The following is a 288,358-nucleotide window of genomic DNA, read 5'->3' as shown; positions in this document are numbered from 1 at the left end:
GTGTCCTGAACAGATGACTGGGAGTTCAGTAACAGTGCGACCTGAACATAATGCTGGGAGTTCAGTGACAGTGCGACTTGAACAGATCACTGGGAGTTCAGTCAGAGTGTGACTGAACGTAACGCTGGGAGTTCAGTGACAGTGCGACCTGAACACATTGCTGGGAGTTCAGTGACAGTGTGACTTGTACAGAACGCTGGGAGTTCAGTGACAGTGTGACCTGAACATAGCGCTGGGAGTTCAGTGACAGTGTGACTTGAACATAGCGCTGGGAGCTCAGTGACAGTGTGACCTGAACATAGCGCTGGGAGTTCAGTGACAGAGCGATTTGAACAGATCACTGGGAGTCCAGTCAGAGTGTGACCTGAACGTAACGCTGGGAGTTCAGTGACAGTGCGACCTGAACACATTGCTAGGAGTTCAGTGACAGTGCGACTTGTGCAGAACGCTGGGAGTTCAGTGACAGTGTGTCCTGAACAGATGACTGGGAGTTCAGTAACAGTGCGACCTGAACATAATGCTGGGAGTTCAGTGACAGTGCGACTTGAACAGATCACTGGGAGTTCAGTCAGAGTGTGACCTGAACGGAACGCTGGGAGTTCAGTGACAGTGCGACCTGAACACATTGCTGGGAATTCAGTGACAGTGCGACTTGTACAGATCGCTGGGAGTTCAGTGACAGTGCGAACTGAACATAGCACTGGGAGTTCAGCGACAGTGCGAATTGAACATAGCGCTGGGAGTTCAGTGACAGTGTGACTTGAACATAGCGCTGGGAGTTCAGTGACAGTGCAACTTGAACATAGCACTGGGAGTTCAGTGACAGTACAACTTGAACAGAGCACTGGGAGTTCAATGACAGTGCGACATGAACAGATCACTGGGAGTTCAGCGACAGTGCGACCTGAACAGATCACTGGGAGTTCAATGACAGTGCGACTTGAACATAGCACTGGGAGTTCAGTGACAGTGTGACTTGAACAGATCGTTGGGACTTCAGTGTCAGTGCGACCTGAACATAGCGCTGGGAGTTCAATGACAGTGTGACCTGAACATCGCACTGGGAGTTCAGTGACAGTGTGACTTAAACAGATCACTGGGAGTTCAGTGAAAGTGCGACCTAAACATAACGCTGGGAGTTCAGTGACAGTGTGACTTGAACATAGCGCTGGGAGTTCAGTGACAGTGTGACCTGAACATAGCGCTGGGAGTTCAGTGACAGTGCGATTTGAACAGATCACTGGGAGTCCAGTCAGAGTGTGACCTGAACGTAACGCTGGGAGTTCAGTGACAGTGCGACCTCAACACATTGCTGGGAGTTCAGTGACAGTGCGACTTGTACAGAACGCTGGGAGTTCAGTGACAGTGTGTCCTGAACAGATGACTGGGAGTTCAGTGACAGTGCGACTTGTACAGAACGCTGGGAGTTCAGTGACAGTGCGAACTGAACATAGCACTGGGAGTTCAGCGACAGTGCGAATTCAACATAGCGCTGGGAGTTCAGTGACACTGCAACTTGAACATAGCACTGGGAGTTCAGTGACAGTGTAACTTGAACAGATCGCTGGGAGTTCAGTGACAATGCGACCTGAACATAACGCTGGGAGTACAGTGACAGTGCGATTTGAACAGATCGCTAGGAGCTCAGTGACAGTGCGACCTGAACAGATCACTGGGAGTTCAGTGACAGTGCGACCTGAACACATTACGGTTGGAGTTCAGTGACAGTGCGACTTCAACAGAGCACAGGGAGTTCAGTGTCAGTGCAACCTGAACATAGCTCTGGGTGTTCAGTGACAGTGCGACTTGAATAGATCTTTGGGAGTTCAGTGACAGTGCGACCTGAACATAGCACTGGGCGTTCAGTGACAATGTGACCTGAAAATAGCGCTGGGAGTTCACTGACAATGCGACCTGAACATATCTCTGGGAGTTCAATGACAGTGTGACTTGAACATAGCGCTGGGAGCTCAGTGACAGTGTGACTTGAACAGATTGCTGGGAGTTCAGTGACAATGCGACCTGAACATAACACTGGGAGTTCAGTGACAATGCGACCTGAACATAACACTGGGAGTTCAGTGACATTGCAACCTGAACACATAGCGGTTGCAGTTCAGTGACAGTGCGACTTGAACATAGCACTGGGAGTTCAGTGACAGTGTGACCAGAACATAGTTCTGGGAGTTCAGTGTCAGTGCGACCTGAACATAGCTCTGGGGATTCAATGACAGTGCGACCTGAACTTAGCTCTGGGAGTTCAGTGACAGTGCAACTTGATCGTAGCGCTGGGGGTTCAGTGGCAGTGTAACTTGAACATAGCGCTGGGGGTTCAGTGCAGTGTGACTTGAACATAGTTCTGGGAGGTCAGTGACAATGCGACCTGAATATAGTGCTGGGAGTTCAGTGTCAGTGCAACTTGATCATAGCGCTGGGAGTTCAGTGACAGTGCAACCTGAATATCGTGCTGGGAGTTCAGTGACAGTGTGACCTGAATATAACGCTGGGAGTTCAGTGTCAGTGCAACTTGATCATAGCGCTGGGAGTTCAGTGACAGTGCAACCAGAACATAGTGCTGGGAGTTCAGTGACAGTGCAACCTGAATATAGTGCTGGGAGTTCAGTGACAGTGTGACTTGAACATAGCGCAGGGAGCTCAGTGACAGTGTGACTTGAACAGATTGCTGGGAGTTCAGTGACAGTGTGACCTGAATATAACGCTGGGATTTCAGTGACAGTGCGATTTGAACAGATCGCTAGGAGTTCAGTGACAGTGCGACCTGAATAGATCACTGGGAGTTCAGTGACAGTGCAACCTGAACATAACGGTTGGAGTTCAGTGACAGTGTGACTTGAACAGATCGCTGGGACTTCAGTGTCAGTGCGACCTGAACATAGCGCTGGGAGTTCAATGACAGTGTGACCTGAACATAGCACTGGGAGCTCAGTGACAGTGTGACTTGAACAGATGGCTGGGAGTTCAATGACAATGCGACCTGAACATAACGCTGGGAATTCAGTGACTGTGCATCCTGAACATAGCTCTGGGAGTTCAGTGACAGTGTAACTTGAACATAGCGCTGGGGGTTCAGTGCAGTGTGACTTGAACATAGTTCTGGGAGGTCAGTGACAATGCGACCTGAATATAGCACTGGGAGTTCAGTGTCAGTGCAACTTGATCATAGCGCTGGGAGTTCAGTGACAGTGCAACCTGAATATAGTGCTGGGAGTTCAGTGACAGTGTGACCTGAATATAACGCTGGGATTTCAGCGACAGTGCGATTTGAACAGATCACTAGGAGTTCAGTGACAGTGCGACCTGAATAGATCACTGGGAGTTCAGTGACAGTGCAACCTGAACATAGCGGTTGGAGTTCAGTGACAGTGCGACTTGAACATAGCACTGGGTGTTCAGTGACAGTGTGACTTGAACAGATCGCTGGGACTTCAGTGTCAGTGCGACCTGAACATAGCGCTGGGAGTTCAATGACAGTCTGACTTGAACATCGCGCTGTGAGTTCAGTGACAGTGTGACTTGAACAGATTGCTGGGAGTTCAATGACAATGCGACCTGAACATAACACTGGGAGTTCAGTGACAATGCGATTTGAACAGATCGCCAGGAGTTCAGTGACAGTACGACCTGAACAGATCACTGGGAGTTCAATGACAATGCGAACTGAACATAGCTCTGGGTGTTCAGTGACAGTGCGACTTGAATAGATCTTTGGGAGTTCAGTGACAGTGCGACCTGAACATAGCACTGGGAGTTCAGTAACAGAGCGATTTGAACAGATCACTGGGAGTCCAGTCAGAGTGTGACCTGAACGTAACGCTGGGAGTTCAGTGACAGTGCGACCTGAACACATTGCTGGGAGTTCAGTGACAGTGCGACTTGTACAGAACGCTGGGAGTTCAGTGACAGTGCGACCTGAACATAGCACTGGGAGTTCAGCGACAGTGCGAATTGAACATAGCGCTGGGAGTTCAGTGACAGTGTGACCTGAACATAGCGCTGGGAGTTCAGTGACAGTGTGACTTGAACATAGCGCTGGGAGCTCAGTGACAGTGTGACCTGAACATAGCGCTGGGAGTTCAGTGACAGAGCGATTTGAACAGATCACTGGGAGTCCAGTCAGAGTGTGACCTGAACGTAACGCTGGGAGTTCAGTGACAGTGCGACCTGAACACATTGCTGGGAGTTCAGTGACAGTGCGACTTGTGCAGAACGCTGGGAGTTCAGTGACAGTGTGTCCTGAACATAGCGCTGGGAGTTCAGTGACAGTGCGACTTGAACAGATCACTGGGAGTTCAGTCAGAGTGTGACCTGAACGTAACGCTGGGAGTTCAGTGACAGTGCGACCTGAACACATTGCTGGGAATTCAGTGACAGTGCGACTTGTACAGATCGCTGGGAGTTCAGTGACAGTGCGAACTGAACATAGCACTGGGAGTTCAGCGACAGTGCGAATTGAACATAGCGCTGGGAGTTCAGTGACAGTGTGACTTGAACATAGCGCTGGGAGTTCAGTGACAGTGCAACCTGAACATAGCACTGGGAGTTCAGTGACAGTGTAACTCGAACAGATCGCTGGGAGTTCAGTGACAATGCGACCTGAACATATCTCTGGGAGTTCAATGACAGTGTGACTTGAACATAGCGCTGGGAGCTCAGTGACAGTGTGACTTGAACAGATTGCTGGGAGTTCAGTGACAATGCGACCTGAACATAACACTGGGAGTTCAGTGACAATGCGACCTGAACATAACGCTGGGAGTTCAGTGACATTGCAACCTGAACACATAGCGGTTGCAGTTCAGTGACAGTGCGACTTGAACATAGCACTGGGGGTTCAGTGACAGTGTGACCTGAACATAGCTCTGGGAGTTCAGTGTCAGTGCGACCTGAACATAGCTCTGGGGATTCAATGACAGTGCGACCTGAACTTAGCTCTGGGAGTTCAGTGACAGTGCAACTTGATCGTAGCACTGGGGGTTCAGTGGCAGTGTAACTTGAACATAGCGCTGGGGGTTCAGTGCAGTGTGACTTGAACATAGTTCTGGGAGGTCAGTGACAATGCGACCTGAATATAGCACTGGGAGTTCAGTGTCAGTGCAACTTGATCATAGCGCTGGGAGTTCAGTGACAGTGCAACCAGAACATAGTGCTGGGAGTTCAGTGACAGTGCAACCTGAATATAGTGCTGGGAGTTCAGTGACAGTGTGACTTGAACATAGCGCAGGGAGCTCAGTGACAGTGTGACTTGAACAGATTGCTGGGAGTTCAGTGACAGTGTGACCTGAATATAACGCTGGGATTTCAGTGACAGTGCGATTTGAACAGATCGCTAGGAGTTCAGTGACAGTGCGACCTGAATAGATCACTGGGAGTTCAGTGACAGTGCAACCTGAACATAGCGGTTGGAGTTCAGTGACAGTGTGACTTGAACAGATCGCTGGGACTTCAGTGTCAGTGCGACCTGAACATAGCGCTGGGAGTTCAATGACAGTGTGACCTGAACATAGCACTGGGAGCTCAGTGACAGTGTGACTTGAACAGATGGCTGGGAGTTCAATGACAATGCGACCTGAACATAACGCTGGGAGTTCAGTGACTGTGCATCCTGAACATAGCTCTGGGAGTTCAGTGACAGTGTAACTTGAACATAGTGCTGGGGGTTCAGTGCAGTGTGACTTGAACATAGTTCTGGGAGGTCAGTGACAATGCGACCTGAATATAGCACTGGGAGTTCAGTGTCAGTGCAACTTGATCATAGCGCTGGGAGTTCAGTGACAGTGCAACCTGAATATAGTGCTGGGGGTTCAGTGACAGTGTGACCTGAATATAACGCTGGGATTTCAGCGACAGTGCGATTTGAACAGATCACTAGGAGTTCAGTGACAGTGCGACCTGAATAGATCACTGGGAGTTCAGTGACAGTGCAACCTGAACATAGCGGTTGGAGTTCAGTGACAGTGTGACTTGAACAGATCGCTGGGACTTCAGTGTCAGTGCGACCTGAATAGATCACTGGGAGTTCAGTGACAGTGCAACCTGAACATAGCGGTTGGAGTTCAGTGACAGTGCGACTTGAACATAGCACTGGGTGTTCAGTGACAGTGTGACTTGAACAGATCGCTGGGACTTCAGTGTCAGTGCGACCTGAACATAGCGCTGGGAGTTCAATGACAGTCTGACTTGAACATCGCGCTGTGAGTTCAGTGACAGTGTGACTTGAACAGATTGCTGGGAGTTCAATGACAATGCGACCTGAACATAACACTGGGAGGTCAGTGACAATGCGACCTGAATATAGCACTAGGAGTTCAGTGTCAGTGCAACTTCATCATAGCGCTGGGAGTTCAGTGACAGTGCAACCAGAACATAGTGCTGGGAGTTCAGTGACAGTGCGACCTGAACATAGCACTGGGAGTTCAGCGACAGTGCGAATTGAACAGAGCGCTGGGAGTTCAGTGACAGTGTGACCTGAACATAGCGCTGGGAGTTCAGTGACAGTGCGAATTGAACAGATCAGTGGGAGTCCAGTCAGAGTGTGACCTGAACGTAATGCTGGGAGTTCAGTGACAGTGCGACCTTAACACATTGCTGGGAGTTCAGTGACAGTGCGACTTGTACAGAACGCTGGGAGTTCAGTGACAGTGTGTCCTGAACAGATGACTGGGAGTTCAGTGACAGTGCGACTTGTACAGAACGCTGGGAGTTCAGTGACAGTGCGAACTGAACATAGCACTGGGAGTTCAGCGACAGTGCGAATTGAACATAGCACTGGGAGTTCAGTGACAGTGTGACTTGAACATAGCGCTGGGAGTTCAGTGACAGTGCAACTTGAACATAGCACTGGGAGTTCAGTGACAGTGTAACTTGAACAGATTGCTGGGAGTTCAGTGACAGTGTGACCTGAACATAGCGCTGGGAGTTCAGTGACAGTGCGATTTGAACAGATCACTGGGAGTCCAGTCAGAGTGTGACCTGAACGTAACGCTGGGAGTTCAGTGACAGTGCGACCTCAACACATTGCTGGGAGTTCAGTGACAGTGCGACTTGTACAGAACGCTGGGAGTTCAGTGACAGTGTGTCCTGAACAGATGACTGGGAGTTCAGTGACAGTGCGACTTGTACAGAACGCTGGGAGTTCAGTGACAGTGCGAACTGAACATAGCACTGGGAGTTCAGCGACAGTGCGAATTGAACATAGCACTGGGAGTTCAGTGACAGTGTGACTTGAACATAGCGCTGGGAGTTCAGTGACAGTGCAACTTGAACATAGCACTGGGAGTTCAGTGACAGTGTAACTTGAACAGATCGCTGGGAGTTCAGTGACAATGCGACCTGAACATAACGCTGGGAGTACAGTGACAGTGCGATTTGAACAGATCGCTAGGAGTTCAGTGACAGTGCGACCTGAACAGATCACTGGGAGTTCAGTGACAGTGCGACCTGAACACATTACGGTTGGAGTTCAGTGACAGTGCGACTTCAACAGAGCACTGGGAGTTCAGTGTCAGTGCAACCTGAACATAGCTCTGGGTGTTCAGTGACAGTGCGACTTGAATAGATCTTTGGGAGTTCAGTGACAGTGCGACCTGAACATAGCACTGGGCGTTCAGTGACAGTGTGACCTGAAAATAGCGCTGGGAGTTCAGTGTCAATGCGACCTGAACATATCTCTGGGAGTTCAATGACAGTGTGACTTGAACATAGCGCTGGGAGCTCAGTGACAGTGTGACTTGAACAGATTGCTGGGAGTTCAGTGACAATGCGACCTGAACATAACACTGGGAGTTCAGTGACAATGCGACCTGAACATAACGCTGGGAGTTCAGTGACATTGCAACCTGAACACATAGCGGTTGCAGTTCAGTGACAGTGCGACTTGAACATAGCACTGGGGGTTCAGTGACAGTGTGACCTGAACATAGCTCTGGGAGTTCAGTGTCAGTGCGACCTGAACATAGCTCTGGGGATTCAATGACAGTGCGACCTGAACTTAGCTCTGGGAGTTCAGTGACAGTGCAACTTGATCGTAGCACTGGGGGTTCAGTGGCAGTGTAACTTGAACATAGCGCTGGGGGTTCAGTGCAGTGTGACTTGAACATAGTTCTGGGAGGTCAGTGACAATGCGACCTGAATATAGCACTGGGAGTTCAGTGTCAGTGCAACTTGATCATAGCGCTGGGAGTTCAGTGACAGTGCAACCAGAACATAGTGCTGGGAGTTCAGTGACAGTGTGACTTGAACAGATCGCTGGGACTTCAGTGTCAATGCGACCTGAACATACCTCTGGGAGTTCAATGACAGTGTGACTTGAACATAGCGCTGGGAGCTCAGTGACAGTGTGACTTGAACAGATTGCTGGGAGTTCACTGACAATGCGACCTGAACATAACACTGGGAGTTCAGTGACAATGCGACCTGAACATAATGCTGGGAGTTCAGTGACAGTGCGACCAGAACAGATCACTGGGAGTTCAGTGACATTGCAACCGGAACACATAGAGGTTGCAGTTCAGTGACAGTGCGACATGAACATAGCACTGGGAGTTCAGTGACAGTGTGACCTGAACAGATAGCTCGGAGTTCAGTGTCAGTGCGACCTGAACATAGCTCTGGGTGTTCACTGACAGTGCGACTTGAATAGATCTTTGGGAGTTCAGTGACAGTGAGACCTGAACATAGCACTGGGATTTCAGTGACAGTGTGACCTGAAAATCACGCTGCCAGTTCAGTGTCAGTGCTACTTGAACATAGCGCTGGGAGTTGTGACTGTGCAACCTGAACATAGCTCTGGGAGTTAGGTGACTGTGCAACTTGATCGTAGCGCTGGGGGTTCAGTGGCAGTGTAACTTGAACATAGCGCTGCGGGTTCAGTGCAGTGTGACTTCAACATAGTTCTGGGAGGTCAGTGACAATGCGACCTGAATATAGTGCTGGGAGTTCAGTGTCAGTGCAACTTGATCATAGCGCTGGGAGTTCAGTGACAGTGCAACCTGAATATCGTGCTGGGAGTTCAGTGACAGTGTGACCTGAATATAACGCTGGGATTTCAGTGACAGTGCGATTTGAACAGATCGCTAGGAGTTCAGTGACAGTGCGACCTGAATAGATTACTGGGAGTTCAGTGACAGTGCAACCTGAACATAGCGGTTGGCGTTCAGTGACAGTGCGACTTGAACATAGCACTGGGAGTTCAGTGACAGTGTGACTTGAACAGATCGCTGGGACTTCAGTGTCAGTGCGACCTGAACATAGCGCTGGGAGTTCAATGACAGTGTGACTTGAACATAGCGCTGGGAGCTCAGTGACAGTGTGACTTGAACAGATTGCTGGGAGTTCAGTGACAATGCGACCTGAACATAACGCTGGGAGTTCAGTCACAGTGCGATTTGAACAGACCGCTAGGAGTTCAGTGACAGTGCGACCTGAACAGATCACTGGGAGTTCAGTGATAGTGCGACTTGAACACATAGCGGTTGGAGTTCAGTGGCAGTGCGACTTCAACATAGCACTGGGAGTTCAGTGTCAGTGCGACCTGAACATAGCTCTGGGTGTTCGGTGACAGTGCGACTTGAATAGATCTTTGGGAGTTCAGTGACAGTGCGACCTGAACAGATCACTGGGAGTTCAGTGACAGTGCGACTTGAACACATAGCGGTTGGAGTTCAGTGACAGTGCGACTTCAACATAGCACTGGGAGTTCAATGACAGTCTGACTTGAACATAGCGCTGGGAGCTCAGTGACAGTGTGACTTGAACAGATTGCTGGGAGTTCAATGACAATGCGACCTGAACATAACGCTGGGAATTCAGTGACAATGCGATTTGAACAGATCGCTAGGAGTTCTGTGACAGTACGACCTGAACAGATCACTGGGAGTTCAATGACAATGCAACCTGAACATAGCTCTGGGTGTTCAGTGACAGTGTGACCTGAAAATAGCGCTGGGGGTTCAGTGACAGTGCGACCTGAACATAACGCTGGGAGTTCAGTGTCAGTGCGACTTGAACATAGCGCTGGGAGTTGTGACTGTGCAACCTGATCATAGCTCTGGGAGTTCAGTGACAGTGCAACTTGATCATAGCGCTGGGGGTTCAGTGCAGTGTGACTTGAACATAGTTCTGGGAGGTCAGTGACAGTGCGACCTGAATATAGCACTGGGAGTTCAGTGTCAGTGCAACTTGATCATAGCGCTGGGAGTTCAGTGACAGTGCAACCAGAACATAGTGCTGGGAGTTCAGTGACAGTGTGACTTGAACAGATCGCTGGGACTTCAGTGTCAATGCGACCTGAACATACCTCTGGGAGTTCAATGACAGTATGACTTGAACATGGCGCTGGGAGCTCAGTGACAGTGTGACTTGAACAAATTGCTGGGAGTTCAGTGACAATGCGCTCTGAACATAACACTGGGAGTTCAGTGACAGTGCGACCAGAACAGATCACTGGGAGTTCAGTGACATTGCAACCTGAACACATAGCGGTTGGAGTTCAGTGACAGTGTGACCTGAAAATAGCGCTGGGAGTTCAGTGACAGTGCGACCTGAACATAACGCTGGGAGTTCAGTGACAGTGTGACTGGAACAAATTGCTGGGAGTTCAATGACAGTGCGACCTGAACATAGCTCTGGGTGTTCACTGACAGTGCGACTTGAATAGATCTTTGGGAGTTCAGTGACAGTGCGACTTGAACATAGCACTGGGGGTTCAGTGACAGTGTGACCTGAACAGATAGCTCGGAGTTCAGTGTCAGTGCGACCTGAACATAGCTCTGGGAGTTCAATGACAGTGCGACCTGAACTTAGCTCTGGGTGTTCACTGACAGTGCAACTTGAATAGATCTTTGGGAGTTCAGTGACAGTGAGACCTGAACATAGCACTGGGATTTCAGTGACAGTGTGACCTGAAAATCGCGCTGCCAGTTCAGTGTCAGTGCTACTTGAACATAGCGCTGGGAGTTGTGACTGTGCAACCTGAACATAGCTCTGGGAGTTCAGTGATTGTGCAACATGATCGTAGCGCTGGGGGTTCAGTGGCAGTGTAACTTGAACATAGCGCTGGGGGTTCAGTGCAGTGTGACTTGAACATAGTTCTGGGAGGTCAATGACAATGCGACCTGAATATAGTGCTGGGAGTTCAGTGTCAGTGCAACTTGATCATAGCGCTGGGAGTTCAGTGACAGTGCAACCTGAATATCGTGCTGGGAGTTCAGTGACAGTGTGACCTGAATATAACGCTGGGATTTCAGTGACAGTGCGATTTGAACAGATCGCTAGGAGTTCAGTGACAGTGCGACCTGAATAGATCACTGGGAGTTCAGTGACAGTGCAACCTGAACATAGCGGTTGGAGTTCAGTGACAGTGCGACTTGAACATAGCACTGGGAGTTCAGTGACAGTGTGACTTGAACCGATCGCTGGGACTTCAGTGTCAATGCGACCTGAACATAGCGCTGGGAGTTCAATGACAGTGTGACTTGAACATAGCGCTGGGAGCTCAGTGACAGTGTGACTTGAACAGATTGCTGGGAGTTCAGTGACAATTCGACCTGAACATAACACTGGGAGTTCAGTGACAATGCGACCTGAACATAATGCTGGGAGTTCAGTGACAGTGCGACCAGAACAGATCACTGGGAGTTCAGTGACATTGCAACCTAAACACATAGCGGTTGCAGTTCAGTGACAGTGCGACATGAACATAGCACTGGGAGTTCAGTGACAATGCAACCTGAACATAATGCTGGGAGTTCAGTGACAGTGCGACCAGAACAGATCACTGGGAGTTCAGTGACATTGCAACCTGAACACATAGCGTTTGCAGTTCAGTGACAGTGCGACTTGAACATATCACTGGGAGTTCAGTGACAGTGTGACATGAACAGATAGCTCGGAGTTCAGTGTCAGTGCGACCTGAACATAGCTTTGGGAGTTCAATGACAGTGCGACCTGAACTTAGCTCTGGGTGTTCACTGACAGTGCGACTTGAATAGATCCTTGGGAGTTCAGTGACAGTGAGACCTGAACATAGCTCTGGGATTTCAGTGACAGTGTGACCTGAAAATCGCGCTGCCAGTTCAGTGTCAGTGCTACTTGAACATAGCGCTGGGAGTTGTGACTGTGCAACCTGAACATAGCTCTGGGAGTTCAGTGACTGTGCAACTTGATCGTAGCGCTGGGGGTTCAGTGGCAGTGTAACTTGAACATAGCGCTGGGGGTTCAGTGGCAGTGTAACTTGAACATAGCGCTGGGGGTTCACTGACAGTGCGACTTGAACACATAGCGGTTGGAATTCAGTGACAGTGCGACTTCAACATAGCACTGGGCGTTCAGTGTCAGTGCGACCTGAACATAGCGCTGGGAGTTCAATGACAGTCTGACTTGAACATAGCGCTGGGAGCTCAGTGACAGTGTGACTTGAACAGATTGCTGGGAGTTCAATGACATTGCGACCTGAACATAACGCTGGGAGTTCAGTGACAGTGCGACTTGAATAGATCTTTGGGAGTTCAGTGACAGTGCGACCTGAACATAGCATTGGGAGTTCAGTGACAGTGCGACCTGAAAATCGCGCTGCCAGTTCAGTGTCAGTGCTACTTGAACATAGCACTGGGAGTTGTGACTGTGCAACCTGAACATCGCTCTGGGAGTTCAGTGACTGTGCAACCTGAACATAGCTCTGGGAGTTCTGTGACAGTGCAACTTGATCGTAGCGCTGGGGGTTCATTGGCAGTGTAACTTGAACATAGCGCTGGGGGTTCAGTGCAGTGTGACTTGAACATAGTTCTGGGAGGTCAGTGACAATGAGACCTGAATATAGCACTGGGAGTTCAGTGTCAGTGCAACTTGATCATTGCGCTGGGAGTTCAGTGACAGTGTGACCTGAATATAACGCTGGGATTTCAGTGAAAGTGCGATTTGAACAGATCGCTAGGAATTCAGTGACAGTGCGACCTGAATAGATCACTGGGAGTTCAGTGACAGTGCAACTTGAACATAACGGTTGGAGTTCAGTGACAGTGCGACCTGAACATAGCGCTGGGAGTTCAATGACAGTGTGACTTGAACATAGCGCTGGGAGCTCAGTGACAGTGTGACATGAACAGATTGCTGGGAGTTCAGTGACAATGCGACCTGAACATAACACTGGGAGTTCAGTGACAATGCGACCTGAACATAACGCTGGGAGTTCAGTGACAGTGCGACCAGAACAGATCACTGGGAGTTCAGTGACATTGCAACCTGAACACATAGCATTTGCAGTTCAGTGACAGTGCGACTTGAACATAGCACTGGGAGTTCAGTGACAGTGTGACCTGAACAGATAGCTCGGAGTTCAGTGTCAGTGCGACCTGAACATAGCTCTGGGAGTTCAGTGACTGTGCAACCTGAACATAGTTCTGGGAGTTCAGTGACAGTGCAACTTGATCGTAGCGCTGGTGGTTCAGTGGCAGTGTAACTTGAACATAGCACTGGGAGTTCAGTGACAGTGTGACCTGAACAGATAGCTCGGAGTTCAGTGTCAGTGCGACCTGAACATAGCTCTGGGAGTTCAGTGACTGTGCAACCTGAACATAGCTCTGGGAGTTCAGTGACAGTGCAACTTGATCGTAGCGCTGGTGGTTCAGTGGCAGTGTAACTTGAACATAGCGCTGGGGGTTCAGTGCAGTGTGACATGAACATAGTTCTGGGAGGTCAGTGACAATGCGACCTGAATATAGCACTGGGAGTTCAGTGTCAGTGCAACTTGATCATAGCGCTGGGAGTTCAGTGACAGTGCAACCAGAACATAACGCTGGGAGTTGTGACTGTGCAACCTGATCATAGCTCTGGGAGTTCAGTGACAGTGCGACTTGAATAGATCTTTGGGAGTTCAGTGACAGTGCGACCTGAACATAGCGCTGGGAGTTCAATGACAGTCTGACTTGAACATAGCGCTGGGAGCTCAGTGACAGTGTGACTTGAACAGATTGCTGGGAGTTCAATGACATTGCGACCTGAACATAACGCTGGGAGTTCAGTGACAGTGCGACTTGAATAGATCTTTGGGAGTTCAGTGACAGTGCGACCTGAACATAGCACTGGGAGTTCAGTGACAGTGCGACCTGAAAATCGCGCTGCCAGTTCAGTGTCAGTGCTACTTGAACATAGCACTGGGAGTTGTGACTGTGCAACCTGAACATCGCTCTGGGAGTTCAGTGACTGTGCAACCTGAACATAGCTCTGGGCGTTCTGTGACAGTGCAACTTGATCGTAGCGCTGGGGGTTCATTGGCAGTGTAACTTGAACATAGCGCTGGGGGTTCAGTGCAGTGTGACTTGAACATAGTTTGGGAGGTCAGTGACAATGAGACCTGAATATAGCACTGGGAGTTCAGTGTCAGTGCAACTTGATCATTGCGCTGGGAGTTCAGTGACAGTGTGACCTGAATATAACGCTGGGATTTCAGTGAAAGTGCGATTTGAACAGATCGCTAGGAATTCAGTGACAGTGCGACCTGAATAGATCACTGGGAGTTCAGTGACAGTGCAACTTGAACATAGCGGTTGGAGTTCAGTGACAGTGCGACCTGAACATAGCACTGGGAGTTCAATGACAGTGTGACTTGAACATAGCGCTGGGAGCTCAGTGACAGTGTGACATGAACAGATTGCTGGGAGTTCAGTGACAATGCGACCTGAACATAACACTGGGAGTTCAGTGACAATGCGACCTGAACATAACGCTGGGAGTTCAGTGACAGTGCGACCAGAACAGATCACTGGGAGTTCAGTGACATTGCAACCTGAACACATAGCATTTGCAGTTCAGTGACAGTGCGACTTGAACATAGCACTGGGAGTTCAGTGACAGTGTGACCTGAACAGATAGCTCGGAGTTCAGTGTCAGTGCGACCTGAACATAGCTCTGGGAGTTCAGTGACTGTGCAACCTGAACATAGTTCTGGGAGTTCAGTGACAGTGCAACTTGATCGTAGCGCTGGTGGTTCAGTGGCAGTGTAACTTGAACATAGCACTGGGAGTTCAGTGACAGTGTGACCTGAACAGATAGCTCGGAGTTCAGTGTCAGTGCGACCTGAACATAGCTCTGGGAGTTCAGTGACTGTGCAACCTGAACATAGCTCTGGGAGTTCAGTGACAGTGCAACTTGATCGTAGCGCTGGTGGTTCAGTGACAGTGCAACTTGAACATAGCGCTGGGGGTTCAGTGCAGTGTGACTTGAACATAGTTCTGGGAGGTCAGTGACAATGCGACCTGAATATAGCACTGGGAGTTCAGTGTCAGTGCAACTTGATCATAGCGCTGGGAGTTCAGTGACAGTGCAACCTGAACATAGTGCTGGGAGTTCAGTGACAGTGCAACCTGAATATAGTGCTGGGAGTTCAGTGACAGTGTGACTTGAACATAGCGCAGGGAGCTCAGTGACAGTGTGACTTGAACAGATTGCTGGGAGTTCAGTGACAGTGTGACCTGAATATAACGCTGGGATTTCAGTGACAGTGCGATTTGAACAGATCGCTAGGAGTTCAGTGACAGTGCGACCTGAATAGATCACTGGGAGTTCAGTGACAGTGCAACCTGAACATAGCGGTTGGAGTTCAGTGACAGTGTGACTTGAACAGATCGCTGGGACTTCAGTGTCAGTGCGACCTGAACATAGCGCTGGGAGCTCAGTGACAGTGTGACCTGAACATAGCGCTGGGAGCTCAGTGACAGTGTGACTTGAACATAGCGCTGGGAGCACAGTGACAGTGTGACTTGAACAGATTGCTGGGAGTTCAATGGCAATGCGACCTGAACATAACGCTGGGAGTTCAGTGACAATGCGATTTGAACAGATCTTTGGGAGTTCAGTGACAGTCCGACCTGAACAGATCACTGGGAGTTCAATGACAATGCGACCTGAACATAGCTCTGGGTGTTCAGTGACAGTGTGGCATGAATAGATCTTTGGGAGTTCAGTGACAGTGCGACCTGAACATAGCACTGGGAGTTCAGTGACAGTGTGACCTGAAAATAGCGCTGGGAGTTCAGTGATAGTGCAACCTAAATATAGTGCTGGGTGTTCAGTGACAGTGCGACCTGAAAGTAGCACTGGGGGTTCAGTGACAGTGTGACTTGAACATAGCCCTGGGAGCTCACTGACAGTGCAACTTGAACATAGCGCTGGGAGTTCAGTGTCAGTGCGACTTGAACATATCGCTGCGAGTTCAGTGACTGTGCAACCTGAACATAGTGCTGGGAGTTCAGTGACAGTGCAACTTGATCATCGCGCTGGGGGTTCAGTGGCAGTGTAACTTGAACATAGTTCTGTGAGGTCAGTGACTGTGCGACCTGAATATAGCACTGGAAGTTCAGTTTCAGTGCAACTTGATCATAGCGCTGGGAGTTCAATGACAGTGTGACTTGAACATAGCGCTGGGAGCTCAGTGACAGTGTGACTTGAACAGATTGCTGGGAGCTCAGTGACAGTGTGACTTGAATAGATTGCTGGGAGTTCAGTGACAATGCGACCTGAACATAACGTTGGGAGTTCAGTGACAGTGCGACTTGAACACATATCCGTTGGAGTTCCGTGACAGTGCGACCTGAACATAGCTCTGGGTGTTCAGTGACAGTGCGACTTGAATAGATCTTTGGGAGTTCAGTGACAGTGCGACCTGAACATAACGCTGGGAGTTCAGTGTCAGTGCGACTTGAACATAGCGCTGGGAGTTGTGACTGTGCAACCTGATCATAGCTCTGGGAGTTCAGTGACAGTGTGACTTGAATAGATCTTTGGGAGTTCAGTGACAGTGCAACCTGAACATAGTGCTGGGAGTTCAGTGACAGTGTGACTTGAACAGATCGCTGGGACTTCAGTGTCAATGCGACCTGAACATACCTCTGGGAGTTCAATGACAGTGTGACTTGAACAGATTGCTGGGAGTTCCGTGACAGTGCGACCTGAACATAGCTCTGGGTGTTCAGTGACAGTGTGACTTGAATAGATCTTTGGGAGTTCAGTGACAGTGCAACCTGAACATAGCACTGGGAGTTCAGTGTCAGTGTGACTTGAACATAGCACTGGGAGTTCAGTGACAGTGCAACTTGATGATAGCTCTGGGAGTTAAGTGACAGTGTGACATTGAACATAGCACTGGGAGTTCAGTGATAGTGCAACCTGAATATAGTGCTGGGTGTTCAGTGACAGTGCGACCTGAACATAGCGCTGAGAGTTCAGTGACAGTGCGACTTGAACATAGCACTGGGAGTTCAGTGACAGTGCAACTTGATCATAGCTCTGGGAGTTAAGTGACAGTGTAACTTGAACATAGCACTGGGAGTTCAGTGATAGTGCAACCTGAATATAGTGCTGGGTGTTCAGTGACAGTGCGACCTGAACATAGCACTGGGAGTTCAGTGACAGTGCGACTTGAACATAGCACTGGGAGTTCAGTGAGTTGAAGGAGTTGGGTGAGGAGGGGAAAAAGGTTCTTCTTTCTTTTTCCTAACTTTTTCACCCTGTAGGATTTGGTTCTTATTGGACTACAGGGGAAGAATCTTGCTGTTTCTGAGTATCTGGTAAGTAGTTAAGATCTATTATATTCCTAAGGTTTAAAATAGTACAGGAACTGGTGGTAAGGTTAATAAAATATATAAAAAAGGAAATTAAATAATTATAAAAAATAATTAAGTTGTTTACTAAAACACATTAAGCATAGCCATACAGGTGAAGTGCCACGGCTGCAGCATATGGGTTCACCTGGATGCCAGTGTGATTCAGGGCAAACACGTCTGCAGTAAGTGTTAGCGGCTCGTGGAGCTTCAGCTCAGAGTCATTGAGCTGGATGCCGAGTTGCATATACTGCGACACATCAGGGAGGGGGAAATTTACCTGAACACTTTGTATCAGGAGGCGGTCACATGCCTTAGGGATAGGTTCTTCTGATTTGGACAGTTGTCAGGGACAGGAGAGTGTGGCTGCAGCTGAGGCAGGTAAGGGGACCCAGAGGGCAGGAGTGCAGGAGCCTCAGCCTTTGCGATTGTCAAACAAATTTGAGGTTCTTTCAGCTTGTTTGGATGAAATTGAGGGCTGCAGGGTGGATGAGCTAATTGACCATATTACAGGAAGCCATTCAAGTGGGGGGAGCAAAAAGGAATGTAGTGGTACTAGGGGACAGTATCGTGAGGAGGATTGACACTGTTCTCTGCAGAAAGGAGCAAGAGTCCAGAAGGATGTGTTGCCTGCCCGGTGCCAGGTTTCAGGACATCTGCTCAAGGCTGGAAAAGCACTTACAGTAGTTGGGGGAGGATCCAGTCATCATGGCCCATGTATGTACCAATGACATAGACAGGGCAAGGAAGGAGTTTCTGCATATTGAGTATAAGGAGCTAGGCATCAAATTAAGAAGCAGAACCTCAAAGGTAATAATGCCTGGATTGTTACCTGAACCATGTGAAAATTGGCATAGAACAAATCAGATTAGAGAAATGAATGTGTGGCTCAAAGACTGGTGTGGTAGAAGTGGGTTCCAGTTCACGTGACACTAGCACCAGTACTGGGGTAAGTGGGGCTGTACCATGCTGGGACTGGTGTTCTAGTGAGCTGAATAACTAGGGAAGTAGAGATGGTTTTAAACTAAATAGTAGGGGCAAGGGATCAAATTTGGGAAGATGTGGTAAATCAAAGAGTAGAGACAAAGCAAGAGAGAAAGTATTAATCTGGGAAATGATAAACATACCATGACAGGAAGATATTGAGAGTACAAATCTAAGAGTAAATCAGCATTCAAGGCTAGATGTTACAAAAATAATATAAGGACGATACTAAAGGCTCTGTATCTGAATGCACGTAGCATTCAAAACAAAACATATGAACTGATAGCGCAAATAGAAATAAGTAAGTATGATCTGATAGCCATTACAGAAACATGGGTGCAGGATGACATAGATTGAGACCTGAATATTGAAGGGTACATGACATTTAGGAAGATCAGGAGGCTAGGAAAATGTGGAGGGGTGGTTCTGCTAATTAATGATGGAATTAGCACATTAGAGAGCAATGACCTCAGTTCAGGAAACCAGGATGTAGAAGTGGTTTGGGTAGAGATGAGAAATGATAAAGGCAAGAAGTCACTCACGGGAGTGTTGTCCGGGCTCCCTAACAGTAACCACATGTTAGGGCGAGGTATAAAGGAAGAAATAATGGGAACTTGTCAGGAAGGTTTGGTGTTAATCATGGGGGATTTTAATCTACATTGGAAAAATCAGACGGGCAAATATAGCCTAGATGAGGAGTTCATTGAATGTTTCTTAGAATTGCATGTTCTGGAGCCAACCAGAGAGCAGGCTATACTAGACTTGGTATTGTGCAACAAGATAGGATTAACGGATGACCTCATAGTGAAGGCGTCCCTAGGTAGCAGTGATCATAATATGATTGAACTTTACATTCAGTCTTACGGAGAGAAGAGTGGGTCCAAGATTAGTATTTTAAACATAAATAAAGGCAATTATGAGGGCATGAAAGCAGAGCTAGCTAAAGTGAACTGGAAAATTAGGTTAAGGGATAGGTCAATAAAAATGCAGTGGCAGACATTTAAGGGTGTGATGGAAACCCCGCATACCAAATGGAAAATATTAATTTTGTTGCTTGAGAGCTTTTTACTGGATATTATTATAAATAACTTTTAAAAAGCAGAATAGATCAGCTAAAGATCACCACACACAATTTGCATATAACAGAAGGCCAAGGCCGACCGGAGACATAGGTAATTACCCAGTCTAGCCAGAACAATGGAGGTGCTCCCTGATTCAATTACCTAGAATGGTTTTTGTTAACAGTGGTGGTCAAAAGCCATCAACACCCTCTGACTTTGAAAGAGCCAACACCTCCACACCGCACCCCCCACCCCCCCTGCCCCGCGCCCCCAAACCAAGTATGCCTGAAGATCTTTGAATTTCAAAAAACCTTCCAGAAACTTCTGTTTTCAAACAAAGAGATGGTGACATGATATACCTGCCTGTGTAACACTAAGTTTGTGAATTGTGCCTCAGAAGGAAGAAAGACAGTAACTGAACTCCAAGGAAGAAACAGAATCTCTCTCTCTCTCTCCAGCAAAGTCTCAGGGGAGCCTCAACTGCAGCTAAACCTCAAATCTACAGATCCTCACAGGCAAGAACCTAAAGGATGGATAAAGCCTCTTTTCGGCCTTCCAGACCAGAGAAACAAGCCCAAATTGCATATGGCCCGGTGATGACTTCAAGTCTTTAACTTCAACTAAGGACACTGAAACTCAATATTTGAAGTTCATTTATTAAGACCTTACTTCAACCTCCCAACTCGTTTTCCCCTCTGTTTCTATTTGTGTATGTGTGTGTGTGTACCTCACGTATGGATGTGAGCATGGATGTGTCACGTATTTTAGTAATTTTTAAATGGTTTAGAGTGATAAAGTTAATAAACTTGCATCTTTCTTGTTTAAACTCAAGAAAACCTGTCTGATTGGTTCATTTGTAATTATATTCAAGGAACAGTGAGTGAGGGCTCACTGAGGTGGTAAACTAAATCATTGTGTTAAAAGAATAAACCCTGTTGCAGTCAAGCCAGAGAAGGGGCAAAAGGGGATCCTGAGACCCCTTCGTTGCCTGGTCATAACAAGGGGATATTTTCCAATACACAAAGTAGATACATCCCAAAGAGAGAGAAAGATTCCAAGGGGAGGACCCACTATCCGTGGTTAACTAAAAAAGTTACAGGTAGTATCAAACTTAAAGAAAAATCATATAATTGTGCAAAAATGGGTGGCAGGTCAAATGATTGGACAGAACATCAAGAACAGCATAGAATGACTAAGAGTTTGATAAGCAATGCAAAATTAGAGAATGAGAGAAAGCTTGCTAGAAATATAAAAACAGATAGTAAGAGTTACTATAGATATTTTAAAAAGATAAGAGTTAACAAAGTGAGCGTTTGTCCTATAGAAAGTGAGTCTGGGGAATAAAAAATAAGGAGATGGCAGATGAATTGAACAGGTATTTTGCATCGGCTTCACTATGGAGGATAAAAGCAACATCCCAGAAATAGCTGTAAATCAGGAAATGTAAGAGAGGGAGGAACTCAATAAAATTACAATCACCAGGAAAGCGGTACTGAGCAAATTGTTGGAGTTGTGGGCTGACAAGTCCCTGGGTTCTGATGGACTTCATCTTAGGGTCCTAAAAGGAAGTGGCATGAGAGGTAGTTGATGTGTTGATTTAAATTTTCCAAAATTCCCTGGATTTGGGAAGTTTCCATTAGATTGGAAAATAGTCAATGTAACTCCTTTATTCAAGAATGGAGGGAGACAGAAAGCAGGAAACTACAGGCCAGTTAGCTTAACATCCTTCAAAGGGAAAATGTTAGAAGCTATTATTAAAGACATTATAGCAGAACACTTTGAAAAATTCAAGGTAATCAGGCAGAGTCAACATGGTTTTGTGAAAGGGAAGTCATGTTTAACCGATTTATTAGAGTTCTTTGAGGGAGTTACATGTGCTCTGGCTAAAGGGAACCAGTGGATGTACTGTACTTAGATTTCCAGCAGACATTTGATGTGGTGCCACATCAAAGGTTATTGCAGAAAATAAAAGCTCATAGTGTTGATGATAACATATTGGCATGGATAGAAGATTGGCTAGCTCACAGGTAACAGAGAGTAGGCATAAATGGGTCATTTCCTGGTTGGCAAGATGTAATGAGTGGTGTGCCACAGGGATCAGGGCTGGGTCTTCAAGATTTTACAATTTACATAAATGACTCGGATAAAGAGACTGCAGGTCTGGTTGTTAAATTTGCTGATGACCCAATATAGACAGGAAAGTAAGTTGTGAAGAAGACATAAGGAAGATACAAAGGGCTATAGCAAGGTTGAGTGAGTGGGCAAATATCTGGCAAATGGAGTATAATGTGGGAAAATATAAAATTGTCCATTTTGGCAGGAACAATAACAATGAAGCATATTATCTAAATAGTGAGAGATTGCAGAGCTCTGAGATGCAGAGGGATCTGGGTGTCCTAGTGCATGAACCGCACAAGGTTAGCAAGCAGGTTCAACAAGTAATTAGGAAAGATCATAGAATTTTATCATTTATTGCGAGGGGAATTGAGTTTAAAAGAAGGGAGGTTATGCTTCAGTTATTGGTGAGATCACATCTGGAGTACTGTGTACAGCATTTGTCTCCCTATTTAAGGAAGGATGTAAATGCGTTGGAAGCAGTTCAGAGAAGGTTTGCCTTTGCTCCGTGACCTTTTGGTCAGCTATGTGGCCTGGTCCAATCTAGACCTCCTTTGTTATCTCTTGCCCCACCCCCACCTCACTTGCTTATAACCTGTGACTTTTCTAATATTTGTCAGTTCCGAAGAAGGGTCACTGACCCGAAACGTTAACTCTGCTTCTCTTTTCACAGATGCTGCCAGACCTGCTGAGTGGTTCCAGCATTTCTTGTTTTTATTTACTATGCTAATACCTGGAAGGGCGGCTTGTCTTATGAGGAAAGGTTGGACAGGCTAGGCTTGTATCCGCTGGAGTTTAGGAGAGTAAGAGGCAACTTGATTGAAATGTATAAGACCCTGAGGGGTCTTGACAGGGTGGTTGTGAAAAGGATGTTTTCCCTTGTGGGAGAATCTAGAATTAGGAATCACTAGTTAAAAATAAGGGTCGCCCATTTAAGATAAAGATGAGGAGAATTCATTTCTCTCAGAGGGTCATGAGTCTTTGGAACTCTCTTCCTCAAAAGGCGGTGGAAGCAGAGTCTTTGAATATTTTTAAGACAGAGGTAGATAGATTCTTGACAAGCAAGAGGGTGGAAGGTTATCAGGGGTAGTCAGGAATGTGGAGTCAAAGTTACAAACAGATCAGCCATTATCTTATTGGATGGCAGAGCAGGCTCGAGGGGCTGAGTGACCTACTCCGGCTCTTACTTCATATGTTCGATGTCCCACCACTGCAACATTGCTTGTTTCTACCGCAATGCTCTGTTTCCCATCATTTCAAGCTCCATCTGGCATAAAATACAACCATTCAGAACTCAACCGTTCCTAAGCCACATTAAGTCCCACTCCCCTATTGCAACTGTCCTCATGAACGTTCATTGGCTCCCGATTCCCCTTGTTCATCGATTTAAAAATCCTTGTTGTCGTATTATCCCTGCCTAGCTCTGCAACCCCCTCAGGCACAATATGCCTGTGATCATTTTTTCACACTTCCAATTCTGGCCTACTTTGCATTTCCCCTCTCTCTCTGCTCTATCGTTAGATGCAGAGAGTTTTCAGTTACTTTGGCCAAATACTGCAATATTCTCCCTAAATTCCTTCATTACATACAACTTTCGTTCGCTTAAAAACTCTTCTTAAAACCTAAATAAAAAACAAAAATACTGCAAATACTCAGCAGGTCTGGCAGCATGTGTGGAGCTGTGCTGCATCTTTCATTTGGTCTGATTTTCATCTTTTTCCTGACTCTTCTCTTACTGCTACTTAGTGTCTATTTGCACATTTATAGAAACATAGAAAATAGGAGCAGGAGTAGGCCATTCGGCCCTACGAGCCTGCTCCGCCATTCATTATGATCATGGTTGATCATCCAAGTCAGTAACCTGTTCCTGCTCTCGCCCCATACCCTTTGATCCCTCTGGACCCAAGAGCTATATCTAACTCCTTTTTGAAAACATTCAATGTTTTGTCCTCAACTGCTTTCTTTAAGACATTTTATTATCTAAATACACTATAAATTATTATTGTTATATAGTGTTTTGCTGTGAAATGTTGCTGTTTTCTCAAGACTTCCTACGCAAAGTCAAATTTTTGCGTTGTTAAATGGAGAGGAACAGTAACCAGGGTTTATCTTTCCCATCCATTCTATGATTCGGTCAGTTAATTTACTGCATGTTGTGGAACTGACCCACACAGATCTGGAAGGTTTAATTGTGCTCAGTTGCTGCTTTCAGCCGGGATGGTAGTAGGATATTGCAATTGGACCAAGTGTCCCCTAGCTTTGCAACAGGAATAATAATTAGCCAGTGTTCTCATTCTTGATCATTATCTTTTGAAAAATGTGTATATGTAAATGTAATCAGGCTCACATTTTACCAATATTCATTTATAGATTCACCAATGAAGATCAAACACGAGCAAAGTATTGGAGAGCTGCTGGTAACCACAGAACCATATCCCCAACATTAGTCAGTCTCTGCAGGAGAAGAAGGGAAAAAGGAGAGATAATTGGGAAGGGGCAGAAAAATGTTGTCATATTTTGCAGTAGTGAATGTTCAGTTTGGAATCTGGTTAAGCATTTCTTTTCATCTCTGACAGATGTGTCGAGTGCAAACATGCAGTTTTATAAGGGTTAAAGTAGGTTAACACATAGTTTGTCACCTAATACAACCAAGAGGCACAAGAGATAGTGATCTCCAAAGTGTGTTGTACTGTAACAAAATCTGTCTGCTCTGCTCTACTCTCCTATAGTTCATTATTCTTGCGTTCCAATTTGACACAATGTCATACCTCAGTTTCTTTCAATAATTTAAGCATGACTTGCATTTGATTGGAACTGCATTAGACACTATTACTGTTGTTCCATATGTGGGTGTATCCACCATAGCATTCTCAATATAGTTGGAATAATTATAACAGGGTTTATGTGTCATAAGCTATTAACAGCACAGTAACTTATTGGGCTATGGTTTGTAGTTCTAGACACATACTTGCTTTAAGAAAATTAGCCTCAGTCAAGGCAGTAAGTAAATAAATCATATAGAAAAGGAAGGTCCCTGGTTCAATCCCCAGTGGGTACCTGTCGTAAGCCGAGCAGCATCTGGGAATGCTACAATTTGCCTCAGTGCTCTTGGATTAATGCGAGGAAAATTGGCCAGGGTTAATACTGCTGATCGTCATCTAATGACCCCTCGATAGATTTGTGAATTTGGGAACGTCAGGCAAGGACAGGATCAGACATACCTGGAAAGTCCCCTGTGGTCAAATAGATTTCCAGCACTTATCAAGGCTGAAACATGAAGAATATATACTGAGCACACCTGGCATCCATGGCATATCCCAGCAGATAGGCAACGTCTTCAGGGAACACTTTTGCCTGCTCCCTTCATAAAACTAGTAAAAAGAAAAACAAAAGTATTGGAACTATATAGCAGATTCATCAGCATTTGAAAAGACGAAATATAAGTTAACATTTTGGGGTGGACCCATCACCAGATTGTAAACTGAAAAATAAGCAAAGTGTTTTACAGGGAGAGAGGGGGAAACAGAACCACACATCATAGTCAAGAATCAACTATGCAGACTGTTACCACAGTGAAGCAGTTAATGGCTCCAAAAATCTACAGTAGAATATATCACTAAATGATAAGATGCAGACATTGGCAACCCATGCTAATGATCCCATCAAAGTTGGTGGGGTCCCTAATTTGTCTACTAGTGGAGGTTAGGATATGGCTAGGAACACATCTAGGGCACTCAACATAGAAAACATGCTGGAATGTCAGGAAGAGGAAGTCAGACTGGGGTCAAGTGTTGAACCTTCACCCCAGAATGAGGTTAAAAATACCCCTAATATCCTCTTTGTAAAGGGGCCTGGAATCCTTAGGTGACTCCCTACTTCCATCCTTAGCCAACTAATGCACCTTACTGACCAGGTGTACATGCATTACCCATATACAGATGGAGGAACTCTGATGGTTAGAGCTCTCACCTGTGGTATTGGCCATTTTTGGGGCAGGTGAAGTCTTCATCCCTAACAAACTATTCTAGCAGGTTCAATGTAAGGCTGGGATCCAGCCAAATTGATCTTAGTAGGGGCTGGAAAAGCTGTAGATATTCAATGCACTTAAGCATCTAAAAATGGATTCTGACGCCAACATCATCATACATCCTAGTGACAAAGATGACAAGATACATAACCAGAAGAGGAGATGATGGATTCGTGCTAATGTCACTGGAGTAGTAATCCAGAGGCCCAGGCTAATACTTGATTCTTGACTAGGTGTTCAAATCCCACCACAGCAGCTGGTGGAATTAAATTCTATTAATAAATTCAATTAATTAATAAAATCTGGAATTGTAAGCTAGTCTCAGTAATGGTGACCATGAAACTACCATCAATTGTCGTAAAAATCCATCTGGTTCACTAATGTCCTTTCGGGAAGGAAATCTGCCATCCTTATCTGGTCTGGCCTACATGTGACTCCAGACCAACAGCAATGTGGTTGACTCTTAACTGCCCTCTGAAATGGCCTAGCAAGCCATTCAGTTGTACAAAACTGCTACACAAATGTTGAAGAAGAATAAAACCAGATGAAGCACCCAGCATCGACCTAGGCACAGGAAACAAAAATGGCAAACCTAGCCCTCTCGACTCTGCAAAGTGCTCCTTACTAACATCCAGGGGCTTGTGCTAAAATTTGGAGAGCTGTCCCACAGACCAGTCAAGCAACAGCCTGACATAGTCTTACTCACCGAATCATACATTACAGACAATGACCCTCACACCACCATCACCATCCCTGGGTATGTCCCGTCCCACAGGCAGGACAGCCTCACCAGAGGTGGCACCACAGTGGTGTACAGCCAGGAGGGAGTTGCCCTGGGACTCCTCAACATTGACTCTGGACCCCATGGCGTCTCATTGCATCAGCTCAAACATTGGCAAAGAAATCTGCTGCTGATTTTTTTAATTCTTTCGTGGGATGTGGCATTGCTGGCAAGACCAGCATTTGTTGCCCATCCATAATTGTCCTTAACAACTAAGTGGCACAACCGACCAAGCTGGCCGAGTCCTGAAGGACGTATTTGTCGGACTGGGCCTAAAGCAGGTGGTGAGGGAACCAGCAAGAGGGAAAAAACTACTAGACCTTGACCTCACCAATCTACCTTTTGTAGATGCATCTGTCCATGACAGTATTGGTAGGAGTGACAACTGCACAGTCCTTGTGGAGACAAAGTTCCATCTTCACTCTGAGGATACTCTCCATCACGTTGTGTGGCACTACTATCGTACTAAATCGGATTGATTCTGAACAGATCGAGCAGCTCAAAACTGGGTATCCATAAGGTGCTGTGGACCATCAGCAGCAGAAGAATTGTATTCAACCACAACCTTTAACCTCATGATCTGGCATATTGCACATTCTAACATTACCATCAAGCCAAGGGATCAACCCTGGTTCAGTAAAGAGTGCAGGAGAGCATGACAGGAGCAGCACCAGGCATATCTAAAAATGAGGTGTCAAACTGGTGAAGATACAACACAGGACTACTTGCATGTCAAACAGCAGAAGACTCTATTCCAACAATGTGGAAAATTGCCCAGGTATGTCCTGTCAATAAAAAGCAGGACAAATCCTTTCTGGCCAATTACCACCCCATCAGTCTACTCTCAATCATCAGCAAAGTAATGGAAAGTGTTGTCGATAGTGCTATCAAGCACCATTTAAACAACAGCAACCTGATCACTGATGCTCAGTTTGGGTTCTGCCAGAACTGCTCAGCTCCTGAGCTTATTACAGTCTGGGTCCAAGCATGGACAAAAGAGTTGAACTCAAGAGATGAGGTAAGAGTGTTTGCCCTTGATATCAAGACAGCATTTGACCAAATATGGCATCAAAGACCCCAAGAACTGAAGTCAATGGGAATAGGGGGAAATCTCTCCACTGGTTGGAGTCATACCTCACACAAAGGATGGTTGTGCTTGTTGTCATCGGTCAATCATCTCAGTCCCAGGACATCAATGCAGGAGTTTTTCAGGGTAGTGTCCCAACCACAACCATCTTCAGCTGCTTCATCAATGACCTTCCTTCCAACATAAGGTCAAAAGTGGGGACATTTGCTGATGATTGCACAATATGCAGTACCATTTGCAATGCCTCAGATATTGAAGCAGTCCATGTTCAGATGCAGCAAGACCTGGACAACATTCAGGCTTGGGCTAATAAGTGGCAAGTAACATTCATGCCACACAAGTGCCAAAAATATCCATCTTCAACAACAGAGAATCTAACCCATCTCCCCTTGACATTTAATGGCATTACCATCTCTGAATCCCCCTCTGTCAATATCCTGGGGGTTACCATTGACCAGAAACTGAACTGGACCAGCCACATGAATACAGTGGCTACAAGAGCAGGTCAGAGGAATTCTGCAGTGAGTAACCACCTCACTCTCTAAAGCTTATCCACCATCTACGAGTCACAAGTCAGGAGTGTGATGGGATGCTCTCCACCTGACTAGATCAGTGCAGCTCTAACAACACTCAGCAAGCTCAAAACCATCCACAACAAAGCAGCCCCCTTGATTGGCACCCCATCCACCACCTTCAACATTCACTCCCTGCACCACCGATGCACAGTGGCAGCAGAGTGTACCATATTCCAGATGCATTGTGGCAACTTAAGAAGCCTCCTTCGGCAGCACCTCCAAACCTGCGACCTCTTCCACCTTGAAGGACAACAGCAGCAGACGAGTGGGAACAGCACCGCCTGCAAGTTCCCCTTCAAGCCACATGCCATCCTGACTTGGAGCTATATTGCCATCTTTCACTGTTGCATGATCAAAATCCTGGAACTCCCTCCCTAACAGCACTTTTGGGTGTATCTGCACTGGACTGCAGCAGTTCAAGAAGGCATCTCACCACCACTTTCTCAAGGGCATTTAAGGATGGACAATAAACGCTGGCCTTACCAGCAACGCCCACATCCCATGAAATGAATTTAAAAAAATACCCGGCAGAAAAATTGTTTTAATTTATCTCCTTTATTTTGACCCAATGTTCTGCCTTTTGACCAACCGCTCCCTACCTATGTCAATTACTCTTCTGTTGTTCTTTATCACCTTAGTGATTTTTGTTTGCCCCACCCTAATTTGCTAAAAGCTATAACAATGGAACTTATTTTGGAAGAAACCATTGACTCATCCATTTGTTACAATTTTGACAAGAGTATTCAATACCCTCAATCCCCAAAACTCATGTTAAGGTCCTGATTTGCATAAATTATTCTTGGCTTGAATAACTCTCTAATTCCAGGGCACTGACCGGTGAAGGAAACTTGGCTTGTCTAATTGTGTAAACATCTATCAAATGCGCTGTGCTTTATAGGTTTCTCTACTTAATACTTAGTTTTATAATTTTTGCCTAGTGACTTTCTGATATACAGACCTTTTCCTTGTCAAATTAATCTTGGGCTTAATAAGAGTCAACATTCATACAATAGGTACAGCTTTGTTTATTCAAATAAAAGTTTCTTATTGCTGCTAACTATAGAGAGCAGTAAACTAAAACCAGAATAATTAGCATAACAGGTATGTCATGAGGATACATTACACATTATACTGTACTAGCAAAATAAGAAAAAAAATCTAAATCATCATTGCATCACTGTGCTCATGCATTATGCAGCCATAAGCATCAGCTTTATGAGTCCCAGTTTTGCAGATACGGCAAGAACAGAGTATGACAAGCCAGTAGCTCCGGTAGGCTTGTGCTGGTAGTGGAGAGGGGAAAATCTCACCATATTTTTCTAGGCCAGCCCCTCCTGCTTATTTTACTTTATTAACTTACAATAATACTCTAAAGCTTTCTAAATGTTGGAAGAAACAGAATACATTTCTCACAAAAATGAATAACAAACCCCATTAACAGAAACAAAATGATTCCCACTTCTCTGTAAAAGATTTAAAGGGCATAGGGGTTAATTTAAGAGTATTGAATAAACCTGCACAGGCTGAATGGCACGGATACTTTAGGATTAGAGTTATTTTAAGAAAACAACCAAACAAGTGACTAATGTCTTTTCCTCGCAATGACAACTGAATTAGGATTCTAAAGTGTAACAGCAGGAACAGCAAGGTAAATCTCTCTCCACAGCCGAGCGATTTCAGGTGTTAGAAGAACTGAAACTGATATACCATGCTGAAAAAGGAAAATCTGCACTGCAGAAACATGCCCAACTAAGGATTAACTTAACATTCTGCAGCTGGAGAACCTTGACATTCAGGAATCTCATCCGAACCCTTAGACTACTTAAATACGTGCTTTACGTAAAGCAGGACTACCTGCTAAAATATTCCCATTGTAACATAACAGAGGGTCAGTTTTAATCAATTAGCAAGCACCTCACAGTAAATCAGAATGCTGTAAGGTCAACGTTTGCATGAATGTGTTGACATTGCTCCTCGACGCAGATAGCTGCATGCTAATAACTGAAATAATCTACAGTGCTATTTTCATAAATGGCATGTTGTTCAGGATCTTCACAGAAACTCTGCTCAGTTTGGCAATGATCTCAGCCAGTGATGTGCTACGCACCCTGTAGTGATGAGCTGTGGCTTTAATTTCTCCAGTCCCGCTGAGTTGCTAATCTTAGTCCTGTGTTGTGAGAAAGCTTTAAGCAGAGGCTAAAATCTTCCTACTGGAGGGCTAGTAAAATATGAACCAAGCAATCATCAAATATCTGTGCTTTCCCATCCCATACCAGCTGAATCAGAGGGTTGGATGCAGTTTGTCCATCTTTCACCTGCAGCCAACTATCATTCAGGACCATCAATGGAAAGAAAGGAGAAACATACCTCAGCAACATGGGAGACCACGCTTTTTCTGTTAATTTATTTTGTGAAATCTGTAGAGAGAGAAGCAGAGTTAATGTTTCAGGTTGATGACCTCAAGATCACAGACCTGAAATGTTAACTCTGTTTCTCTCTCCACAGATGATGCCTGATCTGCTGAGTATTTCCAGCACTTTCTGTTTTTATTTTGGATTTCCAGCATTTGCAATATTTTGCTTTTATTTCAGTTGGAGTACTCTGCAATTTTGGGCTCCACACTATAGGAAGGATTTTAAACCACTTTCTGTTTGTACTCCAACTGAGGTTTTATGCAGGTTTTATATAGATTCACCATTACATCATGACCATTATATTCTGCACTGCTTGCCACAAAACTCAGTATTCTATTTGCTTTCTTAAGGCCGTATACATGGGAAGTATTTAATGTCTTATGAACCTGAGTCACTAAATCCCTTTGGTCTTGCACATCACCCCTTCCCCATTCAAAGTATAATTATTACTTCTTTTTACTAAAATGCACCACCTCACATTTATTGACATTGAATTCCAACCATCACATTTTTTGCCTATTCCATCATTTTATCAATATCTCTTTGCAGCTTCTCATAATTATTTCCTATGCCTCCTAGTTTAGTGCCATCTGCAAATTTGGACATGAATCCCTGTAGCCCTATATTCAAATCATTTAATATCAAGTGTCCAGCCAAATTGAGAAATTGGTTCATTATCCCCGTGGGAAATGTGGGTGAGGCTTATATGAATATTCCAGTTTTGCACATTCTTACCATCTTGGAGATGTATGAATAAATATTTGTTAAGATTTCTGGATTCCATCCAGATTGTTTGATGTCCCATCACAGCACCAAATGGCATCCATACATTGCCTATTCTGACTGCCCTGCTCACCCACAAAGGATTGTACTTTAACACAAGAGAGAATGTATAGAGTATGTTTAATCAAGTTACTATTTTCGAATTATTTTGGTATAAACCTCAATCGTAGTCTTAACATCCCTGAAGAGATAACTAATTCTTCAGAAATGCAATCACAAACCTACTTGTACTAAACATTATAGAAATTGCTTCACTTCTTAATCTGCCTAAAGTCATATTGCTCAATGTCAATGTTATCATTTAGGGACTGATTCCATGATTTTGAGAAAAAAGCCCTGAAATTATTTCATGCTTGCTCATCCAATTTAGTAAGCAAACTACGCCAGTGGCATACAAAGGAATGAAATCAGCCCTCTTAGCTGAATGAATTCACTTCATGGAAGAAGAGCGGTGGAGTGGGACTAATTGAACTGCTCTTTCAAAGAATTGACACAGGCACAATGGGCTGAATGTCCTCCTTCTGTGCTTTCTGATTGGATTATTTTATTTATCACCAGACACTCTTAATGGGGTATTGTCATCTATTAACATGAAAAAGAAAGTGTTTTGGCTCTCTCAGGAGATACACAACACAACAATGTCAGTAACATGACAGAAATGCCATTGCACAGCTTATGCATGAAATTGCTGTGCTAGTTGTTCTAAATGAGGTATCTACAGAGAAAGTGGATGCATTGGTTTTGATCTTCCAGAATTCCTTAGATTCTAGAACAGTCCCTGTGGATTGGAAGGTAACAAACATAACCCTGCTATTCAAGAAAGAAGGTGGAGAGAAAATAGGGAACTATAGGCCAGTTAGCCTAAACTCAGTAGTAAGGAAAATGATGGAATTTATTATTAGGGGCATGATAACAGGGCACTTAGAAAATCATAACATAAGTGGCCAGAGTCAGCACAGAGTTATGAAAGGGAAATCACGTTGACAAATCTGTTGAAGTTTTTTGAGTATGCAACTAATAGGGTGGATAAAGGGAAACCAGAGGATGTATTTATTTATTGATACAGCACTGAAATAGGCTCTTCAGCCCCCCGAGTCTGTGCCGACCAACGACCACCCATTTATACTAATCCTACATTAATCCCAAATTCTCTATCACATCCCCACCATTCTCCTACCACCTACCTACACTAGGAGAAATTTACAATAGCCAATTTACCATCAACCTGCAAGTCTTTGGCTGTGGGAGGAAACCGGAGCACCCGGCAGAAACCCACACAGTCAGAGAGAGAACTTGCAAACTCTACACAGGTAGTACCGAGAACTGAACCCGGGTCACTGGAGCTATGAGGCTGCGCTGCTAACCACTGCACCACCCATTATATTAAGCATATTAATATGTATATACGTGTAGTATATTAAGATTGCAAAAATCATTTGTTAAGGTACCACACAAGAGGTTATAATGCAAAACTTGGGCTCATGGGATTGAGGGTAATATATCACAATGAATTGAGGATTTGTTACCAGACAGAAAAGAGAATGCAGGATTTTAAGGAGCCCTTGACATCGGGATCCATGGCGGAGGGGGTCCTGAAGATGGTCCCAGAGGAGGCCCGCCACAGACCTCGACACCAGCAGGGACTGGCCCGACCCCAGCCGCTCAGTGATGGGACCACAATCACCATATGCAAAGGAATAACATTAATAGTTTTGCATGTACCCTTACTCTTGATGGCCCGCCACGATCTTCGGCCTCGCGGCCGGCACTCCCGCGCCTTCAGATCCCCATCCACGGAAACGAGGCACCACACTGGTGGGGAGGGAGGAGGAGGTAAGTTTATCAGTGTGGGAATGGGGAGAAACAGGGTGAAATAAACAATATGGGTGTCGGGGATGGTGGGAAGGGTTCTACATTAAACGTTTTGCAGTTTGAGGGGGGAAGGTCAGATGTTACAGGTAAGTTTTTCGGGAGGAAGGGTAAATAGTTGATTTAATTGTTATTGAAGGGGTGGAAGAGGGGAAAAAAATGTATTTATTTAATTTTATTCAATCCGTCTTTAAATATTTATATAAGCCGGTAGAGCTGACAGCCCTTTAAAAATGGCATCAGTGCCTGCGCACAGGCAGCTGACGCCATTGCCGTGGATGGACAGCCCACTCCTACCATGTGATTTGGGGGGGGTGGGGTGTGGGTGGCGGCTTGCCCCAGCTATTTGAATGAGTCGCTGCACTTGAGATTGAGGCGGATCTTTGGTGTGCAGCCTGCACTGGCGGGTCACCATTTTTGGAGCTCGCCGACTCATAAAATCAAGCCCAGAGAGTGGGAATAAATTGATCATTTGCTGCTTGGCAGGCTGTAACTAGCGGAGTACTGCAATAATCAGTGCTTGAACCCCAGATATTTACAATCTACATATCAATGACTTACATGAGGGGACTGAGAGTAATGTATCCCAGATTGCTGACGATACAAAGTTAGGTGGGGAAGTAAGCAATGGGAAGGATGCAAAGAGGTTGCAAAATGATGCAGACAGGATAAATGATTGGGCAAGCATGTGGCAGATGGAATATAATGTGGAAAAATGTGAAGTTATCCAATTTCATTGGAAAAGTGGAAAAGCAGAAATTTCTAAATGGTAAGAGACTGGGAAATGTTGATATTCAAAGAGATATGGGTGTTATTGTTGACAAATCACAGAAGTTTAACATGCAGGCACAGCAAACAATTATGAAGGCAAATGACATGTTAGTCTTCATTACAAAGCGATTGGAGTGTAAAAGTAAAAAAGCATTACTGCAGTTATATAGGGCCTTGGTGAGACCCAAGCACTGTGTGTAGTTTTGGTCTCCCTACCTAAGGAAGGATATACTTGCCTTAAGAGGGAGTGTAATGAAAGGTCACAAGACTGAATTCTGGAATGATGGGATTGTCCTAAGAGGAGAGATTGAGTAGGCTAGACCTATATTCCCTAGACTTTAGAAACGTGTAAAATTCTTAAAGGGTTTGGTGATGTAGATGCTGGGAGGATGTTTCCCCTGGCTGAGAGTCTAGAACTAGGGGTCACAGTCTCAGAATAAGTGGTCGGCTGTTTAGGACTGAGATTTGGAGCCATTTCTTCACTCAAAGGGTTATGAACCTTTGGAATTCTTTACTGCAGGGAGCTGTGGATGCTCAGTTGTTGAGTCAGAGCTAGACAGATTTTTGGATACTAAGGGAATCAGGGATATAGGGAAGGTGCAGCTGTGGTAGAAGATCAGTCATGAACGTATTGAATGTTGGAGCAGGCTCAAGGGGCAGAATGATCTATTCTTGCACCTATTTCTTATATTCTTATGCTCTTTATCACGCTAAAGTGCTTTGTTGAATGATCATTTTCTTTAATCCACTGACTGGAGATCTGAATTTATATTTTTTTAAAGAAATTTAAAAGGAACAGATAAAAGATGACTTTGCTAGCAGCTTAGGATGGCCACCTAATTTGCAACACTGTATCCTACATTGCAAGGCCTGTGAGGTGGAGACAAAATGTCTGCTCATCCCAGCAAGAACCAAGACCCAGGAAGTTTAAGGAAACCACTTGTTCATTTTAGCAAGAAGAAATACACTGCTAACTACGATGCTTAAATCACTGGGTGACTGTCATGTGAAAAGTACCCCCCACCATCTGTGGTTTTACGCTGGTGTTTCTCTGCAGCAGGTTGAGAAGCATCTTGACTCTAACACAGACCCAAGTCAGGGTCCTTCTCTCTCTCTCTCTCTCCATTCCAGCTTGCAAGCTTCAAGCCCTGCCTGCTGAGTGCATATTCCGGCTACAATCAGAAACCCCTTTGGAGGAAACAATCTGCATCACAGTCTCCAACAGACCCACTGAATCATCTATCTCTTCAAACTAAAAGCCTCAAGACCACTGAATTCAGCTGGAAGCCAGCTGAATCAGCAAATTCCACAGACTATATGCCTCTGTTTTCTATGGATTCTAACTCAACCAATATACTCTTACCCACTCTGTAACCTATTTGTGTGTGAACCTCTAGTGTGTGTGTGCGTGAAAGTTGGCGTGTAATTTATTATTTTACTTAGCTCCATTTAAGTACAATAAAGTTAACCTCTTTCTTTATTAAACTCGAGAAAACCTGTCCAGTTGGTTCTTGTTATGATCATAGCAAGTAAGTAATCAAACACCTACTGAATTGCCCAGTGCATCCACTTTTAAAAAGGATTAAACCTGTTGTGGTGAAACAAGGAGAGGGAAAAGAGGGAAGCCCTTTGACCCCTCCTCACCTGACCATAACATCTTATATTTTCCCTCTTCAAATCTTTCAATTTCAAATGCTTCACTATGAACCATTTTCAAACTTAAAAGGCAGTTTCATATTGCTTACATTGTCATCCAGCTAGTGTTTCATTAGAAATATCGAGCAGATTTGCCTTTTCCTACATCTGTACATATTGAATTGGTTGGGCACTATGCATAAAGGAATATCAGAGAGTGGGAGGATTGCATGCCTGTAAGTCCATTAAAATGCCCCAACATACCTTCTTATTAAACTCTTTTCATCAATGCTTGTAGTCTACAACACTGAAATCTATGACCTGCCAAAAGTATACATAAACTCAGAAAAATATTATGATCTTGAACTTACTTTATGAGATTCCAAGTGAACAGTTAAAACATTTGTCTTAAATTCTTCTGTTTGTTATTTTAGTGGTGGCATTAACCCACTTATTTTGAACTAGTTGATACTTTTGTTCAAATAGCAGATAAGGAATTTCAAATTAACATATTCATAATTTTAGGGCACATATTGTTTGTGGTTTGTTACCTGCTTGAACACTGTGCCCAGAACTGTACAGTGTAACCCCACCATCAGTCTCAAATACTGTCACTGTAAACATTTCTTCGATAGACACCTGCGTTAACACTTTTGGACTGATTTTCCGAATTTAAGGTCCCAGTGGGGAGCCTTCTCCATCAGACACATATATGGAGAAATCATAGGGATGGTGCCCAGAATTTTCCATACTTTAAACTGAATGGGCAGCAGCCACAGTTTCCTAATATACACTTTCAGAGGCCTAGGCTTCCTGCCAGGAACATACCCTGTTATTTCAGTATTACAATTTCTGACAGTGAAACAGAGCATTCGGGACACTCGTGTCTGTGTCAATGTTAGATCAACATCAGAGATATTGAAAATTGACAGCTAACTAGTTCTTTCCAGAAAAAAAGGCATCCAGCAGTTGAAAGCTGCCACATGGATGCCAAGGCACACCTGATGGAATTTTCAGGTGGACCTGTAAATGAACACACAACACATCTGCCTGTTCTAACAGAAAACTGTTTAAATATGCACATCAGGGTCTGATTCTGTAATGGATTGCAATTTTGATGTACAATTGGGCAATGAGTGGCCTTACAGGGTCCTGTGATGACTGCTCAAATGGGCCAGAAAGAGCAATCCAGAAAAATAATGTGGCCGGCAGATGGACCAAGTCTACGACTGCAACCTTTCTCCCCACCCTGTCCCATCCAACATCAGCCCCACCTCTGGCCCAACCTGCCATCTGCATCACCATAGGAATTGTCCCATTTTCTGCTCTTTCAAAATCTGCAAGAGAACCCATTTGGTGCCTGCAGCTTGCCAGCTACATTCAAATGAGACCCGAGCCTGTTTTTATTCCATTTCTGCCAATGTTTCTCTTCCTCAAGTATGTATCGAATTCTATCTTAAGTATCACTGTTGACGCATTTTTGATTGAGTTTTAATAGTCACAATCGGATAACTCTTTGTGTTAGAGGGGGTTATTAGAATATGGAATAAGAGAAAATGGTGCTCTCTGCTTTATACTTATGCCGACTCCTTAAATAAAATTAGTGAGGTTTACTTATCCTGATTGTGAAGGAAAACTTTTTCTATTAGGCATCCTCCAATTCTCAGTAATTAAGACAAATGAATCTTGCTCTCAATGAGAATATTTGAATTTGTTCACCAGTGAATCCTGTTAATGACTGCAATATTAGTATTAGCACCCAACCTAACTGACCAAAGTGTCTTTAAAAGTGTCTTTTCTAAGCAGATTTTGAAGTTTGCACAAGTTTGTATGTTGAACAAACATCCGTCAATCTTGACTTCAGCATTGATTATGAAGAGTTTGAAATACCACTTAAACCCCTTCAATTTGTTTATAAATTCCCCTATCCAGTTTGGGCATCATTACTGGAAATTGCTATTGACATAATATTTTACACCAACAGCAAGTTTGCAGCCAGGGGTAGTAATCTTACAAATTACTGCAGTTATTCACTTCCTATCCATTGGGCACAGAGCTCAAAAATTACTGCAGAGCTTTTAACAGGTAATCTCACCCAGGTGGTCCATTCTAATCACTTGCTATTGTCAGGCGAGCCCCCCCCCCCCCCCCCCCACCTGCCAAGAATGAGGAAAATTAATTTTGCCACATGAACATTGATTTTAAACTATTGTTGGTGAAGAAAGAACCTGCTTTAAAAAAACAATTGGAGACTTTGGCTAGAGAGAGACGTTAGCATATCAACAGACAGTATTTCAAAGGACAAAGGGGCGATTCCCTGCTCCAATTTAATCCACAATGGACTTTTGATTACCAAACGTTGAAGGTGGAAAGGCTAGCATTCCAGGTTAACTGCAAAGATGGCCAAATACACAAACAGATGTGGTCAGATCTGTTGTAGTCACATGACCAACTGACCGTTGGAATTTTTTTGAATTTGAACTTCCAACAGGGAATTGAAACTCAGAAAGCTGTTTTCTCCTAGACTGAGAACACATCTCTCCTGTCCGCTCTCACCTTGCTCTCACCATTGAAGACGCATGAACCCCAAGAGAGAAAAGTCTCCTACAGTGAATGAGGTTTAAGAAGAATACTGGGCTCCAACGAAAAGTAAGAGCTGTCTACAATCAAGGACTCTACGGTGAGCTGGAAACACAGAAACAGTAACAAGAAACCCTCTTTAGAGACTGCCTCAAACCTCTCCATTTTATTTTTCTTCTGCTCTTTTCTGTTTCTATTTGCATGTGTATCACGTGTGCATGCTAGCATGGCCGCGTCGTATATCCGTAGGCATTAACCGTATGAGATTTTAAGTTTAAGGTTTAATAAATTTCACTTTTCTTCTTTAAATCTATGAAAGCCTGTTTATGCTCATTTCTTTGCCTTATAATTGGAAAGCTGTGAACAAGGATTCACAAAGGGGGAGCACAAAACACTGTGTGTTTAAGAATAAAACCCTGATGCAATTAATCCAGGTGAAGACAGTAAAAGATCCCTAGACACCTTTCTCACCTGGTCAGAACAGAAATTTTAGTGCTAACATCTGGAATTTTACCCACAGACAAATGTGTGAAATTGGAAGTGGGAAACCAAATTGTTCTGAATCAAAAAGAGCAAATTTCAATATAGGTTTTCTCGTGGTTGTGTATGATTAAAATGTCTGCAACTGAAGCAAGTAGCTCTCCAAGCCAGGGTGAAGTAACTTGGGATAAGATAAAAAGCACTGTCTATGGAGGAGTTGAGAAAAATGGCTGAGCAGTGTGGGATCACTGTATGTGGCAAGGCTAGAAAGTCTGAACTCCGAAGGCTAGTGGCCAACCATTTTTCCCTTGAATCTGAGGAAGCAGAAGCAGCGTAAGAAGCAGACCCAGACAGGGTACTGCCAGCAAAGGTACAATTGGAACAAAGGAAACTTGAATTAGAAGACAGGGAGAAAGAGAGAGAGAAAGAAAGAATATTCTGGAAAGAATGCAAAGCAAGAGAGTTGAGGTGGCTTGAGTTAACTAGATGGCGACAGAGTAACCCTAGTGAAAGCATGGCCAATATGGAGGAGCACAATTCAGGGCTGGGTACAAGATCGCTCAATTATTTCCAAAATTCAATGAGGAAGATGTGGAAGAATTTTTCATCTTTTGAGAAACTGGCAAGGCAGCTAAAATGGCCAGCTGAGACCTAGTCTCCCTTATTGCAAAGCAAACTAAGCGGAAATGCCCATGACTTTTATTCCTTGTTGCCAGATGAGAGTTCAGCAAATTATGAACTGACCAAAAATGCTATCCTGGGGGCATTTGAATTAGTACCTGAAGCCTATCACCAAAAGTTTAGAATCCTCAAAAAGCAAGCCTTTCAAACCTATCTGGAGGTTGAAAGAAGTAAGCAGGTGGCTTTTGACCAGTGGCTGAGAGCTTTTAAAATACAACTCAGTTATGAGACTCTTAGAGAAGTAATTCTGTTAGAGGAATTTTAAAACCCTCTCCCATTCTCAATAAAGACCCATGTAGAGGAGCAGCCGGTCCAGAGGGCCTGGCAAGCGGCCGTTCTGGCCGATGAGTTTGCTTTAATTTATAAGTCAGTTTCCCAGGGGAGAACCTTTCCTAATCACCCCCACAAATCTGTAAAGGACAAAGGGTAGGAAGGTGATATCCACCCAGGCAGTACTGGAAGAGAAAGGAAAGCAGGAAATGCAGGGGACCCTCCTCCAGCCAAAAAGGAAGGTGCTGTGAGCAGGAGTGAGACGCGGAGACCTGTGTGCTTCCATTGTAATAAGGCAGGGCATTTAAAAGCTGACTGCTGGAAACTAAAGAGAAAACTGGTAGGGTTAATTAGGGCACATCTGCTCAGTGAAGACAGGGACCTGATGGAAAACACAGAACAAGCTGTGGCTTTTAACTGCAGTAAGAGTGCAACTCAGGAAGCTTACTATGGTCAGTGCAGGAAAATTTAATAGGATTCCTGAAGGTTATCAGGGTTTTGTGTCTGAAGGGAAAGTAACCCCATACCTCTCGAGTGGGGCAAGCAAGCCCATAGTGATTCTCAGTGACACAGGGGCCACTAGATCCCTTTTACTGGGAAAAGGCCTGACCTTTCCCCCAGAGAGTGCAGTCAACACCAGAATGGTGGTGAATGGTTTTGGAGGGCACTGTATGTCTGTACCTGTACATCGGGTGTGCCTGGAGTGTGACCTACTTTTGGAACCGGTGATAGTAGGGATTGTCCTTAGTTTGCCTGTGGACGGGGTTGACCGGCTCCTAGTTAATGATCTGGCAGGGTTGAAAGTGGTAGCCCCCCCAGTAGTGAAAGGAAAACTGCTGGAGGTCAGAGAGACAGGTCAGTGACAGGAGTCAGTCCCCTGCAGTGTCCCTGAGTGTGTAGTGGGTCAGGCCATGATCAAACCAGCTCCCCCAGATGAGAATGAATTGGCACTACAAGCAAATGATCATGAGGTCTGCCTGTCTGAGATTTTCTTTGGAAAGTTCCGGGACCCAGGGAATGAATTAAATTGATTTTTCCTAGCTGAGGCTCAGCGAACCGACCCAGTATTACGAGAGTTAGCACAGGCTGAAAGTGAAGCAGAGGGAGTCCCAATTGCTACTATTTAAAGGATGAGGTACTGATGAGGAAATAGAGTTCTCCTCACAAACCTGAGGTCAAGGAGTGGACAGTAGTTCACCAGTTAGTGGTACCACAGAGGTACAGGGGAGAATATTAAGAAGGGCCCACGAGACTACAATGGCTGTACATGCCGGTATACGAAAGAACAAAGCCCGCATAAGACAGCAGTTTGACTGGCCAAAACTCCACAAAGATGTGGTGGAGTATTGCTGGAGTTGCCACATGTGCTAGGTTGAGGGGAAACCCCAACCTACAGTGAAACCTGCACCCCTAACTGGTGTTAGGAGGACCCGCCAACCGAGGGCTGGTTAACTGTAAGGGACCCCCACCGAGAACAAAAGGAGACAGGCAGGCACACGGCTGGCAAAAGTTTAGAAAGAGAAGGGAAAACAGTGACCAAAAGGGCAGGTTAAAGGAAGTCCAGGAGGAATCCAGGATGACAAAACCATGTCCATTCAGCCAACCCCAAAAAATGTGAAAAGTTAGACCCACGTCCTCCTTTGTAAATGCAGACTCTAGAAGCACCTCTCCAGAGTTGCTAACAGCATTTACGGGAACCTGCAAAGACAAAGAGAGAACTCTAGGGGCACAGAAACTGTGAGGGTGATGCCTCATCTAGTTGACGTGTCACAGGAGAGTGCACTCACGTCTGCACAAATACTTGCAAGTAGGAGTGTCCCAGAGAACAAAGGGGAGATTAACAAAGAACCCTCCCCCACAGCCAAAGGAAAAGGGAACCATCCATCCCCTGAAGTCAAAGGTCTTTGCATGCCTCAGAAAGTTCAAGATAGACCCACCCACTACTAACTTTCCTGAAAAAAAAAGGGAAAATTAAAGCAGCCCTGGCACCCAGAAAATACCATTTTAATAAGCTTTAAGATTGGTGAATGAATGGAAATGAATGAGAGAAATGGATGGTTTTTCTTTCTGTATCTTATATTTCTCACAAACCCTGTAATGAAATGCACTGTTTTCTCTTCAAATCATATTTCATTCCCCTGGGTGTGGAGGTATCAGGTAAGCCCCCCACTTGCCAAGAATGAGGAAAATTAATTTTGCCACATGAACATTGATTTTAAACTATTGTTGAAGAAAGAACTTGCTTTAAAAAAACAAATGGAGACTTTGCCTGGAGAGAGACATTAGCATATCAACAGACAGTGGGCTGAATATTATTGGGCGCCGCACTCCACGGCAGTGCCCTATGAAATCAGCAGCGCCCCCACATTCGCTGGCCGCCGCAGAGCCCCCGCGATATTAATCACGGGACTCATTTCCATAGAGGCCAAGCCACCCCCCATATTACGTGGGGAGAGGCAGGCCATGTAGCGCAGCAAGACTTTTGACAGCTGTGCAGCAGGTGCCGGGGACCTATTTTAAACACCCCAGCACCTGCTTCCTGACAGCTGTCAAAGAAATACCTGACTGCTGAAGAGTGGGGCTGCTGTCAATCTGGCAGCAAAGCAGAAAGTCTGCAGAAATCCAGCAGGTCAGGCAGCATCTGTGGAGAGAGAAGCAGAGTTAACTTGTCCAAGTTCACAGACCTGAAAGTTAACTCTGCTTCTCTCTCCACAGATGCTGCCTGACCTGCTGAATTACCCCAGCACTTTCTGCTTTGCTGCCACATACTTACCCTGCTGTGTCCCAGTGTCCTGTGAAGTTGCGATCCTCTTCTCCCACTCAAGTGTAACATTCCTTCTTGTAGGCATGTCGCACCTGGGTGAATATTTGTACATTTGCACATTCCGGGACATGAGATTTAAATAGACCATAAAAGGTATTACAGAGGTTTACAGAGAACACACTGACACAAATGGGAATGCACAAGTGTCACAGCAATTTAAATATGTCTTTCACTAAATGTTCCTCATCAACATGTGTGTCCTTTTCTCGGTGCAAATGATGTCTGCCAGCATACAGCGCCAATGTTACATCTCTTTGCACCGTTGGCCCTTCAGGAGAGCCAACGTATGCAATAACATCATTGCCATGCTACCATTACACATAAGCGTTTCCACGGATGCAGTGATATGGACATTTGCTCAGTCAGCTGCTGCCTCTAATGGTTTACACAGGGATACTGTGGATGTGGACTGATGCACAGCAGGTGAGTGAGGGTGATGTGTGGCTTGCAGAGCTCATGTTGGTTCCTATGGAGCAGACAGCCTTTGTCTGATCAGCCACTGCCATACATCCCTAGCTCACTGCTAGCCCTGCGTGCAGAGCCTGGGTGCCATCTGCCCTCCCATGTGTCTGTCATGTTGTAGGTTCTCAGCGTCCTCATAGTCCGTGGAGGAATCCTGTTGATGTCTCTCCTCATCATGCCAGGCCTGGCCCCTAATGGGTGCGCAGTTGTGCACAGCAGCAAAGAAAGGAGCTGGCCTTTTCAGCCTGTTGTACAGGGCATCACCCTATCCATCCAGGCGTTGGAGGTGCTCTTTCAGCATGCCGATCTCCTGCTCAATGGTTGTTCATGTAGCTCAGTGGCTGGCGTTGTATCTCTCCTCTGCAGCAGTGGTGGAATCTCTCACTGATGTCAGGAGCCAGGTCTGCAAAGGATAGCCCTTATCTCCAAGAAGCCACCCCTCCATCTGATCCAGTTCAGTGATCAGCAGTGGCAGCCGGGACTGGCGCAAAACCCAAGTATCATGGCAGCTGCCTGAGAAGCAGTCACACATTCACTGCAAGCATCTGCGGTGATCACATACCAGCTTCACCTAGATTGAGAGGGCCCCTTTAATGGTGACGTCTGCAGGTGGCAGCCTGGCAATAGGCCTGATGGCCACATGATTGCAGTCTATGAACATTACAACCTATGGTTCTCCGGCAATGGTGCCAGAACCAATGGCCCTTTGGGCCTGGCTGTGAGAGTCCGTCCTGAAGCGGACATCCTCACTGGCCCTGCGGTGCAGGGCATTGGTGACCTCCCTGATGCATCGGTGCACTGCTGACTGTGTGACCCCACAAAGATCTCTGGTGGGCCCCTAAAAAGGTGCAGAGGCATCAGGCTTGAGAACCACTGCCACTACGAGGAATAAAGGCACGGGATGTCCAGCGGAGCCCATGGGCTGCAGGTCATCCTTGAGCAGGGCACAGAGACGTGTCACCACCCTCTCTAAATGCGCAATTGCCTCTGATGCTGGAGATCTGACATCCGATGGCATGTCATGTGGGGCCTGTAGATGCATGGCAAACCTAATGGCGGGCTCCCCTTGGGGGCTGCTGCTCATGACTGGGAGCCTCTACATGGATCACACCTGCCTGTTGGTCTTGCCTCTGGTGCATACAGATCCTCACGTGCAGAGGATCACACAATGTAGGATGAGCCATACCTATTTCCATGTGATAAATAAAGTTGAACCCTGCATGTATTCGAAGGGTCCTAACAGGGCATGGATTGGTGTTGAGAGGTACATCAGCTGCTTTCCTGGATCAACTATGTGGTGTGCCATGGCATTGCCCATCTTGGCCAACACTCAGAGTGGCACAGCATGACCACATCAAGATCCTACCAGCTGAATCGATTGCCCCCACCATGCATACAACCTTAATGCTCCTGCCCTTTCTAGCACCCTCCCCACACAGGGTGCCTAGCTGCCTCACAAACACAGAGCATACACTGTTAAAGGAGGGATGGTACACGATACCTCCCTTCATGCCAGCACAGCTTTCCCTCCAGTAAACCCAGACCTCCTCCCTTTCAGAATGCAGAGTGAGAACCCTGTGTATCCCCCCCTTCCCCCTCCCTTCCAGAATGCAGAGTGAGACCGCTGTGTATCCCCCCCTTCCCCCTCCCTTCCAGAATGCAGAGTGAGACCGCTGTGTATCCCCCCCTCCCTCCTCCCTTTCAGAATGCACAGTGAGACTCCTGTGTATCCTCCCCTCCCTTTAAGAATGCACAGTTAGACCCCTGAATATCCCCCCTCCCTCCTCCCTTTAGCAATGCAGAGTTCTTCGTATTCTTCTTCTTTGGCCTCCTTATCTCGAGAGACAATGGATACGCACCTGGAGGTGGTCAGTGGTGTGTGGAGCAGCGCCTGGAGTGGCTATAAAGGCCAATTCTAGAGTGACAGGCTCTTCCACAGGTGCTGCAGAAAAATTTGTTTGTCGGGGCTGTTACACAGTTGGCTCTCACCTTGCGCTTTTGTCTTTTTTCCTGCCAACTGCTAAGTCTCTTCGACTCGCCACACTTTAGCCCCACCTTTATGGCTGCCCGCCAGCAATGCCTGGGCAGCAATGCAGAGTTAGACCCCTGCATATCCCCCTTCCATCCTCCCTTACGTAATGCAGAGTGAGACCCTTGAATAACAGAACTTACCTTCGCTGGCGACAACTTCTGCCTCTGAGGACCCACCGGCTTTTCAAATTGTGAAAGGGATGGCACGTGACGGCCGCCCATTCAGCGAAAAATCCAGAAGTGTCAGTGGAGAGCGGTGGGCTGCATAATCAGCAAAGGTAAGTACTCTTTACCATGTGTTAATTGTGGTGCCACCGCTGTGCAGCGGGCGGGACACACCGAGGTCCCGCCGCCATCAGTAATATGCGGCAGGCCCTTCTCAACATCGCAGGTCGTGGCGGGCCTCTCCCCGCAGCATTTTACCAGCCCCCATGCTGAAACCCGTGGCATCAAGGGGCCGGTAAAATTCAGCCCAGTATTTCAGAGGACAAAGGGGCTATTACCTGCTCCAATTTAATCCACAATGGACTTTTGATTACCAAACGTTGAAGGTGGAAAGGCTAGCATTCCAGGTTAACTGCTAAGATGGTCGAATACACAAACAAACGTGGTCAGACCAGTTTTAGTCACCTGACTAACTGATTGTTGGAGTCTTTTGAATTTGAACTTCCAACAGGGAATTGAAACTCAGAAAGCTGTTTTTTCCTGCACTGAGAACACCTCTCTCCTGTCTGCTCTCATCTCACTTTCACCAGCTTCAGAAACCATTGAAGACACATGAACCCCAAGAGAAATAAGTCTCCTACAGTGAACGACAGGCTGCTATTCCTCTGTGGACTGCACCCCTGTACAATATCGCTCCAACAGATCATTAAATCAGCCAAGGGCAAATGCTGTCCTTGCCTGTAATGCTCACATCCCATAAAAGAATAAAAAAAATAAATCAGCCCTTAAATATCCTTGTAATTTAAAAATGGGCAGCATTCTCTGATGTTCTTAGTTATTATAAATAGAAGAAAATGGCTGCGACAAAGAAAAAGCTATTGATTTCTTATATAATTCTCAGTGGTAGAAACAGCTTGTACAAGCTCAGAGGATATTGTTTCATCCTGTTAGATATTGGTTTGGACAACCCATATACACTTAGGGGTGTGTGTTTCTGTGTGTGTCTGTTTGTTTTTTGATGGTAAGCCTATATTTATTTTTCTTCATTCTTTGAAGCTTTGTGATCAGAGTCCTTCATCATATCACCATTAAGTGGATTTTTTTTAATTTTCAATTATGCAAACCTCAGGATTTTCAATTTACACCATGAAGGAAACAATCACTCAAAAACATTTAAACTTTAAAGGTAATTATTTGGTGGAAATTTATGCCATAGTAAAGACACATTGATGGCACACACTAGCATTTAAACCTAAAAGTTCCAGGAAATAACGAAGTAAGTGAGTTACACCATTAGATGTGTTATGCCATAATTTGCTGGGACATTGGTCGATAAGCCTCGTTTAAACTGATTAAAATTAGTTCTCGTCACTCAGCCCTCCATTGTAATCAATGGCGATCGCCAATTTCCTGAATTTTTCTGTTTTCATGCAGCCAGTTAGAGGTGGAAATCATGGTGTGGGTGACCTAGTATTTGATGTGATTTATGGCTAACACAAGCCGGTGAGTCCAACAACGGGACCATTAAAACTGTGAAATCACACCCCAGCAGTTTGATAATTGTTCTCAGAGTTTATATTTCAAGGAGGTGACTAGATGTGTAGATAAGGGTAAAGCAGTTGATGTAGTCTACATGGACTTCAGTAAGGCTTTTGATAAGCTCCCACATGGGAGATTGGTTAAGAAGGTAAGAGCCCATGGGATCCAGGACAATTTGGCAAATTAGATCCAAAATTGGCTTAGTGGCATTTGGGAGGATTAACAAGGCAAGGGAATATACAATGGATGGTAGGACACTAGTAAGACGAAGTACAGAAGGTCAGAGGGACCTTGGTGTACTTGTCCATAGATCACTGAAGGCAGAAGCTCAGGTAGATAAGGTGATTAGGAAGACATATGGGATACTTGCCTTTATTAGCCAAGGCATAGAATATAAGAGCAGGGAGGTTATGATGGAGCTGTATAAAACGCTAGTTAGGCCACAGCTGGAGCACTGTGTACAGTTCTGGTCACCACACTGTAGAAAGGATGTGGTTGCACTGGAGAGGGTGCAGAGGAGATTCATCAGCATGTTGCCTGGGCTGGAGCGTTTTAGCTATGAAGAGAGACTGAAAAGGCTAGGATTGTTTTCCTTAAAGCAGAGAAGGCTGAGGGAGGACCTGATTGAGGTAGACAGAATTATTGATAGGGTAGATAGGAAGAAACATTTTCTCTTAGCGGAGGTGTCAATAACCAGGGGGCATAGATTTAAGGTAAGGGTCAGGTTTAGAGGGGATTTGAGGAAAAATTATTTCACCCAGAGGGTGGTTGGAATCTGGAACGAACTCCCTGAAGAGGGGGGAGAGGCAGGAACCATCACAACATTTAAGAAGTATTTAGATGAGCACTTGAAGCACCATAGCATACAAGGCTACGAGCCAATTGCTGGAAAATGGGATTAAAATAGGTAGGTGCTTGATGGCCGGCACAGCCACGATGGGCCGAATGGCCTGTTTCTGTGCTGTATGACTCTATGACTATTTTTCTTATTTTCTCAGTTTTGTCCATCTTTTCGTGGCAGTTTTACAATCGCATGTGCTGTTAGTGTCTGAAGACAATTAATTTCAGAACCCCCACCCATGTCTCCTGTCATACTAGGCCCCCAGCTGCCAAGAATGAGGCACATCAATTTTGTCATGAACATTGATTTTTAACTGTTGCTGGAGCGAGGAAATTACTTGTTAAACGGATCAGCCGTGGTTGGAATAAAACATTTACGTACTAACAGACATCGAAGGTGAGGAACTGCATTCCACGGCCTGCTTAAGGACGATACAATCCACAAGGGCCAACGCTGGTTAGACCAGCTGGTCACATGACTACCTGGCTGTTCCAGGGTTTTCTTGTGAAATGGCCACAGAGAGTTTGAAGGCAGAAAGCTGTTTGTTCCTGGACTGAGAAGATCTCTCCTGTCTGCTTCCATCTCTTTCTCACAAGCCTCTGAATCAACTGAAGACATATGAACCCCAAGAGAGAAAAGTCTCCTACAGTGAAAATGGTTTAAGAAGAATACTGGGCCCCAACAAAAAGCAAGATCTACCTACAATCAAGGACTCTACTGTGAGCTCGAAGAACCATAACAACAACTCTTCAGATATTGCCTCAAACCTTTCCACTTTAGCGTGGCGTGTATTCATAGGCGTTAACCAAATTAGAGTTTAAGTTTAATAAATTTCAACTTTTCTCCTTTAAACCTAAGAAAGCCTGTTTGTGCTGGTTTCTTTGCCTTATAATTGGAAAGAGGTGAACAAGGATTCACCAAAGGGGAGCTAAAAACACTGAGTGTTTAAAATTAAACCCTGTTACAGTAAGACCAGATGAAGGCTGAAAGGGAACCCTAGACCTCTTTCTCACCTGGTCGTAACACTATGTAGAACCATAGAACCATAGAAAAATTACGGCACAGAAGGAGGTCATTCAGCCCATCGTGTCAGTGCCAGCCAGAAAAAAAACTAGCTGCCCAATCTAATCCCACCTTCCAGCACCTGATCCATCACCTTGCAGGTTACAGCACTTCAGGTGCATGTCCATTTACCTTTTAAAAGAATTGAGGGTTTCTGCCTCCACCACCATTCCTGGCAGTGAATTACAGACACCCTCCACCCTCTGGGTGAAAATGTTTTTCCTCGTGTACCCTCTAATCCTTCTACCAATCACCTTAAATCTGTGCCCCCTGGTAATTGGCCTCTCCGCTAGTGGAAACAGATCCTTCCTGTCTACTCCACCTAGGCCCCTCATAATTTTGTGCACCTCAATTAAGTCACCCCTCAGCCTCTTTTGTTCTAAGGAAATCAACCCTAGCCTCTCCAATCTTTCCTCATAGCTGCAACTTTTAAGCCCTAGCAACATGCTTGTAAATCTCCTCTGTACTCTCCCCACAGCAATTATGTCCTTCCTATAATGTGATGACCAGAACTGTACGCAATACTCCAACTGTGGTCTAACTAGCATTTTATACCGTTCCAGCATTACATCCCTGCTTTTGTATTCTACACCTCGTTCAATAAAGAAAAGCATTCCATATGCCGCCTTCACCACTCTATCTACCTGTTCTGCCACTTTCAGGGACCTGTGGACATGCACTCCAAGGTCTTTCACTTCTACCCCTCTCAATATCCTCCCATTTATTGTGTATTCCCTCGCTTTATTTGTCCTCCCCAAATGCATTACCTCACACTTCTCCGGATAGAACTCCATCTGCCATTTTTCCGCCCACTCAACCAAACCATTGATATCATTCTGGAGTCCACAGCTAAACTCTTCACTATCAACTACACAGCCAATTTTTGTGTCATCAGCAAATTTCTCAATCATGCCTCCCACATTTAAGTCCAGATCATTAATATATACCACAAACAGCAAGGGACCCAACACTGAGCCCTGTGGAACACCACTGGAAACAGCTTTCCATTCTCAAAAACATCTGTCAACTACTACCCTTTGTTTCCTGTCCCTAAGCCAATTCTGGATCCAAGCTGCCACATTCCCCTGTATCCTATGGGCTTTCATTTTACTGACAAGTCTGCCATGCAGGACCTTGTCAAATGCCTTACTAAAATCCATGTAGACCACATCCACTGCACTACCCTCATCAATTATCCTTGTTACTTCCTCAGAAAACTCAATTAAGTTAGTAAGACGTGACCTTCCCTCAACAAATCAATGCTGACTATCCCCGATTAATCCGTGCCTTTCTAAGTGGCAGTTTATCCTGTCCCTCAAAATTGATTCTAACAATTTACCCACCACCGAGGTCAGATTGATTGGGCTATAATTATTTTGTCTATCCCTCACACCCTTTTAAAACGATGGTACAACATCCGCAGGCCTCCAATCATCTGGTACCTCGCCTGTATCTCGTGAGGATTTGACGATGATCCTCAGCGCATCCATTATTTCCTCCCTGGCTTCCTTTAACAACCTGGGATGCAATCCATCTGATCCTGGTGAGTTATCCACTTTCAAGGAATCCAGACCCTCTAATACTTCCTCTCTCATTATGCTTATTGTATCTAATATTTCACACTCCTCCTCTTTAACTACAATGTCTGCATCAACCCTCTCCTTTGTGAAGACAGAGACAAAAAACTCATTTAGAACCCTACCCACATCTTCTGCATCCAGGCGTAAGATCCCTTGTACATCTCTGATCGGCCCTACCCTTTCCTTAGTTATCCTCTTGCTCGTAATGTACTGATAAAACGTCTTCGGGTTTTCCTTGATTATACGTGCCAATAATTTTTCATGTCCTCGCTTTGCTTTTCTAATTTCCTTTTTTACTTCACTCCTGCACTTTCTATATTCCTCTAGGCTTTCTAAAGTATTAAGATTTGAAGATCATCATAAGCTTTCTTTTTCTGCTTTAACTTACTTTGTAAACTTCTAGATAACCAAGGGGCTCTATATTTGGAAGTACCACCCTTTATCTTTGTGGGGACATGTCTACTCTGTGCCTGTAGTATCTCACTTTTGAATGCCACCCACTGGTTTGCCATTGATTTTCCTTCAAGTAGTTGTATCCAGTCCACTTTTGCCAGGTCACCTCTCAGTTTTGTAAAATTTGCCTTCCCACAATTTAGAACCTTTCCTCCTGTTTTATCTCTGTCCTTTTCCATGATTCTGCTAAAACTAACTATATTGTGATCACTATCTCCAAAATGGTCACCGACTGTTACTTCATCCACTTGCCCAGCTTTCATTACCGAAGATTAAATCTAGAATTGCACCCCCTCTCGTTGGCCTTGTTACATGCTGACTAAAAAAGTTCTCTTGAACTCAGCATGGAGGGATAAAATATTGTAATGCTCTGTCCACTGGGCATTCCCCCCTGTTCCGGATTATTATGGATGACCTGAATGAGGAGCAGATGGAACAGGCTTATCACTTAAGGTACCGCGGCTGGAGACTGAACCGATCTCACTACTGCCCCCACAGCAAGTGTACAAGGAGCACATGTCACTTGAGGCCCAATTGGAAGAACTGTGCAGATACAAACTGGCCACCTCGGTGAGATCCTTTGGTTATTTCCAGTTAGGCACTGGAGTCCTTTGCAACATCAGCCGAGGAGCTGTGAGGACCAGTATTCAATGACTGACAGATGCCTTCCTCTGCAGGTCATCTGCCTTTATTATTTATGGCATTTCCACTGAACAGCAAAGTTTAATGTCCAACAATTTCCACAGGATTACTGGCTTCCACAGGATGCAGAGACTATTGATGGGCCCCAGGTGCTGCTAAAGGCTCCACTTGAGGAATCTGTCTCTTTCACAACAGACCACACTCTAAATGTGCTAATTGACAGCAATGTCCAACTGAGGATCCAGCATCACGGTGGCACTCACAACACTGTGTCCTTTGTGACTCCACCATTCACGACTTATTCAGCAGGTAGAACCAAGCAAGTGGATGGATCTTGGGGGACAAGGCCGACCTGGCATAGCTGTGGCTGATGACACCATTCCAATCACCAACAACGCAGCACAGAAAAGGAACAACTATGCACACATGTCCACCGGCAAGTGGTGGAGAATGCCAATGAAGTGTTCAAAGCACACTTTTGGTACCTGGACAGATTGTTGGGCTGGGGGGGCGGGGAGGGGGAGCAGGGTTTGGGGGGTGGGGGGCGGCTAGTGGGATGTCCTACAATAAGCCCTTAATGAAGACTGAGTTGGTCTGCTACACACTGAACAATTTCTCTCTGCAGGAAAGGCTCTTCCATGACTTGGCACACCAAATGCCCATGGAAACGAAGGATCCTGACCCACAGGTTCCTGGGCACATGCAAAGTGGTTTCCCAGTGAAAGGCAGCCAGAGAATAGCTAGTGAGTGGGGAGTTTGTGTAATGATAACCTGAGCTCCACCCCTAGCCCTCAAACTACACCACCCACACCCACCTCCACCAAATAAAGTTCCACCAGAGGAATGAAGAATGATCAAGATGTTTGAAACAATTTTTCCAATGGAATACTCCCAGTGATGACAAGAAGCTAAAGTAACACAGGAAATGGTGCAATAATCAGCAGTTAATAAACAACATCAGTGTAAAAGTAGAAAAAAACATCGAGAAAACTCAGCAAGCGACAACTACTAAAAATTGAACTGTCTTAAAACGGCCAAACAAAAGAGACAAGGTTCACAACCTATACATACAGCAGCATTGATGGGCTGCAATGCAGCAGGTTTCAACAAGAAAAGTGGCCATACATGTCTCAGCTATTTGCAATGCTCCTGCATCAGCCTTCTTCAGTGGCGTGGACCTCTGCAGTCTTCCCCATGCTGGACCCAAAATCTACTCCGTCTCAGAGGGGACTAGAGAGAATCCTGGCCAATCTCAATGCTCTTTGATCTCCCGGCAGGTTTGACTCAGACCACAGGCTGTGTTTCTCTCATCTCGAAGGGCCCACAGTGCTAGTTGGAACATGTATATAGTGCAGAGTGAGAGGGGCCAGGCAGAGGCGGTGCTCCCAGGTTTGGAAGGTTGGTGCAGAGAAGGTGTCCACAGTCATGGTAGCCCTCCACATCAGCATCCTCATGGTGCAGTGTAAGGATGGGACTACTTGCACCACTTCTTGCACCTTCCTCCCCACTCCTGGGGTGCTCAGTTTCTGTATCCAGGACCCCCATTCCTCCTTTTCTCGCTGAGGCTGTGCCTTAGTGCCCTCTGCCTTCGTATTCTCTGGTCAAGCTATGGGAAGCAAAAATAAAAGGTTCTTGGCGATTTCAACCATGTCACGGAACTGTTTCATTTTTCTCCTCTGATTAAAACACAGTGTACCTTTAAGATTCTGTCTAAAAACAGTGTGCTTTTAAAAAGTAAGAGGCACTGTGTGCTGCACCTATTACCCAGGCAACAGCAGGAGAGAGAGGTCACATGGTGTAATGTTTCAATTTAACTGTGTGTAAAAACCAGCTTAAACCAGTTTTGAGAGTCTGCAGCGAAGCGTACTTGTCTTGAAAGAAATTTTCTAAGCAGGAATTCTACAATGAGCCACAGGCTGTGTTAATTGCCTAAGGAGAAAAAAATCCCTTTTGAAGAGAACATCTGTATTGCTGGAGGTAGAAAAATTCCTTTTTCTTTACTTCCAATCTAAGAGTCTTTGCTTCAGGATTGACTCGCTCTTGACTGATTGTGTTTTCTGGAATTCATAGTAAAGCTTGACTGAAATCTACCAATTTTAAAATCCAAACATAGACCTGTTGTTATAACCCGTATTGAAAGAACTGTTCGATGCCTGCTACAGCTGAAGTGCTTTAAATGCCTAGGTGCGGCGCAGTGGTTAGCACTGCAGCCTCACAGCTCCAGCTACCCGGGTTCAGTTCTGGGTACTGCCTGTGCGGAGTTTGCAAGTTCTCCCTGTGACCGCATGGGTTTCCGCCGGGTGCTCCAGTTTCCTCCCACAGCCAAAGACTTGCAGGTTGATAGGTAAATTGGCCATTGTAAATTGCCCCTAGTGTAGGTAGGTGTTAGGAGAATTGAGGAAAGGTGAGGATGTGGTCGGGAATATGGGATTAATGTAGAATTAGAATTAGAATTAGAACATTACAGCGCAGTACAGGCCCTTCGGCCCTCGATGTTGCGCCGACCATCTGACTTACACTATTCCATTTTCATCCATATGTCTATCCAATGACCACTTAAATGCCCTTAAAGTTGGCGAGTCTACTACTGTTGCAGGCAGGGCGTTCCACGCCCCTACTACTCTCTGCGTAAAGAAACTACCTCTGACATCTGTCCTATATCTTTCACCCCTCAACTTAAAGCTATGTCCCCTCGTGTTTGCCATCATCATCCGAGGAAAAAGACTCTCACTATCCACCCTATCTAACCCTCTGATTATCTTGTATGTCTCTATTAAGTCACCTCTCCTCCTCCTTCTCTCTAACGAAAACAACCCCAAGTCCCTCAGCCTTTCCTCGTAAGACCTTCCCTCCATACCAGGCAACATCCTAGTAAATCTCCCTTGCACCCTTTCCAAAGCTTCCACATCCTTCCTATAATGCGGTGACCAGAACTGCACGCAATACTCAAGGTGCGGTCTCACCAGAGTTTTGTACAGCTGCATCATGACCTCGTGGCTCCAAAACTCGATCCCCCTACTAATAAAAGCTAACACACCATATGCCTTCTTAACAGCCCTATTAACCTGGGTAGCAACTTTCAGGGATTTATGTACCTGGACACCAAGATCTCTCTGCTCATCTACACTACCAAGAATCTTCCCATTAGCCCAGTACTCTGCATTGCTGTTACTCCTTCCAAAGTGAATCACCTCACACTTCTCCGCATTAAACTCCATTTGCCATTTCTCAGCCCAGCTCTGCAGCCTATCTATGTCCCTCTGTACCCTACAACACCCTTCGACACTATCCACAACTCCACCGACCTTCGTGTCATCCGCAAATTTACTAACCCACCCTTCTACACCCTCATCCAGGTCATTTATAAAAATGACAAACAGCAGTGGCCCCAAAACAGAACCTTGCGGTACACCACTAGTAACTAAATTCCAGGATGAACATTTGCCATCAACCACCACCCTCTGTCTTCTTTCAGCTAGCCAATTTCTGATCCAAAGCTCTAAATCACCTTCAACCCCATACTTCCGTATTTTCTGCAATAGCCTACCGTGGGGAACCTTATCAAACGCCTTACTGAAATCCATATACACCACATCCACGGCTTTACCCTCATCCACCTGTTTGGTCACCTTCTCGAAAAACTCAATAAGGTTTGTGAGGCACGACCTACCTTTCACAAAACCGTGCTGACTATCGCAAATGAACTTATTCTTTTCAAGATGATTATAAATCCTATCTCTTATAACCTTTTCCAACATTTTACCCACAACCGAAGTAAGGCTCACAGGTCTATAATTACCAGGGCTGTCTCTACTCCCCTTCTTGAACAAGGGGACAACATTTGCTATCCTCCAGTCTTCCGGCACTATTCCTGTCGACAATGACGACATAAAGATCAACAACAACGGCTCTGCAATCTCCTCCCTGGCTTCCCAGAGAATCCTAGGATAAATCCCATCTGGCCCAGGGGACTTATCTATTTTCACTCTTTCCAAAATTGCTAACACCTCCTCCTTGTGAATCTCAATCCCATCTAGCCTAGTAGGCTGTATCTCAGTAATCTCCTCGACAACATTTTCTTTCTCTACTGTAAATACTGACGAAAAATATTCATTTAACGCTTCCCCTATCTCCTCTGATTCCGCACACAACTTCCCACTACTATCCTTGATTGGCCCTGTTCTAACTCTGATCATTCTTTTATTCCTGATATACCTATAGAAAGCCTTAGGGTTTTCTTTGATCCTATCCGCCAATGACTTCTCGTGTCCTCTCCTTGCTCTTCTTAGCCCTCCCTTTAGATCCTTCCTGGCTAGCTTGTAACTCTCAAGCGCCCTAACTGAGCCTTCACGTCTCATCCTAACATAAGCCGCCCTCTTCCTCTTGACAAGCGCTTCAACTTCTTGAGTAAACCACGGCTCCCTCGCTCGACAACTTCCTCCCTGCCTGACAGGTACATACTTATCAAGGACACGCATTAGCTGCTCCTTGAATAAGTAGGATTAGTATAAATGGGTGGTTGATAGTCGGCACAGACTCGGTGGGCTGAAAGGCCTGTTTCAGTGCTGTATCTCTCTATGACTCTAAGAAAAGACTGTTTCATCAAATCTGCATGCAGACTTCAACTGGCATCTGATTATTTTTACACCGGGGTACCTCACCCATCAGGAACATAACCCACAAATACCTAGTTGTTAATTTATTCTTAAGAAACAGCTAATGTTTAAAATGTAATTTTTTTTTAAACGATTAACCATTGGTTTTTGAGTGTATGTGTGTGAATGGGGAGGTAAGTTAAAATAAGTTATAAGGTCTTTAGACATAGGTTTATCCTAAAGTGTTTAAGATTTAGTTTTTAATAAATTGTTAATTTGCTGTTGTCTAAAGTTAACTGGTTTGGTCTGTTTTATTCGGGGGTGGGAAGGCGGGGAGGGTTGTTACTAGAGTGTTTAATTTGGCTGTTTTCTGGTTGGGTGGAAAAACTTTAATAATACACTGCAACCTGTGGAGTGATGGGACTGGATTGACAGTGTATTACTCCCGCCTCGGTCGTAACAACCATCATTTCAACTCATCATGCCCTCGCTCCTCTGATTTCACTGCTCTCACATCCTCCCTTAATCTCTTCCTCTGTATAACCTGGCCTCATATTCACGGCCACCCCCTTGCCCTTGTCATCTCATGTGGCCTCTCTACTCCCGTTGTGTCACTCATAGATAGGACCATTTCTGATCACTTCTTTCTAACCCTCTCCACTCACATCCCCCTTTCTCCTCCCAACCCTGCTTCCTTCTGTGTCGTTCCCTGGAAAAAATCTCCCCCAAGTCACTTTCAAGGGAACTTTCAAATTCCCAGCTCTCTAGCTATTTCCTACATGTCTGTAGTTACCAATCTGCTCAATCACATGCTTCACCTACACCTTTGATAACCTTGACTTTATTGAAATGATTACTCTCTCACCCTGGACATTCCCACTAGTACAGCTTCCATCTCCACTTCCTTAAGTTCAAAGGATGCAGACTTGAACACTTATGGTGCACATCACCAGATCTGGCTGGACCACATAAAGCACTCTTCTGCCAAAGCTGTTCACTATTCCAGGATCATCCTGGAATACAATGATAACTTCGGGCTTCTCTTCCCTGCAAACTGTTTTCTTAAACCACTCTCCCCTGCCTCCTCCATCATCATCCCCAATAACAAGTATGAGGAATAAATCAACTTCTTAGTCACTAAGATTGAAACAATCCATTCAGCAGCCTCTGCTATTTCCCTCACTTCCCCGAGCCCACTGGGCCAAATTTCCACTAATCTTCCCCTCCCCTAGCCCTGAATTTGCACATTTCTCTCATATCTCCCCTCATGCCCAGTCCTAGCTTATCTCATCCATGAGACCCACCTCCTACTCCCTCGACCTTAATCCCACCAAACTGCTAACCACCTAACTTCCCTTTGTGGTCCCAATGTCCTCTCCACAGTCCCTGAACACGTTGTCACCTCCCAAATCCATGCCCAGCTTTTCCTCCACTCTATGTTTGAAGCCCTACAATCGGATTTTCTACATCTTCCCCAGCGCTGAAACAGCCTTTACCCAATTTCCAAATGACATCCTACACTGTGACCGTGGTAAACTATCCCTCCTCATCCCTATCATTCTGTCTGCAGCCTTTGGCATGGTTAACCACACCATCCTTGTCTAAAGCCTCTCGTCCATTGTCCAGCTGGGTGGGACAGCCCTCATCTGGTTCCATTCCTATCCAATTGTAGTCAGAGAATCGCCTGCAATTCTTCCCACTCCAGCACCATCATCTCTAGAGCCCCCAAGGATCTATTCTCGGCCCTCTCCTATTTCTCATCTACATGCTGCCCCCTCGGCAACATCAAACAAAAGCACGCAGATTCCACATGTACACTATTGAAGCCCAGCTTTATCTCACCACCACCTCTCTCCACCTCTCCTCTGATTTGTCAGACTGTTTGTCCAACATCAAGTATTCCTCCAATTAAGTTTGGGAAGACCAAAGCCATTGCCTTCTATCTTTGCTACCAACTACATTTCCTAGCCACCAACTCCATTCCTCTCCCTAACAGTTGTCTGAGGTTGAACCAGACTGTTCACAACCTTGGCATCCTAATTGACCCTAAGCTGAACTTCTGGTAATGGCTCAATTTTAAAAATTTGGATCCTTGTTTTTGAATCCCTTCATTGCTTTATCCCTCCCTATCTCAGTAAACTCCAGCAACCCTCCAAGATGACTGTGCTCTTTCAAATTCTAGTGTCTTGAGCATCCCTGATTTTTCTTGCTCCAACATTGGTGGTTGTGCCTTCAGCTGCCAAGCTTCTAAGCTCTGGAATTCCCTCCATAAATCTCTCCGCCCCTTTACCTCTCTCTCCTCCTTTAAGAAGCTTCTTAAAACCTAACTCTTTGATCAATTTTTTGGTTATCTGTCCTACTATTTATATGGCTCAATGTCAAATTTTGTTTGATAATGCTTCTCTGAAACACCCGTTCAGTGCCTTCTAATTACAAGTTGTTGTTGCTATAATAGTGTGGTATGCCCATTCCTCGAATCATATAGTTAGCTTTATATTCAATACACAAGACAGAAAATGGCAATCTAGCCCAATTGGTCTATGTGCACACTCTAATTTCTCTAAATATACCTAAGTAGCAGTTGACCTTAACAGAGAAACAGGGAAGCTTGTGGTGTACGAAGTCATCCAAATGCATGTTACAGGACTCAAAGCATAGATTTTATACAGGCAGATTGCCTTGCACTAGCGGACAGAGATGGCAGTGCAGGTGAACATCCAATGCATAACATGGCTGCAATGCAGAAAAAAATAAGTCTAATGATCAGAGCAGAACTGCTAAGGTAATAGTCCTATTCACATCTCGTTTACTCTCTACTTTTCTCAGCACCACTATTTGGCCAATTTATTTTGTGGGATTTTTGATTATTTTCAGCCCCAACATTCACAAACCTTCCCTCTCCCACTTGAATCATTCTTCTCCGATCATAGCAGCTCACTTCACTCAACCTCCTTCTGCTGCTGGTTGCACACATTGAACCTGCTACTCTCCTCACTATTACTTTCCACCCTGCTCCCCATGCGTGGAAACACGTCTTCCACATCCAACCTATCAAACTCCTGCACATTTCAAAAATATCTTTTGCGAGCATATTTTGGCATAAGTATAGTGCTGGATGAATGGACAGCACAAATATCTGTCGAATGACATAGTCCCCCAGTCATGGCATTCCAGCAAATTCCAGTCTGTTATTATCACAACACTTTGCAATGTAAGTGATTGGAGGCCTTGCATTCCAAAGTAATTAACAGAAATGTTTAAACCTTTAGCAATGGAATGGATGAGGGAGCCTTCTTTGTTCTCATTAGAGAACATGAATTCAGTGTCTTTTTACAGCTACTTTTCAAGGCTTCCTAATAAAGAACAGTTTCCATTTAATATAAAAGTATTATTTATACCTGAATGAGCGAACAAACACTAATTACATCTGGTACAGCCTTGAAGGACAAAGAAAATCCAGAAGTAAGTAGATTGTTCTCTGCATGGTATTGATGGATTCAATATTGACAACTAACCATTGTAGTTTAAAAGTCATCTGATCAGCAACAATAATACCTGGTTGACATGAGATGCAAAGAATAACAAATATACCTAAGTAGCACTGCCATACGGAAAACATCACCCCCAAGCCTCCTCTAGAGCAGACAGAATTTATGGAAGAGGAGGCAGCAGCGGAACACAAGGAGACTGGCAGGAGGTTAAAAGAACAACGACAAAGAAGACATAAAAGAAGGAAAAAGCTGCCATCCAAACCAGCAGCAAGAAGCAGCTGATGTCCAAAACAGAGTGACTGCTTCTTGTCAAAGAACAAAGAACAAAGAAAATTACAGCACAGGAACAGGTCCTTCGGCCCTCCAAGCCTGCGCCGATCCAGATCCTCTATCTAAACATGTCGCCTATTTTCTAAGGGTCTGTATCTCTTTGCTTCCTGCCCATTCATGTATCTGTCTAGATACATCTTAAAAGACGCTATCGTGCCCGCGTCTACCACCTCCACTGGCAACGCGTTCCAGGCACCCACCACCCTCTGCGTAAAGAACTTTCCACGCATATCCCCCCTAAACTTTTCCCCTCTCACTTTGAACTCGTGACCCATAGTAATTGAATCCCCCACTCTAGGAAAAAGCTTCTTGCTATCCTTCCTGTCCATACCTCTCATGATTTTGTACAGCTCAATCAGGTCCCCCCTCAACCTCCGTCTTTCTAATGAAAATAATCCTAATCTGCTCAACCTCTCTTCATAGCTAGCACCCTCCATATCAGGCAACATCCTGGTGAACCTCCTCTGCACCCTCTCCAAAGCATCCACATCCTTTTGGTAATGTGGCGACCAGAACTGCACGCAGTATTCCAAATGTGGCCGAACCAAAGTCTTATACAACTGTAACATGACCTGCCAACCCTTGTACTCAATACCCCGTCCGATGAAGGAAAGCATGCCTTATGCCTTCTTGACCACTCTATTGACCTGCGTGGCCACCTTCAGGGAACAATGGACCTGAACACCCAAATCTCTCTGTCCATCAATTTTCCCCAGGACTTTTCCATTTACTGTATAGTTCACTCTTGAATTGGATCTTCCAAAATGCATCACCTCGCATTTGCCCTGATTGAACTCCATCTGCCATTTCTCTGCCCAACTCTCCAATCTATTTATATTCTGCTGTATTCTCTGACAGTCCCCTTCACTATCTGCTACTCCACCAATCTTAGTGTCATCTGCAAACTTGCTAATCAGACCACCTATACTTTCCTCCAAATCATTTATGTATATCACAAACAACAGTGGTCCCAGCATGGATCCCTGTGTAACACCACTGGTCACACGTCTCCATTTTGAGAAACTCCCTTACACTGCTACCCTCTGTCTCCTGTTGCCCAGCCAGTTCTTTATCCATCTAGCTAGTACACCTTGGACCCCATGCAACTTCACTTTCTCCATCAGCCTACCATGGGGAACCTTATCAAACGCCTTACTGAAGTCCATGTATATAACATCTACAGCCCTTCCATCATCAATCAACTTTGTCACTTCCTCAAAGAATTCTATTAAGTTGGTAAGACATGACCTTCCCTGCACAAAACCATGTTGCCTTTCACTGAAATGCCCATTTTCTTCCAAATGGGAATAGATCCTATCCCTCAGTATCTTCTCCAGCAGCTTCCCTACCACTGACGTCAGGCTCACCGGTCTATAATTACCTGGATTATCCCTGCTACCCTTCTTAAGCAAGGGGACAACATTAGCAATTCTCCAGTCCTCCGGGACCTCACCCGTGTTTAAGGATGCTGCAAAGATATCTGTTAAGGCCCCAGCTATTTCCTCTCTCGCTTCCCTCAGCAACCTGGGATGGATCTCATCCGGACCTGGGGACTTGTCCACCTTAATGCCTTTTAGAATACCCAACGCTTCCTCCCTCCTTATGCCGACTTGACCTAGAGTAATCAAACATCTGTTCCTAACCTCAACATCCGTCATGTCCCTCTCCTCGGTGAATACCGATGCAAAGTACCCATTTAGAATCTCACCCATTTTCTCTGACTCCACGCATAACTTTCCTCCTCTGTCCTTGAGTGGGCCAATCCTTTCTCTGGTTACCCTCTTGCTCCTTATATATGAATAAAAGGCTTTGGGATTTTCCTTAACCCTGTTTGCTAAAGCTATTTCATGACCCCTTTTAGCCCTCTTAATTCCTCGTTTCAGATTGGTCCTACATTCCCGATATTCTTTCAAAGCTTCGTCTTTCTTCATCCTCCTAGACCTTATGTATGCTTCCTTTTTCCTCTTAGCTAGTCTCACAATTTCACCTGTCATCCATGGTTCCCTAATCTTGCCATTTCTACCCCTCATTTTCACAGGAACATGTCTCTCCTGCACGCTAATCAACCTCTCTTTAAAAGCCTCCCACATATCAAATGTGGATTTACCTTCAAACAGCTGCTCCCAATCTACATTCCCCAGCTCCTGCCAAATTTTGGTATAGTTGGCCTTCCCCCAATTTAGCACTCTTCCTTTAGGACCACTCTTGTCTTTGTCCATGAGTATTCTAAAACTTACGGAATTGTGATCACTATTCCCAAAGTAGTCCCCTACTGAAACTCCAACCACCTGGTCGGGCTCATTCCCCAATACCAGATCCAGTATGGCCCCTTCCCGAGTTGGACTATTTACATACTGCTCTGGAAAACCCTCCTGGATGCTCCTTACAAATTCTGCTCCATCTAGACCTCTAACACTAAGTGAATCCCAGTCAATGTTGGGAAAATTAAAATCTCCTATCACCACCACCCTGTTGCTCCTACATCTTTCCATAATCTGTTTACATATTTGTACCTCTATCTCACGCTCGCTGTTGGGAGGCCTGTAGTACAGCCCCAACATTGTTACCGCACCCTTCCTATTTCTGAGTTCTGCCCATATTGCCTCATTGCTCGAGTCCTCCATAGTGCCCTCCTTCAGCACAGCTGTGATATCCTCTTTGACCAGTACTGCAACTCCTCCACCCCTTTTACCTCCCTCTCTATCCCGCCGGAAGCATCGATATCCTGGGATATTTAGTTACCAATCATGCCCTTCCCTCAACCAAGTCTCAGTAATAGCAATAACATCATACTCCCAGTTACTAATCCAGGCCCTAAGTTCATCTGCCTTACCTACTACACTTCTTGCATTACAACAAATGCACCTCAGACCACCAGTCCCTTTGCGTTCATCATCTGCTCCCTGTCTACTCTTTCCCTTAGTCACGCTGACTTCATTATCTAGTTCCTTACAGGCTTTAGTTACTACCTCCTTACTATCCACTGACCTCATTTGGTTCCCATCCCCCTGCCACATTAGTTTAAACCCTCCCCAACAGCATTAGCAAAAGCACCCCCAAAGACATTGGTTCCAGTCCGGCCCAGGTGTAGACCGACTGAGGATGAGGAATGGTAAGAAAGCTGCCACTGACAGAAAAGTGGCCACGTATGAAGGAGGTAACAAAGGCAAAGCGCCCCTAGCACAGAAACATTGAAAGTGGCTAAGAGCCCAGCACTCCCCAGACCCCAAACACTGCGAACAGCGAGCTGGCCAACGGTACCTCAGCCCCAGAACACCGGATGCAGCAAGACACCCAGTGCACACCAGTTCTGGGAGGCTGGGAAAAGCAATGCAACCAGAGCTCCAGAGGCCATGAGCAGCGACGCAACCAGCACATACCAGCGCCGGGAAGCCAGGAGCGGCAAAGTCCTCAACGAGGGACAAAGGGGAATGACAGCATCATCTGGGGACAAGTCAAACCTTCCCAGAAATACAACCACCCCCCCCACCGATGTCACCCAGGGGAAACAACACTTGCGTGGGAGACCGGGACAGGTATCTCAGCCCTGCGACAACACAACAGTTCATGAACATTATGGGTATGCAGGAACATACTTAAGCCCTGGGACTAGCATAGGCAATTGGACTGGTAAACTATACACAGTTGAAATGGGATTTAAAAATTGCCTCCATTAACATGCGTAATGGAAAAGCCACTACACGATTTGTTTCAAGCTTGGGGTATCTTGCCAAGATCAAAGCCAATCTGCTGTTTCTGCAGGAGTGCAGAATCCTCAGCATCTACAGGCAATGGTCATGATGGTGGTTCCATGGGAGGAAATTTAGTTTAGTTTTAGTTTAGTTTAGAGATACAGCACTGAAACAGGCCCTTTGGCCCACCGAGTCTGTGCCGACCACCCATTTATACTAATCCTACACTAATCGCATATTCCTACCACATCCCCACTTGTCCCTATATTTCCCTACCACCTACCAATACTCGGGGCAATTTTATAATGGCCAATTTACCTCCCGACCTGCAAGTCTTTTGGCTTGTGGGAGGAAACCGGAGCACCCGGAGAAAACCCACGCAGACACAGGGAGAACTTGCAAACTCCACACAGGCAGTACCCGGAATCGAACCCGGGTCGCTGGAGCTGTGAGGCTGCGGTGCTAACCACTGCGCCACTGTGCCGCCCACTAATAATTGCCGTTCCTCAGGCCTGCATACTCTGCTACAGGGAGCCAACTTCACCATCAACCGACTTAAAGAGGTGGTGAGTGGTTGCCTCCTCGTAGCAGACATAATGTACAAAAATGCTCCGTTTCAGTTAATCAATGTGTATTCCCCGGCTCTAAAGAACAAGAGGCTGGCTGTCTTCCAGCAATTCCTACTGCTGCTGGCGACATCCAGACTGGTCATTTTAGGTGGTGACTTCCACTGCATCATCGATGCATTTGGACGAACCTACAGGGTTGACAGCAAACTGGACGTCATGCCCAGATTCCCGTTGGAAACAGTAAAAGACGCTAAACTGCACAATGCCTTCAGCAACCCTGCAGATGGAGCACCACGTAGATACACCTGGTTGAGGCCAGACAGGTCTGTCCGTTCCAGGATTGACTTCCTGTTTGTGTCCCAAGTATTCACAGTCAGAACCACTGATGTCAAACTGCTGGTCTTCTCTGACCACTGCCTCCTACTGGCCAAATGTCACCTGAAGGAAGATCAGAAGATTGGCAGGGGGACATGGAAACTGAACGTGAAACTGTTGACCCCAGAAAATATCAAGGAACTCATAAGGGATTACAAAAGTTAGAGAATCATGAAATCCTAATTTGTTTCCCACCAGTGCTTTGGGGACTCAATCAAGGTGAACATCAAGGGCTCTTCATCATCAAAGGTGCTATGAAGGCAAGAGAGAGTCAGAGGGAAATGTCCTGACTCCAGAAAAACATGCAGAATCTGCTTCTGACGCACTCAATGGTGGTCGAGACCAATGAGGATCTCCAAGAGGTGAAGAGCCAGCAGGCCTCGTTCTTTGCTGCGGTGACCTCCAAGGTCATCTTCCAGTCCAGAGTCCGCTCCGTGGTGCAGGATGAGATGTGATCACATTTCTTCTTCCCAAAGGTATATAGAGAGAACTCTGCGATCAGTAGCCTCAATGAAGACAGCTCAGTAACATCATTGCGCCTGACATACTAAGGATCAACAAATCCTTTTATGCTGGGTTGTATGATGTGAAGCCCACAGACAGCACAGCCTCCCAGTCCTTCCAGTTCTCTATTCCAGAGGTCTTAGATTACAGTACGCGGGAGAGTCTGGACAAACCACTAACTCTGGATGAGCTGACAAATGCCGTAAGGTCCTTCAAGACGAGTAAAACTCCCAGAAGCAACAGCTTATTGGCTGGATTGTACTTGACTGTGGGATTGGATCGGCCTAGATCTGCTGGAAGTGTCCAAGAGTATGCTTCTTGCCGGCATCATGTCAGAATCCATGAGGAATGGCATCATCATTCTCATCTATAAGTGAAAGGGGGAAAGGGAGGAGATCAGAAATTGGCAGCCCATTTCACTGCTTAATGTGGACTACAAGATTCTGTCCAATGTCATCGCCAATCGGGTCAAATCTGCTCTGGAGTTTGTGATTCACCCCGATCAGCCCTGTCCTGTACCTGGCAGGAAGATCTCTGATAGCTGATTGTATCCCTAAGTAGTGCAAGGCTATGTACAGGACAGGAGGGTGGATACCTGCCTCATCAGCCTGGATGAGGAGAAGTTTTGACAGAATATTGCACACCTACATGACGGATGTGCTCTCCAAAATGGGGTTTGAGGAGGAAATCCACAATTGGATCCAACTGCTCTACACAAACAGGACTAGTGCAGTTTCAATCAATGGGTGGAAAGTGGAAAGTTTTCCGATCAAATCAGCCATGATCTTGTTGAATGGCAGAGCAGGCTCAAGAGGCTGAGTGGCCGACTCCTGCTCCTAATTCGTATGTTCGTATGCAAATATGGAATCAGGCGGGGCTGTCCTCTCTCCCCTGTCCTGGTCGTGTGCTGTATTGAACCTTTATCTGAGTCCATCAGGAAGGAGGTGGGCATAAGAGGGGTGACCATCCCAGACAGCCAAGGCACACAAGTCAAAGCCTCCCCAAACATGGATGCTGTTGCCGTCTTCTGCTTGGATCCGCTGTCGGTTCACAGGCTGATCAGCATCTCTGACCATTTCGACTGGCCTCGGGAGTCAAAATAAATCGCAGCAAGAGTGAGACCATGTTCTTTGGGAATTGGGCTGACTGATCCTTTGTTCCCTTCACCATCAGGTCAGACCACCTGAAGGTGCTGGGAATTTGGTTTGGATGGGCTAAAAAATGGCAGGAGGGTATAGCCAAGGTCAAACAGAAACTGGGAACATGGGAGCGACACTCACTCTACATTGTGGGCAAGAGCCTGGTCATCAGGTGTGAGGCGCTGTCAGTGTTGCTGTACATGGCGCAAGTCTGGTCCATACCCCACTCCTGTGCTGCAGTGGTTACCCGAGCCACCGTCCACTTTATCTGGAGATCAAAAATGGACTGTGTCCGCATGGACATGATGATCAAACCTCTAGATAAAGGGGGAAGTAAACATAGCCAATGCCACCTTCATCCTGATGGCCAACTTTGTGGGGGATTTATTTCATGGGTTGTGGGCATCGCTGGCTAGGCCAGCATTTATTGCCCATCCCGAATTGCCCTTGAGAAGGTGGTGGTGAGCTGCCTTCTTGAACCACTGCAGTCCATGTGGGGAAGGAACACTCACAGTGCTATTAGGGAGTTTCAGGATTTTGCCCCAGCGACGGTGAAAGACAGTGTGCGGCTGCATCAAGCTGTGCATAGACTCTTGGTATGCAAACACAAAGTGTCACTGCATACTAAGGTTCTGTCTGTCCCCACTTTTGCAAAGGACCGGTCTGGCAATGGTGCCGTGGAATGCTGCATTCAGTTGGTTCATGCCGTACCACCTGCCCTCGTGGAAAAGTTTGTGCAGAAAAATGCTTTTGATCACAAGTCCATCAGGCAGCGGTCCGTATGTAATGTCCTTGAGGCCCTGCGGGAAAAGGAGGTGGTGGATCCTGTTGGATGCTTCCCTGTGTAGACTGTCAAAGTCATTTGGCAGAATGCCTCATTGCCAGAACTTTCAAACAAGCACCAAGATGTAACTTGGCTGTTGGTGAGAAGGACTCTTCCCGTCAGATCCTTCCTGCATGCCCAGAGTCTTACCACCTCTGCGCACTGTCCTCCAGGTGGGTGTGGTGGGGAGGAGACCATCGCCCACCTCCTTCTGGAATGTGTCTTTGCAAAACAGGTCTGGAAAGAGATGCAGTGGTTTTTGTCAAGGTTCTTCAGAAGCAGCTCCGTCACACAGGACCTTGTGTTCTATAGGCTGTTCCCAGGGACGCACACCGAGGACCATCAACTCAGATAAAGATGCTCTTTATTTTGCCCAAAATTTGCTGGTCTTCCAGTGCAAAGAGATGTCCAGGATTACGTGCTGAGGGACGGATTAAAGCTTGGGGCAGCTACTGCAAAGGCTGAATGGGGAAAGATCACTGTGTAAGGTCCTCATGCCATAGTATACTGAAGGCTGGAACCTGTGGAAAATCCCTCTGGCTGTATGCACCAGAAAATGTCTGATGTGGAATGTAAATGTGGATTGTAAATATAACCTGTAATTGTAAGTGGAGTGAGGCACCTCAGAGTGCCACTTTCTATGTTGAAAGAACTTGAACTGTATTGCACTTTATGTAATGCCAAATGTACTTTCACCAATTTTATGAATAAAGTTTATTTTTTGAAAATACACAGTAATAGATGGAAAAACAGGTAATGTTCAACATAGCTCCCGAGAAACAAAGGCAATACAGCATTACAATCTAATAGACTTTAGCAAATAAAGAAAGGTACTCCTTATTTGTGTTCATTATATTTAAAGAAACAAGGGCTGCAAAAGAAATATAAAGCTTCATTCAAAAACAATGCAACTTTTTTGATCAAGAAGGAGGTTGTGGCAAAACACATAACGAATCTGATCTAATGTTTTTCTCAAAAATGGACATGGTGTCTTTACTGGCTAGAACTATTACATTGAGTAACAGTTAAAGAAAATATTGGATCCAGTATTCATGTTATGAACATAATTTACCCTAAAAAAAATGAAAATCAATCAGTTTATTTCAAATTTGGCATGAAAATACTGTGCCTGCAACATAGATAATAAAATGATAAGCTTTTTTATAATCAAATTGTAAAACACGTCAGACATTATGGAATGAATTTTTTGGCCTTGCCAAGGGCAGGAACAGAGGCAGATGGGGCCCAAAAATAATGGCATCTGCCGGTGTCCCTACTCCGTACCTGGTACTGGCCATTTTAGTGGAGGTGAGGGAAGGACAGGTCAGGACAACAGGACAGAAATCTTACCTGATCCCCAGTTGAAGACAATTAAGGTACTTGAGCTCATTAAGAACTCGTTAGTGGGCAGTTGAGAGAGTTTCATGGGGTTGCAAGGGCTACACAAGGGAGATGAGTCATGGCTGCCTCAGGGAACAACCTCAGAGTCATAATAGTTTTAACGGTGCAGAGGGGGACTCAGTCATTGGGAAATAGGTATCTTTGGTACTGTACAGGTGATGAGGAGAGTGCAGGGGGTCGTTGTCCTCCTACCATCACAGGTGCAGAAGAGATGGGGCCAAGGCAGGAAAGGACATCTAGGCCAAACAAAAACAGAAAATGCTGGAAATAGTCAGCAGGTCAGGCAGCATCTGTGAAAAGAGAAACAGAGTTAACGTTTCAGGTTAGAACTGATGAAAGGTCACAGATAAATCACCAGGGCCAGATGAAATGTACCCCAGGCTGTTAAAAGAAGCCAGGGAGGAAATAGCGGAAGGTCTGACCATCATTTACAATCCTTACTGGATACAGGTGTGGTGCCAGAGGATTGGAGAATTGCTAACATTGTACCTCTGTTTAAAAAGGGAGCAAAGGATAGACTGAATAATTACAGGCCAGTCAGTCTAACTTCGGTAGTGAGCAAATTATTGAAATCAATTCTGAGAGGTAGGACAAACTGTCACTTGGAAAGGCACAGAGTAATCAAGGATAGTCAGCATTGATTTAAGGGAAAGTTATGTTTGACTAACTTGATTGAATATTTTGAGGCAGTAACAAAGGATTGATGAGGGTAGTGCAGTTAACATGGTCTACATGGATCTTATCAAGGCTTTTGGCAAGGTCCCACATGGCAGACTAGTTAAAAAAATAAAAGCTCATGGATCCAGAGAAATGCAGCAAGGTGGATACAAAATTGGCTCAGTGGCAGGAAACAAAGGGTAATTGTTGACGGGTGTTTTTGCAACTGGAAGGCTGTTTCTAGTGGGCTTTCGCAGGGTTCAGTACTGGGTCCCCTGCTTTTTGTAGTATATATTAACAATTTGGACATAAATATAGGGGGAATGATCAAGAAGTTTGCAGACGACACAAAAGTTGGCCGTATTGTTGATTGCAAGGAGGATAGCTGTAGACTGCAGGAAGATATTCATGGACTGGTCAGGTGGACAGAAAAGTGGCAAATGGACTTAAACCCAGAGAAGTGTGAGGTAATGCATTTGGGGAGCTCAAATAAGGCAACAGAATATACGATAAATGGGAGGATACTGAGAGGTGTAATGAAAGTGGAGTGAATGTCCATGGATTCTTGGAGGTAGCAGGACAGGTCGATAAGGTGATTATGAGGGCATATGGAATAGAACAAAGAACAAAGAACAAACAAAATTACAGCACAGGAACAGGCCCTTCGGCCCTCCAAGCCTACGCCGCTCCAAATCCTCTATCTAAACCTGTCGCCTATTTTCGAAGGGTCTGTATCTCTTTACTTCCTGCCCATTCATGTATCTGTCTAGATACATCTTAAAAGACGCTATCGTGCCCGCGTCTACCACCTCCGCTGGCAATGCATTCCATGCACCCACCACCCTCTGCGTAAAGAACTTTCCACGCATATCCCCCCTAAACTTTTCCCCTTTCACTTTGAACTCGTGTACCCTTGTAATTGAATCCCCCACTCTGGGAAAAAGCTTCTTGCTATCCACCCTGTCTATACCTCTCATGATTTTGTACACCTCAATCAGGTCCCCCCTCAACCTCCGTCTTTCCAATGAAAATAATCCTAATCTACTCAACCTCTCTTCATAGCTAGCGCCCTCCATACCAGGCAACATCCTGGTGAACCTCCTCTGCACCCTCTCCAAAGCATCTACATCCTTTTGGTAATGTGGCGACCAGAACTGCACGCAGTATTCCAAATGTGGCCGAACCAAAGTCCTATACAACTGTAACATGACCTGCCAACTGTTGTACTCAATACCCCATCCGATGAAGGAAAGCATGCCGTATGCTTTCTTGACCACTCTATTGACCTGCGTTGCCACCTTTAGGGAACAATGGACCTGAACACCCAAATCTCTCTGTACATCAATTTTCCCCAGGACTTTTCCATTTACTGTATAGTTCACTCTTGAATTGGATCTTCCAAAATGCATCACCTCGCATTTGCCCTGATTGAACTCCATCTGCCATTTCTCTGCCCAACTCTCCAGTCTATCTATATTCTGCTGTATTCTCTGACAGTCCCCTTCACTATCTGCTACTCCACCAATCTTAGTGTTGTCTGCAAACTTGCTAATCAGACCACCTATACTTTCCTCCAAATCATTTATGTATATCACTAACAACAGTGGTCCCAGCACGGATCCCTGTGTAACACCACTGGTCACACGTCTCCATTTTGAGAAACTCCCTTACACTGCTACCCTCTGTCTCCTGTTGCCCAGCCAGTTCTTTATCCATCTAGCTAGTACACCTTGGACCCCATGCGCCTTCACTTTCTCCATCAGCCTACCATGCGGAACCTTATCAAACGCCTTACTGAAGTCCATGTATACGACATCTACAGCCCTTCCCTCATCAATCAACTTTGTCACTTCCTCAAAGAATTCTATTAAGTTGGTAAGACATGACCTTCCCTGCACAAAACCATGTTGCCTATCACTGATAAGCCCATTTTCTTCCAGATGGGAATAGATCCTATCCCTCAGTATCTTCTCCAGCAGCTTCCCTACCACTGACGTCAGGCTCACCAGTCTATAATTACCTGGATTTTCCCTGCTACCCTTCTTAAACAAGGGGACAACATTAGCAATTCTCCAGTCCTCCGGGACCTCACCCGTGTTTAAGGATGTTGCAAAGATATCTGTTAAGGCCCCAACTATTTCCTCTCTCGCTTCCCACAGTAACCTGGGATAGATCCCATCCGGACCTGGGGACTTGTCCACCTTAATGCCTTTTAGAACACCCAACACTTCCTCCCTCCTTATGCCGACTTGACCTAGAGTAATCAAACATCTGTCCCTAACCTCAACATCCGTCATGTCCCTCTCCTCGGTGAATACCGATGCAAAGTACTCATTTAGAATCTCACCCATTTTCTCTGACTCCACGCATAAATTTCCTCCTTTGTCCTTGAGTGGGCCAATCCTTTCTCTAGTTACCCTCTTGCTCCTTATATATGAATAAAAGGCTTTGGGATTTTCCTTAACCCTGTTTGCTAAAGATATTTCATGACCCCTTTTAGCCCTCTTAATTCCTCGTTTCAGATTGCGCCTACAATCCCGATATGCTTTCAAAGCTTCGTCTTTCTTCAGCCTCCTAGACCTTATGTATGCTTCCTTTTTCCTCTTAGCTAGTCTCACAATTTCACCTGTCATCCATGGTTCCCTAATCTTGCCATTTCTACCCCTCATTTTCACAGGAACATGTCTCTCCTGCACGCTAATCAACCTCTCTTTAAAAGCCTCCCACATATCACATGTGGATTTACCTTCAAACAGCTGCTCCCAATCTACATTCCCCAGCTCCTGCCGAATTTTGGTATAGTTGGCCTTCCCCCAATTTAGCACTCTTCCTTTAGGACCACTCTCGTCTTTGTCCATGAGTATTCTAAAACTTACGGAATTGTGATCACTATTCCCAAAGTAGTCCCCTACTGAAACTTCAACCACCTGGCCGGGCTCATTCCCCAACACCAGGTCCAGTATGGCCCCTTCCCGAGATGGACTATTTACATACTGCTCTAGAAAACCCTCCTGGATGCTCCCTACAAATTCTGCTCCATCTAGACCTCTAACACTAAGTGAATCCCAGTCAATGTTGGGAAAATTAAAGTCTCCTATTACCACCACCCTGTTGCTCCTACAGCTTTCCATAATCTGTTTACATATTTGTACCTCTATCTCACACTCGCTGTTGGGAGGCCTGTAGTACAGCCCCAACATTGTTACCGCACCCTTCCTATTTCTGAGTTCTGCCCATATTGCCTCACAGCTCGAGTCCTCCATAGTGCCTTCCTTCAGCACAGCTGTGATGTCCTCTTTGACCAGTAATGCAACTCGTCCACCCCTTTTACCTCCCTCTCTATCCCGCCTGAAGCATCGGTATCCTGGGATATTTAGTTGCCAATCATGCCCTTCCCTTAACCAAGTCTCAGTAATAGCAATAACATCATACTCCCAGTTACTAATCCAAGCCTTTCCTTTATTAGCCGAGGCATAGAGTAAAAGAGTAGGGAGGTTATACTGGAAGTATATAAAACATTAGGTAGGCCACAACTTGAGTACTGTGTGCAGTTCTGGTCACCTCATTACAGAAAGGATGTAATTGCACTAGAGAGGGTACAGAGGAGATTTACGAGGATGTTGCCAGGACTGGAAAATTGCAGCTATGAGGAAAGATTGGATAGGCTCGGGTTGTTCTCCTTGGAACAGAGGAAGCTGAGGGGAGCAAAAACAAGAAATGCTGGAATCACTCAGCAGGTCTGGCAGCATCTGTGGAAAGAGAAGCAGAGTTAATGTTTCGGGTCAGTGACCCTTCTTCGGAACTGACAAATATTAGAAAAGTCACAGATTATAAGCAAGTGAGGTGGGGGTGGGGCAAGAGATAACAAAGGAGAAGGTGCAGATTGGACCAGGCCACATAGCTGACCAAAAGGTCACGGAGCAAAGGCAAACCATATGTTAATGGTGTGTTGAAAGACAAAGCATTAGTACAGATTAGGTGTGAATACACTGAATATTGAACAGCAGCAAGTGCAAACCTGAAAAACAACCTGAAAAAAACAGTGGGTAAGCAAACTGAACAAACTAAGATGAAATGAAATAAATGCAAAAAAAGATAGTAAAAAAATGTAAAAATGAATGTAAAAAAAAGGAAGAAAAAATAGCTAAAAATGAAAGTAAAATGGGGGGCTGTCATGCTCTGAAATTATTGAACTCAATGTTCAGTCCGGCAGGCTGAAGTGTGCCTAATCGGTAGATGAGATGCTGTTCCTCGAGCTAGCGTTGATGTTCACTGGAACACTGCAGCAATCCCAGGACAGAGATGTGAGCATGAGAGCAGGGGGGGAAGTGTTGAAATGGCAAGCAACCGGAAGCTCAGGGTCCTGCTTGCGGACTGAGCGGAGATGTTCCACAAAGCGGTCACCCAGTCTGCGCTTGGTCTCCCCAATGTAGAGGAGACCACACTGTGAGCAGCGAATACAGTATACTACATTGAAAGAAGTACAAGTAAATCGCTGCTTCACCTGAAAGGAGTGTTTGGGGCCTGGGATAGTGAGGAGAGGGGAGGTAAATGGGCAGGTATTACACCTCCTGCGATTGCAGGGGAAGGTGCCCTGGGACGGGGACGAGGTGGTGGGGGTAATGGAGGAGTGGACCAGGGTGTCGCGGAGGGAACGATCCCTTCGGAATGCTGACAGGGGAAGGGAGGGGAAGATGCGACTGGTAGTGGCATCACGCTGGAGGTGGCAAAAATGGCGGAGGATGATCCTTTGGTTATGGAGGCTGGTGGGATGAAAAGTGAGGACAAGGGGAACCCTGTCACGGTTCTGGGAGGGAGGGGAAGGGGTGAGGGTAGAGGTGCGGGGAATGGGTCAGACACGGTTGAGGGCCCTGTCAACCACAGTGGGGGGAAAAAGCTGAGGGGAGATTTGATTGAGATGTAAAAAATTGTGAGGGGCCTGGATAGAGTGGGTGGGAAGGACCCATTTACCTTAGCAGAGAGGTCAGTGACTAGGGGGTATAAATTTAAAGTGATTGGTGGAAGGATTAGAGGGGAGTTGAGGAAAACCTTTTTCACCCAGAGGGTGGTGAGGGTCTGGAACTCACTGCCTGAAAAGGGTAGTAGAGGCAGAAAACCTCATCTCATTTAAAGGTGGTGGTGGCGTAGTGGTATAGTCACTGGACTAGTAACCCAGAGACCCAGGGTATTGATCTGGAGACATGGGTTTGAATCCCACCACAGCAGAAGGTGGAATTTGATTTTAATTAATAAATTTGGAATGAAAAAGCTAGTTTTATTTTATTTAGAGATACAGCACTCAAACAGGCTCTTCAGCCCACCGAGTCTGTGCCGACCATCAACTACCCATTTTTACTAATCCTACATTAATCCCATATTCCTACCACATCACCACCTTCCCTCAATTCCCCTACCACCTACCTATACTAGGGGCAATTTATAATGGCCAATTTACCCATCAGCCTGCAAGTCTTTGGCTGTGGGAGGAAACCGGAGCACCCAGCGAAAACCCACGCGGTCACAGGGAGAACTTGCAAACTCTGCACAGACTGTACCCAGACCTGAACCCGGGTCGCTGGAGCTGTGAGGCTGCGGTGCTAATGAAAGTATTATCATAAATATTTTAAGAGAGGAAACCTAAGTTACTACCAGTAGATTACGGTGCCATTAACATTCAGAGAGAGGATTTTTCAGCAACTAGCCTTATCAGATCAAGGCATTCACTCACAGAATTGGACAGACCTTTAACATGAATACTTTATTATCCCTTACCAAACTCCAATGACAAGGATTATCAAATTGGCTTCTGTGCAATTTGATGAAAGTCCAGAAGAAATCGAAGTTGGGAAATTTCATCTTGGGTCAGTTGGTAGTATTGTCACCTCTGAGTTAGAAGATGGTTAGTTCAAGGCCTGCTTCAGGGCTTGAGTGTGCTGATATTCCAATGCAGTACTGAGGGTGTGCAGTATTGTTATTGTTATTGTAATGATGGCCATGAAACCACTGTAGATTGTTGTAAAAACCCTGGCTTACTAATGTCCTTTAGGGAAGGAAATCTGCTGTCCTTACCTGGTCTGGCCTACATGTAACTCCAGACCCACAGCAATGTGGTTAACTCTCATATGCCCTCTGAAATGGCCTAGCAAGCCACTCAGTTGTACCTAACCGCTACGAAGTCAATAAAAAAGGGAATGAAACTGGATCTCATATGGACTGCAGCAGTTCAAGAAGGCAGCTCACCACCACCTTCTCAAGGGCAATTAGGGATGGGCAATAAATGTTGGCATAGCCCATATCCCATGAATGAATTTTTAAAAAGTGATAGTTTCAGGGGCAGTCTACATCACTTGGCTCTGCTGCACAGAGACTCTCACTGTCAGAGGATTCAGGAGGCTAAAGATGATGAAGGTGCCCCAAGAGGGATGGCGTCCGAATCCTAGTCAGTGACATCCTCTACCCTTGCTAGGAACACCAGATAGCTAGAGGAGGACACCAGCTGGGGCGCAACTGGCATCCACTCCAAGCATCTCTGCACCACCAGTGCCACTGACCGGTCCAGACCACAGTGTAGCATGCATTCTGTGGTCATCAGTGCACATTCCCTGCATGTAATCCAGGTCGCATATGGCTCTCCTTGGCCACTGTCTGAATGGAGGTGCTCATAGCTCTGAGCGATTTTGGTGCACATGAGCTGGATGGACTTCTCCATCCTCTGTCCATGAACCAGCACTGCCGCAGGGAACCCTAACATGTGGGAGCACATCTGCTACTCTTTCTTGTGACTCCTGAGGTCCTGCATCTGTGCCCAGCTGAGCAAGGCTGTGTGTCTCCTCCCTCCTCCAGGGAAACTGGACACTGCTGCCTCTGCCACCTTCTCCTGCACACGGGTGCCGTGATGCTCACCCAGTGCCACCCTGTCCAAACGTGTGCCAGAACCCACCAAGGTGAGAGTATCTGAGCTTGTGGACAGTGCGTTTGTAAGGTGCTTCTTTGGTTCTGTGATGTTCTTCTGGGGCCATGGAGGGAGAGGGAGAGAGTGGCATTGGGTGGATGTCTGCACCTGTGGGAGATACAAGGAGAGATCATGAGAGCTAGCCTTGGACAGTAGAAACCACTGCAGTGCTGAGGTTACCCAATGCAACTCAGTGCTCAACATGAAATTGGATGTGGTGGCATCCACTGTACCCCCTTAATGAGCACTTTACCCTTCACAATCACCATCTCCACCATAGGTTTCCGTTTCGCCAGGGCCAACTTCCTTCTCGTCTGGGATCCTGCCCATCTCCATTGCTCGGTCTTCCATTGGTCTAATCATCTGTTAGTATGGCACCCCTCCACCTGTTAGTGCATTTCCCAGGCATTTGCCCATAACTCCTGCAAGGACAAAAGAGAGCGTTAAGGCACTTCTGCCCTCTATGGCCAGTCGCATTTGCCCCTATCCATTAGGAAGCTGTTTCAATGGTGACAGGTCCTCAGCAGCACTATAACTATGAAACATTCTGAGGCACTAATAAGTACCCTGGGCACACACTCCTCCCACATTCAGGAGCAGCATGCACCCTGAGGCTCCTCAGCTGGTCCAAGCCCAGAGGCCTGTCCCAAGAGCTGGAGGTTGCATTCACCTTGCCACAGCATAGGACGTCATTGAACCTTTGCGACACTGAATCCAGGATCTTCTGATGACACTTCTGCCGCTGACAGTGGCTGCTATCTCAACCCAGACCTTTTTTTTTTATTTCCAAAATATACTTTATTCATAAAAATCTGTAAAAAAATACATTCCCAAACAGTTTAAAACAGCATCAAGTCAAAAAATACAAATATTGCAAGGCAGATCAGTTTCCTTCAATACAATCATGAGTTGCTTCACAACGCTTCCATTTCACATTTGTCATGCCAATAACATTTACAGTAAATGAAAATTTTCCCGATACAGCTCGAGGGGTTTTCCATTGGTCCAACCCCTCAGTTCAGCTTGGTGGGGGGACCTTACACAATGGTCTTTCCCCATTGAGCCTTTGCTGCGGCTGCCCCAAGCTTTCGTGTGTCCCTCAGCACGTAGTCCTGGAACTTGGAATGTGCCAATCTGCAACATTCGGTGGTGGACAACTCTTTGCGCTGGAAGACCAGCAGGTTTCGGGCAGACCAAAGGGCGTCGTTCACCGAATTGATAGTCCTTCAGCAGCAGTTGATGTTTGTCTCGGTGAGTGTCCCTGGGAACAGCCCGTACAGCACAGACTCCTGTGTTACAGAGCTGCTTGGGATGAACCTCGACAAAAACCACTGCATCTCTTTCCACACCTGCTTTGCAAAGACACATTCCAGGAGGAGGTGGGCAACCGTCTCTTCCCCACCACAGCCACCGCGGGGGCATTGCGCGGAGGAGGCGAGACTTCGGGCGTGCAGCAAGGATCTGACAGCCAAGCTACATCTTGGTGCTTGTTTGAAAGTTCTGGTGATGAGGCATTCCGCCAAATGGCTTTGGCGGTCTGCTCGGGGAACCATCCGGCAGGATCCACTATCTCCTTTTCTCATAGGGCCTCGAGGACATTCCGTGCAGACCACTGCCTGATGGATCGGTGGTCAAAGGTGTTTTCCTGCAGAAACTGCTCCACGAAGGATAGGTGGTACGGCACGGTCCAAGTGCATGGAGCGTTCCGCGGCAATGTGACCAGGCCCATCCTTCGCAACACCGGGGACAGATAGAACCTCAGCACGTAGTGACACTTGGAGTTTGCGTACTGGAGGTCTACACACAGCTTGATGCAGCCGCACACGAAGGTGGTCATCAGGATGAGGGCCACGTTGGGTACATTTTTCCCGCCCTTATCCAGAGATTTGAACATCATGTCCCTCCAGACCTGATCCATTTTAGATCCCCAGATGAAGCGGAAAATAGCTCCGGTGACTGCCACAGCGCAGCAGTGGGGTATGGGCCAGACCTGCACCACGTACAGCAACAACGTGAGCGCCTCGCACCTGATGACCAGGTTCTTACCCACAATGGAGAGAGATCGCTGCCCCCACATGATCAACTTTTGTTGTACCTTGGCTACTCGCTCCTCCCAGGTTTTGGTGCACGCCCCGGCCCTTCCGAACCATATCCCCAGCACCCTCAGGTACTCTGACCTGACGGTGAAGGGGACAAAGGATCGGTCAGCCCAGTTCCCAAAGAACATGGCCTTGCTCTTTCCGTGGTTAACTTTGGCTCCCAAGGCCAGTTCGAACTGGTCGCAGATGCTCATCAGTCTGCGCACGGACAGCGGATCCGAGCAGAAGACGGCGACGTTATCCATGTACAGGGAGGTTTTAACCTGAGTACCTCCGCTGCCTGGGATTGTCACCCCTCTTATGCTCGCATCCTTCCTAATAGACTTAGCAAAGGGTTCAATACAGCAAACAAACAAGACCGGGGAGAGAGGACAGCCCTGTCTGACTCCAGATTGGATCGGGAAACTTTCCGATTCCCACCCATTGATTGAGACTGCGCTCTCTCAACCCAGACCTGCTTTGTCTGTATGGGTGGCCTCCTTACGCCACCCTCCAGGAAAAGGACCTCTTTCCTCTCCCTCAGGGCCTCCAGCATCACTTCAAGGTTGTTGTCTGAGAACTGAGGGGCTACTCTGCCTCAGGTGCCAAGCCTTCGACTTTCCAGCGACATCATGGGGTGCTGCAATCTAGGCCAAGGCTCAGGGGGAATCTTCAGTTTGCTACTTCAACACTCACACATTAGCCACAGTAATGATTGCTGCGGGGAGTTTAAATCAGGCCCGCATATCATCTGGCCTACCTTTGTTCCCATCCCTGCGACTACCAATTCGCTGCCAAACCCGACTCCAAATCAATAGGGGTTGCCCCCAAGAGAATTGAGAGTTTAATCTGCTTCCCCCCCAGGGTGTGTTCGGGACCTGGAAACAGTCCTGACTTCTGTTTCCTGCCCCCAACATGAAAATTCAGCCTGACATTTTTTCAGTCTGCCCTCCTCTGTTTTAGCTGCTGCTTTAATTGCAGATTGACCTCAGCATATGCTAACATGGCCTGGACTTATTTTCACATTAGTCCTCACTTTATTTGTTATTTATAAAAATGTGTGTCACTTACAACAGCTTCCAATTGTTATGTAAACCAAAGGGGACTAGGTTTCAATTTAAAGTAATAGCACCAAGACAAAGTGCAACTTGACACAATTTTGCATTGCATTCTCTGGCTGCTTTTGAGAAGACTGTTCACATATGAATGAGCCCGTTTGTTTTCAATGGCGAGAAGCTCAGTGTTATGCAAACAATGAGAAGCATGGTGGCAGCCAATAGTACAATTATGACAAATATAGGAGATATTTGAGCTGAGAAAGATAAAAGGGGATGTCAAAATAAATGGTGAAGGTTTTCATCATCTTATCTTTAATGTTTCTGCATTTGGTTAAATGATTCTAAATTTCAAGGAGCTGCCACCCTTTCCAGCTAAGAACTCTTGAGTGAGTGATGCAAATATAGTTGTTTTATTTGTTTTAGCAATAAAACTCACCAATGACATTTTTCTAAAATATTTGGCAAATACAAGAAGTGCCAGCTCCTGTCCGCTCTGCTTGACTTGACCTCTGAGCAGTCATTTTAGCTAAAGTTAGCAATAAAACTCACCAATGACATTTTTCTAAAATATTTGGCAAATACAAGAAGTGCCAGCTCCTGTCCTCTCTGCTTGACTTGACCTCTGAGCAGTCATTTTAGCTAAAGTTACTCAAGAGAAAATACGATAAATATCTTTTTTCATGCACAGCAAAGGCATTTTTTGGTGCTATAGGTTCAATCAAAAATGAACAGAAGAATAAGATTTTAAAAGACAATGGCCCAGATTTTGTTCCAGGAACCTATGCACGGCACAAAAGGAAGAGAAAATAAGTGAGTGACTTGCACTGTTAATTATGCCACTCCATAGTTTACAGGGGTTTTGCACCATTTCCACCGTTACCTTCTAACTGTTTTTGGCAAGGGTAATTATCAAAGCTCCTCCCACATTAAAATAATGCCAATCACAATTTAAGCCAGTTTTCACATTGCTGCGACTTAGACTGAAAAATTATGACACGGGTGACCTGGCAATGGTGTGATTTATTGCTCCAAAGGTCGATTTTAAACTCCCAATTGTTAAAAATGCATTCCTGTTGCAAAGAGTAAACAACTAGAATTTTTTAGTATTAACACTTTCTATTTTAATATTGCCACGCTATTGCCCAGATTAATAACTCTGAGGCTGGAAGGGAGTGGAGTGAGTTGCAGGGTGTGGAGGGGGGGGTGGGGGAGAAAAAAAGAGTTAGATGGTGGTGGTGGTGGTGGTGGAACCTGGAAGTACAGATTTCCTGGAGGTCCTGCCAAATTTAAGGGATGGAGAGGCTGGCCGGCTGTTGGGAGGGGGAAGCAGATGGAAAGGGGAGCGAGGGTGAGTCGAACTTTGGGAGGTCAGGAGTTTGTTGTTGGACATCAGAGGTTGGACATCAAAGGGAGGAGAGCTGGACAACAGAAGTCAAACATCAGTGGGGGTTCCGATCGCGGGAAACCGGTAAGCTTGGTGGGCCGAGATGAAGCACTCCTGCTCCTCTTGGTCCACAAACAGTGCTGTAAAAGGTACTTACCTGTTGCATTCGGCCATTTTCACCTCCCTTAAGCTGTCGGATTTCCTGAGGCCCTGAGAACAGAGCTAAAATTTGAGGCACACAACCTCATTAAAATATTTATATGACAGACCTGCCTCTGGAGAGCAAGTTAGTCAGCAAATCGTCCCCCACCACCCACACCCGCCCAACAACCTTCCTTTGTTAAAATTAAAAGTGAGCACATTGGAGACAGGTTAAGATTAATTTTAAAGATTTTTACTCCCCACCCACACATACTGGGAGGGGATTACAATTACCCCATATACATCCAGAGCCCATCCCATTTATACGTCTGTTTTCATAATTTAAGTGAGCTGTTTTTCCAGTGTTCAACCTCACTAAAGTCACGGGCACAACAAACATATTCTTTCTAACATCTTATTTGCTTATTAATTACTATTGTTTCAATCAGTTATGAGTACCTTGATGCACATATACCTCAAAAACATTTCAAACCCATCTACTCAGAGGCAAGTCAGCATATCATGTGCAATTGTTTTGCTCTCCAAGAGGACCTACAATCTTCAATCTCATTCAAACTGATTTTGTTTTGTTCGTTCATGGGATGTGGGCGTCTCTGGCAAGCCAGCAGTTGTTGTCCATCCCTAATTGCCATTGACAATGTTATGGTGAGCTGCCCTCCTGAACTGTTGCAGTACATCTGGTGTAGTTTCACCCACAATGCTGTTAGGGAGGCAGTTCCAGGTTTTTGACCCAGCGACGGTGAAGGAACGGCGATATAGTTCCAAGTCAGGATAGTGATTGACTTGGAGGGCTACTTGCTGGTAGTGGTGTTCCCACACATCTGCTGCCCATGTCCTTATGAATGGTAGGGGTCGTGGGTTTGGAAGGTGTTGTCGAAGGATGTTGACGGTGGGGGATTCAGCGATGGTAATGCCATTGAATGTCAAGGGGAGAGGATTAGATTCTCTCTTTTTAGCAATGGTCATTGCCTGGCACTTCTGTGGCATGAGTGTTATTTGCCACTTATCAGCCCAAGGCTGAATGTTGTCCAGGTCTTGTTGCATATGGACAAGGGCTGCTTCAGTATCAGAGGAGTGGCGAATGTTACTGAACATTCTGCAATCATCGGTGAACATCCCCACTTCTGACCTAATGATAGAGGGAAGATTATTGCTGGAGACGGTGGGACCTAGAAATTATGAGAACTCTTCAATGTTAAAAATTCAAGGTTTGCTTGCTTAGTTCATTTTATTCCCTCATAATAAACCGAAATAAAAGTTAATTATTTTATTTCTAAATTAAAATTGCCCTAATTATCCATCTTGGAGTGCCAGGTTCAGCTCTTCACCAGTTCACATGAGCAGACAGCAAGGATACCCACCCAAAGCCAGCATCATTGGGACTTAACTGCAATTTTGACTCAAGGGCCTGAGCAGGAAGTGGCAATGAGTTTCCTGCCAAGCTAGTCCAGTTGGAAAGCAAAGCAGGGCCAGAAGAGGCTCAGAAAAGTGTATTTTTTTTTTTACTTTCCTTAGGTCTCCAGGAGATGTTGGAATACTCCCTGAGGCCATGCAAGGAAAGCTTAGGCCTCCCTTGCTGACCCCACCTCCCACTCCTCCCACCATCCCCAATCGCAGGAATCCCACAGGACAGCCTGGCAGCCCATTCCGTTCCTGACGTTGACAGGGGCTTCCGGGCCATGTGATTTCCATTACATGTCACTAACCTCTGACTGAAATGAGTGGGAAGTTGACCAGGAGGATTTACAAGTGGCCTAGTAGTTGAAAGTATTCATCTCTGGAGCAGCGGGTAAGTTTCTGACTCATGCTGTTACTTGCCTGCTGAAAATTGGCCTGGAGTTAAAATCGGGGCAAATGCAACTTGGCTGGTTTGGTAACACCCTCGCCTCAAAATCAAGAAGAGCAGGGGAGAGTTAACATTTTCCTGGTAATCTAGGCTGACTGAGGGACTGTTGCATTTTTTGCCATTGTTCAGACGAGTTGTTAAATTCGAGCCCCACTCACCTGCTCACAGGAATTAGCTTAATTGGGGACAGGTGTAAAACAGCCTCAGCCTTGTCACCTGAACACTCACTGCCAGGTGGCATGTTCCCAGCTTCTGCTGTTAAAAGGACTTAACATTTTAACTCATGTCAGGAAACTTGGCTTTCAGTGCAATTAATTTGATTGTGCAATTATCTTTCCCCTTGGCTTTGCATCCGGGGATTCCATCTTTTACACTGTGCATGACAAACAGTTAAATTGACAAGCTGATCAAAGGGAATGAGGTTCTGATGATGTGTATAGTTAATTTCATTTCACATTTTTTTTAATATATGGTGTGGCTAACATAAGCATTCGAATATTTGAACTTCAGCCACTGTTCAGACACTCGTGTAACATTACATGACAATACTTGAAGAAAATAAGGTCTCCTTTTGTTCTTGGTTAACATTCATCCCGCAACCAGAACCACAAAAATGACCTGATTACATATTTTCTGTTTGTAGCAACACTGCTGTGTGAAACTTGGCTGCTGAGATTTCCTACGTGAGTGCACGTCTAAGGTCTAAATGTAGGTTCTTTCTTTACTCTTCCTCAGCCATCAAACTCAACAGAGCATTCCTACTGCAGCAGCAGAAAACAATTCCACTTCCCATATCAGGCATCCTTACCTGCAAATTTAGACTTGCAATTGTATAAGAACATAAGGACATTAGGAAGCATATTGGGATAGGGCTGACGTAACAGGATGCTTATCAGGATGAGATTGTCCATACTCAGCTCTGCCAGGTATTGTTTGGGATGCATTTCATCAGATCGGAATTAAGCCTTGAAATTGATTTCTCCCGATATCAGTTCTGCCACCGATAAGGAGAGAGGGGAAGACAGGAAAAATAGACATTGATCATCTTGGTTTTTTTTTTAATAAACAGATTCACCTCCAAGTAACTTTCACATAAATATATGTCTGGGCACAGCACAGGCCTCCCAACTGAAAGATATAAATTAGAGCTGAAAAGGAATGAAAATCAAAATCAAACTCTTTATTTAAATAAACTGTCGGTTCTGTTACTGCTCTAATAGTGTGAATATAAGTCAAAAATCAGCAAGAAGCAACATTTTTTTCTCTTCATCTTTCCTTTCACCACGCATAAAAGTCCAATGAACAAGAGATCACAAGGTAAAACGTTCAGATGAAAGACATTCCCTCACAGGGCCACAACCCTCATTCATGTGTCAAAAACAGAGGCATGCTGGTAATGGAGCCACTTTTACCTCATCAAGAGTGCCTCCTTCAGGAATTCAGACTTTTCATGGTCCGTGGCACCTTTCTTCAGGGTCTACTCAAAACAAAGACAAAACAACCATTTAATACCGCTTTATCATCGTCAGCCCCTAGCCCTGAAGAAATAATGCGGGTGCAGCATCTTCCCAAATCCACTACCCATCCAAGGACACCTTAAATAAGAGGCACTTGGTTCAATGTATAATAAGCTACCCAGGTTTTTAAACAGCAGGCCTGTTAGGCACAAGCGTGCAAACTATCTTTGTAAGCTGGTTGTTTTGACAAGAGCTCCATTGTTTGTTGCCAGCTGTCCCTATCTGTATCTGTAAATGGGAACAATGTTTCAGTGTAATGTTACACGAGTGTCTGAACAGGCTGAAGTTCAAATATTCGAATGCTTATGTTAGCCACACCACGTATTATAAAAGAAATGTGAAATGAAATTAACTATACACATCATCAGAACCTCATTCCCTTTGATCAGCTTGTCAATTTAACTGTTTGTCATGCACAGTGTAAAAGATGGAATCCCTGATGCAAAGCCAAGGGGAGAGATAATTGCACAAATCAAATTAATCGCACTGAAAGCTAAGTTTCCTGACATGAGTTAAAATGTTAAGTCCTTTTAACAGCAGAAGCTGGGAACATGCCACCTGGCAGTGAGTGTTCAGGTGACAAGTCTATAGCTCTTTTACACCCGTCTCCATTTAAGCTAATTCATCTGGCAAAAAAATTACAGTGGGCGTGCAAGTGATAGTGATTCCTCCAAGAGATAGACAAAGCCCAGCTAATGGGAATACATGAACTCAGAATACTTTGAAGGTAGCAACCCAACTGAGATAGAAAAAGCATATAACCTGTCAGAAATAGCAGCGTAGTTACAAAATGGAAACCACCAGTATTTCTGATAACATAAAAATAAAAGAAAATATGGTCCCATTCTGTGCTTTCTTAGGTTCTTTCTAAAAGTTTTAAGTAAAAGAGGCCATGCAACTGTCAGATAGTGATAAAGAAAAACAGCTGTTTCACCACTGTCCTTTAGGGAAAGAAACCAGCTATGCTTATCCGGTTCGGCTGAGATTTGACGTCAGTCCCACACCAACATGTTTGACACTTGACTGCCCTAGCAAGCAACTCAGCCAAGGCAAATAGGGATGGACAATAAATGCTGGCCTGAAGCTTTAATTTTACCAGATCTTTCTAATGCAGCCCAGGTGGACTTCCCTGCAAACCTGTATCAAGCAAGTAACCAATGCCATACTTGTAACGGACAACACCTTCATTTACTTGTCCTGTAGAAAGAATACAACTTCTGAATGGAGTGTAGAGTATTCATCAGCTAGTATGCTTCTCTTAAGTACAAGATATCTCAGATGACACCCATGTGGACATCAGAGCTCCTCATATCAACTTACATGCCAAGTAAAAATTCACATTCAATTAATAATCAAATGGTATCTCGCAAACAGAAATATCACTTGGCAAATCAATCACTGTTTTTGAGAATCAAGCATGATGCTATCAACGAGTAATACTTCATGGTGGCTACATTGTTTGGAAAAGAAACATTGGGGGGGGGGGAATTGCTGTTAAGCAGTGTTGAGCTCTGTATCCAAAGCTGCTGACCCTTAAAAGCAGAGGAGGTAATTGGGTTGGGAGCTAGCTTACTGTTACATGTTTGGTATCTCCACCACAGTGTCAAAGAATCATAGAGGAGAATGTTAAGCTGGAGAAACATGTGGGTTTGTGTGTAGATGGAGTATTAAACCAGCAAAAATGTCAGCACGCCGGCTCCTCACCTGACAGGAGCGTGTTCAGATGCTTGCACGCAGCTCCTCAGGAGTGGCGGGTTGTCTATCAACATGTGTCAATCGCTCAATTAGTGCAATGACTCAACTGCCTTTTAAATTTAAAAGAACTTCCACAGGCTTCCTGAGACTCACCAATGAAAGCAAGGAGACAACAAAATGTCAATTGAGGGGGCTGAATCAAATTCATGAAAATACTACATTAACTACTCAGTACTCACAACTGCTTTCTTACCTGCTTACGGGAAAGGGATTATTCACAGTACTTTTACTGAGAGGTTACTTTCTGCACCTTGGAGGTTTTCTCAAACACATCAGAATGGGTGGTGCTATGATTGGTTCTTGGACGAAGACTAATATAACCACCAGCAGCAGCATACTGTTCAGAGACCTGTAGCTGGACAGCAGCCAAGGGGGTAGCAGCAGCAAGGAGAACAGCAGAGAGAGCAGCAACAGAGAGGAGAACAACAGAGAGGAGAACAACAGAGAGGAGAACAACAGAGAGGAGAACAACAGAGAGGAGAACAACAGAGAGGAGAACAACAGAGAGAGTGCAGACGAAGAGAGGAGATCATAAAAGGCAGCAGAGAGGGGAGCCTGAGAGAGGACAGCAGCAAAGAGGCAAGGAGCGGAGGGGCTCACAGGAGGCACTACCCACAAAACAGGGTCTACAGGCAGAGGCGGTGTTTCCTTGATATGTCCAAACATCAGTGTCTCAGGAAGCTCAGTTTGTCACGTCAGGTATCTGCAGCCTCCCAGAACAAGACCTGCTTCCTGCTGGATCATGCTTTACCACTGGCTGTCAAAGTGACCACCACCCTCAACATTTTTAACCCCAGATCCTTCCAGGGCTCTGCCGGAGACTTATCCGGGATCGCCCTGTCAGCGGCCCAGAACTGCACGCCTGATGGTTTGTTTGCCAGGGCCGGTTATTATGTCAACTTTGGCTGCAATGATGCCAGTCAGAATGAGTGGACGCTCGGGTTTGCAGCTCAGGCTCACAAGTGCACGGCATCATTGACTGCACACACATAGCAATCCAGTCATCTCCAGATCATCCAGGAGTATTCTTCAACCAAAAGGGCATCCACTCCATCAATGTGCTGCTGGTGTACAACCACAAAGAGTTATTTCTGCCAGTGTCAGCCATATTTCTGGAGCTACCATTAATGCTTTCTGCGGTAGTCCAAGCCCCCAGAAGTATTCAGACCTGCAGGAAGACTTAAGGGGAGGTTGCTAGGAGACAATGATTGCCACTACAAATCTAGCTCTCGACACTCACCAGAAACCTGACCACTGAAGCCCAAAAGCTCCACAATGAATGTCATAAGAATGCGAAAGATGCACTGCAGGTGCTTGGACCGATCTGGAGACGTCCCTCAACATGTACCAGCCAGGGTCTCCAGAATGGTCTTAGTTTCCTGTTCTCTGCACAACATAAGAAACATAGGAGCAGGAGTAGGCCATTCAGCCTGTCGAGCCTGCTCCGCCATTCAATTAGATCATGGCTGATCATCCACCTCAACACCAATTTCCCTTGATGTCATTAGTATCCAGACATCTATCGATTTCTGTCTTAAACATGTTCAATGATGGAGCTTCCACAGCCCTCTGGGGTAGAGAATTCCAAAGATTCACCATCCTCTGAGTGAAGAAATTCCTTTTCATTTCAGTCTTAAATGGCCTTCCCCTTATTCGGAGACTGTGTCCCCAGCCAGAGGAAACATCCTATCCACATCCAGCCTGTCATGCCCTGTAAGAATGTTGTAAGTTTCAACAAGATTACCTCTCATTCTTCAAAACGCAAGAGAATACAGGCCCAGTTTACTCAATCTCTTCTCATAAGACAATCCCACATCCCAGGGATGAATCTGGTGAACCGCCATTGAACTCCCTCGATGGCAAGTATATCTTTCCTGAGATGAGGAAACCAAAACTGTACTCCAGGTGTGGTTTCAATAGGGCTCTATACAACTGAGGCAAGACTTTACTCCGATACTCAAAACCCCTGCGCTGAAGGCCAACATACCATTTGCCTTCCTAATTGCTTGCTGCACCTGCATGCTAGTTTTTAGTGATTCGTGAACAAGGACACCCAGGTTCCTTTGGACATCAACACTTCCCAACCTCTCACCATTTAAGAAATACTGTCTTTCTGCTTTTTCTACTGAAGTGGATAACTTCACACTTATTCACATTATAGTCCATCTGCCATGTTCTTGCCCATAAACTTAGCCTATCCAAGTCCCCTTGAAGCTTCTTTGCATTCTCCTCACAACTTACGATTCCACCTAGTTTTGTGTCATCAGCAAATTTGGAAATATTACATTTGGCCCCCATATCTAAAGCATTTATATAGATTGTGAACAGCTGTGGCGCCAGCACTGATCCTTGCGGTACCCCACTAGTAACAGCCTGCCACCCTGAGAATGACCCATTTGTTCCTACTCTCTGTCTATTAACCAATTCTCAGTCCATTATAATATATTACCCCAATCCCATGTGCTTTAATTTTGTTTACTAACCTCCTGTGTGGGACCTTATCAAAAGCCTTCTGCAAATCCAAATATGCCACATCCACTGGTTCTCCTTTATCTATGCTACAAGCAACATCCTCAAAAAAAACTCCAGCAGGGTAGGCGGTAGCGTAGTGGTATTGTCACTGGACTAGTAACCCAGAGACCCAGGGTATTTCTCTGGGGACATGTGTTCGAATCCCAACACAGTGGAAGGTGGAATTTGAATTTAATAAATTTGGAATTAAAAGCATGAAACCATTGTCGATTGTTGTAAAAACCCATCTCGTTCACTAATGTCCTTCAGGGAAGGAAATCTGCTATCCTTACCTGGTCTGGCCTACATATGACTCCAGACGCACAGCAATGTGGTTAACTCTTACATGCCCTCTGAAATGGCCTAGCAAGCCACTCAGTTGTACCTAACCGCTGCAAAATCAATAAAAAGGAATGAAACCGGACAGACCACCAGGCATCGACCGAGGCACCGGAAAGGACAAACGGCAAACCCAGCCCTGTCGACCCTACAAAGTCCTCCTTACTAACATCTGGGGGCTTGTGCCAAAGTTGGGAGAGCTGTCCCACAGACTAGTCAAGCAACAGCCTGACAATCATACTCACAGAATCATACCTTACAGACAGTGTCCCAGACACTGCCATCACAATCCCCGGGTATGTCCTGTCCCACTGGCAGGACAGACCCACCAGAGGTGGTGGCACAGTGGTATACAGTAGGGAGGGAGTTGCCCTGCGAGTCCTCAACATCAACTCCGGACCCCATGAAGTCTCATGGCATCAGGTCAAACATGGGCTAAGTAACCTCCTACTGATTACCACCTACCGCCCTCCCTCAGCTGATGACTCAGTACTCCATGTTGAACACCACTTGGAGGAAGCACTGAGGGTGGCAAGGGCACAAAATGTACTCTGGGTGGGGGACTTCAATGTCCATCACCAAGAGTGGCTCGGTAGCGCCACTACTGACCGAGCTGGCCAAGTCCCAAAGGACATAGCTGCTAGACTGGGTCTGCGGCAGGTGGTGGGGGAACCAACACAAGGGAAAAACATACTTGACCTCGTCCTCACTAACCTGCCTGCCGCAGATGCTTCTGTCGATGACAGCATTGGTAGGAGTGACCACCGCACAGTCCTTGTGGAGACAAAGTCCCGCTTTCACATTGAGGATACTCTCCATCGTGTTGTGTGGCACTACCACCGTGCTAAATGGGATAGATTTAGAACAGATCAAGCAATGCAAAACTGGGCATCCATGAGGCGCTGTGGGCCATCAGCAGCAGCAGCATTGTACTCAACCACAATCTGTAACCTCATGGCCCGGCACATCCCCCACTCTACCATTACGATCAAGCCAGGAGACCAACCCTGGTTCAAAGAAGAGTGCAGGAGGGCATGCCAGGAGCAGCACCAGGCATACCTCAAAATGAGGTGTCAACCTGGTGAAGCTACAACCCAGGACTACTTGCATGCCAAACTGCGTAAGCAGTATGCGATAGACAGAGCTAAGCGATCCCATAACCAACGGATCAGATCGAAGCTCCGCAGTCCTGCCACATCCAGCCGTGAATGGTGGTGGACAACTAAACAAGTAACTGGAGGAGGTGGCTCCACAAATATCCCCATCCTCAATGATGGGGAAGCCCAGCACATCAGTGCGAAAGACAAGGCATTTGCAACAATCTTCAGCCAGAAGTGCCAAGTTGACGATCCATCCCGGCATCCTCCTGAAGTCCCCAGCAGCACAGATGCCAGACTTCAGCCAAATCGATTCACTCCGCGTGACATCAAGAAATGACTGAAGGCACTGGATACTGCAAAAGCTATGGGCCCTGACAATATTCCGGCAATAGTACTGAAGACCTGTGCTCCAGAACTTGCCGCGCCCCTCTCCAAGCTGTTCCAGTACAGCTACAACACTGGCATCTACCCTGCAATGTGGAAAATTGCCCACATTGTCCTGTACACAAAAAGCAGAACAAGTCCAACCCGGCCAATTACCGCCCCATCAGCCTACTCTCAATCATCAGTAAAGTGATGGAAGGTGTCATCAACAGTGCCATCAAGCGGCACTTGCTTAGCAATAACCTACTCAGTGACGCTCAGTTTGGGTTCCGCCAGGGCCACTCAGTTCCTGACCTCATTACAGCCTTAGTTCAAACATGGACAAAAGAGCTGAACTCAAGAGGTGAGGTGAGTGTGACTGCCCTGGACATCAAGGCAGCATTTGACCGAGTATGGCATCAAGGAGCCCTAGAAAAACTGAAGTCAATGGGAATCAGGGGGAAAACCCTCCGCTGGCTGGAATCATATCTAGCACAAAGGAAGATGGTTGAGGTTGTTGGAGTTCAATCATCTGAGCTCCAGGACATCACTGCAGGAGTTCCTCAGGGTAGTATCCTGGGCCCAACCATCTTCAGCTGCTCATCAATGACCTTCCTTCAATCATAAGGTCAGAAGTGGGGATGTTCCCTGATGATTGCACAATGTTCAGCACCATTCGTGATTCCTCAGACACTGAAGCAGTCCGTGTAGAAATGCAGCAAGACCTGGACAATATCCAGGCTTGGGCTAATAACTGGCAAGTAACATTCGCGCCACACAAGTGCCAGGCAATGACCATCTCCAACAAGAGAGAATCTAACCATCTCCCCTTGACATTCAATGGCATTACCATCGCTCAATTCCCCACTATCAACAACCTAGGGGCTACCACTGACCAGAAACTGAACTGGAGTAGCCGTATAAATACCATGGTACAAGAGGAGGTCAGAGGCTAGGAATACTGAGGCGAGTAACTCACCTCCTGACTCCCCAAAGCCTGTCCACTATCTACAAGGCACAAGTCAGGAGTGTGGTGGAATACTCTCCACTTGCCTGGATGGGTGCAGCTCCAACAACACTCAAGAAGCTCGACACCATTCAGGACAAAGCAGCCCGCTTGATTGGCACCCAATCTACAAACATTCACTCCCTCCACCACCGATGCACAGTGGCAGCAGTGTGTACCATCTACAAGATGCACTGCAATGAACCAAGGCTCCTTAGACAGCACCTTCCAAACCCATGACCTCTACCAACTAGAAGGACAAGGGCAGCAAATACATGGGAACACCACCACCTGCAAGTTCCCCTCCAAGTCACACACCATCCTGTCTTGGAACTGTATCGCCATTCCTTCACTGTCGCTGGGTCAAAATCCTGGAACTCCCTTCCTAACAGCGCTGTGGGTATACCTACCCCAAATGGACTGCATCGGTTCAAGAAGGCAGCTCACCACCACCTTCTCAAAGGCAATTAGGAATGGGCAATAAATGCTGGCCTAGCCAGTGACGCCCACATCCCATGAATGAATTAAAAAAAACATGATTTCCCTCTTAAAAATCCGTGTTGACTCTGCCCAATTATAACATTATTTTCTAAGTGTCCAGTGATCACATTCTTTATAATAGATTCTAACAGTTTCCCTACTACGGACGTCAAACTAACAGGTCTGTAGTTCCCCATTATCTCTCTCCTTCCTTTCTTAAATTGTGGGGTTACATTTGCTACGTTCTGCAGGAACCTTTCCAGAATCTATAGAATTTTGAAAGATAACCACCAATGCATCCACTATCTCTATAGCCACCTCCTTCAATACTCTGGGATGTAGCTCATCTGGTCCAGGGGTTTTATCAACCTTCAATCCAGTTAATTTTTTGAGTTCTACCTCTTTATTAATACTAATTTCTTTCAGTTCCTAATTTTCACAAGTCCCTTGGTTCCCCAGTATTTCTGGGAGATTTTCTGTATCTTCCTCTGCAAAGACAGACACAAAGTAATTGTTTAGTTTCGCCTCCATTTCCTCATTCTCCACCACAAATTCTCCTGTCTCCACCCGCAATGGACCCACATTTGTCCTTGCTAATCTTTGCCTTTTCACTTACCTAAAGAAGCTTTTACAGTCTGCCTTTATGTATCTCGCTAGCTTGCGTTCATATTCTCTTTTCCCTTTCTTTATCGGTTTCTTGGTCATTCTTTGCTGGATTCTAAATTGCTCCGAATCCTCAGGCTTACCACTTTTTCTGGCCACCATATCAGCTACTTCCTTTGATCTAATGCAATCTTTAACTTCTTTTGTTAACCACAGTTGAGTTACCTTTTCTGTTGGGATTTTGTGTATTGGAGGAATATATATTTGTTGTAGACTGAAATACTTCTTTAAATACTTGCAGCTGTACTGATTTTTCCTAACCTCATTAAAGTGCTTCCTGCACTGAACCCAGAAGAGTTGCACAATGCTGCTGCTGCTGATCTCTTGGGCCATCTCCAGCCACGCCATCTTTGTGGCGGTAGCAGGTTTCGTCCTCTCATTGCTGGGGTAGCATATCTCTGTGTGAGTCCTCACAACCACCTTCAAGGGAGGCAGCATTTAAAGCAGAGCACAGCCTTTGAGCATCCTGATTCCATCTTCTATGATTGCTCCTCTTTTCCAATTCCCAACTCTTCCAAATTGCATCTTTTGATTGGACTTTAAATACCAGATTGAGATCACATCATGCCCGCTGCCATTGACTGGATAGCAAATCCGGAAGTAAAATGCTAAATGAACTGGCTAAATTAAAAATCCATCGAAAGATGTGCCGAACGTACTTCCCGGTTTCCTGCACAACATTAGACTCCCGAATATGTTTTGATCACCCTTTCAGGCCATGCATTCCAGATCATAACAACTCACTCCATACAACATCCACAAAATTTCCACAAATTTTACCAACTTTAGAAAACCAAGTCCTTTTTATTCAACTGAGATACTCATATGTCTGTTTTTTCACATTTCAAACAGTTGATTTCATGTGGAATAATTATCCTTAAGTAACAGTATTCCCACAATTAACACAATCATAATCACAAAGCTAAAACAAACATAATCAATATGACTAGCAACATGTTGAACACCATAGCCACAGCATCCTTCATTCTTTCAGTAGGATCTTTAACAAAATTCCATCACGCCAGGCCAAAGTGAATGGTACATTGATAGTTTCTTTCTGAAGTTTATTGACCACAAAAACGATGGGAAAAGTAAAACATCAACGCAAGCTCGAGGAGTAGCACCTGATCTTTCGATTAGGCACTCTACAGCCTTGCGAACTGAACACGGAGTTCAATAACTTCAGAGCATGACTGACCTTTTTTTATATTTTTTAACCATATGCCTGTTTTTCATGTAGACAGAGCTGCTCATTATTCCACGATTAACACTTTCTCTGGAGTAATGCTTTGTCTTTCACCACAAGCATTAACACGCTTTGCCTTTGTCCCAGGACAGCTTTGTTATTTAATCTCCCTCTGCTCTTTGCCCTATCACACACCTCCCCTTTTGTTCTCTTCCACACCAACTGCTCCCCACCCCAACCCCTTTCATTTGCTTAAAACTTAAATTCTTTTCTAACCTTTGCCAGTTCCGATGAAAGATCACAGACCTGAAATGTTAACTCTGCTTCTCTCTTTACAGATGCTGCCTGACCTGAGTATTTCCAACACTTTCTGCTTTTATTACAAAAATGATGGTGATTGCTGACAATCCATTAGCGATACTTACTTTGAAGATCATATGAGCTGATGTGTGCTATCTGGTAGGTAAAAATAATCTCCGCCAAGACAGATCCACAAGAATTATCACAAAATAAAATAACCAAGGCAGCTGTAAGAAATACTGTAACTTTTTTGTTGTTTATGAGGGAAGCATGAATAGGAAGTGATGCATAAGTATAAAAGTCAGATACAATCTACAATTTCTCAATCACAGATGATTGAAATGCATCACAGTCCTTTTGAAAGTAAAAATAATGTGGAACACCATTAGATTTGTCAATGTTTTCCGTGAAAATACGGCAGTGGATCAGAATCGAGAACTCTGCAGAAATTCTTCTCCTGCATTTTTAGCAAAATCATAAATATGAGTGTAGCAATCACATTTACAATTTTGCTGCAAATAACTAACAGGAAACCTTCCTCCAAACTTTGTCAGTGTAAAAGTACAATCATATTATTAATTAAATAATGCCTGTCTGTTAGACGACCACATACAGACAAAGTAAGAAGGTTCAGCCTTAAAAACTTTGAAACAGCACCTTTCTTTAATTGGAAATAAGCTTTATTCAAATTGGCTGAACATATTCCATATACTTCCTCACTCATTGCTACATGCAAAGCAGTATTTTTGTTTTTACCAGTCATTGATCTTTCTGAGTACTTTCCTTACTGACGTCACTGTTCTGTCCCAGACCAATTGCATTTACAGCTGCCACTCTGAACTGGAATGCTCCTTTCACATACTCAGCCTGCCAGGTGCAGAGGCTGTGCTACAGGACACGTTCCACACCACTTCCCACAGCTCTGATGCACTCATATTTCCCTGAGAGCCTTTCGCTACATCAAACTACCTGTGGATTGATTGCAAAAACAAGAGATAGAATCTTTTTGCCTCCCTTTAACATGCTTTGCGCAATTAGGAAGTTTAACGCCAAGGTCACACAGATGAGTGAAAAGTACTACACATCTCCAAGATTTCTTTTCATTTATCAATCTTAAATTGACAATGCACAATTGAGAAGACAATAAACTTAGCATTGCAGAGATATTGATTAATAGTTTCTACAGTAATCACACCATAACGCTTACAAGCATTTCAAAGCATTAGAACTTTTTGTAATGGCTAGTAATATTGCCCATCCCATTTTCTAAAGATTTTACAGGTTTCGTCACTGTGCACTTGGTGCTTGCACTGACCATAATACTTACTACCAGAGTGGCTGAGATGTGCTAATCTGGAAGTGACCAATCATTTCCTGTTTTATTCACTAAATCTCAGTGGTGATTGAGGACTCAGTGCACACAAATGAACTTTGCTGCAAACTTTTCATCAAATATTTCTATATTAGGGTTGCCACTTGTAATGCAAAATCAATGCTTAACTAGTAGAACGGACGGTAAACCTATACACAACCTTATTAACAGCAGAATCTTAATCAGAGAGTTCTCATTTGCCAAAAGCCTGTTTCTTTTAAGTAGTTTATCCAAGTACTCAGTGCTTCCATTGTATATAATCATGTTTTGCAAATATTTTTGACCAAGGGTTTTCAAAAAATAGTTACTTTCAATATTGCTTTTTTAAAAGCATTATGTATTCAATCAAGTTAAAAAGGCTAGTTAGTTAAGATACTAATGCATTAATTTGATGATCACAGACTAGAAATAATAAACATTTCATTTGTTTGTATCTGTAATCGAAAAACCTCACATCCATTGTATTAGCCTAAAATTGATCAAAAAGTTTCTGTGAACAGAAAGTGATTTGACAGAGACAGGAATATAGGCTCTTTGAAACAAGATGCTACACAGGCAGTTAGGTTTTTGGGAACAGAAATCTACGAAACAGTGAGGTCCTGAAAAAGGCTACGAGAAGGAAACAATGTTGGGGGGTGGGGCATTAGAAATTAGTTGTTTTTTTTTCAAGCAAGATGACCCACTGATACGGAGAAATGTGGTATTTTCTATATTTTGCACTATTGCACTAAGATGAGTCGTCCAATTGTAGCTGTAATTCTGTATGTTCATCTTATTATGACAAAAAGCAGCTTAACAATTCGTATCTTGCCATGTTGCACAGCATTTTCTCAGTCTACTGATGGTAGATGAAGGAAAGAAGGGATGCACAGGCATTGTTGGAGAAACTGGGAGTCCTCGGAGGGAGGAGGTTACAGAGATAGGGAGGGAGTATTGCCGTGAAGAGTCAGCAGGACTTCATGCAGGTTAGTTCATCTGCCTCTACTCCTACATCCTAGCAAGTCTCCAACTAAACCAACATAACCTCTGCCTCACAGTGACCAGTATTATAGTAGACACGTAAGTATGCAAGATTGATCACAGAGAGACAGAGGTGTTGAACTGAACAATATATATTCAACTGTGGTTCACACTAATTCCAATTTTATAACTACTTAATATATGAACATGATGTTACCTTACTTGTCTTGTAGGTAAGTACCAATGAAGCAATTACTAGTGCTATGCAATCACTGGTGATAATTGACATTAATCTTGGAAGAATGAAAACAACAGCCCTGTGCGTGAGAGCTTCATCCAAAAAATATATGAATTAGGTCATGTTACAAGATCATGAAACATGGACCTTAAAGTCAGATTCAATATGCCTTTCAATTTAATCCACACCGTCTGATCCTAATACAAGCAAATTCTTGTCAATTTCCAAATCCAAGGAAACTGTTATTAAATCCACATACTTCATGCACCCGAATGGCCCAATGAGTAAGTGCTTAGCCACATAGACCAGAAAAGTCTGAGGTTTATTCCTTGTACATTGCTGCATTAGCTGCTTTCAGCCAGACCAGTGGGAACGCAGTCAGCAGAAGTTTACATACTGTTACAACCTCAGTGAGACCATGAACGTTAAAATACAAGATATGAATCCCCAGACCAATTTTAAGAATTAAACACGATTTACATTTTAAGATTTTAATTATAACAACCAAACTAAAAGAAATCCCCATTAATTAAATAGTACTTTGTAAGTAGCTGATACTCCAAATTACCAAGGAAAGGTATTTTCTTTACTTATTAAGACACTTGACAACCACACATCACACAGTACACTTTGATAGCAAAATCTTTGTGTTTAAAAGCCCCAATCCCCTCCTGGTTGCAATGGTTTGGATCTCCCAGACTTGTCTCAAAGTCCTCTTCGCTCACTTCTCCAAGCACTTTTGACCTGGACATGTGAATAAGGTGATTCTTGGTGATCCTGTTGGTCTTTTACTTCTCCACAAACTTCAACTTTCAAAACAGGTTCAAGTCTTCACAGCCTTTCGTTGTATATCTTCTGAGAGCAGGTGTTCCCTCTCTCTCTCTCTGAGGTTGCCACCGCTGGTTGTCTTCCCTTCTTACTGCCTGTTCTGAGGCTGCAACCACTGGTCTCCTTTCTTACAGCTTGTCTGCTTTCATAAAGTCTGCTAAATATAACTGGAATCAAAAGTCAATAGTTCACTGTTCTTTTCCAATATGCAAATTTCACAAGTCTGGCTTCAGCAGTGCACCCAGTGTTATGAACGCTAGACTGTGCAACATGATTAGGTTTTTAAAATTGTGATCTTTAAAAGTTTAGAGTCCAGAAGCTCAAGTGACCTCACATCCACTCTGCTAAAGGACAAGACAGAAGTCTTGGTTACCAAGACAACAGAGGACATAGATCAAAGACTTTTTTGAAAGGGGTAACACCTGAAGAACAATGGGTTTCACCCTCCCAGACTTTTGGTCGTAAACAAAGAGTCAGTGATTCTAAAGATGCAAATGTGCCAAGCAACTGTTGACACCTGGCAACAATGGAAGGCCAAGACTTCTGGACTTTGCATATAGGAACAGGACAATAAACTATTGACTTTTGAGTCCAGATAAATTGAACAGATTTTCTGAAGGTGGACCGGCTATAAGAAGTGAAACCAGCAGTACAGCCTCAGCTGTAATGAAAACAATCAGCAGTGGCAGCTTTAAGAGGGAGAGAGGGAACACCTGATCTCAGAAGCCTGATACAGCAAAAGGCTGCAAAGACTTGAACCTGCTTTGAAAGCTGAAGTTCGCAGAGAAGTAAAAGCCCCACAAGATCACGGATGTCCAGGTCGAAAGTGCTCGGAGAAGTGAGCAAAGAGGACATTGATTTTGAAAAGGTCTGGGAGAACCAAACCATTGCAACTGGGAGGAGTTTGGGCATTTTAACCACAAAGATTTCACCATCAAAGAGGACTGTGTAACATATAAGTGTGGTGTGAGGTTTCCAGGTATTTTAAGAAGTAAAGAAAATAAGTTTTTTTTGTAATTTGGGTATCAGCTACTTACAACGCACTGTTCAGTTAACGGGGATTTTTTTTTAGTTTAGTCGTTATAATAAGTCTTAAAATGTGAAATCTTGTTATGGAAGACAGTGGCATGGTGCTAATGTCCCTCTGAAATGGCCTAGCAAGCCACTCAGTTGTCAAGGGCAATTAGGGATGGGCAACAAATGCTGGCCTTACCAGCAACACCCACATCCCATGAAAGAATAGAACAAATTCCTAAAATTGGTCTGGGCGGTTCATATCTTGTATTTTTTAATGTTAATGGTCTCACTGAGGCTGTGACACTCGACTTTTTATTGTTTCCAGGTGTGAGCAACTGCCATGCACATTTGCATTCTCAGAAACCCTGACTCCTTGTTTACGATCAGAAAGTCTGGGAGGGTGAAACTTATTGTCCTTCAGGTGTTATACCCCTGCATCTCGGCTTTTCAAAAAAAATGTATTTGATTTTTTTTTCTGTTGTTTTGGTAATATTTCTGTTTTGTATATAAGCAGAGTGGATGTGACGTCACCTGACTTCCCTGACTCCATCCTAAACTTTTAAAAATCACAGGTTTTAAAATATCATGTTACAATGTCCAGTATTCATATCAATACCTTGATCATTACTCTAATGTCGACTCAAAAGTGCACATGTATGGAGCATGGGTGAAGATAGAGACAGGCTTAGCTATATTCATCCTCTCTTGGTCAAATAGTAACATTGTACATCAGATGGCCATATGGATAAAGTGCCTGTGAAACCATACCCCTGCATCAGTACTGCCTTTAGGAAAAACTGAGGCGAAGTCTGCATTCTGAATTTTGCTCTTTATATGTCAAAGATAAAACAGTCACTATTATTACTTCAAGTCTTGTTACCTGTAATGCTTTGCCCCTTATTGATATATAAGGGGTATTTTTCCAATTTAGGGTACTGTGGAGATTCTTGACCATTGAGAGTCTTAATAGTTTTTTTTTTATTCATTCATGGGATGTGGGCATCGCTGGCCAGGCCAGCATTTATTGCCCATCCCTAATTGCCCTTGAGAAGGTGGTGGTGAGCTGCCTTCTTGAACCGCCACAGTCCATGTGGGGTAGGTACACATGGAGTCTTTGGACAAGACTCCTATATAGGAGCAAGAAGTTGGGACTGACTCCTATTATATGTAAATGATATATTAAGTTATATATAAAATTATAAATTATTGTATGATATTATAAAGATATAATTATAAATCGTATATTAAGTTACCAAAGTGCATTGTTACTGATGTGGCTGCAAAGTGCAGAAGGAATTAGTGTTTACAGTGTCAGAGCCAATGGGACTTTACAGTAGTATTACATAGTCAATTACATGATAAGTTGATAATGATTGTGTCTTGTTAGTGAAGTACATTCTAAAAGAAAAGCTATGTCAGTGTCATTATAACAAATTTACCTGATTTTAATGAAAGACTGATTGCTTTCTTACACCTACAGTCCATGAGGTCTGACAGCCAAGTCCCAGCTGTATGAGTTGTGAAATGTATCTCAGATTTCTGAATGCCAGAAGAATCAATTCCACATATAACTGCACGTGTGCAGATGCCATCAATTGCCGTCGGGTTTACACAATAATGACCATGAGCGCTGACAGTTTAAGCATCATTACAACAACAAATTCCGGGCCAGTGTATACCTATAAATGAGCAGGAAATTAAAATTGTAAATATCAGTACTTAACTGGGAGACAAACCGCTTCACAGACTTAAGTGTTCAGCAGCACCACCCAGTGGCTCAGCCTTATAGTTGCATGCAGACCAAAAGCATTTTTTTAACAATATGTAGTGGTGGTTGTTATGTGACTCGGGTATTACGTGACTGAGTCATAGAGTTATACAGCACAGAAACAGGCCCTTTGGCCCACCGTGTCCATGTCGCCCATCAAGCACCTATCTATTCTAATCCCATTTTCCAGCATTTGGCCTGTAGCCTTGTATGCTATGGCATTTCAAGTGCTCATCTAAATACTTCTTAAATGTTGTGAAGGTTTCTGCCTCTATCACCCCTTCAGGCAGTGTGTTCCAGATTCCAACCACCCTTTGGGTGAACATTTTTTTCCTCAAATCCCCTCTAAACCTCCTGCCCCTTACCTTAAATCAATGCCCCCTGGTTATTGAACCTCCACTAAAGGGAAAAGGTTTCTTCCTATCTACCCTATCTATGCCCCTCATAATTTTGTATACCTCTATTTGGTCTCCCCTCAACCTTCTCTGCTCTAAGGAAAACAACTCTAGCCTATCCAGTCTCTCTTCATAGCTGAAATGCTCCAGCCCAGGCAACATCCTGGTGAATCTCCTCTGCACATTCTCCAGTGCAATCACATCCTTCCTATAGTGTGGCGACCAGAACTGTACACAGTACTCCAGCTGTGGCCTAACTAGCATTTTATACAGCTCCATCATAATCTCCCTACTCTTATATTCTATGCCTCGACTAATAAAGGCAAGTATCCCATATGCCTTCCGAACCACCTTATCTACCTGTGCTGCTGCCTTCAGTGATCTATGGACAAGTACACCAAGGTCCCTCTGTACTTTCTAGGGTCCTACCACCCATTGTATATTCCCTTGCCTTGTTGATCCTCCCAAAATGCTTCACCTCACATTTCTCAAGATTAAATTCAAATTTGCCACTGCTCCGCCCATCTTACCAGCCCATCTATATCATCCTGTAATCGAAGGCTTTCCTTCTCCCTATTTACAACACCACCAGTTTTCATGTCATCTGCAAACTTACTGATCATACCTCCTATATTCGCATCTAAATCATTAATACAAACAGCAAGGTTCCCAGCACTGATCCCTGCAGTACACCATTGGTCACAGGCTTCCAATCGCAAAAAACAACATTCAACAATTACCCTCTGCCTCCCTAAGCCAATTTTGGATCCAAATTGCCAAATTGCCCTGGATCCCATGGGCTCTTACCTTCTTGACCAATCTCCCATGCGGGACCTTATCAAAAGCCTTACTGAAGTCCATGTAGACTACATCAACTGCTTTATCCACATCTACATATCTAGTCACCTCCTCGAAAAATTCAATCAAGTTTGTTAGACATAATCTCCCCCTGACAAAGCCATGCTAACTATCCCTGATTAATCTCTGCCTCTCCAAGTGGAGATTAATCCTGTCTCTCAGAATTTTTTCCAATAGTTTCCCTACCACTGATGTTAGACTCACAGGCCTGTAATTACCTGGTTTATCCCTTCTACCCTTCTTGAATAATGGTACCACATTCGCTGTCCTCCAGTCCTCTGGTACCTCTCCTGTGGCCAGAGAGGATTTGAAAATTTGTGTCAGAACCCCTGCTATCTCCTCCCTTGCCTCACATAACAGCCTCGGATATATCTCACCTGGGCCTGGGGATTTATACACTTTTAATCCTGCTAAAACAGCTAATACCTCCTCCCTTTCAATGCTAATTTGTTCAAGTATATCACAATCCCCCTCCCTGATCTCTACACCTACATCGTCCTTCTCCATAGTGAACACAGATGAAAAGTAATCATTCAAAACCTCACCTATGTCCTCCGGCTCCACACACAGATTGCCACATTGGTCCTTAAAGGGCCCTACTCTTACACTGGTTATCCTCTTGCCCTTAATATACTTATAAAGCGCCTTGGGATTTTCCTTTATCTTGCCCGTCTTCACTCTCCTAATTACTTTTTTTTTTTTAAGAACCCCCCTACACTTTCTCTACTCCTCTAGGGAGTTTTCAGCCCCCTGAATCTGCATAAGCCTTTTTCTTTCCTTATCCAATCCTCTATATCCCTTGACATCCAGGGCTCCCTGGACTTGTTGGTCCTACCCTTCACCTTAATGGGTACATGTTGGCTCTGAACTCTCTCTATTTTCTCTTTGAATGACTCCCACTGATCTGATGTCGACTTTCCTACAAGTAACTGCTCCCAGTCCACTTTGGCCAGATCCTGTTTTATCATCTTAAAATCGGCATTCCCCCAATTCAGTACCTTTATTTTCGGTCCATCTTTGTCCTTTTCCATAACTACTTTAAATCTTACAGAGTTATGGTCACTATCCCCAAAGCGCTCCCCCATTGACACTTCTACCACTTGTCTGACTTCATTCCCTAGGGTTAGGTCCGATACCGCCCCTTCTCTTTCTACGTTCTGGCTCAAAAAGCTCTCCTGTATGCACTTTAAGAATTCCGCCCCCCTTAATCCTTTTGCACTAAGACTATCCCAGTTAATATTGGGGAAGATGAAGTCCCTGACTATTATTATCCTATTATTTTTGCTCCTCTCTAGGATTTGCCTACATATCTGCTCCTCTATCTCTTGCTAACTATTTGGAGGCAAGTAGTAAACTCCCAGCGAAGTGATTGCCCCCTTTTTTGTTTTTAAGTTCTACCCATATGGCCTCATTTGAGGAACCATCTGAGATATCGTCCCTCCTTCCTGCAGTAATTGTCTCCTTGACCAACAGTGCAATGCCACCTCCTCTTTTACACGCCACGCCTGAAGATTCTATATCCTGGAATATTGAGCTGCCAGTCCTGGCCTTCCCTCAACCACGTCTCTGTGATAACAATAATATCATATTCCCATGTGTTAATCAACACCCTCAATTCATCTGCCTTACTTGTAAGACTCCTGGTGTTAAAATAGATGCAATCCAGGCTTGCATTTTTCGCTTGTGCCTTAACAGGTCTATATTTGTTCTGCCTTCCAGACTGACTTAATTTCTCTTCTGAGGCGCTATGTGACAGGCAATGTGTTGACACCTTTAGCATTGAAACAGCATCAGCTAAAGGCATAATAGGTATTTGCAGAAAAATGTGAACACTTTTCAAATGGGGTTTCTCATGAGAACTTCTCAGAAGAACTTTCAGGTTCATATATCTCACATACTGAATTTAATATATTATAGTTATGAAACACAATAAGCAGCATATACTAAAAAGAAGGATTATTGACCTTCAGATGAAACTGTCTAAATTATAGTTCCATAGCAATTACTACAGAAGGTTTCTGTATTTCTGCCAGTGCTATCTTTTCAATTGGATCTGTTTACGGGATCAAAGGATCATAGGAAATAGGAGCAGGAGTTGGCCATTTGGCACATCAGGCCTGCTCTGCCATTCAAACAGATCATGACTGATCATTTACCTCTACGCCATTTTTTCCACTATCCCCCTTTCCCTTGATGTCATTAGTATTCAGAAATCTTTCGATTTCTGTCTTGAACATGCTCAATGATTGAGCTTCCACAGCCCTCACGGGTAGGAAATTCCACAGATTCACCATCCTCTGATTAAATTAATTCCTCCACATCTCAATCTTAAATGGCCTGCCCCTTACACTGAGACTGTGCCCCCTTGTTCTAGACTCACCAGCCAGAGGAAACATCCTATCCACATCTACCCTGTCACGCCCTGTAAGAATTCTGTATGTTTCAATGAGATCACCTCTCATTCTTTGAAACTTTAGAGAACACAGGCGCAGTTTCTGCAATCGCTCCTTATAAGACAATCCCGCCATCCCGGGGATTAGTCTGGTGAACCTCCTTTGTACTTCTATGGCAAGTATATCCTTCCTTAGATAAGGAGACCAAAACTGTACACAATGCTCCAGGTGCGGTCTCACCAAGGCTTTCTACAATTGAAGCCTTTACTCCTGTACTCAAACCCCCTTGCAATGAAGGCTAACATATCATTTCCCTTCTTAATTGCTTGCTATACCTGCGTACTAGCTTTTAGTGACTCATGAACAAGGACACCCAGATCTCTTTGGACATCAACACTTCCCAACCTCACACCATTTAACAAATACTCTGCCTTTCTGTTTATTCTACCAAAGTGGATCACTTCACACTTATTTGTAATGAGAAACTTTTTATGTTATCTGATATAACATAAATGAGATGCGTGAAGTTCAGTTAATTAAAGATCTCAAATGGGTTTATTAACAACTAACAAGTATATACAGTGTAGAGCTAACTATTTACAGGACTTGCCTTTTGGTGTTATAGTTCCAGTGAGAGACTGGCAGGTAGTTACATGACCACATCCTGGTACTCAGCTCATTAGCATACTATGCTCTTAAAGGGATATCACTCTTAAAGGCAAGCACACAACATAATTCACATTATATTCAATCTGTCATGTTATTGCCCATTCACAAAGCCTGTCCAAATCCCCATGAAACCTCCGTGCATCGTCCTCACAACTTACATCCTCTCCTAATTTTCTGTCATATGCAAATTTGGAAATATTACACTTTGTCCCCATATCCAAATCATTTATCTAGATTGTAAACAGCTGTGACCCAAGCACGGATCCTTGCAGTACCCCACACGATACCTCACTGTTTACGCACTGGCACTTTTCCTGTAACATTTTACACTCATGCTTTCTCAAATACTTATTCAATTTCTATTCAATTCACATTTTCCCATAACCCTCTGTTCTAAAAACAGAGGGCAAATTCAAAAGCCCCCAAAAACTGGCCAAAAACTCAGGGGCGAGCCCATCTCCACCCGGCCTGGGAGCCATGACAGGATTTTACACCTCCCAGGCCCTTAATTGGCCTTAGACTGGACTTCTGCCCCTCTGAGGCAGGAAGTCCCACCTCCAAGAGCTTCCAGTCAATCAGTGGCCCAGCAGCTTTCAGTCCCAGCAGTACCACTGGGAGCAGTGGCCACTGCTGGGACTGCATCCCGCCTCAGCAGCAAGAGAGACACCAGCCCTGGAAAAAAGATAAGTTTGTGGGGCCTTGCTGGAGACAATCATCTGGGCCTTGGCAAGGCGGTGCTGGCTGGGGGAGGAGTGGGGGTGCCAGGAGTGTTGTGTAGTGGGGGCAGTTGGGCCCTGTGGGGGATCTTAGCTGCTGGTAAAATACGGCGGCGAGAGGAGGCCCTTAAGTGACAGTTAATTGGCCGCTTAACGGTCTTGAGTGACCTGGGGCGGGTGGGCCATTTCTTGCTGCTTCTTCTGCAGTGGGAGCGGGAAGGCATCGGGAACATGGGGGGAGGTGTGTAAAATTCCAGTCCTAGTTTCAGACTTAAGTAAATCACTTCCAAATTCAATATAAAATGCTATCATGTTATGGTCACCCTTCCCAAGAGGCCCCTTGACGACAAAGCTAGTATTTAACCCTTTCTCATTGCACAATATGAGATCCAAAATAGCCTGTTCCCTAGTTGATTCTTGAATAAACTGATCTAGAAAACTGTCTCGTATACATTTTATGAACTCATCCTCCACACACTTACTGCAAATTTGGTTTGCCCAGTCTATATGAAGATTAAAGTGTCCAATGATTACTCTGTTACCCTTATTACATGTGCCTCTACTTTCCAGATTTATACTCTGCCCTACACTACAACTGCTGTTAGGGGGCCTATAAAAAACTCCCACCAGTGTTTTCTGCCCCATGCTGTTTCTTAGCTCCACCCAAACAAATTCTACTTCTTGATTTCCTGAGCTAAAAGTCTAACAACTTAAGTTCTCAAACAATCTGTCCCCAATATCCAAAAAAGTGTGCCAGAAGGGCACAGGAACTGGATGCTCCCAGGACCCAGCCTTGCGAGGAAATTCCTATTCAGTTTTCTAAGACAAGGAGCCTGCAACTGCTCTTTACAAGGCCAGCAGTGAAAGGGGGCTGGGGGCCAACACTCCTTGTTTCAGTTCCTGCTTTCTCAACTCTCAAAACAACCCAATATAGCATCAACAGATGTGCAACTAGAGAGAGTGGTCAAGAATACCTGCCAATTGGAGTGAAATAGGCCATACATGGGGATCCAGGTTAGAATCATGAATTGAATCCCTATAGAAAGGCCCAAAGGTAAATTTAAATTTTTCTTTACAGAGGGGCCCACGATCAAAGTTTCCTCTGATTTTCTTTGTGCTGGGTGAGTTACAAACTCCTCTGAGCACTACTATCTTGTTTTTAAGCAACTTACATTTTAGAAGTCACTGAACTTACACAACGTTTTGAGTGGTGTTATGCTCATGTTAAGTAGAGTGATTGAAATTACAATAACCCAAGCTGAAGAGTTATACTAATCAACTTTTCCTTTAAAAAGTGGACACCATGCTGGTAAAATGGCCACCGGTCAGAAGATCTGGCCCTATATATTCAAACTGTCTTACTGTCTGGTAAAAACAAAAGAATACATTCAAAGCTAAGAGGTGTCAATTACACCCATCCTGAACCCATCAAGAGGCATTGTTGAATTGAATGGGTTCTTCTGAAACAAAGAAGGTGTGATGTAACTACATCCTGGGCCATTGTGGGTCACCATAGGGAGGGAGATCTATGTCTCCCAACAGCAGCAAGATGTGAAACCATTTTGCCCTTAAAAGTAGCTCTCGGGAGAGGGAGAGAATGAATCAGGACAAACATCATGAAAGTATGTCCAGCTGAGAGTTGGGAGAAATCCAGCAAGCAAAAGAAGTGCCCTGGTGTGAATTCTACACTTCAACTTGTGCAGCAGAGTAATCCCCTGTCTCCAGAGTGAAATTTCAACTACCAGAGAAATCTACAAACAAACCTGCAACATTAAAAGAAAAATTGACCTCCTAGAAGATTCAACAGGTTTACCGTGAACCCCAAAAACCTACCTCACTTCAAACTACTTGCCCCTTTTCCCCTATATCTGTCGTGTGTGTGTGTGCGCGCGAGTGAATGCATGTGTGGGTGCAGTTGTGACAATTTCAGTAATGAATATTGTTCAGCAAATAATTACTCTTCTGTTTTAACCCTACAAGAAAACCTGTCACTGTCACAAATTAAACACAAAAGGGCAAGAACCCCAGTAACAAAAAAAAAAACTTGCTGTGGTCAGTTGGGAGTTGAACAGTGGGGACCACCCACACCCCTCACCACCTGGCTGTAACAGTGGCCTGTTTATTTCAATGCACAGTATGTTCTAGATTGCTGCACGACTGCACACCTGAGAAGGAACATTTCTCTCCTCCCACTGGTTCCATTCTACATCTCCATGAAGGACCCATTCCACCTCTGTCTGTGAGTGGCCTCAACACACCTCTTTCTAACAGGTCACATTATACTTCTAATCTCGCATGTCCCAACTCACCTCTCATCTCACTGGTCCCATTCTCTCGCTCTCCTCTCACATATCCCATCCTCCCTCTCCCCTCACTGGTCCTATTCTCCCTGTCCCATCATTTGTCCCATTCTCCCTCTCTTCTCATTGATCCCAAATTCCCTCTCCTCTCAATGATCCCATTCTCCCTGTCCCATCATACGTCCAATTCTACCCCTCCTTGTATCCATCCCAGTCTTCCTGCCCTCACACATCCCACACCTGGATTGTTAGCTCCCCTTTCCCAAAACAAGAATTCACACTTTCAAGAGAGTAGATGAGTATACAGTAAATGGAAAAGTCCTGGGGAAAATTGATGTACAGAGAGATTTGGGTGTTCAGGTCCATTGTTCCCTGAAGGTGGCAATGCAGGTCAATAGAGTGGTCAAGAAGGCATACGGCATGCTTTCCTTCATCGGACGGGGTATTGAGTACAAGAGTTGGCAGGTCATGTTACAGTTGTATAGGACTTTGGTTCGGCCACATTTGGAATACTGCGTGCAGTTCTGGTCGCCACATTACCAAAAGGATGTGGATGCTTTGGAGAGGGTGCAGAGGAGATTCACCAGGATGTTGCCTGGTATGGAGGGCGCTAGCAATGAAGAGAGGTTGAGTAGATTAGGATTATTTTCATTAGAAAGACGGAGGTTGAGGGGGGACCTGATTGAGGTGTACAAAATCATGAGAGGTATAGACAGAGTGGATAGCAAGAAGCTTTTTCCCCCCAGAGTGGGGGATTCAATTACAAGGGGACACGAGTTCAAAGTGAAAGGGGAAAAGTTTAGGGGGGATATGCATGGAAATTTCTTTATGCAGAGGGTGGTGGGTGCATGAAACGCTTTGCCAGCGGAGGTGGTAGACGCGGGCACGATAGCGTCTTTTAAGATGTATCTAGACGGATACATGAATGGGCAGGAAGTGAAGAGATACAGACCCTTAGAAAATAGGCGACAGGTTTAGATAGAGGATTTGGATCGGCGCAGGCTTGGAGGGCCGAAAGGCCTGTTCCTGTGCTGTAATTTTCTTTGTTCTTTGTTCTTTGAAAAGCAAAAGGAGCAGGAAGGATGCACACAGCTGGCAAGTCTGGGCTTAGATCATAAAGAACCTTCACCATGCCCATCAGTGAAAAAAAAACTCACATAATCCAGTCTCTCTCCATTATCCAAGACAGCTTCATTTAACCTACAGTTTCCAGGCTGGTATCTGTGGCTCAACCAATGCCAAATGTAAGTATTCATTGGCCATGCTCCCTATACATGATCAATAACCAAAACAGCATCATAGATCTGCCCATCAGAAAGCATTGGCTGTGCATTCAGACTAAATCAATTGACCAATTTCATCCCATGCTGGGTGTTGATCTGGCCATGATAGACCATACCCACTGGATTTGTGACCTGTAATTGCTGTGGATTTTTCTTGGCCATTCAGCTCCAGGTTGAATTCTGGGGCATTGAGAGCTGATGAATGGGGATCATGCCATGTTAAGTATTTATTAATTGTGTTTAATTGTAGGTGGTGGGTATTAACTGGGCATTCATTTGAGTCCCTATAAATAGGTACGGACTAAAAGACTGTTGGTTTAGGGGGTTTATGCTTGTAATGTGTAATGCTGTAACTAAATATAAAAGTGTGTAAAGATTGGCTCCAGTTCTTTCGTTCACCAACATACTCTCTGGAATGGAACACACTGGGTCTTGCTCAAATCCAGAGCTGGCAGCCAGACGCTCCACGGGCCTCATCATTTTCATCCAGCTCAACCCCTCACCTCCCCAGCTGACAGGTTACCAAGGAATTTTCCCAATTTTTTCCCCCTCCCACAACCCTTGACCAATGAATCAGGAGTGCTTTAACCTTCTAAAGCTCAGTCTATCACTGGGCTCTGAAGGCTGGTATGGCTCCTCACTTCCTGCCCTTCTTGTCACACTGCTCACTTCTGGATACACCTCCCCCTCCCTCTACTCAAGCTCACTGCTCCTCCAATCAACAATTCCCTAACTCCTTCTTTCCTGCACTCACTGCTCCAATCACAGATTCCCTCTCTCGCACACTTGCTGCTCCTCCAATCACAGCTGCACTTTTTCCTGCAGTCCATCCTGCAGCTTGTGCTTTTGCTATTGAGGTTTGATGCTCATCCCTGCCTTCTGCTCGAGCTCACTGTTGTGTGCGGCCTGTTCATTTCAATGCGCAGTATATTTCAGATAGCTACGCGGTTGCACAGGCGAACACCTTAGAGGGAACAGTGCCCACAATGGCACTTGCTTTTGTGTTCTGGTGGGGTGGTGGGGCAGCATGAAGATGAAGCTAGGTTAGCTCTGCTGTTGCTGGACAGTGGCAGTTTGTGAACATGTGCTGAGGAGCTGTCCCAGTAGAAGGTGCTTTTGCACCAAGTCATGTCTGAGTAATACAGTTAAAACATCTCTCAATCACCATAATGAAGACAAATGTAAACTTGCATTTAATTTGAAAATTCAGAGCAGCCATAGTGATGTACTTTTTGCACTCACAATGAATGTCAGATATACAATTAAATATTAAACTAAAGTATGAGCAAGTCTTTTTAGAGCAAAGTGTTCCCTCCTTTGCTGTGTATTGTTCATTTACCCACCGAATGTTCTCAAATTCAATTAACATTGAGGCAATAAACTTCCAATGAGTGATATTTTTATCATTTGGCTTATACTTCTGTCAGTCTAGTATCATGTTGAGTCTACCTGGATGAAATTATTGGTGTATATTGTGTAATACTTCAGTAGATTATGTAAAATATTTTCAAGTCCATCTATGACAAGAGCACATAGAGGAAAGGACAATTTAACATTTATTCCCTCAAAAAGCTGACACCTATCAAAGTAGCGTTGATGAGAAGATTTCAAAATGAATATATTCCTGCCCTAATCAGTGTAAAGTATAACTGTACGTGCAATTATAAAATTACTGTAAGATTATAGCTCATGTTTCTGAAGTCCTGGCTAAATAAAGCTTGGGACTGGTGATAGTATTGCTAGGTGTCCTGCCAAATTCTAACATATGGATATGCTGCATGTACTTTCAGGAGAAAGCTATGAACATACGAACATACAAAAAATGTTGCAGTAAAAAAAACAACCAGCCCCTACCTACCCAGAGCCATGTAACCTCAAGGGAAAGGAGAAAGACCTAATTAAAAACCCAAGCTAATTAAGGGAAAACGATCCAGAAAATTCCTCTCTGACCCTTTTAGACAATCAAAATTAGTGTTGGAGATTGCATTGAACCTAATTTATGTTACAAGATACCTACCTAGTAGTTTTTTTTTAAAATTCATTCATGGGATGTGGACGTCGCTGGCCAGGCCAGCATTTATTACCCATTCCTAATTGCCCTTGAGAAGGTGGTAGTGAGCTGCCTTCTTGAACCGCTGCAGTCCATTTGGGGTAGGTATACCCACAGTGCTGTTAGGAAGGGAGTTCCAGGATTTTGACCCAGCGACAGTGAAGGAACGGCGATATAGTTCCAAGTCAGGATGGTGTGTGACTTGGAGGGGAACTTGCAGGTGGTGTTGTTCCCATGCATTTTCTGCCCTTGTCCTTCTAGTTGGTAGAGGTCACGGGTTTGGAAGGTGCTGTCTAAGGAGCCTTGGTGCATTGCTGCAGTGCATCTTGTAGATGGTACACACTGCTGCCACTGTGCGTCGGTGGTGGAGGGAGTGAATGTTTGTAGATGAGGGGCCAATCAAGCGGGCTGCTTTGTCCTGAATGGTGTCGAGTTTCTAGAGTGTTGTTGGAGCTGCACCCATCCAGACAAGTGGAGAGTATTCCATCACACTCCTGACTTGTGCCTTGTAGATGGTGTAGTTGTATGTGATGATCTCCTTTCCAGCTAGAAACAAGTCCAGCTCATTCTTGAAGGAAGTCAGTGAATCAGCTTTCACTGCATGACCCGGCAATCTGTTCCAATATTCTGTGGGAAAATCATCCAATCTGGTTTTGCAAGGTGCATAACTTGTCAGTGTGACCCTGGTTCTCCATAACCTATTCAGTTTAAATAATTGGTCTACATAAATACAATCTAGTCCCTTCATTATTTCACAAACCTCAGTGAAATCTCCTGAGTGTATACTTTTCTAAAGTATGCAGACCCAGATTTTTGAACTCACATGGGTAACTAAAGTGGGTATTTCCACTGGGAATTAATCTTATTGACCACCCTTTCCAGAGCCTCAATAACCCCACCATGTGAGGAGACCAAAACTGGACCCAATATTGTAATTGAGAAATGACCAAGGTCCTGTACTGGGGTTCCCAACCCTCCCACTTTGGATGAGAGTCTACCAGAATGGCCTCCCTGCTGTTAACTAGGGAGAAACAATCCTTATTCACCCAGTTTGTGCATGTGCAGCACATGTGCTTGCAACCAAACTGTAATGTCTGAGTGCTGCAAGCTCTTCCCATTGTTCAGAACTCACTGCTTCATTGTCAGTTGTAAGGATGACGACGTCAACACCAACCTAAGTTGTATGGGAACAGAGAGACACAGAGACACAGAGACACAGAGACACACACAGAGAGACACAAAAAGTGGGGGAGGGAGAGAGAAGCACAAACTGGAGCAATGGAGAGTTCCTTTTGGCCTGTGATATGCATTGTTCTATAATGTGTTTTGTTCCAGCAGTCAGACAGTTTTAGTGCTTCTTCCTGAGGATTGAGCCTCACTTCCCTGAAGTTGGGCATTAGTAGTAGAGTGTAGAAATCCGTGAATTGAATTAGGAACATAGGAGCAGGAATAGGCCATTCAATCCATCGAGCCTGCTCCACTATTCAATACGATCATGGCTGATCATCCACGTCAATGTCTTTTTCCCACACTATCCCCATATCCCTTTATGTCATTGGTATTTAGAAATCTGTCAATTTCTGCTTTAAACATACTCAATGACTGAGCTTGCACAGCCCTCTGGGGTAGAGAATTTCAAAGATTCACAACCCTCTGAGTAAAGAAATTTCTCCTCATCTCTGTCCTAAGTGGCTGTCCCCTTATTTTGAAATTGTGTCCCCTGGTTCTAGACTCCCCAACCAGGGGAAACATCTTACCTGCATCTGCCCTGTCTATCCCTTTCAATATTTTGTAGGTTTCAATGAGATCACCTCTCATTCTTCGAAACTCTGGAGAATACAGGCCCAGTTTCCCCAATCTCAACAGGACAGTCCTGCCTTCCCGGGAACAAGTCTGGTGAACCTTTGTTGCACTCCTCTATGGCAATAATATTTTTCCTAAAGTAAGGGGACCAAAACTGCACACAGTACTCCAGGTGCGGTCTAACCAAGGTTCTATATAATTGAAGCAAGGCTTCAACATACCATTAGCCTTCTTAATTGCTTGCTGCACCTGTACGTTAGCTTTCAGTGACTTATTGACAAGTACATCTACACTTTCTAATCTAAAAACACAAAGTGCTGGAAATACTCAACAGGTCAGGCAGCATCTGCTAGTTCTGATGAAAGGTCACGGACCTGAAATGTTAACTCTGCTTCCCTCCCCACTGATGCTGCCTGACCTGCTGAGTATTTCCAACACTTGCTGTTTTTATTTCAGATTTACAGCATCTGCAGTACTTTGCTTTTACACTTTCTAATCTCTTACCATTTAAGAAATATTCTGCACATCTATTCCTCCTATCAAAATGAATAACCTCACATTTTTCCACATTATATTCCATCTGCCATGTTCTTGCCCACTCACTAAGTCAGTTCAAATCCCTTGAAGCTGCTTTGCATCTTCCTCACAACACACATTCCCACCTAGTTTTGTGTCATCTACAAATTTGGGAATATTACATTTGGTCCCCACATCCAAATCATTGATATATATTGTGAACAGCTGGGGCCCAAGTACTAATCCTTGCAGTACCCCACTAGTCACAGCCTGCCAACGCGAGAATGACCTGTTTATTCCTTCTCTGTTTTCTGCCTGTTAACCAAGCTTTAATCCATGCCTGTATATTATCTCCTATCCCATGTACTTTAATTTTGCTAACCAACCTCCTGTGGGAGACTTTATCAAAAACCTTCTGAAAATCAATGTACATTACATCCACCGACTCCCCTTTATCAATTCTGTTAGTAACATCCTCAAAAAACTCCAACAGGTTCGTCAAACATGATTTCCCGTTCATAAATCCATGTTGACTATCAGATCATTATTATCCAAGTGTCCATTTATCACATCCTTTAGAATAGATTCTAACATTTTCCCTACTACTGATGTAAGGCTAACAGGTCTGTAGTTCCCCATTTTCTCTCTCCCTCCCTTCTTATATAGTGGGGCGACAAAAGTTTGATTCTCGATTTATTAATTTTATAACGTCAAAATTGTACGAAAACCTTTAAGAAGTTACATAAATCAATGATTTTATTGAATCTCACTGAGGTAGACATTGTAGAAAGATCACAAAAGAAATTTTTATTTAGATATCACTTATCCTTCAATCTTTCTTTTTTGTATTCTTTCTTTGGTTTACAAATTGTGTTATTCATCTCACTATAAAACAAAAAGCCAAACATTTTATTTGGGTCTTGGTGACATTAAGACACTCAACTGAGGTAACTGTAATAAGATTTGCAAACAGCAGCCAAAAGTCACATGATCATTTGTTACATGAATAAACATCATGTGAACAATGCCACATGATCAGATGCCATGTGATCAAATATCACATGATCAAATTTCCAGGAATACATCAAACCAGAGTTGTCAACCCTATTTTGTACAAGGAAAAAATTGTATGCTTTGCATCATTGTGAATAGTCGTGTGAATACACCCTAGAACCTTGTTCACTTTAGTTACATCCTTATGGCATTGATCATGAGCCTTCAGAAAATGATGCATTGTAATACCCTGGTCTTTCCCTTTCACTGCTAGCTTTAATTCTTTTCCCAATAAGGGGAAAGTATATCCAGCATTTGATCTGCCCATGTACGTAATACTACATTTTTCTAAGTTGAGTATTATTTCTTGAACACGGGCTCATTTGTCCAACATATCAAGATATGTTTGCAGTGGATGAGCATCCTCTATAATCTAACACCCGCGCATCTCTAGGTATCACCTACAAACTTGTGGATCATTCCCCAAACACCTACATCTATATAATACATGAAAATTGTAAATAGCAAAGGCCTTAAAGTTGATCCCTACGGGATACCACTGGCAATCTGTCATCAAGCAGATCCAAATATTGACAACCACTTTCTGTCTGCAGACATTCAAGCAGTTCTCTATCCACTGCAGCAGATTACCACTAATTCCACAAGATTCAGTATCTGTAGAAAGGAAATTTGTGACGTACCTTATCAAAGGCTTTCTGAAAGTTTAGGTCAAACAATGTCTGCCGGGTTACCCTCATTCATTAACTTGATGACTTCAAAAAAATTAGTAAGACATGACCATCTTCACTGGAACACAAAGACAAAATACTATGGATGCTGGAAATCTGAAATATAAGCAGAAATTTCTGGAAATACACAGCAGGTTAGCAGTATCTGCAGACAGAACAAACAACATTTCCAGCACGTCCTATTTTTATTTCTTTTCTGGAAGCCATGTGAGGTGTCTCTGATGTTAATTGTGTATCAATTGTTTGATTATAGACAGGTGGAGGGTGTTAATTGGGGTCTTACTTGAGCACTTATAAGCAGACATTTACTGAGACTGGTGGAGGGTTTGGGTGAGGAGTTATGTGTCTGTAATCCTTTCTTCTGTACAATAAATGTGAAACTGATTAAAGATGGGCTTGCAGCTTTATCCTTCCATAACAAGCTTTCTGGAGTTTAACACACAATAAGACCCTCTCCATCTAAGTGGCCATGCGATGCATCCCTAATGATTCCTTCAAGTATCTTGACTATTATTGTCATCCAGCTAATAGGCTTATAGTCACCCAGTTCTGCCTTATTACTCAATTAAAAAATTGGAACTGTGTACCTCCAGTCTATGTGAACAGTTCCTGAACAGGAAAAGCTGGAAATACTCAGCACGTCTGGCAGCATCTGTGGAGAGAAAAGCAGAGTTAACATTTCAGGTCAATGACCTTCCATCAGAACTGGCGAAGGTTAGAAATGTAATAGGTTTTGAGCACGTGAAAAGGGTGGGGGTGTGGCAGGTGTGGGGAAGAAGAACAAAAGGGAAAATTTGTGATAGGGTGGAGGGCAGGAGAAATTAAATGACAAAATGTAAAGAAACAAAAGATGTGTCTGGATGAGGTGTAGATGACGGTATAGCAGATGTCCGAGCACAAAATAAAGGGATTAAGATAGAAACGGGTGGGGGTGGGGGAAACCAGCAAAAAAACAGGAGAAAAGGAAAAAAAGGGGGACAGAGGTTATGATCTATAATTGTTGAACTAAATGTTGAGTCCTGAAGGCTGTAAAGTGCCTAGTTGAAAGATGAGGTGCTGTTCCTTGAGCTTGCATTGAACTTCATTGGAACATTGCAGCAGGCCAAGGACAGAAAGATCAGAGTGGGAGCAAGGTGAAGAACTAAAATGACAAGTGACAGGCAACTCGGGGTCTTGTTTACGGACTGAGCAGGGGTGTTCCACAAAGCGGTCACCTAGTCTGCGTTTGGTCTCCCCAGTGTAGAGAGCAGCAAATACAGTATATTAAATTGAAAAAGTACAAATAAATCACTGTTTCACTTGGAAGGAGTGTTTAGGGCCCTGGATGGTGGGAAGGGAGGAGGCAAAAGGGCAGGTGTTGCACCTCCTGTGCTTGCATGGAAACTGGTGCTGTAGGAAAGGAAGGGGTATTGGGGGTAACTGAGGGTTGGTCCAGGGTGTTGCAGAGGGAACAGTCCATTCAGAATGGGCGGCACAGTGGCGCAGTGGTTAGCACTGCAGCCTCACAGCTCCAGGGACCTGGGTTCAATTCTGGGTACTGCCTGTGCGGAGTTTGCAAGTTCTCCCTGTGTCTGCGTGGGTTTTCGCCAGGTGCTCTGGTTTCCTCCCACTGCCAAAAACATGCAGGTGATAGGTAAATTGGTCATTGTAAATTGCCCCTAGTGTAGGTAGGTGGTAGGGAATATGGGATTAGTGTAGGGTTAGTATAAATTGGTGGTTCTTGGTTGGCACAAACTCGGTGGGCCGAGGGGCCTGTTTCAGAGCTGTATCTCTAGATAATAAATAATAATGCTGAAAGGGGAGGGGAGAGGAAGATGTGTTTGGTGGTGGCATCATACTGGAGGGATGGAAATGGCCAAAGCTGATCCGTTGAATCTGAGGCTGGTGGGGTGAAAGGTGAGGCCAAGCAGAACCCTACAATGGCTCTGGGAGGGAGAGGAAGGGGTGACAGAAGGTACATGAATTAGATCAGACATGGTCGAAGGCCCTGTCAACTACGGTGGGGGCGATCCTCAGTTGAGAAAACAAAATACATATCGGAAGTGCTAGTAAGGAAGGTTTGCATTGTCTGAACATATGCAACAGAGACAGAGAAACTGGGAGAATAGAGTCTTTGCAGTCTCTTCCCACCTATATCTAGAACTCTTCCGGTGCCCTCCGCCACTTCAACAGTTTCCAGTTTCCAGGCCCTCACCATCTCCTATTCACCATGGAAGTTCAATCCCTTTACTCATCCATCCTTCACCAGGACAGTCTGAGAGCTCTCCACTTCTTCCTAGAATGGAAGCCCAAGCAGTCCTCATCCACCACCACCACCATTCTCTGCCTGGCTGAACTTGTTCTTACATTGAACAACTTTTCCTTCAACTCCACTCACTTCCTTCAAATAAAAGGAGTTGCTATGGGTACCCACATGGGTACATGCCTTTTTGTGGGGTATGTGGGACATGCCTTGTTCTAGTCCTACTCAGGTCCCCTCCCTCACCTCTTCTTCCAGTACATTAATGATTGTATCAGTGCCTCTTCCTGCTGTCATCCTGAACTGGAAAATTTCATTGACTTTGTTTCCAATTTCCACCCTTCTCTCACCTTCATAATGTCCATCTCCAAATCTTCCCTTCCACGACTTCTCTGTCTCCATTTCTGCAGATAGGTTATCAAGCAATATTCACTATAAGCCCATGGACTTACACAGCCACTTGGACTACTACACTTCCTCACACCCCACTTCCTGCAAGGACTCTATTCCATTCTCTCAATTTCTCCATCTCCGTCGTACCTGTTCAGATGATGCAACCTTCCATATTAGCGCTTCTGACATGTCCTCCTTTTTCCTCAACCGAGGACTCCCCTGCCACCGTGGTTGACAGGGCCCTCAACCAAGTCCAATCTATTTAACACCCTTCCCCTCCGTTCCAGAACCACGATAGGGTTCCCCTTGTCCCCACCAGCCTCCGGATTCAACGGATCATCATCCCCCATTTCCGTCACCTCCAGCATGATGCTATCACCAAACACATTTTCCAGTCCCCTCCCCTTTCAGCATTCTGAAGGGATCATTTCCTCTGTGATACCCTGACCCACTCCTTAGTCACCCTCAACACCTCTCCCTTTCCTGAGCACCTTTTCATGCAAGCGCAGGAGGTGCAACACCTGCCCTTTTACCTCCTCCCTTCCCACCGCCAGGGCCCCAAACACTCCTTCCAAGTGAAGCAGTGATTTACTTGTACTTCTTCCAATTTAGTATACTGTATTCACTACTCACAATGTGGTCTGCTCTACACTGGGGAGACTAAATGCAGACTGGATGACCTCTTTGCGGAACACCTCCGCTCAGTCTGCAAGCACGACCCTGAGCTTCCTGTAGCTTGTCATTTTAATTCTCCACCTTGCTCCCACTCTGACCTTTCTGTCCTTGGCCTGCTACAATGTTCCAATGAAGCTCAACACAAGCTTGAGGAACAGCACCTCAAATTTCAACTGGGCACTTTACAGCCTTCAGGACTCAACATTGAGTTCAACAATTTTAAATCATAACCTCTGCCCCCATTTTTTTTCTTTCCTCATGCTTTTGCTGGTTCCCCCCCACCAGCGCCCACCTGTTTCATTTTTAATCCCTTTACTTTGTGTTCAGGCGGATGCTATACTTCCACCTACACTTCATCCATACACATCTTTCGTTTCTTGGCTTTCTACCGTGAAACCTTTTGTCATTTAATATCTCCTGCCCTCTGCCTTATCACAGACCGTCCCTTTTGTTCTTCTTCCCACCTCCCCCACCGCCCTCCCTACACTTTCACTTTCTCAAAACTTATTGTCTTTCTAACCTTTGCCAGTTCTGATGAAAGGTCATTGACCTGAAACATTAACTCTGCTTTTCTCTCCACAAATGCTGCCAGAATTGCTGAGTATTTCCAGCATTTTCTGTTTGTGTTTCAGATTTCCAGCATCCGCAGGATTTTGCTTTTGAACAGCTCCTGATGTCAGTGAATGATTACATTTGCAGGCAAGGGGCTCACGTAGCACCTGTCGCATCTCCTTAAGAACCCTTGTGTGGATGTCATCTATGTTGACAGTCTGATCTATTTTAAGGTTCTTTATTCTATCTAAGGTGATAGCCTCATCTATATTAATATTAACAATATTTCTGTTAACAGCACCACTAGGCAGCTGCACATAGCCATTGGGATGGAACGCAGAAGGAATGTGGATCTAAGACATTTGTCTAGATTTGAGGAGAGGTTGTTACCCATATTAATCCCTGAGTCAGTAGAGGAGAAGGAAGATTTGAAGACATGGCGCCACCACATAGTAAGTATTGTTATTAGTCTCATTTTTATCCTTACCTATTCACACAGTGAGGAGCATAAATTGTAGAACAATAACCTGCAGAGCAACAAATAAGATTGTACCTCCCTGTAGGGTCTTCTAAATATAAGGTGCTGTGGCCCAGTGGCAACTAGGAACTTCGGACTTCACACCATGTTGCAGCAAACATTCCATTTGGCACAAGTACCAACATAGATCCAAAATATCACCTGGCATTTAAATGGTGCCTTTGATGGGGAAACATGATAGGAAGCACCCAATCACACGTAGAAGTGACAGCATAGGAACTGGAAGCAGCTGGTGAGGACTCCAGCTCTGGAAGTTGCCCTGCTGCAGGAACCAAGGATTGGTACCCTAGTGGATCAGCCTTCAAAATGGAGGTGTTCAATGAACCAAAGGCTATCATTGTATCTCTTGGGACTGCATAAAATGCTCTGCCAGCTTTGCCAGAGAATATGCAGCAATGTACTTCCAACCTGTCACTTAAAATACATAACAGATTTTTATAGCTGCAGTGCATCCTGAAATTCATTCAATGACATGGCATCAGTTTCCCTGTCCATTCCCGATGGTGAAGTGCCTTGTGATGATGCTATATAAATGCAAATTGTTGTTTTTCTAAGGCATAAGTAAATGGAATTTAGCAGCATAATTTCAGCTTAAATCCTTTTTTAATTATATGAGTGGACCTCCCACAGCTTTGTTTGCTGGAGGGGGAGGCAACATCAAGAGTATGCATCAAAGTCAGATTGTGCATGTGAAGAGCTCACCCACCACCCTCCCTGCCCCCAACCTCTCCCCCCACAAGACACTGATGACCACTGAATTTGCATGAGCACAAAGTCCATGAAATATCAGGACAGAAAATGTCGAAGCAGCAGGCTGAAGGCAGCACTGAAGCTCCAGGTACCCAACCAATGATAGGCTTGCAGGGGCAATACTTATTGGATGGTAGTTTTTGTGTTTCTGCTTTGGAGTTGTATTTATAACTATCTGACAATTCTATTAGCTCAATAGAGCTGATGACAGAGTAGTTACTGTACTGATAAATGCCAATTACAAAAGATGTTTTGTCTGGTGGAAAGCAGACTGATATTGATATTACCACTCATTAACATTTCTTAAAGGAGATATTAGTCCCAACAGTTTGAGGTGGATTTGAATTTGGGTATTAAATGCCAATTACACCATTCAGCATTACCCGTTCTATAAAGATTAATGAAAATGTTAGTTTCAAAGACAATAATTCAGTTAAATTCAGACTGGCTGCTAAAATCATAAGATTGCTACTGGCACAGTTTTGCAATGTAATTCAAGATAATTGAAAGGTACCAATGTGGCACATACGACTGGAGGAGACAGTCTCCCAATACTTTGGGTTTGACACCACATGCAGATAACTCCAGTACCTGGTTTATACTGCAGCTTAACTGGAGTTAATTTAAATGTTTAGCCAATTCTCTCCCATGGTCTCCTATTGGTAGGAGAGAAGCTGTACACATGTGTTTAAGCATGTCAGTGCAGATTTCACTTTCGGGCAGAATTTCCCTTGGAACTAGGCAGTATAAACAAGGTACTGTCTGGCTAGAACAAACATTGCAGCTACTTGTCTCAAAGCTGTAGATGTATTATAAATGCACCTAAGTTTATTTTCTCCTGTTGTAATTCCCCTGCTGCCTTCCTTTTCCGATGGTCCTCTATCAAGAGAATTTACTGGAAGTGGCCTCTGACAGCACTGATCTGAACCAACTATTACGAAGTCGATAACAATGATATCCTTCACCCTCTGATTCTATCTGCTATAACTGGCTTCTCTCTAAGTGGTTCCAGCTGAGAGTGGAAACTCAGCCCAAGTAATACTCTTATCACATGAACAAAACATACAAACATATGAAATTAGGAGCAGGAAGAGGCCACCCGGCCCCTCGAGCCTGCTGCGCCATTCAATAAGATCATGGCTGATCTGATTGTAATCTCAACTGCACATTCCCGCCTACCCCCGATAACCTTCCACCCCCTTGCTTATCAAGAATTATCTACCTCTGCCTTAAAAATATTTAAAGACTCTGCTTACACCGCCTTTTGAGGAAGAGAGTTCCAAAGACTCATGACCCTCTGAGAGAAAAAAATTCTCTTCATCTTTGTCTTAAATGGCGACTCCTTATTTTTAAACAGTGACCCCTAGTTCTTGATTCTCTCACAAGGGGAAACATCCTTTCCACATCCACTCTGTCAAGACCCCTCTGGATATTATATGTTTTAATCAAGTCGCCTCTTAATCTCCTAAATTCCAACTGATACAACCTAGCCTGTCCAAACCTTCCTCATAAGACAATTCGCCCATTCCAGGTATTAGTCTAGTAAACCTTCTCTGAACTGTTTTCAACGCATTTACATCTTTCCTTAAATAAGGAGACCAATACTGTACACAGTACTCCAGATGTGGTCTCACCAATGCCCTGTATAACTGAGGCATAACCTCCCTACTTTTGTATTCATGTCCCCTTGCAATAAACAATAATATTCCATTAACTTTCCGAATTACGTGCTGTACCTGCATACTAACCTTTTGAGATTCATGCACTAGGACACCCAGATCCCTCTGCATCTCAGAGCTCTGCAATCTTTCACCATTTAGATAATATGCTTCTTTTTTATTCTTCCTACCAAAATGGACAATTTGGGGGAGGTGGTGGAAGCAGGTACAATAGTGACGTTTAAGAGGCATCTTGACAAATACATAAATAGGATGGGAATAGAGGGATACGGTCCCTGGAAGTGCAGAAGGTTTTAGTTTAGGCAGGCATCAAGATCAGTGCAGGCTTGGAGGGCCGAATGGCCTGTTCCTGTGCTGTACTGTTCTTTGTTCTTTGTTCACATTTTCCCACATTATACTGCATTTGCCAGATCTTTTCCCACTTACTTAACCTATCTATATCCCTTTGTAGCCTCATGTGTCCTCTTCACAACTTACTTTCCTCTTATCTTTGTGTTATCAGCAAATTTAGCAACCATATCTTCGGTCCCCTTCATCCAAGTCACTCATAGAAATTGTAAAAAGTTGAGGCCTGATCCCTACGGCACCCCACTCATTACATTTTGCCAACCAGAAAATTACCCATTTATGCATACTCTCTGTTTCCTGTTGGCTAGCCAATCTTCTGTCCATGCCAATATGTCACCACCGTCGATGGTGGGCACTGAGGAAATGGCTTATTACCTGCACCAGATTCCACCCCCCCTCCCCCCCCCCATTTACCCCCCTTCCACCCCCCCCCACCCCCGTCCCCTTCCCTGCTCCACCCTCTCAGCTCACCCCCTCACAACCCCGTCCCAGCCCGCCCCCCCCTCGCACCATCTTCACCCCGCACCCCCTTCCCCTGCACCCCCCCCCACCCCCTCCCTCTACCCCTCCCCCTTGCATCCCCTCCTCCCACCGGCACCATCCTACACCTGTGTAGGGGCCCCAACAACCCCACTGCCTTGTGGGCGTCTCGGGAGAGACCAAGGCTAAGGGAGTAAACCCTAACAGAAAATCCGGAGCGGAACCCCGTAGGCGGTCACGTGTCATCTTTGGCATGTTTCCGGCAGTTCCTGCAGCCATACTGGTGCCAAACGTCGTGTCCTGCACTCCTTTGGACCCCACCAGAAAGGCCGAGAGGGGGGTTTTGACGACTGGGCAACTCTCAACCTCCATAAATTTGCCCAGGCATGCGCCATGGAGAGGTCACTCCATAGTTGCCTCACAGCGACTAAAACAACACGGAAGGCAGCAGTTACGGGTTATAAGTCCAGATAAATTGGCGTAGAAACTGGGCGCCACGGGTTGCCTTTGTCGGTGGGAGAGGTCATTGCACCTCACTGGACAGCTACCGCCCGCCTCAAACCGGGCAGCCCCCGGTCAATAAGGTTCTGTCCCGCCACAGTCTACCTGCTTCAATGGGTGCTTGGAGCTCAGGGTCATTGCCCGAAAGGTGGACTGATACACCGCACCAAACAACATGAAAAAAGGAAAGAAGGTACCAGCCCTTCGCTTTGCAAGCTGGAACGTCAGAACTATGTGTCCTGGCCTGTCGGAAGACCTTACACAAATCAACGATTCTCGGAAGACCGCCATCATTAACAACGAGCTCAGTAGATTCAATGTGGACATTGCAGCACTTCAGGAGACTCGCCTCCCCGCGAGTGGCTCTCTAGCAGAGCAAGACTACACCTTCTTCTGGCAGGGCAGGGATCCTGAAGAACCAAGACAGCATGGAGTGGGCTTCGCCATCAGAAACCCCTTGCTCAGCATGATAGAGCCTCCCTCAAATGGCTCGGAACGCATACTGTCCATCCAACTGCTCACCACCTCTGGTCCAGTACACCTACTCAGCATCTATGCTCCAACACTCTGCTCCGCACCTGAAGCTAAAGACCAGTTCTATGAACAACTCCATAACATCATTAGCAGCATCCCCAACACCGAACACCTATTCCTGCTGGGGGACTTTAATGCCAGGGTTGGGGCCGACCATGACTCATGGCCCTCCTGCCTTGGGCGCTATGGCGTTGGAAGGATGAATGAGAACGGGCAGAGACTGCTTGAGTTGTGTACCTATCATAACCTCTGCATCACCAACTCGTTCTTTCACACTAAACCCTGTCACCAGGTTTCATGGAGGCACCCAAGATCACGTCGTTGGCACCAGCTAGACCTCATTGTCACAAGGCGAGCCGCCTTAAACAGTGTTCAAATCACACGCAGCTTCCACAGTGCGGACTGCGACACCGACCACTCCCTGGTGTGCAGCAAGGTTAGACTCAGACCAAAGAAGTTGCATCATTCCAAGCAGAAGGGCCACCCGCGCATCAACACGAGCAGAATTTCTCACCCACAGCTGTTACAAAAATTTCTAAATTCACTTGTAACAGCCCTTCAAAACACTCCCACAGGGGATGCTGAGACCAAGTGGGCCCACATCAGAGACGCCATCTATGAGTCAGCTTTGACCACCTACGGCAAAAGTGCGAAGAGAAATGCAGACTGGTTTCAATCTCATAATGAAGAGCTGGAACCTGTCATAGCCGCTAAGCGCATTGCACTTTTGAACTACAAGAAAGCCCCCAGCGATTTAACATCCGCAGCACTTAAAGCAGCCAGAAGTACTGCACAAAGAACAGCTAGGCGTTGCGCAAACGACTACTGGCAACACCTATGCAGTCATATTCAGCTGGCCTCAGACACCGGAAACATCAGAGGAATGTATGATGACATGAAGAGAGCTCTTGGGCCAACCATCAAGAAGATCACCCCCCTCAAATCTAAATCGGGGGACATAATCACTGACCAACGCAAACAGATGGACCGCTGGGTTGAGCACTACCTAGAACTGTACTCCAGGGAGAATGCTGTCACTGAGACTGCCCTCAATGCAGCCCAGCCTCTACCAGTCATGGATGAGCTGGACATACAGCCAACCAAATCGGAACTCAGTGATGCCATTGATTCCCTAGCCAGCGGAAAAGCCCCTGGGAAGGACAGCATTACCCCTGAAATAATCAAGAGTGCCAAGCCTGCTATACTCTCAGCACTACATGAACTGCTATGCCTGTGCTGGGACGAGGGAGCAGTACCCCAGGACATGCTCGATGTCAACATCATCACCCTCTATAAAAACAAAGGTGACCGCGGTGACTGCAACAACTACCGTGGAATCTCCCTGCTCAGCATAGTGGGGAAAGTCTTTGCTCGAGTCGCTCTGAACAGGCTCCAGAAGCTGGCCGAGCGCATCTACCCTGAGGCACAGTGTGGCTTTCGTGCAGAGAGATCGACTATTGACATGCTGTTCTCCCTTCGTCAGATACAGGAGAAATGCCGTGAACAACAGATGCCCCTCTACATTGCTTTCATTGATCTCACCAAAGCCTTTGACCTCGTCAGCAGACGTGGTCTCTTCAGACTACTAGAAAAGATCGGATGTCCACCAAAGCTACTAAGTATCATCACCTCATTCCATGACAATATGAAAGGCACAATTCAACATGGTGGCTCCTCATCAGAGCCCTTTCCTATCCTGAGTGGTGTGAAACAGGGCTCTGTTCTCGCACCCACACTTTTTGGGATTTTCTTCTCCCTGCTGCTTTCACATGCGTTCAAATCCTCTGAAGAAGGAATTTTCCTCCACACAAGATCAGGGGGCAGGTTGTTCAACCTTGCCCGTCTAAGAGCGAAGTCCAAAGTACGGAAAGTCCTCATCAGAGAACTCCTCTTTGCTGACGATGCTGCTTTAACATCTCACACTGAAGAATGCCTGCAGAGTCTCATCGACAGGTTTGCGTCTGCCTGCAATGAATTTGGCCTAACCATCAGCCTCAAGAAAACGAACATCATGGGGCAGGATGTCAGAAATGCTCCATCCATCAATATTGGCGACCACGCTCTGGAAGTGGTTCAAGAGTTCACCTACCTAGGCTCAACTATCACCAGTAACCTGTCTCTAGATGCAGAAATCAACAAGCGCATGGGTAAGGCTTCCACTGCTATGTCCAGACTGGCCAAGAGAGTGTGGGAAAATGGCGCACTGACACGGAACACAAAAGTCCGAGTGTATCAGGCCTGTGTCCTCAGTACCTTGCTCTACGGCAGCGAGGCCTGGACAACGTATGCCAGCCAAGAGCGACGTCTCAATTCATTCCATCTTCGCTGCCTTCGGAGAATACTTGGCATCAGGTGGCAGGACTATATCTCCAACACAGAAGTCCTTGAAGCGGCCAACACCCCCAGCTTATACACACTACTGAGTCAGCGGCGCTTGAGATGGCTTGGCCATGTGAGCCGCATGGAAGATGGCAGGATCCCCAAAGACACATTGTACAGCGAGCTCGCCACTGGTATCAGACCCACCGGCCGTCCATGTCTCCGTTATAAAGACGTCTGCAAACGCGACATGAAATCGTGTGACATTGATCACAAGTCGTGGGAGTCAGTTGCCAGCATTCGCCAGAGCTGGCGGGCAGCCATAAAGACAGGGCTAAATTGTGGCGAGTCGAAGAGACTTAGTAGTTGGCAGGAAAAAAGACAGAGGCGCAAGGGGAGAGCCAACTGTGCAACAGCCCCAACAAACAAATTTCTCTGCAGCACCTGTGGAAGAGCCTGTCACTCCAGAATTGGCCTTTATAGCCACTCCAGGCGCTGCTTCACAAACCACTGACCACCTCCAGGCGCGTATCCATTGTCTCTCGAGATAAGGAGGCCCAAAAGAAGAAAACCATGAGCTTTTATTTTCCACAATAACCTTTGATGTGGCACCTTATCAAATGCCTTCTGGAAATCTATGTACAGTACATCCACCAGTTCCCCTTTATCCACAGCACATGTTACTTCTTCAAAGAACTCCAATAAATTGGTTCAACATGATTTCCTTTTCACAAAACCATGTTGACTCTGCCTGATTACCTTGAATTTTTCTGAGTGCTCTTCTATAAAGTCTTCAATAATAGCTTGCTTTGTTGAATGATAATTTACTTTAATCCACTGACTGGAGATCTGAATTTATATTTTTTGAAGAAATTTTTAAAAAGAACAGATAAAAAAGATGACTTTGCTAGCAGCTTAGGATGGCCACGTAATTTCAACAATGTATCGTACATTGCAAGGTCTGTGAGGAGGGAGATGAAATGCCTGTCTAGCAAGCACCAGGACCCAGGAAGTTTAAAGGAACTACCTGTTCTTTTTAGCAAGAAGAGAAACACTGTTACTGTGTTTGAATCACTGGGTGACTGTCATCTGACAAACCCCCTCTCCATCTGTAGTTTTAAGCTTATGTTTCTCTGCAGCAGCAAGGAGAAACTTCTGGACGCTGACATGTGCAGACCCAAGTGGGGGTCTCTCTCTCTCTTTCTCTCCATTTCAGTTTACAAACTTTGAATCTTGCCTGTTGACTGACCACCTTTGCATATTCCAGCTACAATCAGAAACCCTGTTGGAGGAAATCATCTGCATCGCTGTCTCCAAGAGACCCACCGAACCAGTCATCTACCTCTTCAAACTAAAAGCCTCAGGACCACTGAATTCAGCTAGAAGCCAGCTGAATCACCAAATGCCACAGACTGTATACCCCTTTTTTCTATGGACTCTAACTCAACCAATCTACCTTTCCCCACTCTGTAACCTATTTGTGTGTGTATAAACCTTTAGTGTGTGTGTGAGTGAAAGTTGGTGCATAGTTTATTATTTTCATTAGTTTGGTTAAGGTACAATAAAGTTAATCTCTTTCTTTGTTAAACTCAAGAAAACCTGCCGATTGGTTATTGGTATGATCATAGCAAGAAAGTAATCAGACACCTACTGAACTGACCAGTACATCCACTTGAAGAAAGAATTAAACCTGTTGTGGTCAAACAAGGAGAGGGAAAAGAGGGAAGCCCTTCAACCCCTCCCACTTGATCATAACACGTTCCACACTAGGTCTGTTAAAATCAGTCTCATTTTGAGGTGAATTAATTACCATTAACCTATACCTTTACAATGATTATAAATATTAATGTAATATCATCATTATTTTTAAAAAAAACTTCAGAAAAATTTCATTCAGTTTACATTTTGCTGGACCAGGCTCTTTAGTAAATGAAGCTTAATGATGTCATCAAACTACTTCACCAAACCTCAAACAACAACAAAATGCATCCTTAACATAGTATAATATCCCAAGGCACCTCACAGGAACATTATCAAACAAAATTTGGCATCGAGCCACATAAGGAGATATTAGGACAGGTGACAAATAGATCGGTCAAAGAGGTCAATTTTGAGGAACATTTTAAAGGAGGATAGAGAGGTAGAGAGGCTTGGAGGTTCAGGCAGTGTATTCCAGATTTTAGGTAGAAGAATAAAATCTGAAGGACTTCTTGGTTTTGACCTAGATATTGGATTCAGATATGACAAAGACACATTCAGCCCAGTCAACCATGCAACATCCTCCCCACTAACATCCGGGGACTTGTTAGCAAATCTATCCCACAGACTATTCAAGTGACAGCCTGACATAGTCATACTCACAGGATCCTACCTATTAGCCAATGTCCCAAACTCTTCCATCACCATCCTGTTCTGTCCCACTGGTAGAACTGACTCACTAGAGGCAGCAGCACAGTGGTATACAGTGGGGAGGGAGTGGCCCTGGGAGTCCTCAACATTGACTCCAGACCCCATGAAGTCTCATGGCATCAGGTCAAACATAGGAATGTAGGTCCAGGATTAGGCCATTTGGCCCCTCGAGTCTGATCTGTCATTCAATGACCTGTGGTTAACAAAAATTTATCAATCTCAGATGTAAAATTAACAATTGATTTAGCATCAATTACCATTTCCAAAAGAGAGTTCTAAACTCCTACCACTCTTTGTGTGGGCGGGCAGGCAAGGAAACTGCTGCACTTCCAAGTTGAACATCAATTGGAAGAGGTTGCTAGACTAGGCTTGCAGCAGGCGGTGAGAGAACCAGCACAAGGAAAGCAACTACTCCTTGTCCTCACCAATCTACCTATAGTGGATGCAATTTTCCATGGCAGGAGTGACCGTTGCAGTCTTTGTGGAGACAAAGTCACATGTTCATATTGAGGACATGCTCCAACATGTTGTGTAAGACTTCCACCATGTCAAATGGATATGAATACTGGGCATCCATGAGGTGCTGTAGGCCATCAGCAGGAGCAAAATTGTATTCCATCACAATCTGTAACTTCATGGCCTGGCATTATCCTCATTCCACCATTACCATCAAGCCAAACCTAGTTCAATGAGAAGTGCAGAAGAGCATGCCAGGAGCAGCACCATCTGTATCTGAAAATGCCAACCTGGTGAAGCTACAACACAGGAATGCAGGTTAAACAACGGAAGCAGCATCCTATAGAGAAAGCAAATTGATCCCATAAACAATAGATCAGATCAAATCTCTGAGGTCCTGAAACAGTCACAAATGGATATGGACAATTGAACAATTAACAGGAGGAGGAGCCTTCAAGAACATCCCCATCCTCAATGGCGAAGTCAAGTACATGAGTGAAAATCGCAAGGCTGAATTGTTCACAATCATCTTCAGTCTGAAGTACTGAATGGATGATCCATTTTCCTCTCCTCCTCAGGTCCCCAGCATCACAGATGCCAGTCTTCAACCAATTCAATTCATTCCACATAAGATCAAGAAATGGCTGTGCACATTGGATACAGTCAAGGCTATGTGCCCCGACAATCTCCCGGCTGAAGACCTATGCTCCAGAACTAACTGTGTCTCTAGCCAATCTGTTCCAGTACAACAACAACACTGGCATCTATCTGACATAATGGAAAATTGCCCAGGTATGTCCTGTCTGCAAAAAGCAGGACAAATCCATTCCAGCCAATTACCAGACCATTAGTCTACTCTCAATAATCAGCAAAGTGATGGAAGGTGAAATTGACAGTGCTATCAAGTGGCACTTCTTTTGGGCCTCCTTATCTCGAGAGACAATGGATACGCGCCTGGAGGTGGTCAGTGGTTTGTGAAGCAGCGCCTGGAGTGGCTATAAAGGCCAATTCTGGAGTGACAGGCTCTTCCACAGGTGCTGCAGAGAAATTTGTTTGTTGGGGCTGTTGCACAGTTGGCTCTCCCCTTGCGCCTCTGTCTTTTTTCCTGCCAACTACTAAGTCTCTTCGACTCGCCACAATTTAGCCCTGTCTTTATGGCTGCCCGCCAGCTCTGGCGAATGCTGGCAACTGACTCCCACGACTTGTGATCAATGTCACACGATTTCATGTCGCGTTTGCAGACATCTTTATAACGGAGACATGGACGGCCGGTGGGTCTGATACCAGTGGCGAGCTCGCTGTACAATGTGTCTTTGGGGATCCTGCCATCTTCCATGCGGCTCACATGGCCAAGCCATCTCAAGCGCCGCTGACTCAGTAGTGTGTATAAGCTGGGGGTGTTGGCCGCTTCAAGGACTTCTGTGTTGGAGATATAGTCCTGCCACCTGATGCCAAGTATTCTCCGAAGGCAGCGAAGATGGAATGAATTGAGACGTCGCTCTTGGCTGGCATACGTTGTCCAGGCCTCGCTGCCGTAGAGCAAGGTACTGAGGACACAGGCCTGATACACTCGGACTTTTGTGTTCCGTGTCAGTGCGCCATTTTCCCACACTCTCTTGGCCAGTCTGGACATAGCAGTGGAAGCCTTACCCATGCGCTTGTTGATTTCTGCATCTAGAGACAGGTTACTGGTGATAGTTGAGCCTAGGTAGGTGAACTCTTGAACCACTTCCAGAGCGTGGTCGCCAATATTGATGGATGGAGCATTTCTGACATCCTGCCCCATGATGTTCGTTTTCTTGAGGCTGATGGTTAGGCCAAATTCATTGCAGGCAGACGCAAACCTGTCGATGAGACTCTGCAGGCATTCTTCAGTGTGAGATGTTAAAGCAGCATCGTCAGCAAAGAGGAGTTCTCTGATGAGGACTTTCCGTACTTTGGACTTCGCTCTTAGACGGGCAAGGTTGAACAACCTGCCCCCTGATCTTGTGTGGAGGAAAATTCCTTCTTCAGAGGATTTGAACGCATGTGAAAGCAGCAGGGAGAAGAAAATCCCAAAAAGTGTGGGTGCGAGAACACAGCCCTGTTTCACACCACTCAGGATAGGAAAGGGCTCTGATGAGGAGCCACCATGTTGAATTGTGCCTTTCATATTGTCATGGAATGAGGTGATGATACTTAGTAGCTTTGGTGGACATCCGATCTTTTCTAGTAGTCTGAAGAGACCACGTCTGCTGACGAGGTCAAAGGCTTTGGTGAGATCAATGAAAGCAATGTAGAGGGGCATCTGTTGTTCACGGCATTTCTCCTGTATCTGACGAAGGGAGAACAGCATGTCAATAGTCGATCTCTCTGCACGAAAGCCACACTGTGCCTCAGGGTAGACGCGCTCGGCCAGCTTCTGGAGCCTGTTCAGAGCGACTCGAGCAAAGACTTTCCCCACTATGCTGAGCAGGGAGATTCCACGGTAGTTGTTGCAGTCACCGCGGTCACCTTTGTTTTTATAGAGGGTGATGATGTTGGCATCGCGCATGTCCTGGGGTACTGCTCCCTCGTCCCTCTGTAAGTGGCACTTACAGAGTAATAAACTGCTCACTGATGCTCAGTTTGGGCCCTGCCAGGACCACTCAGCTCCAGATGTCAATATAGCCTTGGTCCAAACATGGACAAAAGAGCTAATTTCCAGAGGTGAAGCGAGAGTGAATCGCTTGACAACAAGGCAGCATTTGCCCAAGTGTAGCCCCAAGGAGCCCCAGTAAAATTGAAGTCAATGGGAATCAGGGGGAAAATGGCCCACTGTTTGGAGTCATACCGAGAACAAAGGAAGATGGTTGTTGTTGCTGGAGGCTAATCATCTCAGCCTAGGACATTGCTGCAGGAGCTCCTCAGGGCAGCGTCCTAGGCCCAACTTCCATAATAAGGTCAGAAGTGGGGATGTTTGCTGATGATTACACAGCGTTCAGTTCCATTCGCAGTTCCTCAGTTAATTAAGCAATCCATGCCCACATGCATCAAGATCCAGGACAACATTCAGGCTTGGGTTGATAACAGCAAGGAACATTCATACCACCCAAGTGCCAGGCAATGACCATCTCCAACAAGAGAGAATCTAACCATCTCCCCTTGGCATTCAATGGCATTGCTGTCGTCGAATCCACCATCATCAACATCCTGTGGGGGGGGTCACCATTGACCAGAAACCTAACTGGACCAGTCGATAACTGGCTACAAGACCAGATCAGAGACTGGGAATTCTGCGGTGAGTACCTCACCTCCTGATTCCCCAATACCTGTTCACAATTTATAAGACACAGGTCAGGAGTGTGATGGAATACCCTCCACTTGCTTGGATGAGTGCAGCCCCAGCAACACTCTGTAAGTTCAACACCATCCAGGACAAAGCATCCCGCTTGATTCGCAATCCATCCACAACCTTCAACATTCACTTCCTCCAGCACTGGTGTACCATCTGTGCAGCTGTGTGTACCATCTACAAAGTGCACTGTAGCAACTCACCAAAGCTCCTTCAACAGTAGCTCCCAAACCTACGGCCGGTACCATCTAGAAGGAGAAAAACAGCAGATGTATGGGAATACCACCACTAGCAATTTCCCCACACCATCCCAACTTGGAACTATATCATTATTCTTTCACTGTCGGCAGGTCAAAATCCCGGAACTCCCTTCTTAACACCACATGGACAGCAAAAATTCAAGAAGGTGGCTCACTACCACCTTCTCGAGGACAATTAAGGATTTTTCAATGGAATGTGGTACTACACTTGATAATATATAGATTAAAATAAAAGTAATGGTTATTAGTCACAGTTGACTCTTGATTTTTGCAGAGTCAGCAGGTAATTTTCAGTGAGTATAACACAACTTGTCTATACTGTTACACATGGCATAGCTAAATGAGATTCTAAATCCTAAACCCTGTCACCAGGTTTCATGGAGGCACCCAAGATCACATAATTGGCACCAGCTGGACCACATTGTCACAAGGCGAGCCTCTATAAACAGTGTCCAAATCACACGCAGCTTCCACAGTGCGGACTGCGACACTGACCACTCCCTGGTGTGCAGCAAAGTTAGACTCAAACCAAAGAAGTTACATCACTCCAAGCAGAAGGGCCGCCCACGCATCAACACTAACAGAATTTCTTATCCACAGCTGTTACATAAGCTTCTAAATTCACTTGAAAAAGCCCTCCAAAACACTACTGCAGGGGATGCAGAGACGATGTGGGCCCACATCAGAGACGCCATCTATGACTCAGCAATGACCACCTTTGACAAACATGAGAAGCAGAATGCAGACTGGTTTCAATCTCACTTTGAAGAGCTGGAACCTGTCATAGCCGCTAAACGCATTGCACTCTTGAACTACAAGAAAGCCCCAAGCGAGTTAACATCTGTAGCACTTAAAGTAGCCAGAAGCGCTGCACAAAGAACAGCCAGGCGCTGTGCAAATGACTACTGGCAACACCTATGCAGTCGTATTCAGCTGGCCTCTGACACCGGAAACATCAGAGGAATGTATGATGGCATTAAGAGAGTTTTTGGGCCAACCATCAGGAAGATCGCACCCCCCCACTCAAGTCGAAATCAGGGGAAACGATCACTGATCAATGCAAACAAATGACCACTGGGTGGAGCACTACCTAGAACTGTCCTCCAGGGAAAATATTGTCACTGAGACCGCCCTCAATGCAGCCCAGTCTCTGCCAGTCATGATGAGCTGGATGAACAGCCAACAAAATCGGAACTCAGTGATGCCATTGATTCTCTAGCCAGTGGAAAAGCCCCTGGAAAGGACGGCATTACCCCTGAAATAAGCAAGAGTGCCAAACCTTCTATACTCTCAGCACTCCATGAACTGCTTTGCCTGTGCTGGGATGAGGGAGCAGTACCACAGGACATGCGCGATGCCAATATCATCACCCTCTATAAGAACAAGGGTGACCGCGGTGACTGCAACAACTACCGTGGAATCTCCTTTCTCAGCATAGTGGGGAAAGTCTTCGCTCGAGTCGTTTTAAACAGACTCCAGAAGCTGGCTGAGCGTGTCTACCCTGAGGCACAGTGTGGCTTCCGAGCAGAGAGATCCACCATTGACATGCTATTCTCCCTTCGCCAGCTTCAGGAGAAATGCCGCGAACAACAGATGCCCCTCTACTTTGCTTTCATTGATCTCACCAAAGCCTTTGACCTCGTCAGCAGACGTGGTCTCCGTAGACTACTAGAAAAGATCGGATGTCCACCAAAGCTACTAAATATCATCACCTCATTCCATGACAATATGAAAGGCACAATTCAGCATAGCGGTGCCTTATCAGACCCCTTTCCTATCCTGAGTGGCGTGAAACAGGGCTGTGTTCTCGCACCTACACTGTTTGGAATCATCTTCTCACTACTGCTCTCAGATGCGTTCAAGTCTTCAGAAGAAGGAATTTTCCTCCACACAAGATCAGATGGTAGGTTGTCCATCTTACAGCGAAGACCAAAGTACAGAAAGTCCTCATCAGGGAACTCCTCTTTGCTGACAATGCTGCATTAACATCCCACACTGAAGAGTGTCTGCAGAGACTCATTGACAGGATTGCGGCTGCCTGCAACAAATTTGGCCTTACCATCAGCCTCAAGAAAATGAACATCATGGGACAGGACGTCAGAGATGCTCCATCCATCAATATCGGCAACCATGCTCTGGAAGTGGTTCAAGAGTTCACCTACCTAGGCTCAACTATCACCAGTAACCTGTCTCTCGATGCAGAAATCAACAAGTGCATGGGAAAAGCGTCCGCTGCTATGTCCAGACTGGCCAAGAGAGTGTGGGAAAATGGCGCACTGACACGAAACACAGAAGTCCGAGTGCTTCAAGCCTGTGTCCTCAGTACCTTGCTCTACGGCAGCGAGGCCTGGACAATGTATGTCAGCCAAGAGTGACGTCTCAATTCATTCCATCTTCACTGCCTCCGGAGAATCCTCGGCATCAGGTGGCAGGAACGTATCTCCAACACAGAAGTCCTCGAAGCAGCCAACATCCCCATCATATACACCCTACTGAGCCAGTGGTGCTTGAGATGTCTTGGCCATGTGAGCCGCATGGAAGATGGCAGGATCCCCAAGGACACATTGTACAGTGAGCTCATCACTGGTAACAGACCCACCGGCCGTCCATGTCTCCGCTTTAAAGACATCTGCAAACGCGACATCAGGTCCTGTGGCATTGACCACAAGTCGTGGGAGTCAGTTGCCAGTGATCGCCAGAGCTGGCAGACAGCCATAAAGGCGGAGCTAAAGAGTGGCGAGTCAAAGAGACTTAGCTGTTAGCAGGAAAAAAGACAGAAGCACAAGGAAAGAGTCACCGGTGTAACAGCCCCGACAACCAATTTTATCTGCAGCGCCTGTAGAAGAGTCTGTCACTCTAGAATTGGCCTTTATAGCCACTCCAGGTGCTGCTTCACAAACCACTGACCACGTCTAGGTGCTTACCCATTGTCTCTCGAGACAAGGAGGCCAGAGAGAGAGAGAGAAGAAGAGAGCTAAATGAGATAATCATGGAAATAAAAAGTCTGTAGATTTATTTACATTATAAAATTATTGAAACAAATAAATTTTTAAAGCAAAAAAACGTTGACATAAAGAACATAACTTACATTTATTTAGTGCTCTTCAATTCAGGAAGATGTCATATTGCATTTTAAATTAGAAAAGAAAAATTGTAACAATTAGTCAATTACTTACGACATGGGAGAACCAAATACACTTCTAAATGCTTTCAAAGTCCACATCCTGCTCTCCTCCCACTGCCCATTTCATAAATTGCATCCACTCAGTTCACAGAGACATTGTACCCTATTCAATTCTCCATTGTTTCAGACACTTCCTTTTCTAATCTTCCCAGTTCATACTGGCACCCTTGTTAATTCAACCTGGTACTCTTTTTCTCCTCAACATATTTAAGATAGTGGTCTTCTTCCATTCTCCCCTTTCAAGCTGGTACTCTTTAAACACCCCTCCATAGTTGTGGCTGGCATTTTTTGCTATCCATATTGTTATGATCAGGTGAGAAAGATGTCTAGGGTTCCCTTTCAGCTTTCACCTGGTCTTACTGTAACAGGGTTTTTTTTAAACATACTGTTTTTAGCTCCCCCTTGGCGTATCCTTGTTCACCACTTTCCAATTATAAGGTAAAGAAAAGAGCACAAACAGGCTTTCTTAGGTTTAAAGAAGAAAGGTGAAATTTTATTAAACTTAAACTTAAACTCTAATCCAGTAGACGCCTATGGATACACGATGTGCCCACGTTTGGCATGCACGCAATACACACATGCAAATAGAGACAGAAAACAGCAGAAGAAAAATTAAAGGGGAAAGGTTTGAGGCAATATCTGGATCTGTTGTTATGGTTCTTCGAGCTCACTGTAGAGTCCTTTTGTAGGTAGATCTTGCTTTTTGTTGGAGCCCAGTATTCTGTTTAAAACTTGTTCACTGTAGGAGACTTTTCTCTCTTGGGGTTCATGTAGCTTCAGTGGGTTTTCGGAGTTCTGTGAGATAGAGATGGGAGCAGATAGGAGAGGCTGCGGTGAGCCAGCCAGGAGAGGTCTTTTCAATTCAGGAAGAAAGAGCTTTCTGCCAGTTCAAACATTGTCTCTACAATTTAAAACTCCACAAGTTAGCCAGCAGGGTAGTCACGGGACCAACTTGTATAACCACTTCTGGCTTTGTGTATTGTGTGTGTCAGGAAATGGTCCTTCGTCTACAGACACTGTCTGTTAATATGCAAAAATGTCTTTCCAGCCAGGGGCCTGGCAACTCCTTGTAACAGGCCTTCTCTTCTTGCCAGCAACAATTTGAAATTTAATGTCCATGTGGCAAAATTAATGTGCTTCATTTTGGCAGGTGGGGGCCTGCATGACGATAGTAATGCTCTTCTTTCAGCTAATGCTATTCCTTTCTTTGCTTCACCATCTCAAATGCTCTCAGTTTTTTTCCCTTTCACTCTCCCCTTTTCTACCATCCATTTTTCTCTATTGTCATCCATTTACCTTCCCTTCATTGCTATCAATATCCTATTTTTTCATTTTACCCTTTTCTCTTCTTTTCATTGTTATCCATTCTCATCTTTCATTGTCACCTTCTCTCATCACATCCAATTTCCCCCATTCAGCATTCTACCCTCCACCATGCCACATAGTTTTCCTCCCTCCTCAACATGCATCTTGCTCCTCCACTCCCCTTGCCATGTATCATGCCTCTCTGAATGCATTTGGTCCTCCTCCTGTTCCTTTGGAATTAATTTTCCTTCACTCCTGTCCAGTCATTAATGCACCAGACAGGCCCTGTTCCTCTTCTGCCCTTCCAGTGCTAATGACCCAGACAGCTGCCTTAGCATGCTGGACGCAGGTACTGCTGCAAGAATGGGAGTTCCCACGTCCAATATACAATGGCAGCATGCCAGACCATTAGCACAGAAAATCTGTCTTAGGTGACTTAGGTGGAACTGGATGTTGTGTCAGGGGAGCAGGCGAGGAGTTTGAATTCTTTTGATTTCGGGTCACAAGTGCAGACAGTATGAACACTCGGGGTCCCAAATGTTGACTGCCTGTTTAAAAAGTGGACATTTGCCATCTATGTAACCTGATAAAGATTTGAAATATTATAATGAGTTATGATAGGATAAACAGTAATCCATTATTTCCAAGATAGTAATAAGTAAAAATTTAAGAGAATAAGCACCAAAAATAATTAAAGGAAAGTTTAGAAAAATTATTCAGAGAGTTGGTTTTAAAGCAGCTTGGGAGGTTTTACCATGTTAAAGGCACTATATTAATGCAATTTGTATATTGTAGAGGAGTCCAGGCACGCCGGAGTTTGAAAACAAAGTGAACAGTGGCATCACAGGAAAGTTACAAGGTGATTGGTTGGTGAGTAACTGCTGTTAGGGAGTATCAGCAAATAGCTGGGAGTGGATAAATTGCTGGGGTATAGTGTCTCAACAACTGGAAGACTAATAATGAGTCAAACATTAAGTATCAATAATAAGAAACAAGTGAGTAGCTGGTGTGTCTTTTTTTTGAGTAAGATTTATTTTAACAAGTGAACTGTATTTTTTTTAGTAAGATTTATCAGTACTAGTAAGGTTTTATTAATAATTCTAAGGTGTTGTAGTATTGGTAAGTTTTTTTTAGCAGTAGCAAAGGATCAACTAATAAATAAAGGAATGGCAGGGGTGCTTCAACCTCTAGAGTGCACCTCCTGTGCTATGTGCCAGCTCCAGGATCCTTCCCATATCCTAGAGAACCATTTGTGCAGGAAGTGTTGTCAATTGCAGCAGCTTGAGCTCTGGATTTTGGAACTTGAGCGGCAGCTGGCGACACTGTGGTGCATTCATGATGATGAGAGTTACGTGGATAGCACGTTTGTAGATGTGGTCACCCCACAGCTTAAGAGTGTACAGGGAGAGAGGGAATGGGTGACCACTAGACAGTCAAAAAGAATCAGGCAGCTAGTGCAGGAGACACCTGAGTGCATCTCACTCTCCAACAGTTATTCAGTTCTGAACAATGAGGAAAGTGATGCTTCACTTGGGGAGTGCATCCAGAGCCAAGTCCATGGCACCACGGGTGGCCCAGCTGCACAGAGGTATACAAGGAAGACTTGAAGAGCCATAATGATAGGTGATTCAATAGTCAGGGGAACAGACAGGCATTTCTGTGGCTGCAGATGTGAATCCAGGATGGTGTGTTGCCTCCCTGGGGCCAGGGTCAAGGATGTCACTGAGCAGCTGCAGAGCATCCTGAAGGGGGAGGGTGAACAGCCAGCAGTCGTGCTCCACATCAGAACCAATGACATAGGTAGAAAGAGGGATGTGGTCCTGCAGTCTGAATTTAGGGAGTTATGTAAGAAATTAGCAAGCAGGACCTCAAAAGTAGTAATCTCCCTATTACTCCCAGTGCCACGCGTAAGCGAGTCTAGAAATAGAAGGATAAGACAGATGAATACGTGGCTGGAAAGATAGTGCAGGAGGGAGGGCTTTATATTCCTGGGACATTAGGACCGGCTCTGGGGGAAATGGGACCTGTACAAACTGGATGGGTTGCACCTGAACAGAACCAGGATGGAGTTCTTTGCTGTTGGGGAAGATTTAAACTAGTTTGGCAGGGGGATGGGGACCTGAGGGTAGACTCAGTTGGGACAAAATCAGAAATGATAATAGAAGGCAGAAATTAATGGATGAATCTAGAAGACAGAGGAAACAAAGTTTAGAAAGTAAAAAAAAGAGTTTGGCGGTGCTCAGGGGTATCTATTTCAATGCAAGGAGTATAGCAAATAAAGCAGTTGAACTGAGGGCACAGACAGACACGTGGCAGTATGATATCATGGCTATTACAGAAACATGGCTTAAGGAAGGACAGGAATGGCAGCTCAATGTTCCTGGTTACAGGGTTTTCAGACGCGATAGGGAGGGGGATAAGAAAGGAAGGGGAGCGGCAATTCTGGTCAAAGAAACTATTACAGCTGTGAGGAGGATGATATGTTGAAAGGTTCATCAAGTGAGGTCATATGGATTGAGCTAAGGAACAAAAAAGGGGCAATCACATTGCTGGGACTGTACTCTATCCCCCAAACAGTCAAAGTGAGATAGAAGAGCAGATATATAGGCAAATCTCTAAGAAGTGCAAGAACAATAGGGCAGTAATAGTAGGGGATTTTAACTACCCCAATATTAACTGGCATAGTTTTAGTGTGAAAGGAATTAAGGGAGCAGAATTCTTGAGGTACATTCAGAAGAACTTTTTTGGCCAGTATGTAGCAAGTCCAACAAAAGAGGGCGCAGTTTTAGACTTTAGGAAATGAAGATGGGCAGGTGGAAGGAGTGGCAGTGGGAGAGTATTTTGGTGGTGTGATCATAATTGAGTCAGTTTTAACACGATCATGGAAAAGGACAGAGACAGAACAGGAGTTAGAGTTCTCAACTGGGGCCAGGCCAATTTTACTAAACTGAGGAGTGATTTAGCGAAAGTGGACTGGAAACAGCTATTTGAAGGTAAATCAGTGTCAGAGCAGTGGGAGGCATTCAAAGGGAAGATTCAAGGGGTTCAGGGTAAACATGTTCCCACAAAGAAAAAGGGTGAGACAGCCAAATCTAGACCCCCAATGCTGTCAAGGAGCTTACAGGGTAAGATAAGGCAGAAAAGGAAAGCTTATGTCCGACCGAGAACTCAATACTACAGAAAGTCGAGAGGAGTATAGAAAGTGGAGGGGTCAAATGAAAAAGGAAATTAGGAAAGTAAAGAGAAGGCATGAAAGAATATTGGCAAGCAAAGTCAAGGTGAACCCAAAGATGTTTTATCAATACATTAAGAGTAAGAGGATAACTAAAGAGAGAGTAGGGCCCATAAAATATCAAAAAGGTAAGCTATGCCTAGGGGCGGAAGAGGGGGACGATACAGATATTGTAGTTAAGGAGGAGGAGTCTGAAGTATTGGATGCCATTAACATAGGGAGAGAGGAAGTATTAATGGGATGAGCATCCTTGAAAGTTGATAAATCACTAGGGCCAGACGAAATGTAGCCTAGGCTGTTAAAATAAGCAAGAGAGGAAATAGCAGAAGGTCTGACCATCATTTTCCAGTCCTCACTGGATACAGGTATGGTGCCAGAGGACTGGAGAACTGCTAACATTGTACCTCTATTTAAAAAGGAACCGAGGAATAGACCAAATGATTACAGGCCAGTCAGTCTAATCTCAGTAGTGGGAAAATTATTGGAATCTATTGTGAGAGAGGATAAACTGTCACTTAGAAAGGCATGGATTAATCAAGGATAGTTAGCATGGATTTGTTAAGGGAAGATCTTGTTTGACCAACTTGATCAAATTTTTTGAAGAAGTAACAAAGAAGATAGATGAGAGTAGTGCAGTTGGTGTGATCTCTACATGGATTTTAGCAAGGCATTTGACAAGGTCCCACATGGCGGACTGGTTAAAAAAATAAAATCCCATGGAATCCAGGGAAATGCACAAGGTGGATACAAAATTTGCTCAGTGGCAGGAAACAAAGGGTAATTGTTGACGGGTATTTTTGTGACTAGAGAGCTGTTTCCAGTGGTGTTCCAAAGGGCTCAGTACTAGGTCCCCTGCTTTTTGTGGTATATATTAATGATTTGGACATAAACATAGGGGGCATGATCAAGAAGTTTGCAGACGACACAAAGATTGGTCGTGTGGTAGATAGCGAGGGGGATAGCTGTAGGCTGCAGGAAGATATTGATGGTCTGGTCAGATGGGAAGAAATGTGACAAATGGAATTCAACCTGGGGAAGTGTGAGATGATGCATTTGGAAAGGTCAAACAACGCAAGGAATGCACGATTGGAAGTGAGGGACCTTGGAACGAATGTCCACAGATCCCTGAAGGCAGCAGGACAGGTCGATGAGGTGGTTAAGAAGGCATATGGAATCCTTTCCTTTATTAGCCGAGGTATAAAATATAAGAGCAGGGAGGTTATGCTGGAACTGTATAACTCATTGGTTAGGCCACAACTTGAGTACTGTGTGCAGTTCTGGTCACCTCATTACAGAAAGGATGTAATTGCACTAGAGAGGGTACAGAGGAGATATACGAGGATGTTGCCAGGACTGGAAAATTGCAGCTATGGGGAAGAGGCATAGAATATAAGATTAAGATAGAGCTGTATAAAACACTAGTTAGGCCAAAGCTGGAGTACTGTGTACAGTTCTAGGCGCCACACTATAGGAAAGATGTGATTGCACTGGAGAGGGTGCAGAGGAGATTCACCAGGATGCTGCCTGGGCTGGAGCATTACAACTATGAAGAGAGACTGGATAGGATAGGTTTGTATTGCTTAGAGCAGAGAAAGCTGAGGGACCTGACTAAGGTATACAAAATTACGAGGGGTTTAGATAGGGTAGATAGGAAGAAACTTTTCCCCTTAGAAGAGGTGTCAATTACCAGAGGGAATAGATTTAAGGCAAGGGGCAGGAGGTTTAGTGGGGATTTGAGGAAAAAGATTTTCACCCAGAGGGTGGTTGGAATCTGGAACACACTGCCTGAAGGGGTGGCAGAGGCAGGAACCCTCACAACATTTAAAGTATTTAGATAAGCACTTGAAACACCATAGCATAAAAGGCTACGGGCCAAGTGCTGGAAAATGGGATTAGAATATAGGTGCTGATGGCCAGCACGGACACGATGGGCCTGTTTCTGTGCTGTATGACTCTAAGATTGGATAGGCTGGGGTTGATCCCTTTGGAACAGAGAAGGCTGATGGGAGATCTAATTGAAATGTACAAAATTTTGAGGGGCCTGGATAGAGTGGAGGTGAAGGGTCTATTCAATTTAGCAGAGAGGTCTGTGACGAGGGGGCATAGATTTATAGTGATTGGTAGAAAAATTAGAGGGGCGATGAGGAAAAACTTTTTCACTCAGAGGGTGGTGATGGTCTGGAACTCACTGCCTGCAAGGGTAGCTAAGGCAGAAACCCTCAACTTATTCAAAAAGACTCTGGAAATGCACCTCAAGTGCCCTAATCTGCAAGGCTACGGACCAAATGTTGGAAGGTGGGATTAGAATAGGTGGACCTTTTTTCGGCTGGCAGAGGCACGATGGACCAGTGGCCTCTTTCTGTGCCTTAAACTTTCTCTGATTCTATGAATGCTTTGCAGCCCAGCCTCCAATGTTGAAACACAGTCCACAAATTCTTTGAAAAGGGAATTAGATAATTGTTTTGAAATATGACTATTAAAGCGGGAATAGGAAAATGGGATTCGACTGGCAAAAAACACTGGCGCCGAACAGTCATTGATCTGTTTGCAATTTGAACAAGCGGAAAGGATAAGGAGAGACTAGGTTACCCACTGCTATCAAATAAAAACGGTCCTTTCCGATGTAATACAACTAATAAGACCCAAATCCTAGAAAAAAGATAATTAATAGCTTAAATAATATTTTTCCTGTATGTACTGCACAGTCCAGTGTCCCTACAGTGGCCAGAGAAAGCTGGTACTGTGTGCATGACATGCTGTTCCTTTATTTGCTGTAACTCGCTGCCGGGAGTGCAGAGTAACTGACTGGAGAGGCGGAGATTGGCTCAGTGAATGAGTACCGCCCTCCCACAGCCTGCGCCAGCTCTCACAGGGAAAACTGCCAGAAAGTTCCCGTCCTTTCATGCCGCCTTTTCTTTTCTTCTGGAATTAATAATTATGTGGCAAAGTTCTTGTGCTTTAAGGGCTGTGACCCTCTTGGTGGCCTTCGCTTCTTCGGCGCAACTGAGTGGGTCGCGCGGACAGGGTGAGTGCAAGTTTAGTTCAACTTCATTGAAAGGGGAATCTTTTTGACTGTAAGCTCGGCACAAAGTATAGGCTGGGGAAACTGTGGGAAGCGTCTGGGTCTGAGCAGGCATGCACTGAGTGTTTTACCAAAATCCTGTGATATCTGACTTCTTCCCCCAATACTTAGAACCAGAAGTGAGTTGGAAAAGTCCAAATGTGTCCATTAATTTCTTTGCATGCGCTATCCCCACCCCGGATTTTACTTCCTAGAGAATGGTTGCTTTGCTCCAATAAGATCAGTGTTGAGCAGGTATGATATATGCAGACTTCTGATTCTCTCCACTTCACAAACGAGGACGTTACCTTACAAATAGGATGCAGTCACTTTGTTTTCTGACTATTTCCAGCTGGTTAGTTTTGAAGAGGTTAATTTCTTGCGTGTTTGTGTTAATTTCTTTCAAAGTTGACATACAAGTTAGTTGTTGGGGTAGCCTCGCCTTGCTATAAGGTTTTTTCTTAATTCCTCCCGAATTGAAAATTCGTTAATCAGGTTTCGAAATCGTTTAATCAAACAGCTTTTGTTAGGATGGCCCCTCTTTGAAATTTGTTTTACAAAAACTATGCATGGGTATACTACAGAATAAATGTGCCAAGCATCACATCCACTGCAACTTTGATATTAATTATGAATGGATGGCCTACATGATTCTGCTTGCACACACTGCCCAGTGATGCAATGGTAGAGCTTTGCGCATCTGTACTCACAGATGGGGCAGGATTTTCCCCACAGGCTTCAGGACCTCGCCGTCGGGGTCAAATGGGGGTCAGAAGCCCACACTCCGTGGGCGCAGTCACTGGGCTGTGATTTTCCCCAATTGGCCAAATGAATGGCCAGATAGCAGGTTTGCTCTCTAATTGAGGCGGGCTCTCAAAGCTGGAAGGCCAATAGGTAGACGTCCAGCAATGAAGGAGCAGAAGCTGGCCTCTCAGGTAAGTGAGAGAGAGGGCTCCCCAAGATGAGGTGCTGTCTCACCAATTTTTTTAACTTAAAATTTAAAAAAATGGCCTCAGGAGCCAGGCCACCATGGGTGGGTGTGGTGGTTGGTGGAGAGGTGGTGGGAACCCCTCCATAGGGTGGCTTGTGGCTGCAGCTAAAACAAGGTAGGCAGGGCCTCTAAGCCCCTGCCAACCAGGAGGCCACCTCCAGGCAGCTACACTGTTGCCTGCAGATACTTGGAGGCTAACTGGAAAATTACAGTTGACCTCCGATGCTCAGCCTTAGTAGGACTTTAACAAGCTCAATTGACTGCCCATTGCTTGCAGACTGGTAGCCTGCACTACCCCCTGCCCTGGCCCTTCCACCTCCAGGAAAATAGCCCAGCTGTGGGATGGGGCTGGGGAACTGGCATGCCGGCTGGTGGTGTGAAATTCTACGCCCATCCACCTCCGTGTCCACTCCCAACAGGGCCTAAAAATTCAGCCCATGGTGTTTTCCAATGCTGTCAGTAAAATTTCTAACTATTAAAAAGAGATGACGGATTAGTCTGCATGTTTTAGTCATTAGAATTTAAAAGATGGTGCAGTGGATTGTCTGTGTTTCATTGAAAAAATGTGTTGGAATAGTGCAGTCCTGGTGTAGTATTGCTTTTTCTAAGTGACAGCATTAATGGGTAGAATTATAAACACATTTTAAGTACTGTTAAATGTTGCACATCTCTGACACCAGATCGCCAGTACAAAATGTACATAAGAATAGGAAACTGGTCTTCTTTAATTATTGTACTTCAGCTTAACTGAGGAAAGAGGCAGCTGTATGTTATTATTTTTTTGAAGAAATTATTGATATCAATATTATCAGAGACTATAAAAATAATCTATCTCTGCAACCTCCTGCAGCCCTATCATCAACAACAACTGCTTTATTTATATAGTATCTTTTATGTCCCAAGATGCTCCCTGGATTTAACAGAAACAATATAAGCCAGTCCTGGCGCATCGCTGATTCTCATCGCTCTAACATTGGCTGCTGCCTGGGCTGTACGTTCTGGGATTCCCTCCCTAAACTTCTCTCCTTTGTTTGCTCCTTTAAGATGCTCCTTAAAACCTACATCATTTTGTCGCAATATCTTTTTATGTGGTTGTGTTAAATGCCACAGAATCATAATGGCACAGAAGGAGACTGTTTGGCCCATTGAGTCCATGCTAGCTCTTTGTAGAGCAAGTCAATGTAATTGGTTGCTTACCCTATTTGATGACATCACTGTTGCTAGACACCTGGAGGTCCCCTTGACTTTATTCAAACTGATGTCAAGGAAAGGGGAAATCCATGCCATAGAGATCACTAGATTTTTGTCAGCATATTTCTTTAAGGTCAGTGGTAAAAGCCGTTGTTTCGCCTCTGTCCTTGAAATCTGGCCCTTTATGTTCGATTTTTCAGAAGGCTTTTGATAAGTTCCTACGTAAGAGGTTAGTGTGCAAAACTAAAGCACATGGAAGTGGGGGTAATATACTGGCATGGATTGAGAATTGGCTGACAGACAGGAAACATAGAGTAGGAATAAATGGATCTTTTTCCAGGTGGCAGGCAGTGACTAGTGGGGTACCGCAGGGATCAGTGTTTGGACCCCAGCTATTCGCGATTATATGAATGACTTGGGTGAGGGAACTAAATGTAACATTTCCAAGTTTGCAGATGACACAAAGCTGGGGAGGAAAGTGAGCTGTGAGGGGGATGCAAAGAGGCTCCAATGTGATTTGGACAAGTTGGGTGAGTGGGCAAATGCATGGCAGATGCAGTATAACGTGGATAAATGTGAGGTTATCCACTTTGGTAGTAAAAACAGAAAGGCAGATTATTATCTGAATGCTGATAGGTTGGGAAAGCAGGAGGTGCAATGAGACCTGGGTGTCCTTATACACCAGTCACTGAAAGCAAGATTCAGGTGCAGCAGTTAGGAAGGCGAATGGTATGTTGGCCTTCATTGCAAGAGGATTTGAGTACAGGAGCAAGGATGTCTTACTGCAGTTATACAAGGCCTTGGTGAGACCACATCTGGAGTATTGTGTGACCTTATCTGAGGAAAGATGTTCTTGCCATGGAGGGAGTGCAAAGAAGATTTACTAGGCTGATTCCTGGGATTGACGTATGAGGAGAGATTGGGTCGACTAGGCCTATATTCACTAGAGTTTAGAAGAATGAGAGGGGATCTCATAGAAACCTATAAAATTTTAACAGGACTAGACAGGCTAGATGCAGGGATGATGTTCCTGATGGCTGGGGAGTCCAGAACCAGAGGTCACAGTCTCAGGATGTGGGGTATGCCATTTAGAACTGAGGTGAAGAGAAATTTCTTCACTCAGAGGGTGGTGAGTCTGTGAAATTCTCTACCGCAGAAGGCAGTGGAGGCCAAGTCATTAAATATATTCAAGAAGGAGATAGATACATTTCTTAATGCCAAAGGTATCAAGGTATAAGGGGAGAAAGCGGGAACAGGGTACTGAATTAGACGATCAGCCATGATCTTTTTTGAATGGCGGAGCAGGCCCGAAGTGCCGAATGGCCTACTCCTCCTATTTTTCTATGTTTCTATATCAATAATATGCGTTCTATTCCATGAGCTTTGTCTTTAGCTGGCGGTCTCTTATCAGGAACTTTATCAGTGTCTTCTGAAAGTTCATATAAAAACATCTGTAAATATTCCCTTGCCCATTACTTTAGCCTCTTGTTCAAAAAGTTCAATCAGGTTCATCAGGCATGATGACCCTTTATAAACTGATGCTGGCTCTCTCTAATCAGTTGGAAATGTTTATGGTGTTCAGTTACCCTGTCCTTAAATATAGATTCTAGTAATTTCCTGACCATAGATGTTGCTCTAACTGGTCTGTAATTCCCTTGGTTCCTTCCCCCGCCCCCCCACTTTCACTTTTTTAAAATAGGATTGTATGAGTGATGTTGGGTTAGTTGGTAGTAATCCAAGGACTCCAACTCAACCATTTAATGTCCTGGGGAAATGTAGTGCATTAAAAGCTCAAGAACCCAAAATCTCAGAAATCAATATACTTTGCATTTCGCTAAATTTGGGCTTTATGTCCCAGACATCAATCCAAATCTGACAAGGGTTGTTTTATGGATTTATTAGATATATTTCATGCTTTCTCAAGTCTTCATCTTCCCTTAAATTTCTCCTCTTCCCCCCCACTTTAACGACCCTTGTGTATACCTATGTGGATTGCTACAAGGTCTGTATGAAAGTACTTCATTGGTTGAAAAGTGCTTTGAGATGTCTGGTGATGAAAGGCGCAATACAAATACAAGTCTTTTTCTTTGAGTGAACTTGGATTAATTGGCAGTCATCCTGCCCACAATCTGTATATAACTCCCAGCATTCTTCTGGCTACTGAGGTACTTTGTAGTTATTTTGTGTTGCAGTTTGTTTCAATCATTAATATTAATACAAGAATAATAATGCTACTCTGATAACTAGAGAAATCTTACTGTACTAAAATATACTTTAAAGCACTCTTAAGTAAAATACTTTTCGCAAAATGTTTTTCTAAATTTATTTTCTTTTATACCTAAAATACTTTTAACTTGAATTTTACATTACTTTTAAAACAAGTTGATTTTTCTAAGGACTGAATGCTGATCTTCAACCTGTTTGCATCACTGCAGTTATCAGGAGTAACTGTGCTATGATATTCAGGCCAGCATTGAGCAGCCTGGATTAAAATGACTAGATCATTTAGTAGCACAAGATGCTGAACTCTACCAAAGTGAGATATTGCATCAGAGGCACTTAGAGGATTAGTTTATGTGTAAACTTTGACTAAGCTTCATGAAGTAGTATGTTTTGAGGTCCTTGCATAATTGTCTCTGTTTGCTTTTTATGGGTGAATGTGATTGTTGATTCAATTTTGTTTGTGTGGGCAGTCAAGTTCAATGTGAAGGACCAATGCAACATTTCTACCTGTAATGGGAAATTTTACAGCTTTGCACAGTGCCCTTAGTAATGCATGTATGTGCTAAGACTATTCAGTGAATTGTTGCCAAACCATCATTGTAATCCATGTCTAAACTTGGCAGTTCTACTCTCCTCCAATCAGTAATGACAGGGCTGATGCTTAGTAGTGGTACTTTAGTAGCAAGTCTACAAACAGTTCATGTAGTTTTTAAAAATGTAATTTAAATAATGAAGTTAAGAAAAATAAAATGTGTGAACCTGTCTTGTGACCAATGCCATTTGAAAAGTTTCCTTGAAAAGACAAAGTAAATAACTGGCAACTTTGTCACTCCAGAAATTGTTTTTGTAGTCATAATACACATCAGTATCCATTATACTGTGGATTAGGATTTTGAAATGTGATTGGAAAGATTAAATCTGAACATTTGCTGCTGAACTGTGAAAATTGCTTTTCGATGGAAAAACTTTCAAATTTATTGTCAATGCACTACACAACTATTTGAACTCTTGGGTCCAGATCCCCTCTAGTTTAATCCTTTTGGGAGTAAATTTCCTTCCGAGTCCTTCTCAGAAATGTTTGTTTTTCTGTTGTAGAAAAGTCAATACTATTGTTTATAGTATTGAAGGTTAGAAAATTACAAACTAGAATTTTATGACTTTGAAACATATTTGTGACATGAACAAAACTTTCATCTTTATTTAGAAACACCAATAACAAGTTCAGCTTTGCCAGAAAACTTTGTGTAGGAATATCCTTTAGTCATCTGAAATCTTGTGTTGATAAATAATACATTGCTTGATACTGTGGTATTGGCCACTTGTGCTTCAGTGGATAAGAACATATGGCTGCAATAGTTCGTTGTCCTTGTTAAACTTGCTGAATATAAGTTGTTTCAATGCAGTTGTTCAAACCTAGGGACCATAAATATAAGAAAGTCACTATTAAATCCAATAAGGAATTCCTGAGATTGGTGAGATTGTGGATCTCTCTACCTTATGGAGTGGTTGAGGAGAATAACAGATGCATCTGAGAGGAAGCTAAACAAGTACATGAGAAAGTAGTAGAAGGATATGATGGCGTGAGATGGAGGAAGGTGGATGAAGGCTCGTGTGGAGCAAAAATCCATTGGGCTGAGTGCCCTGTTCTTGTGCTGTAAGATTTTGTAGCCCAGAATTTGCTGGAGTGTGGCATCTCATGGTGTTCCCTGTTTGTAAGAATTATTCCTGCATCCTTTTTTGCCCTGTGAATTGGTGAAAGTTTGAGCTTCTAACAGCACAGCAAGGACAACTTTGGTGAACAACAAGGCCAATAGTATCTCCTTAACTAATATTTAAGGATTGAGAAATAAACCGAGAAAGAACTGAGAAGGGGGCGAATTCAATGTCAAATCAGGTATAGAAAGTAAAGGAAAGATTAGATTATGAAAGAGGAAAAGTGGGAAAAATAAATAAAATATGGCATTTTTAGAATCTCCAACAATAATTCACAATCTGAAGGAATGAGACTTCACAATTTACTTTCCGGGCCAGAGAGGTTGATTGGCATCATTAACAATTAGCCTATTGCTAAAGGTTCATGCGCTATTATTTACTAGACTTAACTTTCTATGGCGAGTATAATCGACAATTAATGTGCAAATGCAGCAACTGCGTGAAACATTTAAACTCGGGAGGTGGTGGGCAAGATGCTGTTTTCACGAAGCTAGTAGAGGAGTGGTGCAAATTGTCCAGCAACCTGTGATTCATGGGTTATCTCTTCCTCGCCAAAAGGTACTGGCTGATTTGTTGATTAATAACAGCATTCATTGTTCAGACGCCATTACTTTTTCAGAAAATTCTGGCAAATGTAAGTCCGTGTAAATAAAGTCAATCAGGGTTTTAGGAGAGATTGGAATGATCTACTAGGTAGGGCAATTGAGCCAAAAATATGAGGGACACTTAAAATGCAACTAGTTGTCATATCAGGGAAGTAAGGGCATAAACTTTACCTTTGAACTTGGCTGGGCCACACCTTGTAATTCCCTAGTGAGTGTTATTTAAGCTCAATGAAAACATGCTCTTGCAGGCGCTCTCGTATGTTATCTGTGATAAACTATTTATTGGTCAACCCCTTCCCCTATCCCTAAATAATCTTTAGATTGTCATGAATAGAAGTATAACATTAGGCTTCTTGTCATAGAATAATTAGAAGGGGGAACGATGATGGGAATTTTGTATATTTCAAAAAATACTTTTATGACTGCCATTATTCCTCGGGCACCAGGATCCTTTTCCAAATGGGATTTCTAAGAATTGTACAGGCATTTAACATTATCTCTAATCAACATAGAAAATTTATGACACAGAATTAAATCATTAAGCCCATCATGTCTGTGCCGGCCAAAATAGACCTATCCAGCCTAATCCCACTTTCCAGCTCTTGGTCTGTAACTAAGTAGGTTGACGTGCCTCTTAAATGTGATGAGGGTTCTTGTCTCCACCACACTTTCAGGCAGGGAGTTCCAGACCCTCACCACCTTCTGCGTGAAAGATTTCTCCTCAACTTCCCTCTAATCTTTCTGCCAATTACTTTAAATCTATGCCTCACTTATTGACCTCTTTCCAATCCACTCCTCCTAGGCCTCTCATGACTTTACACACCTCAATTAAATCTTCTCTCAGCCTCCGCTGTTCCAAAGACAACAATTCCAGCCTACCCAATCCTCCTTCATAGCTAAAATTCTGCATTCCTGGTGACATCCTCATAACTCTCCTCTGTACCCTCTTTAATAAAGTCACATCCTTCCTGCACAGTGGTGACCAGGACTGTACGCAGTACTCTAGCTGTGGACTAACTAGTGTTTTATACAGTTCCAGTATATCCTCCCTGCTCTTGATTATGGACAGGTGGTCGGTGGTGTGGGTAATGTTCACTTCTTGCCTCCCAACTGACCACAATAGTGTGTTAAAAATGGTGTATTAGTCCGAGTGTTTGGGGTCAAATAAACAGACAAATGACAGGTTTTCTTGAGGGTTCAAAAAAAGAAAGTTTAAATTTTTATTTAAACAACAAAATCTGAATTGTTCACAACCTTTGCCAACTCATGCATTCACACACGCATGCACACACAAGAATAGATAGAAAGAAAAAGTGTAGGATGCAGTTAAAGTTCAAAGTGATGTAAGAGTTCATGGGTCACAGAAAACCTGTTGTATCTTCTCGGATGGAAAGTCTTTTCATGTGTGCAGGCTTGAATGCTTGTAGTCATGAACTTGTAGATTTCGGGTGGTTAAAACTCCAGACAGGAGGTGCTGATCACTTAAGTGCTCTGCTGCAGCAAGTTGAATTATAGTTTCAGCAGCAGGGCTTCTTCCTTGTGCTGCACTGATCTTACAACCTTTGGCTGGAACCGGCTTTGTGTTTTTTTCTTGATCTTCCCTCTCTAGAGGGCTGCCCTTTTAAGGTTTAAAAAAAAAATCCAGCACATTTGATTCTCTGCCAGGTGACAGCCCTTTGCCACTCTGCCCAGGATATGGAAACCATTGCTATCTTGGCATCTGGATGGGGAGCATTCTGTTACAATGGTGCTACTTTACACCCATTCATCTGGATATGGGCTGTGGAGTCGGTCTGTCTTACAGAACCTTTGTTAGTCCCTTTTATGTGGGTAGAAATCATTTACAGGTCATGGGCTACTTTCAATTTCAATGGGTTTTCCCCAGAGCAATTTCAGACTCAGTTAATGTGTCTTTGCACACAGGCTTAGAGTCATAGAGTTATACAGCACAGAAACAGATCCTTCGGCCCAACGCATTTGCGCTGACCATCAAGCACCCATCCAATCTAATCCCATTTTCCTGCACTTGACCCTAGCCTTGTATGCTATGGCATTTCAAGTGCTCATCTAAATACTTCTTAAATGTTGTGAGGGTTTCTGCCTCTACCACCCCTTCAGGCAGTGTATTCCAGATTCCAACCACCCTCTGGGTGAAAACATTTTTCCTCAACGCCCCTCTAAACCTCCTGCTCCTTACCCTAAATCTATGCCCCCTGGTTATTGTCCCCTCTGCTAAGGGAAAAAGTTTATTTCTCTCTATCCTGTCAAGGCCCCTCATAATTTTGTATACCTCAATCAGGTCCCCCTCAGCCTTCTCTGCACCAAGGAAAACAACCCCAGCCTATCCAGTCTCTCTTCATAGCTGAAATGCTCCAGCCCAGGCAAAATCCTTTGCATCTCCTCTGCACCGTCTCAAGTGCAATCACATCCTTCCTGTAATGTGGTGCACAGAACTGTACACAGTACTCCAACTGTGGCCTAACTAGCATTTCATACAGCTCCATCATAACCTCTCTGCTCCTATATTCTATGCCTTGGCTAATAAAGGCAAGTATTCCATAGGCCTTCCAAACCACCTTATCTACCTGTGCTGCTGCCTTCAGTGATCTATGGACAAGTACACCAAGGTCCCTCTGACCCTCTGTACTCCCTAGGGTCCTACCATCCATTGTATATTCCCTTGCCTTGTTACTCCTTCCAAAATGCATCACCTCACACGTCTCAGGATTAAATTCCATTTGCCACAGCTCTGCCCATCTTACCAGCCCATCCATATCGTCCTGTAATCTAAGGCTTTCCTCCTCACTATGACATCACCAATTTTCATGTCATCTGCGAACGTACTGATCATACCTCCTATATTCATGTCTAAATCATTAATGTACACTACAAACAGTAAGGATCCTACCACCAATCCCTGTGGTACAACACTGGTCACAGGCCTCCATTTGCAAAACAACCCTCGACCATCACACTCTGCCTCCTTCCAGTAAGCCAATTATGGATCCAATTTGCCAAATTGCCCTGGATCCCATGGGCTCTTACCTTCTTAACCAATCTCCCATGTGGAACTTTATCAAAAGCCTTACTGCAGTCCTTGTGGACTACGTCAACTGCTTTATCCACATCTACACATCTAGTCACCTCCTCTCAAAATTCAATCAAGTTAGACAGACACAATTTCCCCCTGACAAAGCCATGCTAACTATCCCTGATTAATCTCTGCCTCTCCAAGTGGAGATTAATCCTGTCCCTCAGAATTTTTTCCAATAGTTTCCCTACCACTGATGTTAGACTCACACTCCTATAATTACCTGGTTTATCCCCGCTACCCTTCTTGAATAACGGTACCACACTTGCTGTCCTCCAGTCCTCTGGTACAGCTCCTGTGGCCAGAGGGGGTTTGAAAATTTGTGTTAGAGCCCCTGCAATCTCCTCCCTTGCCTCACAGCAGCCTGGGATATATCTCATCTAGACCTGGAGGTTTATCCACTTTTAAGCCTGCTAAAACAGCTAATACTTGCTCCCTTTCAATGCTAATTTGTTCGAGTATATCACAATCCCCCTCCCTGATCTCTACACCGATATCGTCCTTCTCCACAGTGAATACAGATGAAAAGTAATCATTGAAAATCTCACCTATGTCCTCCGGCTCCACACACACATTGCCACTTTGGTCCCGAATGGCCCCTACTCTTTCCCTGATTATCCTCTTGTCCTTAATATACTTATAAAAAGCCTTGGGATTTTCCTTTATTTTGTCTGCCAGTGTTTTTTCATGCCCCCTCTTCGCTCTCCTCTTCTTCTTTGGCCTCCTGTCTCAAGAGACAATGGGTAAGCGCCTAGAGGTGGTCAGTGGTTTGTGAAGCAGTGCCTGGAGTGGCTATAAAGGCCGATTCTAGAGTGACACATGCTTAAACAGGTGCTGCAGATAAAATTGGTTGTCGGGGCTGTTGCACTGTTGGCTCTATCCTTGCGCTTCTGTCTTTTTTCCTGCTAACAGCTAAGTCTCTTCAACTCGTCACTCTTTAGCCCCACCTTTTTGGGTGTCCGGCAGCTCTGGCGATCCTTGGCAACTGACTCCCACGACTTGTGGTCAATGTCACAGGACTTCATGTCACGTTTGCAGACGTCTTTAAAGCAGAGACATGGACGGCCGGTGGGTCTAATACCAGTGACGAGCTCGCTGTACAATGTGTCCTTGGGGATGGAACAAAGAGAACAAAGAACAGCACAGGAACAGGCCATTCGGCCCTCCAAGCCTGCGCCGATCTTGATGCCTGCCAAAACTAAAACCTTCTGCACTTCCGGGGACCGTATCCCTCTATTCCCATCCTATTCATGTATTTGTCAAGATGCCTCTTAAACGTCATTATCGTACCTGCTTCCACCACCTTCCCCGGCAGCAAGTTCCAGGCACTCACCACCCTCTGTGTAAAGAACTTGCCTCGCACATCCCCTCTAAACTTAAACCTATGTCCCCTAGTAACTGACTCTTCCACCCTGGGAAAAAGCTTCTGACTATCCACTCTGTCCATGCCGCTTATAACTTTGTAAACCTCTATCATGTCGCCCCTCCACCTCTGTCGTTCCAGTGAAAACAATCAGTTTATCCAACCTCTCCTCATAGCTAATGCCCTCCAGACGAGGCAACATCCTGGTAAACCTCTTCTGTACCCTCTCCAAAGCCTCCATGTCCTTCTGGTAGTGTGGCGACCAGAATTGCACGCAATATTCTAAGTGTGGCCTAACTAAAGTTCTGTACAGCTGCAGCATGACTTGTCAATTTTTATACTCTATGCCCCGGCCGATGAAGGCAAGCATGCCGTATGCCTTCTTGACGACCTTATCCACCTGCGTTGCCACTTTCAGTGGCCTGTGGACCTGTTCGCCCAGATCTCTCTGCCTGTCAATACTCCTAAGGGTTCTGCCATTTACTGTATACTTCCCACCTGCATTAGATCTTCCAAAATGCATTACCTCACATTTGTCCGGATTAAACTCCATCTGTAATTTCTCCGCCCAAGTCTCCAACCGATCCATATCCTGCTGCATCCTCTGAAATCATCACTATCCGCAACTCCACCAACCTTTGTGTCGTCTGCAAACTTACTAATCAGACCAGCTACATTTTCCTCCAAATCATTTATATATACTACAAGGAGCAAAGGTCCCAGCACTGATCCCTGCAGAACGCCACTAGTCACATCCCTCCATTCAGAAAAGCACCCTTCCACTGCTACCCTCTGTCTTCTATGACAGAGCCAGTTCTGTATCCATCTTGCCAGCTCACCTCTGATCCCATGTGACTTCACCTTGTGTACCAGTCTGCCATGAGGGACCTTGTCAAAGGCTTTACTGAAGTCCATATAGATAACATCCACTGCCCTTCCTTCATCAATCATCTTTGTCACTTCCTCAAAAAACTCAATCAAATTAGTGAGACACGACCTCCCCTTCACAAAACTATGCTGCCTCTCACTAATAAGTTTGTTTGTATGCAAGTGGGAGTAAATCCTGTCCCGAAGAATCCTCTCTAATAATTTCCCTACCACTGACGTAAGGCTCACCGGCCTATAATTTCCTAGATTATTCTTGCTACCCTTCTTAAACAAAGGAACAACATTGGCTATTCTCCAGTCCTCTTGGACCTAACCTGTAGCCAATGAGGATGCACAGATTTCTGTCAAGGCCCCAGCAATTTCTTCCCTTGCCTCCCTCAGTATTGTGGGCTAGATCCCATCAGGCCCTGGGGACTTACATACCTTAATGCTTTGCAAGACACCCAACACCTCTTCCTTTTTGATAATGAGATGACTGAGACTATCTACACTCCCTTCCCTAGGCTCATCATCCAACAAGTCCTTCTCCTTGGTGAATACTGATGCAAAGTACTCATTTAGTACCAAGCCTATTTCCTCTGGCTCCACATATAGATTCCCTTCTCTGTCCTTGAGTGGGCCAACCCTTTCCCTAGATACCCTCTTGCTCTTCATATATGTACAAAAAGCCTTGGGATTATCCTTAATCCTGTTTGCCAATGACTTTTCATTACCCCTTTTAGCCCTCCTGACTCCTTGCTTAAGTTCCTTTCTACTGTCTTTATATTCCTCAAGGGATTAGTCTGTTCCCAGTCTTCCAGCCCTTATGAATGCTTCCTTTTTCTTTTTGACTAGGCTCACAATATCCCGCATTATCCAATGTTCCTGAAACTTGCCAAACTTGTCCTTCTTCCTCACAGGAACATGCTGGTCCTGGATTCTAAACAACTGATATTTGAAAGACTCCCTCATGTCAGATGTTGATTTACCCTCAAACAGCTGCCCCCAATCTAAATTCTTCAGTTCCTAGCTAATATTGTTATAATTAGCCTTCCCCCAATTTAGCACCTTCACCCGAGGACTACTCTTATCCTTATCCACAAGTACCTTAAAAACTTATGGAATTATGGTCACTGTTCCCGAAATGCTCCCCTACTGAAACTTCGACCACCTGGCCGGGCTCATTCCCCAATACCAGGTCCAGTACGGCCCCATCCCTAGTTGGACTATCTACATATTGTTTCAAGAAGCCCTCCTGGATGCTCCTTACGAATTCTGCCCCATCCAAGCCCCTAGCACTAAGTGAGTCCCAGTCAATATAGGGGAAGTTAAAATCACCCACCACTACAACCCTTTACCTTTAAATCTTTCCAAAATCTGTCTACATATCTGCTCCTCTACCTCCTGCTGGCTGTTGGGAGGCCTGTAGAAAACCCCCAACATAATGACTGCACCTTTCCTATTCCTGAGCTCCACCCATATTGCCTTGCTGCATAACCCCTCCGAGGTGTCCTCCCGCAGTACAGCTGTGATATTCTCCTTAACAAGTAATGCAACTCCCCCACCCCTTTTACATCCCCCTCTATCCCGCCTGAAGCTTCTAAAACCTGGAACATTTAGCTGCCAATCCTGTCCTTCCCTCAACCAAGTCTCTAATAGCAACAACATCATAGTTCCAAGTACAAATCCAAGCTCTAAATTCATCTGCCTTACCTGTTATACTTCCTGCATTGAAACAAATGCACTTCAGACCACCAGTCCCGCTGAGCTCAGCAACATCTCCCTGCCTGCTCTTCCTCTTAGTCTTACTGGCCTTATTTACTAGTTCCCCCTCATTTATTTCACTTGCTGTCCTACTGCTCTGGTTCCCACCCTCCTGCCGCACTAGTTTAAACCCTCCCGAATGAACCTAGCAAACCTCGCAGCCATGATATTTGTGCCCCTCTAGTTTAGATGTAACCCGTCGTTCTTGTACAGGTCCCATCTGTCCCTGAAGAGAGCCCAATGGTCCAGATATCTGAAACCCTGCCTTCTACACCAGCTGTTCAGCCACGTGTTTATCTGTGCTATCTTCCTATTTCTAGCCTCTGGCACGTGGCACAGGGAGTAATCCTGAGATTACAACCCTAGAGGTCCTGTCTTTTAACTTTCTACCTAACTCCCTAAACACCCCCTGCAGGACCTCGTCATTCTTCCTGCCTATGTCATTGGTACCGATGTGTACCACAACGTCTGGCTGTTCACCCTCCCCCTTCAGAATGCCCCCTGTCCGTTCAGAGACATCCTTGACCCTGGCACCAGGGAGGCAACATACCATCCTGGAGTCTCTTTCGTCCACAGAAGCGCCTATCTGTGCCCCTGACTATAGAGTCCCCTATAACTATTGCTCTTCTGCGTTTTGACCCTCCCTGCTGAACAACAGTGCCAGCCATGGTGCCACTGCTCTGGCTGCTGCTGTTTTCCCCTGATAGGCCATCCCCCCAACAGTATCCAAAACAGTATACTTGTTAGAGAGGGGGATAGCCACAGAGGATTCCTGCACTGACTGCCTGCCCCTTCTAGTGGCCACCTATCTATCTGCCTGCACCTTGGGTGTAACCACTTCTCTAAAACTCCTGTCTATGACGCTCTCTGCCACCTGCATGCTCCTAAGTGCATCCAGTTGCCGCTCCAACCGATCCATGCGGTCTGTAAGGAGCTGCAACTGGGTACACTTCCTGCAGATGTAGTCGTCCGGAACGTTGGAAGCGTCACGGACCTCCCACATCTCAGAGGTGAAGCACTTCACCCCTCTAACTGACATTTCTAGCACTAATTAATAAATTTAGTTTAGATAAATAAATACTTGTTGAATCCTTACCAAATTGTTATAATTTACTATATGGTCCCGAGTGCTAGATTCCTACTATAAACATTAAATGCTAACTAAATACAGTAATCTCCTCCCTCTGGTTTAGTTACTCTACTTGTTAATTAGGGTTTTAATCAATTTTTATCAATGTTTTATTTTCAAATTCAGTAAAAAAAAAATTCCCTACCAGCCAATCAAGCCACAGCTTTCCTGTGACGTCACTTCCAGTTTTTTTTTTACTGGAGGCATTTTTTTTTATACTTACCGGTCCAGAACTCTGCCCTCCGAGTCTTCTCCCAGTCAGCTGTGCTTTTTGGAAGCTTTTGGCTCCCCTCACTCTGAGGACAAGTCGGAAATGAAAGGAGCTCCTCGCTCTCTCCTTACCGAACTTCCTCACTTACCAAACTTCCACTGTCGCACTCTATTGCAAACCAAGTCAGCACTGTAAGATGGCTCACTTTTATACTGACTGACTCTAGCCCCCTGAAAACTGGTTTAAGCCAATTCTCTAATTAACAAGGTGCAGCTGCAAGCAGAGCCTGAGTGAACCCTGTTTAAAGCTGGTCGAAAACTCACCTTCCCCAACCCTAACAGCAACTGTTAAGTTGATCTACTAAATAAAAGACAGGTTAGATTTAAGATAAAATTAACCCTTAATTATCCTCACTTACCAAACTTCCACTGTAGCACTCTATTGAACCCAAGTCAGCACTCCAGTGCAAACTATGGATCCTGTCATCTTCCATGAGGCTCACATGGCCAAGCCATCTCAAGCGCCACTGGCTCAGTAGGGTGTATATGATGGGGATGTTGGCTGCCTCGAGGACTTCTGCGTTGGAGATACGGTCCTGCCACCTGATGCCAAGGATTCTCTGGAGGCAACCAAGTTGGAATGAATTGAGACGACGCTCTTGGCTGACATATGTTGTCCAGGCCTCGCTGCTGTAGAGCAAGGTACTGAGGACACAGGCTTGATATACTCAGATTTCTGTGTTCCTTGTCAGTGCGCCATTTTCCCACACTCTTGGCCAGTCTGGACATAGCCTTTTCCATGCACTTGTTGATTTCTGCATCGAGAGACACGTTACTGGTGAGGTAACTAGGTAGGTGAGCTCTTGAACCACTTCCAGAGCGTGATTGCTGATATTGATGGATGGAGCATTTCTGATGTCCTGTCCCATGATGTTCGTTTTCTTGAGGCTGTTGTTTAGGCCAAATTCGTTGCAGGCAGCCGCAATCATGTCGATGAGTCTCTGCAGACACTCTTCTGTGTGGGATGTTAATGCAGCATCATCAGCAAAGCCTAATGATTTAAGCAGACAACTGCTAACATACTTCAAAGGCTGAATTAGCTGGATGCTGCACTCTCTGATAACTTTACAGTGAGTGTACCTTCTTACAGTTTCCAATCAGTGAAATGATTCTTTTCCTCTGTGGACTGAGCAATGATTCAAGCCAAAGTAGCAAGAGCGTTTTTCAAATGTGAACTGTTTTGTTCGTGTTAGCCTGATTTGCCCACGAGGCGGTTGTCGAGGCTCAGGGCCTCAATCCGGCTTCGGTCACCCTTCCGCCATCACTGCTGGGAGCCGGGAAAGAAGTTCCACCGTGAGCTGGATGGCGACAACGAGCGCAGCGTCAGCCTGGAGGACGCCGATATCGAGGAGGCTATGCAGGCTGTGGGCTGGCCCGCTCGCCAGGGTCGTGGCCCCCGCTGGATGCCTCCCTCCTTCCCCCCACCCCCCCTGTGTCCCCTCCACCCCCACACACCCTCCCCCCTCTCACCCCCTGGCCCCCCCAGCATACCCTGTTCCCCCCTTCCCTTTCCCTCCATGAAACCACGCAGCTTACTTGTTAGCTCCTATCCCTGAGCAGAGGCCCTAACAACCCCACAGCCTTGTTGTCATCTCGGGAGAGACCAAGGCTATGGGAGTAAACCCTAACAGGAAATCCGGAGCGGAGCCCCGTAGGCGGTCATGTGTCACCTTTGGCATGTTTCCGGCTGTCCCTGCAGCCATACCGGTGCCAAACGTCGTGCTCTGCACTCCTTTGGACCCCACTAGGAAGGCTGAAAGTGGGGTTTTGACGCTTGGGCAACTCACAACCTCCATACATCCGCCCAGGCATGCGTCATGGAGAGGTCACTCCATCGTTGCCTCACAGCGACCAAAACAACATGGAAGGCAGCAGGTATGGGTTATATGTCCAGTTCAATTGGCATAGAGATTGGGCGCCACGGGTTGCCTTTGTCGGTGGGAGAGCTCATTGCATCTCACTGGACAGCTACCGCCCGTCTCAAACCGGGCAGCCCCCGGTCATTAAGGTTCTGTCCCGCCACAGTCCACCTGCTTCAATGGGTGCTTGGAGCTCAGGATCATTGCCCGACAAGTGGGCTGTAACACCGCACCAAACAGCACGACAAAAAAAGGAAAGAAGGTGCCAGCTGGAATCTGGCAAGCTGGAACGTCAGAACTATGTGTCCTGGCCTGTCGGAAGACCTTACACAAATCAACGATTCTCGGAAGACCGCCATCATTAACAACGAGCTCAGTAGACTCAATGTGGACATTGCAGCACTTCAGGAGACACACCTCCCTGCGAACGGATCTCTAGCAGAGCAAGACTACACCTTCTTCTGGCAGGGTAGGGATCCTGAAGAACCAAGACAGCATGGAGTGGGCTTTGCCATCAGAAACTCTTTGCTCAGCATTATAGAACCACCCTCAAATGGCTCGGAACTCATACTGTCCATCCGACTGTTCACTGCCTCTGGTCCAGTACACCTACTCCGCATCTATGCTCCAACAACCTGCTCCCCACCTGAAGTTAAAGACCAGTTCTACGAGGAACTCCATAATATCATTAGTAGCATTCCTAATACCGAACCTTTGTTCCTGCTGGGGGACTTGAACGCCAGGGTTGGGGCCGACCATGACTCGTGGCCCTCCTGCCTTGGGCGCTAGGGCATTGGAAGGCTGAATGAGAATGGACAGAGACTGCTGGAGTTGTGTACCTATCACAACCTCTGCATCACCAACTCGTTCTTTCATACTAAACCCTGTCACCAGGTTTCATGGAGGCACCCAAGATCACGTAATTGGTACCAGCTGGACCTCATCGTCACAAGGCAAGCCTCTATAAACAGTGTCCAAATCACACGCAGCTTCCACAGTGCGGACTGCGACTCTGACCACTTCCTGGCGTGCAGCAAAGTTAGACTCAAACCAAAGAAGCTACATTCCTCCGAGTAGAAGGGCCGCCCGCGCATCAACACGAACAGAATTTCTTATCCGCAGCTGCCATGTAAATTTCTAAATTCACTTGAAAAAGCCCTTCAAAACACTCCTGCAGGGGATGCAGAGACGAAGTGGGCCCACATGAGAGACTCCATCTATGACTCAGCAATGACCACCTATGGCAAACGTGAGAAGCAAAATGCAGACTGGTTTCAATCTCACTTTGAAGAGCTGGAACCTGTCATAGCCACTAAGCACATTGCACTGTTGAACTACAAAGAAGCCCCTAGCGAGTTAACATCCATAGCACTTAAAGTAGCCAGAAGTGCTGCCCAACATCAGCCAGGCGCTGTTGAATTGACTACTGGCAACACTTATGTAGTCGTATTCAGCTGGCCTCCAACACCGGGAAACATCTGAGGAATGTATGATGGCATTAAGAGAGCTTTTGGGCCAACCATCAAGAAGATCGCCCCTCTTGAGTCTAAATCAGGGGATCGATCACTGACCAACTCAAGCAAATGGACTGCTGGGTGAAAATGTTGTCACTGAGACTGCCCTCAATGCAGCCCAGTCTCTGCCAGTCATGGATGAGCTGGATGAACAGCCAACAAAATTGGAACTCAGTGATCCCATTGATTCTCTAGCCAGTGGAAAAGCCCCTGGGAAGGACGGCATTACCCCTGAAATAATCAAGACTGCCAAGCCTGCTATACTCTCAGCACTCCATGAACTGCTTTGCCTGTGCTGGGATGAGGGAGCAGTACCACAGGCCATGGGCGATGCCAATATCGTCACCCTCTATAAGAACAAGGGTGACCGCGGTGACTGCAACAACTACCGTGGGATCTCCTTTCTCAGCATAGTGGGGAAAGTCTTCGCTCGAGTCGTTTTAAACAGACTCCAGAAGATGGCTGAGCGTGTCTACCCTGAGGCACAGTGTGGCGTCCGAGCAGAGCGATCCACCATTGACATGCTGTTCTCCCTTCGCCAGCTACAGAAGAAATGCCGTGAACAACAGATGCCCCTCTATGTTGCTTTCGTAGATCTCACCAAAGCCTTTCACCTCGTCAGCAGACATGGTCTCTTCAGACTACTAGCAAAGATCGGATGTCCACCAAAGCTTCTAAGTATCATCTCATTCCATGACAAGACCCCTTTCCTATCCTGAGTGGTGTGAAACAGAGCTGTGTTCTCGCACCTACACTGTTTGGGATCATCTTCTCCCTGCTGCTCTCAGATGCGTTCAAGTCTTCAGAAGAAGGAATTTTCTTCCACACAAAATCAGGTGGCTGGTTGTTCAACCTTGCCCGTCTTAGAGCAAAGACCAAAGTACGGAAAGTCCTCATCAGGGAACTCCTGTTTGCTGACGCTGCATTAACATCCCACACAGAAGAGTGTCTCTCTCCTAATTACTTTTTTAAGTACCCCCCTACGCTTTCCATACTCTAGGGCCTTCGCTGTTTTCAGCGTCTGAATCTGCCATAAGCCTCCTTTTTTCTTTATCCAATCCTGTATATCCCTTGACATCCAAGGTTCCCTGGATTTGTTGGTCCTACCCTTCACCTTTATAGGTACATGTAGGCCTTGAACTCTCACTGTTTCCTTTTTGAATGACTCCGACTGGTCTGATGTAGACTTTCCTACAAGTAGCTGCTCCCAGTCCACTTTGGCCAGATAATGCTTTATCATATTGAAATCTGCCTTCCCTCAATTCAGTACCTTTATTTCCAGTCCCTCTTTGTCCTTTTCCATAACTACCTTAAATCTAACAGAGTTATGGGTCACTATCCCCAAAATGCTCAAACGCTACCACTTCTACTACTTGTCTGGCTTCATTCCCCCGGATTAGGTCCAGTACCGCCCCTACTCTTGTCGGACTCTCTACGTGCTGGCTCAAAAAGCTCTTTAAGAATTCTGTCCCCTTTAAGCCTTTTGCACTAATACTATCCCCTCTAATATTGGGGAAGTTGAAATCCCCTACTATTTTTGCACCTCTCTGGGATTTGCCTACATATCTGCTCCTCTATCACCCCCTGACTGTTTGGAGGCACATAGTACACTCCCAGCCAAATGATTGCCCCCTTTTTGTTTTTAAGTTCTACCCATATGGCCTCATTCGAGGAACCATCTACGATATCATTCCTCCTTACTGCAGTAATTGACTCCTAAATCAGAAATGCAATGTCACCTTCACTATCACGCCTGAAGATTCTATACCCTGGGGTATTGAGTTGCCAGTCCTGCCCTTCCCTCAACCATGTCTCTGTGATAGCAATAATATCATATTCCCATGTGTTCATCAACACCCTCAATTCATCTGCCATGCTCGTAAGACTCCTTGCGTTAAAATATATGCAATCCAGCCTTGCATTATTCGCTTGTGCATTAACAGGTCTATATTTTCTCTGCCCTCCAAACTGACTTAGTGTCTCCTCTATATTTGATTGTACATCACTCCCTCCTGTACCTCCACTCTGTATCCCATCCCCCTGCCAAATTAGTTTAACCCTGCACCACCCTCCCCACCAAACAGTACTAGCAAACCTCCCAGCAAGAATGTTGGTCCCATTCCAGTTCAGGTGCAACCCGTCCAACTTGTACAGATTCCCCCCCTTCGTCCAGTGATCCAGGAAACTAAAGCCCTCCCTCCTGCACCATCTCTTCAACCATGCATTCATCTGCTCTAGCCTCCTATTCCTATCCTCACTAGCACATGGCACCAGGGGTTGATTGCCAGTACAGGAGGGGTCACCTAACCTCAACACCATTTTGCCTGTGGTACAGATGTGCCCATTTTCTTCTGGTTCAGTTTAGCAGTTGACTTTTTGTCATAACTCCAGTTCATTTTTATTTCATCATGGCTCATTCAGAGCATGACATCTTATATTCTGTGCCTCGGCTAATAAAGGAAAGTATCCCATATACCTTCTTAACCAGCTAATCTACCAGTCCTGTAACCTTCATGGATCTGTGGACGTGCACTCCAATTTCCCTTTGTTCCTCTACACTTCTCCGTATCCTTCCATTTATTGTGTATTCCTTATCTTGTTTGCCCTCCCTAAATGCATTACCTCACACTTCTCCGGATTGAATTCCCTTTGCTACTTTTCTGCCCTCCCGACTAGTCCATTGATATCTTCCTGTAGTCTACAACATTCTCCCTCACTATTAATCACACAGCTAATTTTTGTATCAAATGCAAACTTCTTAATCATGCCCACTACATTTAAGTCTAAATCATTAATTTTCACCACATGAACCAAGGGACCGAGTACTGAGCTCTGCGGAGCATCACTGGAAACAGCTTTTCAGTCACATAAACACCCATTGACAATTATCCTGTACTTCCTCCCCCGACCAATATTGGTTGCAACTTTCCACTTGCCCTTGGATCCCATATGAGACTTTGTCAAAAGCCTTGCTAAAATTCATGTGGTCCACATCAGATGTGCTACCCTCATCAACCTACCTTGTTACCTCCACAAGATACTCAATTAGGGTAGTTTGCCCTTAGCAAATAAATGCTGACTGTGCTTGATTAATCCATCCCTTTCGAAATGGCAATTTTATACTGTCCATCTGAATTGTTTCCAATAATTTCACCAGCACCAAGGTTCGGCTGACTGGCCTGTAATTCTAGGAAAGAAGTGATCACACGCGAGAGGGTACAGAAGAGATTTGCGAGGATGTTGCCAGGAATGGGAATGTTGTCAGGATTCATTGCATCTGCTGTCTTCAGGGTATCCTGCTGCTTCTTTATGCCACTTGGAATTAACCAAATTGACCCCTGGTATTTTTTGAGTTCCTTGGGAGGAGGTCATGTTAGGTTGTCCACTTGGCAATTTTGAATAAAGTCATTTGCAAATGGTCCTGCAATGTTTAAAACTGAAGTATCTCCATTTTATCTTTTATGTGTGTTTTTTTAATATATGCTACAAGCCTGCATTATTTTCATTCATTGGTGTTTGGTTCTGCTTTTTGTCAACATGCACTTTTTCTCTTCCTCCCTCCCTCCCTCCAATCCCTCACTTGATAATTGGTGAAACCTGTTCCTTTGGCAATTATTTTGGTCACCAACACATAACAAAGATTGAAATGAATAAATTATCAAAATGTTGAACTAAGGCCCTGAGAATTTTGGGAATACAAATAGTTAGATGCTTTCTTTGACATTGCCCCACTCCACGCAATACTCATTGTAGCCATGTGATAAGTTTTCATTAGCAAGCCAGATTGAGTAATTGCGCAACATATGCTAACAGTTTAACATTTTACAATGTTACAGTGGGATATGGTTTCTAAAGTACCTGTATTCTACCTGTGTTGGTGATGCATTGGTCACTGTGACATCAGTTTTTTAATTCGTTCATGGAATGTTGGTGTCGCTAGCAAGGCCATCATATGTTGTCCATCCCTAATTACCCTTGAGAAGGTGGTGGTGAGCTGCTTTCTTGAACCATTGCAGTTCTTTGGGTGTGTGTGCACCCACAATGCTGTGAGGGAGGGAGTTCCGTGATTTTGACCCAACAACAATGAAGGAACGGCGATATAGTTCCAAGTCAGGATGGTGTGTGGCTTGGAGGGGAATATGCAGGTGGTGGTATCCCCATGCATCTGCACTCCTTATCCTTCTAGGTGGTAGAGATTGCAGGGATGGAAGGTGTTTTCAAAGGAGGCTTGGTGAGTTGCTGCAGTGCATCTTGTCGATGGTGCACACAGCTGCCACTGTGCGTCAGTGGTGGAGGGAGTGAATGTTGAAGGTGGTGGATGGGGTAATAAAAACAAGAAATGCTGGAATCACTCAGCAGGTCTGGCAGCATCTGTGGAAAGAGAAGCAGAGTTAAAGTTTCGGGTCAGTGACCTTTCATCGGAACTGCATCGGAACTGGTGGATGGGGTACTGATCAAGTGGGCTGCTTTTTCCTGGATGATGTCAAGTTTCTTAAATGTCTTTGGAGCTGCACTAACCCAGACAAGTGGAGAGTATTCCATCACACTCCAGACTTGTGCCTTGTAGATGGGGGTGGACAGGCATTGGTGAGTTGGGAGGTAAGTTACTCGCTGCAAAATTCCCAGCCTCTGACCTGCTCTTGTAGCCACAGTATTTGTATGGCTGGTCCAGTTAAGCTTCTGATCAATGGTAACGCCGAGGATGTTAATAGTGGGGGATTCAGCGATGATAATGCTGTTGAATGCCAGAAGGAGATAGTTAGATTTTCTCTTGTTGGAGATGGTCATTGTCTGGCAATTGTGTGGTGCAAATGTTACTTGCCACTTATCAGCCCAAGCCTGAATGTTCTCCAGGTCTTGCTGCATGTGGGCACGGACTGCTTCAGTATCTGAGGAGTTGCAAATGGTACTGAACATTGTGCAATCATCAGTGAACGTTCCCACATCTGACCTTATATTGGAGGGAAGATTGTTGATGAAGCAGCTGAAGATGGTTGCACCTAGGACACTACCCTGAGGAACTCCTGCAGTGATGTCCTGGAGCTGAGATAATTGACATCCAACAACCACAACCATCCTCCTTTCCTGCTAGGTAAGACTCCAACCAGTGAAGAGTTTTCCCCCTGATTCCCATTGACTTCAATTTTGCTCTTTGATGCCACACTCGGTCAACTGCTGCCGTGATGTCAAGGGCAGTCAGTCTCCCCTCGTCTCTTGAATTTAGCTCTATTGTCCATGTTTGGACCAAGGCTGTAATGAGGTCTGGAGCTGAGTGGCCCTGGCGGAACCCAAACTGAGCATCAGTGAGCAGGTTATTGCTGAGTAAGTGTCACTTGGAAGGTGCCATTGACAGTGCTATGATCACTTTGCTGATGATTGAGAATAGATTGATGGGGGCGGTAATTGCCTGGATTGGATTTGACCTGTTTTTTGTGGACAGGACATCCCTGGGCAATTTTCTATGTTGTCGGGTAGATGCCAGTCTTGTGTCTGTACTGGAACATCTTGACTAGGGCCGCGGCTAGTTCTGGTGCACATGTCTTGAGTACTACAGCTGGTATATTTTCAGAGCCCATAGCCTTTGCTGTATCCAGTGCCTTCAGCTGTTTCTTGATGTCACATGGACTGAATCGAATTGGCTAAAGACTAGCATCTGCGATGCTGAGGACTTCAGGAGGAGGATGAGATGGATCATCCACTCAACACTTTTGACTGAAGAATTTTGCAAATGCTTTAGCTTTGACCTTTGCATTGACCTGCTGGGCTCCCCATCATTGAGGATGGGGATGTTTGTTGTGCCGCCTTCTCCAGTTAGTTGTTTAATTGTCCTCCACCATTCACAACTGGATGTGGCAGGACTGCAGAGTTTTGATCTGATCCATTGGTTATGGGATTGCTTAGTTCTGTCTTATAGAATGTTGCTTTAGCATATATGTAGTCCTGTGTTGTAGATTTACCAGGTTAGCATCTCATTTTTAGATATGCCTGGTGCTGCTCCTGGCATGCTCTCCTATACTCCTCATTGAACCAGGGTTGGGTCCCGGGATTGATGGTAATGGTAGAGTGAGGGATATACCAGGTGATGAGGTTACAGATTATAGTTGAATACAATGCTGCTACTGCTAATGGCTCATAGCACCTCATGGATGACCAATTTTTCAGCTGTTGGATCTGTTCTAAATCTAACCCATTTAGCATAGTGGTAGTGCCATGCAACATGTTGGAGGCTATCCTCAGTGTGAAGACTGGACTTTGAGGAGGACTTTGCAAGATTGACTGGGCTGGGTGTGCCTTCGTTTCCAGTTCCTAGGTCGATACTGCGTGTTCCATCTGGTTTTATTCTTCAACTTTTCTGTAATGGTTTGGTACAACTGAGTGGCTTGCGAGGCTATTTCAGAGGACAGATAAGAGTCAACCACATTGCTGTGGGAACAGGAGTCACATGTAGGCCAGACTGGGTAAGGACTGGCACATTTCCTTCTCTAAAGGACATTAGTGAACCAGCTTTGCTCACAGTAATTCTAATTCAAATAGAATATTTTTAAAAACTATGGAAATTATTCTCTTAAAAGGTGAAGGTTGTTTTTAATTCATCTTGAAAACTCAGTAGGCAGCATTTTGACTGATTAGATAAAAGCAAATATCGTAAAAAAAAAATAATTAGGCCAATGCTGTGTGTTCAAAGAATGCGGAAGCAACAAGTTCAATATACTCAAAACATCACCTTTTGCCCTGTTGCAGTGTTTACTTTTTGTTTAATATATCCTCTGCTTTCTCACTCTCTATAAAGTGAAACTAAATTTCAAGATTAAAACCATGAAACAAATGACAGCTAAAATAAAAGCAAACTACTGCAGAAGCTGGAAATCTGTAACAAAAACAAAGTGCTAGAAATACTCAGCAGATCTGGCAGGATATGTGGAGAGAGAAACAGTTAACGTTTCAAGTCTGTGACCTTTCATCAGAACAGGCAAAGGTTAGAAATGTAATAGGCTTTGAGCAAGTGGTGGGGGGAGGTGGGGCAAGAGGAACAAAAAGGAAGGTCTGTGATAGGGCAGAGGGCAGGAGAGATTAAATGACAAAGATGTCATGAAACAAAAGGCAAAGGTTGTAAAAGGTGAAGCATTTGTACAGAGAGAATGTTAATAGCAGGATAATAAACAGCTCTGTCCGAAAGCAAAAACATGAAAAACAAGTTTAAGACTGGCAAGCTTCCTGCCCCAACTCTTTTTCCAGTACATTGATGATTGTATCGATGTAGTTTCCTGCTCTCACCCCGAACTGGAAAACTTCTTCAACTTTGCTTCCAATTTCCACCCTTCTCTTAACTTCACATAGTCCATCTCTGATACATCCCTTCCCTTCTTTGATTTCTCTGTCTCCATCTTAGGGGATAGGCTGTCCACTAATATTATAAACCCACTGACTCCCACAGCTACCTCGACTACACTTCCTTACACCCTGTCTCCTGTAAGGACTCCATTCCATTGTTTCCGTTTCTCTGTCTCTGATACATCTGTTCTGATGATGCAAACTTCCATAGCAGTGCTACTGATACGTCTTAAATAAAAACAAGAAATGCTGGAAATGCTCAGCAGGCTGGGCAGCATCTTTGGAGAGAGAAGCAGAGTTAACGTTTCAGGTTAGTGACCCTTCATCAGATATGTCTTTTTTCCTCAACCGAGGATTCCCCTCCACTGTGGTTGGACTGTGTCCAACCCATTTCCCACACTTCTGCCCTCACCCCTTCCCCTCACTCCCAGAGCCGCGACAGGGTTCCCCTTGTCCTCACTTTCCAACCTCCACATCCAAAGGATCATCCTCAGGCATTTCCGCCACCTCCTGCGTGATGCCACCACCGAACACATCTTCCCCTCCCCTTTCAGCATTCCGAAGGGGCCATTCCTTCCGCAACACCCTGGTCTACTCCTCCATTACCCGACACCTCATCCCCTTCCCACAGCACCTTTCCATGCAATCGCAGGAGGTATAACACTGCCTCTCTCCTCACCATCCAAGGCCCCAAACACTCCTTCCAGGTGAAGCAGGGATTTATTTGTACTTCTTTCAATTTAATATACTGCATTCGCTGCTCACAATGCGGTATCCTCTACACTGTGGAGACCAAACACAGATTGGGTGACCACTTTGCAGAACACCTCCACTCGGTCTGCAAGAATGACTCCAAGCTTCCAGTTGTTTGCCATTTTAATTCACCACTCTGCTCTCACGCCCACATTTCTGTCCTTGGCCTGCTGCAGTGCTCCAGTGAAGCTCAATGCAAGCTTGAGGAATAGCACCTCATCTTCACATATGGCACTCTACAGCCTTCTGGACTCAACATTGAGTTTAGCAACTTCAGACCATGACTGCCATTTTGATTTTTTTTTTTTACCATGTGTCAGTCTTAAACTTGTTTTTCACATTTTTGTTTTCGGACAGAGCTGTTCATTATTCTGCCATCAATATTCTCTCTGGACAAATGCTTTGTCTTTTACTGTGACTAATACTACCCTCTTTGCCTTTTGTTCCATGATATCTTTGTCATTTAATCTCTCCTGTCCTCCCCATGTCACAGACCTTCCCTTTTGTTCGTCGTTCCCCGTCTCTGCGTCGCCGCTTTAATTTGCTCAAAGCCTATTCTGTTTCTAACCTTTGCCAGTTCTGCTGAAAGGTCAATACCTGAAATGTTAACTCTTGTTTCTCTCTCCACAGATGCTGCCAGACCTGTTGAGTATTTCCAGCACTTTCTGCTTTTAAAACAAATGACGGCCCTGGTCTCACCCCCTAGTATTATAGTACTATTGTGAAATTGTCAGCAGTCCCTTCTATTTTTCCCAGATTAATTTTAGTATCTCTTAAAATTGACAGTGACATAATCGATAGAAAACTGACCATTAAAGGAGGGAGAGATGCGACAGCTGATTGTTATAGGAAATTGGTATCAATATCATTTACCTCACAGATGGTTGAAAACACAGAGTGCATATTTGTATTATTATCTGTGATAAATGATTTATGTATTTAATTTAAAGTTCATCATTGTAGTTTGTGCTGTTACCCTGGATATCTGCTTGGCCAGCAGAACAACTTTAATTATGGCGTTTCCACTTCTCAGTCACTTTTTCTACCGTGTTTGAAATTAGTAACTTCTTTGGCTTTCTGAAATATAATTTGTTTCTAGTCTTAAATTAGACCTTTATTGGTAGTGATGTAAAATGAAAGCTCCATTGGAAAAGTTATTTTTTAATGCTTCCTCAGTTTGAAGGGAAATGTATGTAGTTTGTATTTTATCAATTGCATTTGTATTTAGCTAATTTATTTCTTCGGTTCCATGTTTTTTCAATACATATGTAGATAACAGCAGCCAATATTTGTGTACTGCTTTCTCTTCCCTGCAGTACATAATCAAAAGGGACAAAGGAACAAAGGGCCCTTGGCGTGTTTGTCCATAGATCTCTGAAGGCAGAAGGGCAGGTTAATAGGGTGGTGAAAAAGGCATATGGGACACTTGCCTTTATCAATCGAGGCATAGATTACAAAAGCAGGGAGGTCATGTTGGAGTTGTACAGAACTTTGGTAAGGCCACAGTTGGAGTACTGTGTGTAATTCTGGTCGCCACATTATAGGAAGGATGTGATTGCATTGGAGGGGGTGCAGAGGCGATTCACCAGGATGTTGCCTGGGATGGAACATTTAAGCTATGAAGAGAGATTGGATAGGCTTGGGTTGTTTTCGCTGGAGCAGAGAAGACTGAGGGGTGACCTGATCGAGATGTCCAAGATTATGAGGTGCATGGACAGGGTGGATAGGGAGCAGCTGTTCCCCTTAGTTGAAGGGTCAGTTATGAGGGGTCACAAGTTTAAGGCGAGGGGCGGGAGGTTTAAGGGGGATTTGAGGAAGAACTTTTTTACCCAGAGGGTGGTGATGGTCTGGAATGCCCTGCCTGGGAGGGTGGGAGAGGCGGGTTGCCTCACATCCTTTAAAAAGTAGCTGGATGAGCACTTGGCACATCATAACATTCAAGGCTATGGGCCAAGTGCTGGCAAATGGGATTAGGTAGACGGGTCAGGTGTTTTAATGCATCAGTGCAGACTCGATGGGCCGAAGGGCCTCTTCTGCACTGTATTATTCTGTGATTCTGTGAAAAGGTAATGTTGACTTGGCTCAGTTTGTACATTCTCATTTATGCATCAGATGATTGTGGCTTCAAGCTCCACCACAAGCCATAAATAAAAATCAGTACTAAAGGAGTCCTGCATTGTTGAACTATTGTTCTTCAAATGAGATGATTAAGCTGAGGCCAAGTCTGCCTTTTCTAGTTACATTGGACTGGATTTTCCCTCTAGGGATAGGAAACAGAGGACGGGACTATTTCTGGGTCCTGAACCATCAGTCATTGGGATTTTTATGGGGGTGCCCCCTTAATTGCCATGGAGACAGGTTCTCCATCCAATTAAGGGTTGTGAAGCTGGAGGGCCAATCAGAGGCCTTCCAGTTTGAGAGGAGCAGCAGGTAAGAAAGAGAGAGGGTGCTTCAACATGGAGGTGCCCTCTCTCCAACTTTTTAAAATATCTTTAAGTAAGAATTAAATTCAGCCAGGCCACCACTGTGGGGTGGGAGGGAACCCCTCTACAGGATGGCCTGTGGCTGTTCTGCACCCTACCAGGCAGGTGGGGTGGGCCTCTCGACTTGCTTTCCCACAGCCTGCTGCTGGGTGCCTGTCTCCAGACACCTAAACTAGCCCCTGTCAGTGCGGGAACCTGGAGGCCGCCTGTGGGCAGGTAGCCCTGCCAGCTCTGATCCCACCTCTGCAAAAATGGCCTGGAGGCAGGATGGAGCCCAGGAACTGGTAAGCTGGCTGGCGGGGCTGATTTTCAGCCCCGCTAATGTGCAATCCCAACCTCACAGAGGCTGAAAATCCTGCCCAATTTTTTTTTTCTTTTTTTCTTTCCAAAATATACTTTATTCATAAAAATCTGTAAACATTACATTGCCAAACAGTTTCAAACAGCACCAAAAAATACAAACATTGCAAGGGAGATCAGTTTCCTTCAATATAATCATGAATTGCCTCACAACCCTTCCATTTCATTTGTCATGCCATTAACATTTCTACATTTTACAGCAAATGAAAATTTTTCCGATACAGTTCGAGGGGTTTCCCATGGATCCAGCCCCTCAGTTCAGCTTGGTGGGGGGACCTTACACTGTGGTCTTTCCCCATTGAGCCTTTGCTGCGGCTGCCCCAAGCTTTAGTGCATCCCTCAGCACGTAGTCCTGGACCTTGGAATGTGCCAGTCTGCAACATTCGGTGGTGGATAACTCTTTGCGCTTGAAGACCAGCAGGTTTCGGGCAGACCAAAGGGCGTCTTTCACCGAATTGATCGTCCTCCAGCAGCAGTTGATGTTTGTCTCAGTGTGCGTCCCTGGGAACAGCCCGTAGAGCACAGACTACTGTGTTACAGAGCTGCTTGGGATGAACCTCGACAAAAACCACTGCATCTCTTTCCACACCTGCTTTGCAAAGACACATTCCAGGAGGAGGTGGGTAACCGTCTCTTCCCCACCACAGCCATTGCTGGGGCATTAAGCGGAGGGGGCGAGACTTCGGGCGTGCAGGAAGGATCTGACGGGGAGGGCCCTTCTCACCACCAGCCAAGCTACATCTTGGTGCTTGTTTGAAAGTTCTGGTGATGAGGCATTCCGCCAAATGACTTTGGTGGTCTGCTCGGGGAACCATCCGACAGGATCCCCCATCTCCTTTTCCCGTAGGGCTTGAGGACATTCCGTGTAGACCACTGCCTGATGGATCGGTGGTCAAAGGTGTTTTCCCGCAGAAACTGCTCCACGAAGGATAGGTGGTACGGCATGGTCCAAACTGCATGGAGCATTCCACGGCAATGTGACCAGACCCATCCTTCGCAACACCGGGGACAGATAGAACCTCAGATAGAACATAGTAACACTTGGAGTTTGCGGACTGGACGTCTACACACAGCTTGATGCAGCTGCACACGAAGGTGGTCATCAGGACGAGGGCCACGTTGGGTACATTTTTCCCACCCTTATCCAGAGATTTGAACATCGTGTCCCTCCGGACCCGATCCATTTTAGATCTCCAGATGAAGCGGAAAATGGCTCGGGTGACCGCCACAGCGCAGGAGTGGGGTATGGGCCAGACCTGTGCCATGTACAGCAACAACGTGAGCGCCTCGCACCTGATGACCAGGTTCTTACCCACAATGGAGAGAGATCGCTGCCCCCACATGCTCAACTTTAATTGTACCTTGGCTACTCGCTCCTCCCAGGTTTTGGTGCACGCCCCGGCCCTTCCGAACCATATCCCCAGCACCTTCAGGTAGTCTGACCTGACGGTGAAGGGGATAAAGGATCGGTCAGCCCAGTTCCCAAAGAACATGGCCTCGCTCTTGCCATGGTTAACTTTGGCTCCCAAGGCCAGTTCGAACTGGTCGCAGATGCTCATCAGTCTGCGCACAGACAGCGGATCTGAGCAGAAGACGGCAACGAAAATCTTGCCCAATGAGTTGACAGCACAGAAATAGACCATTTGACCCAACTCGTCTTTGCCAGCCTTTATGCCCCACTTGAGTTTCCTCCCACCCCTTTTCATCTAACCCTATCACCCATAACCTTCTATTCCTTTCTCCCTCATTTGCTTATTTAGCTTCCCTGAAAAGCGTCAATGCTACTTGCATCTGCTAGTCCTTATGATCGCACATTCTACATTCTTGCCACTTTTGTTTCTCCTGAATTTCCTCTTGGATTTATTAATTATTATATTCATAATCTCTAGTTTTGGACTCTGCCGCAAGTTGAAACATTTTCTCTACCTTCTCAACACTTTTAATTGTCCAAAAGACCTCAGACTTTTCTGGTGGTTCCTGTGGATGTTTAAGATTTCATGACTGTTTTCAAAGAGCAATTCATCCAGAAGCCAGGCTAATCATTCTCCCCTAATCAACATCAACTAAAACAATTGTCTGATTATTCATCTCATTGTTGTTTTGGAGATCTCGATGTGCACAAAATAGCTGCTGTATTTGCCCACAGAACAACAGCGGCTGTCCTTCACAGTAGTTCACTGTACCTGAAGGTCTTGGATATTTCTGAGACATGGTAAGACATTATCTAAATGCAAATTTTGTATTTTTACATTCTGTCTCTTTTTAAAAAAAAAATAGTCAACTGGGAAATGAAACAGTAGAATATTGGACAGAAAAGATTTTTTGTGGGTTATATATAAGAGGCTCATCTGGTTCCTTGAAAACATCAGATATATGGAGGAATTTTTAATGTATTTTGAAACAAAATTCAAGTGCATTCAAGTAAAAAAAAAATGTCAAGTGGATTGCGACTTTTTCAAAACACATTAATTGCCATGGATTATTCATTGCTAATGCCATAAGAAATTGTCTTTTCATTACAGCTTTTGTTATGATTGCTGGCAGAGGTATGATGGGGTTTTCTGATAAATATTAGCTGCTGAACAGCAGCAGCTACATAATATTTGAGAGGTCATGTTGAAAAGAAGACTGGTTTGAGTCCGTTTGCATTTGTGGGATCTGGCAATTGAGTGTTTGCAGCCTGAGTTTCTTTTCAAATATTGTTTTCCCCTTGAAACCTTTCCACTGCAGCTGTCTTTTTTTTTTCAAGCATGGTGTCCTTTCTAAATCTCTTTCCCGACTGCACCCATCTGCCACAACACCACCCACCCCCCCCCTCCCCAACCACTGCCACCTCCACCCATACCACCAAACCCCTACTCAGTCTGTATTTGATTTTAATTACCAGTCTGATCCATCAGCATCCCAAAGTCCCTGTCCCTTGAGCCCCATTTGTGGCTGACTTAGAGAAGGTGTCCTTTTCCTGGTGACTTGCCATTATTACTCCACCACACTGTTGTCTGGTGCCCCTCGTCAGTTGCTTGCTACAAAGTTCCGTCAATAGTCTTTGATTAAACAACTTGTCCATTTAAATTTCATATACAAGTTTTAATGTATACTTTTGAAGGGATGAAAGCTTATTAGAGGTAGGCGGGAACATGGAGTTGAGGTTACAATCAGATCAGCCATGATCTTGTTGAATGGGGGAGCAGGCTCAAGGGACCGAGTGGCCTACTCCTGCTCCTAATTCGTATGTATGAAGACGTTCTGTGTATTTTAATTGTTTCTGCATTCCTTTTTTGTTTTCACCTGTTGTTTCAATGCGTGATGGTGCATAACTGAAATAGACTCCCTGGTGCTCATCACATATGCTGCTGGCTTAATGAGATGAGTAACCTTTTCTTTTCCCCATGCTTTCTTATGTTTAATTCTCAGTTACGAACAGGTGGGAGGTGGAGTGGGTGACGTCCACTTTTCACCTCTCAACTGATCATAGATAGTGTTTTAGTCCCTGACTAAAGGATCAAATAAATAGACAAACAACCGGTTCTCTCATAGATTAAAAAAGAACGATAAATCTTTATTTTAGACAATAACTGAAAATGTTCGCGACTTCACCCACTCACACATTCATCCAACACACACAAGAAAATATGGAGTAGAGCGGTAGCACGCAGTTAGTCCAATTGTGGTAAGAGAGCTTGTTGTTTTAAGAAAACTTTAGAAGCTTCTCGGGAGGAAATCTTTCAATGGTACAGACCTGAAAGTTCTTCATCTTGAAAAGGAAGAAGTGTTGCAGGCTCCTTGCCTTAATCTGAAGTCAGTGGTGGAAATTCTGGTTCACTTTTGCAGGTGGGGGAGTTCCAAAGTCACCTTGCAATTTCTCTGTTGCAGTAGTAAAAAGGGTGTTATCAGCAAGGCTCCTGCTTAGCTGGAATTGTCTCACAACCGTTCTGGCTAAAAAAGACCTTCTCTGGCTGTTCTGCCCCTCTCTCTCTCTCTCTCCAGGGAGAGACCTGTTTAAAGTAGAAACCTGTCAGGTTGGGGTGTTAGTCAGGTGACTAAGGGCTCTCTTCCCTGGGGTGATTCATACAATGTTCCAGGATATGGGAACCATTGTTCCATAATGGCGTCTGAATGTGGTCCATTCTGATAAATAGGTGCAACTTCACACCTATTATTTTAGTCTTGGCTGTGGAGTCAGTATGTCTACAACAGACTTTGTTAGCTCCATTCCTGAAGGTAGGAGTTGTTTTCATGGAATGGGCTGTTTTATGTTTCAATGTGTTTTCCCTAAAGCTAATTGAGATGTGGATAATGGGTTTTGTCTTCAACAGACAGATCTTAGATTAGATTAGAGATACAGCACTGAAACAGGCCCTTCGGCCCACCGAGTCTGTGCCGACCATCAACCACCCATTTATACTAATCCTACACGAATCCCATATTCCTACCAAACATCCCCACCTGTCCCTATATTTCCCTACCACCTACCTATACTAGTGAAAATTTATAATGGCCAATTTACCTATCAACCTGCAAGTCTTTTGGCTTGTGGGAGGAAACCGGAGCACCCGGAGAAAACCCACGCAGACACAGGGAGAACTTGCAAACTCCACACAGGCAGTACCCGGAATCAAACCCGGGTCCCTGGAGCTGTGAGGCTGCAGTGCTAACCACTGCGCCACTGTGCCGCCCCTATTTATTGACAGTACAATAGGGGTCACCTAACCTCTACTGCATTTTGGCTGTGGCACAAATCTGTCCATTTTCTTGTGGCTCAGTTCAACAGTTGACTTTTATTTCATAATTCCTCCAGTTCATTTCATATTTCCTCACTTCTTTGTTAGAGTGATACCTGTGTCGTGGGTGCTATGGAACATGCCTCCATAAGTGCCTGTGCCAAGTATGAGTCAGCATAAATTCGCAGATGACATGAAAATTGGTGGTGTCATAAATAGTGAGGAGGAAAGTCTTAGATTACAGGACGATATAGATGGGCTGGTAAGATGGGCGGAGCAGTGGCAAATGGAATTTAATCCTGAGAAGTGTGAGGTGATGCATTTTGGGAGGATTAACAAGGCAAGGGAATATACAATGGATGGTAGGACCCTAGGAAGTACAGAAGGTCAGAGGGACCTTGGTGTACTTGTCCATAGATCACTGAAGGCAGCAGCACAGGTAGATAAGGTGGTTAGGAAAGCATATGGGATACTTACCTTTATTAATCGAGGCATAGAATATAAAAGCAGGGAGGTTACAGCATGGAGCTGTATAAAACACTTGTTAGGCCACAGCTGGAGTACTGTGTACAGTTCTGGCCACAACACTATAGGAAGGATGTGATTGCACTGGAGAGGGCGCAGAGGAGATTCACCAGGATGTTGCCAGAGCTGGAGCGTTTCAGCTATGAAGAGAGACTGAAAAGGCTAGGGTTGTTTTCCTTGGAGCAGAGAAGGTTGAGGGAGGACATGATTGAAGTATACAAAATTATGAAGGGCATTGATAAATTGGATAGGAAGAAACTTTTTCCCTTAGCAGAGGTGTCGATAACCCGGGGGCAGAGATTTAAAGTAAGGGGCAGGAGGTTTAGAGGGGATTTGAGGAAAGATTATTTCACCCAGAGGGTGGTTGGAATCTGGGACACACTACCTGAAGAGGTGGTAGAGGCAGGAGCCCTCACAACATTTAAGAAGTATTTAGATGAGCACTTGAAGCGCCATAGCATACAAGGCTACGGGCCAAGTGCTGGAAAATGGGGTTAGAATAGTTGGGTGCTTGATGGCCGGCACAGGCATGATGGGCCGAAGAGCCTGTTTCTGTGCTGTATAACTCTATGACATATTTAGGACTTTGCGATTGGTGTTTTTCAACTTTTAGGGGGAAGGCATGTGCCCATTTATTTTTATTTGAGAACAAAGTACATAAGTAGGAAGAGTTATGCATTATATACTTCAGCACTGGGACCATCTATGCAGATCCTTCAGCTGCTAGCTGTCCTTACTTTATTCTCCCAGTAATTCTAGTTGTGATCCCCATTATTTTGCAGTTTTGCTCCGACCTTGCTCCCCTCTGCCAATCCAGGTTTATCTTTTCTAAAGTGCTGACTCCTGTTTCCTTGATCTGCGTCTTCACTCAATTACTGCCCAGTCATCTACTGACCACTCAACTATCATTCCTGGCCCCTCTAGCTATCCAGCATGGTTAATGGCTCTTTGATCAAGCACTATCCTCCGCTCTGTCAAAACTACTGTTATTACCCATCCTCTGCCATTGACCCATCCATTTTCTCCAACTATTGCTCCATCTCTGACTTCTTTTCTCTCTTGTAAATTCTTTGACCGTGTCATTGCTATTGAGCTTTATGCCCATCTCTTCCAAAACTTCCTGTTTGAATTTGTTACAGCATCGAGGTTACACTGGATAAAGTCTCAAATTAACTCTGTGTTTATGACCATGGTGCATTATACATTTTTGTCTCCCTCGATATGCAACATTTGACATGGTCATCCATGCCATCCTCCTCCAGTGCCTGTTCTGTTGTTCATCCCATTGAGATTTCCCTTGTGTAGTTCCATTTCCACTCTTTGCTGGAAATGCATTGACTGCATTCAATGATTTCTTTTCTAGTCCAGTCGAAAGTCACCTACTGAATCTTGCAAGGATCTAGCCCTAGCCCTCTCCTCTTCCTTATATACATCCCTGAGTGATATCATCTGCAGGGACATGATGTGCTTACATGAGTGCTGATGATATCACCTCTGTCTGGCCATCACTTCCCTTGACTCTGAAACCAACTCACAGCTCTCAGACTGCCTGTCTGACGTTGTCGTTAATTTTATCCAACTGTACATCTAGACTAAAAATACAAAATGTTGGATACATTCGGCAGGTCAGGCAACATCTGTGGCGGGAGGAAGATAGGGTTAATATTTCAGGTCAGTGATCTTTCGTCATAGAACTAAAATTTTATCTCCAACTCCATCTTTCCACTGATATTGCCTGATTTGCTGAGCGTTTCCAGCAATTTCTGTTTTTATTTGTACTTTGTTGCTTTTTGAACATCTGGAAGTTATTTTTGATCCCTGCTTTGAACTCCATACCCTGGTTGCATGCTCCAGCTAAATGTGACCGTGTGAAACCCGCATCTTGTTCCATCCAGAGCTAAGTTTCAAATCCCACATCTTATCCATCATCACGATTGCTTACTTCCAGCTCTGCAACATTGCCTGTCTCAGCCCCTCCCTCAGCCTTGGCACCGCTGTAATCCTTATCATTGCTTTTGTCATCCCTAAAGTTGATTTTTGCCAACTCCATTCTTGCTGGCCTCCCATCCTCCACCATCCATAAACTCAGCTGACTGTTTCCTGCCAAACATTTGCCCCTCACCCCAACCCCTTACTGGACATGCTGACTGTTGTCTGCCTGCCCCTCCATATATTGTATTTCAAATTTTGATTTGATTTTCAAATCCTTTGTCCTAGCCCCACTATTTCTTTGCAACCTCCTTAAGCATTACATACCCACCTGCTGTCTTTGGCCTTCTGACTCCCTTTTGTGCATCCTGCCCCATCCTTTACGCCCCACCATTGGTGATGGAGCTTTCAGGTTCCTTGGTCCTTCTTGTTGGAATTTTCTCCTAAACTCTCTTTACTGCTAGAGTGTAGTACAGGGAGATTGCTATACAATTGGAGGTGCAGTTTTTGAGATAAGATGTTAAACTGAGGCCTTCTCTGCCCTCTTAGGTATACATAACAGATCCTGGGACATTATTCAAAGAAGAGCTGGGAAGTTCTCATCAACATCTGGCGAGCATTTATTCCTCGACCATCATTAAAACAATTATCTGGTCACTTATTTCATTGCTATTTGTAGGAACTTCTGTGTGCAAATTGGCTGCCCTGATTCCCTGTGACCCTGCTTCAGAAGTACTTATTAGGTTGTGAAGTGCTTTGGTCGTGAAAGCCAGTACATATAAATACAGGCCCAATCTGTCTAATCAATATGCATAGTGATGCGCCCTTATTGAAAAATGAGTTTCTCTTTTCCCTGTTTCAGACACAGGATAAGCACCCCTGGTCCAAATGTGCTGCGCTACTAAAATGTGGCAACTATTGTCAATCTTGTCTCCTTCAGAGAACCTTCCCCACCCACTGCTTCTGACCTCCTGTTTTACAACCTTGCACATTTCATTTCTATCACTTCCCAAGGTACACAAGCTATGTAAACAGAATTGTTCTGGTAGACTAACTCGTTCAGCTTCTCCTATCCTATCAAACTAATTCCCTATTCCTCCTCCTATATTACAAACCCTGCATCTATGCCCACTTCCTGTCTACTGAGCCCTGGTTCCTCCTGTTAGGTTTTTGTTACACGTTTTTTTTCATTTTTGCTACTTTTTTCTCATAACTGCTATGTCCACATTTCTAATGGAAACAACTTGTGTAAACTTGTCACTAAAATTATATGCTTCTGCCAGTGATAGTACTATTGGTCTCTGTGTTGAATTTCCCAGCTTCTCGGCCTGTACTGCGGAGAACTCCTGCTCCGGCCGATCCTGCTTCCCAAATTGTCATAAATTCTGCTAGTAACTATAAATAATGTCTACTAAATAAGAATATGGATAGAAAGACTTTAAAATGGGAAATGAACTGTGCCTACATGTTTTAACCAATTATTCCCCAGTCTCCAACCCTGCTTCATTTGAAGACAGCTATTGGTCTTGAATCCCTGTGTGCAACACTAAGGGAGGTTAACTGGTATATAATTAAAAGTGATGATTGGAACTCTCTTAATTGATTTTTTGAATGCCATGAAAAAGTGATTTGTTTTGGTGAAGGACCTTGTGATGGAAGCATGGTTCCATTGTGTTGCAAATCCTAAAATATTTTTGTATTACCTTTTTATGTGTATAATATGCAGGCCGAGGCACTGGGAAGATTAAAATGGAAGCCATGAATTCTATTTCTGATGAGACATTCTCTGTCTTCATGTGAGGGCCTGGGAGTGTCGATACACAACCTGCTATGAGTTTGGCACTGAAATGCAAAGGATTTCAGCTACTTTTATGTCTTTGTCTATAAGCAGACCTATAAGTGATCTTCCAGACAACTTGGGCTTTTGAAATGTTCACATGAAAGGTTGCCACTGTTGCAGGAGAAGCATAAGGTTGCTTGGGACTAAACTACTTTAATGTCTGTCAAGGTGTCAAAAGCCTTTGCATGCAACATATAATTGATTGAAAAACTCTTTTTTACATCTTTATTGAGAATCAGTGGCTTCTTTAAAGAAATTTGCTTCATAAGGAAATGTATTTTGATTTAAGGTGTGAGAAACTTCCTGGACCAGGTATAATTACTGTCACCTTTCACCTCCTGTTTTCACTCAGGAGCTATACTAATTTAGGATTCTATAGAGCAAAGATGCATGTTTACATGAAAAACTTGCATGAAGAAAATTTTTGGAAAAAGACAATTGGGAACTGCAAACACATTCTTTTATCTCGGTGAACAGTTTAAAGGAATTTGGGGCTGCTAAGTGTATTGGTATTTTAGCTGTGATTTAATGTGCCTCTGCTTGTACTTCCTCTGTAACCAGATTAATTAGCAGTTTTGGCCTGAAGTATTTGATCTGTTTTCTACCCATCCTTGAGTTGTTAGGAGTATATGGTGGGCAACCCATGTTATTTCTCATGCATGCACCAATGATACAAGGGTGAATTGTTAAAATTGAACACACTGCTCCCAGTCATTTTGTGCAAAAGATTGAGATTCAGTTAGGAGGTGCAGTGCTTCCTATGGGAAGCTACCTATTTTGGTGAATCTGGATAGAGTTTGGGTTGAAGAGTATTTTTTTCTAAAATTTTGTGAAAGTGCTTTTGTACTGCATTACCTACGTATTAAGAATGGTGTTATATATAATTTTATTCTTGAACTGCTTTTGAAACAGCCTGCTTAAATATCATTCCAATCCCTCCCTCGCCCCAGGACAAAAACTAAAAGTATTTTGAAAATTGCATGCCAGCAGTCCTTTAATGAAATCAGTACTTAAAGAAAAATAAAGACAACCACAATCTAAAAAAGAACATACTATATTGAGTATTTCATTTTTTTTTTTAATGACCTGTTTTAACAGGTGATGGATGTGGTCACATGCTGCTAGGTCCTGGCAGTGGAACATTGACATCAAAGAATTATCCTGGAACCTACCCAAACCATACCTGGTGTGAATGGCAAATCCAAGTGCCTGAAGGAAAGAAAATTTTCCTGAAATTTGGAGACTTAGATTTGCAGCAATGCACCTCTGATTACCTCAAAATCTTCAAAGGGACATCTTCATCGATGACTGAATATGGTAAGTTTATGACTGCAATTGTTCAAATTCAGTAAATGAGCTAAATGTAAACAACAAGCCAAACCTGAAGTGGTTGATTCAAAGCTACTAATCAATTTGTCTGCTATGGAGAGCAATTACTTGCAATTAAGTTCTGGAATAGGTTAACAGAAATGGAATGAAGACTGCAATGGGATTTTATGTTCATTAAATGTTTATGGAATATGTAACCTCAAAATGGCCGTGGAATATAAACTGTGTTTTGAAGTGGAGATGCCTGTACCTTAAGTGAATCTTGTAGTTCACTCTTTTCCCCAACACCTGCTCATGTATTTACTGCTAGACTACAGTTTCCAGCAGCAGATTAAATCTTTTATGAACCAATGCCTGTATTTTTATTCAATACTGTGTGCAAGTTAATGTCGGCAAGTTTAGCTGTTAGCGTCTGATCATGATTTGTTGTGCGTTGGAAAATATGTGGGATGTCCGCCACATTCTGCCATCACCTTCAAAGGTGTAAAATAACGTACCCTTGGTCAATCCATTTAAATAAAATTATTTGGTTAAGTTTAATCACAGGTGAAAAATGCAAAAACAAAAATGCATTGCAAAATTTTCAGTACAATGATCAAACTTATACAATACTTCAACTATTTGTATTAAAAATAATCCAAAAGCCTTGTAGTTCTTTTCAATATTTTCACAAAAATGCAGTCTTTAGTGCTAAGTTTTAAGGAGCTCATGATGGCACATACAGCAGTGAAGCAAATAGGGAACTGAAGACCTTGAGGAAATCTGTCAGTTACAGAGCAATTTTTCTTAATATCAAGCAATTTCTTCTCAGTAGCCAGATAATCAAAATATTAAACATTTCTTTTCATAAAATGTTTAATATGGACAAGGTGTGAACGGAGACATTCAGGCAGCCTACTGGCCTGATGTCTGACTGCAATGAGGAAACCCTTTTTTTGTTTGCAAGCTCCTGTTCCAAAAATCAATTTAATATCATGCAATCTGTATATGAAATACCCCTTGTTCTTAAAAAAAAATCTATAATTTGATTGATTTGGGTTCAAAGGTTACCATGGCTTTATCCCAAACACACATCTGGCACTCACTCAAGCTCATGTGAGGTTTATGATTTGATGTCCATTGATCCCATGATGAGATTCATGCACATTTTTTTTTACTGTTAGCTAGTTGCATGACAAAAACAGATTGACTTATTTCACAGTATCTTGCAGTGGCTACTTCCAAAATTATTTTGTAATGGAATGTAACTTTCATTTTATATCTTTAAATCAATGAATCTGTTAAATTTCTAGTATAATTCTTTAGAGAATACATTGGAACTTGTATTCCAGACCTGCTTTTAACAAAGTATTTGCAGCACAGTATCAAGCCATTTGGCCCAACAGGTCCATGTCTGTGTTTCTGCTCCACATGAGCCTCCTGCAGCCCCCCTCCTAACTCCATTAACATATCCTTCTATTCCTTTCTCCTTCATGTGGTTATCTGGCTTCCCATTAAATGCATCTATGCTGTTCGCCTCAACTACTCCTTGTGGTAGTGAGTTCCAAATTCTAGCCACACAGTGTAAGATGCTTCTCCTGAATTATTAATGCCTATCCTATTTTTATGGCCCTGAATTCTGGTCTTACCCGTAGTTATAAATATCTTCTTACTGCCTACAGAATCAAACCCTTTCATCCCTCAATCTTCAAAAGCAGTTTTTTTTTCTTTCTGAAGCAGTTTTGTGATGCCAGTATCTCTGTAAATACAGTACTAGTTTCTACTGCTGAGCGATTTCTACAGAAACCAGATTTCTTTCAAGCTTGCATATGTGCAGTTGTTTAAGTCATTGGGCAGAGTTTTAACTGCCAAGGGGAGGCAGGCTCGAGAGCAGATGGGGGGTTAAATCCCCAGAAGGTGGCATCAAGTCCAGAACCTGACACGATCCTGCCCACTTCTGGGTTTAACCCGAACGAATTTGCAGGTGAGCAGGAAACCCCCGTGGAGCTGGCGGGTAAGTAATCTCAATATTTAAAGCCCCAATTAATTCAGAATTTAACCCAGCATTCTGGCTTTAACAGCCAGCACATTTAAACTAGTCTTGCAGGGGGATGGGACCCAAAGTAATAGTCTCTCAGATGAGATAGTTGAGGCAAATGTAGAGGTTAAAGCAAGCAAGTCCAGGAGGCAGGCCGGGCAGGGGCAGGACAGGGAGCGTGGAAGGTCTGGTAGACTAAACTGCATTTACTTTAATGCAAGAAGCCTTACAGGTAAGGCAGATGAACTCAGAGCATGGATTGGTACATGGGATTGTGATATTATTGCTATTATGGAAACGTGGTTGAGGGATGGGCAGGACTGGCAGCTCAATGTTCCGGGGTACCGATCTTTTCAGCGTGACAGAGGTGGAGGTAAGAGAGGAGGGGGAACAAAGAAAATTACAGCACAGGAACAGGCCCTTCGGCTCTCCAAGCCTGCGCCGATCCAGATCCTCTATCTAAACCTGTCGCCTATTGTCTAATGGTCTGTATCTCTTTGCTTCCTGCCCATTCATGTATCTGTCTAGATACATCTTAAAAGATGCTATCGTGCCCGCGTCTACCACCTCCGCTGGCAATGCGTTCCAGGCACCCACCACCCTCTGCGTAAAGAACTTTCCACGCATATCCCCCCTAAACTTTTCCCCTCTCACTTTGAACTCGTGACCCCTAGTAATTGAATCCCCCACTCTGGGGAAAAAGCTTCTTGCTATCCACCCTGTCTATACCTCTCATGATTTTGTACACCTCAATCAGGTCCCCCCTCAACCTCCATCTTTCTAATGAAAATAATCCTAATCTACTCAACCTCTCTTCATAGCTAGCACCCTCCATACCAGGCAACATCCTGGTGAACCTCCTCTGCACCCTCTCCAAAGCATCTACATCCTTTTGGTAATGTGGCAACCAGAACTGCACGCAGTATTCCAAATGTGGCCGAACCAAAGTCTTATACAACTGTAACATGACCTGCCAACTCTTGTACTCAATACCCCGTCCGATGAAGGAAAGCATGCCGTATGCCTTCTTGACCACTCTATTGACCTGCGTTGCCACCTTCAGGGAACAATGGACCTGAACACCCAAATCTCTCTGTACATCAATTTTCCCCAGGACTTTTCCATTTACTGTATAGTTCACTCTTGAATTGGATCTTCCAAAATGCATCACCTCGCATTTGCCCTGATTGAACTCCATCTGCCATTTCTCTGCCCAAATCTCCAATCTATCTATATTCTGCTGTATTCTCTGACAGTCCCCTTCACTATCTGCTACTCCACCAATCTTAGTGTTGTCTGCAAACTTGCTAATCAGACCACCTATACTTTCCTCCAAATCATTTATGTATATCACAAACAACAGTGGTCTCAGCACGGATCCCTGTGGAACACCACTGGTCACACGTCTCCATTTTGAGAAACTCCCTTCCACTGTTACTCTCTGTCTCCTGTTGCCCAGCCAGTTCTTTATCCATCTAGCTAGTACACCTTGGACCCCATGCAACTTCACTTTCTCCATCAACCTACCATGGGGAACCTTATCAAACGCCTTACTGAAGTCCATGTATATGACATCTACAACCCTTCCCTCATCAGTCAACTTTGTCACTTCCTCAAAGAATTCTATTAAGTTGGTAAGACATGACCTTCCCTGCATAAAACCATGTTGCCTATCACTGATAAGCCCATTTTCTTCCAAATGGGAATAGATCCTATCCCTCAGTATCTTCTCCAGCAGCTTCCCTACCACTGACGTCAGGCTCACCGGTCTATAATTACCTGGATTATCCCTGCTACCCTTCTTAAACAAAGGGGCAACATTAGCAATTCTCCAGTCCTCCAGGACCTCACCCGTGTTTAAGGATGCTGCAAAGATATCTGTTAAGGCCCCAGCTATTTCCTCTCTCGCTTCCCTCAGCAACCTGGGATAGATCCCATCCGGACCTGGGGACTTGTCCACCTTAATGCCTTTTAGAATACCCAACACTTCCTCCCTCCTTATGCCGACTTGACCTAGAGTAATCAAACATCTATCCCTAACCTCAACATCCGTCATGTCCCTCTCCTCGGTGAATACCGATGCAAAGTACTCGTTTAGAATCTCACCCATTTTCTCTGACTCCACGCATAATTTTCCTCCTTTTGTCCTTGAGTGGGCCAATCCTTTCTCTAGTTACCCTCTTGCTCCTTATATATGAATAAAAGGCTTTGGGATTTTCCTTAACCCTGTTTGCTAAAGATATTTCATGACCCCTTTTAAGCCCTCTTAATTCCTCGTTTCAGATTGGTGCTCCCAATCTACATTCCCCAGCTCCTGCCGAATTTTGGTATAGTTGGCCTTCCCCCAATTTAGCACTCTTCCTTTAGGACCACTCTCGTCCTAAAGTTGCACTATTGATTAGGGAGGACATCGCGGCAGTACTTAGAGGATATCCCGGGGGGAATGTCCAGCGAGGCCAAGGGGGTAGAACTTAGAAATAAGAAAGGGGTGATCACTTTGATGGGATTATACAGCGATATCCTGGAGCATATCAACATTACAAAGGAGGAGGTGTTGGAGGTTTTGAAGCGTGTTAAGGTGGATAAATCCCCAGGGCCTGACCAGGTGAATCCTAGGATGCTATGGGAAGCAAGAGAGGAGATTGCTGGGGCCCTGGCAGAGATTTTTGTATCATTGTTAGCCACGGGTAAGGTACCGGAAGATTGAAGGATAGCTAATGTTGTGCCTTTATTTAAGAAGGGCAGTAGGGATAAGCCAGGAAACTACAGGCCGGTGAGCCTTACATCAGTGGTGGGAAAGTTATTGGAAGGGATTCTGAGAGACAGGATTGATATGCATCTGGAAGGGCATGGTCTGATTCGGGATAGTCAGCATAGCTTTGTGCATGGGAAATCATGTCTCTCGAATTTTGTTGAGTTTTTTGAGGAGGTGACCAAGAGGATTGACGCGGGCAGGGCGATGGACGTTGTCTACATGGACTTTAGCAAGTCCTTTGACAAGGTCCCGCATGGTAGGCTGGTCTAGAAGGTTCGAACACATGGGATCCAGGGTGAGCTGGCAAATTGGTTACAAAATTGGCTTGGTGATAGGAGGCAGAGGGTGTTAGTGGAGGGTTGTTTTTCAGATTGGAGGCTGGTGACCAGTGGTGTGCCACAGGGATCAGTGCTGGGCCCTCTGTTGTTTGTCATATATATTAATGACTTGGATATGAATGTAAGGGGCATGATTAGTAAGTTTGCAGATGACACCAAAATTGGTGGTATAGTGGACAGTGAAGAAGGTTGTCTCAGGTTCCAACAGGATATAGATCAACTGGGAAAGTGGGCAAGGGATTGGCAAATGCAATTTAACGCAGACAAGTGTGAAGTGATGCATTTTGGGAAGTTAAACCAGGGCAGGACATATACAGTGAATGGCAGGGCCCTGGGGAGTGTTCTTGAGCAGAGAGACCTTGGGGTGCAAGTACATAGTTCCCTGAAAGTCGCAACACAGGTAGACAGGGTGGTGAAGAAGGCGCATGGCATGTTTGCCTTCATTGGCCGAGGCATTGAGTAGAAGAATTGGAACATCATGTTACAGTTGTACATGACGTTGGTTAGCCCGCATTTGGAGTACTGTGTGCAGTTCTGGTCGCCGCACTACAGGAAAGATGTGATTAAGCTCGAGAGGGTGCAGAAAAGATTCACAAGGATGTTGCCTGGTTTGGAGGGCTTGAGTTATAAAGAGAGATTGGATAGGCTGGGTCTGTTTTCCCTGGAGCGAAGGAGGCTGAGAGGGGATATGATAGAGGGATATAAAATTGAGAGGCATAGATAGGGTAGATAGCCAGAGTCTGTTTCCCATGGTAGGGGTGACTAAAACTAGAGGGCATAGATTTAAGGTGAGAGGGAGGAGGATTAAAGGGGATCAAAGGGGTAAATTTTTCACACGAAGAATAGTGGGTATCTGGAATGAGCTGCCTGAGGAGGTGGTGGAGGCAGGAATAGTAACGACATTTAAGAGGCATCTGGACAGGTACTTGAATGAGCAAGGCATAGAGGGATATGGAATTAATGCAGGCAGATGGGATTAGTATAGATGGGCATTATGGTCAGCATGGACGCGCAGGGCCTGTTTCTGTGCTGTACGACTCTGACTCTATGACATGGGTTTCCCGAGCTGTGTGGAATTGGCCAGGGTGAACAAGGCCAGAGCACAGTGAGGGGTAATTGTTCATTGAAACTGACTTTAAAAAAAAATTATTTCCAGGGATGTGGGCCTTGCTGGCAAAGTCAGCATTTATTACCCATCCCTAATTGCCCTTGAGAAATTGAGTGGCTTGCTGGGCCATTTCAGAGGGCACTTAAGAGTCAATCACATTGCTGTGGGTCTGGAGTCACATGTAGGCCAGACCAGGTAAGGACGGCAGATTTCCTTTCCTTAATGGCATTAGTGAACCAGATGAGTTTTTACAACAATCGACAATGGTTTCATGGTCACCATTAGACAAGCTTTAAGCATTGAAATTACATAGCTGCTGGACAGCATCTATTGTGCTCACAAGACTTGTTGTGAGAGCCTGATTTCACTGCTTTCTAGGTTATTTCCAACTTTTTGGAAGTAATTTCACCCACCTTGGACTTTACTCACCTTGATCTGAACTTCCCTGCTGTCAGCCTTCTCTGCATCATGGGAGCAGCTTATGAGCCTCTGATGAGGGGCAACAAGAGAAGCCACAACAACTGCAGGAGCAGCAGCAACAACTCCAACAGCAGCTGTGGTCTCTGCAGCCACATGCCACTCCACAGGTCAGAGGGGATGGACACAGAGCTCCAGTTCGAAGGAGGCGATACGCCCAATACAGGGAGAACAGGCAGGGGATCAGCTTCCCAACATGATGGAGCAACAGTGCCTCTGGAGGCTTAGGCTTTTATGGCAGCTTGTTGCTGACATCTCTAGCTTCTTTCAAAGAGGACCAGGTGGGCACAGAGTGCCAGTGACTGTCAAGGTCACCAGAGCCCTGAATTTCTTTGCTTCCAGCTTCTTCCAGGATCTGCTGGTGACATCTCCAGGATCTCTCAATCTGCAGCCCATTTGTGTATTTCCCAGGTGACCGATGCCATGTTTGCCGAGGCTTTGACGCTAGTGAGGCCAGTCAGACACAGAGGGCTGCTGGTTTCACTTCAGTGACTGGATTCCCACAGGTACAGGGAAAACTCACCCTCAGGTTAACCTGGAGTCTTCATCAGTCACCAGGAACTCTATTCTCTCAATGTTCAGCTGTTTTGTGACCACCGGAAGGGTATCATACATGTCTGCGCAAGATATCCTGGGACGTACCATGATTTGTTCATTCTGCAGCAGTCACATTTCCCGCAGGTTTGTGCGTCTCCACACAGAGTGAGTGGATGGCTCCTTAAGGATCTGGCTGTGGACTCCTATAAGGAACCCTACCAGCCATGCAGAGGAGCGATATAGGAGCCACAGCGCGATAATAGAGCAAACCACTGGGTTGCTGAAGATGCGGTTCAGGTGCCTGGACATATCTGGAGGCATCCTTCAGTTTGCCCCATCAAGAGTCTCCAGAATGGTAGTGGTCTGGTGTGTCCTCCACAACATGACGCTGTAAAACAGGCATAGAGCTACAGAAAAAGGAGGGTTCAGAATGACCGGCATCCTCTGAAGGTGGCCATGATGCCTGCAGCCACTGACCTGGCTGCCAGAGAAACCTGCAACAGCCTCATACAGGCACGCTTCAGCTAATCTGAGTGTGTGAAGGCATCTGCCAGTGCAGTCATAAACACTGTGTACCACCCCCCGCCACCCACTCCACAACACAGTTCGTTCCAATAGTTAACGATTCAACTGTCACATTCACATTCTTTCCTTCTTTTCATCTGATCATAACCACTCACCTGAAGGCTGCTGCCCAGGGTGATGAGGGGATGCAACAGAGTCAAGTCCAGGTGAATGAGGAGCTCACATAAAATGTTCCATTCATTGAAATAAATATGAACATAACACCACGAACATCGTTATACACACCCAAGTGAATCCCCTTGTGCAACTAATACGTCTTTCTCATCCACTTCCTATTATTCCTATGTGGTGCAACCCTTGTGGCTTCAACTGAGTTAGAGGCAGGATGCTCGTTCATTTGCTCTGAGATACAAGAGGCTCGTTGGAGCCAGTGCAGCACCACCAAAGACTCCCCCACCTGTGCAGAGGCAGACTCGGTCATCTGGGCAGGAGGCAGCATGTGGGGCTGTGTCTGAAGGGAGCTTAAGAGATGAGAAGTGCAGGCGCCTCAAAGAGTCCTTACTGCCATGACCTCTTTCTCCATCTTTCCTCTCATGGCCTGCCTGTGCTTCCCTGCTAGCCAAGAGCCTGGAGAGCACTTGGCTGCATTTCTGTGAGCTGTTGAGACACCAGGGCAAGGCTTTCCTCCATCCTGTGTAAAGTGGCAGACTTAGTGTGCAGGCCACTGGCCTGGGTCAGCATACATCCATCTGCCACATCTGATTCCCCATGCAGGTGGCCACTCTGTCCATGGAGGAGGACATCAGTGTGAATAAGTCATCATGGCACTCATGCTAGAGATGGACTCCTCCAATCTCTCTCCAAGGATGAGTACAGCGTCTGGAAATGCTGACAGAAGCACTCACATTTCCCAATGTTGCTCAACAAGATCCCTTTTCACAGATGACCATTGAGTCTCAGTATCTAAGGAGCTGAACTGAGCTTGGAGTGTCCTGCGCTCTCCAACAGGGGTTCTCCAATGCTGTCCCTGACTCCAGCACCTGCTCCTGCTCACATGTGATGTACACCTCACCCTGTGACAACCGAGCTATCTCTAGTGCAGGACTCACCATGCTGAGTGTATTTGTGCTGGCGGAGGGTGCACATGAGTCCTCCAATGCGGTCAGGGTGGCAATGGCTGTAAGTCGACCCACAGTTCTCTGCCTCTCCCTGGAGTTGTACACTTCCTTCTCCTGCAATGAGAGAAAGCAGAGAGTTATGAGTGTGAGAGGTGCAATATGTGGAGAGGAAAGAATGAGAACTTTGTTCAGGGTGTCACTGAGGGATGGATGCAAGGTGGCAATCTGGTGAGGGTGAGTGTGAGTGTTGACTGTTGAGATGGAGATTCGAGGAGGAGGCTGGAGAGAAAGGAATGTGTGTGACAGCAAGGTGTGTCAGTCAGAGGAGTGCTGTGCAGGAGAAAGCTAGGGAGGTGAGAAAGTGATGGCTGCACCTGAAAGTGGTATGCCACTCATCTTTCCTGACCTAATGAGGTCATTAAGCCTTTTCTGACACTGTATCCAGGTCCTGGGTACCACACTCCTCCTGCTCACAACCTCCCCTGCTTCCAGCCACGTCTGTTTTATCAGTGTGGCTGGCCTCCTGAGGAAAAATCACGTCCCTTCAGGTCCTTACCACCTCCAGTATGACCTCCAGGGAAGAGTCAGAGAACAGGGGTGGGTGGCATAGGGAAACCTTTATACGTCTTCCTTCCATTCATTTCACTTCATAATCAATGTTTCCTACAGCCATTCTGACCCCTGCCAGAGTCCCTTTAGAGATCCTTTATTGTCAGGAGTGGGGATTGTCATCTTACTCTCCCCACTACCGGTCTCCCTGCTGTGTGCTGGTCAATTTAGATAAAATTCCACCCTCTTTGTGACTCTTTTCTAGAGGATGTTCCTTCCCTAGTTGGTAAATTACGTATGTGCAAACCCAAAACTGGTAAACTGCTACATTGACCTGCATGCGTGTGTGCATGTATGTGAATGAGAACAGTAATTTTATGAAGGAAGGGTGTGATCAGTGTTGAAAGGTGGAAAGTGATCTGTTTTACTGCCTGTCTAGGCTAGCAGCGACGCTTGACTTGGTACTTTTTAATCCTTTGTGAATCAGTTATTAAGCAAATTTAAGGAAGAAAATAGTTTCCTCCAAAAAAGCTCTATTCCTATTCATACTTTTATATATTTTTCCTCTTAAAGCTACACTGTTCTTAATTTTACAACGTTTTCTTAAGTAACGGATAAATTTATTCATCTCATTTTTCACCCTTGGGAAAAGGTGATTGTAGTTCATCCAGTATAAAATAGAAGCACACAGAATGAAATGAGGGGTGGATCTGTTAATTAATGATGGCATTAGCACATTAAAGAGGGATGACCTAAGTTCAGGAAACCAGGATGTAGAAGCAGTTTGGATAGAGATGAGAAATCATAAAGGCAAGAAGTCACTTGTGGGAGTTGTGTACAGGCCACCTAACATTAACCACACTGCAGGATGGGGTATAAAGGAAGAAATAATGCCAGCTTGTCATAAAGGTACGGTGATAATCATGGGGGATTTTAACCTACAGATAGACTGGAAAAATCAGATTGGCAGAGGTAGCCTAGATGAGGAGTACATAGAATGTTTTCGGCTTAATTTCTTGGAGCAGTACGTTCTGGAGCCAACCAGAGAGCAGGCTATACTAGACCTGGTATTGTGCAATGAGGTAGGATTAATTAATGACCTCATAGTTAAGGCATCCCTAGGTAGCAGCGATCATAGTATGATTGAATTTTATATTCAGTTTGAGGGAGAGAAGATTGGGTCCAAGACCAGTATTTTGAACTTAAATAAGGGCAATTATGAGGGTATGAAAACAAAGCTAGTTAAAGTGAACTGGCAAATTAGGTTAAGGGATAGGTCAATAGAGATGCAGTGGCAGACATTTAAGGGGATATTTCAGAATACACAGCATAGATACATTTCAACAAGAAAGAAAAATTCCAAGCGTGGGACCTGCCATCCGTGGTTAACTAAAACAGTTAAAGATAGAATCGAACTGAAAGAAAAAGCATATAATTGCACAAAGATGGATGGCAGGTCAGAAGATTGGACAGAATATATAAAACAGCAAACAATGACTGAAAGATTGATAAGGAAGGTAAAATTAGAGTACTAGAGAAAGCTAGCTAGAAATATAAAAACAGATAGTAAGAGTTTCTATAGATATTTTAAAAAGAAAAGAGTTAACAAAGAACAAAGTGAGCGTTGATCCTATAGAAAGTGAGTTTGGGGAGTTAATAATGGATAAAAAGGTGATGAATTGAACAGATATTTTGCACCAGTCTTCACTCTGGAGGATACAAGTAACATCCCAGAATTAGCTGTAAGTCAGGAAATGGAAGGGAGGGAGGAACTCAAGAAAATTACAAGCACCAGGGAAGTGATACTGAACAAATTGTTGGAGCTGTGGGCTGACAAGTTCCCAGGTCCTGGTGGACTTCATCCTAGGGTGTTAAAAGAAGTGGCTAGTGAGAGTTGATGCGTTAGTTATAATTTTCCAAAATTCCCTAGATTCAGGGAAGGTTCCGTTAGATTGGAAAATAGCGAATGTAACTCCTTTATTCAGAAAGGGAGGGAAAGAGAAAGCAGGAAACTCCAGGCCAGTTAGTTTAGCATCTGTCTTAGGGGAAATGTTAGAAGCTATTAAAGATGTTATAGCAGGGCACTTCAAAAATATTCAAGGTAATCAGTCAGAGTCAACATGGTTTTGTGAAAGGGAAATCATGTTTAACCAATCTATTGGAGTTCTTTGAGGAATACCTGGAATGGGTGGGCTATCTTATGAGGAAAGATTGGACAGGCTAGGCTTGTATCCACCGGAATTTAGAAGACTAAGAGGCGACTTGATTGAAGCATATAAGATCCTGAGGGGTCTTGACAGGGTGGAGGTGGAAAGGATGTTTCCTCTTGTGGGAGAATCTAGAACTAAGGGTTACTGTTTAAAAATAAGGGGTCGCCCATTTAAGACTGAGATCAAGAGAAATTTTTTCTCTCAGAGGGTCGTGAATCTTTGGAAGCGGTGGAAGCAGAGACTTTGAATATTTTTAAGGCAGAGGTAGATAGATTCTTGATGAGCAAGGGGGTGAAAGGTTATTGGGGTAGGTGGGAATGTGGAGTCATCAGTTCAGCCATGAATGGCAGAGCAGGCTCGAGGGGCCTAGTGGCCTCTTCCTGCTCTTAATTTGTATGTTTTTATGCATCCAACTTGGTATAATCAGTAATTACATGACTCATTCTTTGCAGGAAGTGAATGAGAGTTTGGCATATTGATTCAACTCATTCCACCCGTTTCAATTTGGTAACAACCTGCTATCTCTCTCCCATTGCATGTCCAATGTTTTGAACTTGCAGGCCTGCTCCAGTACAAGAGACTCTTTAATGGTGATAGCAGTGTAATTATGTTAGGTTACTGGGATAATTTCAAGATTCCTGTCCTCTGAACGAACACCTGGCATCAGTAAAAGTAACCATGGAGCCATCAGATTATTGCAAAATCCCAACTAATTCATTAATATCCTTTAGGGAAGCAAACCCGCCTTACCGGGCCTGTACGTGACTTCAGTCCCACACCAATCAATCTGACGTCTGACTGCTATCTCTAGGTCAATCACCACCTTCTAAGGCCTGGTTTTCCGCTCGCCATCCTGCAATTGTCTGCCTTTTAAAATGAATGAATGGAAAATTGTGAAACTGTTCTGTCCAAATCTGATATAAGAGCAAAATACTGCGGATGCTGGAAATCTGAAATAAAAACAGAAAGGACTGGAAATATGCAACAAATCTGGCAGCATCTGTGGAGAGAGAAATACAGTTAATGTTTCAGGTCAGTGACCCTTTGTCGACACTGAAATTTTTATTCATTCTTGCACTGTGGGTATAGTTAGCAAGGCTGGCATTTATTGCCCATCACTAGTTGCCCTTAGAAGGTGGTGATTGACCTAGAGATAGCAGTCAGACGTCAGATTGATTGGTGTGGGACTGAAGTCACGTACAGGCCCGGTAAGGCGGGTTTGCTTCCCTAAAGGATATTAATGAATTAGTTGGGATTTTGCAATAATCTTATGGCTCCATGGTTACTTTTACTGATGCCAGGTGTTAGTTCAGAGGACAGGAATCTTGAAATTATTATTCCAGTAACCTAACATAATTATACTGCTATCACCATTAAAGAGTCTCTTGTACTGGAGCCTCTTGCCTAGCTTGTCTCCTCCAAAGCCAGTTCTTCAGTGGAATAGTTTTACATTTAGTCTCTCCTCTGCTCTACCCTATCATAGATCTTTCCTTTTGTTTTTCTTCCCACCCTCCCCCCTTTCACTCACTCAAAACCTATTATATTTCTAACTTTGCCCTGTTCTTATGAAAGATCACAGACCTGAAATGTTAACTTTGTTTCTCTCTCTACAGATGTTGCCAGACCTGCTGAGTATTTCCAGCGCTTTGTTTTTATTTCAGATTTCCAGCATCTGCAGTATTTTGCTTTTGTATTGTACTGGGGAGTTTGTTATATTGCACTTTTGGCTAAGTGTTCATTCTTCATCCGGTTATAAAGATCAACTGCTTTTTAAATTATCTATCAATGGCGAAAGCACTTTTCCACATTGTAGCACTGGTGAATTAAACAAATAAATGTTCTATTTTCTACTAGTGGGAGGAGGAGTAAGGAAGAACCTGAGCTGGATAATGGTGTTACTTTGAATCGTGTTCCTTAAGCTTCTGAATTCCTTATCATCTGATGCAAAATATCTGACTGGTCACCTTTTAACCTGTGGATTATGTATTATATAGCCCTGTGCAAAGCAATCCAGATTCAAACTGCCTTCTGGTTGTACTTTATTCATTTTTTATTTATTGGGTGTGGGCGTCACTGGCTAGACCAGCATTTATTGCCCATCCCTAATTGCCCTTGAGAAGGTGGTGGTGAGCTGCCTTCTTGAACCGCTGCAGTCCACGTGGAGTAGGTACACCCACAGTGCTGTTAGGTTATAGCCCATGTTCAACTAAAGAATGGAATAAACAGCTTTAAGGTGTGTGAGTAACCTTTAATTCCTAACTCTCAATCTTCTGTTGGCGGAAGTTTAATAAATTTAGTATAATTTGTTGAAGTATGCAAACTGCGTAAAATGAATTGCTAATGTTCCATATTACTCTAACATTATTAAATACATCTATTTAATTTGATATGTTTGCATTTATGGTGCAGGCATTGTGCACACCTAATTTCTTCAAAATTCAGAGGTTCGTTCCAAAAATATATTTCCCCATATTTACTTCCATTCAGTCTTCATAAAAGAAAGGACTTCCTTGGATCATAGAACTTTTACAAAACTCATCGCAAATGTTCTGTGGTAATATAATTAGTAAGTGGTTAGATGAGGATATCAAACAGGAAGCCATGGGAGAAATAGGAGGGAATTGCACTGGGGAATGAAGTCAAGATACTTGCAACGGTGCTGTAAATTGAAAAAAAGTAAATGGAAGTGAAAGGAAGGAAACTTAGTAATGCTCAAATATTTCAACCAGTTGGTTAATGTTTTAAAAGCATAATCTGTGTTCATCTGTACAAGGATGAGGTTAGACGATGACTAATACATTCATCTGTAATAGGATGAAGAATCAATTTGAGCGATAAAGAAACCTGCACTGTCAGCTTCTCTCTTGGCTTGGCTTTATGTTTACATACCATTGGTCTTTAATGCTGACTTGGTTCCTGTAATACTGCAGTGAACTCTGACTTCTCTCTCACTGTGTGGCACTAAGCCATACTAACTAGAAACCTCCGTTTGATCCTTGTTCTGTGCTGAAGTTGTGGATCTGATTTGGGATAGCATTTGGGCATGTAGTTGATATCAGAGCTAAGAAGGAGAAAAATTAATGTGTTTCAGCCACCATTTACAACCATTGCCTCCTGCTGGAAAGACGATTTGTATTGGCATTTGGATGGGTGAGAAAAACCTGCTGACAATTGTTGTCTAGGCTCACATAAGAATAACACCTTCCCTTGTGTGGGTTGTTGGTACCTATGGAATCATACACCAGTGAGATTCGGCCCCTTTCATAGTTTTTCAAAATATCACTTTTAGAAAGTATTTTTTTTCTTGTGTGTAATTCAAAGACAAATCTGGTTATAGTGATTAATTTAGTTCGGGTGCCCAAATGGTCATTGTAATTAAATGATCACTAAATCAAAAGATTGCAATCCCACGGTGACCTGCACAGCAGTTATGAAACCAAAAGCTGACACTTTGAGCAGAGTGCTGCTCAGCTGTTTGAAGTGCTACTGACTAGCTTTGTTGAACAGCTGAAACAGCTATTTGTAGTTAACTGTAAATTAATTTAGTGTGTATTGTATTTCAGGATGTTTGATCATTTTGCCATAGATAAATTTGGGTAGGATCCCTACTGAAGGCTGCAAAGGTTTAATACGCTGCCTGTAGCCGGAGCTGGAGGACGAACGAGAGAGAGAGAGAGAAAGAGATGGTCCAAGCCAGATGGGCAGACCATTACAATCTAATAGGGTGGAGAGATGGGTGCGGAGTAATAGTGTTGAGCCATTCCTGTGGATCATTCACAATTCATTCTGAAAATAGCAGGAATTACTTTTAAGAAAACCAACTCCAGGAGGGTGGTATTGTCATGGAAGTTTTTTTTTTCTCATGTAAAAACTAAAGGGGACTGTGTACCTTTAAGACTGAGAGAAGCTTTTATATTCTCTGGGCACAGTGTATGCAAGCAGCAAGCCTATTTCCTAGGCAACAACAGGAGAGGAGAGGCCACCTGCTGTATTGTATCAGTTGACTCTGTAAAGACTGGCAAGAACCGGTTTGAACGGGCAGTCCAGTGAAGCATATTTCTTTGAAGGAAGGAAGGATTTTGTCTCTCTCAGCAGAAAATCTACATCGGCTAACAGGCTGTGTTCGCCTGAAGAGGGGAAAAAAAAAACCCTGAAACTGAATCTTTACATTGTTGGAGGTAGCAAATGCTTTTTTACTTCCAATCTCTAAGAAGTCTCTGCCTCAGGCGAGAATTTCTGTTGCTTTTTCTGTTGCTGGGAGCTTGGGAATTCTGTCAGTAAAGATATCAGTAAAGTACTGATAGACTGCCAATTTAAAAATCCAAATAGACCTGTTGCTATACTCCTTGTTGAAAGATCTGTGTGACACCTGCTGCAGCTGAAGTACTTTGAACGCCTATTCATTATAGACTGTTCATCAAATTCGCCTGGAGACTTTGAGTGGCATCTGTCTGTTCGACTCTGGGGTGCCTCACTGAACTGTGAACGTAACTCACCAGGACGTATAACCAGCTATCTATTTATTCCTAAGTAACAGCTCTAATTTGTAACATCATTTTTTTGAAACCGGTTAACTGGTGGTTTATGAATGCATGTGTGTAGGCATGAGGGTGAGGAGGAATAATAACTTATAAGGTCTGCAGACATAGATTTATCTCAATATTGTCTAACATTTAGGTTATTAAGTAGTCAGTTTGTTGTTGTTTCAAGATACCTGGTTTGGTGCGTTTTATTCTGGGATTAATGATGTGTTTAATTTGGCTAATTTCCAGTAGGTGGGAAAACTTTAATAATATGCTGCGACCTGTGGAGTAATGGGACTGAATTGACAGTGCATTACTCCACCTCTGTTGTAACCGCATAAAAACAGAAAGTGCTGGAAATACACAGCAGGTCTGGCAGCATCTGTGGAGAGAGAAACCGAGTTAACATTTAACCTTTCATTAGAACTGGCAAAGGTTAGAAATGTGACAGGTTTTGAGCAAGTGAAGGTGGGGGGGTGGGGGGAAAGAAGAACCAAAGGGAAGGTCTGTGATGGGGCGGAGGCAAAAGAGATTAAATGACAAAGATGATATGGAACACAAGGCAAAGGGAGTGGTAGTAGCCGTAGTAAAAGACAAAGCATTTGTACAGAGAGAGTGTTTCATGGCCACCATTTTGATTTATTTTTTTCAAAGTGATTCCTGACAATGCAGCCGGCTGCAGATGTCATCAGACTGCCCCAAGCTGCACACATGTGCAAACGGGCTCCTGCTCTCTGCGTGTGCACGGAGTTCCACATTGCCAGGACTGGTTGGCGCATGTGCAGATGATGTCATCACGTGAAGCGGGAAGATAGCACCCACCCACACCCTCCCAACCACTGACTGCAGGCCCCATGCCCTCTCCCTCCTCCAACCCCACCTGCACTCCCCCTGCCTACTCGCTCCCCGCTTCCCCTGCTCGTTCCCTGCTTCCCCCCCGCCCGCTCGCTCGCCCCCCGCTTCCCCCGCCCGCTCGCTCCGGCCATTGTGTGCTGCCTTGTGTTTACATTGCCTTTCTGTGATTATTTGAGCAGCACCATCTTTAGTCCTGGCAGCTGCCTGAATGTCGCAGATTGTGATGTTTTAGTGGAACAGGCTACATTTGTGCATGTGCCAGCACAGCGCCACCAAGTGGTTGCATTGTCAGCAAATGCAGCCTTTTTTTTTGCCATGTACCAGTCTCAAACTTGTTTTTCATGATTTTCTTTCGGACAGAGCTGTTCATTATTCTGCCATTAACACACTCTCTGTCAGAGACGTTAAGTGTTTCAACCTGGAAAATTTGGCCCTTTCATGTTAATGTCCCAGGATGGTTTTGAATGTCTTGCGAACGAAAGCAGTCTCCGCTAGTTCCGGCAGCTGCCTCTCATCAGATGAAGAAGGACAGAAAAGACAACACCAGCAAAAGAAGCAGCAGAACGCAAAGGAACTGGAGAAGTCCCCACCAGTTCCAAAACCCTGGAAGTAGCGAAGGACCCAGCGCACCGCAACCCCAAAGTGCCGAGTGCAGCGAAACACCCAGTGCACCCCAACTCTGGGAAGCTTCTGTAATCCGTTTCAGATATGAGCCTCCTCGTTCCAAGGCATTGAAGAGTATGCACACGTCTGATGAGTCTCTACCTGAAACAATGTCTTGCTCTATTGATTGAACCACCGGAGATTGCTTTCATTAGCCGGGAGTAGTGAAGACCCCAGCGCACCCTAGCTCCTGGAAGATAGGAGCAATGAAGCCCCCTGTGCAACCCAGCTCCTGGAAGCCTGGAGCAGCAATGTCCTCGCTGAGGAACACAGGGAAAAGACAGCACCAGCGGAGGAAAGTCCAAACCTTGCTGCTTATAAGACTCCTCCTACAATGTCCCTCTGTAGGAACAACCCTCCCGTGAGTGTCCAGGTCAGTTTTCTCAGCCCAACAACAGTACTACAGTTTGTGAATGCTATGATATGCAGGAACATATCCAAGGGCTGGGACTAGCACAGACACCTGAACTGGTAAATAAAACAGTTTTAATAGGTCCAAAGATTGCTTCCATTAACACGCATCGTGTTAAGTCCACTATGCGATGTCGTTTGACCTGTGGGTATCTCGCCAAGGTCAAAGTCAACCTGCTGTTTCTGCAGGAGTGCAAAATACCGTACCTAGCCATGTCAACTTTAACAAAGCAGTCATCCCAAAGCTTAACCAGATCTTTGCATTGTTTGGAATCCCTCAAACAGTAAGAAATGACAATGGATCTGGATTCAACAGTGATGAGCTTAGCAAATTCGCAAACTTCCTAGGGTTCGCTCATTGGAAAATCACACCCCATTGGCCAAAAGCTGATGGAGAAGTCGAGAGATTTATGCAAACCTTGAAAAAAGTGATATGTACAGCTCCAGTTGCGAACAAGTCATGGAAGCATGAGTTATATCACTTTTTTTCATAATTACAGAGCAACACCTCACTTAACTACTGGAAAACCTCCAGCTGCACTCATCTTTGCACATCCTATGTGCACGCGTCTTCCTGCGCTTCCCTGTTGAGCTAATGATCAACATGTACGTGAACGCGATCAAGAACAGAACATTCGAATGAAAGAAAATGCTGAGCGAAACATGAACTTTATAACTACAACACTAAAGCCAGGAGATAAAGTACTTGTGAAATGTGATGTTGGAAAGCAAACAACATCCAACCATTTATTGTGACCAACACAAAAGGATCACTCCGAAGCGCGGTTCACAAATCACCACCGGAAATGCATCATTCTTCAATCACTGAAAACTCCACTCGCAAGCATTGAATCCAATTCCAACATCGACATCTCAGATGAAGAACATGAATCAAATGAGACTACATCTGATGTCAGATGATCTGCTACACATGAGAGAAACCGCCCTTCATGCTTGAGTGAACATGTTACGAAGTGAACTATTTACGTTTGAGTTTATAGCTACATTTTGAAAACAAATAATTGAAACATGCTATGTCTCTCATTTACTAAGACGGGGGGGGGGGAGCGGGGGGTGTAATGTAGTGTTTGAAATTGCATTGTGTACACTTGGGGCTGCTGTAGAACACATGCGAGCAAAGGGAAAGTGAAAGTAAGACAGAATAAAGAAGAGACTCCATTATGTTCAACAGCTTGCTGCTTCTCTCTCAATCTCTACCTCAAATATCTTATATTAAACTCAGCTGCTGTTTAAAGGGATGTGCCCACTTAAAAAGCACAGGCCATATATTGGCGGGAGGGGGGTAGGGGGAAGACTATTATTTTGGCCTTTAAAAAGGTTCAAAATACATTTTAAACGTTTGTCAGCCTTTGCAAAACTTTCTTTTGGGGAGGGAGGGAAATAGAAGTGAGTGAACAGGAAAAGAAGTGCCAGGAAAAATTAATTGGAAAGAAACCCAATTTGGAGATACGAACAAAATCTGTGGCTGAGAGACAGTTTCACAGCACCTGGCTGACAGTTTGATGGCTCTTGTGGTGGACCTGTTCAATGTAGATGGCAGAAAGTTTGCCCTGTTTGGCAGCCCAGTGGATCCTCTTTAGAGGGCATCACTGCAGCGCGCTAATCAGTAAGTGGCAGCCAGGTCAATTATCTGTACAGTGCTTGGGTGTTATGTGCCATGTTCTGAATTACAGAATTAAATCTAGAACTTAAAAGCAATGTGGAAGCTCCCAGTACTATAAATGCCATGCATTCTCCAAATTAGAATAACTGTGGCTTGAACATATGATTCGGCTATAAATGGAACTGTATTAGTATTTGAGTGGTGTTGTGCAGTGATACAGCACAAAATGCTACAAAATAGCGGGAGGCTGTGTCCCACTATGTTGTGTTGGAGGGGTTAGAATGACAAGTGATTGTTGGGCACTTGCCAGCCACATAATTGAAAGATTTTAAGCAGAGCAATAAGCAGCATCTCTTGCAGCCACCCTAGCAGTCTATTAGAAGTGTAGGAATTACTAGGTGATAAAAGATCATTTTCCCGCGGGTGTCAGGAATCCGACATCGGGACCATACGCAAGTCCTCAGCCCGCACGTGGCCTCAGCACAACTGCCAGAGCAATCTTATATGAGGTGGCCCCCTGACTGGCTGCCTCTGCGTTCACCGTCCAATTAAGGATGGCGGGCTGACTCAGTAGAAGGGCAATGTCCAGACTGCCGACCTGCTGGGGGAGGTGAATGCTGCTGGAGAAGAGGGAGACCTAGAGGCAACCTCAAAATGAAGGCATTCACAAAGGCCTCGTTCAGTGGTGAATAGGGTGACACAAGTAGTGTCAGGCTTAAGCTACGTTTCTCACAGCATGGAGGGTTGATCCATCCAGCAGAGTGCCTTTGGCCGCTCCTGGACCCCTGATGCTGCCAATTAATTCAGCAACCCATGGCCCGGCGACCTCCTGGCGAGAGGTAATCTCTGCAGCGTTATCAGGCTCCTGACACAATGTACAATGTGCCTATGCAAAGCTAGGAAAGTTGTAGTGCTGGGGGAAAAAATAGCCCTTAATAGGGGCCTTAATTAGCTTCATTGACTGCCCAGCTCCGTGGAGTGTGCTTTCAATTTCCGTGGCAGCCCACACCTGGGAATGTCGCCCGGAGGCTGGGCTGCGTCGGGGAACCGTCCCACTGGGGTTTCCCGTACTTTCCCACAATCACCCGCCTCCAAACCTATCTCCATGGAGCCAGGAAAATCTAGACCAATTTTTTTTCCCAGTGCACAGTGGCGCAGTGGTTAGCACCGCAGCCTCACAGCTCCAGCGACCCGGGTTCAGTTCTGAGTACTGCCTGTGCAGAGTTTGCAAGTTCTCTGTGTCTGCGTGGGTTTCCACCGGGTGCTCTGGTTTCTTCCCACAGCCAAAGACTTGCAGGTTGATAGGTAAATTGGCCATTGTAAATTGCCTCTAGTGTAGGTAGATGGTAGGAGAATGGTGGGGATGTGATAGGGAATATGGGATTAATGTAGGATTAGTATAAATGGGTGGTTGTTGGTCGGCACAGACTCAGTGGGCTGAAGCGCCTGTTTCAGTGCTGTATCTCTAAATAAATAAATTAGTTTTGCCCACTCCAAGCATAGGCCGTGTTCTCTGGTTCTACTTCTGTGGACAAGGTGTCATAGCTTGTCATAGTCTACTTGATCTAGAACGCTGAAAACAGCAATCATATCACCTCCTAATCCTCCCTTTTCCACTAAGAACATGCCTAATTTATATAATTGTTTCTTATAATCCAATTCTTCTATCCCCTCAACATTATAGAGTGTCAAAGGTATGTAAATCTACGTACAATATTTCAGAGTTTCACTTGATAACCTTTTAAGGGTCAGTTGTGCAGAACTTTCCCTCGAGATTAAAAATTCCTGAGGGGTCAGATTGAATGTTGAAGGAGCTTTTTAGGTACACAAAACGTTCTTAAGTGATCTCTTCCCATACATTTTAAGGGATATTTGTGCCTTTCACTTAATCTGAGTTATTCTACTGTATCAACCATTTGTGTGGATATGTGAATAATTCAGATAGATGAATGTGTATTATTTTCACCGCAAAACTGATTCAGCATTAAAGACTGACATACGGAAATTATCTAGCATGCTGGGAGGTGCAGCTGTTCAGAGAACTGGTGTTTAGATAATGGTCGCCCACTATAATTTATTCTGCTGTATTATTTCTTCCTTTTAAATAGTACAGTCATGCTGAATATTGTATAAGCAAATTTGAAGAAGGTGTTCATCCACTGCAATGAACTGACAATTAATATTGCATAATATCCATCTTCTGTCCATATCAGTTTTATCCAGAAGTCTGCCTACCAGCAACAAACCAGAAGAACTTGTCAGCATATGTTAATCAGCTCAGAGGTTGAACACAAAATGCCAGATTTCTGAAGGAGACCAGCAACCAAATAAAATACCTATTTGTTCACTGCCAGCAGCCAATGACTTTAAGCATTCAATTTACGACTAATATAATAAAATATTTGACTTCCTGGATAATTGCCTGGATTTGGCAGCAATATAGCGGTGAGGCTAACAGTACTCACCATTATTACGGGCTCAGTTGGACAGCAACTTATGGGGCAGGATTTTCGGAGGCTGTTGAGGGCAGGAACTGAGGCGGGCAGATGCAAGATTCCACACCGCAGGCCAGTGTGACGGTTTGCCGGCACCATCCTGCCCCCGTGCCATTTTCTGGAAGGCATGGTCTGGGGTGGAAGATACCCACCCGCAACTGGCGGTTAGCCAATTGAGTTAAGTAAGGGACCAATTAAGGGCCCTCTCCCATGCCAACTGACAGGCAGGTCCCACAGAGCGGCTGGAACATGGCCAGTTAATCAAGGTGGCCCCTGATGGTGGGACTGCCAAAGAGTCATCGCAGAAGGGCCTCCTATTGCCCCTCCATCCTCAGAAATCTACCCGCTGTCATTAACTGGATGGCAAACATGCCCTCTGGCTGCTAATTAGCCAATCCAGCCAAAAGCAATGTTACCATTCCTGACTCAGTACAGGGTTGGGATCCGCATTTGACCTTGATGTCAGGTTTCGGACTGATAACGGAAAATGCTGCCCCTGGTGTCTGCATATGTGCACTTTCACTCAAGTCCAGAAGTTGCTGTCACATACCCTGCTGCTCCATACAGGGTGCTCTGTTGTAGTCTGCGCTGATAGACTCAGCACTGAAATGACTGTAATTGTGTGAACTTTGAGTACTTAACCACTAGTTCTGTTACAAAAATGCCTGGAAAATTTGGTGCTGGTGCATTCAAAGTGATTGCGTATTTAAGCCTTCTATTGTGATATTAACTAATGAACATCTCTGATTCTGAAAATTAATTTTGCAAGTGTCAACTCTCATTGTCACTGTCTGTCTGCCTCTCCCTCTCTGTGCCTGCCTGTCTGTGTCTCGCTATCCATCTCTCTCTCGCTCTGCGTCTCTCTTCTTCCCCCCCCCCCACCACGCTCTCTTTCTCCCACCCCCCCCCCACGCTCTGTTTCTACCCCCCACGCTCTGTTTCTACCCCCCACGCTCTGTTTCTACCCCCCACGCTCTGTTTCTACCCCCCCACGCTCTGTTTCTACCCCCCACGCTCTGTTTCTACCCCCCACGCTCTGTTTCTACCCCCCACGCTCTGTTTCTACCCCCCACGCTCTGTTTCTACCCCCCACGCTCTGTTTCTACCCCCCACGCTCTGTTTCTACCCCCCACGCTCTGTTTCTACCCCCCACGCTCTGTTTCTACCCCCCACGCTCTGTTTCTACCCCCCACGCTCTGTTTCTACCCCCCACGCTCTGTTTCTACCCCCCACGCTCTGTTTCTACCCCCCACGCTCTGTTTCTACCCCCCCGCCCTCTTTTCTACCCCCCCGCCCTCTTTCTACCCCCCCCGCCCTCTTTCTACCCCCCCCGCCCTCTTTCTACCCCCCCCGCCCTCTTTCTACCCCCCCCGCCCTCTTTCTACCCCCCCGCCCTCTTTCTACCCCCCCGCCCTCTTTCTACCCCCCCGCCCTCTTTCTACCCCCCCGCCCTCTTTCTACCCCCCCGCCCTCTTTCTACCCCCCCCGCCCTCTTTCTACCCCCCCGCCCTCTTTCTACCCCCCCGCCCTCTTTCTACCCCCCCGCCCTCTTTCTACCCCCCCGCCCTCTTTCTACCCCCCCGCCCTCTTTCTACCCCCCCGCCCTCTTTCTACCCCCCCGCCCTCTTTCTACCCCCCCGCCCTCTTTCTACCCCCCCGCCCTCTTTCTACCCCCCCGCCCTCTTTCTACCCCCCCGCCCTCTTTCTACCCCCCCGCCCTCTTTCTACCCCCCCGCCCTCTTTCTACCCCCCCGCCCTCTTTCTACCCCCCCGCCCTCTTTCTACCCCCCCGCCCTCTTTCTACCCCCCCGCCCTCTTTCTACCCCCCCGCCCTCTTTCTACCCCCCCGCCCTCTTTCTACCCCCCCGCCCTCTTTCTACCCCCCCGCCCTCTTTCTACCCCCCCGCCCTCTTTCTACCCCCCCGCCCTCTTTCTACCCCCCCGCCCTCTTTCTACCCCCCCGCCCTCTTTCTACCCCCCCGCCCTCTTTCTACCCCCCCGCCCTCTTTCTACCCCCCCGCCCTCTTTCTACCCCCCCGCCCTCTTTCTACCCCCCCGCCCTCTTTCTACCCCCCCGCCCTCTTTCTACCCCCCCGCCCTCTTTCTACCCCCCCGCCCTCTTTCTACCCCCCCGCCCTCTTTCTACCCCCCCGCCCTCTTTCTACCCCCCCGCCCTCTTTCTACCCCCCCGCCCTCTTTCTACCCCCCCGCCCTCTTTCTACCCCCCCGCCCTCTTTCTACCCCCCCGCCCTCTTTCTACCCCCCCGCCCTCTTTCTACCCCCCCGCCCTCTTTCTACCCCCCCGCCCTCTTTCTACCCCCCCGCCCTCTTTCTACCCCCCCGCCCTCTTTCTACCCCCCCGCCCTCTTTCTACCCCCCCGCCCTCTTTCTACCCCCCCGCCCTCTTTCTACCCCCCCGCCCTCTTTCTACCCCCCCGCCCTCTTTCTACCCCCCCGCCCTCTTTCTACCCCCCCGCCCTCTTTCTACCCCCCCGCCCTCTTTCTACCCCCCCGCCCTCTTTCTACCCCCCCGCCCTCTTTCTACCCCCCCGCCCTCTTTCTACCCCCCCGCCCTCTTTCTACCCCCCCGCCCTCTTTCTACCCCCCCGCCCTCTTTCTACCCCCCCGCCCTCTTTCTACCCCCCCGCCCTCTTTCTACCCCCCCCGCCCTCTTTCTACCCCCCCGCCCTCTTTCTACCCCCCCGCCCTCTTTCTACCCCCCCGCCCTCTTTCTACCCCCCCCGCCCTCTTTCTACCCCCCCGCCCTCTTTCTACCCCCCCGCCCTCTTTCTACCCCCCCGCCCTCTTTCTACCCCCCCGCCCTCTTTCTACCCCCCCCGCCCTCTTTCTACCCCCCCGCCCTCTTTCTACCCCCCCGCCCTCTTTCTACCCCCCCGCCCTCTTTCTACCCCCCCGCCCTCTTTCTACCCCCCCGCCCTCTTTCTACCCCCCCGCCCTCTTTCTACCCCCCCGCCCTCTTTCTACCCCCCCGCCCTCTTTCTACCCCCCCGCCCTCTTTCTACCCCCCCGCCCTCTTTCTACCCCCCCGCCCTCTTTCTACCCCCCCGCCCTCTTTCTACCCCCCCGCCCTCTTTCTACCCCCCCGCCCTCTTTCTACCCCCCCGCCCTCTTTCTACCCCCCCCGCCCTCTTTCTACCCCCCCGCCCTCTTTCTACCCCCCCGCCCTCTTTCTACCCCCCCGCCCTCTTTCTACCCCCCCGCCCTCTTTCTACCCCCCCGCCCTCTTTCTACCCCCCCGCCCTCTTTCTACCCCCCCGCCCTCTTTCTACCCCCCCCGCCCTCTTTCTACCCCCCGCCCTCTTTCTACCCCCCCCGCCCTCTTTCTACCCCCCCGCCCTCTTTCTACCCCCCCGCCCTCTTTCTACCCCCCCGCCCTCTTTCTACCCCCCCGCCCTCTTTCTACCCCCCCGCCCTCTTTCTACCCCCCCGCCCTCTTTCTACCCCCCCCGCCCTCTTTCTACCCCCCCGCCCTCTTCTACCCCCCCGCCCTCTTTCTACCCCCCCGCCCTCTTTCTACCCCCCGCCCTCTTTCTACCCCCCCGCCCTCTTTCTACCCCCCCGCCCTCTTTCTACCCCCCCGCCCTCTTTCTACCCCCCCGCCCTCTTTCTACCCCCCCGCCCTCTTTCTACCCCCCCGCCCTCTTTCTACCCCCCCGCCCCCTCTTTCTACCCCCCCGCCCTCTTTCTACCCCCCCGCCCTCTTTCTACCCCCCGCCCTCTTTCTACCCCCCCGCCCTCTTTCTACCCCCCCCGCCCTCTTTCTACCCCCCCGCCCTCTTTCTACCCCCCCGCCCTCTTTCTACCCCCCCGCCCTCTTTCTACCCCCCCCGCCCTCTTTCTACCCCCCGCCCTCTTTCTACCCCCCCGCCCTCTTTCTACCCCCCGCCCTCTTTCTACCCCCCCCGCCCTCTTTCTACCCCCCCGCCCTCTTTCTACCCCCCCGCCCTCTTTCTACCCCCCCGCCCTCTTTCTACCCCCCCGCCCTCTTTCTACCCCCCCGCCCTCTTTCTACCCCCCCGCCCTCTTTCTACCCCCCCCGCCCTCTTTCTACCCCCCCGCCCTCTTTCTACCCCCCCGCCCTCTTTCTACCCCCCCGCCCTCTTTCTACCCCCCCGCCCTCTTTCTACCCCCCCGCCCTCTTTCTACCCCCCCGCCCTCTTTCTACCCCCCGCCCTCTTTCTACCCCCCGCCCTCTTCTACCCCCCGCCCTCTTTCTACCCCCCCGCCCTCTTTCTACCCCCCCGCCCTCTTTCTACCCCCCCGCCCTCTTTCTACCCCCCGCCCTCTTCTACCCCCCCGCCCTCTTTCTACCCCCCCGCCCTCTTTCTACCCCCCCGCCCTCTTTCTACCCCCCGCCCTCTTTCTACCCCCCCGCCCTCTTTCTACCCCCCCGCCCTCTTTCTACCCCCCCCGCCCTCTTCTACCCCCCGCCCTCTTTCTACCCCCCCGCCCTCTTTCTACCCCCCCGCCCTCTTTCTACCCCCCCGCCCTCTTTCTACCCCCCCCGCCCTCTTTCTACCCCCCCGCCCTCTTTCTACCCCCCCGCCCTCTTTCTACCCCCCCGCCCTCTTTCTACCCCCCCGCCCTCTTTCTACCCCCCCGCCCTCTTTCTACCCCCCCGCCCTCTTTCTACCCCCCCGCCCTCTTTCTACCCCCCCGCCCTCTTTCTACCCCCCCGCCCTCTTTCTACCCCCCCGCCCTCTTTTCTACCCCCCCGCCCTCTTTCTACCCCCGCCCTTCTACCCCCCGCCCTCTTTCTACCCCCCCCGCCCTCTTTCTACCCCCCCCGCCCTCTTTCTACCCCCCCGCCCTCTTTCTACCCCCCCGCCCTCTTTCTACCCCCCCGCCCTCTTTCTACCCCCCCGCCCTCTTTCTACCCCCCCGCCCTCTTTCTGCCCCCCCGCCCTCTTTCTGCCCCCCCGCCCTCTTTCTGCCCCCCCGCCCTCTTTCTGCCCCCCCGCCCTCTTTCTACCCCCCCGCCCTCTTTCTGCCCCCCCGCCCTCTTTCTGCCCCCCCGCCCTCTTTCTGCCCCCCCGCCCTCTTTCTGCCCCCCCGCCCTCTTTCTGCCCCCCCGCGTTCTCTTTCTGCCCCCCCGCGTTCTCTTTCTGCCCCCCCGCGTTCTCTTTCTGCCCCCCCGCGTTCTCTTTCCGCCCCCCCCCCCCCGCGTTCTCTTTCCGCCCCCCCCCCCGCGTTCTCTTTCCGCCCCCCCCCCCCGCGTTCTCTTTCCGCCCCCCCCCCCGCGTTCTCTTTCCGCCCCCCCGCGTTCTCTTTCCGCCCCCCCCCCGCGTTCTCTTTCCGCCCCCCCCGCGTTCTCTTTCCGCCCCCCCCGCGTTCTCTTTCCGCCCCCCCGCGTTCTCTTTCCGCCCCCCCCCCGCGTTCTCTTTCCGCCCCCCCCCCCGCGTTCTCTTTCCGCCCCCCCCGCTTCCGCCCCCCCCCGCGTTCACCCCATCTCGCCATTTCTTTGGCACTGGCTCTCTCTCGTTCTCTCTCTCCCCCTGCCCGCTCTCTCCCCCTCTCGCTCGCTCTCTCCCCCTCTCGCTCGCTCTCTCCCCCTCTCGCTCGCTCTCTCCCCCTCTCGCTCGCTCTCTCCCCCTCTCGCTCGCTCTCTCCCCCTCTCGCTCGCTCTCTCCCCCTCTCGCTCGCTCTCTCCCCCTCTCGCTCGCTCTCTCCCCCTCTCGCTCGCTCTCTCCCCCTCTCGCTCGCTCTCTCCCCCTCTCGCTCGCTCTCTCCCCCTCTCGCTCGCTCTCTCCCCCTCTCGCTCGCCCTCTCTCTCCCCCTCTCGCTCGCTCGCCCTCTCTCTCCCCCTCTCGCTCGCTCGCCCTCTCTCTCCCCCTCTCGCTCGCCCTCTCTCTCCCCCTCTCGCTCGCCCTCTCTCTCCCCCTCTCGCTCGCCCTCTCTCTCCCCCTCTCGCTCGCCCTCTCTCTCCCCCTCTCGCTCGCCCTCTCTCTCCCCCTCTCGCTCGCCCTCTCTCTCCCCCTCTCTCTCTCTCTCTCTCCCCCTCTCGCTCGCCCTCTCTCTCTCTCTCTCTCCCCCTCTCGCTCGCCCTCTCTCTCTCTCTCTCTCCCCCTCTCGCTCGCCCTCTCTCTCTCTCTCTCCCCCTCTCTCTCCCCCTCTCGCTCGCCCTCTCTCTCTCTCTCTCTCCCCCTCTCGCTCGCCCTCTCTCTCTCTCTCTCCCCCTCTCGCTCGCCCTCTCTCTCTCTCTCTCCCCCTCTCGCTCGCCCTCTCTCTCTCTCTCCCCCTCTCTCGCTCGCCCTCTCTCTCTCTCTCTCTCTCCCCCTCTCTCGCTCGCCCTCTCTCTCTCTCTCTCTCTCCCCCTCTCTCGCTCGCCCTCTCTCTCTCTCTCTCCCCCTCTCTCGCTCGCCCTCTCTCTCTCTCTCTCTCTCTCTCTCTCTCTCTCTCTCTCTCTCTCTCTCTCTCTGTCTCTGTCTCTGTCTCTGTCTCTGTCTCTGTCTCTGTCTCTGTCTCGCGCTCTCGCTCTTGCTCGCTCTCGCGCTCTCGCGCTCTCGCTCTCGCGCTCTCGCGCTCTCGCTCTCGCGCTCTCTCTCTCGCGCTCTCTCTCTCGCGCTCTCTCTCTCGCGCTCTCTCTCTCGCGCTCTCTCTCTCGCGCTCTCTCTCTCGCGCTCTCTCGCTCGCGCTCTCTCTCTCGCGCTCTCTCTCTCGCGCTCTCTCGCTCGCGCTCTCGCGCTCTCTCTCTCGCGCTCTCGCGCTCTCTCTCTCGCTCTGGCTCTCTCGCTCTGTTCAAGGCCTGTTTGGGTGTACGAAGCGTAGCTGCCAGTTGTTAGATCCAAGACAAAGACACCAGGGGAAGAAAGCCACCTACCATTCTGTCTCCTGAAAATCCCTGAACCAGATGGGCCAGCCACAAAGTGCACCAGCTAAACACTTAAAGTACACAACTTCAGCCGGAAGACAACGGAATCACTCAACTCCATAGACTGTGTTCTAATCCAACCACAAATCCTCTCCTCATTTGGAGGATTTCCTTTGTTCTTTGTTCATCGCTCTCTAATCTATTTGTGTGAGATTCTCGTGTGAGTGTGTGCGTAAATGCATGGCGTAATTTTATTTTATATAGTTTGGGTTTTGATTAAGTATAATAAGCTCCACTTTTTCTGGTTTAAGCACAATAAAACCTGTCTGTTTGGTTCTTTTATGCTCATAACAAAGGTAAAGAGGTAAAACACCCACATGCACAGTTTTAAAAAAGAATAAACCCTGTTGCGGTCAAATAATAGGAAGGACGAGGGGAGCCCTGTGACCCCTCCTCGCTAGGACCTGATGGCCTACATCCACGGGTTTTAAAGGAAGTGGCTGCAGAGATAATGGAGGCATTGGTCAAAATACTTCAGAACTCACTGGTTTCCGGGAGTGTCCCAGTGAATTGCAAAACCGCAAATGTGATGCCCCTGTTCAAGAAGGGAGGGAGACAAAAAGCAGGAAACTATAGGCCAGTCAGCCTAACATCGGTCGTTGGGAAAATGCTAAAGTCCATTATTAAGGAAAAAAATAGGACGTTTAGAAAAGCTTAACGCAATCAAACAGAGTCAACATGGTTTTGTGAAAGGGAAATCATATTTGACAAATTTGCCAGAGTTCTTTGAGGATATAACAAGCAGTGTTAATAAAGGGGAACCGGTAGATGTAGCGTATTTGGATTTCCAGAAGGCGTTTGATAAGGTGCCACATAAAAGATTATTGCACAAGATTGGAGCTCACGGTATTGGGGGTAATGTATTTGCATGGATTGAGGATTGGTTAACTCACAGAAGACAGTGAGTCGGGATTAATGGGTCTTTTTCAGGTTGGAAAGATGAGGTTTGCAAGCGTCACTCGGGAGGGTTTAAACTCGTGTGGCGGGGGGGGTGGGAACCAAAGCAGTAGGACAGCTAGTGAAATACATGAGGGGGAACTAGTAAATAAGGCCAGTAAGACTAAGAGGAAGAGCAGGCAGAGAGATGTTGCGGAGCACAGTGGGACTGGTGCTCTGAAGTGCATTTGTTTCAATGCGACAAGTATAACAGGTAAGGCAGAGGAACTGAGAACTTGGATTAGTACTTGGAACTATGATGTTGTTGCTATTATAGAGACTTGGTTGAGGGAAGGACAGGATTGGCAGCTAAATGTTCCAGGCTTTAGAAGCTTCAGGCGGGATAGAGGGGGATGTAAAAGGGGTGGGGGAGTTGCATTACTGGTTAAGGAGAATATCACAGCTGTACTGTAGGTGGACACCTCATTGGGGTCATGCAGCGAGGCAATATGGGTGGAGCTCAGGAATAGGAAGGGTGCAGTCACGTTGGGGATTTACTACAGGCCTCCCAACAGCCAGCGGGAGGTAGAGGAGCAGATATGTAGACAGATTTTCGAAAGATGTAAAGGTAACAGGGTTGTAGTGATGGGTGATTTTATCTTCCCCTATATTGACTGGGACTCACTTAGCGCTAGGGGCTTGGATGGGGCAGAATTTGTAAGGAGCATCCAGGAGGGCTTCTTGAAACAATATGTAGATAGACAACTAGGGAAGGGGCCGTCTATATGGACTTCAGTAAAGCCTTTGACAAGGTCCCTCATGGAAGACTGGTACAAAAGGTGAAGTCACACGGGATCAGAGGTGAGCTGGCAAGATGGATACAGAACTGGCTCTGTCATAGAAGACAGAGGGTAGCAGTAGAAGGGTGCTTTTCTGAATGGAGGGCCATGACTAGTGGTGTTCTGCAGGGATCAGTGCTGGGACCTTTGCTGTTTGTAGTATATATAAATGATTTGGAGGAAAACGTAGCTGGTCTGATTAGTAAGTTTGCGGACGACACAAAGGTTGGTGGAGTTGCGGATAGTGATGAGGATTGTCAGAGGATACAGCAGGATATAGATCGGTTGGAGACTTGGGCGGAGAAATGGCAGATGGAGTTTATTCCGGACGAATGTGAGGTAATGCATTTTGGAAGATCTAATGCAGGTGGGAAGTATACAGTAAATGGCAGAACCCTTAGGAGTATTGACAGGCAGAGAGATCTGGGCGTACAGGTCCACAGGTCACTGAAAGTGGCAACGCAGGTGGATGAGGTAGTCAAGAAGGCATACGGCATGCTTGCCTTCATCGGTCGGGGCATAGAGTTTAAAATTGGCAAGTCATGCTGCAGCTGTACAGAACTTTAGTTAGGCCACACTTAGAATATTGCATGCAATTCTGCTCGCCACACTACCAAAAGGATGTGGAGGCTCTGGAGAGGGTACAGAAGAGGTTTACCAGGATGTTGCCTGGTCTGGAGGGCATTAGCTATGAAGAGAGGTTGGATAAACTCTGATTGTTTTCACTGGAACGACGGAGGTGGAGGGGTGACATTATAGAGGTTTACAAAGTTATGAGTGGCATGGACAGAGTGGATAGTCAGAAGCTTTTTCCAGGGTGGAAGAGTCAGTTACTAGGGGACATAGGTTTTAAGGTGCGAGGGGCAAAGTTTAGAGGGGATGTGTGAGGCAAGTTCTTTACACAGAGGGTGGTGAGTGCCTGGAACTTGCTGCCAAGGGAGGTGGTGGAAGCAGGTACGATAGCGACCTTTAAGAGGTATCTTGTCAGATACATGAATAGGATGGGAATAGAGGGATACGGTCCCCGGAAGCGCGGAAGGTTTTAGTTTAGACAGGCATCAAGATCGGCGCAGGCTTGGAGGGCCGAATGGCCTGTTCCTGTGCTGTACTGTTCTTTGTAATTAGTGGAGTGCCACAAGCATCAGTGCTAGGGCCTCAATTATTTACTATCTATATTAATGACTTGGAGGAGGGGGCAGAGTGTAATATATCCAAATTTGCTGACGATACAAAAATGGGTGGGAGGACAGGTTGTGATGAGGACATGAGGAATCTGCAAGGAGATTTCGATAGGTTGAGTGAGTGGGCAAAAACTTGGCAGATGAAGTTTAATGTCGGAAAGTGTGAAGTTATGCACTCTGATCGGAAGAATTAAAATGCAGGCTATTACTTAAATGGAGAGAGACTCCAAAAAAGTGCTGCATGAGGGATCTGGGTGATCTTGTGCACGAAGCACAAAACGTGAGCATGCAGGTGCATCAAGAAGTTAAGAAGGCAAATGGAATTTTGACCTTTATTGCTAGGGGGTTGGAGTTTAATAATAGGGAAGTCTTGTTACAACTGTACAGGATGTTGGTGAGGTCTCACCTGGAGTACTGTGTACAGTTTTGATCCCTGTATTTAAGAAAGGATATACTGGCATTGGAGGCAGTTCAAAAGAGATTCACTAGGCTGATTCCTGGATGAAGGGGTTGACTTATCAAGAATGGCTAAACAGGTTAGGCCTTTATTCATTAGAGTTTCGAAGACTGATGGGTGATCCTTTTGAAATGTACAAGATTCTGAGGGAGTTGACAGGGTAGATGTTGAGAAGATGTTTCCACTCGTGGGGGAATCTCAAACTAGGGGACCTAGTTACAGAATAAGGGGACACTCATTTAATACTGAAATGTGAAGGAATTTCTTCTCTGAGGGTAGTGAATGTCTGGAATTCTCTACCCCAGAGAGTTGTGGAGGCTAGATCACTGAAAGTATTTAAAGAGGAGGTAGGTAGATTTTTGAAATATCATTGCGTTGAGGGCTATGAGGAGCTGGCACGAAAGAGGAGTTGAGGTCTGGGGCAGAGCAGCCATGATCTTATTGAAGGGTGGGGCAGACTTGAGGGGCCAAATGGCCTACCCCTGCTCCTATTTCTTACATTCTTATATTATGTTTTTATAACAACATGTTAATATGAAGGGACAGCAAGCTCAACTCTTTCAGTATGAGGATGGTTTCACTTTTTGGCACTCTTGCTTTAAATTGAAAAAATACAGAAACTTATGATAAACTGAACTCCTGACATCAAATAACTAACTTGTTGGATATCTAATTTGTTTGAATCGATTCATATTTTTCTATGTCATTCTTAGATTTTATGTAAATATTTACTCGGAATGTTTTGCTGAATCAGTTGTGGCCAGTTGATTATTTTTCCTGTTTTTTTCTTTTCTCCCATTCTTTGTGTATGGTCACAGTGTGGTATAGTTCCAGGAGCACTAACTTCCCTCCAGTTCTTTATCCAAACATCTCTTGTGTGGCCATAGATGAAAGAGATAAATGTTAAGACTGAGCAGCCCTAACACATAGCTGTATGGGATGGGAATATGCAATAGGAATTTGGGTATACAGATGTAGCATACCTGACTCCTGGTCACATTTCTGATAGGTTAGTGAGCTACAAGCACAAATAGCAGTTTGGGAATATGATGTAGTTGCAGTAAAGGAAACGTGGCTTAAAATGACGAGGACTGGGTGCTTCATATACAAGGATATAAAGTGTTCAGAAAAGATAGGGAAGAAAAAAAGAGAGGTGGGGTGGCAGTCCTGATTAGGGAAGACACTGCAGTGCTAGAAAGGCAGGATATCCTTGAAAGGGCAAGGACAGAATCCATTTGGCTAGAGTTGAGGAGCAAAAAGGGTATGATCACACTACTAGGGCTATTTGATAGGCCTCCAAATAGTGAGAGATAGAGGAGTAAATTCTTAGGGAAATCTCAGATGTGCAAGAACTATAGAGTGATATTGGAGGACTTTAATTACCCAAATATTGATTGGGGTAATTTTAGAGTAAAGGGGTAAGGAGGGAGAGGAATTTCTAAAATGCGTTCAGGAGAACTTCCTTGATCAGTATGTTCTCAGCCCAACTAGAAAAGAGGTACTGCTGGATCTGGTGCTGGGAAATGAGGTGGGCCTAGTGGACTAAGTGTCTGTGGGGGGACACTTGGATAAGAGTGATCATCGTATCAAGGTTTAGACTTGTAATGCCGAAAAGCAAGGAACAAAATAAGGTAGAATGTCTCGATTAGAACAGGGCTAATTTCAATGCAATAAGAAGGGACCGTCCAGGTCTAATGGAACCAAAGGTTGGCAGGAAGAGCTGTATTGGAACAATCGGTTATCTTTGAGAAAGAGATGCTTCAGGTGCAGGCTAGGAACATACCAGCAAGGGTGAAACGTACGGGAGCCAAGAACAGGGCTCCTTGGTTGACTAAGGAGATAGAGATGATGAAACAAAAAGAATAGGCTGTATGATCCATGTCAGGTGAGCTCATCAAGTGAGAACCGGGCCATATGCAATAAGTTGAGACGGGAGGTGAAGAGGAAAATAAGACTGACAAAGAGAGAATATGAAAATAGAATGGCAGTCAATACAAAAGGGAACTCAAAGATCTTCTACTGGCATGTAAAGAGTAAGCGAGTAGTAAGAGAAGGAGGAGGCCCTATTAGGGACGGAATGGGTAATATATGCTTCGAGGCACAGGGCAAGGCTAACATACTTAATGAGTACTTTGTATCAGTGTTCACTAAAGAAATGGAGGCTGACAAAATATCAGTTGAGACAATGGATGGGATATAGTTGAGAGTGGGGAGGTACTGGAAAGGCTGGCTATGCTTCCTGTAGATAAATCATCTGGTCCAGATAGCTTGCATCCCAGGTTGCTAAAGGAAGTGGGGACAGTGAAAGGGCTCGCCATAATCTTCCCTGGATATAGGGGAGGTGCCAGAGGATTGGAGAGTGGCAAATGTGACCCCCTTATTCAAGAAAGGGTGTAAGGACAGTCCGAGCAACTACAGGCCAGTTAGTTTAACATCAATGATGGATAAGATTCTAGAAACAATAATCGGAGAAAATATCAACAGACACTTAGAGAGGTTTGAGTTAATTCACGATAGCCAGCGTGGATTTGTAAAGAACACATCATGCTTGACTAATCTAATTGAATTTTTGGTGAAGTAACAGAGAAAGTTGGTGAAGGGAATGTGGTGGATGTTGTTTATATGGATTTTCAGCAAGCATTTGTAATGTACCTCTTAAAAGGCTGGTTAAGAAAATTGAGGCTCATGGATTAGGAGGGTCAGTGTCCAATGGGATGAAAAAATTGGCTGAAGAACAGAAAACAGTGAGTACTAAATGGTTGCTGTTCAGACTGGAGGATGGTAGACAGTGCTGTTCCCCAAGGGTCAGTGCTGGGACTGCTGCTTTTCTTGCTATATATAAATGACTTGGATCTTGGAATACAATGTAAAATCTCAAAATTTGCTGATGACACCAGGTGTGGCAAACAGTGAGGAAGATATGAACCGCCTGCAACAGGACATAGGGTAGCAGAATGGGCAGAGAGGTGGTAGATGGAATTTAATACTGACAACTGTGAGGTGATGCATTTTGCAGAAGGAATAGGGAGAGGCAATATATACTTAATGGCACAGTTTTAAAGAGTGTGCAGAAACAGAGGGACCTGGGGGTGAATGTTCATCGATCTTTAAAGGTGGCGGAACATATTGAGAGAGTGGTTCGTAAAGCATATGTAATTTTGGGCTTCATAAATAGAGGCATTGAGTACAATAGCAGAGAGGTTATGCTGAACCTTTATAAACCTCTGATTAGGCCTCAATTGGAGTATTGCATCCAGTTCTGGTCAGCACTCTTCAGGAAGGATGTGAGGGTCCTGGAGAGGGTGCAGAGGAGATTTTCCAGGAGGGTTCCAGGGATGGAGAATTTTAGTTACAAGGTTTGATTGGAGCAGCTGGGTTTGGTCTCCTTAGAACAAAGGAGATTGAGGGGAGATTTAATAGAAGTGTACAAGATTATGACAGGCTTAGTTAAGTTAGACAAGGAAGAACTGTTCCCATTAACAAAGAGTACTGAGAGTAGGGGACACATTGAAGGTTTTGGGAATAAAATGCAGGGGGAATATGAAGAAGCACTTTTTACGCAGCGGGTGGTAATGACCTGGAACTCACTGCCCACAGAGCTGGTGGAAGTGGAGACAATCACTGACTTCAAGACGAAGTTGGTTAGTAAATGGCTTGAATTGTAATGTATTTCACAAGCTTAATTATCCTTTTAACAAGATCAGAGGATCTTATGTTACTTAACCTGGTCAGTGTCCTATTTAAAATATCAATCCTTTCTGGAAAAAAAAGTGCTGATAATATTGTAGAAACCTATTTAAAAAGTAAGCGCATGTCAATATGAAAGATAAGCTTGTATTTACATCACACCTTACTAAACCTGCAAAACGTCTTAAAGTACTTTTGTGAAGTGTAATGACTATTACGCATGCAAATAAAAAACAATGTAAATGGGAACTAACCTTTTCTCCTTTGGATTTATTTACAGGTACTTATTGTGGACATTTAAACTCGGTCTCCAGTGAAATCCATTTAGACAGCAATGAAATGAGCATTCAATTTAAAAGCGGTTCCCATATATCAGGGCGTGGGTTCTTGCTATCGTATGCCACTAGCAGCTATCCAGGTAAGGCGTAACAAAGTTTAAAATGTAATTTCAAACACCAAGGCTTATTGTGATGCTAACTAGTCTTTTTTTTTAAAATGTCATTCAATCTGTAATCAAACTTAAATAAAGCCCAGCAAATGGATAACAGTCTTTTCTATAGATGGTTGAAAAGAATTACTGGATCATCTTCATGCAAACTTGTACATCAAAATTATGCTCTAGTAATTAAGTATCTTTGATCATTACTAGCCACTTTAACTCATAGTAAACTAATGTTTAAATTAGTCAGCTTAGGGTTGAAGATGACTATTGCATGAGATCATGATCAATTTGGAATAAAGAAGGCCATTTAACCCATCTTGGCTCACTCATTCAGAAAGATCCTCTGGTGCCCATCACTGTTTCCTAATAACTCTAAAGTTTTTTGTCTCTTCTACCCAACTTTAGAATGCTGTATGTAGAAGAACTCACTTCGATCAATTCTAAATTTGCCTTTATCAGTTTTCTGTGTTTAATGCTGTTTACTTGAAGTTTGTCTGAGATTATGGAATTTTCTAAAATTTATTATTTTTAAAACAGACAGAGAAAAAAGGTTGATGTTTGAACTGTTATCAGTGCAGCTCAAGTGAAGAACAATAAACATTTTTTAAAAATAGTGTTGTATCAGAGAATACAAGTGAAAAGGCCAGAGCTGGGAGTTATAATGTGTGATATGATAGACAATTTGAATATCACTGTACACAGATTTTTTTTCCCCCTTTCCTCCAATCTGATAAATATGTTGTGGCATTGTTCATGTAAATTAGATATTTTGCTTGAGGACAGGAGTGTTGAGCTATATAAGGCTATATAAGGGCATAAGACATTCAGGAAGAATAGACACATGGGCAAAATATGTGGAGAAAGGGAAATGGGAGTCGAGTTGAAGAGGTGTGTGGGGGGGGGGCAAGTGAGAGATTTAACTTGCTATGAAAACTGTTAATTAATGTATTTTAATAAAATAATTTGGTTAAAAATTGTGCATTGTCTCACTAGTTTGCTGCAGTCCTTAAAGACTGGGGAACACATTGGCACATATGAAACTGCAGTAGCTGGTGTTCATGACAGTTTTATTGTTACAATCCCCAGGTCATGCTATTGTTTCACATTATTGTGCTGGGAAAGATGCATCCCAGATTGTAGGTGACATGGAGCCCACTCATGGGAATGACTAATAATGCTGGAGCTGTGATCATATTTAATGCAAACCTTAAAAGTTGGCAATAAGATATGTACCAGTAATCTGGTCAAAAGTGATGTTCCACTACCTACCAGTCATATGTGCAGTTAACTTAGCCTAGTTGTGCATTTAAAATAATTAATAATGTAGACAGACACTGAAATACAAAATAATATTGAAAACTAAAATTTCAACATGATTATTGTATTCATTAATGTGAGATTGGAGAATATTTCATTATGTACAGGGTCACTGGTTTATGATATTCATGGAAAATGGATGGAACCATCAATGTGATCAGCAACATAACAGTCGAATCCCCACGTTCCATGTAATAAAAGTAAATTTGAATTAATAAACTGGCCTCAATTATATGGATAGTAGATTTCAAAAAGGAAATGTTGCTTACAGTTGATATTTGGTGAATCCTGCCATTTGAAGATCAGCTTAGCTGTATAGGTAGATTTATAATGTATATTAACCTTGATTTTCATTCCATGCAGATTTAATTACATGTTTGGATAAAGGAAACCATTATGATGAGCCACAGTTCAGGTAAGGCTTCAAATCAGCACTTTTTTGAATGGAGACATTCTTCTATATTATATTCTGCAGTATTAATTATATTAAAAGGTTATGAGCAGGAGTTTCCACTTGGTTGTGCTGGTTTACTTGAGTGCAGTTAGCCCAAAAGTGGCCAAACCAGCGCGGGAAGTGACCAAAGTATCACGGAAAGAGGCGCAAATTACATTCACTACAAATCGAGTTTCCATAATCTTTTGCGCTGGCTCAAGAAACATTGGGCAGAATATTCGGACAGATGGGGGGCAAGAACTGAGGTGGGTGGGCATGTAATTTGCTGGTTTGCTGGTACCATCCCAGCCCAAGCCATTTTGCTGGAGGCCAGTTCAGGGGTAGAACGGTTACCTGCCCGCAGGCAGCAGGTTGCTTGTTGAGATAATTTAATGGCCAATTATCAGTGGCTGACTGGAATTTTCTAGGGGACAGCGCTCCAGGATGCTTTTGAGAGCCTCTCCGCCTACATTGCCACAGCTGTAGCCACAGTAAGCCCTCCACAATGCTGACCCAGCAGCTGTGCCCATTTTCTTTATTTCAAATTTGTTAAAGGTGCTGAGAGAGCACCTCAAGATGAATGTGCCCTCTCTCTTCCTTACCTACAATGGCAGGCTGTAGCTCCTTCTGTGCAGACGAGCCTCCTATTGGCTTTGAGAGTCTGCCTGCTGTCCTTAATTAGACAATGAGTATGCCCTCTAATCATTAATTGGCCAATTCAGGCAAAATCACTGTTGGGTGACTGCTTCCAACACAGTGCAGAGTCGGGACCCACATTTGACACCAACCTTGGGTTCCTGACCCAGAATGCAAAATCCTTCCCATTGGGATAAAAATGGTCACACCCCAGATCAAGCTAATCATCATATTGATGATATGATCCTATCCACCTGTTTGCAGGCCTTTGAGGAGGATCTTAAAATTAAGCTTTCTTCGTAGGTGTATGGACGCTAACAGGTGCATTGATTTTTTTTTTTAATTTACTAAGAAACTAACTACTGTACGCCATTGTAACTAGTCAATGGTCTATACTGTTTTTTAAAGCCATTTTCAATTATTTAAAGTCAGGTTATGCAGAGTATTGATCAAAGAGCACAGTGATTAAAATACTTTTTTTGTGATTAAAGCCATTTTCTGGTGTATTAAAGCTGCACCAAGTTACCACTCTTAAATATATCGAGGATTATTTTATAATGCAAAATTTCTTGAAAAAAATACATTCAATAGTGTTACATGGTTGTGTGGGCTCTTGGCAGATTTTATGTTCGATATGTAAATGGGTTTGAGCAGAAACCTGAGCAAAAATGCACTGTTTTGAGTGGAGCTTGCGCCCAGATTGCTGATTATGGCCAAAGCGGAGACTTTTAGGGCTGAATTTTTGTTTGTGGGTTCTGATCCCATTGTTGGGAGGAAGTGCAGATTTTGGAACCCACATATGCCAGCATCGGGACTCAGAGGGCAATTTTTGAGGAGGCAGCCAATTAGGTGGTCACCTCCTGGAGCCCCTGCCAATAGGAGGCCCTCCAGCACTGACATCGACAGCCCCATCATCAGAGATGGGAGCTGCCGGCATAGGTAAGTGAAAGAGAGGGTGCATCAGGATGGAAGCACCCTCTAAAGACTTTTTAAAAAGTTTAAAAATAAAAAGAAGCCACAGCTGCCAGCCTGTCATCGTGGAGTGGGACTCCCTCCACAGGATAGCCTGTGGCGGCAGCTGTGGCCATCTTATAATCGCGACCATGGGGGTGGTGGTGGTGAAAAAAGTAGATGGCGCGTTACCCCCTGGTTTGTCGCTGAGAGGCTGCCTCCATTCATCAGCCTGGATTTGGCCTTTGTGGGTGTCCTGACTGCTGACTGGAAAATTCAATTGGTGTCTGCGCATTGGTTATATAGACCCATTAAAGGGCTTCATTGGCTACCCACTGCTTGCGGGCAGGTTGCAGCTTTTTCCCACCCCAATCAGGCTCTTCAAAAATGGCCTTGAGGCAGGAATGTTCTGGCAAACAGGCATGTTAGCCAGTGGCGGGAACTTGCTGGCCCGTCTGCCCCCGGTCCTGCCTCCATGGCCGTTTAACAATTCAGGCCTTGGTCTGTGTGTTTAATATTTATTGTTATTGAATGACTCACTAATCTACATTGCCTTTAAGATTTCATGTTAAGAGAACTAAGTTCAAATTTATTGACTGCCAGGTTTGTGTAGCTTCTGTAATAAGCAGAATAAAATCTCAGTATAATGATATGGTGGGAGAGGAAATGGTGATTCAGGATACTAGTTTGTGGTGTGATTGGAAACGAGTACATTATCCTCAGTGTATGGCTCTGTCTTTCTGTGGCTCCTCTCAATCATAGGATGAGCCTGACGGGAGTGCAGATTAAATGCATCATATCCACACTTAAAACTCATTTATGGGAGGGAAAAGAAATGAAGGAAATAATTTTGCTAAACTTAAGATGAAGTGTGGATTTCAAAAGGTCATTTGTTGTATTAAGCCTGCTCCTTCCACAGAGAGCATACAATCTACTTCAGCATGGGCTTGACTTTCAATCCGGGGTTGGAAACCCGACGCCCGGATAATTTCCAGGTCCCAAACTTCTGCCGCATCTCATCGTTCACACGATGCAATCGTCAGATGTAGATGCCCTGCATGTATATGTACATTGGCCGGCAGTGAACTCGGTGCGCGTTTAATGGCACTGAGCTCTGCCAGGAGGCGGAAGCTGCCTACCGAGCATGATCACCAAAGGCAGACGGCAGCCATGACGGGGCCTGCCACTGCCTTGCAGAAGAGGAGAAGCAGGACATCGCAGGGCCAGCAGCCTCACTGTGCAAAGAAGTTCCCAAACTGTGTCTGATCTCATACATAAACCCCTAGTGGCAAAAGTTTTTCCTCATTAAAAAAAAAATCGCTTAATTGCTCCCAGCATTGAACCCGACAGCTGTGCACTAACATGCACTAGACTGTTCGCGTTTGGCGATTTGCAAATTGAAAATCGACTTCTGGCCCATTAACAAGCTCTAAAGGAGCTTAACAGGCCATTAATTGGAGGCAAGTGGTTCCCGTCTCTCTTTTCCATCCCCCCGCGCCCCCATTCTCGCCCCCGCGGGTGATTGAAAATCCTGGCCCATGACACTCTTTCTCCCATATAAATTCAAGACCGCAATTGTTGACAACGCGATCGGTAGGTGGCGCTGTTTTGGCACATGCGCAAATACAGCCTGTGCCACGAAAACGTCACAGCTTGCGACTGCAGCTGCTGCCAGGACTAAAGATGGCGCTGCTCAAAGAATCACAGAGTTGAAACCTGACAAACACGTGGCAGAATACAATGGCCGGAGTGAGAGAGCAGCGCGGGGGCCGGGGAGAGCAGCGCGGGGGCCGGGGAGAGCAGCGCGGGGAGACCAGCGGTAGCGGTGCCGGGGGGCGAGGGGAGGGAGAGGGAGGAGAATGAGGGAGAGGGAGGAGAATGAGGGAGAGGGAGGAGAATGAGGGAGAGGGAGGAGAATGAGGGAGAGGGAGGAGAATGAGGGGGAGGGAGGAGAATGAGGGGGGGAGAAAGAGGGAGGGGGGAGAGGGGGAGAAAGAGGGAGGGGGGAGAGGGGGAGAAAGAGGGGGAGGGGGAGAGAAAGAGGGGGAGGGGGGAGAAAGAGGGAGGGGTAAGGAAGGGGGGAGGGAGAGAGCTGGGGGAGAGGGAGGAAGGGGAGAGAGTGGGGGGGGGAGCAGCGGAACAGAAGAGGAGTGCCTTTTTCTGTGCATGCGCCATAAACACAACAGCAAAAGACTTACTGGCCAGTCCCTGGACCCGGTGACACCAAGGTCTTCGCACGCTCGCTCCCCGCGGCTCTCTACGGCCTCTCGCTTCTGGCCCTTTCCATTCAGCCGTTCCCTCCAGCTGCGGATGCCCAATCCAGTTGCTTTCTCCCCTACCCAGTTGCTTTCTCTACTTCTCCACAGTACTTCAGGCATTGCGATTGTTTGGTCCCTGCATTTTGCATGCTCCCTCTCCCCACCCCTCCCCGCTCTCCCCACCCCTCCCCCTCTTCACCCACCCCTCCCTCTACCCCCCACCATAGTTGAATATCTGAAGTGCAGTTGCAAAGTCGGGGAAATAGCATGCAAAACAAAACCTCAACAATTCTGGGTTTAATTATTGAAAAGTTTTATTAAGTTTATTAAGTATCCGAGGAACTGCTGTGCATGGATACATGAGTGTTGTGTTCAGCATTCCCGTTAGACAGACAGGCCGAGTCTCTGCTTTGCACAGCTAAAGAGATTGTTCCTGGAGAGCCTTGTGGTGAATAAACGCTTGGCTCTCTATTCCACTACTGTATTGTCCATGTGAAGAAGGCAAAGTCACAAGAGTCTGAGCTCAGTCTATTCTTGGTGAATGTTCCCCAAGCGCATCCCAATGTGCATTCCCAATTCATCCATAAATGCAATGTTCCTTTCCACATCGTGATGAGCTCTGCAGCATGGTCTAGTTGCCTTCGTTACTTGAATGCTGACCTTAAGTCTCAAGGATTGTTTTCTCGAGGGCACGTTTTACATGAAATAAAATAAGGAAAGAACATCAGTGTCAGAGCTTCCCTCCCTCCAATGAAATTACTGTTGAGCATGCTTTGTGTTCTGCGGTAAAGGCATGTACTGATAACACCGCCAATGAATCACTTAGTACCCACCTCAGCTGTAGGAGGCAGGGTGATGTTACTGCCCCTATCTCGTGATGGTTCAATGCTGCTCTCAGGGAAAACATGAATGATGTGAGGGTGCTGGAAAAGAAGCACATTTCTTTTGGGCTATGAACATAAAGCTGGCCATTTAGCCCAGCAGTTCCCTGCCAGTGGTTATGTTACTCGTGCGTCTTTCCATCCATTCCCATTTAATCCTGCCTACTACTATCACCAGTTGTGTTCACAGCAAGAGCATTCACATTTCTGCTACCACTGGACACGGCATGCTTGTTTCCTTTAGTGCTCAGTCTCTTCTTGCTGAATGTTCCCCAAGTGCTAGACCCCTTTGGACGCCCTCTCTGCTTGACAGGCAGCAACTGGCAATTGCGGAGTCTCACAAGGCTCTGCATGGTTGTTTCGACGTCGGATGGGGAAACAGGTGGCTGTGTGTCCATGAGCACTGCCCTGATGGGTGTAGGAGCAGGTAACTGTGTGTCCATGTGCACTGCCCTGATGGGTGTAGGAGCAGGTGACTGTGTAACTGAGCAGCAAGGAGAGGGTACCACAGGTAGGGGAAGTGGAGATTTGAACAGGCAGGCATATGTATGGTCCATCAGATCATTAGGCCAGGGGGTGAGACGCTCAGGATCCAGGGTTTGTGACACGTGACTGATGTCCAGCGCGTGGCCACCTCCATCCGAAGGTGCTTCCGGGCAATTGTTGGGCATAGTAAATGGCTCCATCTCATCAGCCAGTCCTTGCTGCCAGCGGAGAGTCTGTTGCCGCAGCCAGTCCAGTCTCCTCATGAATGCTGCCGTTCCACTCTGCAGAACGGCCTGTTGTAGCTGGTACAATTGATCTGAAAGCAAGCGGTATTTTTCATTGTGGCTGAGGGGCCTTGGCTATTCCTCTGTAATCACAATGGCAGCAGCCATGCCTGTCGTCGTTGGTGTCTGAGATGCACGCCAGCGACAATTGGGGGCGAGCCTGTCCAAAGGCAGACCCAGATGCCTCTGCACAACAACAGCATGTTTTCAGGGCAACAAAGTCTGAATGGAGAAGATGCAGCTGCAGGTAGCCTGGCCATCATGTATCTGCAGTGTGTACTGTTTGGCGCCAGAAATCACAGTCACTGTGCCTTCATCCTGCTACATGCGGTGGCCCAGACAATGGAAATGTTTTCAGAGCAACTCACAACAGGGACAGGAGAACATGCGGTGGCCCAGACAATGGAAATGTTTTCAGAGCAACTCACAACAGGGACTGGAGAACATGCGGTGGCCCAGACAATGGAAATGTTTTCAGAGCAACTTACAACAGAGACTGGAGAACATGCGGTGGCCCAGACAATGGAAATGTTTTCAGAGCAACTCACAACAGGGACTGGAGAACTTGCGGTGGCCCAGACAATGGAAATGTTTTCAGAGCAACTTACAAAGGCAGATCAACTTACCTTTGAACAATCTCCTGTGTCAAATAAAAATGAAGCAAGTCTCCAAAACGAATAAATAATTCAGATAAAATGCGAGAAAATGCCCGACGAAACCTACACTCCTTCCACTTTCAAAAAGTCGCGCCGAAGCTTTGACGCATGCGCAGAGGCCAAACAGGCGCGTCGGCGAGGAAGACGAAATAACGCGATGACGTCATCTGCGCATGCGCAAAGCGGTCCTGGTAAGCCGGACCGCAGCGCATGCGCAGGGAGCATGAGACCGTCTGCGCATGTGCGCACCGCGGCGCATCCTGATGACGTGTCCGATGAAGTAGCGTTGTCATGAATTACTTTGTAAATTCAAATGGGTATGTGCTGTATTAATACTTCCTTACACTGAAAGGTAATCAAGCCAGGCTCCAGAGTATTTATTGCTTCCCTCTCACTATTCAACCCTGGCCTGCTGCCTTCCATTTTAGTCAAGAACTCTAAACATAAATACCTAAACATCAATTTTGGAACCTGCCAACATTTCTATTGTAATTGTCAGAATAACTGACCTTCCTTTCAACAATTCCCAGCAATCTGTTTCAGAATAAATACTTTTAATCTCACACATTTCAGCAGATTGCAGTATTTACCTCAGATAGATTTTGAAATTGCAATCAATGTTGGTAACGCAAGTTATTTCCTCACATATATTTGAAATAGGAAAATGATAACGTTGTCATGATATTTTTTTACTCATTATAATTTAATCCAGTTGATAACACATTTTAGATTAGATCGTTATTAGGTTATATGGTTGTAGATTTCAAACCCCACTCTAGGATTTGAGCATGTAATGTAGGATAACACTCCAGTGCAGTGCGGGCTGTGTGCTGCATTGTCTGAAGCATCATCTACCAAAAATAATTATATGGAACTAAAAACAGAAAATGCTGGAAATACTCAGCAGGTCTGACTGCAACTGAGGAGAGAGAAAGAGTTAACATTTTAGCTTGGTAGCCTTTCATCAGAACTGCAAGAAGGTAGAGATTTAACAGTTTATAAGCAAGTGCAGATCCAGGGCAAAAGGGTGGGGAGGGGAGGAAAGATAAAAAGGGAGGTCTGTGATAGGATGGAAGGAAGGAGTGATTAAATGGCAAAGGTGGGCTGGTAATGGGATAAGTAAATAGACAAAAGATGGGTCTAGAGGATGTGTTAGTGACAACAGCAGAACCATTGCCATCACCTGCTATCTGAAGAAATGGGAACAATGGTTATGATCTGAAGTTTGTTGAACTCCACGTTGAGTCCAGAAGACTGTCCAGTGCCTAATGGAAAGATCGTGTTGTTCCTTGTTTCATTGGAACAATGTAGGAGGTCGAGCTCTGAATGGGGTGGGACGGAGAATTACAACGGCAAGCAACCCGAAGCTCAGGGCCACATTTCTGGACTAAACAGAGGTGTTCAGTAAGGCGAACACCCAATCTGCATTTGGTCTCTCCACTGTAGAGAAAACTGCATCGTGAGCAGTGAATACAGTATACTAAATTGTAAGAAGTACAAGTAAATTGCTGTTTCACTTTGAAGGAGTGTTTGGGGCCCTGGTAGAGAAATTGAGGAACTGTTGGGGGAAGGAAATTGGAAGCATAGTTGAAGAACTGTCTTTCCGTTCTTTTTATTTAAGGTGAATGTTACATAACATGCTGTCTTGGTTAGCATTCCTCCTTCAACCACCACAATAAAAAAAACAGATTAACTGGTTTAATTGTTGTGAAAGTTTGATATACGCAAATAGTGGGAAAGGAGGAGGTGAAAAGGCAGGTGTTGCATCTCCTGTGCTTTCATGGGAAGGTGCCGTGAGAAAGGGAGTGGGGTTGGGGATGACGGAGGAGTCAACTAGGAAGTCAGAGGGAATAGTCCCTTCGGCATACTGGAAATGGCAGAGGATAAGTTGAATGTGGAGGCTGGTGGAGTGGAAGGTGAGGTTAAGGGGATGCATATGAGTCTGGGAGGGAGGGGAAGGAAGTGGGCAAAAATGTGGGAAATTGGGTGGACACAGTTGATGGGCCCTGCCAACCTGTGGAGTGGAGTTCCTAGTAGAGGAAAAGGCAAGTAATTTAGGAAGCACTGGTATGGAAGATAGTGTTATCGGAACAGATGAGATGGAGAAATTGGGACAATGGCATAGAGACCTTACAGGAAGCAAAGTGGGAGGAAGTGTATCAAGGTATCTGTGGGAGTCAGTGGGGCTTATAATAGGTATTGGTGGACAACCCATCCCCAGAAACCGGCGTAGAGAAATTGAGGAACCGATGGGGGGTGGAAATTGGAAGCATAGTTGAAGAACTGTCTTTCCATTCTTTTTTTTTAAGGTGAATGTTACATAACATGCTGTCTTGGTTAACATTCCTCCTTCAACCACCACAATAAAAAAAAAACAGATTAACTGGTTTAAATGTTGTGGAAGTTTGATATACGCAAATGGATTCCATGTTCACCTACATAAGTTACTGCAGTTAAAACTTAATTAACTTTACATTAAGTACAGTGAGACATCTGTGAATTGTGATAAGGTGTATAATAAATGCAAATCATTTTCCCTTTTTTGAAAAGTGTTTTTGAGGCAATTTCTTTAAAAAAAAAAATTGACCAAACTCTTAAAAGCAGATTGTTGTTCCTCAGCTTTTTGCATCACCTACCAACCTGAAAAATTTCAAAGGTGAAAACTCAGCCATGTGCTAAAATTGTGCAGCTTAAAATTCAAGGGCTGTTTTAGGCTGTCACAATCTTTGTTTTAGAACAAAATATGCTAGTGATTAATGTCACCCTTGAAATAAGAGTGAGTTGGAAAATCTGTTATAGAAATAGGTCTTTTGTGGGGTGATGATTTTTTTTGCTAATGATGTGTAGTAGTTTTATGTCATAGGCAATTCTAAAACTGTAGTATGCATCCTGATTTACAGAATATATAATTTAGAAAAATGTTCAATTCATTTGATATTTTTCATGTGTGCTTTAGCAAGAATTGTCCTGCCGGTTGCAAAGCTGTGATAGGAGAAGTCTCTGGTGATTTTTCTCAAGGATATAGGCATGTGAGTATAAAACAAGAGAGAGTGTTGTTTTATGTTTTCTAAAATTCCCTTTTATAGACCCTCTTTGAGAAATCAAAATGATGCAGAGATCAAACCTATCTTGTAACAGATCGGTGAGTTAATCATTGATTTTATGGTGGATGAGGAGGGAAAGAAAAGGAAAAAATTGTTTACCAACCCTTATATATTCAATGATTATTTTGGATGGAATTAAAAACCCAAGACCATGCCAAAGATTTTGAAATTTAGCTTAACAAATCTGTATGTTTTCTTCCATTTAGAGATGCACCTTCTTGGCTACATGGTTTGAGTTTATTCCATGATTTTACAGCTTTGCCATGGGAACAAGATCTCATTCTTTAGGGTTTTTTTCCCTTTATTTTATAAAATGAGTAAATATGGCATTAAAGTTTTTCTGAGTAAAGTTACTCATATTTTGCATGTATCCAAGAACAATATTTTTATTCATTCTTGGGATGTGGGCATCACTGGCAAGAAGACGAGAATTTATTGCTCATCCCTATTTGCCCTTGAGATGCTCTTAAATGTATGGTCAAAGTTGATACTCTATTTGTGAAAGAATTTACTTTTCTGCGATGTGTGCAAGAAAACTTTAAGCATCATAAAGGCTAACACAAATTATTCTTAATAAAGCAAATGGATATATAAACCAATAATTTCTTGCAGTTGGCTGTATTATTGTAATGTGTGCAGTTCTAGTCAGCTCATTACAGAAAGGATGTAATTGCACTAGAGAGGGTACAGAGGAAATTTACGAGGATGTTGCCAAGACTGGAAAAATGCAGCTATGAGGAAAGGTTGGATAGACTGAGGTTGTTCTCCTTGGAACAGAGAAGGCTGAGGGGAGATCTGATTGAAATGGACAACATTTTGAGGGGCCTGGAGGTGAAGGGTCTATTCACCTTAGCAGAGAGGTCAGTGACGAGGGGGCATAGATTTAATGTGATTGGTGGAATAATTAGAAGGGAGATGAGGAAAAACATTTTGACCCAGAGGGTGGTGGGGGTCTGAAACTCACTGCCTGAAAGGCAAGTTATTCAATTTATTCAAAAGGAGTCTGGCTATGCACCTCAAGTGCTGTAATCTGCAGGGTTATGGACCATATGATGGAAGGTGGGATTAAATAGTTGGATCGTTTTTCAGCCAGCACAGACACAATGTGGGCCAAGTGGCCTCTTTCTGTTCCTTAAACTTTCTATAAATTGCTGGACTGGGTAACTTTGTACTCTGAATCTTTGGATGTGCTATATTCAGAGAATTAGAAAGATCTCTTAGTATTTCTGATTTGAACATTCAATTTTATTACATGAGGGCAGCTGTGTGTGGCAAAGGGGTTTGATAGGGAGGGGACACAGTTTCTCCTCTGTTTGCTTGTAAGTGATGAACACCAGCCATCGCCCAGTACATTGCACAAGAGACTGATCTTCATGCATGGCTATTTGGTAGTATGGACATCCTTGCTAAAGAATTAACTTTTCTTATACATCACCAACTTATATTTTTATGGGACCTTTTAACATAGTAAGATAGTCCAAGTGCTTCACAGGAGCGTTATCAAACAAAATTTGACACTGAGCCACGTAAGGCGTTTTTAGGATAGGCGACCAAAAACTTAGTCAAAGAGGTAGGTTTTATGGAGCCTCCTTAAGGGAGGAGAGAGAAGTATACAAGCAGAAAGATTTATGGAGAGAATTCCAGAGCTTAGGGCCGAGGCAGCTGAAGGCATGGCCTCAATGGTGAAACAATTAAAATCAGGGATGTCCAAGAGGGCAGAATTGGAGAAGATCGCAGAGATCAGAGAGTTGTAGTAAGTGAGGTGATTAAAGAGATACGGAGTGGCAAAACCACAGAGGGATTAGAAAACAAGGATGAGAAGTTTTAATTTGAGGCGTTGCTGGACCAGGAACCAATGTCATGTAGCAAGCAGGAGTGATGGAACTTGGTGTGAATTAGGACATGGGCAGCAGAGTTTTGGGTGCACTCAAATTTATGGAGGATGGAAGATGGGAGGTCAGCTAGGCGAGCATTATAATAGACAAGTCTAATGGAAACAAAAGCATGTGGGAGAGTGTCAGTTGCAATTATTAGAATTTCTTCATGCAGAAGGTTGTTGGAATGCTTGACCACAGGTAGCAGTTTAGGCAAAGTTCATTGTTAGCCATCCTGTCAGCAGTCCAGAATTTTAGTAGCTGACAAAAAATGAAGAGACTAGTTAATGTCTGTGATTCAGGAGGCTTTTTGTACTAAAGGCCAAGGAGGAGGTGTTGGGCGTCTTGCAAAGCATTAAGGTAGATAAGTCCCCAGGGCCTGATGGGATCTACCCCAGAATACTGAGGGAGGCAAGGGAAGAAATTGATGGGGCCTTGACAGAAATCTTTGTATCCTCATTGGCTACAGGTGAGGTCCCAGAGGACTGGAGAATAGCCAATGTTGTTCCTTTGTTTAAGAAGGGTAGCAAGGATAATCCAGGAAATTATAGGCCGGTGAGCCTTACGGCAGTGGTAGGGAAATTATTAGAGAGGATTCTTCGGGACAGGATTTACTCCCATTTGGAAACAAATGAACTTATTAGCAAGAGACAGCATGGTTTTGTGAAGGGGAGGTCGTGTCTCACTAACTTGATTGAGTTTTTTGAGGAAGTGACGAAGATGATTGATGAAGGAAGGGCAGTGGATGTTGTCTATATGGACTTCATTACAGCCTTTGACAAGGTCCCTCATGGCAGACTGGTACAAAAGGTGAAGTCACAAGGGATCAGAGGTGAGCTGGCAAGATGGATACAGAACTGGCTCGGTCATAGAAGACAGAGGGCAGCAGTAGAAGGGTGCTTTTCTGAATGGAGGGCTGTGACAAGTGGTGTTGCGCAGGGATCAGTGCTGGGACCTTTTGCTGTTTGTAGTATATATAAATGATTTGGAGGGAAATGTAGCTGGTCTGATTAGTAAGTTTGCGGACGACACAAAGGTTGGTGGAGTTGCGGATAGTGATGAGGATTGTCAGAGGATACAGCAGGATATAGATCGGTTGGAGACTTGGGCGGAGAAATGGCAGATGGAGTTTATTCCGGACAAATGTGAGGTAATGCATTTTGGAAGATCTAATACAGGTGGGAAGTATACAGTAAATGGCAGAACCCTTAGGAGTATTGACAGGCAGAGATATCTGGGCGTACGGGTCCACAGGTCACTGAAAGTGGCAACACAGGTGGATAAGGTAGTCGAGAAGGCATATGGCATGCTTGCCTTCATCGGTCGGAGCATAGAGTATAAAAACTGACAAGTCATGCTGCATCTGTACAGAACTTTAGTTAGGCCACACTTAGAATATTGCGTGCAATTCTGGTCGCCACACTACCAGAAGGATGTGGAGGCTTTGGAGAGGGTACAGAAGAGGTTTACCAGGATGTTGCCTGGTCTGGAGGGCATTAGCTATGAGGAGAGGTTGGATAAACTCTGATTGTTTTCACTGGAACGACGGAGGTGGAGGGGCGACATGATAAAGGTTTGCAAGGTTATGAGTGGCATGGACAGAGTGGATAGTCAGAAGCTTTTTCCCAGGGTGGAAGAGTCAGTTACTAGGGAACATAGGTTTAAGGTGCGAGGGGCAAAGTTTAGAGGGGATGTGTGAGGCAAGTTCTTTACACAGAGGGTGGTGAGTGCCTGGAACTTGCTGCCAGGGGAAGTGGTGGAAGCAGGTACGATAGTGACGTTTAAGAGGCATCTTGACAAATACATGAATAGGATGGGAATAGAGGGATACGGTCCCCGGAAGTGCAGAAGTTTTTAGTTTAGACAGGCATCAAAATCGGCACAGGCTTGGAGGGCCGAATGGCCTGTTCCTGTGCTGTACGGTTCTTTGTTCTTTGTTGCCATTATACAATTATATATTAAACCTGGATTTTCCTAAATGTGCTTCACCATGCCTGGAAACTAATAATGGTAGTGATGTTAGTTAAGGTTTAAATGTTGACCAGGCCACCAGGATCATTCTTCTGCTCTTAATCGAGCCATGTGACATTTTCATGCACCCCAGTGGGCACATAGTGCCTTGGTTTAATGTTTCATCCAAATGGCAGCACTCTCTCTGTACTGCACTGGAGTGTCAGCCTTGATTATGGGCTCAAGACTTCAGAGTGGTGCTTGAACCTATAACCTTCTGAGGTGAGGATGCTACCACGAGCCAAGGCTGCTCCCTAAAAAGAAAATGGTCTTTCCCTATTCACAATATTAAAACTCCTCACCATTTTAAAAAATACTTGTATCTCCTCTTAACTTTCTCTGCTTCAGTGGCAATAGTCCCAGTCTCAAGTCTCAAAAGGAAGGATGATGCTCGGGATGGGCAACTATGATTATGAAAAGCCTGTTCACCCTTTGAGCATTAGGAAGCACTTTATTGGGATATTAAAGTTATCCATTTGACCAACCTTTAATCTTTTATTTTTTAGACATCTGCCCTCTGCAAAGCTGCCATTCATGCTGGTGTAATACTAGATGAACTGGGTGGCAAGATAGACATTGTTCAGCGAAAAGGTTTGAGTCGATATGAAGGTATCCTAGCAAATGGTGTTTTGTCAAAAGAGTAAGTAACAAGTTTCCTTTGTTTAAGTACAAATTCACTTTTTGAAAAGCAGAGATTTCTTGTTGCCATAACAAATGTTAAATAAATTGAAATGTTAATTTTCTCCATGCCCTGCTCAAAAACAACTTGAAAGCCAAAAATTGTTGTCGGAAAGTCAATCAAATTTAGCATTTTCTGTCATAGAATTTTTTTGTTTAGACATTGGGGCACAGGGTGCTCAGCAATCATGTCAGTGAGGAAACCCTTGAGGGTACCCCATCTGCCCCCAGGAAATTGATGTGATCAGCGTAACACCACTTGAAGCGGTGCTATGCAAACTAATTTTTCCCTCATTGCTTTAAACAAAGAAAAGAAAAATAGCAAGGCAGGCAACGACGCATTCAAAAGCAAAATACTGCAGATGTTGCAAATCTGGGATAAAAACAGAAAATGCTGGAAATACTCAGCAGGTTGTTAACTTGAACTCTTTCTCTCTCCACAGATGCTGACAGACCTGCTGAGTAATTCCAGCATTTTCTGTTTTTATTATTAATGTAGCATTCAATCAGTATTTCACTCCTGTGCTGGTTTAGATTATGTGCTCAAATCTGTAGTAGGGTTTGAGCCTGCAATCTTCTGTTTCGGAGAGTAAGTGCACGACTAACTGAGCCAAGTTGCTAGTTGGGATAAAAGCCATTCATGCCCACTATTTTTAAATGGTTCAATTCAACATATATTGTATTGACTTTTGCTTTTACAACTTTTCTTGTTACATTTTCAGTGGATCCCTGTCAGATAAGCGGATTGTGTTTGACACTAATGGTAAGATGGCATTAATGATAAAACATTTCTCATTCATTCTAATATAATTGCATGTCCATAAGTAATGTTTCTCATCAAGATGCCACATCTTTCGGACAAAGCCCAGTGATTTAGCACCAGGTGCACCTCTTGACAGTCTGTGTGGATCTTGCTGAGGAACTTGCTCTGAAGAAAACCATATTCGCGCTCCAGTCGAAGTAATCTACATTCGTGCAACTATTCTCACCTTTGTGGGTACAATTAGCAATTGTCAAAGATAGCCACAGACTTGTTCTTTTCCCCCAAAAAATTCATCTCAGCAGGATTGACTGGGAGGGGTGGTGACCAAGAAGAGGATTTAGAAGCCCTGTTTATTTATTCCTTTCCTCAAGGCCTAGGATTGCTGAATCTGCCTTAGCCAGTAATTCAACAAATTTTGGGGAACATACCTTGTTTCCCCACTTTTTTTTTAGTCTCATACTGTTCCTTCCTAGAAGTTTGACAGTGTCATTGTAAAGTGACAAAACAGATAGCAGGAAGGCCTGACACTGTCATGTAAACATAACATAAATATAAGAGCAGGAGTAGGCAATTCAGCCCCTTCAGCCTGCTCCGCCATTCAATACGATCATGGCTGATCTCATCTCGGCCTCAACTCCACTTTCCTGCCTGTTGTCCATAACCCTTCAACCCATTACTAATTAAAAATCTGTCTATCACCACCTTAAATTTACTCAATGTCCCGGCATTGACTGCACTCTGGGGTAGTGAATTCCACAGACTCACGACCCTTTGAGAGAAGTAATTTCTCCTCATCTCTGTTTTAAATCTGCTACCCCTTATCCTAAAACTATGACCTCTTGTTCCAGGTTGCCCCACAAGAGTCTACTTTGTCAATCCCCTTAATCATCTTGTATACCTCAGTTAGATCTCCTCTCATTCTTCTAAACTCCAGAGAGTAAAGGCCTAAAGTGCTCAATCTCTCTTCATAAGACAAACCCCTCATCTCTGGAATCAATCTAGTGAACCTCCTCTGAACTGCCTCCAATGCAACTACATCCCTCCTCAAGTAAGGGGACCAGAACTGTACTCAATACTCCAGGTACATTCTCACTAATGCCTTGTACAGTTGCAGCAACACTTCCCTACTTTTATACTCTATTCCTTTAGCAATAAATGTCACAATTCCATTTGCCTTCCTTATTACCTGCTGTACCTGCAGACTAGCTTTCTGTGATTCATGCACGAGGACACCCAGATCCCTCTGCACTGAAGCACTCTGAAGTTTCTCTCCATTTAGATAATAATTTGCCTTTCTATTCTTCCGACCAAAATGGTTAACCTCTCACTTATCCACGTTAAACTCCATCTGCCAAATTGTGGCCCATTCATATAACCTATCCATATCCATTTGTAAATTGCTTATTTCTTTATTGCAGCTTACTATCCCACCTGTTTTAGTGTCATCTGCAAACTTGGCTATAGTACCTTTTATCCCTGCATCCAAGTCATGAACATAGATTGTAAATAGTTGGGGCCCGAGGACCGAACCCATGGCAGCCCCCTAGTTACATCTTGCCAACCAGAAAAGGACCCATTTATCCCGACACTCTGCTTTTTGTTGGTTAGCCAATCCTCTATCAAAGCTAATAAATTGCCCCTAACCCCATGTGATCTTACCTTGTGTATTAACCATTTGTGCGGCACCTTATCAAATGCCTTCTGGATGTCCAGATATACTACATCTACGGCATCCTCATTATCCACTTTACTTGTTACATCTTCAAAGAACTCGAGCAAATTAGTCAAACACGATTTACCCTTCATAAAACCATGCTGACTCTGATGGATTGTGTTTTGACTTTCTAAATGTCCTGTTATTACATCCTTAATAATGGATTCCAACAATTTCCCAATGACAGATGTTAAACTAACTGGTCTGTAGTTTCCTACTTTCTGCCTCCCTCCTTTTTTGAATAAGGGCATTATATTAGCATTTTTCCAATCTACTGGAACCTTTCCCGCATCCAGGGAATTTAGGAATATTATAACCAATGGATCCACTATCTCCGCTGCCACTTCCTTTAAGAGCCTAGGATGTAGGCCATCCAAGCCCTGGCGACATATCTGCCTTCAATCCCAATAGTTTGCTCAGTATTTTTTCCCTAGTAATGATTGTTCTAAGTTCCTCCCTTTCTATAGCCACTGCATTACCTGTTACTATTGGGATGGTACTAGTCTCCTCCACCGTGAAAACTGAGGCAAAATACTGATTTAGTGTCTCCGCCATTTCTTTGTTCCCCACAGTTAACTCCCCAGTCTCATCCTCCAAGGGACCAACATTCACTTTAGCTACTCTCTTCCCTTTATATACTTATAGAAGCTTTTGCTATCCATTTTTATATTTTGCGTGAGTTTTCTTTCATAATTTACCTTTGCTCTTTTTATTACTTTTTTAGTAACCCTTTGTTGATCTTTAAAGGTTTCCCAATCTTCCAGCCTGCCACTGGCCTTTGCAATATGGCATGCCTTAGTTTTTGTCTTTGTTATCCTTAACTTCCTTGCTTAGCCATGGATGTTTCTTCCACGTCTTGCAATCGTTCTTCCTCTCTGGAATATATTTTAGTTGGGAGGAATTGAATATCTCCTTAAACATCTGCCACTGTTCATCAGCTATCCTACCCTTTAGTCTTCCTGCCCGGTCCACTAAGGCCAAATCTGCCCTCATGCCTACGTAATTACTTTTGTTTAACTCCAGAACGTTAGTGTGGGACTCCAGTTTCTCGCCCTCAAACAGAATTTGAAATTCTAGCGTGCTATGATCACTCTTCCCTAGAGGATCCTTAACTATGAGATCATCATTAATCCCACCTCATTTCACAATACCAAATCTAGAATAGGGGCGGCACAGTGGCGCAGTGGTTAGCACCGCAGCCTCACAGTTCCAGCTACCCGGGTTCAATTCTGGGTACTGCCTGTGTGGAGTTTGCAAGTTCTCCCTGTGTCTGCGTGGGTTTCCTCCGGGTGCTCCGGTTTCCTCCCACATGCCAAAGACTTGCAGGTTGATAGGTTAATTGGCCATTATAAATTGCCCCGAGTATAGGTAGGTGGTAGGGAAATATAGGGACAGGTAGGGATGTGCTAGGAATATGGGATTAGTATAAATGGGTGGTTGATGGTCGGCACAGACTCGGTGGGCTGAAGGGCCTGTTTCAGTGCTGTATCTCTGAACTGAATAGCTTGCTCCCTGGTTGGTTCTACAACATATTGCTCCAAAAAACAATCTCTAATACATTCAATAAACTCTCCCTCGAGGCTACCCTTGCCTATATGATTAATCCAGTCCATGTACGTATTAAAATCACCCATGATCATTGCCGTACCTTTCTTACAAGCCCCCAGTACTTCCTGTTTTATTCTGTGCCCCACTGCGGAACTACTTTATCATACTATCATTAGATATAGCTCTTGGGTTTAAAGGGATCAAAGGATATGGGGTGAAAACGGGAACAGGTTACTGAGTTGGATGATCCGCCATGATCATAATGAATGATTTTTCTATATTTCTTACTGTTTGGGGACCTATAGATTACTGTCACTAGGGTCTTCTTTCCCTTGCTATTTTTTATTTCTACCCAGATTGATTCTGCATCTTGATCTCCAGTGCCTATATCATCTCTCACTACAGCACTGATCTTGTCCTTTACTAACAAAGCTACACCACCTCCTTTTCCTTCCTGCCTGACCTTCCGAAATACTGAGTACCCTTGGATATTCAGTTCCCAAGCCTGGTTTCCCTGCAACTACGTCTCAGTAATCGCCACTAAATCATACCCATTCGTCTCTATTTGCGCTGTTAACTCATTAATTTTACTCTGAATGCTTCGTGCATTCAGATACAAAGCCTTTAAGTTTGTTCTATTATCAAATTTCTCTACTCTTGTACAATTCCTTGGTGCAATATGACATTCACACATTCTGTCCCTACCTTTTATTTTCTGATAACAATCAGCCTCATCACTAGCCTGCACTCCTACCTTCTCCTTTAACTTTGACTTCCTAATTTTCCACGCAACTGAACCCTCCCCCCCACTATTTAGTTTAAACCCCTATCTACAGCCCTAGTTATGCGATTCGTCAGGACTCTGGTTTTTCTTGTGGAACTTAATCCAAAGAAAATCAAATTCACAATCCAAATGAGGCAATATAAATTCATTCGCCTTTCACCCTCCTTTGTTAGTCAGCATATATCTGGCCCCCAACGACAACATATTGCTCCAAAAAACAATCTCTAATACATTCAATGAACTCTCCCTCGAGGCTACCCTTGCCAATATGATTAATCCAGTCCATATAAACATTAAAATCACCCATGATTATTGTCTTCCCTTTCTTACAAGCCCCCAGTATTTCCTGGTTTATTCTGTGCCCCACTGTGGAACTACTTTATCATACTATCATTAGATATAGCTCTTGGGTTTAAAGGGATCAAAGGATATGGGGTGAAAGCAGGAACAGGTTACTGAGTTGGATGATCAGCCATAATCATAATGAATGATTTTTCTATGTTTCTTACTGTTTGGGGACCTATAGATTACTGTCACCAGGGTCTTCAACAAATTAATACCTAAGCAACACAGTTTTCGTGCAGTTTCTTTTACATGGTTTTAGAAGTAACGAGTCATGCTTTACAAGCCTACTGCAGTTCTTTGAGGAGTTAAGTAAGCTGATGGGTGAGGGTAATCCAGATGGAATGTCATGAGATTTTCAGAGCGTCTTAGGCAAATTTCCTCATGTGAAGCTAATAAACAGACTTCAAGCTCATGAAAGAGCCAACAGTCTAAATGGATTGGGAGCTGGCTTGACAGTGGAAGACAGGTTAATGATGAATGGAAAATGTTGTGCTTGGGAAAAGGGAACGACCAGAGTTCCATTGGAATCTTTCCAGAATGCTGACTATTTACAATATTTATGAATGATATGCAGCTGGGTGTTAGTAATACTAACAAATGTGACGATGGTGCAAAGGCTTGTGGGCATATAATGAGGAAAAAAGAAACTGACTCTCTCCAGAGAGACTTGGGACCAATTATGGATTTGGGTTGAGTGTGTAAGATAAATTTTCATGTAGATAAAGGCAACAAGCTGCGTATAAGGAAAAGCTAACTGTAAATGAGCTTTGCCATCTAAAGATGCATCGACTGCACAATCCTGCTTTCTTGCATAGCATACATTTTCTCGCGGTTAACTATACTGCGGCTGCCCTAAGGGAACCATTTCAGTCTTTTTACATACTTTTCAGAAATCAATACTGTTCATTGATCTGTGAGGCCTCATTCTTTACCAAATACGCATATAAATTGTGCAGGCTGTTCCAAGTTTGGGCTTCTCCAAAAAGTCATGGTTAGAAGTAAGGACCAGAATTTTGCATCTTTTACCTCTTTTTGGTCAACTTTTAGCCTGCTCTTTTCCAAAGGAAAGAGCCCCAGGCTGTTCAGTCTTTCCTGATAAGTATAACCTCTCCGTTCTGGTATTATCCTTGTAAACCTATTTTGAACTTTCTCTAGTGCCTCTATATAAAGTAAAATATATTTATATCGTGCCTTTCACAACCTCAGGACATCCCAAACTGCTCTACAGCCAATTAGGTAATTTTTTTTTTGAAATGTAGTTACTGTTCTAATGTTGGAAACACAGCAGCCAATGCCATGCATAGCAAACTCCCACAAACAACAAAGCGCTATTAGTCAAATAATCTGTTTTTGTGATGTTGTTTGAAGTATAAATATTGGCCAGGACACTACCCTTTTTGTAATATGAGCACCAGAACTATGCAGTACTAAGTTCGGTCTAACCAAGTTCTGTACAAATTTAACATAACTCTCTGCTTTTCAATTCTCTACGTCTAGAAATGACTTCAGTGCTTTGTCTGCATTTTTTATGACCTTGTTAACCTGCATTACTATAAATGATTTGAGCATCTGTACCCCCAGATTCCTTTCCTCCTGTACCACAATTAGGCACTTATTTCCTAAGGAGTATGTGACCTCCTTAGTCCGCCTACCAAAATGCAACGCCTCATCCTTCTGTTTGGGATCTTTTTTTTAGTTAATTGAGTTATTGCCAGTGTTAAAATAACCTCGATTGAAAAATCTATGCTTGGGTGTTTTAATGTGACAATGCAGGTCACCCAGCAAAAAATTGCTTGTCTTTAAATGATCTCTAGTTTAGTTGTGTTCTACTTAGCAGAAGAATCTAGAGCTGGAAATGTAGCCCAGGCTTTGTTAGATCAGTACAGTTAGCTGAGATAGTCTCACTAATGGCATGGTCCAGGGTCGTCTTTCATCTGAGCAGAGTAAGTAGAGGTGTGGGAAGCAACAGCAAGTCTTATTCACCAACTATCACTCATTATTGTCTATCTGAGGAAATCCAGTTAATACAAACTGAATAGGAGTGGAGGAATTGCTATTAGCTGACTCTGCATTAGAAAAACAGGTAGTGCGTTCAGAATTTGCAGCACAGTCCAGATTTTAAGAGTTTCTTTTATCCTGGAGGCATGGCCTTGGCCACTGGGTGATGCCTGATATAGCGTGTAAGTGATTTCATACTGTTCCTCATAAATGAAAATTTGGCCTCATGTTTTACCTGTTCAACAGAAGAATACAGGAGTCCGCATGATCAAACAGGCAAATGCCGATAATCTGCCAATTAGGCAGCAACTATGGCCTTTGCATGCATCATTGTGGCAAAAGCAAGGTGCCAAAGGTACAATGTGCAGGAATCCTGAGTTCCTTGGGCCAGTTTTCACACAGCTCATGAAACTCTGAGACTCTGGAGGCTTGACACAAATCTCTACTATGACATGAGTGTATATGGTCCTCTCAAGCAAAATTAAGTTTGCAGATGAGGGAGCTATAGGGAGTGGCGGAGTGCCATGACATAGGTGAAGCATTTTTGTCTATTTTCGTACATATGGAGTTAAAATTAGATTCAATTACAGTAATAGAGTGTCGCTGATATCCATCAGTCCATGTTCTTTTTGGACCCTAGACCCACAGTGTTCTCATACTGCATCACCCAGCCCTAAAAAATGAACATATCCTTGTCTTTTCGCAGGCTGTAATCGACCATTGGGAATGGAATTGGGGCTTATTGCAGAAGATCAGATCAATGCCACATCGTCCTGGCAATGGACAGATGAAAATGGTCAAATTGTCAGTTGGTCACCAAATAAAGCACGACTTAACGTTCCAGGGCCTGGATGGGCGGCTGCTGATGATGATGATAGCCAGCAATGGCTTGAAATAGATTTGGGAGAGAGGAAATACCTCACAGGTTAGTTATAAGCCAATTATTTTTAATTATATGAATTCAATTAATATTTTTAGATTATTGATATTTAAAAGGCATATTAGTTCGATTTCTTTTTTGTTCTTTCCTGGGATATGGGCATCAGTGGCAAGGCCAACATTTTTTGCCCATCCCCTAATTGCCCTTGACAACTGAGTGGCTTGCTAAGCCATTTCAGAGGGCAGTTAAGAATCAACCACATTGCAGTGGGTCTGAAATCACATGTAGACCAGACCATGAAATGTATTATGACAGCATTACTGTCAATAAACTTTTTTTCTTCAGAGTAACAAGGTGTTAAATATGTAGACTCTTGCTCAGTATAAACAACTGTGCTGCTAAAATTAGCGGAGCAAAATGCTGCCTACATGATTGTATAATAGCTGCAGTCATTCATATTTTCCTGGTAGTTCACAACACCAAAGTTTGCTTCAGTGTGGAACAAATGAAGACATTTGTTCAATGAATAATTTGAATAAAACAAAATCTTTAGAAAGTGTCACCCTAAAATAGAATTGAATGAAATTCCCTTGTCTGCTATTTTAATGCGGCATTATCAGATTTAAAATAATTTTGCCCCTTGAAACAGCAGATCCAGGAATTTCATCTGAATATGCTGAATGTGTACAATAATATTCAAAGACCCTAATTTCAAGTATATATATTATTGGCATTTAAAAGGGTCATGATGTAACTAGTTTCTGTTACTGTCAAAAAATGATAAAATGTAATATTATTGTCAAGAAAACATGCTATGTCAAACGAGGATGTTTAATTCATGGTTGGAAACTTGCATTAAACTTAAAAGAAGGAAAGCTTGAATATTACAGATAACTTTTACAAATACTTTGCTACAGCCGAAAATGGCCACCACTATTTGAATTTGAAAACCTTGTGCATTCCAAGGCATTAAAGTGGAGACACATGTCTGATTAGCATGTACCCAAAACAATGGCTTGCCCTATTGATTGATCTACCTGTGGTTGCTTTCATTAGCAAGGCATTCAAAGTCATCCTGGGACATGAACATTGAAAGGACCAACCCCTCCAAGGGTGAACATTGACACCACAAGGTTTGAGAGATTGAAGTTCCTGAACTTGAATCTCATTAGAAGGTACCAGAGAATACACTGAGGCACCCATGTGACTGTCCATCTCTGTGAAAGCTGGGAGTTTTCCTTGGACAAGCAGACAAACCAGTGACTCAGTCTGTGCAAAAGCCAGAAGGGCGCATGCCAAAGAGCCACCGCAATCTCCTGCGGCGGCACATGTAAAAAGCTGGGGCAGCACCACCCACCACCCCCCTCCCCCCACCCCAAATCGTGTGGAGGGGCTGGGCTGTCCATCGTGGCAATGTTGTCAGCTGTCTGTATGCAGGCGCTGGCACCATTTTTAAAGGGCAGCCAGCCCTGTCAGCATATCTAAATTTTTAAAGAAGAAACTCCCTCCACCGCACCCCCAAAATTAAATAAATAAATTTATAATGCCCTTTCCCACACCCAATAACAATTACAGTAACTATTTGCCCTTTCGTGCCCCCTACCAAAACACTTAACTTTTATATCTGACCTCTCCCCCCTCTCCCCCCCCCCCCCCCGTGGCCCCAACTGCACAAATTTTAAAGGTCAACCTCTCCCACCATCCCCTACACCCATGACATTTATTTGACCCCGTTCCAACCCCACGTGCTGAAAATCTGACCTCCTCCACCACCCCCCCCCCCCCCGCCCCCCAAACCAGTGTGATGCCGCGTTTCCCCAGATGGGGATTTGAAGGCGCGCCAGCTGCCACGCCAAAGATCGCGGCGGGCCCTCTAGATTGCAGGTAAGTCTATTTAAATGTATTCATTTTATTGATTTGAATATTTTAATTGAGGTGCCATCACCCAGCGGAGGAGGGAGGGGGGTGCTGACATGGAGCCTCGCCACCGCTGGAAATATTGGACCAGGCTCTCTCAGCGTTGAGGTCTATGGCAGGCCTCATCCAGAGCCATCTTCAGGTTCCCCCGCCACTGAACCCGATGCTTGGGGGAGAACAAAATCCAGCCTCTGCCTCTCTCTCTCTCTCTGCCTCTCTCTCTCTCTCTGCCTCTCTCTCTCTCTCTGCCTCTCTCTCTCTCTCTGCCTCTCTCTCTCTCTGCCTCTCTCTCTCTCTGCCTCTCCAGAAGGCCTGGTGGGGCATGTGAAGCCAAGCTCCCAGCTGCTATAGATTCAAGGCAAAGACACTGAGAAGAAAGCCCTCTGCTCAATTGTCTCCAAGAACAACTACCAATGCAGAACTTCAGGACCACGTATTCAACTGGAAGACGACTAAAGTCACCAGTCCCCACAGACTGTGCATTATTTTTATTTGTTCTGGACTCTAACACAAGTCTATTCCTTATCACTCTGTAATCTATGCGTGCTTGCGTGTGAAAGTGTAGTGTAATTTTATTATTTTTACTTAGATTGTGTTTAGACTTTTAAGTATAATAAACTCACCTCTTTCTTGTTTAAACTCAATAAAACCTGTCCGATTGGTTCTTTTATTTTTTACCTTTGTTGTGATAGTAAAACACTCCCTGAAGTGATGTGCACATCCACTGTTTAAAAAGGAATAAACGCTGTTGCGGTCAAACATGAGGAAGAACAAGAGGGGAGCCTTGTGACCTCTCCTCATCTGATCGTAACACTATGCTTACTCTTCTCAGTAAAAATTGAAAACTGAAAAGGTATATGCTCGATCTGGTGGGAGGGCTGGAATCAAAATGATTTTTTTTGGGTCAGTTTTGAAAGGCTTTCTCCCCACCAGCACAATGGAGCATGGATCAGAGAATTGGGTGCAGAAGTCAACATGTTAAATTTGTGGCTTTCCTGATTTTTCATTCATTATCGCCAATTCACTGACCTGCATCAGGAAAAGAGTCTGTCAAACTGTGTATGCTTTTTTAAGTCATCAATAAAAATTCACCATTGAGGGTAGTGTTTGCAAGAGTTTTATTTTGCGTAACTGGTAGAAACTGATATTTATGAGCTGCTTTGATGCAGATATTGAATAGTAAAGCAGAGTTGGTCGTTGCTGCCTGTTCAGTTATTGGAGATTTGACAGTAGGGATAGCTGTCTCTGGGCAGTGTTTTTAAAAAAAAGTGCTTTAAATCAGGGAATGTGAAGTAAATGGGAGAAGAAATTCCTGTTGCTATACAAGTAGCAGAAAAAGGCAATTCTGTGGAGAGAGTTGGAAAGAAATGATTTGCATCATAAGCAAAAATAGTACATCACGTGAGAGGTTGAATTGTTTTTTTTTAGCCTATAACAGTGTAAGAGGCTCTGGGAAATGAAAACAACTTCTGTTACTCGCCTTTTGAGCATATATTTGCTAAATGGTAGATAAATACTGTTAGAAATCTTTGAGGTATATATTTTTCAGTACCATTTGATTTGTCTAATACTCTTTACTGCACAGCAGTCATGTACTATGTTGCTTCAGTACATGTGCTATATTGCAGTGATAAATACATGGCACAATTTGGCTACAGTGGACTTTTAGTAAACGTTTAAAATCATCTTCCAGATTCTTTACAATTGGTGATGTATGAACTTGTTTTTATTTTTGTCTGTGAACAATCCTACTGCAGATTATATCATCACTTAAATAAATGGTTATCCTGTAAACCGGCTTTTACAAGCCATGTCCTGCTCCTACAACAAGCATTTTGTAGTTGTTGAATTTCAACCAAATGTGGGCATTGTAAAACAGTGCATTAGGTATAATATGTCTGGTATGTTTGCATTTTGTTGCAAACTTAGCAGTTTCACAGCAATGATGAAATTGCTGCGTTATTCTCATAATGTTGCCATACAACAGTGTAAATTGAAGCCAGGTATATGAAAGGGTTGAAAAGAGTAGAAATAAACAGTAAAATAAAAGCAAAATGCTGTGGATGCTGGAAATCTGAAATAAAAACAGAAACTGCTGTGAATACTCAGCAGGTCTGGAAGCATCTGTGAGAGAGAAAGAAAGGTAACATTTCAAGTCTGTGACCTTTCATTAGAACTGGCAAAGGTTAAAAATATAATAGGCTTTGAGCAAGTGAAAAGGGGGAGGTGAAGAAGAACAAAAGGGAAGGTGTGTGATAGAGCAGGATAGATTAAATGACAAAGATGTCATGGAAAAAGGCAAAGGGAGTGCTAATAGTTGTTTTAGTTTAGTTTAGAGATACAGCACTGAAACAGGCCCTTCGGCCCACCGAGTCTGTGCCGACCATCAACCACCCATTTATACTAATCCTACACTAATCCCATATTCCTACCACATCCCCACCTGTCCCTATATTTCCCTACCACCTACCTATACGAGGGACAATTTATAATGGCCAACCTGCAAGTCTTTGGCATATGGGAGGAAACCCACGCAGACACAGGGAGAACTTGCAAACTCCACACAGGCAGTACCCAGAATTGAACCCGGGTCGCTGGAACTGTGAGGCTGCGGTGCTAACCATTGCGCCACTGTGCCGCCCCTATTCTAGATTTGATATTGTGAAATGAGGTGGGATTAATGATGATCTCATAGTTAAGGATCCTCTAGGGAAGAGTGATCATAGCACGCTAGAATTTCAAATTCTGTTTGAGGGCGAGAAACTGGAGTCCCACACTAACGTGTCCAAAAGCAAAAACCTGAAAAACAAGTTTAGGACAGGCCCATGGTTAAAAAATAATAATGTAAAAAAAGGCAGTCATGCTCTGAAATTGTTGAACTCAATGTTGAGTCCAGAGGCTGTAGAGTGCCTAATCAGAAGACGAGGTGCTGTTCCTCGAGCTTGCGTTGAGTTTTACTGGAGCACTGCAGCAGGCCAAGGACAGAAATGTGGGCATGGATGCAGGGTGGTGAATTAAAATGGCAAGGAACTGGAAGCTCGGGGTCATGCTTTCGGACTGAGCAGAGGTGTTCCGCAAAGCAGTCATCCAATCTGCAGTTGGTCTCCCCAATGAAGAGGAGACCACATTGTGAGCAGCGAATACAGTATACTAAATTGAAAGAAGTACAAGTAAATCGCTGCTTCACCTGAAAGAGTGTTTGGATGGTGAGCAAAGAGGAGGTGTTACACCTCGTGTGATTGCATGGGAACGTGCAGTGGGAGGGGGACGAGCTGTTGTGGGTGATGGAGGAGTGGACCAGGGTGTTGCGGAGGCAATGATCCCTTCGGAACGGGGACAGGGGAAGGGAAAATGTGTTTGGTGGTGGCATCACGCTGGAGGTGGTGGAAATTGGGGAGGATGATTCTTTGGATGTGGAGGCTGGCAGGATGGAAAGTGAGGACAAGGGAACCCTGTTGTGGTTCTGGGAGGGAGGGGAAGGGGTGAGGGCAGAAGTGTGGGAAATGGGTTGAACATGGAACAGATGCGCTCAGTCTGCAAGCATGACCCTGAGTTTCTGGTTGTTTACCATTTTAATTCACTACCCTGCTCCCATGCCAACGTTTCTGTCCTTGGCCTACTGAAGTGTTGCAGTGAACCTCAACACAAGCTTGAGAAACAGCACCTCATCAACACTGAGTTCAACAATTTCTGAGCATTATTGCCTTTTTCACTTTATTTTACTTTAGGCATGGGCCTGTTTTAAATTATTCTGCCAGTAACACTCTTTCTGGACCAATGCTTTGTCTTTTCATACAAATATTAGCACTCCCTTTGCCTTTGTTCCATGACATCTTTCTGATTTGATCTCTCCTGCTCTCTGCCCTATCACCTTCCCTTTTGTTCTCTTCTCTCCCCTCTCTTTTCAGTTGCCCAAAGCCTACTATATTTCTAACCTTTGCCAGTTCTGATGTAAGGTCACAGACCTGTAGCATTAACTCTGTTTCTCTCTCCACAGATGCTGCCAGACTTGCTCAGTATTTCCAGCACTTTCCATAGAAATAAACAGTTTCCCGTGATTGAGAGATCCAGAACAAGATTAAATATAACATCAAATCTAAGAGAATTGAAACCGAGAGCAGGATGGTTTTGGGGCTGTGGAATGCACTGCTGGTGCTGAATTTTATACAGGCAACGAGGGTCCCGACGTCAAGCCAAAAAGGCAGGGGGGAATCCTCCTCTGTTGTTGAAGGAAGCCTGGCCGCATTTTACGGTGCTCAGGCACTTAACTGCTTGGTGCTGAGGTTTCCGCTCCTTTACGGACGGGGATCCTGCCTGCAAGAGCTGCCGGCCAATTAGAGGGCTGGCAGATCAGCGGTCTCTGCAACGCCACTGGGAGCAGTGGTCATTGCTGGGACTGCATCTAGCTGGAAGAGGAAACATGGATGCTGACCAGAAGCAGGTAAGTGGGGACTGGTTTACTGAGACTAGTCAGGCAGGCCCTGGTGAAGGTTTGGTGTAGGGTTGGAGGGGGTAGTTGGTGAAGATGGGAGGGTGGGTGTTGGCGCCGGGGTGCCCTTTGCTGCTGGGGGGTCGTCCGTGAGTCACAGATTGCCCAAGCTGGCAGGCACCTCACCCCCCCCCCCCCCACCTCCCCACCATTCAAACCTACAGGGAGGCTGCCTTCTTTTACTGGTGGTGGGATGGGGGTGGTCCCACCAACTGCTGGTAGAATACCAGCAATGGCAGGAAGAGGCCCTTAAGTGGTCATTAATTGGCCACTTAAGGGCCCCAGTTGGTCTCTGGGCGGGAAGCTGTCTTTGGCCTTTTCCGCCCCTGGCAAAATTCAGCGTTGTCAGGATGGTGACAGGCACTCCAACCCCCACCTTCCTTCGCCATTTTATGGGCCCGCACGTCTCCCAGCCCATCCCTAGAGGGTTGATAAAATTTAGCCCCTGGAGTGAGTTACTGAAGCAGAGACCATGGATTTCCCCCCTGTGTTTCAGGACCCCAACATCAGGGTCAGATGGAGGTCAGAAACCTGCTTTTGTGGGGGAAACAATCACCTGGCAGTGATTTTCCCTATATTGACCAATTAGTGGCCAGAGGGCAGGTTTGTCGTCCAATTAAGGATGGCAGGCTGGCTCTCAAAGCCGGAGGGCCAATAGGAGGCCCTCCTTCACTGAAAAAATAGCAGGCTGCCTTTTCAGGCAAGTCACAGAGGGCGCCATCATTTTGAGATGTCCTTTCTCCAACCTTTTAAAGTTTTAAATAATAAATAGAAGCAACAGCTGAGCCACCATTGTGGTAGGGTTCAAAGCTTGCCTGGAGCAGGGACAATTTCAGTTGGACTCTGTCAATAGACCTTAACAGGCCTTTAAATAACTTAATTGGCTACCCGCTGCTTGCGGCCAGGTAGCCCTGCCAACCCCCATCCCACCTCCAGGAAAATGACCCAAGGGTGGGATGGTGCTGGGAAACTGGCACGCCTTCCGGCAGCGTGGAATTCCATGCCCGTCTGCCTCTGTGCTCGCCCCTATCAGGACCTAAAAGTTCAACCCCACGTCAATGTTTAAGAAATAGTTTGATAGGTGTTTGAAGGAAGGGGGAATAAAGGGATATGGGTACAGAGAAATCCAATGGGATCAGGATTACTGCTCGTGTACTGCCCATATACTGGTTGGGTTGAATTATTTGTTTCTGTGTTGTAATTTCTGTTTAGTATTGTGTAATGTAATACAGGAGAAATGCCGTGAACAACAGATGCCCCTCTACATTGCTTTCATTGATCTCACCAAAGCCTTTGACCTTGTCAGCAGACGTGGTCTCTTCAGACTACTAGAAAGGATTGGATGCCCACCAAAGCTACTAAGTATCATCACCTCATTCCATGACAATATGAAAGGCACAATTCAACGTGGTGGCTCCTCATCAGAGCCCTTTCCTATCCTGAGTGGCATGAAACAGGGCTGTGCTCTCGTACCCACACTTTTTGGGATTTTCTTCTCCCTGCTGCTTTCACAAGCGTTCAAGTCCTCTGAAGAAGGAATTTTCCTCCACACAAGATCAGGGGGCAGGTTGATCAACCTTGCCCGTCTAAGAGCGAAGTCCAAAGTACGGAAAGTCCTCATCAGGGAACTCCTCTTTGCTGACGATGCTGCTTTAACATCTCACACTGAAGAGTGCCTGCAGAGTCGCATCGACAGGTTTGCGGCTGCCTGCAATGAATTTGGCCTAACCATCAACCTCAAGAAAACGAACATCATGGGGCAGGACGTCAGAAATGCTCCATCCATCAACATTGGCGACCACGCTCTGGAAGTGGTTCAAGAGTTCACCTACCTAAGCTCAACTATCACCAGTAACCTGTCTCTGGATGCAGAAATCAACAAGCACATGGGTAAGGCTTCCACTGCTATGTCCAGACTGGCCAAGAGAGTGTGGGAAAATGGCGCATTGACACGGAACACAAAAGTCCGAGTGTATCAGGCCTGTGTCCTCAGTACCTTGCTCTATGGCAGCGAGGCCTGGACAACGTATGTCAGCCAAGAGAGACGTCTCAATTCTTTCCATCTTCGCTGCCTCTGGAGAATACTTGGCATCAGGTGGCAGGACCGTATCTCCAACACAGAAATCCTCGAAGCGGCCAACATCCCCAGCTTATACACACTACTGAGTCAGCGGCGCTTGAAATGGCTTGGCCATGTGAGCCGCATGGAAGATGGCAGGATCCCCAAAGACACATTGTACAGCGAGCTCACCACTGGTATCAGACCCACCGGCCGTCCATGTCTCCGCTTTAAAGACGTCTGCAAACGCGACATGAAATCCTGTGGCATTGATCACAAGTCGTGGGAGTCAGTTGCCAGCGTCCGCCAGAGCTGGCGGGCAGCCATAAAGGCGGGGCTAAAGTGTGGCGAGTCGAAGAGACTTAGTTGGCAGGAAAAAAGACAGAGTCGCAAGGGGAGAGCCAACTATGTAACAGCCCCGACAAACAAATTTCCCTGCAGCACCTGTGGAAGAGCCTGTCACTCTAGAATTAGCCTTTATAGCCACTCCAGGCGCTGCTTCACAAACCACTGACCACCTCCAGGCGCTTATCCATTGTCTCTCGAGATAAGGAGGCCAAAGAAGAATGTGGGAAGCTAGCTGTCAAATAATTCCATGTTTTAAATATACTGTTTGTATTCTAAGTTCTCCCCCCACCTCCCCCACAATTAAAGTTTTTTGTAAAACTGAAACATTTCCTAAAACAAAATCAGAAAATATATTCTGATGAAGGGCTGCGGCTGAAACATCAAAATTTTTCCTTTCTTTATAAATGCTGCCTGACTTAGTGAATCCTTCCAGCATTTTGTTGTTCCTAATTTACAGCATTTTCAATTTTTTTTCAATGTTTCCTCAGTAATCTTTCAGAAGTTAAGCTTGGAAAAATGTTTAACTTTGTAAGAATTTTTATTTTAAATGATGCTTAAGAAATTAAACTGACCATCAGTTCCTTCTTCTCTCAACCTCCCTTTCCAAATGATGTGCACCATGCACTGTGCAAAAAAAATGCCGATAGTGTGTGTTGGAATAGATGTGTAATGGTTTAATTGAATTTGAGCCAAATTTAGAACTGAATGTTGACAGTATGAAGAAAGCATGGTTGACTTGGGGCTGGGATGCTGTATGCTAATCAAGTAACAAGTTTTGAATTGAGTCTTTGAGTAGAGAAGGTCAAGGGTGTAACTGGTAGCTACTGCGTTACTGTATTTCATTTGGAATCTGAGGATAATTCGTTTACAACATGACTCCATTGTAAGTCTTCTAAATAATCCAATATTAAAAATTCAGGAAAAAGTTAAATTTTCTATCTTCGCTTCTAAGTCATATTGTGAAGCCTGTGGATTCTTAATGGATATATTTGCACTAAAAGTAATTGTGAATGAAAATAGCATATTTATATTGTTTTGTCATCTCCTCAGGAATCATAACCACAGGTTCCACACTTCCTCGTTTTCTCTTTTACGTAGAGACTTATAAGGTGTCCTTCAGCAAAGATGGTCAAAAATGGAAGGTATACAAAGAAAGCAACAACAATGTTGAACGTGTAAGTGTGTTTGAGAAAATGTGTGTTTTACACCAGTTTGGAAATCTCAGCTGGTCATAACTGTTCATTGTTTAAGTTAATTCATTTTGCTTGAGCATTATTTCAAAAAAGTACTTTTGTAAATCTATGTTTACGCAAATAGGCCACTTAATTTTAAAATAAAATACATAATTTCAAATACTAAACCGCTATAAGCAAAGGTAGGTAACCATTGTGTTCTAAAGCTGTAACTACCAATGTCTGATGCTTAGTAATAGTGGGTCTATATGTAGAGCATGTTTAAAATGTTTTATGCTCTTCTCAAAAGGTAACATGATAAATGTTAATTGCAGATATTTGAGGGCAATACTGATTACTGTCAATTGACCCGCAATAATTTCATCCCTGCCGTCTTGGCACGTTACATTCGTGTCATTCCACAAAGCTGGAATCAGAGAATAGCCATTAAAGTGGAGTTAATAGGATGCCAGCAAGTACGATGTGAGTACATTTTGATTCAAGTCAAAAAATCCTAATGTGAAGGACATATCAGCATGAAATTGACTAGGCATTTTCAACCAAAACCAATCTATGCATTTTGATGCAAGGTTTCTTAAAATATTTCCAGCTAACCAATATTTTATCACTATATCTGCAATGTTTGTATAATAATCATTAATCCTTCTGTGTGAATGTTCTCTTGACTTTAATAACCTGATGTTCATCGACCATTAGAAAGGAAGAATTTGCATTTATATAATGTCTTTCACAACCTCAGGATATCCCAAAGCACATTACAGCCAATTAATAATTTTTGAAGTGTAGGTTCGATTTCTGACTATGCTGATAGATGTTGCAGAACTTTTCTATTAAGAAAACTGCAAGTTATTTCTACATTATCAAGGACAAAAGATTAAAATAATAAAGGTAAAAAGTGCTATGAATACATAGGGACAGAAATCTTTCTTGGATAGTAGCGCAAAATAGGCAACAGCCAACCGAGAGCCTGTTTGACACTCTTCCCAAATTTCTTTGCAATTGAAGTCTTTATATACAGGGCCTTTCATGTCCTCAGGCAGTCTAAAAGGATGACACAGTCTAGTAAGTAGTTTTGAAGTGTATTGTAATGTAGGCAAAAATGGCAGTCAGTTCACACATTATATTCAGTTGTGCTTTCAAGATTTTCCTGTGACTCAAAGATGCAAAAGTAAATTATCTGAATGTTGGCAAAGTCAGGTTACGTCATCTTCATAGTAAAGCCCTTTTTAAACTTGTTCTGATAGTGGTAAATTCTGTCAAAATGTATGGATGTTGGCTCATTGAATGCTTTATTGTTCATACTTTTTAAAGGACTTTCTGACCAGTAATTGTCCACTTTTTTTTTGTCATAAATATTCTCATTAGAAAACGTAGCACTAGTCTTGCAAACCACCCTGGAATAATCAAAGAATTTTACAATCAATTATAGCCAACTACGCAGGTGCAGATGGCAGGTACAGTGACTCATTCCAACTCCTGCTTGGTTTTACAGAATGTACCAATGTTTTTTTTTCCCTGTCTCCTTACGTGCTTTGGATACCCATTCCATTCAGTGACCTAAGAAAACCAGTACTGGAATAATACACGAACCATAATGTGAATTAAGTATTCACTGGAAAACTTAATGACTGTATGACGACAGAGTGTGCCTGGTCTAAGTCATAACAAACTCAGCAGTCTAGCTGCTGTTAACTGTACAAAAGCAAAATACTGTAGATGCTGGAAATCTGAAACAAAAACAGAAAATGTAATACCCAGCAGGTCAGGCAGCATCTGTGGAGAGAAAAACAGAGTTGAGGTTTCAGATCTGTGACCTTTCATTAGAACCTTTCATCAGCTGTTAAGTGTGTTCTTCAAGAAATCCCTAAATCAGAAACCCTGATGAACATTCCATACCCCCTAGCACCCTCTGTATCATCTCAGAAGTAGTGTTTGGATCAGGTTCTCTAGGGATTTTAAGAAATCCGATGGATAGAAAAATCACTAAGTTCAATTTTGACTGTAATGGGCAGCAGTAGGTTGACTGCCCAGCTTACAGCCCATCTGATGGATTTTCCTTTCATGTGGGGTGTAAAACAGGCAGCGAACAAAGAACAGTAGAGCACAGGAACAGGCAATTCGGCCCTCCAAGCCTGCGCCGATCTTGATGCCTGCCAAAACTAAAACCTTCTGCACTTCCGGGGCCCATATCCCTCTATTCCCTTCCTATTCATATATTTGTCAAGATGTCTCTTAAACGTCGCTATCGTATCTGCTTCCACCACCTCCCCTGGCAGCAAGTTCCAGGCACTCACCACCCTCTGTGTAAAATAACTTGCCTCGCACATCCCCTCTAAACTTTGCCCCTCACTTCTTAAACCTATGTCCCCTAGTAACTGACTCTTCCACCCTGGGAAAAAGCTTCTGACTATCCACTTTGTCCATGCCGCTCATAACTTTGTAAACCTCTATCATGTCGCCCCTCGACCTCCGTCGTTCCAGTGAAAACAATCAGAGTTTATCCAACCGCTCTTCATAGCTAATCCCTCCAGACCAGGCAACATCCTGGTAAACCTCTTCTGTACTCTCTCCAAAGCCTCCACGTCCTTCTGGTAGTGTGCCGACCAGAATTGCATGCAATATTCTAAGTGTGGCCTAACTAAAGTTCTGTACAGCTGCAGCATGACTTGCCAATTTTTATACTCTATGCCCCGACCAATGAAGGCAAGCATGCCGAATGCCTTCTTGACTACCTTATCCACCTGCGTTGCCACTTTCAGTGACCTGTGGACCTGTATGCCCAGATCTCTCTGCCTGTCAATACTCCTAAAGGTTCTGCCATTTACTGTATACCTCCCACCTGCATTAGACCTTCCAGAAAGCATTACCTCACATTTATCAGGATTAAACTCCATCTGCCATTTCTTCGCCCAAGTCTCCAGCCGATCTATATCCTGCTGTATCCTCTGACAATCCTCATCATTATCCGCAACTCCACCAATCTTTGTGTCGTCCGCAAACTTACTAATCAGACCTGCTACATTTTCCTCCAAATCATTTATATATACTACAAAGAGCAAAGGTCCCAGCACTGATCCCTGCGGATCACCATTAGTCACATCCCTCCATTCAGAAAAACACCCATCCACTGTTACCCTCTGTCTTCTGTGACCGAGCCAGTTCTGTATCCATCTTGCCAGCTCACCTCTGATCCTGTGTGACTTCACCTTTTGTACCAGTCTGCCATGCGGGACCTTGTCAAAGGCTTTACTAAAGTCCATATAGATAACATCCACTGCCCTTCCTTCATCAATCATCTTCGTCACTTCCTCAAAAAACTCAATCAAATTAGTGAGACACGACCTCTCCTTCACAAAACCATGCTGTCTCTCGCTAATATGTTCGTTTGTTTCCAAATGGGAGTAAATCCTGTCCCGAAGAATCCTCTCTAATAGTTTCCCTACCACTGACGTAAGGCTCAAGGGCCTATAATTTCCTGGATTATGCTGCTGTCATTGCCTGCGTGCTAGGAACAGTTAACATTGACCCCACTGTGTCCAAATTTCTATTCACAGATTCTTGAGAGAAGTTTGCTCTGATGCTTAATCAGTGCTGCTTTTATTATCTAGTACCTTGCTATAAAAGGTTTTAGCTTACTTCAGTTCTAGAATTTTACCTGGATTCTACCTGTAGATCTAACATGGATGAATGGATTCAAACATTCCTGGCAGTTTGCGGCAGTGCACTCTAATGGCGGTGTGCATCCTGCGCAAATGCGCCGTGCCTGAGCCTCCACGATATTACGTGCAGGGGCTCGTTTAAATAAGGGGGCGGAGCGGCTACCCTCGATGATGTAGAGGGGGCAGTTGCTGTGTCCCTGGCAACGGCGTCCGGCACCAGCACCACTTTTAAAGGGCGTTAAGCCCTTCAGTAAAATTTTAATATTTAGAGGTGTAGCATTGTAAAATTTTATTGAATAAAAATTTTTGTCACTGAGGCCCTTCCCCAACTCCCCAATGGTCATTTAAGTGACACTTAATGCCAGAAAAAATTTTATTCCCTTCTTGAACTTCACCCCCCCCCTCCCCAACCTTCTAACATTTGGCCTCTAACCCCTTCCCGCCATTCACACAACTAATAGCATTTGTTTTCCCCGCTCCCCCACCCCTCCCACCCTGAGAATTTTATTGCTCCCTTCCCCCACCATGTTCTCGCCTCGGAACTCCGTGCAAAGCACGATAAGCTGCTGTAAAATTGGCTTGGGACAGCCGCCACATGCAGTTAAGTGCATTTACATGTTATTAACACTAATTTGCATATGGAGATGAAGGGCCTGCCACTAGGCGGCGGGTTTGGGGAGTGGGGGGGGCCGCATCGAGGTCCCCCCGTCACCGGTAATATGTGGTGGGCCCTTCTCGATGTCATGGGGTCGAGCCGGGCACCTCTCCGTAGCATTTTACTGGCCCCCATGCCACTACCCGCGATGTTGAGGGGCCAGTAAAATTCAGCCCTCCATTTCAAAATGTATTGAACTCCTCTATGGCAAAATTAATTGGTGTGTGTCAACATGCACTTGCCATATTAGTTATGCTGGTAGGTGGCGCTGTAATAGGCAACTTTAGTGTTGAGGGTTGGAATTTTATGTTGGGCGGGAAGCCCGGCCCACCGGCCAAAACGTTGAGGTGAGTCTGCCTCCGCCAGGCCTGGGCAGCCAGGACAGGATTTTTCGCTCCCCAGGCCCTTAATTAGGCAGTAAGTCCTGCCTAATGGAGCTGCCGGCCAATCAGCGGGCTGGCAACTCTTAGACCCAGCAGCACCATCAGGAGCGGTGGCCACTGCTGGCACTACACCCAGCCATTGGAAGATAGAGGAAGGACGGCCCGGGAACAATGGTAAGTCTTTGGGGCCTCATTGGGGATAATCGGTCGGGCCACAGCAAGGCAAGGGGGGTGGGTGGGGGAGGAGTGTTATGCGGTGGGGCATTTGGGGCTTCAGGGGCGGACCTCCGTGGGACACAGAGTACTCGATTAGGAGGGGTCCGCTCTAGCTTTATGTCGTCCAGCCCTCCCAGCACCAGCCTGCTCATTAGTGGGGGTGGGGGTGGGAGTATAAAATTCTAGCCAAAATGTCTAACAGTTGAAAATACAGACTCCAACTGTAAAATCCTGATGTCAGTCAGTACAGTGTCCCACAGTGCCTACCAAGTGTCTTTCCAGTATTAGACCGAGACCCGAGATTAAAAGAGATAGATTCAGATAAGGTTCCAAATTTAGACAAAGGTTAAGTATTTATTCAGTTATACAGAACACCTCCACTTTCCACCCAGGTTTTAAACTCTCCCCTGGCTTTGTTGGGCTGCATTTTAAGAGTCCACCACCGAATATGTAAAAAAAAAGCAGCCTGCCCGCATGGGCACCGCGTCAGGGAGTCGCTGCAATTTCAAATGCGACGGCTCATTTGCATGGCGCCCACCCCCCACGATGACGTGGAGAGGACGGGCGAACTGCCACAGGCAGTGGCGACTGGCGCCATTTTTGAAGGGCAATTGAAGTTAAAGGACCCCCTCCCCCTCCCCCTCCCTCACCCCCTCCCTCACCCCCTCCCTCACCCCCTCCCTCACCCCCTCCCTCACCCCCTCCCTCACCCCCTCCCTCACCCCCTCCCTCACCCCCTCCCTCACCCCCTCCCTCACGCCCTCCCTCACGCCCTCCCTCACGCCCTCCCTCTCCCTCACCCCTCCCCCACCCCCTCCCCCACCCCCTCCCCACCCCCTCCCCCACCCCCTCCCCACCCCCTCCCCCACCCCCTCCCTCACCCCTCCCCTCCCCCTCCCTCACCCCTCCCCTCACCCCTCCCCTCACCCCTCCCCTCCCCCTCCCCTCCCCCTCCCTCACCCCTCCCCTCCCCCTCCCTCACCCCTCCCCTCCCCCTCACCCCTCCCCTCCCCCTCCCTCACCCCTCCCCTCCCCCTCCCTCACCCCTCCCCTCCCCCTCCCACCCCTCCCCTCCCACCCCTCCCCTCCCCCTCCCACCCCTCCCCTCCCTCACCCCTCCCCTCCCCCTCTCTCCCCCTCCCCCTCTCTCCCTCTCCCCCTCTCTCCCCCTCTCTCCCCCCCTCTCTCCCCCCCCTCTCTCCCCCTCCTCTCTCCCCCCTCCCTCTCTCCCCCTCCCTCTCCCCCCCCCCTCTCCCCCCCCCCTCTCCCCCCCCCCTCTCCCCCCCCCCCTCTCTCCCCCCCCCCTCTCCCCCCCCCCTCTCCCCCCCCCTCTCTCCCCCCCCCTCTCTCCCCCCCCTCTCTTCCCCCCCCTCTCTTCCCCCCCCTCTCTTCCCCCCCCTCTCTTCCCCCCCCTCTCTCTCCCCCCCCTCTCTCCCCCCCCTCTCTCCCCCCCCTCTCTCCCCCCCCTCTCTCCCCCCCCTTCTCTCTCCCCCCCCCTCTCTCCCCCCCCTCTCTCCCCCCCCCCTCTCTCCCCCCCCCCTCTCTCCCCCCCCCCTCTCTCCCCCCCCCTCTCTCTCCCCCCCCTCTCCCCCCCTCCTCTCCCCCCCTCCTCTCCCCCCCCCCTCTCCCCCCCTCCTCTCCCCCCCCCCCTCCCCCCCCCTCTCCCCCCCCCTCTCCCCCCCCTCCCCCCCCCCCTCCCCCCCCCTCTCCCCCCCCCTCTCCCCCCCCCTCTCCCCCCCCCTCTCCCCCCCCCTCTCCCCCCCCCTCTCCCCCCCCCTCTCCCCCCCCCTCTCCCCCCCCTCTCTCCCCCCCCTCTCTCCCCCCCCTCTCTCCCCCCCCTCTCTCCCCCCCCTCTCTCCCCCCCCTCTCTCCCCCCCCTCTCTTCCTCCCGACCCCGCTCTCTTCCTCCCGACCCCGCTCTCTTCCTCCCGCCCCCGCTCTCTTCCTCCCGCCCCCGCTCTCTTCCTCCCGCCCCCGCTCTCTTCCTCCCGCCCCCGCTCTCTTCCTCCCGCCCCCGCTCTCTTCCTCCCGCCCCCGCTCTCTTCCTCCCGCCCCCGCTCTCTTCCTCCCGCCCCCGCTCTCTTCCTCCCGCCCCCGCTCTCTTCCTCCCGCCCCCGCTCTCTTCCTCCCGCCCCCGCTCTCTTCCTCCCGCCCCCGCTCTCTTCCTCCCGCCCCCGCTCTCTTCCTCCCGCCCCCGCTCTCTTCCTCCCGCCCCCGCTCTCTTCCTCCCGCCCCCGCTCTCTTCCTCCCGCCCCCGCTCTCTTCCTCCCGCCCCCGCTCTCTTCCTCCCGCCCCCGCTCTCTTCCTCCCGCCCCCGCTCTCTTCCTCCCGCCCCCGCTCTCTTCCTCCCGCCCCCGCTCTCTTCCTCCCGCCCCCGCTCTCTTCCTCCCGCCCCCGCTCTCTTCCTCCCGCCCCCGCTCTCTTCCTCCCGCCCCCGCTCTCTTCCTCCCGCCCCCGCTCTCTTCCTCCCGCCCCCGCTCTCTTCCTCCCGCCCCCGCTCTCTTCCTCCCGCCCCCGCTCTCTTCCTCCCGCCCCCGCTCTCTTCCTCCCGCCCCCGCTCTCTTCCTCCCGCCCCCGCTCTCTTCCTCCCGCCCCCGCTCTCTTCCTCCCGCCCCCGCTCTCTTCCTCCCGCCCCCGCTCTCTTCCTCCCGCCCCCGCTCTCTTCCTCCCGCCCCCGCTCTCTTCCTCCCGCCCCCGCTCTCTTCCTCCCGCCCCCGCTCTCTTCCTCCCGCCCCCGCTCTCTTCCTCCCGCCCCCGCTCTCTTCCTCCCGCCCCCGCTCTCTTCCTCCCGCCCCCGCTCTCTTCCTCCCGCCCCCGCTCTCTTCCTCCCCGCCCCCGCTCTCTTCCTCCCCGCCCCCGCTCTCTTCCTCCCCGCCCCCGCTCTCTTCCTCCCCGCCCCCGCTCTCTTCCTCCCCGCCCCCGCTCTCTTCCTCCCCGCCCCCGCTCTCTTCCTCCCCGCCCCCGCTCTCTTCCTCCCCGCCCCCGCTCTCTTCCTCCCCGCCCCCGCTCTCTTCCTCCCCGCCCCCGCTCTCTTCCTCCCCGCCCCCGCTCTCTTCCTCCCCGCCCCCGCTCTCTTCCTCCCCGCCCCCGCTCTCTTCCTCCCCGCCCCCGCTCTCTTCCTCCCCGCCCCCGCTCTCTTCCTCCCCGCCCCCGCTCTCTTCCTCCCCGCCCCCGCTCTCTTCCTCCCCGCCCCCGCTCTCTTCCTCCCCCCCCCGCTCTCTTCCTCCCCCCCCCCGCTCTCTTCCTCCCCCCCCCCGCTCTCTTCCTCCCCGCCCCCGCTCTCTTCCTCCCCGCCCCCGCTCTCTTCCTCCCCCCCCCCCGCTCTCTTCCTCCCCCCCCCCCCGCTCTCTTCCTCCCCCCCCCCCCGCTCTCTTCCTCCCCCCCCCCCGCTCTCTTCCTCCCCCCCCCCCGCTCTCTTCCTCCCCCCCCCCCGCTCTCTTCCTCCCCCCCCCCCGCTCTCTTCCTCCCCCCCCCGCTCTCTTCCTCCCCCCCCCGCTCTCTTCCTCCCCCCCCCGCTCTCTTCCTCCCCCCCCCGCTCTCTTCCTCCCCCCCCCGCTCTCTTCCTCCCCCCCCCGCTCTCTTCCTCCCCCCCCCGCTCTCTTCCTCCCCCCCCCCCGCTCTCTTCCTCCCCCCCCCCCGCTCTCTTCCTCCCCCCCCCCCGCTCTCTTCCTCCCCCCCCCCCGCTCTCTTCCTCCCCCCCCCCCCGCTCTCTTCCTCCCCCCCCCCCCCCGCTCTCTTCCTCCCCCCCCCCGCTCTCTTCCTCCCCCCCCCCCGCTCTCTTCCTCCCCCCCCCGCTCTCTTCCTCCCCCCCCCCGCTCTCTTCCTCCCCCCCCCCCGCTCTCTTCCTCCCCCCCCCCCGCTCTCTTCCTCCCCCCCCGCTCTCTTCCTCCCCCCCCCGCTCTCTTCCTCCCCCCCCCCGCTCTCTTCCTCCCCCCCCCCCGCTCTCTTCCTCCCCCCCCGCTCTCTTCCTCCCCACCCCCGCTCTCTTCCTCCCCACCCCCGCCCCCGCTCTCTTCCTCCCCACCCCCGCTCTCTTCCTCCCCACCCCCGCTCTCTTCCTCCCCCCCCCCGCTCTCTTCCTCCCCCCCCTGCTCTCTTCCTCCCCCCCCCCGCTCTCTTCCTCCCCCCCCCGCTCTCTTCCTCCCCCCCCGCTCTCTTCCTCCCCCCCCCGCTCTCTTCCTCCCCACCCCCGCCCCCGCTCTCTTCCTCCCCCCCCCGCTCTCTTCCTCCCCACCCCCGCCCCCGCTCTCTTTCTCCCCACCCCCGCTCTCTTTCTCCCCACCCCCGCTCTCTTCCTCCCCCCCCCGCTCTCTTCCTCCCCCCCCCCGCTCTCTTCCTCCCCCCCCCCGCTCTCTTCCTCCCCCCCCGCTCTCTTCCTCCCCCCCCGCTCTCTTCCTCCCCCCCCCCGCTCTCTTCCTCCCCCCCCGCTCTCTTCCTCCCCACCCCCGCCCCCGCTCTCTTCCTCCCCACCCCCGCCCCCGCTCTCTTCCTCCCCACCCCCTCCCCGCTCTCTTCCTCCCCACCCCCTCCCCCGCTCTCTTCCTCCCCACCCCCTCCCCCGCTCTCTTCCTCCCCACCCCCTCCCCCGCTCTCTTCCTCCCCACCCCCTCCCCCGCTCTCTTCCTCCCCACCCCCTCCCCCGCTCTCTTTCTCCCCACCCCCTCCCCCGCTCTCTTTCTCCCCACCCCCTCCCCCGCTCTCTTTCTCCCCACCCCCTCCCCCGCTCTCTTTCTCCCCACCCCCTCCCCCGCTCTCTTTCTCCCCACCCCCTCCCCCGCTCTCTTTCTCCCCACCCCCTCCCCCGCTCTCTTTCTCCCCACCCCCTCCCCCGCTCTCTTTCTCCCCACCCCCTCCCCCGCTCTCTTTCTCCCCACCCCCTCCCCCGCTCTCTTTCTCCCCACCCCCTCCCCCGCTCTCTTTCTCCCCACCCCCTCCCCCGCTCTCTTTCTCCCCACCCCCTCCCCCGCTCTCTTTTCCCCCCCACTGACCTGTTTTACATTTCAATGTTTTCTTCCCCAAAGCTAATTCAGATGTGGATAATGGGTTTCATTCTCAACAGACAGCTCTGTTTATTGACACTACAAGGGGGCCACCTTACCTCTCCCTCCTCCATTTTGTCTGTGATATAAATGTGGCCATTTGTAGTTCATTTCAATAGTTGACTTTTTATTTCATAATTTCTCTCTCCATTTGTGAGCATGACAATGTGTTCATCATAAAATCACATGCCCACTACTTTAATGGAGGGTTACTCCATTTATTTTAAATTACCAGATATAGCAACTTGGTGTGTTCAGTGTTCCAATGATAATATTGCTTCGGATGATTCCGTGTTTTTTTTTATGCATAAAGAGCTTCTAATGCAATACTTTATATTTTATCAAGTTGGGCCATTTTGCTGTAGAAAAGGTGCTATATAAATGCAAGTTGTTTTTTTTAAATTTAAATAAAATGAGGTACTATCTACTTTTGAATGATGCAATAATTTGATTTTATCATGAAATATCCTACCTTGTTTTATTTAAATTACTTCATTCAAATTACTGGATAGTTCAATTTTCTTTTAGCACATAAAGAGCTTTGAATTAATAGGAGTCATCTGTAACCTAAGTTTCATTTCCCTGATGGTAGATCGGAAATCCAAACCTTCTTTGGAAGCAAGATCTTTGAATTAATTTTGGAGATCTCCTAGATGCAGCAGAGAGGGGAATACAGCTGAGAAAGGAGTAGATTGGGGACACAAATGGGTCGGAGAAATCAAAGAGAAACCAAATGGAGTATATAGGGAAGATGATCAGATTAGGAATTCCTGTAGGAAACATGTACCCTGGGTATCAATAGGCAGAGGAAAGGTCTAAATAAAGTAAAAAATATAACTCTTTCACTTATGCAACTATCTTTTGATTCTGCGCAATGGTTATGTGATTTGTCTGCACTGACCGAGTAACAGATGTGATTAATCCTTGCAAGGAAAAGTGACCTGCATTTGCTTACTGGGAAATAATGCAGTTAAGTATATATTCCTTTCATAAGACAAATAATTTTGCATTTTTCTAGCAATTACAGGTAATAAGCAAAAATCTGCTCATCATATTGATATACTGGAAAAAGAAAATGTGAATAGAACAGACCCTATAGTTACAAAGGATATAAACTATGGTAAGATATTACAGTAATCACTTGCTTTGTTTATTTTAATCAAACGAAACAACAGCTGGTCAGGGATTTGTGTCTGAATAAGAGACTTTGTATCATTAATGTAATTTCACTGTATAATTGGAAGTAATTTTACTGTTAAAATTAGAGACTAGGGCCCTGAAATTCTGCTCGAGTTCTACCAGTCTCCCACAGTAATTCCAGAAGGCAACCAGAAGAACCCTCGGGAGCAGCATATGCAGATGTTAACATCATTTCACTTGGAGTTTTTCCACTGTTCCAGCAGCATTATAGGAGAGGGACTGGTAGAATCCCAACAAAATTTCAGGCCCGAGTAATCATGCTGCTATATCAACTAAAATTGAGAATTTCTGGGGTTTAAAATTTATAGAACTAATGGGCAGTTGATTCATTTGGAAATGCTCCGGTAGAGAGATGCTGCTGGTTTGGTCTCTACTTAAAGGATGCTCGCTGTGGTGCTCCTTGCTTCAGAAGAACTGGTTTGTGCGAAGCTGTAATTTTGCAAAAAAAATAGGCCCAACCACCTGATCCATTCTGCTGAAAGGAATTGCATAACTTACCTACTTCTCTTCTCTCTTAATTCAGGAATAAGACTCGTAGCTATTGTGTTTCCGGTTGTACTTTCTGTAGTCCTGCTGATATTGGGAATTTACATTTTCAAAAGTTTAAGAAAGTAAGTTGGTAATATTAGGAATTTACATTTTCAAGAGCTTAAGAAAGTAACTTACAACTGGTTCTAAAGTTTAACAGGATCTTTTCTGTAATTTCATAAGTTGACTGAAGGAAGGGTACTCTTAACGGGTGTAGTAGGCAAATAAATCCGTTGTTTTTAAAATATGCTTATACCCATCCAGATATATACTTTCAGGTCTGTAAGTTCTTGCTGCCATTCAGTTTTTCTCCTAATCCACTCAGTCCCCAAAGAAGCAGTTTTCAAATTTTCTTAATGGATTATTACTTTAACTATGGACAGGTTAGTTTAAAAGGTCTCCTCTTGATAAAGGCTCTCTAGGAGAGCATATTGCCGTTGTTAAGGTCTAGGCAGACCTTTAGCCTGGACTGAAATCATGGTTCATTTTGTAGGGCGCATTTTGTAAATGCACATTTATTGTGCTGCTGTTATTCTTCAGTTAGATGTCTTCCAAAAAAGTGTATAGAAATTGAGTTGGGACCTTAGGCTTCTCTGCTTGTAAATGTGCATTTTCATAGTCAGCTGTTCCGCTGTATTTTTGAAATTCTAATAATTACTTTTATCTTGCAGCAAGAAGACAGAAGATTCAATTAGCACGGCCAGTCAAAAAACAGGTTAGGAAGAAAGAAATTTATATAGTGCCTTTCAATGTCTCAGGACAACTCAAAGTACTTTATGCCAATGAAGTAATTTTGAAATGTAGTTAATGTTGTGATGTGGGAAACTCAGCAACCAAGTTGCCCACAGCAAGGTCCAACAAACAGCAGTGTGATGATGACCAAATAATCCATTTGTAGTGTTGGTTGAAGGATAAATGCTGGCTAGGATACCAGGAGAACTCCTCTTCAAAATATTGTCATGGGATCTTTTACTTTGCCTGAGAAGACGGTCGAGACTTTGCTTTAAAGTTAGGGCACTACCGACAGTGCAACACTTCCACAGTACTGCACTGGAGCATCAGCCTATATTTTGTGCTCAGGTCTCTGGGTAGGGTCTTGAACCCACAGCCTTCTGAGTCGTAGGTGAGAATGCTACCACTGACTTAAGTAAAATAAGGATGATAAATCCACAGTGACCCACAAACTTGCATTATTACAAAGTTGAGCATTAGCCCAAAACGCATGCTTGGTAATAAATTTGCTCTTAGCATATTTCATACAGAAAATACTTTACTTTTTCTAATAGATCAGCTTAATATTTGCAAGTAATGAAAAATTGTTCTTCGGATTCTCTGATGCTAGCATTCACCGTTCATATTTGTGGGAACCACAAGCACAGCTTGTAAATATAACAAATTTGTGATATTGAGCTGTGGGGATCTTAGTGCTGAGTCGAAGTTTGTGCAGCTGTATTTTGTACATTTGTGTTGAAGTTTTATGTATGCAGGTTGCCATCTTAGCCATAGCATCAGAGGAAGGTGTTGCACAAGGACATGCATCTTGCAGCTAGGACAGGAAATAATCAAAAGCTACTGTAAGTATAGAATAGAGAGATTTTAAAGGAGTGATGCACAGTCAAACAAAGAACGCTTTGTATTTTTACTAATAGGAAGTAACTGGTTTTTTTGCTTGTCTTTGGAATAACATAATGGTTATGATTAATTTACACAGTTCCCATTCATCCTGGTCTAGTACTCAAAGAACAAAGAACAGTAGAGCACAGGAACAGGCCATTCGGCCCTCCAAGCCTGCGCCGATCTTGATGCCTGCCTAAACTAACACCTTCTGCACTTCCGGGGCCCATATCCCTCTATTCCCTTCCTATTCATATATTTGTCAAGATGTCTCTTTAACGTCGCTATCGTATCTGCTTCCACCACCTCCCCTGGCAGCAAGTTCCAGGCACTCACCACCCTCTGTGTAAAAAAAAACTTGCCTTGCACATCCCCTCTAAACTTTGCCCCTCGCACCTTAAACCTTAGTCCCCGAGAAACTGACTCTTCCACCCTGGGGAAAAGCTTCTGACTATCCACTGTGTCCATGCTGCTCATAACTTTGTAAACCTCTATCATGTCGCCCCTCCACCTCCGTCGTTCCAGTGAAAACAATCCGAGTTTATCCCACCTCTCCTCATAGCTAATGCCCTCCAGACTAGGCAACATCCTGGTAAACCTCTTCTGTACCCTCTCCAAAGCCTCCACGTCCTTCTGGTAGTGTGACGACCAGAATTGCACGCAATATTCTAAGTGTGGCCCAACTAAGGTTCTGTACAGCTGCAACATGACCTGCCAATTTGTATACTCTATGCCCCGACCAATGAAGGCAAGCATGCCGAATGCCTTCTTGACTACCTTATCCACCTGCGTTGCCACTTTCAGTGACCTGTGGACCTGTACGCCCAGATCTCTCTGCCTGTCAATACTCCTAAGGGTTCTGCCATTTACTGTATACCTCCCACCTGCATTAGACCTTCCAAAATGCATAACCTCACATTTGTCCGGATTAAACTCCATCTGCCATTTCTCCGCCCAAGTCTCCAACCGATCTATATCCTGCTGTATCCTCTGACAATCCTCATCATTATCCGCAACTCCACCAACCTTTGTGTCGTCCGCAAACTTACTAATCAGACCAGCTACATTTTCCTCCAAGTCATTTATATATAGTACAAACAGCAAAGGTCCCAGCACTGATCCCTGCGGAACACCACTAGTCACATCCCTCCATTCAGAAAAACACCCATCCACTGTTACCCTCTGCCTTCTGTGACCGAGCCAGTTCTGTATCCATCTTGCCAGCTCACCTCTGATCCCGTGTGACTTCACCTTTTGCACCATTCTGCCATGCGGGACCTTGTCGAAGGCTTTACTAAAGTCCATATAGACAACATCCACCGCCCTTCCCTCATCAATCATCTTCGTCACTTCCTCAAAAAACTCAATCAGATTAGTAAGACATGACCTCCCCTTCACAAAACCATGCTGTCTCTCGCTAATAAGTTTGTTTGTTTCCAAATGGGAGTAAATCCTGTCCTGAAGAATCCTCTCTAATAGTTTCCCTACCACTGACGTAAGGCTCACTGGCCTATAATTTCCTGGATTATCCTTGCCACCCTTCTTAAACAAAGGAACAACATTGGCTATTCTCCACTCCTCTGGGACCTCACCTGTAGCTAATGAGGATGCAAAGATTTCTGTCAAGGCCCCAGCAATTTCTTCCCTTGCCTCCCTCAGTATTCTGGGGTAGATCCCATCAGGCCCTGGGGACTTATCTACCTTAATGCTTTGCAAGACACCCAACACCACCTCCTTTTTGATAATGAGATGACTCAGACTATCTGCACTCCCTTCCCTCGGCTCATCATCCACCAAGTCCTTCTCCTTGGTGAATACTGATGCAAAGTACTCATTTAGCACCTTGCCCATTTCCTCTGGCTCCACGCATAGATTCCCATCTCTGTCCTTGAGTGGGCCAACCCTTTCCCTGGTTACCCTCTTGCTCTTTATATATGTATAAAAAGCCTTGGGATTTTCCTTAATCATGTTTGCCAATGACTTTTCATGACCCCTTTTAGCCCTCCTAACTCCTTGCTTAATTTCCTTCCTACTGTCTTTATATTCCTCAAGTGCTTCATCTGTTCCTAGCCTTCCAGCCCTTACAAATGCTTCCTTTTTCTTTTTGACTAGGCTCACAATATCCCATGTTATCCAAGCTTCCCGAAACTTGTCTTTCTTCCTCACAGGAACATGCTGGTCCTGGATTCTAATCAGCTGACGTTTGAAAGACTCCCACATGTCAGATCTTGATTTACCCTCAAACAGCCGCCCCCAATCTAAATTCTTCAGTTCCTGCCTAATGTTGTTATAATTAGCCTTCCCCCAATTTAGCACCTTCACCCGAGGACTACTCTTATCCTTATCCACAAGTACCTTAAAACTTATGGAATTATGGTCACTGCTCCCAAAATGCTCCCCCACTGAAACTTCGACCACCTGGCCGGGCTCATTCCCCAATACCAGGTCCAGAATGGCCCCATCCCTAGTTGGACTATCTACATACTGTTTCAAGAAGCCCTCCTGGATGCTCTTCACATATTCTACCCCATCCAAGCCCCTAGCACTAAGTAAGTGAGTCCCAGTCAATATTGGGGAAGTTAAAATCACCCACCACTACAACCTTGTTACCTTTACATCTTTCCAAAATCTGTCTACATATCTGCTCCTCTACCTCCCGCTGGCTGCTGGGAGGCCTGTAGTAAACCCCCAACATCGTGACTGCACCCTTCCTATTCCTGAGCTCCACCCATATTGCCTCGCTGCATCACCCCTCTGAGGTGGCCTCCCACAGTACAGCTGTGATATTCTCCTTAACCAGTAATGCAACTCCCCCACCCCTTTTACATCCCCCTCTATCCCGCCTGAAGCTTCTAAATCCTGGAACATTTAGCTGCCAATCCTGTCCTTCCCTCAACTAAGTCTCTGTAATAGCAACAACATCATATTTCCAAATACTAATCCAAGCTCTAAGTTCATCTGCCTTACCTGTTATACTTCTCGCATTGAAACAAATGCACTTCAGACCACCAGTCCCACTGTGCTCAGCAACATCTCCCTGCCTGCTCTTCCTCTTAGTCCTACTGGCCTTATTTACTATGTCCTCCTCATTTACTTCACTAGCTGTCCTACTGCTCTGGTTCCCACCACCCTGCCACACTAGTTTAAACCCTCCCGAGAGACGCTAGCAAACCTTGCAGCCAGGATATTAGTGCCCTTCCAGTTTAGATGCAACCCGTCCTTCTGTCCCTGAAGAGAGCCCAATGGTCCAGATATCTGAGACCCTCCCTTCTACACCAGCTGCTCAGCCACGTGTTTAGCTGCACTATCTTACTATTTCTAGCCTCACTGGAATGTGGCATAGGGAGTAATCCAGAGATTACATCCCTAGAGGTCCTGTTTTTTTTTAAAGAAAAGTTGCAATTTATTAAACTTAAATTCTAATTCCGTTAACGCCTACGGATACATGCCACGCCCCACGCTAGCATGCATACGCGATGCACATATGCAAATAGAGACAGAAAGGAGCAGAAGAAAATATACTGGAAAGGTTTGAGGCAATATCTGAAGAGGAGTTGTTACGGTTCTTCGAGCTCACTGTAGAGTACTTGATTGTAGGTAGATCTTGCTTTTTGTTGGGGCCCAGTATTATTATTAAACCGTGTTCGCTATAGGAGACTTTTCTTTCTTGAGGTTCATGTGTCTTCAGTGGATTCACAGGCTTGTGAGAAAGGGATGGGAGCAGACAGGAGAGGCTGTGGTGAGCCAGGCAGAGAGGTCTTTTCAATCCAGGAGCAAACAGCTTTTTCCAGGCTCTGTTCAAACTGTAAAATTCAGAAACCCCTAGGTTGCCAAGCAAGTTAGTTATGTGACTAACTGGTCTGACCATGTCTTGGCTCTGTGCATTGTAAGTCACGAAATGGTCCTTTGTCCTTTCCAAGCACTGCCTGTTAATATGCAAATGTCTTTTTTCCAGCCAAGGTCTGGCAGTCCTTGCAACAGTCCTTCTCTTCCCCCCGACAACAATGAAATTTAATAGCCATGTGGCAAAACTAATGTGCCTCATTCTTGGCAGGTGGGGGCCTGCATGACAGTTGTAGGTCTCGAGTCCAGAAGACTGTACAGTGCCTAATTGAAAGATGCTGTTCCTCGAGCTTGTGTTGACCTTCACTGGAACACAGCAGCAGACCGAGGACAGAAATGTGGACATGAGAGCAGGATGGGAATTAAAATGGCAAGCAAACAGAAGCTCGAGGTTATGCTTGCAGACTGAGCAGAACTGTTCCGCAAAGCGGTCACCCAATCTGTGTTTGGTCTCCCCAATGTAGAGCATTGTGAGCAACGAATACAATGTACTAAATTGAAAGAAGTACAAGTAAAAATTGCTGCTTCACCTGGAAGGAGTGATTAGGGCCTTGAATGGTGAGGAGAGAGGAGGTAGAAGGGCAGGTATTACACCTCCTGAAATTGCATGGGAAGGTGCCGAGATATCGGGCGATGGAGGAGTGGACCAGGGTATCGCGGAGGGAAAGTTCCTTCAGAATTCTGACAAGGAAGGGGAGCGGATGAGGTGCTTGGTGGTGGCATCACGCTGGAGGTGGCAGAAATGGCGGGGGCTGTAGAGGCTGGTGGGGTGGCAAGTGAAGGCAACGGGAACCTTATTGTGGTTCTGGGAGGGAGGGGAAGGCGTGAGAGCTGAAGTGCAGGAAATGTGTTGGACACATTTGAGGGCCCTGTCAACCACAGGGGGGATTTCTCGGATGAGGAAAAAGGACGACATATCAGAGGCGCTGTTGTGGAAGGTTCCATCATCAGAACAGATGCGTTGGCATCGGAGAAACTGGGAGAATGTAATGGAGTCCTTACAGGAAGCAGGGTGTGAGGAAGTGTAATCGAGGTAGCTGTGGGACTCTGTGAGCTTATAACGAATAATCATGAATAGCCTATCGCCAGAGATGGAGACGGAGAAGTCAAGGAAGGGAAGTGTCGGAGATGGACCATGTGAAGGTGAGAGAAGGGTAGAAATTGGAAGCAAATTTTAAGTTTTCCAGTTCGGGGCGAGAGCAGGAAATGGCACCGATACAATCATCAATATACTGGAAAAAGAGTTGGGGGAGGGGGCCTGAGTAGAACCGGAACAAGGAATGTTCGACAGGCCCCACAAATAAAGACGGGCATAACTGGGACCCATGCGGGTACAGAGAGCAATACCTTTTATGTGCAGGAAATGAGTGGAGTTGAAGGAGAAGTTGTTCAATGTGAGAAATGATTCATACATTTATATTTTATTTCATCGAAATGGTGTTCCATATTTGTTGCAGGTTGCTGGAAACAATTCAAACAACCTTTCAAAAGGCACCAATCAACTGAGTTTACTATTAGTTACAGTCATGAAAAGGAGGCCTTGCAGAAACTTGATGTTGTCAGGAGCAACTCATCAGGTAAAAGGAAATACTGTGAATTTACGCACCTTGAGAAACATATTTATATGTTCAAGCATGCAACACATTTGAAAGAAGTTGCCTCAAGTTGTGGCAGAACAATTAATATCGTGATGTTGCCAATTCTTTTTTTCTTTTGGGCCTCCTTGTCTCGAGAGACAATGGATACGCGCCTGGAGGTGGTCAGTGGTTTGTGAAGCAGCGCCTGGAGTGGCTATAAAGGCCAATAGTCTAACATAAAAGTAATTTTTTAAAATTAGAAGTGGTATGGCATTTCTACTTGGGTGATGTTTAAGATGCAGTCATAATCTCTTTAAAGTTTGATACTTTATTACACTAAAAATCTAGGTAAAAGTAAACACAGAGCCAGAATATGTATACCTTTATACCGGCTGGATGCTGAAACTTGAGCGATCCCAACGTTTTCACTTTTTAAAATTTGTTTGTGAGATGCAGGCGTCGGTGGCTAGGCCAGCATTTATTGCCCACCCCTAATTGCCTTTGAGCTGACTGGCTTGCTCGGCCATTTCAGAGGGCCTTTAAGAGTCAACCACATTGTTGTGGGCCTGGAGTCACATGTAGGTCAGTCTAGGTAAGGATGGCAGATTTCCTTCCCTAAAGGACATTAGTGAACCAGATGGGTTTTTACAACAATTGACAGTGGTTTCATGGTCACCATTAGACTATCTTTTAATTCCAGATTTATTAATTGACTTCAAATTTCATATCTGCCATGGTGGGATTCGAACCTGTGTCCCCAGAGCATTAGCCTGGGCTCTGGATTAGTAGTCCAGTGACATTACTGCACTGCCACCTCCCTTTACTTTAAGATGGCGATTATCTACACAGTATACAGAATTCCTATCTTGGGAAGTTCCATAAAATAATAATCATTGAAACAGCTCTAAAATCTCTAGAGCTAACATTTCAAGTCTGTTTGGCTTTTCATCAGAACTGATGAAGTTAGAAATGTAATCGGTTTTGAGAAAGTGAAAGGGGGGGCAGAGAACAACAAAAGGGATTGTCTGTGATAGGGTGGAGGGCAGGAGAGATTAAATGACACAAGGTTTCATGGTACAAAGTTGAGTGGTAATGGGACAAGTTCAGAGATGAAAGATGTGTCTGGATGAGGTGTAGATGGCAGCATAGCAGTGACTGAACACAAAGTGGAGGGATTATGAGAGAAATGGGGTGGGGGAGGAAAAATGAACCAGCAAAAAAAAGAAAAAAATGGAGACAGAGGTTATGATCTAAAATTATTGAACTCAATGTTGGGTCCAGAAGGCTGTAAGGTGCCCAGTCAAAAGATGAGGTGTTGATCTCGAGCTTGCTTTTAGCTTCATTAGAACATTCATTTTCAATTTCCGCCACCTCCAGCATGATGCCACCACTAATAACAGTCTTCCCCTACCCCTACCTTTCAGCATTCCGAAGGGATCATTTCCTCTGCATCACCCTAGTCCACTCCTCAGTCACCCCCAACACCTCCCAACTTTCCTGTGGCACCTTTCCATGCAAGCGCAGGAGATGCAACACCTGACCTTTTTACCTCCTCCCTTCTCTACATCCAGGGCCCCAAACACTCTTTCCAAGTCAAACAGCGATTTGTACTTCTTTCAATTTTTAAACTGTATTCACTGCTCATGACATGGTCTCCTCTACATTGGGGCGACTAAATGCTGACTGGGTGACCACTTTGTGGAACACCTCTGTTCAGTCCACAAGTGCGATCCTGAGATTCCTGTCGCTTGTCATTTCAATTCTCCACCTTACTCCCACTCTTGACGTTTCTGTCCTTGGCCTGCTACAGTGTTCCAATCAAGCTCGAAGAACAGCACCTCATCTTTCGACTGGACATTTTACAGCCTTCTAAATTCAAGAGAGTTGAATAATTTTTGATCAAAACTTCTGCCCCATTTTGTTCTTGTTTTTACATTTTTTTTAAATTGCTGGTTCATTTCTCTTTCCCCCCCCCCCCCCACCACCACCACCCCCACCCCCATTTCTTTCTTAATTCTTTTACTGTGTGTTTGGATGGCTGCTATGCTGCCATTTATACTTCAACCAGACACATCTTTTGACTCTTAACTTATCCCATTACCACTTCCCTTGGGTTTATACCATGAAACATTTTGCCATTTAATCTCTCCTGCCCTCCACCCGATCACTGACCTTCCTTTTTGTTGTTCTTCCTCCCACACCACATCTCCCCCCCACTCCCCCCCCCCCCCCCCCCCAACTCTTTCACTTGCTCAAAACCTATTACATTTCTAACCTTTGCCAGTTCAGATGAAAGGTAACACAGATCTGAAGCATTAACTCTGTTTTTCTCTCCACAAATGCTGCCTGACCTGCTGAATATTTCCAGCATCTGCTGTATGATCCTTTTGTCTAAAATCTCTATTTGACTGTTAATGGTGAAAGATGTTGCCATACGTTGTGTGGTGGTGGTGATGGAAAATTAAAATTAGGCACTAAAGTGTTTTATCTGTCCTTTTTGTTTAGAAGATTACCAGCAACCTGTAATGGTTGGAACAGTAAGAGTGGCAAGAAAGGGCTCTACCTTCAAACCAATAGACTCAGAAGATGATGATGGAACTGGTCGAATGGACTCTCAGAGCCATTATGTTGTCCCGCTTGTTGAAAACCAACATGAATATGCAGAGCCTTTAACTAATCAGGAACCAGAATACGCAACCCCAATTGTTGAAAAAGTGCAGCACCTCAGTTATTCTACTAGAAACAATCCATGCACAAAAGAAACTCCCTATAATGTGCTAGTGACCTCTTTAACAAAAAAACCCAACATTTCTAATGGTAACGGACAACACCCCAGTGGTATATTTTATCAAATACCACAAGGTATTACTGACAGTTCAAAGAATGGCAAGGCAGAATATGATCAGCCAGCAAGTAACAGCACTTTAATTGTTGGTGGATTTTGTGGTAATTGAATTTTTTGCCATTGTCAGTGAAAAGAACCTGGCATCCAAAAAAATCCCTAATTCAAGACTTTACTCATCATCAAAGAAGAACAAACTACAGGAGTTGCACCAAAGTTGAGTATTTAGGTAAGCTGTGGCAATTGCATGCCACAACTGATGTCTGTTTCCCTGGGCTAATGCAAGACTGAAATTTTAATTCTGACATTATATAAACTAGATATACTAGACTTATAAATGACTAAGTATTTCAAAAGAAAAAAAAAGTGTACGAAATTGCACACATTTTTATGTTCAATACCTTAATTGGTATAAATATGCTGCTTAAAACACTGGACGTGCAATTTGATATACGAGATGTTCTTAAGATGGAGAGTAGTTACATGCTTTTGTTTATTCATAGTAGTAGATTTTAGATGTGGATTTTTTCCAATTATCAGCGCATTACAAAGATTTTATCTTTGAGGAATGGAAACAGGTATTTTTTAACTATCATTTGCTGTTTAAGGGTAAAATATTACTATGAAAAACTTTTCACTGCATAAGATTTTTTTTTTCAATTTTACTCATCCTTGGTAACTGGAAACAAGAAATTTTGAAGTTTACTTTGTTCTCGTAATGGGTCCGTTAATAGTCCATTGTCACAATTTGTTGCTGGCTAATTAGATAATCTATGGAAATTAATGATTTGTAAACATGCAGAAGGTATCCTCTTGGTTGTTAATTACTTATGTAATAACTAACCACTGTATATAGTGTTCCTGTATTGTATAAATTGACAGATTTTAACTTTCTCTAACAGTTGTTTTCAAAAAAAAAAAGTGAAATTCAGTCTTCCTTCAAGTTCAACACTTAAGTCTATCATGCTGAACTCAAAACACTTTAAATATTCACTATTGTGATGTAATTCTGTAACAGTGCCAAAGGTGCTGAAAAATCTGATTATAATGATGGTATTAAATAATGGTATTCAATTTCTTTAAAAAATGTACAGCAATAATTTGTATTCACTAGTCTTCACTTCAGTTTTTAAAAAAAATTTATCTTCCTGTCAGGCTGCCAACTCCTGCAAAAGTAGGGTTCCGTGGTTCCCAAAAACTGTATGGTACTTTGCCCAAGTGGCCTTTCCTTGTATGCCTAGATAGTGCATTAAAAGGCTAACTGGCTTTGGAGCATCCCAAATGGGCCTATTCACACTTTAAGTCTGTGCACATACTCTCTGATAGGATAGTAATTAGGGCAGTGCATTCTAGTTTATTTTTCTTCTTCTCCCTCCCGAGTGTGTTGAGACTAATGGAGTCTCAACACCCTTCAGCCAAGATCAGTTCACCCACCAGCCAAGCTACCAGAGGCATTTAAATTAGGTTTCTAGTACAGGTTGACATAAGTTTTCCTTTATAAACTGGATGCTTTTATATTGTTGTAGAATTGTAAAACTCATGTGCAGTAGAAAAGTTCATTTTCTCGGCATAATTTAGATATTTTTCAGTGACCTTCCTATTCATGGAAAAAGAATGATTTAAGGCAATTCAAAATTAAGTAGTTTTTTTTTTAAATACAACTACGGACAGTATCGATACCATATTAATATACTTGTTTCAATAATTGGTATAGACTATGAATTTTACTGTAGCTTTATAATTCTAATTAAATGCAGAAAATGGCTACTGTATTTAATTCTAAATGATGAGTCGTGCTGCGATAAAGTTCCACTATTGACAACAGGCATCTGATACTTGCCTACACTTTATGAATGTAGATTAAGAGTGTTATCAGGCTATTCAGCTGGGGTTCTGGAGAAGGTGTGATGACAGGCAAGGGAAATATTGCATTAAAGCTGGGTTTGTTTTACACATGCACATTTCCTAACAGGGCTCCTGAGGTATTGAATAGGACCATGAACCTCCATCATGTTCTTTTTGGCTGCTAAGGCTAATTTAGGTCCTACAGTTGCTAAGCAATTGAGCGGACAAGGCATTAAATGAAGGGACTTTCAGATATCTACAGACCACAGCACATAATTTATCTATGAGCCATTGAATGAAATAACCTGCATTTATATAGCATCTTTCATGTCCTCAGGATCTCCCAAAAACTTCACAATGAAGTACATTTGCCATGTAAACACCACAATCAAAATTCATACAGCAATGACATAAATAACCAGTTAATCAGGGTGGCGCAGTGGTTAGCACTGCAGCCTCACAGCTCCAGCGACCCGGGTTCAATTCTGGGTACTACCTGTGTGGAGTTTGCAAGTTCTCCCTGTGTCTGCGTCGGTTTCCTCCCACAAGCCAAAAGACTTGCAGGTTGGTAGGTAAATTGGCCATTATAAATTGCCCCTAGTATAGGTAGGTGGTAGGGAAATATAGGGACAGGTGGGGATGTGGTAGGAATATGGGATTAGTGTAGGATTAGTATAAATGGGTGGTTGATGGTCGGCACAGACTCGGTGGGCCGAAGAGCCTGTTTCAGTGCTGTATCTCTAAACTAAAAAAAATCTGTTATGATGCCCTTCGTTGAAAGTTGGGTTGAACTATTCTGCTGTTCCAACAATTCCACAGGATTCTCCTCCACTGAGGTACAGATGGCCTCTGTTCAACAACACATGTGAGAGATGGCACCTTCAACATTGCAGCAAGCTGTCCCTCAGTACTGCAATGAAGTAAAGTCATGTAGAAGTCTTTGGGGTTTGAACATACAACCTTCTCATTCAGAGTTAAGATTACTACCACTGAGCTAGGCCAATGTCATTTGTTCAGTAATATGGAGCAAAGTAGACAAAGAGGAAAATTACATGGGTGGTATCCAAGTGTCCACTTGGCTCAGTTTTGTAGTAGTCACTTTTGAGGCACAAGGTTGTGGATTCAAGCTCTACCCCACTGCTTAAACACACAGTCTAGGCTAATATTTTAGTACAGGACTGAGCGTATCCTGCATTGCTGGAAGGTGCTGTCTTTCAGACAATATGTTGACCTGGCAGATGGGCGTTGTTTTAAGTGGCCGTAAAAGATTCCATTGCACCATTTGGAGAAGAACAGGGAACCCTTCTTGTGTTGTAATCAACATTCCATATTTGTCTACTTGACAGTAATTACATGTAAATGAGACAGCTTGAGGCTATCTAAATGCAAATTATTTCTTATCCCTTTAAGTTGTGTACAATGTTTCCCACTTTTTTTGAGCTATGAATACTCCTCTCTGTACTGTCTCAAGCCATTCTAACAAATGTTTTTGGGTAGAATTTCTCCTGGTTCATTCTCCTGGTTACCTGCCATAATGGCTGGAGAAATACAAACAGCTGTTTGTGCGATTATGGAGTTTTTAGTTGAGAGGGCAGCAGAATCTGTTTGAAGCAGGTTTGACTACCAAATCCATTAAGATTTGGACATGCACTTCTTCTTCTTCTTCTTTGGCCTCCTTGTCTCGAGAGACAATGGGTAAGCACCTGGAGGTGGTACACTATGCCAACCAGATCGCTACACAATAATTGGATTGAAAGGCAGTTGGTTTCAGAAGATTTATCAGTAACACGGAAGGAATAGTGAGCCACTACCTCCCCACCTGTCCCTCTTGCAGTGCCTGGAGGCCATTTAGTTGCCACTGACTGCACCTGGCTACATGTTAACAGGTGCATAAAAAAACTACATCCATCTGAAGGAAATACATTCTCTGATGCCTTTTGGAGTAATTGGATATTGGCTAAAATGGCCACCTATTAAATGTAAGGTATTCAAAAATGAGTGGAGGGAGCAAAATGTTAGCCAGCGCTGTGAAATTGCTCTCAACGTTGCCTTGAATGGGCTACTGAAAGTCAATTTTGAGGCACGACTGGCAGTTCAGAACTCCTAATATCTGCACTGAAGCCTATTAAAGCAAAACCTGATCTTACTTTAGCAGAATGCCCTGGCCCCAAGTTCAGCCTTAGCAGCTGTAAGTTCTGCACCACTGATAATGTACTCCAACCAAGAAAATCTAAGCTCACTTCAAAGGGGGCCAAGACAAGGAAACTGAGCTACCTGTTATAATTGCTCTGATTTGAAACCTGGTTCTCAGTAATGTTTTGAGTAATGCAAGAAAGCAAAGATTAACAGAATTCTTTGAAAATTAGAACTGAAGGAAGTTCCCACAAACTGAATGCAGTGCCACCAATGGACACATCATCTTTGCTACAACGTTAATTCTGCTTTTATTGTTTCAGGCAGTGAAATGTCTTTCAAAGTTAGTGATTTGTAACCTGACCCAAGCCTTACTTGACTGGTTTCAGATGCAGATAATGGCATGTGGGGAGGGTGGGGTAGAAAGATGCAAAAGTGCCTCTCATTTAGTATCAAATGGTTGGTGTGCAAAATGGAAAACAAGTCTATTCTCAATTAAGTACCGAACACCAATATCCCTCACCTTTATCAGTACAATTAAATGGTTTCCATAAATAACTCCAATGGTCCCTGTTTTTGTCTTCCAATGAATCTTTATGGACAAAACCTACTTCACACTGAAAAGAAAAACTTTCATACAAAGGCAATTTTTCAAATACAGTCGCTATTACATACTAATTTTACTAGCTGCAATTTTTCCTATATACCCAAAAGTGATGGCCTTTATGTATCAGTATTCATAAAAGATATTTCATCTTAGTATACAGGTGCGCATATATTATATGTATATATATATATATATTCATAAACATCAATAATTTAGCCATCTCCCACTAGAAAAATTATGGAGGGAGAAAGGTAGTATTATGAGGTGTCCCTGAAATTCTTTTGGACACTAAAGGTCAAGTGTAGTTATTTTGACAATTTGATCATAGTTTTTAACCAGCACATCAGTCTGGCCTTTTTTTGTAGGTTCTGCTTGGCCTGGTTATAAAGTACAGCTGCAAATGCTGACCACTGAGGGAAACAATTTGGAGATTTCTATTTGACTTACATTTTGAAGAAATGTGACTTCCCTACCATCACATATTCTAGTAGGGAAGTTATATCAGAATAAGTGGGAGAGGGTTCATTTTGAATTTTCAGAATGAAAAGCTATTGAGTTACACTGAGGAAGATATTTTCATATACGTAACACTTAAAAAAAAATCAACCATTTTAAGTTGCAAGACCACAATGTACAGAGCCATCTATCCTTCATTCTCTAGTGCCATTTGAACTGGAAAAGGTGCAAATATATTTTATATACATTTACAATCAGAACCCATATTTCAGATACCCTTGCAGTGTTTCATTGGGTAGACACTAGTTTATCTGCATCACCACTAGTTCAATCTACATTGTGCTTTGAGCCACTGGCAAAACTTCAGGCACCATCTCCTGTTCATAACATGGCAAGGACCTATTCCTTTTATAGGATAGTTAAAAACAGTTTTAGCTTTGCATCAACATAAAAATTATGATGCAACTCATTTGTGAAGTTGCTTAAATTGAATTTTCCACTTCCAGCAGGTAATCCCACTCTAATTGGAGCAAGGAAAATAACCTGGGAGCTTTTTACTCGAGTGGTAATATTTTCAGCTTTGTATCAACATTAAAATTTAACTTGCCTTTGAACACAGTTGTGCAGAGTTCTGCTATTGTTGATGATACAGTGAACAGAGAATGTTCTACTAGCTCTGCACTGCTGTAAACAGGTACCAGCTGCAAACTGGCACTTGCAGTATAACCGTACACCTAGGACAGTATCATTTTCTTGGGCACAACACGTCAGTAACATCTCTAGAAATGACAGAACTGAATAATTAACATTACCAGTATTATATTTAAATATGCTCTTAAGTCCTGTGGTTTTGTTTTTCTTCAAAACATTGAGCACCAGAAAGAAAATTCTTAAAAGCTAAATGATTCATAACTGATGAAATAAATTAACCAGAGGTTAACATCTTTTAAAGTTAATATAAACATTGCAGATAAGAATGTTCCGAATGTTAACTGCATTGTACTTCACAGTATAGTTAGATGTTTCCTGTATAAATTCACATTTGCAATTTTGCTAGCTTATAACTTAAAGCCACCCACATTCCTTGTTTACCTTCATGTCTGAGATTCAATTCCCTTAAGACTGAGAAAATCACTTTTTCATTTACTTTGGCATAGTTAAGTTTGCTGTAATTTTACTCAAGTACAAAAAATAACCAAAGATATTCTCATCCAGGTGACGTTAAGACTTCCCAATGCACAAGGAAATGAATATAAGCCATAAATATACTAGAGTATTAAACAAATGTAAACAATACATTAAACACTTTGTAAGTGAACATAATGAAATAAATTAACATCTTCCACTTTTCCCCACTGTTTCACTAACATAGCCAGAATTTTGTGCTGATAGGCGAGAGGCATAAATTTCTAAATGAAATTCACTGCTAGTACACCAGTGCTACAGAAACATATAAATTGGACCGAAATGAGCACACTATGTAGTAGGACTTGAGAAGTTTTCCAGGTGAATAAGAGTACCACTAATACAAGCATGATCATGGACAGCATGAAATCAGAAGTAGAAGGTCTTGAAAGGTACAGCAAACTTGGTACATCAAAGACTCTCTATGCATTATATTTGAATGCTTAGTAACCGAGGCTGATTTGCAATTGCATAGAAATAAAACCTACATTGTCATAGATGCACGACAAATTTATTATCCCACAAATTCTGAACATGCATCTACCTCTACAGGCTCCCTGTTATCTACTGGTGAAAGATGAAAAATGTAAAAAGAACATGGCTTTGCCACTTGAGTCATATTCTGCTGCGGCTTCAGAAGCAGTGGAGAATCAATATGATACAAAACAAATCATAAAAGATAAATGGATGATATGTTATTACAGAAATGTCCTTTTAAGCTGCTTCAACATGAGCCCAAATGGCCATATGTAACCATAGCAGTCAACATATTTGATTGTAGACAACAGTCAGTTAGCAGTATAACTTTAAAGCCATGAAAGGGGTGGGAGGTGCATAAAAATAAGTATTCACCATAAACCGTAACATTATAAATAGCTAAAAATACAATAATGAAGATATATGTACAATAGAGTTGCTTATACAAAAATGTCAAGGAAACCACTAGTGCTGCTGAGAACAAACATACACTATAAAAGGTGAAGCAGTTGTTCCATTATAATATATAAATAGAAAGTGTGAACTCTATAGTGTAAATATAGAAAAAAAAAGCAAGTATCCCTTTTTCAGGAGTTTGTGTTCCTGTCTAACAAAAAGTCATTGACCTGACATGTTAACTCTCTTCCTCTCTCCACAAATGCTGGCTGACCTGGTGACTATTTCCAGCATTTTCCATTTTTATTTCAGATATCCAGCATCTGCAGTATTTTACTTTTGTATTTTCCATCAAAGTGTACACTTATCTGTTATAGCAATGTAACTTTTCTCTAGTCCAAATTCTCGTCATTAACTGACATCCATCCTTAAGCAAATTCACTTAAGTTTGATGTTGGTGTTGAAATTTTGATGGGAATTTGCATTTCATACTGCACCTGCACTATCTGAATAAAAGCAGAATTCATGGGCAATATTGAATCAGTACAGTATAACAAGCGACCAAAGCACAGAAACCAGTACACACAAAACGCTTCTCTTGCAAGGTTGCAAAGCACCTGAAGAAGTGATACTATAATCAAACATACCAAGGTCACCAGAGGTTCCATTTTATACCCTTTACAGAATAACCTGATCATTGCAAATAGTGCATTTCAATGCTGGATTGGATACACATTGGGATTTACAGCAATGTAACTCAGTCAAGGTATCTTTAAATAATTACTACTGCTGGATTAGGAAATGTACTTTAAGAAACTAATCTTCCAATGAGTTGTTGTTATGCAACCTAATAATCTATATCTCATTGGCTCATTAAGTTTTAATATACAGAAATAAACACAAGATATCACACTTTTACTATCTGTAGATATTAACAAATATGCCAATTCCTATCTAGATTAACAGCAATGTTTAATGCAATTCTTCATGGCTGTGGGTCAGAACAGAGTTAGATTGTACCTTTAGGAAATCCAGTTAACAGTTCTGCATATATTTAAAGACATTAGATTTTCCAATTAATCACATATGAACAATGAGAGAGCAAATACAATGTTATAAATTTTCTCTTTAGAAGCAACATCACAGAAAAGATGGACAGAATGTAAATAACAGGATGAAAGTGCTTCTTGTGCAAATATTGTGCACAAAAGAACCCCAAGGGGAAAGTGCAACAGGCAGTCTGTAAACACCCCAAAAGACACCATTTAATTTTAACTATTAGCATGTACTAGGTGCCAGCTTAAGTCTCCCTCTAGTTTCAAAGCTTAAGTCAACTGTAACCTCAGAACACATATACCATCAAACAAGTTTACTTGCGATGGTCAATTAATAAAAAATCAAAATATCATACATGCAGAACTGTTAATAATGCAACTCTATGGTATATTTGGAATTGCTTAGCCACAAAACATAATCAAGGTGATCCCTTATAGACATTATTTTCAGTACAGGTTGATTATATTCACACGATGTTCCTTCCATATTGCCAGTCAAGTGCAGAAATTTCACGTTAATGTTCAAGTAACATTGGGCAACTTAAGATGAGAATTCTGCACAATCTTTTTGTTTGGGTGTTGCATCTTCTGAAGCTGTTTCGCTGCTCGTTCCTGCATCCCCATTTAAGATGGCATCTAGAACTGGTTTCTGCTCTGTCACTAAAAAAAAAATCAGCATTAATATCTCATCCAAAAAAAATGTAACTATATATTTAAGATTTGTGTTTGTGACAATCTTTCACTCTGCAAAAGAATGCATTTGCAGAATTACAATCACATATTACGATGAAGCAAATTTTCAGGAATACTCAAAGGTTAAGTCAAGTTGGCACACTGTCGAGTATCTGTTAGTAGCTGGGAACAATCATAACAGTACAGATCTGCCCTATCACATTGGAAATGTGTAGACATTTTCGCAGAGAGCAAACTTGAAGGGAGTAATAGAAACTGATTTCCAAAACAGGACCTCTAGTGAAAGAGATGAAATAGTGTTTACCTAACAATTGAGCTAGTAAAGGCAGAGTGCAATGCACCACACAGACTAAAAAGGTCCCAGTCTGTGCTGAGTCAGATACATATCAACTACACATCAATGTGCCAATGATGGTCTCAATGCACCAGGATAGAGGGGAGAAAGATCAACCTGGTTTCTTACCTCTATGAATAAACATTAGATGAGGATAGAACATAGCTTGACTGTTGATGCCATTCACATCTGACCACCCTGCTGACACTCATGGTCTGGACTCACACATGGAGACTGCCCATTTGGGCAAGATACTGGAATCTCTACTAGGTCAAAAAGTATGGTTGTCAGCTTTGGCTCAGTGGTAGAACTCTTACCGCTGAACCCATATGGTCATGGGTTTGGGTTCAAGTCCCAGTTCAGAGACTGGAGAACACAATCTAGTATCAAGGGCGTGCCATCTTTCAGTTGGACGTGACACTATTTGCAGGGGATTCTCCTCACTCTTGACCAAAATTTATTCCACAGCCAACATTATTAAAACAGATTATCTGGTTATTATCACACTGTAGTTTGTGGGACCTTGCTGTGCACAATTGGATGCCGTGTTTCTTTACATTACGACGTAGACTACACTTCATTGGTTGTAAAGTACTCTGAAATGTCCTGAGGTTGTCAAAGGTGCTATGTAAATGCAAGTTCTTTCTTTTTATTGTCTTATACATTTTTATGGCTTCAGTACCATTCAAATCTATAATGTTGTCCATTTTCAAATTTCTACCTGCTAGTGGTTTGGCATCACCACTTCCATCATTTCTGCCCACAGCTGCATTTCTGCTTTCCTCCAGCTCATCAAGATATAAGCGATAACGATGCCCAGTCTCATCCTCGTAATCCACATTTTCATCATCAGAGTCTATCTCTGGAGCAACATACACCACTTCAAACTCAATCTCTCCTCTCTTTAAAAAAAAAGTTACAATCGTTTTAGTTCTGAGCTAAATAACCTACAACATACAAAAATCAAATTACTGCCAATGTTGGAAATCTGAAATAAAAACAGAAATTGTTGGAAACACTCAACCAGTCAGGCAGCATCAATGCAGCCAAGAAGATAGGGTTAAAAGGTTGAGATTTTACTGACCCCATGGTGACCAGCTGGAAGGCAAGTCAGTCAGTAAAATGCTAGGCAAGTTTCCCAGCAGTGGGAATGGCAGGGGCTTGGCTATCAGCTGACCGGAGGTGGGCGGCCAATTTGAATAAATAAAGGCCCAATTAAGGGCCTCCTGATGCATGCGCAAGCCACCAGCTGCATGGAGGTAGCCTCCCAGTGACTTCCCGGGGTGGGCCATTGGAGCCAGAGGCTCCATGCCCAAGGAGGGGGGCCAGCAGTAGCAAAGCCCCACGGCCCTGCTGAAGGAGTTTCCTTCTGATCGCTAGGACCTGCCTGCTTGGCCCCAGTGGAAAAAAAATCAACTTTCTGCCACCCCTGCGAGGGCGCCTCAAAATGGAGGCGTTTACCTGAGAAGCGGCCACCTCTCTCAATGGCACTACAGAGCTACCAGCCCCCTCATTGGGTCAGCAGCATGGAAGGCCCACCACCTTCCCTAATTAGCCACGCCCCCTACCTGCCAGCTCTTGATTGCCATCTTCTGGCAATATCACGTGGAAAGTTCTGCCTACTGCCCGAGCAAGCTGGCAACCCGAAAAACACCCCAATGCTGGGACTCTTCCCTGTGTCCTCCCCCCTTTTGAGAAGATTCTGGCCAAAGTTTCAGGTCTCTGACTCATCATCAAAGCCCTAATTCGTCATTTTCTGAAGCTTTTAGTCAAAATGTGCTCACATCTACATTTTTGATCGGTTACTAATCAATGGCAAATGAATTCAACATAGATAAAAGCATGAGGTAATACATTTTGGTAAAAAGAATAAGGTCACATAAACCTTGGAAAATAACTGTCTAAATGCAATTGAGGAGCAGCAAGATCTGGGGTACAGATGCACAAATCACTAAAAGTAGCAATGCAAGTTAATAAAGCCATTAAAATAAAACAAACAAAATACTGGGGTTCATTTCTAAAGCAATAGAATTGAAGAGCAGAGAAGTTATGTTAAACTTGTATAGAATCTTGGTTAGACCACACTAAGAGTATTGTGAAAAGCTCTCATCTCCAGGCCATAAAAAGGACATATAGGCACTGAAGAAGGTGCATAACAGATTCACTAGGATAACGCCAGAACTGAGAGGTCATAGTCATCAGAAAATATTCAGCCAGCTGAAACTCCCCTTTTCTAAGAAAATGAAGACTGAGGTGTGACCTGATAGAGGTTTTTAAGATTATGAAAGGCTTGGATAGGGTACAGATAGAGAAGATATTTTCATTTATGGATGAAATCAGAGCTAGGAGCCATACATACAAGATAGTCAATGATAAATCCAGTAGAGATTTTAGGAGAAACTTCTTTACACAGAGAGTGGTTAGAATGAGGAATTCACTAGAAAAAGGAATAGTTGAAGTGAACAGCAGAGGTGCATTTAAGGGGAAGCGAGATAAGCACAAGAAGGGCAAAGGAATAGAAGGGTATGTTGATTGGATTAGATGAAAAAGGGTCAGAGAAGCATCATGTGGAGAATAAACACTGGCATAGATCTATTGGGCCAAATGGCCTATTTTTATGCTGTAGATACTTCATAATGTTTCATTTCTGCTTTCACAATATATTTATTCTACAACTGAACACCAAAACAGTTACTGTAATTTTCGATTATATTCTAATTCAAAGCAGAATTATAGAAACATACATTTGCAAAATAGTGTGAATAAACTATAAATTTTTAAAAGTACTCATTTAAACATGTTGTAAATATATTTTTGGCAAGATGAATATGCAGAGTTTAATTGGAATCAATACAGAAAATGCCGGAAGTAAAAAGCAGGTCCATCGGCCTCAGTCAAGAGAGAAGACATTAACATTTCAGCTGTAGGCTCTTTGTCAGAACTGGAAAGTGGCAAATAAGAGCCTTATTTTAGCAACCACACATACACATATCTCTATACCAGATTAGTCAGTTTAATTACCTGCTGGGAGAGAATTGTAACAGCTTCTTTGTGTTTGGCATCTCTTAAATTGATTCCATTAACAGCTAGTATGGCATCTCCAACATGCAGGCCGCCACATCGCTCAGCAGGCTGAGCTGGGTGGATTTCTGATATTAGAATTGGGACTCCATGCTCCTTGCCACCCTGTTTTACAGTTCGAAAGTAGTCATATTTAGTTTACATCTGGACAATGCACATCTTATTTTTAATCCCATAAATTATTCCATCACATGGTATAAGTCTTTGCAAAACCTACTGCTAGTATAGTAGTGTTCAAACATGCTAACCTCTAAATTCAACTTGTAACTTTGTCAGAATTGTACATGCCTGATATTATCCAGCTGTGAAACGTGATGTTTTTCTGCACTTTCTAGGTCATAAAAGTTAGACCATTTAATCATTGGAATGCCTGTAGTATTGTATTATCACAATGCAACTACTAGATACATTTTATTTTCAAAAGTGAAACAAATATTTGCTACCATAACCAAATAATAGTAAGAAATGTTTTTTTTTCTATTCATTCATGGGATATGAGCATCACTGGCAAGATCAACATTTATCGCCCATCCCTAATTGTCCTTGACAGGATGGTGGTAAGCCACCTTCTTGAACTGCTGCAGTCCATGTGGTGTAAGTACACCCACTGTGCTGTTAGGAAAGAAGTTCCAGGGTTTTGAACCAGCAACAATGAAGGAACGGTGATATAGTTCCAAGTCAGGATGGTGTGCGACTTGGAGGGAAACTTGCAGGTGGTGTGTCCATGCATCTGTTGCCCTTGTCCTTCTATGTGATAGAAGTCGCGGGTGTGTAAGGTGTTGTCGAAGGAGGCGTGGCGAGTTGCTGCAGTGCATCTTGTACATGGTAAATACTGCTGCCAATGTGTGCCGATGGTGGAGTGTGTGAATGTTTAAGGTGGTACCAATCAAGCGAGCTGCTTTGTCCTGGATGGTGTCCAAGTTTCTTGTGTTGTTGGAGCTGAACTCATCCATGTTAGTGGACAGTATTCCATCACACTCCTGACTTGTGCCTTCTAGATGATAGACAGGCTTTGAAGAGAGAGGTGAGTTACTTGCGGCAGAATTCCCAGCCTCTGACCTACTCTTCTTGCCACAGTTGGTCCAGTTAAGTTTCAGGTAGTAACCCCCAAGATGTAAGATATTGCAAGAGTCTTTAAAAATTAAACTTTATGGCCTCAAAGGTAGATAGAAAAATCTATCTTAGCAAAATACATTCTGCATTACTTTATGCAACTCTTCTTCCCTTATTAAAGGGTAAATCAATAGAGAAGGTGAGAGTAATGTCATGAGAGTTGTGCTAACAAACATATATAAATCTCAATCCATGCATAATATTAGGAAAATATCATAGCTCAAACAGAATACTTACCTAGTAATGATTTATTTCAGCTTCAGTAAACCATTTCAGCTGCACTTTTGCAGTTTGAATAAAGTTGCGGTGGCATAGTGGTATTGTCACTGGACTAGTAATCTAGAGCTCAGGTCAATGCTCTGGGGACATGGATTCGAATCCCACCATAGCAGATGGTGAAATTTGAATTCAACTAATAAATATGCAATTAAAAGCTAGTCTAATGGTGACCATGAAACCATTGTAGTTTCCGGCCTACATGTGACTCCAGTCCCACAGCAATGTGGCTGACTTTTAAATGTCCTCTGAAATGGCCTAGCAAGCCACTCAGTTCAAGGGCAATTAGGGATGGGCAATAAATGCTGGCATAGCCAGCAACACCCACATCCCAAAAACAAATTTTTAAAAAATCAGAGACTACACGCTCAGGACAGC

General features: G+C 45.0%; 2 protein-coding genes across 5 annotated transcripts in view; one reads left to right on the top strand and one right to left on the bottom strand.

Moving 5' to 3' along the window:
- Positions 1-97,701: 97,701 nt before the first annotated feature.
- On the top strand, positions 97,702-275,391 carry dcbld1 (discoidin, CUB and LCCL domain containing 1). 4 transcript variants are annotated; one of them, XM_068025530.1, is made up of 16 exons: positions 97,702-97,866; positions 118,666-118,819; positions 182,358-182,576; positions 219,006-219,143; positions 220,848-220,899; positions 230,026-230,098; positions 234,564-234,697; positions 235,458-235,498; positions 242,594-242,812; positions 252,631-252,755; positions 253,088-253,235; positions 263,744-263,845; positions 264,449-264,536; positions 265,125-265,168; positions 271,368-271,487; positions 273,993-275,391. In XM_068025530.1, exons 2-16 carry the CDS (start codon positions 118,804-118,806, stop codon positions 274,439-274,441), a joined length of 1,968 nt encoding a protein of 655 aa, XP_067881631.1. In that variant the 5' UTR covers positions 97,702-97,866; positions 118,666-118,803; the 3' UTR covers positions 274,442-275,391. The 4 variants fall into 4 exon arrangements, with proteins under 4 accessions (XP_067881631.1, XP_067881633.1, XP_067881625.1 ...); XM_068025532.1 differs by lacking the exons at positions 97,702-97,866; positions 118,666-118,819 and adding an exon at positions 137,240-137,313; XM_068025524.1 differs by lacking the exons at positions 97,702-97,866; positions 118,666-118,819 and adding an exon at positions 142,553-142,700.
- A 5,859-nt stretch (positions 275,392-281,250) lies between these two features.
- gopc (golgi-associated PDZ and coiled-coil motif containing) overlaps positions 281,251-288,358 on the bottom strand; it is a 43,198-nt gene continuing 36,090 nt past the window's right edge. The window contains exons 6-8 of the mRNA XM_068025514.1: positions 286,532-286,696; positions 284,232-284,412; positions 281,251-283,143 (exon numbers count right to left, since the gene is read on the bottom strand). Coding sequence (XP_067881615.1) covers positions 283,025-283,143; positions 284,232-284,412; positions 286,532-286,696 — 465 coding nt within the window. The 3' untranslated portion in view covers positions 281,251-283,024. The remainder of the gene's footprint in view (positions 283,144-284,231; positions 284,413-286,531; positions 286,697-288,358) is intronic.

This window comes from Heterodontus francisci, chromosome 3 (assembly GCF_036365525.1).
Source record: "Heterodontus francisci isolate sHetFra1 chromosome 3, sHetFra1.hap1, whole genome shotgun sequence".
Lineage (NCBI taxonomy): Eukaryota > Metazoa > Chordata > Chondrichthyes > Heterodontiformes > Heterodontidae > Heterodontus > Heterodontus francisci.
The sequence above is the reverse complement of the archived record's forward strand: the minus strand, read 5'-3'. Positions and strand labels throughout refer to the sequence as shown.

What these genes read in the sequence shown, in the direction of transcription:
- dcbld1 (XM_068025524.1), top strand. Translation starts at nt 142,613, where the DNA reads ATGTGGCAAAGTTCTTGTGCTTTAAGGGCTGTGACCCTCTTGGTGGCC. An exon ending in ATTTTCAAAAGTTTAAGAAA is followed by an intron (nt 264,537 to 265,124) that starts GTAAGTTGGTAA and finishes TTTATCTTGCAG; the next exon opens with CAAGAAGACAGAAGATTCAA. An exon ending in TGTCAGGAGCAACTCATCAG is followed by an intron (nt 271,488 to 273,992) that starts GTAAAAGGAAAT and finishes CTTTTTGTTTAG; the next exon opens with AAGATTACCAGCAACCTGTA.